Source organism: Artemia sp. Qi Xiang Cuo, chromosome 2 (assembly GCF_049724085.1).
Source record: "Artemia sp. Qi Xiang Cuo chromosome 2, ASM4972408v1, whole genome shotgun sequence".
Classification (NCBI taxonomy): Eukaryota; Metazoa; Arthropoda; class Branchiopoda; order Anostraca; family Artemiidae; genus Artemia; species Artemia sp. Qi Xiang Cuo.
Genome location: NC_142795.1, coordinates 12,069,059 through 12,357,416, shown reverse-complemented (window position 1 = coordinate 12,357,416; position 288,358 = coordinate 12,069,059). Strand labels below are relative to the sequence as shown.

The following is a 288,358-nucleotide window of genomic DNA, read 5'->3' as shown; positions in this document are numbered from 1 at the left end:
GGGGAACATTTGGGGACCGGTGGAGGGCCTTTGGGACCCCGTTGGTCCTTTGGGAGCTCGATGGGCGTTGGGGGGGCCGGGGGCTGCCCTTGGGGGGGCTGGGGGGGCCTTTGGGGGCGCCGGTGGCCCTTGGGGAGCTTGGGGGGCCTTTGAGGACCGGGGGCTTCCTTCGGGGTTGGGGTAGGAGGATTGGAACCCTTTGGGGTTGGGTTAGAGGACCTCACAACACTGTTCAAATGAAACTTGTGTATTATAACGACCACAGAGTTTCACCATTAAATTCTCTTCTAAAATCTCTTCAAAATCATCTTTTAAAATGTCTCTAACTGTTTCGCCGAAATAGTTCCATAACCTGTCTAAAACAGTTTCGCCCAAATAATCCCTAAACGTAATTCAGCGTGTTCCTTTTGTTTTTGGCATCTCTGCGCTAATGCATTTCAAATTAATAAGAAACCTGATTCCCGCGCTAAAACAATTCATCGCTAAGATGTTTCTTGGAGAATTATTTCCATGGCCTTTGGCTATTAATATCCTTTGGAGTTCGACCAAAAAAGTTATTTCCGAGTCAAAGACATTAATGACTTGGATCTATTCCTGGAGAAACGTTTCTAGGAGAAAATTTTCAAAGTCTGACAGATGATGTCATTGGTTGATTGATCTGTCATGAAAGGGGAAATTAATTTGTTGTTTCTAAGGGGAATTATTGATTCACGATAGGTGAATTGATGTCGACAGCACAGGTGTTCCAAGGTCAATGTTGTTGTTGTTGTAAGTGCACGCTCTCAGCGAATGTCAAGGTCGATGTTGTTGTTGTTGACACACTTTGATTACGCAATCAATTTAGGTCATTGACCCCATTAACCACTTGTTCTCCCTAATGACTCTATGCCCATATTTGGTGTACTGACAGAGTTAGACTAAATTGTAGATGGCAGCAGGGGTGAGCAATGGGAGTAGCACCTCCCCTTCTACTCTAATTGCCCTTTAATCTTTTTGGTCACTTAAAAGGGCACTAGAACTTTCAATTTCCTTTTTAATGAATCTTCTACCGATATCTTAGGACCACTGGGTTGTACAATCACCCCTGGGAAAAAAAACAACAAATAAACAAGGATCTGTGACCTTTCTTCTAGCAAAAAAAAAATACAAAATCCCACATTTTTTCAGATAAGAGCTGGAAACCTCTGGGTTATCTGATACGCTGAATCTGTTGGTGTGATTTTCATTAATAATTTTTGACTTTTAGGGGTATTCCCCTTTTTTCGAAAATCAGTCAATCTTTTGATTGGTACCAAATTCCATTTTTTCGAGTTTCTGTTACTATTGAGCCGAATCGCTCATTACTTAAAGTTCGTTACTATGAACTGTTTGAAAGGTGATAAGAGTGAGTGTGCTCGTTTTCTGTCAGAAAATAATTGCTTAGTATGGTGATAATTATGAAACTTAGAGATGCTGCAGATAAAGTTTCAAGAGAGCAACACTGTGGTTTTTGGAAGGATATAGGATGTGCCGACCAAGTTTTCACTCTTAGATTAATAATTGGGAAGCGTTTGAATCATCAGACCTCTTTAGTCCTTAGTTTTACAGACTATAAACAAGCGTTTGATTTAGCCGATAGAAGAGCTTTAGCGAATGTTCTACTAATGCATGGGAAACAGCATAGATAAATGCATAGATAAACATATTAAAGTGATTAGTGTTATGTAAGAAAATGACATAGTTGAAAGAGTACCATGTAAGAAAGAGTACCAAATAAGGCTAATAGATGGTTTCGCATCAAGCAATTTGTGGTAATGAACTGTGAGTAAGGAGCAACCCGGCTCAATTGTAATCGAAACTCTAAAAACAGAATTTTAATACCAATTGATATATCAAAAGAATTGCCTTTTCATTCTGATTTCAAATACATAAATTTCATGAAGTTTAGTCTTACCCATCAAGGTTACGAGCCTGAGAAACTTTTCCTGATTTTCAAAAAAGGAGGAAACATCCCCTAAAATTCAATTAATCTTAATGAAAATGACACCATGATGTTCAGCATATCAGAGCACCCTATTATAGAGATTTCAAGCTCCTATCTGCAAAAATGTGGAATTTTGTTGTTTTTTTTTGCCAGAAGAAAGATCACGGATGAATGTTTATTTGTTTTTTTCTGGGTTTTTTTTTGTATGTTTTCCCCAGGGGTGATCGTATCAATCCAGTGGCCCTACAATATCGGGAGAGCGCTCGTTCTAAAGGAAATTAAAAGTTCTAGTGCTCTTTTTAAGTGACCAAAACATTGGAGGGAAAGTGCTCCCCCCCCCCGCCCCTTTTTTCCCAAAATCGTCTGATTAAAATTTGGAAATAGCCATTATTTTAATCATAGTTGAAAGGTGAAATAACTAGGCCTTTGGGTATAACATGACCCCTCCCCAAAGCCCCAGGGGAAAGGTCTTTAAGATATAAAATTTGCCCATTGTTTGCACATAGTATTTGTTATTCGGATGTATGCATATATTTTTGGGTGTCGGGGGGGGACAACCGTTATTGCTTGCTAGGGGTTTTTCCACGGGGGAATTTTTTCATGGGGAGGGAAGTTTCCAGGGAGGGAACTTGGCAGGGGAAATTATACGCTGGGGGATTTGCCAGAATTCTTATGCAGATTTTTTTTATGTCTTGCTTTCTCATTTCCGTCTCAATTTTACGCGCGGAGTGGTTAAGAGTAATTGTCCGGGGCAGATTTTCAACAGGATTGAATTGTCTTGAGGATATATCCTTGGGAGGGAGTTTCTCCGTGGAGGTGGGGCCAGATTTCCTGGCATTATTAAAAAAACGATCAGGAATTAAATAAAAAAACAAGTTTTTTCAACTAACAGTAAGGAGCAACATTAAAACTTAAAACGAACAGAAATTATTATGTATATAAAGGGGGTTGGTTACCCCCTCTTCAACACCTCACTCTTCACGCTAAAGTTTGAATTTTGTCCCAATTCTTTAAGAATGACTCCCGAAACACAAGGGCCGTTTGTTTGGAACAACAAGACGCTTTTTTAAAAGTACTAAGAAAGCGTAAAGAGGGAGATGTTGAAGAGGGGGCAACCCCCTTTGTACACGTAATAATTTCTGTTCGTTTTAAGTTTTAATGTTGCTCCTTATTTTCAGTTGAAAAAAACTTGTTTTTTTTATTTAATTGAATCAGGAATCAAGCTGAGTGGCATCCCACCCCTTTATATATGGATCATTTTGATGAACTTTGTCTTAAGAAGCACAGCAAAGGCTATGGAAGAACATGTAATCAAATGAGGAAGTAAAATTCTCTTAGACTTAGGTTATCCTGATGATCTGATAATCCTAGAGGAGAATATTACCAAAATCAATGAATTTTTGGAAGTTTTAATAGTCCAGAATAGTAGACTAAGAAGTACCATTTCTATGGGGCCCCCGGACCAAACAGATTCTTCTAGTAGGTAATTCTAATCTAGAGGTCAATACATCTTTCAAAGAGGAACGAGTACGCAATACCGGTCCTAGTGTGATTGATTTTTTGGACAATTGCCTTTAGTCAAGACTAGTTTGTTATGAATGTGTCGTTGCCAAAGCTAACTCTCATTGGAAAAAAGGGTTATAAAGCTTTTTGTTTTTGATAAGAATTGCACAATGAATGTATCGTTTGACGTGGGCATTTTTATGAGCCAATCAGAGGTTGTTCAATATACGATAACTTGATATGTGGTTGGGATTTGAATAAAAGAAATGGTTATGTTATGTGCTTGCGTGTATAGGAAATCCCATGTTATTTGCTTGCAGGTATAGATATTCCCTTGTTATTTGATTGTGTATAGTACTTCAAATGGTATATTAATGAGTGTATATTACTAAACTTCATAATTGCTAGAATGTATAGTAATTACCATGTTATTTGCTTGCTGGTATAGGAATTCCAATGATATTTGCTTGCATGAATAGGAATTCCCTTGTTATTTGCTTGCATGTATAGGAATTCCCAGGTTATGTGCGGGCATGTATAGTAAGTCCCATGTTATTTGCGGGGGTGTATAGGATTTCACCTGTTCTTTGCTTGCATTTATAGGAATTCCCATGTTATTTGCCTGCATGTATAAGAATTCCCAAAGTTGTTTGATTTCTTGTATAGTAATTCCCATGTTATTGTCTTGCATGTATATGAATTCCCATCTTATTTGCTTGCGTGTATATGAATTCACTTGTTATGTGCTTGCATGTATAGGAATTCACAGGTTATTTGTTTGCGTGCATATGAATTCCCATGTTATTTGCTTTCATGTTTAGTAACTACCATGTTATTTGCTTGCATGTTTAGGAATTGCCACGTTTTTTTGCTTTCGTGTATCGGAATTCCCTTGTTATTTGCTTGCATGTATAGGAATTCCAATGTTATTTGCTTGCTTGTATAGGAATTCCCATGTTATTTGCTTGCATGTATATGAATTCACATGTTTTTTTCTTGATTTTATAGTATTACAGTTTTTTTTTGATTGAATTTATAGTAATTCCCATGTTATTTGCTTCCATGTATAGGAATTCCCATGTTATTTGCTTGCATGTATAGGAATTCCCTTGTTATTTGCTTGCATGTATAGGAATTCCCATGTTATTTGCTTGTATGTTTAGGAATTCCTATGTTATTTGCTTGCGTGTATAGGAATTCCCATGTTATTTTCTTGCGTGTATAGGAATTCCCATGTTATTTGCTTTCATGTATAGGACTTCCCATGTTATTTGCTTGCGTGTATAGGAATTCCCTTGTTATTTGCTTGCTTGTATAGGAATTCCCATGTTATTTGCTTGCTATTATAGGACTTCCCATGTTATTTGCTTGCGTGTATAGGAATTCCCTTGTTATTTGCTTTCATGTATAGGAATTCCCAAGTTATTTGCTTGCTTGTATAGGAAATCCATTGTTTTTTGCTTGCTTGTATAGGAATTCCCATGTTATTTGCTTGCTTGTATAGGAATTCCCATGTTATGTGCTTTCTTGTATATGAATTCCCATGTTATTTGATTGCTTGCATAGGAATTCCCCGTCTTCTTGCGTTCATTTATATGTAATACAATTTTTTTTTGTTTGCTTTTTTTGTACTTCCAATTTTATTTGCTTTCGTGTATAGGAATTCCCATGTTATTTGCTTGCGTGTATAGGAATTTCCATGTTATTTGCTTGCATGTTTGTGTGAGCCTCTTTTGGCTGTTTGTGTCTTTTCGGGCCTTGTGTCTCTCTGTTGGATGTGTGCGTCTCTTGTCTCTTTGGGCTGTGTGTCTCTTTGAGCTGTTTGAGTCTTTTTGGGCTGTTTATGCGTCTCTGTGACCACTTTGAGTCGTTTTGATCCGTTTGTGTCCCTTTGGGCTGCTTGAGTCTTTTTTTGTAGTGTGTTTTTCTCTTTTGGCTTATGCCTATTCGGTATGTGTGTGTGTATTTGTGCTATGTGTGTCTCTTTTTGATGTTTGTTTCATTTTTGTCTGTGTTTATTTATTTTGTCTGTTTGTGTATCTTAGGGGTCGTGTGTGCCTCTTTGGGCTATTTATGTCTCTTTTGGAAGTTTGACTATTTTTGTGTGTATGTGTCTGTTTGGGCGGTTTTTTTCTTTTTTGTCTGTGTTTGTTTCTTTTGGGTTTTTTAGTCTATTTTGGGTGTGCGTCTAGTTTGACTGTTTTTGTCTTTTTGATCTGTTTGTGTGTATTTGAGATGTTTGAGTCTTTTTTGGGCTGTGTTTGTCTCTTTGGGCTTCTGTCTCTTTGGGCTGTTTGTGTTTCTTTGGGATATGTGTGTCTCTTTGGGCTGTTTGAGTCATTTTGGTCTGTGTGTGTGTCTCTTTAGGCTGTATGTCTCTTTGGGCAGTTTGAATCTTTTTGGTCTGTGTGTGTTTCTTTTGGCTGTTTGTGTCTCTTAGAGGCCATGTGTGTCTCTTTGGGCAATGTGTGTCTCTTTGGAGGGTTTGAATCTTTTTGGTATGTATGTCTCTGTCTGGGCGTTTTTTTGTCTCTTTGAGCTGTGTGTGCGTCTCTTTGGGCTTTGTGTGTCTCTTCGGACTGTGTGTATGTCTCTTTAGCCTGTGTGTGTCTCTTTGGGCAGTGTGTGTCTCTTTAGGCTGTATATCTCTTTGGGCAGTTTGAATCTTTATGGTCTGTGTGTGCCTCTTTTGGCTGTTTGTGTCGTTTTGGGCTTTGTGTCTCTCTGTTGGATGTGTGCTTCTCTTTTGGCCGTGTACGTCTCTTTGAGCTGTATGTGTCTCTTTGGGCTGTGGGTGTCTCTTTGTGATGTGTGTGTCTCTTTAGGCTGTGTGTATGTCTCGTTGGACTGTGTGTCTTTTTGGGGTGTCTGAGTCTTTTTTGTCTATGTTTGTCTCTTTGGGCTGTTTGTATCTCTTTGAGCTGTGTATGTTTCTTTGGGCCTTGTGTGTCTCTTTGAGCTATGTGTCAATACGTTTAAGCAATAAATATCTTTAAGCTTAACCCGTCTTTATTCTTTAGAATAGTTCTATTGTAAGCATGTAACAAACTCGTTCCTGAAATCACCTCTTGGATACACAATGCAGAAACTTCATTTAAGAAACTATGAAAAAAATTATAAGTAAGTAACAAATTCTTTCTTGAGGTCACCTCTTGGATACACAATACAGAAATTTCATTAAATAAATTATGAAAAAATTGTAAGTAAATAGCAAATTATTTCTTGAATTCACCAGATGGATAAACAAAAATACATTTAGTTCAAGAAATAATGACAAAATTCTAAGTAAGTAAAAAACTCTTTCTTTAAGTTACCTCATTGATACACAATGCAGAAACTTCATTTAAAAAATTATGAAAAAATTTTAAGCAAGTAACAAACTCTTTCATGAAGTCACCTCGTGGATATGAAAAAATTGTTAGTAAGTAGCAAATTCCTTTTGAATTCACCTGCTGGATAAACAAAAAAAGACATTTCGTTCAAGAAACTATGACAAAATTCAAAGTAAGTAACAAACTCTTTATTGTTTTCATGACTTAGATACACGATGTAGAAATTAAATTCAAGAAATTATGAAAAAATTCTCAGTCTAAGTAGCAAATTCTTTCTTGAATTCACCTGTTTGATAAACAAAAAAGACATTTCGTTCAAGAAATTATGACAAAATTCTAAGTAAGTAACAAACTCTTTATTGTTTTCACGAGTTAGATAAACGATGTAGAAATTAATTTCAAGAAATTATGAATAATTCTCAGTAAGTAACCATTTCTTTCTTGAAGTCAACTCTTGGATACACAGTACGGAAATTTCATTCAAGAAATTATGAAAATTTTTGTAAGTAAGTAACAAACTCTTTATTGATTCCACCTCTTGGATATACAGTACAGATACTTCCTTCAAGAAATTATGAAAAAATCGCAAGTAAGTACCTTTTTTTCTCTTTATCACAAACAATTTTCACATAGCTACATGATGCAGAAATTTAATTCAAGAAATTATGAAAAAATTCTCAGTAAGTAACAATTTCTTTCTTGAAGTCAACTCTTAGATACACAATACGGGAATTTGATCAAGAAATTACGAAAAAATTGTAACTAAGTAGCAAATTCTTTCTTGAATTCACTTGTTGAATAAACAAAAAGAAATTTCATTCAAGAAATTATAACAAAATTCTAAGTAAGTAACAAACTCTTTATTGTTTTCATAAGTTAGATATACGATGTAGAAATTAAATTCAAGAAATTATTAAAAAAATTATCAGTCTAAGTAGCATATTATTTATTGAACCAACCTGTTGGATAAACAAAAAGACATTTCGTTCAAGAAATTATAACAAAATTCTAAGTAAGTAACAAACTCTTTATTGTTTTCACGAGTTAGATATACGATGTAGAAATTAAATTCAAGAAATTATGAAAAAATTCTCAGTCTAAGTAGCAAATTCTTTCTTGAATTCACCTGTTGGATAAACAAAAAGACATTTCGTTCAAGAAATTATGACAAAATTCTAAGTAAGTAACAAACTCCTTATGGTTTTCACGAGTTAGATAAACGATGTAGAAATTAATTTCAAGAAATTATGAAAAAATTCTCAGTAAGTAACCATTTCTTTCTTGAAGTCAACTCTTGGATACACAGTACGGAAATTTCATTCAAGAAATTATGAAAATATTTGTAAGTAACAAACTCTTTATTGATTCAACCTCTTGGATATACATTACATGTACTTCATTCAATAAATTATGAAAAAGTTGCTATTAAGAAATTTTTTTTTTCTATTTATCACAAACAATTTTCACTTAGCTGCAAGATGTAGATATTTAATTCTAGAAATTATTAAAAAATTCTCAATAAGTAACAATTTCTTTCTTGAAGTCAACTCTTAGATAGACAATACGGAAATTTCATTCAAGAAATTATGAAAGTATTTGTAAGTAAGTAAGTAACAATCTCTTTATTGATTTCACCTCTTGAATATACAGTACAGATACTTCATTCAAGAAACATGATTAAACACGTTTTGAAACTACATGCTATTTGCATGCCTTTCCTTGGCACCTTTCCAAATGAGCGGGGATTCCCCACTGCTTCCTACACATTGCAAAAAGTGAGCAGTACGAAAACTCCACGTTTTCAACCAGACTGGTTTTTTAGACAACACACCCACAGCTATGACACACACACATAGAGACGAGACACGCACAGACACGACACACAAACAGAGTCATAGTGAGAGAGATATCCAAAAAGTTGGGTTGATCTAGGTTCACTTAGAGTGGCTGGATAAACAAAAAAAAACATTTCGTTCAAGAAATTATGACAAAATTTTAATTAAGTAACAAACTTTATTTTTTTCACTAGTTATATATACGACTTAGAAATTAAATTCAATAAATAATGAAAAAATTATCAGTCTCTATAGCAAATACCTTATTGAATTAACATGTTGGATAAACAAAAAAAAACAAAAAATACATTTAGTTCAAGAAATTATGACAAAATTCTAAGTAATTAACAAACTTTATTGTTTTCACGAGTTAGATATACGATGTAGAAATTAAATTCATGAAATTATGAAAAAACTCTCAGTAAGTAACCATTTCTTTCTTGAAGTCAACTCTTGGATACACAATACAGAAATTTCATTCAAGAAATTATGAAAATATTTGTAAGTAAGTAACAAACTCTTTTTACTAATTTCACCTCTTGGATATACAGTACAGATACTTCATTCAAGAAATTATGAAAAAATTGCAAGTAAGTAGCTTTTTTTTCTCTTTATCACAAACAATTTTCACTTTATTCTTACGCGATATAGAAATTTAATTCAAGAAATTATGAAAAAATTCTCAGTAAGTAACAATTTCTTTCTTGAAGTCAACTCTTGGATACACACAATAAGGAAATTTCATTCAAGAAATTAAACGTGCGCGCACGTAACCTCGTCTAAATGAACCTTAAAAAAATGAAATAAAGCTATGTCGACTTTGCATATCTCTCCTGATTGGTCCCTAAAAAACCAGTCTGGTTGAAAACGTGGAGTTTTCGTACTGCTCACTTTTTTGCAATGTGTAGGAACCAGTGGGGACTCCCCGCTCAGTTTGGAAAGGTGCCAAGGAAAGGCATACAAATAGGATGTAGTTTCAAAACGTGTTTAATCACGTTTCTTGAATGAAGTATCTGTACTGTATATTCAAGAGGTGAAATCAATAAAGAGCTTGTTACTTACTTAAAAATATTTTTTATAATTTCTTGAATGAAATTTACTTATTGTGTGTATCAAAGAGTTGACTTAAATAAATAAATTTTTACTTACTTATAATTTTTTCATAATTTCTTGAATTAAATTTCTATATCGCGTATCTAATTTAAAATTATTTGTGATAAAGAGAAAAAAAAGCTACTTACTTGCGATTTTTTCATAATTTCTTGAATGAAGTATCTGTACTGTATATCCAAGAGGTGAAATTAACAAAAAGAGTTTGTTACCTACTTACAAATATTTTCATAATTTATTGAATGAAATTTCCGTATTGTGTATCCAAGAGTTGACTTCAAGAAAGAAATGGTTACTTACTGAGAATTTTTTCATAATTTCATTAATTTAATTTCTACATCGTTTATCTAACTCGTGAAAACAATAAAGTTTGTTACTTACTTAGAATTTTGTCATAATTTATTGAACGAAATGTCTTTTTTGTTTTTTTTTTTTTATCCAAAAGGTGAATTCAATAAGGAATCTGATACTTAGAATGAGAATTTTTTCATAATTTCTTGAATTTAATTTCTACGTCGTATATCTAACTCGTGAAAACAATAAAGTTTGTTACTTACTTAGAATTTTGTCATAATTTCTTGAACGAAATGTTTTTTTGTTTATCCAGCCACTCTAAGTGAACCTAGATCAACCCAACTTTTTGGATATCTCTCTCACTATGACTCTGTTTGTGTGTCGTGTCTGTGCGTGTCTCGTCTCTATGTGTGTGTGTCATCTCTGTGGGTGTGTTGTCTACAAAACCAGTCTGGTTGAAAACGTGGAGTTTTCGTACTGCTCACTTTTTGCAATGTGTAGGAAGCAGTGGGGAATCCCCGCTCATTTGGAAAGATGCCAAGCAAAGGCATGCAAATAGCATGTAGTTTCAAAACGTGTTTAATCACGTTTCTTGAGTGAAGTATCTGTACTGTATATTCAAGAGGTGAAATCAATAAACAGATTGTTACTTACTTACTTACAAATACTTTCATAATTTCTTGAATGAAATTTCTGTATTTTCTATCTAAGAGTTGAATTAAAGAAAGAAATTGTTAATTAATGAGATTGTTTTAATAATTTATTGACTTAAATTTCTATATCATGCAGTTAAGGGAAAATTTTTTTTGATAAAGAGAAAAAAAAAAGTTACTTACTTGAGATTTTTTCATAATTTCTTGAATGAAGTATCTGTTCTGTATATCCAATAGGTGGAATCAATAAAGAGTTTGTTACTTACAAATATTTTCATAATTTCTTGAATGAAATTTCCGTACTGTGTATCCAAGAGTTGACTTCAAGAAAGAAATGGTTACTTGCTGAGAATTTTTTCATAATTTCTTGAAATTAATTTCTACATAGTTTATCTAACTCGTGAAAACAATAAAGAGTTTGTTACTTACTTAGAATTTTGTCATAATTTCTTGAACGAAATGTCTTTTTGTTTATCCAACAGGTGAATTCAAGAAAGAATTTGCTACTTAGACTGAGAATTTTTTCATAATTTCTTGAATTTAATTTCTAACTCGTTTATCTAACTCGTGAAAACAATAAAGAGTTTGTTACTTACTTAGAATTTTGTCATAATTTCTTGAATGGAATGTCTTTTTGTTTATTCAACAAGTGAATTCAAGAAAGAATTTGCTACTTAGTTACAATTTTTTCATAATTTCTTGAATGAAATTCCCGTATTGTGTATCCAAGAGTTGACTTCAAGAATGAAATTGTTACTTACTGAGATTTTTTTCATAATTTCTTGTGAAAATTGTTTGTGATAAAAAGAAAAAAAGTTACTTACTTGCGATTTTTTCATAATTTCTTGAATGAAGTATCTGTACTGTATATCCAAGAGGTAGAATCAATAAATTGTTTGTTACTTACTTACAAATATTTTCATAATTTCTTGAATGAAATTTCCGTACTGTGTATCCAAGAGTTGACTTCAAGAAAGAAATGGTTACTTACTGAGAATTTTTTCATAATATCTTGAAATTAATTTCTACAACGTTTATCTAACTCGTGAAAACCATAAAGAGTTTGTTACTTACTTAGAGTTTTGTCAAAATTTCTTGAACGAAATGTCTTTTTGTTTATCCAACAGGTGAATTCAAGAAAGAATTTGCTACTTAGACTGATAATTTTTTCATAATTTCTTGAATTTAATTTCTACATCGTATATCTAACTCGTGAAAACAATAAAGAGTTTGTTACTTACTTAGAATTTTGTCATAATTTCTTGAACGAAATATCTTTTTGTTTATTCAGCAGGCGGATTCAAGAAAGAATTTGCTACTTAGACTGAGAATTTTTTTCATAATTTCTTGAATTAAATTTCTACGTCGTATATCTAACTCGTGAAAACAATAAAGAGTTTGTTACTTACTTAGAATTTTGTCATAATTTCTTGAAAGAAATTTCTTTTTGTTTATTCAACAAGTGAATTCAAGAAAGAATTTGCTACTTAGTTACAATTTTTTCATAATTTCTTGAATGAAATTCCCGTATTGTGTATCTAAGAGTTGACTTTAAGAAAGAAATTGTTACTTACTGAGAATTTTTTCATAATTTCTTGAATTAAATTTACGCATCATGTAGCTAAGTGAGAATTGTTTGTGATAAAGAGAAAAAAAAGGTACTTACTTGCTATTTTTTAATAATTTCTTGAATGAAGTATCTGTACTGTATATCCAAGAGGTGGAATCAATAAAGAGTTTGTTACTTACTTACAAATATTTTCATAATTTTTTGAATGAAATTTCCGTACTGTGTATCCAAGAGTTGGCTTCAAGAAAGAAATGGTTACTTACTGAGAAGTTTTCATAATTTCTTGAAATTAATTTCTACATCGTTTATCTAACTCGTGAAAACAATAAAGAGTTTGTTACTTACTTAGAATTTTGTCATAATTTTTTGAACAAAATGTCTTTTTTGTTTATCCAACAGGTGAATTCAAGAAAGAATTTGCTACTTAGACTGAGAATTTTTTCATAGTTTCTTGAATTTAATTTCTACATCGTGTATCTAAGTCAAGAAAACAATAAAGAGTTTGTTACTTACTTTGAATTTTGTCATAGTTTCTTGAACGAAATGTCTTTTTTTGTTTATCCAGCAGGTGAATTCAAAAAGGAATTTGCTACTTACTAACAATTTTTTCATATCCACGAGGTGACTTCATGAAAGAGTTTGTTACTTGCTTAAAATTTTTTCATAATTTCTTAAATGAAATTTCTGCATTGTGTATCCATGAGGTAACTTCAAGAAAAAGTTTGTTATTTACTTAGAATTTTGTCATAATTTCTTGAACGAAATGTCTTTTTGTTTATCCAGCTGGTGAATTCAGGAAAGAATTTGCTACTTACTTACAATTTTTTTATAATTTCTTTAATGAAATTTCTGTATTGTGTATCCAAGAGGTGACCTCAAGAAAGAATTTGTTACTTACTTACAATTTTTTCATAGTTTCTTAAATGAAGTTTCTGCATTGTGTATCCAAGAGGTGACTTCAGGAACGAGTTTGTTACATGCTTACAATAGAACTATTCTAAAGAATAAAGACGGGTTAAGCTTAAAGATATTTATTGCTTAAACGTATTGACACATAGCTCAAAGAGACACACAAGGCCCAAAGAAACATACGAAGCTCAAAGAGATACAAACAGCCCAAAGAGACAAACATAGACCAAAAAGACTCAGACACCCCAAAAAGACACACAGTCCAACGAGACATACACACAGCCTAAAGAGACACACACATCACAAAGAGACACCCACAGCCCAAAGAGACACATACAGCTCAAAGAGACGTACACGGCCAAAAGAGAAGCACACATCCAACAGAGAGACACAAAGCCCAAAACGACACAAACAGCCAAAAGCGGCGCACACAGACCATAAAGATTCAAACTGCCCAAAGAGATATACAGCCTAAAGAGACACACACTGCCCAAAGAGACACGCACAGGCTAAAGAGACATAAAACACAGACCGAAGAGATACACAAAGACCAAAGAGACACACACACAGCTCAAAGAGACAAAAAAACACCCATACAGAGACATACATACCAAAAAGATTCAAACCCTCCTAAGAGACACACATTGCCCAAAGAGACACACATGGCCTCTAAGAGACACAAACAGTCAAAAGAAACACACACAGACCAAAAAGATTCAAACTGCCCAAAGAAACATACAGCCTAAATAGACACACACACACAGACCAAAATGACTCAAACAGCCCAAAGAGACACACATATCCCAAAGAAACACAAACAGCCCAAAGAGACAGAAGCCCAAAGAGACAAACACAGCCCAAAAAAGACTCAAACAGCTCAAAGAGACACAAACAGAGCAAAAACACTAAAACACTCAAACGAGACACACCCCCAAAATTGACGAAAAACCCCCAAAGAACCACACACAGACCAAAAAAAAACAAAAAACGCCCAGACAGACACATACAGACCTAAATATTCAAACGTCCCAAAGAGACACACATAGCCCAAAGAGGCATACACCACCCCAAACAGACCCAAACATCCAAAAGAAAGACACACAGACCAAAATGACTCAAACAGCCCAAAGAGATACACATAGCTCAAAGAAACACAAACAGCACAAAGAGACAGAAGCCCAAAGAGACAAACACAGCCCAAAAAAGACTCAAACAGCCCAAAGAGACACAAACAGATCAAAAAGACTCAAACAGCTCAAAGAGACACACAAGCAGACCAAAAAGACTCAAACAGCTCAAAGAGACACACAGCCCAAAGAGACAAGAGACGCACACATCCAACAGAGAGACACAATGCCCAAAAAGACACAAACAGCCAAAAGAGGCTCACACAAACGTGCAAGCAAATAACATGGGAATTCCTATACACGCAAGCAAATAACATGTGAATTCCTATACACGCAAGCAAAAAAACGTGGCAATTCCTATACATGCAAGCAAATAACAAGGGAGTTCCTATACTCGCAAGCAAATAACATGGGAATTCCTATACACGCAATCAAATAACATGGGAATTCCTATACATGCAAGCACAAAACGGGGGAATACAAAAACACGCAAGCACAAAACATGTGAATTCCAATACAAGCAAGAAAATAACAGGGGAATTCCTATACACGCAAGCAAATAACATGTGAATTCCTATACAAGCAAGCAAATACATGGGAATTCCTATACAAGCAAGCAAATAACAAGGGAAATCCTATACAAGCAAGCAAATAACATGGGAATTCCTATACAAGCAAGCAAATAACAAGGGAATTCCTATACACGCAAGCAAATAACTTGGAAATTCCTATACATGTAAGCAAATAACAAGGGAATTCCTATACACGCAATCAAATACCTTGGGAATTCCTATACCCTCAAGCAATTAACTTGGGTATTCTTATTCCCGCATGCATATATGTAGATACGTCCTATTCTTGCATTCAATTAACCAGAGAATTCCTTTATCTGCTATCTAATAGTCAAGAAAGTACTAAACATTGTCGCACAACTCAAGGGAATTCCTCTAAACCAAAGACCATTACAAGTTGCTTACTTTACTTGCAAGCAAATAAAATGTCAAATCCTATAGATTTAATAAAATAACCTCGTAATACCTAAAAAAGCTCGCAAATAACAATTTAAAAACTATACACTCAATAAAATTACATGTTTAATAATTTACCCGCAACCAAAATAACGTGGGAATTCCTATACCTGCAAGCAAATAACATGGGATTTCCTATACATGCAAGCAAATAACATGGGAATTCCTATACACGCAACCAAATAACATGGGAATTCCTATACATGCAAGCAAATAACATGTGAATTCCTATACACGCAAGCAAATAACATGGGAATTCCTATACATGCAAGACAATAACCTGGTTACTCCTAAACAATAAATCAAATAACTTGTTAATTCCTTGACATGTTAGTAAATAACATTGCAAGTCCTTTAAACGCCAGAAAATAACCGCGGAATTCCTATAAATGCTATCAAATTATTTTTCACTACCTATAAATGAACTCAAAAAAGATCGGAATTACAATACATGAACGCACATCACATGTGACTTACTATTCATGCACGCAAATAACATGGGAATTCCTATACCAGCAACCAAAGAACATGGGAATTCCTATACATGCAAGCAAATAACATGGGAATTCCTATACACGCAAGCAAATAACATGGGAATTCCTATACATGCAAGCACATAACAAGGGAATATCTATACCTGCAAGCACATAACCTGGGAATTCCTGTACACGCACGCACATAACATAACCATTTCTTTTATTCAAATCCCAACCACATATCAAGTTATCGTATATTGAACAACCTCTGATTGGCTCATAAAAATGCCCACGTCAAACGATACATTCATTGTGCAATTCTTATCAAAAACAAAAAGCTTTATACCCTTTTTTCCAATGAGAGTTAGCTTTAGCAACGACACATTCATAACAAACTATTCTTGACTAAAGGCAATTGTCAAAAAAATCAATCACACTAGGACCGGTATTGCGTACTCGTTCCTCTTTGAAAGATGTATAGACCTCTAGATTAGAATTACCTACTGAAAGAATCTGTTTGGTACGGGGGCCCCGTAGAAATGGTACTTCTTAGTCTACTCAGGATGCAAGACAAGGTTTGAAAATTAAGTTTAAGAAAACCAAGTCACTTAGACTGGGAATAAGTGAAGGTGAAGAGGTAATGTTGGGCAGCGAGAAGATCGATTAATCAAACATTTATTACCCACTCAAGAGAAAAAAACAGTGGAGTATAACACAGGTTCAGGTTCAGGTTCATTTATTATTCAATCTTACATAATGACATTAAATATATACAGATATCTGGCAGTGAGACAAGCTCGTTTTGCACTGATAAAAAAAGAAAAACAATAAAGAAATATACGGATTTTCATTCAAAATGTTATACTTCACAAACAAATATAAATAAATCAATAAATGTAAGGTTAATTACTCACCACATCACGGCAGACACCCACCCGACGATACATAAACAACTCTCAACCAGCAATGGGACAAGAAGAAGGATATCAAGATCCGAGAGAGATCGAAAAATAAGAAGAGAATATTAATATAAGGAGAATATATTAAAAATAAAATAATATTTGACTAATAAATGTCCAAAAGGAATTATTTTATTTTATTTTTTAAAATTCCAATCGACACATCAAAATCAAAAATAGATTCATATTGGTTCCACGCGGCTACCACACTATTTCGTAGAGAAAACCGGGACCTCTCTGAAATTATCAACGGCTGGCGTAGTTTGCGTATGCTGCGAGCTAGATGAGAAGATGGCGGAGCAACTGGGAACAAATCAAAAGAAAAGAAATAACTGGGCAGTGACAGGAGATGATAAATAATTTCTGAGACCACACTGGCTAATCATGATAAACAAAAAATCGCGAAGAAAGGAAACGAGGACAATTAACAGCCAGTGAAAAAAATTGAAAAATTATGCAAATATTTGTACCCATGGGTACAAGTCTTTCACCATTTTTGGCAACTTTTTATATGGAATTCATAGAAATCTCTGCTCTGGAAAGTTTTCCGATGAAACACCGTTTCTGGGGTAGGTTTGTCGATGATGTTATTTCTCTGTGGGAGCATGGAGGAGAGTCACTTAACTCCTTCTTAACTCATCTAAACACTTTGGACTCTAACCTTCAGTTCACTATAGAACTAGAACATAACCACAAACTTCCTTTCCTAGATGTTTTAATTTTCAATAAGTCTCCTGGCCTTGAATTTTCTATTTATAGAAAGCCTACGCATAACGATAGGTATTTGCATTTTTCCTCCAACCACTCTCCCTGCATAAAAAGAGGAGTTGTTATTTCTTTGGTTGACCGAGTAATAAGAACATGCTCAGAGCCTCACATAGACTCAGAACTGAACTATATTAAGGACATTTTATTTTGCAATGGCTACCCTATAAAATTACTTGAGCCCATTATAGACAGAAGACGAAAAAAGGCAGGGGGGAGTGCATCAGGTCCACAAGCCCCAACAGATACCGTCCCATTGGTGGATGATAATAAACTTTTCACTGTTCTACCCTACAGTCCAAAATTGAGTGACAAATTGAAAAGAATCTTTAAAAAACATAAACTTAGCGTCGCCTTAAAAAATTCAAATATTACCCAGAACTTTTTTAACAACGGCAAAGATAAAACCAGCCCCATTCTGGGTAGTGGTGTTTATAGAATTCCTTGTTCTTGTGGCTGTTTTTATGTTGGTAGAACCCAACAGCAATTGGGGGAGAGGTTATCTGAGCACAAGTCCTCAATCGACAAGGCAATGAGGTTACGCCAAAGGCCTGAGGTTTTTGATTCCGCCTTGGCGCAACATGTGTACGAGAATCCACACCATTTCATTTTGTTTGACGAGGCCTCTATCGTTGCCCCCGTTAAAGGTCTCACGCAAGTTTTCAGGGAGGCAGTCGAAATAAAAAAGCACATTCACCAAAAGGTAGCTCTCAATAGAGACACTGGAGAAATTTTTCTAAGTCCCATTTATGACAAAATTATTAATTCTGATCGTTTTTACATACATTCACAAAGTTATATTGTGCAATCGAATAGAGTCTCTGATAACAATCAAACTGGAAAGCGATCAGCCTTTAAAAGTGCTTTACGCAAAATGAAATTCTGAAATACCATTTAGACTTGTGTTTTTTATTCAGTTACCCTTTCACCGTTACTAGGAAAGGGTCGTCCAATTTTAGTTTGGTGTTTTTATTTTAAGGTGTGGTTTTTACATTTTTATCAGTTTTATTCTGCACTGAGGACGGTCAAGCGGAGGTCTTGACCGAAATATTTTCATAATTTTTCAATTTTTTTCACTGGCTGTTAATTGTCCTCGTTTCCTTTCTTCGCGATTTTTTTGTTTAACAGGAGATTATGATTAACCTTGAATAAAATCGAGTTAAAAGTAACTGCAAGTTCAACAGGAAGAATATTCAATAAACAATATAAACTCTTTGTAGAAGACTTACTGGGGAAAGACGCTGGGGAAGGAAGATAACTTTTTAAAATACGAAGCGCCTTATTTTGTTGCCTCTGAAGCGGAATTAAATGGGATCTGAAAGTATTCAAGTAAATAAGTGGGCAGTAATTTAGATAAGAATGAACAAGAGCGAAATAAATAGAACGCATAGCTTCGAGCGGCAAAATGAATTTCATACGTTGCATAATACTCACGTTCCTTCCAAGCTTCAATCTTATACCATTTATATGCGGCTTCCAACTCAAATTTGAGTCAACCAGCACACCAAGGTAACGAATAATTTCAACACGCGATATATCCATACCTGAAACAGATGACTTAATCAACTTCAGACATGGAAGTGCCCGTGACGTACGCGAAAATACCATAAACTTTGTTTTTGAAGTGTTCAGAGCTAGCCTATTTGCCGTAAACCATGCTACTAGTCTATCGAAAACTAGACTTAAATTATGTTTGACACGATCTTCATCGATTCCAGAGACACTACAAGCTGTGTCATCTGCGAAGAGAACGGTCAGCCCTAGGTCCTCAACTGAATTACTAATATCATTAACATAAATTAGAAACAACAGAGGGCCGAGAATTGAACCTTGGGGCACTCCAACTTTATTTGACTGGTTCGAAGACATTGATATAACTTCGCCCCCATCAATACACTGGACTCTATCGCTTAAATATGACAATATTATCGATTTAGCCGGACCACGTATACCACAATTAGACAATTTTTCATTTAAAATCATGTGACAAATAGTGTCAAACGCTTTCCGTATATCCACGAATATAGAAGCTGGAATTTCACCCTTATCCAAGGCATCATGAATAAACTGGGTTACTGCCAAAATAGCATGCTCAGTAGAATGTCCTTTTCGAAACCCAATTGGGACTTACTGAAAAAACTATTCTTGTCAAGAAAATTTACAATCCTCACGTACAAACAACGTTCAATAATTTTTCCGAAAGCAGATAGAATAGATATGGGCCTATAGTTGGACGGATCATTTATATCTCCCCCTTTATGTAGTGCAATGACACGGGCGGACTTCATACATGAAGGGAAAATACCATTCTTGAAACAAAGATTAATTATGTGCACAAGAAAATTTACTATACTAGGCATAATCGATTTAAGCAAGTTCGTAGAAGATCCGTCGATTCCTTCTGAGTGTCCATTTTTGCGTTGATGAAGTACAAGCATCAATTCAGCAGACGAGACTGGAGTGAGGAATATGGATCGGTCAGTAGAAGAGGGTAGAAAACTTTTGAAATCAGCAGAATTTGGCGTTGATTTTTGGGATGCCTCTTCCGACGTTTTTTCACCTATTTTAGCGAAGTGCGTGTTGAGCATGTTGGCGACGTTAAGTTTTCCTTTAACAGCTGTATCACCACCTGGGGGCATCATTTCGTCCGGAAAAGAATTCAACTTTTTTTTGCCGATACAATCGTTTATTAATGTCCATACCTTCTTAGGAGATCCATGCGCGCTATTGCATGCCTTCAAATAGTAGAGCTGTTTAGCAGACCTGAGAGCCTTGGTTAAGCAATTTCTGTAAGCTTTAAAAAAGGTTTGATTTGTTTCATCGGGATTCGATAGATATATTTTATACAGCCTGTTCTTTGATTGGATCGACCTTAGTAGTCCTCGTGTAACCCAAGGCTTTTTAGATCTGTTGTAACGTCTTAGACGGGTCGAAGACATCGGACAAGCCACATTAAGTACTGTGGTAAATTCGTTGACAAAATACTGTGAAGCTTGATTTACATCCTCGCAGTCTAAGCATGGAGAGGGGTCAATTTTAAGCAGCAGTTCATTCAACCGCTGAACAGATGTAGCATCAAGCCTTCTAGTTGTTTTGATCGGAGTCGCCGTTTGTCGCCCAGTTTTTATCTCCATCAAAAGCATAAAGTGGTCTGACGTGTCATCGATAATAGCATGACACGAATCAAATTCCATATTCAGAAAAATATTGTCGATTACCGTTGCTGTCGAGCTTACAACTCGAGTTGGAATACGACAAGCTGGGAGAAGCCCCAGCGAAAGAAAAGTGTCAGAAAATCAACAGCTGAAGGCGAATATTGTGTAGATGAAAGATCATGACCAGCATTACTTATATCAATATTAAAATCCCCAATGTACATAATCTTCCGACTTCGCTCGATTGCGATCGAAGAAAACGCTTCCAGCTTACTTATGAAATGTTGCACCGAAGAGCTAGGTGGTCTGTAAAACAAACAACACAACACTTTTCCATTACCAAAATCAAGCTCAACAACCAAAAATTCAAACAACATTTCTTCATACATAGAATCAAAATCCGAAACAATCCTGTAAGTAATATCATTATGAATAAAAAAACCAAGGCCTCCTCTCGATCTGTCATTCCTAGTCTTAGAAATAAAATTGTAACCGTTAATATTCGCTAGGTGACTAGTTGACTCATTTAAAAAAGTCTCACATACAGCTAATACATCAACTCGGTAGCATGGAAGGAACGTAGATAAATGGTCCAAACTACTCATCAACCCGCAACACTTTAAACTCGCCAGCCTCACACTACCAGGAGAAACATGTCCGTTAATCTCATTAGGGAGTAAATATTTGTTAATAGGGAGGGACCTAATAGAAATATCATATTCATCATCCGAAAAACCACAATCTGCAGAAATTTTTATTAAATCTAATGGGTCTCTCTCAAAATCTCTCAACCTACTCGATGTCCCATCATCAGTAGAATTAATCATAATCATTTTGACTTACCAAACCGTCTGGTGGGAGTCTGTAGTGATGCGGCAATAAATCATCAACCAAACCTTGATGTGGAAGAGTACGGCACGTCTTGTTAAATATCTGATTTTAAACTTAAAAAAACACACTAAGAAAAACCATACCCTTATTTCTAGGCCTAGGGAAAATAGAAAAAAAGAATAGCGACGATGAAGCATAATCTGGCATGGCAGACTTAACAAGTCAAAGTCGCATTGAGCACTGAACACAATAAGAAAGAAAAAAACAACGAAAAGAAAAAAACCAATACTGACTAGTGGTCATTTTCCCAATCATGACACACACCAACAAAATGAACTTGTTTCATCTCTCGATCGCGGACGTATTTCATTAAACAAATAAAACAAATAATGGTCTGCGTATACACTACAAACAAACTAATTAATCTTTTCCCAGACAGAAGAATCACTTTTTTTCACTTCTAGCCATAATTTAATACCCTTGTGACGCACTCTGGATGAAACGATATGTTTCGACTCTTTCATTTCTTGTGCTTTCGAGAGTAGGGAGTTTCGAATCATGTTGAGAGCAGGGGGCAGGTCTGTAGAGATTATAATCCCACTACCTTTTAGCTTTTTAACATTGTTCATGATCGACAGGACATCACTCTCCGAGCTTAGTGAAATAAATACGGGGGACTCCTTGCGTCGGCTATTTTGCTTGCTGCGCCTATTTGTGATGTTTGCAGCCCGTGAAGAAATCCGATAGCACTTAGTCATAGATATGTCACTAGTTACACCCAGCTTTTCGCTAACTAATTTAATGACGCTATCTTCAACTTTCTTGTTAGGCTCTTCTGCCGGTAAACCATGCACAATAAGGTTCAGACGGCGATCTTTCACGTCGATAAGTAGTAGCTGTTTTTCCAGGGCCTGGTACTTGTCGGCATACTCGTCGATAGTTTTCTCAAAGTTATTAAGCCTCACATCTCGGTCGGCAGCCTCCGTTCTCTGCGACGCGATCTCAGAAGTAATTCCGTCAAGCTTATTATTTAATTCTGTCTGGGAACCAATAATAGAATCTAGTTTTCCGCTCAAAACTTTTCTGAACTCGTCGAACGATTTTTGCGTAACATTAGACATGATAAATTTCGATTATAAATCCGCTTCGGGAGAATTGGGGATTAGCAGTTCATTCGAAATAGCATCAAAAGGGACTTACTGGCAAGGGGGGTGTGTGAATACCCCCCGCTAACCAAATATAGCACGATTAAATCAGCTCTTGACTCCTACAGGCAATGCATCAAACAGGTTTGGTCAATTAACTATAAATAATTCAAGTTCAAAAATGTTGATTATGCTAAGTCCATAGGGAATCACAATTGAGTCTTACTGTATAATGAGATTATATCCAGACTTGATTCTGTTGACTATAATAAGTCCGTAGGGAATCACAATTGTGTCTTATTGTATAATGAGATTATATCCAGACTATATCCAACAGAGGTGTTTACGGTATGAACTCCCAAACAAGACTGTTTCCCAAACAAAAAGAAAAGAAAAGGAAATACACTGAAAGACTCATAATATATATATATATATATATATAAAAGCACATTAACATCCCATTAACCGGTATCCAAAATAGGTGGAAGATCACTTAAATTAAAAAAATAAACTAATTGATCGCTGAGACCAATACAGCAAGCTGTTTGCTCGTACATCCTCCCAAAAGGGACAGGCAGGGCAGATGGGGCATCATTAACTGACAAATTATTTATGATGTACCGATTTCGGGTGCGCCTTGGGAGGTACATCAGAAATTTTGCAAATTTAAAATAGTTAATCCGCAGCTTCTTCCTATCCTTCTTAAGGAGGATGTGATTGAAACCACGTAGGTAATAGATAGCAGGGGCACAATATGCACTATATAGGCAACCAAGTGCCCTCCAGTTGAACTGTCCGCGATTCGGAGAGATTTTACTGTAGGCAATCCTGATATTTTGTATATATTCATTTATAATAAATGAGCAGGTTGATGCTAGTGGGCGAGCGAAAGAAATACCTAAAAACTTAAGACGGTCCTTAGAATGAAGACACAAAGGATCATAATAAAGAGAGTGACATGACTCTCTTAATAATGATTTTTATGATCAAGTTTAAGAAAACCAAGTCGCTAAGACTGGGTATAAGTGAAGGTGAAAAGGTGAAATTGTGTAACCAGAAGATCAATCAAGACGAAAGCTTTACTTACTTAGGTTGAATTATTAGTAAAGAAACTGCGGGCAGTGAATGTGTGAAGGGCAGAATAGCTAAGGCCAATGTTGTTTTTTCCAAAGCTGAAATAAGTTCGGAAGATTTTGAAGATAAGTCTGCGGACCAAGATTGGAATACTGGAAGCTACAGTGGTCAGGTGTGGTTCTATTGCACGAGAGCTCCGAAAGACGGAGGAAGATTTGTTAGATTTTTTCCAGAGAAATTACCTATGGAATGTTTTGGGTATCCGTATGACTGACCGTATTTCAAACAGTAAGCTACACAAAAAATTTGGTTCAACCCCTCTTCCTAGGGCTATAATGAGAGAAATTTCAAGATGGCTATAACAAGTTCAGCGGATAAAGGAGTACAGATTTCCAAAAAACATCCTTGACAGCCAACCACATAGGGCCAAAAAAAAGTAGGTCGCCCCTAAATGGGGTAGGAGAATGTCGTAATACAGTTATAAAATTACTTTTGCCATGTATATTTGTTCCTGTTTTCCAGAAGGAGAGAGAAATAGAAGAAAGGTGAGAGTTTCTCTCCCACTATCCTCGCAATTAAAATACAAATACTGAAGAAAGTCACTTACCAGTTGATATATCGAATAGCTAGCTCCACCAGAATATGCAATCTTTCTTGGTATGATAACATGCTCCCAGGTGTCCGCCATTAACCTTAAAACTGTGGTAATCGCTTGATAGTCCTCAACACTGAAAATGTAAACAATTTATTTCGTTTGTTTCGCTTGCAAAAATAAAAAATAACAATAATAATGGTTGTTTCTATTTAATAAAGGTTTTATCCTTGTATGGTATACCAGACAAATACATTAAAGTGATTAGTGCTATGTACGAGAATAACTCTCCTGCGGTTAAGGTAGGAAATGAGGCTAGCAGCTGGTTTGGTATTAAAGAAGGAGTTAAGCAGGGTTGCGTTCTATTCCCCTTTATATAAATCATTTTGATGGACTTTATCTTAAACAGAACAGGAAATACCATGGGAGACCACAAAATCAAATGGGGAGGAAAAAGTCTCCTGGACATAGATTATGCTGATGATTTAAGCATTCTAGATGAAAATGTGAGCACAATGAATGAAGTTTTAGAGGTTTTGCGAGTTCAGGGTGCTAGAATAGGCTTAAAAATTAATGTCAAGAAGACTAAGTCACTTAGGCTAGGAATAAGTGAAGATAAAAAGGTTACGTTGGGTAATGAAAAGATTGATCAGGTGAGCAGCTTCACTTACCTTGGTAGTATTTTTAGTAAAGATGATGGGAGCAGTGAAGATATTAAAAGTAGAATAGCCAAGGCTCAGGGGTTTTTTTCACAGTTAAAAAACGTTTGGAAGAACAGGAAGATAAATCTGCAAACCAAGATTAGAATATTAGAAGCTACAGTGATGACAGTGGTTAAATATGGCTCTGAAGCATGGACGCTCCGAAAAGCGGATGAAGATTTGTTAGATGTTTTCCAGAGAAACTGCTTATACCCGGCTGACTGACCGTATTTCAAACAATAGGCTATACGAAAAATGTGGTTCAATACCACTCTCTAGGGCTTTAATGAAAAAAAGGTTGAGGTGGCTCGGGCACGTTTTGCGGATGAAGGATGAAAGATTGTCGAAGATTGCTCTTTTTGGCCAACCGTCTGGGGCTAAACGGAAAGCAGGTCGTCATCGTCTGGTATGGGAGAGTGTCATAAAGAAAGACTTAAAGGAAACGGGAACTTCGTGGGCGGGAGTAAAAAGGGAGGCAATAGACTGGGATGGAGGAGGAGCGTGCGTAGCTGCGTTGGCCTCAGGCGGCTTGGTGCTGCGGTGAGTTGTTAGTAGTAGTAGTAGTAGTAGTAGTTTCTATTTTACCTCTGGTGTAAGGTAAATCCGTCAAGAAAAAAAAAGAACGACAAACTTAATAGTAATAATTTACTCAATTTAGCCTCTAAATACCAATAGCACTTAGTCTTTTGGATTCTAAATAATAAGTTCTTAGTAAATATCAGTACTTTGTCTTTTAGCCTCTAAATACCAACAGTACTTAGTCTTTTAAAAATCAGATTGAGTTGTGTGAGCTTAATTAAAACAATCAGGATAGAGGGGGGCAGGGGGAGGTTACCTTTTATAAGGCCGACTAAAACTGAAAAATTTGTGTGCAAAAAATGGCATATATGAGATGCTTTCATAACTTTCGTTCATTAACAAAAGAGAAGTCAAGGCTCTTTTCCTATCCCTCTAAGTAAGGGGGTAGTGGTTATAATCTTCTTATGGTGTTCCTGAGAGTAATAGGCACAGACAGGGGCCTACTAGTGATAATTTAAGTCACAGTCTATCCACTGGTTGTCCTTGACTCTCTCTGACCAGGAGGCACAGTATTTTGTGGAATACACTGCTGAAGTTGAAAATTGACATTAATGGCTGTCAAAATCCTGCCCTGCGAGAGTTAATACTATGTCACAATCTTATATGACTTACTAAGCACTGACCGTGGCCCAGTAAAAGATCCCTTGAGAGGCAATCTCAAGTGAAAGAAAGACGTTTTCTTGCTAGAGCCGGCTCTAAGGATCAGAGCCGGTGCTCTGACCCGGCTCTGACACCAACAGCTCACCGTCTGTTGTGCAGCTTTGTTAGTCCGCCCACAGTGATAATGTAGGCTAATCTATTACCTGAAAGTAAAATCCTTGCCACCTTCCTGTTGAAGCATAAAATTAAACGAGAACGATTTTATACTGTTTGCCTTTTTTTCACAATTCCTTAAGAAAGACTGCTCAAACACAAGAGCCGTTGAATTTGAAAGAGAAGTGTTTCTAAGTAACTTTGAGACTTCAGCGTAAATAGCAAGGGCTGAAAAAGGGATCCCTTCCCCTCATATACAGAATGATTTCTGTTTGTTTTGAGTTTCAATGTTGCTCATTATTTTAAGTTGGAAAAAATAGATTTTTTATTTAATAAAGATCTAGAGCAAGTAGAAATATAGTCTCACGGTAGATGATTCAAGCTTAAGAATAACAGAAATTAAGATGAACGAATTAATGAAAACTAAAACAAACAGGAATTTTAACAAATAATAAAAAAGAATGACAAATAAAATATATAAAAAGAAAGGCATATACTGCTATAGATGAACGGATGAATCCTAAAACGAGAGAAATAAGAGACAATGCTCTAGCATTGCCTATAGTACAGATCCATAAGGAATCACTGTATCAATATTTATTATTCACCCCACCCCACCACCCCCCAGGGCAACTTCATAAGAAAGAAATGGTCAAACAAAGTTTTTAGGTGGCTTATTTAGATTCATCTGAAATTTTGAATGATGAATAATGAATCATCTGAAATTTATTCTGCCGCTTTTAGCTCTAAAATCTCTTTATATCCTCTAGTACGTTCATATATAAATTACTGTCATATTATTTTTTTTCATACTTTTGAAACTCAGATTTTTCCCGTTCAGAGGCAGCAAAATAAAGTTGTGCGTATATTGAAAAATTGCCTGCCTATCCATATTCTTACCCTGGCAAATCATTGACGAAAATTACGTATCAAATTTTAAATATCCTTCCACTAGACCTTTTTCCTTCTTTCCATTTTGTTCTTTATATGATAAAACATGTTCAACGTCTTTTGCCTGATTGTTTTTATTTGCATAATATATTTTTTCAGGATGGTAATCTGATTTTACGTGCTTATTTGACCCGTGGCAGTTCTGTAGTTCGTCAGCCTTTAATAAAATCGGAAAGGTCCTGTTTTTCACCACGGCACAGCATCGTATATAATTCTAATAAATTTCGTAGTTTTGTAGATTTGAATAAATCCCTGGTTAATAATATAATTAGATTAAATAATCATTTAATTAGTAACTATTAATTTAACTTAAATTCTGGGCTGGAGGATCCTCATTTTATTTTATTTATTTTTTATTTGTTTATTTTGAATTTACTGGGCATTTTGTTTTTTTGTTACTATGCGGAGAGTTGAAGAGCCATTTTTTTCCAGTATCTGTAGATAGTATTATTTATCTATTGTTGAGTGTATAACCCATATATGGGGGCCATACATGGTGTATAACCCATACATGGGGGCCATACATGGTGTATAACCCATACATGGGGGCCATACATGGTGTATAGCCCATACACTCAATGTGGGCCATTAATTTAACAGTTTAATGACAACATTTTTTGTTGATTAAAAAAGAACTTGAACTTGTAAACAAGTGGCAATATGAATTATCTATGTCGCTCGTCCCAGGTTCTGTGGGCTTCAAGTCATCCTTTTAGGGGATTGAACTATAAAGCTATCTCAAAATTTTAACTGAAGGTCTTGGGATTACGGAGGGGGTGGGTCAAAAAGCGAGCAGGGTCTGTCACCCTCCAATCACTTTTGACACTAAAAAGGGCATTAGAAATTTAATTTCAACTCAAATGAGCTTTCTCTAAAGTTTCTATGCGAAGTGGACGAGGAAAAACCAAAAATATATAAAACGTTGAAGGCACATAGTTCTTTACTAAGGCAACGTTGCCTATGATTCGCCAATGTTTAATTAGTAATCGCGTACAGAAAAACAAGATAGTGATGCCCATTTTCTCTTGTTAACAACTTACTGGAGTTACCTTTTTTTTTTATTTGGATGGCCTGCGATATGAAGCTAAAATCAACTCGGATAACAGAAAGGTATCCTAAATTCAACTTTCAAACGGAACTTCTAAATTTGTCTTCAAAACCATATTTCTTAATTAACTTACCCAACACAAACATCTGTTTCACAGTTTCTAGTATTCAAATGGGTTATTACAGAATCGGTGACCTTTTCTGTGGGCGTGAAGAGAACAGCTCGTTTGGAATCTATAACCAAAAAACTTCTAAATACTGGGTTATACGGAATGTCTGTTCCACGTAGGTTCAGCGCCCATGCAACTTCATCCAGTGCTGTAATAACTATTGCATCTGCGTTTTTCTTGACAAGTTGTTCACGGATGTCACCCAACTTCATCTGCCAGCTTTTGCCTGCAATTTACTTATTTTTCAAATAGTGTAACGAACAATCGCCCTAATAGTAACCAAAAATCTAAAAAGTAAGTGCAGACAACATTTAATACATAAAAATATTTGCCTTTTTATGCTGATTCCAATATATAAAATTCATTATGTTTAATGTTACCCATCGAAAGCAAAGAGACTGAGAATATTTACATGGTTTTCGAAAATGGCACCCCTAGAATGTCAAGCGATCTTATTAAAAAGCACACCATCATAAATGTCACGGATGCGTGTTTATTTATTGCTTTGCCCTGGGATGATCGTGTCGAACGGATGATCGTGGAGTAACCTGTTAGCATTCAGACTGTGAAGGTCTCCGGGTGTGAAATAAATTTGGATTAGCTACGTCACTTGCCCAAAGGACGCTGCTTGGATAAACAATTTGGATAATAAGTTTTGACTGATTGCGATTACTAAAAGTGGGCCCTAAGTAATATTTGGATATTGCAAAGTACGGGCTCTTGTGATTAAGTTTCCTTTCATGACTTTTTAAGAATTTTTAAAATTGTGCAGCATTATTGTTGAAAACATAAGAGATGGCTACATCGCTAACAAAAGAACATTTTGACTGGAGAATGGATGAGTTAACGGCTTCGATTTTGATGCTACAACAAGGAAATAAGGTGTTGAAGACAGAAAACAAGCTGTTAAAATTGGAACAGCTTAAGATGAAATCGTCTGTAGTTTGAGTGGATTTACATACACGGAGAAACAATATTTTGCTTTACGGGATCGATACGCCAAATGGCTCTGAAAATCTTCATGATACAGTAAAAAAATTTCTTCGGAAAAAAAATCGGGATTGCAGATCCTGATCAAATAGGTATCAGTGTTACGTATAGGGTCAAAAAACCCACCGCGTCTGGTGATGGTGTTGTCCCTAGTCTGCGAAGTAGTAGGAAAAAACAGTTGAGCCTATTTTCGTACAGCTAAAGAATGATGATCACTCATTGATTCTTAAAGAATGCGGTAAATTAAAGAAAACGGGGTACAGCGTGTCAACTGAATTACCTGCTGAATTAGGAAAGCGGAGAAAGGAATAATTGGCTCTCGGTTAGAAGCTAAAAAATGCAAAGGGGGCAGAGAAGGTCAGTGAGACTCGTGTGGTCCAGCGTAACGTGAAACTCTGGCTGGAGACAAAAAAGTCAAAAAGCTCACAGCAGTGGGTTAAATACGATGATGACTGTTTCGATCCACTAAAACTGTTTGCCAAAAATGACCCAGAGGAGGTTGTTTCCGACCAGTTTTGTTTTCTTCTTTTTTTGTTTCATATTTGTTCAATTTTCTTTTCTCTTTTTTCATGTTCCCAAAATTCAAGGTATCTAGTTTATTTTTGTTTCCTTTCAGTGTTCCATAAAGAAGTTCAATTGGGTATGTTCATTATTTTTTACTCCTTGCTCTTCTGGAATTTTCACGACGGACCGCCGATTGCAGTTGGTAAGTGATGACTTTTTCTTCAGCTTCATCCCCAAGAGGTATCAGAGATTTTGATATAGATAGATTAAAGAATTTAGAAGTCTTATTTAAATCTTAGGCTTATTTTTGATCAATGAATTGGTCAAGCAAATGATTTGAATTTTTTTGATGATAAAAATGTCCCTAGAAGTAAATATGTAATTTCTAATTTAATTAATGGGAGGTCTTCTAATTCTCAGCTTTTGGTATTTCATTTGAATTGCCAAGGACTGTATTCCTCATTTTCTGATCTAGAGTCGACATGTCGGGAGCTTAGACCAGATTGTATAGGTCTATGTGAAACATTTATTACACAACAAACCGAAAGTCTGTTGGATATTCCAGGTTACACTAGCCATTTTCTCCACAGAGAACAGATGAAAAGGGGTGGTATAGCAATTTATATCCGCGACACACACACGGTTCAAATTAGGCAAGACCTTACACGAAATACTGAAGGAATTTTCGAGTCGTTGGTATTAGAAGTATTGCTATACCCAAATAAAAAATTTATTTTGGATGTAATTTATCGTTATACGTCAGGGTCAACGTCTCAGTTTATTGAAAATATGGCTCAAGTTCTGGAGCATGCCCAGTGTAAAAAAAATGAGCTTATTCTCATGGGAGATTTCAACATTAACCTCAGAATTCCGCTAACGGCCGAAGCAGCAGATTTGCTAAATAATATGGCAGGTTCAGGCTTATATCCTGCTATTCACTTATCGACAACATATTCAGCTCCTTGCTCCCAGAGTCGGTAGCAGTCCTCGTCAGCGACACATCAGACCACTTCCCCATTCATGCAACACTCGGCCTTTCAGAACCAGCTAAGATAAGGTCCCGAATCAACCCTATTTTACCAATTATATGTTTAACAGAGGAAAACTTGAAGAAATTAAAACAGGAACTAGAGCAATTAAACTGGGATAACGTAATGGAGATTCAAGATGTAAACGAAGCATTTGGGTCATTTCACTCGACGTTCTTGGATGTATACAGTAGATGTTGCGTGAGAAACCCGAGAACTAATAAACGAAAAAAAGACCAGCCAATTAGACCCTGGATGACGGATGGTCTTCTGGCCTGTGTGAATAAGATAAACCACCTTTGGGGAAAGTATAGACGCTTTCCGAGCTAGCGCGGCTAGAGGAGTATGAGCAATACAGGAAAGTCCTTCGGACTGTGTTACGAAGAGCAAAGCGTGGCTACCTGCAGCAAAATCTGACGGAAAGCGGGAAGGATGGTCGAAAAGTTTGGCAAATTATCAACTCGGTACTACGGCCAACCACTAAGTCTTCCACATTACCAGCGAAATTGGTCATGAATGATGAAGAAATTACAGAACCTACACAGGTTGCCGCATCGCTGAGTACATTTTTCGCAAATATTGGCGATACCACAGTAAATTCTGTCGGGATACCATCTAAATCATACAAAGAATACCTTGGCCCGAAGTGTATGAAATCAATGGCAGTGAGTCCTGTAACACCAGGTGAGCTCGAATTACTCGTAAAAAATTTGAAGGGCTCTTCTGCTTCAGGTTTCGACCTGGTCCACACAAAGGCACTGAAAGCAGTAGTGACGACCCTTGCTGAGCCGCTAACTTACCTTGTAAATCTTTCATTAGATAAAGGGGTTTTTCCTGAAATGTTAAAAAAGGCAAAGATAATACCTCTTCACAAAGGTGGAAGTCATACAGACACAGAAAATCATAGACCAATCTCAATCTTATCAGTTTTCTCGAAAGTCTTTGAAACGTCAATGAAAAACCAGCTTTACCAATATTTAGAGGCCAAAGGCTTTTTTAACAGCCGCCAATTCGGGTTTAAGGCTGGCCATTCAACCGAAGACGCCCTTAATTCACTAAGTTTATTCGTCAACAGAATCCTAGATTCGGGTGCTTTACCTGCAGCAGTGCTTCTAGATATTAAGAAAGCGTTTGATAGCATGCACCACGAAATATTACTAGGAATAGCTGGATCATATTGGAGTTCGTGGCCAAGTCCTAGATTGGTTTAAGTCTTACCTGGAAAATCGTCGAATTTACACAGGAAATGACCATACAAATGATGTCGTAGTTAATTACGGGGTGCCACAGGGCTCTAAATTGGGACCGGTATTGTTTCTTGTTCACGTAAATGATCTTCAGCAAGTACTGACTCCTGCAAGTCGTAGCCCTTATTGCTGCAAACTATGTCACCCACAAATGACACCGGGGTCTATAGAAGAAGCCGCGGACGAACTAACGGCATTTGCGGATGATTCACTTATGACAAGCTCAGAATGGAACATCAAGTCTCTCAAAACGAAGCTACAAGACATTCTTGAAGAAATATACCTATGGATGGACGCAAATCGTAAAGTCATCAACATTGACAAATCGAGTGTTTTATTTTTTTCACATATAGATTCACTGGCCTTTAATTCAGTGGGTATTGACACTTTTCGAGAAATTATAAAGACGCCAGAATAAGTCGACATCCGATATCTTGCGACTCTAAGGAACAAGAATCTCTCGTTCAGACACCACATAGCAAGTGTCGAGACGAAGCTTTCAAGGAACCTTGGAATCTTGAGAAAACCGTCAGAAACCATTTCCCTAAAAAAAATACTGATCCTGATTTACAATGCAGTTATCAAGCCTCACATTCAATATTGTTCTACGGTTTGGCAATCTAATTTCAAGACACATTTACAGAGACTAAACTCAGTTCACAATAAAGCACTTCAAATTTTAGGCCCAGCACCGAACAGACTATCAATGGCATCACTTTACAAACTATCTTGCACAGTTTTTTGTTTTAAATATTTTTCAGGAACACTCCCATCACCATTTAGAGGCTTATTCACACTAGCATCACAAATCCATAGCTTAAATACACAATCTTCATCAGACATTTACATACCCCCGACACCGACAGCTAGGTCAGAATTTTCTCCTAGAATTACGTGTGCTAGAGAGTGGAATGCACTTCCGCAAGAGCTCCGGTCATAGAGGTCTCTCGGCTCCTTTAAAAAGAATCTGAAAAAATATCTAAAAGATTAAATATTTTTTTTACTAGATTTATTTTATTATTATTATGTTTAGAATTTTTCGATATTATTATTAATTATCATATTTTAGTTTGATACTTCAAGGGGTGTGAGCGGAGGAGAAGTTGTGTTAAATTTATTGTTATTTGATGGCGGTTCGGGGTGGAAATTGAAGAGGAAAGGAGGCCACGCTGTATTTAGAGTGTGCAATTATTACGGGCCCAAACGTGCATCAATGCACAAGGAACTAAGTTAAGTGTATTTTTATATAAATATTTTTGAATTAAAACCCATATTGAACTGAAACTGAACTGAACAAACACTCCTAGAATATCAGGAGAAGGCTCATTCGAACAAAAATGAAAAAATTTAGTGCCTGTTTAAAGTAACCAAATAGAGTGGAGGGGAACTAGCCTCCCTCCCACACTGATTTTTCCCAAAGACATCAAATCAACATTTTAACATAGCAATTGATTCAGTATAGTTGGGAGGTTTGATCTAAGCCTTTGGGTACGATATGACCCCCTAGCCCATGGACAACGGGCTACAAGTTGTGCAAATATCCCATTGTTTACGTATAATAGGCTTATCTGTTATTTATAAACGTACAGATTTTTTTGGAGGAAGGAAATTGTCTGTGAGAGGGGATTTTCCACGGGGAGGATTTTTTGTGGGAAGGGAAAATTCCATGAGTAGGGGCAAATTTTACATGGAAGTAGGGGACTGATGACCTGGCATAATTCAAAAAACGGTCCAAAATTAAATACAAAAAAAAATTATTCTACACTGAAAGTAGCGAGGGTTGAGGAAGTGGTAATCTTTTTTTTATAAGGAATAGATTACGTTCATTTAAAATTTGACGTTGCTCCTTACTTTCAGTTGAAAAAAAAACTGTATTTGATTTTAACCAAAACACAGATGTACTTAATGTACCTCTGAACAATCCTGACTAAAAAAAAAGAATCTAAAGAACAGAAAATATACGCTGAAACAATCATTCCAACAAGGGAAGATAAAAGAACGATTCAAAGTAAGATGAGTGACGGTCTTGATCAATAGCTGAAGGTCACGGATGATGAAGGTGGTAGCATTGAAAGGAGAAAATACGACTTTGATCGATTTAAAAAAAAGTTCATTTTGATCCTGATTTTAGAACAAACATAGCAGCTAAAATGTTCAGTTTAAATTTTATGTATTTTAATTCCTTGTGCGGGTCGTTAAAGATATTGCGTATTATGTTGATTTTTTTTTTTTTTTTTAGTAAGATATATAACAATGATTTCTTGTTAGACTTACTTTACTTTTACTTTCAGCGGGAACCAGACGATGATCCATCCTGCCCGGCACCAATGGACGATGGGATGACTGACGTTATCCAACACGATCTGTCAGCATCAGCCTCTTCGCAATCTTCAGCCAGTTTTTATCCCAACGACGTCCGTGTCGTCAGAAGCCACCCCAAGGATCCAGGTCATTCTTGAATGTCTGGCAGAGATTCTTCATTTGGCCGCCTGGTCTCCGTGTCCAAGTTGAAAGGGAGTCGAAGGTGAGGACAACGCGGGGTATAGTTCCAGTTGGTTGTTGCAGTGTGGTCCGAAGAATTTCAATCGTCGTTTTCTTATGATTGCCGAGAGGGGGGCATTTTGGCCACAACCCCTTTGAACATCAGAGCTTGAGATATGGAATCATCGACAGACCTATAGAATATGTTTCATGCAGCGATGGTCAGATATTTCTAGTGAATATGTTTCTTCGGTCTTTAAAGGCCAGGTTTCAGAGGCGTACAGCAGGATCGATTGAACAGTTGCCTTGTAGACGTTCATCGTTATTTTGAAGCTAATTTCATGTCTATTCCAAAGCGACTTCTTCATGCTCGTGAAAAGACCCCATGCCTTTCCTATTCAAGCTCTAACGTCAGCTTCTGCACCTCCATTCGGTGTTAGGATAGAACCGAGGTAGCAGAACTCTTCAACAGTCTCGATGGTTTCGCCCTCTAGTTACATATCTGGGTGGTTTGGGGCGTTTGCTTTCATGATTTTTGTTTTAGACTTGCTGATCATGAGGTCAGTTTTCTTTGATGCATAGGAGACATCGTTGACCATCTTTTGGAGCTCAGCCGGCGAGCTACCCATTAGACACATATCGTCTGCGAAGTCGAGGGCTATCAGGGCGATCGGGTTGTCTTCTTTCTGACCGACGACAAAGCCTTTGTGGGTGCAAAGCAAATTCGTCATTATCCAGTCTATTATGTAATTGAATAGAACTGGCGAAAGGGGGCCCCCCTGTTTGACCCCTGACAAAACGTAAAATTCTGTTGTTTCGCTGTCGGAAGTTCGAACTCTTGTGACTGTAGACTCATAGGCTCCTTTGAGTATCTCGATCAGTTCTGCTGGGACACCATCTTCCACCATGATCTTCCAAAGCTCGGTCGTGATAAGGGAGTCGAAAACGGCAACAAAGTCGATGAAGGCAATGAAAGCAGACAGTTAAAATCTCTCGCTCTGCTGTAGGATGAGGCGGAGAGTAAGAATATGTTCCTGGCAGCCCTTGCCAGGTCTGAAACCTGCTTGTTCTGGTCTTGTAAACATGTCTTGGGCGTCCTTGAAACGGTTTAGGACGATTATGCAAAAGGCCTTCATGGTATGGTCTATTAGTGATATACCTAGGTAGTTTAAGCAGACTGCCTTGTCTCACTTTTATAAGGGAGCAGAGCAGACTTTGAGCAGACTCCCTTGTCCCTCTCATTATAAGTGCTGAGAGTTTCCAGTCTTTTGAGGATTTCTTTGTGGTCCTTACGTTAAATAGCAAGTTTTTCAGCTGGCTTAATATTGTGGGGGATGAATTATACATCTTTTCTGATATTCTATCTTCTCCAGGGACGGTGTTATTTTTCACGTTTTTCAGTGCCCATAGGACAGCAAAAAATGACAATGGCTGTAAATCTATCTGGTAGGGCTTCTTCGGTACACTCTGGAAATCGGGTAAATCAAATGGAGCTTTTGTGGGATTAAGGAGCATTGGAGAAATGTTCTTTCCATCTCTCAAGGTGGTCTTTTTCCGTTTGAATAAGTTTGCCCATTTTGTCTTTCAGGGAGTCTGCTGAGATGGGTGACTTGCCTGTCGTTTCCCTCAGTAGCTTGAATGTTTTCTTTAGATTATGCAATTCTGCTGCTTGCTGCATATCAGAAGCCATTTGTGACCAGTATTTCTCCCTATCGCAACGAGAAGACTGCTTTACCAGATTGCAAGAATTGTTTAGGGGTTCTTTTGGGCCACTGAGAAGGGGTTGTTTCTTTTCCACTAGCCCAATTGTTTTGTCCGAGATCCGGAGCCTTTGTTTCCTCTCGGTGTGACCAAGAATCTCTTTAGCAGCCTCTTTTGTCACGACTTTCAGCTTGGACCATCGGTCTTCGATGTCTGTGTAGTCAGTAAGGGCTTCAAATCGGTTGTTAAGCTATAGCTCGAAACCAGCCCTGATCATTGAACTGAGTAGTTTTGATACATCAAACCGGTTGGTTTTTATCTTCTTTTTGTGGGTGCTTAGTCTTTGACTGAGTTTACAGATGAGAAGAAAGTGATCGGAGCCGTTTGTTGAGCCTTTATCTGCGCCACTGTAGACTCTTGCATCCAGACATAAGCTCCTCCAACGTCTTCTTTCGAGGAAGTGGTCGATCTGGGCTTTGGTGACCCCGTCGTTAAATCTCCAGGTCACAAGATGGTGCTTCGTGTGCTCGAACTGGGTTTTAACCAGACATAAGCTATGGTATTTGGCAAGCTGTAACAGCCTCTCGCCATTTGAACATCTATCTCCGATGGTATGGCGTCCGACCACTCCTTCGGTGTTTGCATCTGGCTTACCGACCCTTGCATTAAAGTCACCAGCGACAAATAGTATGTCACATCCTGGGATAGAGTCGTATATTCTCTGCAGCTCAAAGTAGAATGTATCTTTGGCATCATCAGCGCTATCTCTGATAGGCGCATAGACAGACAAAATAGTCACGTTACTAATCTGGCCTTTCAGTCTTAGGGTAGAGATTCTTGGTGACACGGGTTACCAAGATATGACAGATGAAGCAGCAATTGGGTCCAGAAAGAATCCGACTCCGTGGGGACCGCTCCCATCAGTCGGTCAAGAATTGTAGAATTTAGATGTTTCTGAATCCGTGAGGTCAATTGATTTCGTCAGTATGTCGTTCAATCTACTCTCACAAAGGCAATATATATTGAGACCATACTTTTTCATTTCATTAGCAAGGAGCATCTGAGTTGACTCGGCCTTGCAACTTCTTTCATTCCAAGAACCAACTTTAAGTTTCTTGGTGGGGATGATTAGACCATTTTTCGAATCAGGCATCATCCGAACCTGGTCCGCGTCGGCTACCGCGGACGCCGTAGTATTAATCGTTATATCTGAATCTTCTGTATCCATTGGTGTTTCATGGGAATTTTCTTGACTAGCAGCTCCCCAAACTTTTGGCGCCCATTCTGGTGCCTGGTGCCCATTCTTGCGTTAGCCGTTCTGTCGGTCGGACTAGGCGACCAGCATAACGTTTCACCACTCCACCGCAATGAGGTGCAACTAAAGCTCTCCTCTAGCCTCACTAGGGACGGGTGTGTGAATCATAGCTACGAGGTCACAACCTTAACTTGAAGCACTCGAGCTTATCAGGCCCTATTTCCCCCTAAAAGAACTAGTGGTTGGAGTGGATCCTTATCAGACAGGGTAAGTTGTTTATTCCTTATTAGATAGGGTAATGTTCCTTATGATCATAATAGATCACACTTTGTTACTTTGGAATGTTAGTTTTTTGTTTTTTTTAGCACCGAGGAAGGCTTAGCAAAAGTTTTTTTCCTGAAAAATCAGCTTTGTCTTTTATTTTATTAAATAAAAAAAAAACAAGCTTTTTTAACTGAAAGTAAGGAACGGCCTTAAAATTAAAACGAACAGAAATTGTTCCGTATATGAAAGGGGCTGTCCCCTCCTCAACGCCTAGCTCTTTACGCTAAAGTTCTTTATTGTTTAAAAAAACAGAGTTGTGAGAAAGCCAAACTTTAGCGTAAAGAGGCCCTTTCATATACGGAATAGTTTCTGTTCGTTTTATGTTTTGACGTCGCTCCTTACTTTCAGTTAAAAAAACTTAGTTTTTTTATTTAATTTTTGAACGTTTTTGAACTAATGCAGGTTTTGATTTTGGCTCACCATACATGAACAATTAAAACAAAATTTGCATATTAATTTCACTTTTATTTGGTTAAATGGCTTTCTCGAAACTTGTTTAATTTTATTTACGAACGTTTGTATTAGTAATAAATATACGTAACTTACGAATTAACTTACGTAATGAACTTCTATATTCATAGATTTTTAATACGTATATTAGGGGGTTCGCCCCCTAGTCAATACCTTGCTCTTTAAGCTAAAGTTTGAATTTTGTTCTAATTCTTTAAAAATGACCCCTTAATCACAAAGGCCGTTAATTAGAATAAATGGCTCTTATGAAAGTACTAAAAAATCTTTGGCTTAAAGAGTGAGGTATTGACTAGGGGATGAACCCAATCATATATGTAATATTTTATGTTCATTTTAAGTTTTGATGTTGCTCCTTACTTTCAGTTGAAAAACTTGTATGTTTTTTTTTATTTGATTTCTGATCTTTTTTTTAATAATGCTGAAAAATCCGGCGCCCCCTTCATAGCAATGTCCCTTTCCCCATAAAAAGTTCCTTCATGGAAAGATTCTCCCGAGTGACCCCCTCCTCCAGCCCCCCCCCCCACTGGGTCGATACGATCACCCCGGGGGAAAAAAAACAAACAAATAAACACGCATCCGCGATCTTTTTTTCTGACAAAAAATGTAAAATCCCACATTTTTGTACATAGGTGCTTGAAACCTCTACTGTATGGTTCTCTGATGCGCTGAATATGATGGTGTGATTTTCATTAAGGCTCTATAGCTTTTAGGGGGCCTTTCCCCCTTTTTTCTAAAATCAGCCAAATTTTCTCAGGCGTGTAACTTTTGATTAGTAAGACTAAACTTGATGACACTTATATATTTGAAATCAGCATTAAAATCTGATTCTTTTGATTTATCTATTGATATAAAAATTCAGTTTTTTAGAGTTTCGGTTACTATTGAGCCGGGTCGCTCCTTACTTACAGTTTGTTACCACGAACTGTTTGATTCACTGACTGAAAATTACCCTCGTTTGGTTGTCTTTTTCTTAATATTTTGTTTTCTTTCTTCGTTTTTTGTAGTGCATTATTGCTCGTTCAACACCTGAATGTTTATATCAGCTATGGAGAACCTTTTATACGTTGGTGTAGTAGCAAGGGACAGGGCTATTATTGAAAATGTAACAATGTCCCAAGACTCACTTACAAAAAATCTGAGATTTCAAAAAAAATCTTAAGTTCCCAAGTCCCAAGATCTTAAGCTCAGGACTAAGAATCCAAGATCGTGAGAAAAATTCTAAGAATTACCAGTCTTGGATCAGGATGCAAGGTATCGCCCCTGATGCCAAAAGCTATGTAAAAGACACGTAAAATCATCCTCTCTATATTTAATTCTTCTTCAAATAGAAACTTTGAGCCGTTAGCAGTGGTGCTAATTCACAATATGCGGGAGGGGAAGATTTTTAGCCTATTGGACCAAAGGTCATGAAAGTATATTTTGTTATAGCTAAAAATTAATCCCTAAGGAATCGAGTTAGGCTCTCTTTTAGAGGAAAGGGCCGCTCTTCAAACAATGTTTTAACGATGTTTAGATGAAAAGCCTGAATAAAAATTCCAGAAATATGCTTAGAGATCAATGCCTGAAAATGTAAGAAAGTCTCATTAACCAAGCTCAACTACGTTCTAAAAACAATTGGTTACTCTAGTTTTCATCTTTTCGTGTCTACCAGTCCCCTCCTCCCTTTCCCCCCTCTCTGTCTCTGCAGCTTTAAACTCTCTTTCTCTGTTTCCTAGTCTTGTTTGCTACATCCCTCACAAGTCAAGCTTCTGGTGTGTTCATCGTCGAGCTATTCAACTCAGTCATCATCATCATCATTTATTGACAGAAATTATGGAGAATAAAGAAAAGAAAACATAACAAACATATACATATTCAATAAGCAATAATGACCATATTAAATAGTTATAAAATAACTATAAAATAAATAGTTATAAAACCAATAAAATAGTTATGAAACTGCATTGGATAATAGATTAGTTTATTGATATAATATCAGTTTGTGTATTGATAATTACATAACATTAATTTATTGATGAATATATTTCTTAATAGTATAATTGCCTATGGAGCCACACATGTAGCAACTTTTCTGTAAAAGAAATGAATAAATTACGACACTAACCTGCAAATTCAAGCTCGTGAATGAATATGGGCGCTGACGTATAGGGTGGCTGGCTTATGTCCCAGACTTGGTCAACCAAGTTATTAGGGATTGGCTTCAGGACAACACCAAACTTACCTGTAAAGTAAAACTACATACAGCTATTATTATAACAGCTCAATGGCTGGTCCAGTCACTTGTGAGGGATTTCTTTCCGAAGAAAAGGGAGTTCTATATAAAATACATCAACGAAGAAACAGTCAAATAATGTAAAATTTATAGATAACTACCTAAGAAGAAACAGTAAAAGTGAAATTATAGATAAAAATGAAAAGTGTTTAGCATGAAAGTCCTTGAGTCTATGCCCAGCTTGGTATAGTTTTCTAAAAAAAAAAGTGTTTTAACCATACTCTCCTCAGGTCAAAAATTTAAAAGAACAAATTTCATAACAGAAAATGTATTTTAAGTGAGGTGAAACTATGTCTATCTGCAGTCTAGCTCCCCATAAAGTGTTTTAGACTATTACCTTTTCTCTTCTAACAAACATTTAAACGCCATCTATAGGTAAATAGATTTCTCCTGCGATTTATCATGTGACATTTCATTTTTCAAATTAATACTCCATAGAAAAAAAAGTTATCATGTTTGGAAAACATACTTTTTTTTCATGCAAGAGGTCCAACAAAAACGAAGAAAACTAACAAAACTAGAAATTAATAATAATTAAGATAACAAAACCAGGCTGATTTTCAGTTAGTTGAAAATTATACAAAAGCAGATTTTTAGTCAAAGACCATCATTAGCCCTTCATCAATGCTCAAAAACAAAAAAAAAGAAGGACAAAATGTATATACACAAAAAAAAAGTTTTGTAATAAGCTAAACAAAATCAAAGACGTGACTGAACAAAATCAATCCAAACCAGCAAAGGGCCCTATCTTTTCTTTGTTTTCCATCTGGCTGAGCTTCACTCCCCTTCGATTTTCTTAATTCTAAGTTTTGTTTCCGTTTTTTATCATATAAGAGGTTTCTAGAAGATCATATCTGGGTATCAATCAGTCTATAATGTCAAAGCTTAATATTATAACAGGCCTTAAAAGAACATCAAACCTTAATAGGTAGCACTGGAATTCATTTAGACTCGAAAAAAAGTAAAAGGCATGCAAATCTAAACCATAAATAAACATTAAAAACATGATGAAAGATAAAGAGTTCACATTTTAATTCGCAATATTTGATTACCATAGTGCGTAAATATATTTGCTATATTTTTGTATATTTGCTATCTATATCTGTTTGATCATAGCTATCAGAGTGAAAATTCACTTTTTTTACTTTTTGATCTTAAAGATTTTTATTATACCTACATTCAAACGCCTCCACTATGATTTGCTCAATATGGAAATCCGAAGGTAATAAGAGCTACCTATGAATGAATATTTTGTTTAGAAAAATTATCTTTTGTTAAGAAAAATTTGTTTAGAAAAATTAGTTAAAAAGATTTGTTACAAAGATTTGTTTAGAAAAATTTGTAAGAAAGAATATTTTGTTTAGAAAAATTAGAAAAATTACTTTTTTTTCATTTGAAAAGCTTATAAATTTTGATACTCGAAGTAAATACAGCATATCCTTGAAACAGAAATCTCAAAAATAGTAAACTAGTGCCGGGAGACCGGGCTTCACTCGGGCCTCGGCACTCGGTAGGCGGCAGGCTTGAATATATTTGATTCTCTAATCATTTATTAGCATAATCTAAGATATTCTGGCGAGAATTTAATTCCTGCTTCCTGTTAATGCATCAAAAATACATCCATTTTATAGGATTAATTTAAAAATCTTTTTCCAGAAAAGAAGTTTTTCAAAGAAAAGTAAAGAGCTCTATTTAGCCAAAAATTAGCAGAAATAAAGTCAAATAATCTTCAGAGCGTAAAATTACCACAAACCACTATCAATAAATAAATAAAACTCAAAACGAACAGAAATTACAATAAATAGCCGAGTCAAACTCAAAACGAGCAGAAATTAACATGAGTAGGGCTCATAACTCCATGCCTTCTCAAGATCAGAGCATAATTTGCGTTTTACTGAAAAAAAAAACAAATAACCGTAGATTGTCATTTTAATTGACATATTCTTATATTTATTCCTTAAAGTTTTTATTATTTTTTATTTATGAAAGTAAAAAAATGAAAATATTTAAAATCTATTTTGTTTTCAGTAAAGCGCAAATTATAATAAAAACTTGTTTTATGGAAGAAAAATTTAAATTAATTTCTGTTCGTTTTTTATTGACATAGTCTTATTCATGGAAAAAAATTATATTTTATATCTTTTCATTAATTTCTTGACATTGGTTTGTGGTAGTTTTACGCTTGAAAGATTATTTGACTTAATTTCTGCTCATTTTTGGCAAAATCGAGCTCTTTACTTTTCTTTGAAAAACTTGTTTTGTGGAAAAAGTTTTTTAAATTAATTTCTGTTCGTTTTTTATTGACATAGTTTTTTCATGGAAAAAAAGTTATATTTCATATCTTTTCAGTTTTTTTTCTATAAGAATCCATAGTTTCGGTTGATATTTGTATGTTGGAGAAACTTTTTCTACAATTTTTAATCCTGCCACAAAAAGTACTTTTTAATTTTGTAACTCCTGAAGTTGACCTAAAAAATAAAACTTAATATCATTCCCAAAAGATTCTATATATTCTCTGTGACAACCTGGATACACTTAGACTCTTTTTATTTATTTAAATTGTAAGAGCAGAAGTAGTAATAGCAGTAGCCCCAAAAGTTTCAATTTCATACCCCCAGTTGTTCTCGATATATTGCTGAGGCGTCTTATTGGCAACTATAAACACAATACCTTTTGATTTAGTTTAAAGCAACACTTAGTTTTTTAGAGCATAATGGGCCAATTGTATAATTGTGGGGGGTTGACATGCCAAAAATCCCTAAAGACACTGTTGCTGGACCGTTTTACTGTGCTGAACAAAAATATTGTCTCAAAATTTTGATCGGATGCGTTTGGAAAATGAATGGGCTTGAGAGGTTGGCTGCTTGTCCTCCAATCTCTTTTGACTCTCAAAAAGGGGGCTAGTCCTTTTAATTTGAATCTAATTAGCCCCTTTTACAAGTTTAAATGATATTTCTAGTAATTATAGGATGGTGCTACCTATGATCACATTGCTCACATTGCTTATGTGATCTTTGCTTATGTGATCACATTGTGATCTTATAAAGATCACATTACTTATGTGATCTTTTGAAAACCTGCATGCATATAATTTTTCGTTTAATTGAAACTCATCCTAAACGTTCCCTAAAAGTTTCACTTTAATGCCCTTAGTGTCGTTAGTTACAGTGACTGTAGTGGTAACATTAAAAGTATATGCATACTGCCTTCTTGCTAGCTCAAAATCCCTCGCCACCTACTCTTAAAGGTCTAACTTAATAATTAAAGTTATTCTTTAGAAATTGCTTTGCCGCCTTTTTGAAAGTCTACGTGCTCATAGTTTGTTTTGATTTATTTCAACATCTGCCTAAATATTCCTTAAAAGCTTCACCTTGAGAAATTAAAAAAAAAGAAATGAAGAAAGAACTTTTAATAGGCGGCAAAAAAATTCCACGTCAGTGAGCCATAGCTTTATTTTCCATGACCATTCATTGGATGTGATCGTTTTTAATTTTGATAAGCCCCTTAGTAAATTAAGCCAAACGACTATTTGACAAGATGTAAAGATTATGCTCCGTTTGGGCTCAATTAAAATGCCCTCCTTTGAAATAAGTGAAGTTACGAAAAAGATCTATCTTTATAGCTAGTGTCAAGTCTGAAGGAAAAGCTCTGTTTGACTGCTTTTTGAGCGCCCTGACAAATTCCATGGGAGTTAGTTGTACAACTTTTGTTGACCATCAGATGCAGAATTTATGCAGTTTATTGACGCCCTTCGAGTGGGCTATAGCTTATATAGCCTATAAGAAAAAAAATAGCATTTAATGTCAAAGAAATACGTATGCTCACTTAGTTTAGTTGCATATTCAAGCCAAGTTTCTGCATTGAGGAGCGTAGGGTCAGCTCCAACAGTATCCCCAGCCGATAAAACTGTTTCTAGCCATTCGATGATTGAGGGAACCTGTGAACATAATTGAACATATTTAACATAATTGAACATAATTGTGAACATTTTTCTAAACATAATTCACTGCCAAAAGAGAATCGAGTGCTACACGCCACTTGAATGTTAATAAACTTGATCAAGAGCGTAATTCTCCTTGATTACGAATTAAATTTTTAGTGGGATTGTTTCCAGCATCAATCTTTGAAAAGGACAAAGATATGAATATCTCAACCTCCATATGAACAAGAACATTAGCCTACTAGGCCAAAGAAAACTACAAGCGGTTAACTTCAGCATTTCATTTCGGTTTTAAAAAGTCAAATTGGGGTTCGTTCCTATTACTCATTACACAGCGTTAATGTAGATGTATGACAGCAATGTCCAAATATTTTTAGATGAGTGCTTGAAACTTCCACATTAGGGTTCTTTGATTGTTCTGCAGTTAGGGAGAGGGGAAAATGCCTCAAAAGGTGCATTTTTATGTCAAAACACCCTCATTAAGCCTTCAGATAAATAAAAATTAGGTCTAACGAAGGGGCGGTGGGGGGATTAGAATTGATACATAATTTATCTTGATTTATGGGAAATATTTCTGGTCTAAGCTGTTATTATGGAAGTAAAGAGTAACGTTAAACCACAAAATGAGCAGAATTTATTTCGTACGGGGTGACTGCCCCTTCTTCATCCCAACCTCCCCCTCATGGTCGTAGAAACTTTAGAGAATACCCGAGCAATCAGAATTTTGAGAGCTCTAGTCCTTTTCTTTAATTCGAAAATGAATATAGACCAAAAAGCCCCTGTCCTAGAACTTTTTTTGAAATATGGTCCTTTTTGATGTCTAAAAACTTAATCACCCCAAAAAAATACACAACTCTAAACATTTGTAGATGAAGGCTTTAAACCTATACAGTAGGGTTCTCTGATTGTTTATATTTAGGGAGGGAGGCTGATGCCACAAGGGAGGCATTTTAATGTCAAAACATCCTAACTTTCATTGAGCCTCCAGATAAATACAAACTTAGTTCTAAGAGAGAGGTGAGAGGTTGATGTAGAAATTGATATATTATCCCTATTGATTTCCGGGAATAATTCTGGTCTAAACTGTTTTTATGAAAGGAAAGAATAACATTAAACTCCAAAATGACCAGAACTTATTCCGCGTAGGAGAGCGGCTACCCCTTTCTCATTCCAACCTCCTCCTTATGGTCGTAGAAACTTAGGAGGATGCCCATGCGACCGGAAATAGAGAGTTGTAGCCTTTTTTTATGAGTCGAAAGTGATTAAAGACCAACCAGCCTCTGTCGTAAAACCGTTTTTGATATCTGGTACTTTTGTTACCCCTTAGGACATCTGATCGACATTTCGAGATACCTATTTTGTACTTTCTCTGTGGATGATCAACTTTGCGTGTGAAAGAATTTTCCATCAGGGGGAGGGGAACACTGGAGAGAGTTTTTCGTGGGGGAATTTTAGGGGGATGCCAGGTCCCATACCAAACGTCCTCAAGCGTGCTTGTATTATTTTTTCATATGAAGATGGATCAAGAAATGTCCCAGCAAACTATTGACGAATTTCAATACTATCAGTATTCAGTAAAATCTTTGAAAAGGCTATGCTTTTCCGTCTTATTGCTGTTCTAAACTCTAAACATCTTCTTCAGCATTTTCAGTTTGGTTTCCAAATGAAGCACTCGACTGAACATGCGTGTATGACCCTTTTGAATTTCGTATATTCTGCGTTAAATTTGGGATTAAATCCTGCTGCTATTTTCCTGAATATTTATAAAGCATTTGATTCCTTGATTCCTTGGCCCACGAAATTCCTTTGCCATAGATGTTTCATTTTTATATAAGGGTAAACGTGTTTTCTTGGTTAAAGTCTTATTTGAATTGTAGATTATTTTCCGTTTATCCACTTTTTCGCTCACCCTCAGAGGTGGAGTATGGCATCCCCTGATTAAATCTAGAAAATTAGTTTGAGCGAGTAATTTTGTGGCTTGATGCTGATTATATTACCCTAAATTTTTCTGCTTCAAGTTTTTTTTTTCGTGCGTTTCTGAGGAACCTCATTATGGTAACTAGTCGTTCAAGATTTATCCCTTTTCTCGATTATCCTTTACTCCAAGATTTATCCTTTACTCCAACAACTGTATTGCGTCTTTCGTGCATGTTTTACTATTTTTTTTAGCTTCGTGATGACCTTCCCTAGCCTAAGTATCCCACCGTCTTTTACCTCAGATAAAAAAAAATCATACTCTTCGTAATATAAAAAATCATATTCATTCCTTTACTCCCTTTGTAAAGTCAGATTTCGATTCTTTAATGGAAATCATACGTTGTGGAGTATAATGCCTGAATCAAATCGAAAGTGTTACTCTTTTAAGCTATTCAAAAAGATTGTTAAGAAATTTTGGCTTCTTAGAAGTTTTTTTTATTTATTTATGGTTAATGATTCTGTTTCGTTAACTTTTTATGCTTCATTTATCTTTACTAGAGCTCAGTGTTTACCTGTTCATCACTAAATTGACAACAAACACTTCAAGTTAGTCCCCCGTAAGGCTGAATGGCCAGGAAAAAACAAGGGAGAAACAAAATGATACAAATACATCCAATAAGCATATACTGTTATAGTATACTGTTAATTTTCCATCATTACTATAATGTACCATACTGTATAGCAAAACAGTATAACAAACTATAGTAATGTACTATACTGTACAATATCACCCATTGCTGCACACAAATACTACACTGTTAATTTCACTCATTGACTTAAGTCAATATTCATGAATACATGAGACTGTTCATTACCTTATGAATCAATATTTTCATTGGGGATTCATTGTCATCAATATATCTAAGAAAACTTGTTCGGAAACCGATTGTTTACGTAAAATCCCCCAACAAAAGAGGTGAAGTGGCAGGCTTACTTAATAATGGGCACTGTCAAGTAACATTCATGCATTCTATAATGGTACATAAAACTACAGTAAACATATAATTTATCATTTTAAATTAACCTGTTATATTTCCAATAAGAATATACTGTTATAGTATACTGTTAATTTTCCTCATTACTATAATGTACTATGCTGTATAGTAATACAGTATAGCAAAGTATAGTAATGTACCATACTGTACGGTATCACTCATTGCTACACACAAATACTACACTGCTAATTTCACTCATTGATTTAAGTCAATATCAATAGCTTCATAAGACAGTTTGTTATGCAATGAATCAATATTGTCTTTGAATTTTCCATTTGCAGATCTGCTTGTTTAACAATGTGAATTACTTACTGTCACTGCATAAATGCAGTGACATCACCTTAAAATTGTATACCTTTTAAATGAGGTTTCTCAGAGACCTTTCAACATAACATAAAACACTGCTTATGATTTTTTTTTTAGTTGTGTACCCCTGGTTGTCCTTGCTTCATTAAAAGCCAGTTGCAGTCCAACTGCTGATCTGCTTGTAGAAAGTATCTTCCATCAGTCCAGAGTGCAGCTTCAGTCAAAGTCACCACTGCAGTACCAGCGCTGCCTGTGAAACCAGATATAAATTCTCGTCGTCTGTCATGATCAGCTATGAATTCACTCTAAAAATATTTAATTTTTCATTTTCAACATACTTCCAAGATAAAAAAAAACAAACAAATCAATTTTTTTTATTTCTGAGGCTATAGCCAACGGGAGAACTTTTTAGGGGGAAAGGGGTGAGTTTAGACGTGTTTATTCTATTATAAACTCGGGATATGAATTCACAGAATAGCGCAAACTTTAGTGTTCATGAACGTTTGTTCTTCGCTGAGACGATGGAAAAAAGCCTCCTTGGTGTCCCTCTGTATACTCCTATGCATAAATACATCTAAAATTGAGCATTAAATGGAAAACGGATTATTTTGAAGTAAAATACCGTGAATAACAGTTGTTGGATGATGGGGGGGGGGCTGTATCCTTGAAGATTTGTAATGTTTGCCGTAATTCCATAATTTCGTGTATAAACTTTATGTTGGTCGTATCCAAAAATATTCGCTCAATACATTTATAGACTCGTCATTTGGGCTCTCTTTTTAAATCAAGAATGCATTTTGAGAGGAGTCAGGCTCGCTTTATGAAGGAGGGCAAATATTGAACAATTCTTTTAATATCCACCATAAAACATGGAAATATACTTCTAAAAATAGTCCATGGGGTGTTTATGAATTCACCAAGAATGTGCCTCAGCCAAATCGTTCCGAGAATTTTATTTATACCCAAATGCTATTTTATACTTTTTTCTTCAATTTTTACAGAGGCCTGAATTTCTGACTTCATTTCTAAGAATAAGAGACCATCGTTACTTTCATCACTGGGTAAAATAATTTAGTTATTTGTGAATTTCACAGCAAAAATGAATTTCTCGAACAAGAAGATTCATTTATCATCTGGAAGGTATGAGAATTGATGGTAAAGGTCTTATCTAGGAGGAACAACCCCAAAGACGTAAAAACGTGTACATTTTTTGTAAAAACGTAATTCTTGTGCAGCTCGTTAAAACACAACAAAAATGCATAGAACAAAATTTTGATACGTTTTTAATTTTTTTTAAGAACCCCTCCAAAAAAATACCCCCCGGTACAAAAGACCCCTGGATATGCTCTTGCTTGATATGTTTCTTAGAGTTTGTGACTTTTCACATTTACAGACTTTAAACAGACTAGCAGAAATCAGAATAGATACCAAGGTACAAAAAATAAATTTCGCTTTTGGAACATAAAACTAGCGCTTTAGGCAGGCTGTAGCTCTTGTCTTCACACCTTGGTTAAACAAATTCCTATTCATGATAAGATGTCTCCAAAAACTTACTCTGAACAACCTCAATCCAGTTGATAGTACAATTTTGCTAGCATTTAGGTTGGTCTAATTCTATAGGGATCAATTGAATCCACAACCGATGAAAAAAAGGGCCTAGCTAGTATTCAGGACAGGGTTTAGCCAAAATATTAGTTCAACTACTTTAAAATTTCTTGCAGAACCTTTGAGAGGGTTGAACGGACCCAGGGATAAATTTCATCCTACTCTTTCATTTGTATTAATTTTTGTTCCAATACAGTGCCAATACAAATGAACATGAAGGGTCATATCATAAGCCTATGGTTTGGAATCAAAGAGCTGCACGTGCCATTCCCTTGGCCCTCCCCCATTATTAAATTTCTGCGTTTCCTCTAGGATATATTTTCTCAAATATTTTTACCACAGAATCCTTTCGATTTTCAATTTTGAATTCAATTTTTTTTCAAAATGTTTCAATTTTAAATAAAATGAAAAAAACACTTTTTCATAAATTTCCAAATTACAGGAAAAAAATCCTCACTGTGCCCCTTTAAAGCCTCATCTGGAGGTATATTGCCAAACACCTGCTCCACGTTAGCACGAAACTAAAGATTGATTATCAAATAAAGCATACGCGACTCAGAAATCAAAGTTTCAAAACTGATTGGACCATTGTTAGAATTGGTTTAGAATTCTTAATTTATCTGTAATTTTTCTCTTTTTTTCTTTTTCTCGTCTTGTTTTTCACTACAATTTATTAATGTTTTAGTAATTGTTTAAAATGTGATTCTTCGTTTTTTTACGCTCCGTCATTTCCTTCGCCTATGTAGACAGGTTTTAAAATAAATTAAATTAAATTTATTATTTGACTATATTATTATTTGATTTATTATTTGACCTGCCCCCGGCCCATGCTAGCTAAACTGAAAATTATGAAGGTACTTACTGCATGTGCATCATTTGTTGGGATGATGTATGCTTTTATATTAACAGACTCTTTATTATGCCCTGCAGAGAAGAAAAGACTCCTTAGTTTATTTAGTTTTTCTATGGTGTTGACCCTATTTAACGGTTGCAGGTCACCTGGGTTATATCCAAGTCGATATGCACTTGTCACTTCTCGTCTAATTCTTGGCAAGAACTGGAGATGTGTCTCATGGTAATCCAATTTTGGTGGCTTTGCTGCCGTATTTCCTAAAATGTTAAATTACTTCAAATATTATATATACTAAAATTAACTGTAAATAATAAGAATAATACTAAATAAGATCTGAGACCACTTCTGCTGAGCAGAAAAGCATGAGAAAATGAAGTACATTAAAAAACAAACTGGATAACTCACAGGCAGTAAGGAAAAGGAAAAAATTCAAAGATTTCGGCCGAGACTTCTACTGAGCCGTCATCAGTACTAGAAAAATAAAAGGAAGATAAAAAATTTTCAGAAATACAAGCTTAATTTTATGAGAAGTAAAATACAAAATGATGAGCCACCTTCTCAGTTGAATAAAAATAAGGCGGCTGGATAATAAACCCCAATGTTAAATGGAAGACCAAATTTTCGAGAATTTATTTGGTTGATGCTTTCACTTTCCAGTTTTTGAAGAATCCGGATTTTCATTAGGTTTCAAGATAATTTATATATAGGTATCCATATTGCAATGATATGATAAATGGTTCTAGGCTTGTACCCCCCCCCCTCACTGGAAAATACCCCTCCACATAAAAAAACACCAACGGAAAATACAAACCCGGAAAACAGCCCCCTCACCCCATGGAAAATACCCCCACCCCCAGTAAATACCCCTCTGCAGAAAATATGTTCCGGAAAATACCCCCCCATGCTGAAAATACCCCCTCGTAAAATAGCCCCCACCCCCTGAAAAATACGTCCTCATGGAAAGGAGATTTATCCCAATGATTTACTCTCCACTGAAAATTCCCCCAGACCATCCCCCCTGCAGAAAACTCCCCCACGAAAAATGTCCCTATGTTTCCCAGTAACAAATAACATCTGTAAGCAATGGACAAATTACAAAACTTACAAAGGCACTTAAGCTTCTACAGTTGGGTTCTCTGATTGTTTTGTTGTTTGGGAGGGATGGAGATACGTCACAGGGTGCATTTTAATTCCAAAACATCCCAGCTCTCATTGAGCCATCAGATAAAACAGATTTAGTTCTAAGGGGGAGACGAGAAGGGGGTGGAGGTAGAAATTAATATATAGCCCCAGGGTCGTAACCAAGAATTTTTTGGGGGGAGGGCTCGGGGGGGGGGGGTTGCAAAAGGAACTTTAAAGAACGCATCAAAAATGTGAAATTGATATCTGCTCTCTTATGGTTTCTGGGAATATGTCTGGTCTATGCTGTTATCATGTAAGTAAATGGTAACATTAAGCCCCAAAAATAAACCACTTTCCTTCTTAAAAAAAAAAAAATATACTTCAGCAATTTTATTGGGTATCCATTACAAAAAAAATCGTTAAGAAAATAGATATTATCACTCCTGTTTTTCCACGAGAAGAGGAGATGCATGAAAAGTGTAAAGTATCTGTGGCTATCAAAGGCGTAGTTAGGGTTTTCAGGGCCCTGGGAAAATATCGGCCTTTGTGCCTCTCTACTCCACCATCACCACAACACTATAAGTAGACCAAAAAAATATATAAAAAAGTAATTTGGTCTCCCTCCAAAGACTGCACCCAGAGACAGCCGTCCTCTTGCCCTACATTGATTGCTATGTGTAGGCTTTCTGTCAATGGAACAAAAATCGAATTGAAAAGTTTTCATTTTGTTTTGTAGACATTTACTTTTTTGTTTATGTGGTTAAGAGGTTATTTTGGGTAGCAAAAAATTAGACTAAACGGATAGTTTCACTTACCTATTGAAAAACTACCTAATTGAAAAAAATTTAAAGAATAGGAATATAGGTGTTCAATCTAATATTAGGATGCTGGATGCAATGGTAATAAAAGCGGTCATATGTAGCTCAGGTTGCCATAAATTGTGTTTTTTGGCCATTCATCTGGGGTCGAACGAAAATAGGAATGTCCTCGAATGGGTTGGGAAGATTTTGTGGGTAAGGACTTAAAAGAAATTGGAATGACATGGAATAGAGAAAAAATTAAATTTTTTGATAAATTGGAATGGAAAAAGAGTGTGCAAAGCTGTATTGACCTGAGGCAACTGGGTGTGGGCTACTACTGCTATTAGCATTAGTAGTTTGGTCATGTCAAAATTTAGCTATGACATAGGTCTAGCTGTACTGGAGGGCAAAAAACAATTGTACAGATGAATTGATTTTATGAAAGAATAAAAAAAGAAAAATCTAAAAAAATTCTCACCGAGAACGACCATAATCCAAAGCCATTTAAAAATGTTCACTTTCATCCTTGACTCCAAACTGAAAAATACTAGGAGCAATTTTACTTTTGATTCCTGCTTTAAGTTTGCTAAGTAACAGAAAATTCTAAATCAAGGAAAATACTTGATATTAATCAGGTTTGTGAAACGAGTAATTGGGTTGCAAAAGAAGGAATAATGAATTTACACTGTCAAAGATAAACCTGTTCCGTCAACCTTTTAGAGAATATTATTAAAGAATACCTCCCACGCTAATATTGCTTGCAAAAGTCCATATTCAGAAATGTTTTTAGCTGCAATAAATTTCAGCTAAATTATAAATTATAATTTTCATCTAAATTATAATTATGAATTATAGTTATAAATTATACGCATCTAAATTATAATTTAGATGCAATCTTGGATATTGTGTTTTAGACACAAAATACAGTAGTTTTTACATGACCTATTTTCAAGTTGAACTTGGCCAGGCCACTTTTTAGAAAAAATGAGCGAATAATGGCACCCATATTACCCCTCTTTGCAAAGGTTTAGCATGTTCAGAGACACTTCGCTCGCAATTTTAAAGCTACGATTCTTGTGCAACATTGTATCAAATAAAAAAAGCATCTGACACATTAATACAAGTCACAGGTTTAAGTGACATATAAGAAAATCGTATTTAAATGCCAGTCCACTTATTACAGAAAATAAGTAAGACATGACAACCGTTAAAGCTACTCTATTTCGCAAAACATAAAACACATTTTTTAAGTTTATCCCCAAACACCCATAAAATAATTCACTGGCCTACAGCCTAATAGCAAGTATGCAACTTTATAATGCACCGTAGCCATTAGTTTCATTGGATAAACAATCCAGAATAACAGTAGATTTCTTGTGGATAGTATTTTTGCTTAGGAAAGTGTCATATAAGGCAATTAATTTAAAAAACTAAGTTTTTCCGATGGAAGTAAAGAGTGAAGTTGAAACTTAAAACGAACAAAAATTATTACTTCATAGCATATCTAGCATATATCCATAAAACTAGTGCAAATAAATCAACTGGTTATATTTCACCACGTCTGTAGGATTACCAGAAACTAGCGCTTTGCTGAAAACACAAAATAATATAGGAGTTTTCGTACAGTAAAAGCAAACCATCTAAAGACGCTTTTAACAATATAAAAAGAAAGCATTTTAGGATTGTTGCAGTCCAAGGATTGACTGTCGTTTCGGATCTAAAAAGGACACTTTATTGTAGACAAGTTCAAAGCCATCTTTGTAGTATTCAATACTACCTCAACACCTAGCACTTTAAGCTACAGTATTTTAGTCCTTTTAAAAAAGCGTCTTATTGTTCTAATTAAGCGGACCTTGTGTTTCAGGAGTCATTCTTAAAGAATTGGGGAAAAAATCGAACTTTAGCATAAAGAGCGAGGTGCTGATGAGGGGGGCAGCCCCCTTCATATAAGTAACAATTTCTGTTCGTTTTAAGCTTTAATGTTGGTCCTTATTTTCAGTTGAAAAAAAATTGTTTTTTAATTTAATTTCTGATCGTTTTTTAAATAGTGCCAGGACATCTGGCTCCACCTCCACGGAGAAACCCCTTTCCCACGGAAATGTCCTCTATAAAATTCAATACCAGTGAACATTTACCCCGGACAATTACCCTTGACCACTCCGTGCGTAAAATTGAGACGCAAAAGAGAAAGCAAGACATATAAAAAGAATTTTGTATAAACATTCTGGCAAATCCCCGCAGTGTATATTTTCCCCTGACAAGTTCACTCCCTAGAAACTTCCCTCCCCATGGAAAATTCCCCCGTGGAAAACCCCCAGCATAAAATTTGTCCCCCCCTCACCCAAAAATGTATGCATGTATGCCAATAACAAATACTATGCGTAAACAATGGACAAATTTTATAACTTAAAGACCTTTCCCCTGGGGATGTGGGGGCTCATGTTATATCCAAAGGCATAGTTATTGGGTCTTTCAACTATGATGAACAAAATGGCTATCTAAAAATTTTGATCGAAAGATTTTGGGTAAGAAAGGTGCGGGGGAGGGGCCTAGTTGCCCTCCAATTTTTTGGTCACTTAAAAAGGCAACTAGAAATTTTAATTTCCGTTCGAATGAGCCCTATTCCGATACTCCAGGACCACTGGGTCGATCATTTTGAGGGATTTCTGGCTCTTTTTCCAGATCACCATAAATTTGTTTTCGCAATAATCTTTTACTTTAAAGGTGATCAGACGATTTATGAAGCTTACTATGAGATTGGGAGGGGGAGTATACGTAAGGGGCTCTTATAAATCTCTAGTTTAAGGTTTTGGACCACAATTATTACAATGGTACCGTTTTATGCTTCCAAGTTTTTCCACTTGAGAAGTAGCACCAAAAGTGCCATTTTTAGTACTATATGGCACTTATGGATGGTAGAATTGATAAAATCAGGTATATATGAGCATTAGAATTAAAATGAACCATTAAACACCTCTCTAAAAAGTTCTCATAGCCCACTAGCCCCAGCGTTTCCACATGAGACATGTCATCAAAGTTGCCATTTTTAGTGCCATTTGGCCCTCGAAGATGGTGGAATTTATAGGAATAACCCAAATATGAGCAGTTTGAGCTATTATATATCGGTCTACGATGTTCTGGTGGCCCGCTAGCCTCACCATTTAAGACATGACACAAAAACTGCCATTTTTGTGCCATCCAGCGCTTACAGATAGCGGAATTTATAAAAAGCACGTAGATATGATAAATAATTTTAAATGAGCCTCTACGATCCATGCTCTTTACTAGCCTCAATACCATGCTCTTTACGCTAAAGTTTGACTGTTTATCCCAAATCTTTGAGAACGGCTACTGAAACACAGGGGCCGTTTAAGTAGAATACGAAGCTTTTTTAAAGGTAATAACAGCTTTAGCGTAAAGGGCAAGGTATTGAGGAAGGGGCAGCCCTTCATATACGGAAAAATTTCTGGTCGTTTCGAGATTTAATGTTGCTCCTTACTTTCAGTTAAAAAAACTTGTTTTTTTTATTTAATCTAGCGCAATAACGTCCAGCTAGGAGCCGGTATCGAGTGGAGGATTTCCATGCAGTGAATGTTAAGTTGGAGCAAATAATAGGGGGAAAAAGAGCCCGACAGCTGGCAAGTTATACGTAGGCTAGGATATGGCAATAGGCTCAATAGGCCCGGGCCTAGGGGCGCAATAACGTCCAGCTAGGAGCCGGTATCGACTGGAGGATTTCCATGCAGTGAATGTTAAGTTGGAGCAAATAATAGGGGGAAAAAGTTAATACGTAGGCTAGGTAATAAAAAAAGTTATACGTAGGCTAGGATATGGCAATAGGCTCAATAGGCCCGGGCCTAGGGGCGCATAATGCCAGGGGGCACAATAAACTATCACTGAGTGATTTTTTTCTTAATAAAAATTGGACTGATATGATTTAGCGTCAAAGTGCCAGGTGCACTCCACCGACGCGCAGCCTATTCACAGAAAAGTGATTTTGAAATAACACAAGAATTCCGTGGACACTTATAGATTGTCAGAATGTCAGGCATCTGAGAGTTCAGTATCACTTCTCTTTCATTACTCTTGGCTCATCAGTTGCGTTCTGTTTAGTGCTTTCACTATCCCCAAATTTTTAGGTATTTCCCCGAAAATCTCGCAAAAACGGAGCAGCAAAAACGCTTGGGCCTAGAAACGTCAAAATTTTAAATCCGGCCCTGATTATATGGCAATAGTGGATGTGTGAAATTTATCATGTGTTCCCCCGGGCAGTATTCTAGCCGTTTTTTTATTGGGGTTGTGTAGGCAATGGGGCTCTGAGGCCCGAGCCTCGACCCAGAGTGTATGCTTCCACCCGCCGTAAAAATTACCTCGAGTAATTATTTCTTTGAGATGCCCTTCTTTCTTCCTTAGACAACATAAGAGCATATCGACTTCCGTTACCTCCAAAAGTGGTTCTCAATTTTATATCACATACCGTTAATCTCCAATAAATAAAAATTGAGAGATAAAGTTCCAACTGAGACATTGAGACAAAATCAATATAGTTTACAAAATTAAATATTAGATATTATTTATTGAGTTTTGATGATAGATTATAAGCATATACAGTAACCCTTGTTATTGTTCGCCACGTCGGGGTTCCGTGCATTACCAGCCCAGCATTATTTTTCTTGTATAATATTTTCTTCTCTAGTTGTGTGTTTCGTTAGTAGTAAGGCATCTATATATTAAAAACCTAAATGCAAACTTACGCCTGAAGGCATAGATATGTGTTTAGGTTTTCAACGAATTGGGGTTACCAGGGTCATTTAATACCGGTCCTATTAATGACAAGTTTTTCTGACGTAGATTTCTAGTTCATGATATTCAAGTTTTTTTTTTATGTTAAATACGTGGTCATTCATCTGTAAGTTGATTAGTAGGTTTTTTTTTTAAACTTGGCTATTCGTTTCATGGGTTTCATTAATAGAACGAGTAATGTTCTAGAAAAGGGTAATTACTTCTTTAGTTTACGAGATTTGAGAATTTTTTGCGAAAAGGTCTTAGCGTAAAGGTATTGCGATGGCTAAGAATGTCTCACGGGAATTTAAAGAATGGGGTGCTTAAATCAAATACTTAATAGATTTTACGTTTACAAGTAAAATTGCTAGAGTCAAATATATTTGGTGTTGATGATATTATGACCCTCAAAGCCCCCTGGGGAAACGGCTGCACAGTGTATCGGTATCGGACGTCTTAGTTTTGTGCGTATTGGTATCGCAGGTATCTATACAGATTTTTAGTAGCTCGTATAAAAGATATTACTCATATCTACGTTCTTTCTATAAATTCAACCATCAGCAACTTCAAAACGGCACTAAAAACGGCACTTTTGGTGCAATGTCTCAAGTGGAAAAGCTGGGGCTAGTAGACTACCAGCACTTTTAGATTGACGTTTAATGGCTCATTCGAAAAGCTAATGCTCGTATCTATGTGATGTTTATCATTTCTACAATCACTTAAAACAATACTTTTTATTTCATTTCTTAATTATATTAAATAAAAAAAAACAATTTTTTTTAAATTAACGAACGCAACGACGGTAAAACTTAAATCAAACAGAAATTATTCCGTATATGAAAGGGGCTGTCCCCGCCACACCGTCTCACTCTTTAAGCTAAATTTTTTTATTGTTTTAAAAAAAAAAGATTCGTGTGAAATTAAAAAATTGGCGTAAAAATCGAGAGGTTGATCAGGGGGCCGCCCCTTTCATATACAGAATAGAGTTTTATGGATATTGGTAAAAGTAGTATTTTACTTTTAAAAAGTTCAATATTCAAAGCGAGCTTCAGCAGGAGCTTAGGTTAGTAGTGGTGACAATTGGGATAGAAGGAGCAATTGCCCCCTATTTTTGAAAAAATACGTTTTTGTGGCATTTAAACTTTTAAAAAATTTAATATTCGAAGCTGGCTCCAGAAGAAGCTAAGGATAGTAGTGGTGACAATGGAGATATAAGGATCAATTGCCCACTATTTTTGAAATAATTACTTTTTATGGGATTTATACATTTAGAAATATAAAAATTTCAATATTCGAAGCTAGCTCCAACAGGAGCTTAGGATAGTAGTGGGGACAATTGAGATATAAGGAGCAATTTCCCCCTATATTTGAAAAAATACCTTTTTTTTGCATTTATACTTTTAAAAAATACAAAGTTCAATATTCGAACCTAGCTTCAGCAGGAGCTTAGTATAGTAGGGGGGACAATTGAGATATAAGGAGCAATTGCCCCCTATTTTTGAAAAGAAATACAATTTGGTGGCATTTAAAATTTTAAAAAATACAAAGATACATATTCAAAGCTATCTTCAGCAGGAGCTTAGGATAGTAGTGGTGACAATTGAGATATAAGGAGCAATTGCCCCCTATTTATGAAAAAATACCTTTTTATGGCATTTATACTTTTAAAAAATACAAAGTTCAATATTCGAACCTATCTTCAGCAGGAGCTTAGGATAGTAGTGGTGACAATTGAGATATAAGGAGCAATTGCCCCCTATTTTTGAAAAAAATACATATATGAGGGGGTTCGCCCCTTCGTCAATACCTCACTCTTTAGGCTAAAGTTTGTTTATTGCTTTCAAAAGAGCAATTTATTCTAATTAAGCGACCTTTTTGATTCAGGGTCATTTTTAAAGAATTGGAACAAAATTTGAACTTAGCGTAAAAGGCGAGGTGTTGAGGAGGAGGGACCCCCCCTCATATATGTGATAATTTTGGTTCATTTTAAGTTTTAGTGTTTCTCCATACTTTCAGTTGAAATTTTTTTTTTAATATTTCTAATGCACTATAACATAGAGCGCTAGAAACATCAGAATCAAATTTAGAGTGACTATTCTTGCAAAATACAAAAAGTTGTAAGAAAATCGAAAATAGTTCTTCAACAACAAAAACTATTCTTAAATATAGAAAAAATCCTTTACACAAATCCAAAATAGTTTTAGAAATACTTGTCACAAAGCACGAAAATTCTAACAACACCGAAAGTAGTTCTTACAGAATAAAAAAAAGTTCAAACAAATTCCAAAAATAGTTCTTAAAAAACAAAAATCATTCTTACGAAATACAAAAATATTTTAGACAAATCTAAAATAGTACTAACAGAATAAAAAATAGTTGTTGCAAAACTTGAAATACTTGTTACAAAACAAAAATATTTCTTAACACATCAAAAATAGTTCTTACAGAATATAAAAAGTTCAAACAAAATCAAAATTGTTCTTATGAACCCTAAATGGTCACCCCTAAAAAGGTAAGTTAACCCTAAATGGTTATGGCTTAGTGAACTGTAATCTGTTTGAGTATGATAAAAGCTTGTGGAGTACTACATTACATTATATAAACAAACTGGGATTCTATGATAGAGTGATTACACAACTTAATAATACTGGTCAGGAACTGAGTGATGTCCAGGAGGAAGTCAGTGGAATTTTCAGCTTTTTCGGAGTTGAAGCACTCTACGTAAGGGGCAATGTACCTGCGGATAAGGTTTTAATTCAAAAGTGTGACCCTAGGATTCCACTTTTAAATCTAGAAGAGTTTAAGTGTCCTAAATTTTAGGGGGGTTATCACCATCCTGAAGACGAGGTTAGGTTCTTCGCACAGTGGATACCTAAGAACATACCTGATCGTGATAAATCCATAAGACATGTTAAAAACTATTCTATATCATGGGACCATCGTTTGTGGATGTTTAAGAGTGAACTCTAAGTACTATTTTTATGTAAACATTTGTTGTTGTTTTTTTTTCTTTCTCAAAAAAAAAAAAATCTTTTTTAAAACTTCCAAATTTTTTTAATTTTATTTATTTTTTTCTTTTTGTACATAACTTAAAATGTCAAAATATGCTTACAGTTCTAACAATTGCGCTCTGTGATTGGTCAGAGACACGATGTGACTTCCCCACCGGTATTCTATGACCTGTTATTGACACTACCTAATCTATTGCATGTATTAAATCAGTATTTTTTACGCAGTGGAATGATAAACACATAAGTCATATCTTTAAAAAAAAAAGTGAAGATGGAACTTTTTAATAAAGTTTGTTTACATAAAAAGGTTATTGTAGCATTGAATGCTGACAAAGAGAAGTATTTAAACTTTTAAACAAGTACAGGTGTTAGCACTATTGGAAATGTATGTATGCATTGTCATGACAGTAAGGAATTAAATTTCTTTGGAATACCGAAAAAATTCCACTCTTATGTTGGTGGTTATTTGATATTGAGATCTCCAGAGATGATTGCCCTCAAAGAGAATGCCAACATAAAAATAATCATTGATGATAGAGGACAACTCCTTGCTACTGTTGTAGGTAACACATTACCTACTGATACATCCAATCGTCACCTTTCGGGTATTAGCATTCAACGGAAGATCAATAAAAGAAAGGCTTACTCTTCTACTAATATCGTAAGCCATATCTTGTCTACGTGCCGAAACTGTTACCTGTGTAAAAATAATGTGATAATAGACAGTGAAATTGCCAGAAAAATAAAAGGGGCATTGTCAGAAAATATCACGATGGATAATAAAGATGAAACGATGAAAAACAAAGCAACAGCAAACGTTACTGCCATTGATCAAACAGTCATTGATCCAAATAATACCAAAGACGAAAAGCATATTGAGCCTGTTGATGAGACACCAGTAAAAATTGTGTATGACTCAAAATGGAATAACGATTATTCTACTGATTACGAAATAAGAGAAGACAATAGCTATAATATCAAGAGAGAACATGGTGAACTATTTTATGGAACAGATTCAAAATGTCCAAATTTAATCATTGATATTAATAATGTATCGTAATATATTTTTTGTATTAATATTCTACATAGCATTATTTCATTAAAAATATATTATGCATTACATTGTTATGTGTTCATTATTTTTAGAGTAAGCTAGCATATCAAACGTTTAGAATTTCTAATAAAACATCGGATATGTAAGAAAAGGAATTTGCATACATGCATTGTCAGATACATGAGAACAAATTCTTTCTTGAATTTGCCGCCCGGATAAATAAAAAAAAGACAATTCAGTCAAGAAATTATGACGAAACTCTAAGTAAGCAACAAACTCTTTCTTAAATAGTTCTAATTGAATTCAAAAGTTCAAACATATTCTAAAAATAATTTTTACTGAACATAGATAATTCTTCCAAAATACAAAAAGTTCTAACAAAATCCAAAATAGTTCTTACAAAACAAAAATTATTCTTGCAAAATATACAAAATACTTTAGACAAAACTAAAGTAGTTCTAACAGAATAAAAAATAGTTGCTGCAAAATATAAAATGCTTTTCAAAAATAGCAAAAACTCTAAAAACATCGAAAACAGTTCTTGCAGAATACAAAAAGTTCAGAAAAATCCGGAAATAGTTCTTACAAAATATAAAAATACTTTAGACAAATACAAAATAGTTCTAACAGAATAAAAAATAGTTCTTGCAAAATACAAAATACTTGTTACAAAACCAAAAGATTTCTAACAACATTAAAAATAGTTCTTTCAGAATATAAAAGTTCAAATAAAATCCAAAGCAGTTCTTACAAAACAGAAATAATTCTTAAAAAACAAGAAAAGTTTTAAGAAATCCAAAATAGTTCTTACAAAACAAAAATTATTCGTAATAAATATAAAAAAAATACTTTACACAAATCCACAATAGTTCTAACAGAATATAAAATACTTCATGCAAAATACCAAATACTTGCTTCAATACACTAAATTTCTAACAGCATCCCAAATAGTTATTATATCATACAAAAAATTCAAACTTATTCCAAAAATAATTCTTACAAATTAGAAACAATTCTTGAAAAATAAAAAATTTGTAAGAAAATCGAAAATAGTTCTTAAACAACAAAACTATTCTTAAAAATAGAAAAAATCCTTTACACAAATCCAAAATAGTTTTAACAGAATTAAAAATAGCTTCTGCAAAATATGAAATACTTGTCACAGAGCACAAAAATTCTAAAAACACCGAAAGTAGTTCTTACAGAATACAAAAAGTTCAAATAAATTCCAAAAATTGTTCTTAAAAAACAAAAATCATTCTTACGAAATACAAAAATATTTTAGACAAATCTAAAATAGTACTAACAGAATAAAAAATAGTTGTTGCAAAACTTGAAATACTTGTTACAAAACAAAAATATTTCTTAAAACATCAAAAATAGTTCTTACAGAATATAAAAAGTTCAAACAAAGTCAAAATTTTTCTTATGAAACATAAATAATTCTTAAAAAATAATAAAAGTTCTAAGAAATCCAAAATAGTTCTTACAAAACACAAATTATTCGCAGTAAATACAAAAACACTTTACACAAATCCACAATAGTTCTAAAAGAATAAAAAAATACTTGGTGTAAAATACCAAATACTTGCTTGGATTTGAATACCAAATTCAAGACACTAAATTTCTAACAACATCCCAAATAGTTATTATAGCATACAAAAAATTCAAGCATATTCCAAAAATAATTCTTACAAAGCAGAAACAATTCTTTCAATATACAAAAAGTTGTAAGAAAATCAAAAATAGTTCTTAAACAACAAAAACTATTCTTAAAAATAGAAAAAATCCTTTACACAAATCCAAAATAGTTCTAACAGAGTTAAGAATATCTTCTGCAAAATATGAAATACGTGTCAAAAAGCACGGAAATTCTAACAACACCGAAAGTAGTTATTACAGGATAAAAAAATTTCAAACAAAATCCGAAAATAGTTCTTAAAAAACAAAAATTATTCTTACTAAATACAAAAATATTTTATACAAATACAAAATAGTACTAACAGAATAAAAAATAGTTTTTGCAAAATTCGAAATACTTGTTACAAAACAAAAAGATTTCTAACCACATCAGAAATAGTTCTTACAGAATATAAAAAGTTCAAACAAAATCTAAATTGTTCTTACGAAACAGAAATAATTCTTAAAAATATAAAAAGTTGTAAGAAATCCAAATTATTTCTTACAAAACAATAAATTATTCTTAAAAAATAAAAAATAGTTAACACAAATCCAAAATAGTTCTAACAGAATAAAAAATACTTGGTGCAAAGTACAAAATACTTGCTTCAAAACATTAAATTTCTAACAACATCCCAAATAGTTCCTATAGCATAGAAAAATTCAAAAATATTTTTCCCAACCGCTTTCTACACATTGCAAAAAAGTGGGCAGTACGAAAACTCCACGCTTTAAACCAGACTGTTTTTTTTATCTAAATATTTGGAAACAGCCCAGTCTCTATTTCTGACCGTTTAAGTTTTGATTTTTTTTTTCTATTTATCACAAACAATTTTAACTTAGCTACCTAGGACCATTTGACTGTTTTGTGGGGAGTAGTCATAAAACCCTTGGAAGTCTTTGCGGGGAGGAGTCATTGAACTCCTCTTGAATATACAGTACAGATATTTCATTCAAGAAACATGATTAAACACGTTTTGAAACTACATGCTATTTGCTTGCCTGTCCTTGGCATCTTTCCAATCGAGCGAGGAGTCCCCACTGGGTCCTACACCTTGCAAAAAGTGAGCAGTACGAAAACTCCACGTTTTCAACCAAACTGGTTTTGTAGGGGCCAATCAGGAGAGACATACAAAGTCGACATAGCTTTATTTCATTTTTCTAGTTTAATTTAGACTAGTTTACGTGCGCGCACGTAACCTAGTCTAAATTAACCTTAAAAAATGAAATGCGCACGTAACCTAGTCTAAATTAACCTTAAAAAATGAAATAAAGCTATGTCGACTTTGCATGTCTCTCCTGATTGGCCCCTAAAAAACCAGTCTGGTTGAAAACGTGGAGTTTTCGTACTGCTCACTTTTTGCAATGTGTAGGAACCAGTGGGGAATCCTCGCTCGTTTGGAAAGATGCCAAGGAAAGGCAAGCAAATAGCATGTAGTTTCAAAACGTGTTTAATCATGTTTCTTGAATGAAATATCTGTACTGTATATTCAAGAGGAGTTCAATGACTCCTCCCCGAAGACTTCAAGGGTTTTATGACTACTCCCCACAACAAAGTCAGATGGTTTTAGGTAGCTAAGTGAAAATTGTTTGTGATAAATAGAAAAAAATCAAAACTTAAACGGTCAGAAATAGAGGCTGGGCTGTTTCCAAAGATTTAGCTAAAAAAACAGTCTGGTTTAAAGCGTGGAGTTTTCGTACTGCCCACTTTTTGCAATGTGTAGAAAGCGGTGAGAAAAATATTTTTGAATTTTTGTATGCTATAGAACTATTTGGGATGTTGTTAGAAATTTAATGTTTTGAAGCAAGTATTTTGTACTTTGCACCAAGTATTTTTATTCTGTTAGAACTATTTTGGATTTGTGTTAACTATTTTTTATTTTTTAAGAATAATTTATTGTTTTGTAAGAAATAATTTGGTTTTCTTACAACTTTTTATATTTTTAAGAATTATTTCTGTTTCGTAAGAACAATTTAGATTTTGTTTGAACTTTTATATTCTGTAAGAACTATTTTTGATGTTGTTAGAAATCTTTTTGTTTTGTAACAAGTATTTCAAATTTTGCAACAACTATTTTTATTCTGTTACTACTATTTTGGATTTGTCTAAAATATTGTTGTATTTCGTAAGAATTATTTTTGTTTTTTAAGAACTAGTTTCGTATTTTGTTTGAACTTTTTGTATCCTGTAAGAACTACTTTCGATGTTGTTAGAATTTCCGTGCTTTGTGACATGTATTTCATATTTTGCAGAAGATATTCTTAACTCTGCTAGAACTATTTTGGATTTGTGTAAAGGATTTTTCTATTTTTAAGAATAGTTTTTGTTGTTTAAGAACTATTTTTGATTTTCTTACAGCTTTTTGTATTTCGCAAGAATTGTTTCTGCTTTGTAAGAATTATTTTTGGAATATGTTTGAATTTTTTGTATGCTATAATAACTACTGTTTTGGGATGTTGTTAGAAATTTAGTGTCTTTAAGCAAGTATTTGATATTTTGCACCAAGTATTTTTTATTCTATTGGAACTATTGTGGATTTTTGTAAAGTATTTTTGAATTTGTTACGAAAAATTTTTGTTTTGTAAGAACTATTTTGGATTTCTTAGAACTTTTATATTTTTTAAGAATTATTTATGTTTCATAAGAACAATTTTGATTTTGTTTGAACTTTTATATTCTGTAAGAACTATTTTTGATGTTTTAAGAAATATTTTTGTTTTGTAACAAGTATTTCAAGTTTTGCAACAACTATTTTTTATTCTGTTAGTACTATTTTGGATTTGTCTAAAATATTTTTGTATTTCGTAAGAATGATTTTTGTTTTTTAAGAACAATTTTTGGAATTTGTTTGAACTTTTGTATTCTGTAAGAACTAATTTCAGTGTTGTTAGAATTTTCGTGCTTTGTGACAAGTATTTCATATTTTGCAGAAGCTATTTTTAATTCTGTTAAAACTATTTTGGATTTGTGTAAAGGATTTTTTCTATTTTTAAGAATAGTTTTTGTTGTTTAAGAACTATTTTCGATTTTCTTACAACTTTTGTATTTTGCAAGAATTGTTTCTGCTTTGTAAGAATTATTTTTGGAATAAGTTTGAATTTTTTGTATGCTATAATAACTATTTGGGATGTTGTTAGAAATTTAGTGTCTTGAAGCAAGTATTTGGTATTTTGCATCAAGTATTTTATATTCTGTTAGAACTATTGTGGATTTGTGTAAAGTATTTTTTTATATTTATTACGAATAATTTTTGTTTTGTAATAACTATTTTGGATTTATTAAAACTTTTTGTATTTTTTAATAATTATTTCTGTTTTGTAAGAACTGCTTTGGATTTTGTTTGAACTTTTATATTCTGTAAGAACTATTTTTAATGTTGTTAGAAATCTTTTGGTTTTGTAACAAGTATTATGTATTTTGCAAGAACTATTTTTTAGTATGTAAGGGTTATTGTTACTGCTTCTACATTATTTTTGTATTTTTTAAAAACTCTTTCGGGATTCCTTTGAGTTTTTTATATTATTTAAGAACTTTGGTCGATGTTTTTAGAATCTTTCCTACTTTTGAATTGCAGATTATATTTGGCAGTAAATATTTTTTTTCTGATAGAACTATTTTGGATTCTTTTAAAATATTTTTTCTATTTTGTAAGAATAATTTTTGTTTTGTAAGAACTATTTTGGATTTCTTAGAACTTCTTGTATTTTGTAAGAATTATTTATGTTCAGTAAAAATTATTTTTAGAATATGTTTGAACTTTTGTATTCAATTAGAACTATTTAAGAAAGAGTTTGTTGCTTACTTAGAGTTTCGTCATAATTTCTTGAATGAAATGTCTTTTTATTTATCCAGGAGGCGAATTCAAGAAAGAATTTGTTCCCATGTGTCTGACAATAGATGTATGCAAATTCCTTTTCTTACATCTCCGACGTTTTATTAGACATTCTAAACGTTTAATATGCTAGCTTACTCTAAAAATAATGAACACATAACAATGTAATGCATAATATATTTTTAATGAAATAATGCTATGTAGAATATTAATACAAAAAATATATTACGATACATTATTAATATCAATGATTAACTTTGGACATTTTGAATCAGTTCCATAAGATAGTTCACCATGTTATCTTTTGATAATGTAGCTATTGTCTTCTCTTAGTTCGTAATCAGTAGAATAATCGTTATTACATTTCGAGTCATACACAATTTTTAATGTTGTCTCATCAACAGGCTCAATATGCGGTTCGTCTTTGGTATTATTTTGATCAATGAGTGTTTGAGCAAAGGCAGTAGCATTTGCTGGTGCTTTGTTTTTCACCGATTCATCTTTATATTCCATCGTGATATTTTCTGACAATACACTTTTAATTTTTATGGAAATTTCACTCTCTATTAACACATTATTTTTACACAGGTAACAGTTTCGGCATGTAGACAAGATATGGTTTACGATATTGGTAGAATAGTAGGCCTTTCTTTTATTGATCTTCCGTTGAATGCTAATACCCGAAAGGTGACGATTGGATGTATCAGTAGGTAATGTGTTACCTGCAACAGTATTAAGGAGTTGTCCTCTATCATCAATGATTATTTTTATGTTGGCATTCTCTTTGAGGGCAATCATCTCTGGAGATCTCAATATCACATAACCACCAACATAAGAGTGGAATTTTTTTGGTATTCCAAAGAAATTTAATTCCTTACAGTCATGACAATGCATACATACATTTCCAATAGTGCTAACACATGTACTTGTTTCAAAGTTTAAATACTTCTCTTTGTCAGCATTCAATGCTACAATAACCTTGTTATGTCAACACACTTTATTAAAATGCTCCATCTTCACTTTTTTTTTAAAGATATGACTTATGTGTTCATCATTCCACTGCTTAAAAAATACTGATTTAATAAATGCAATAGATTAGGTAGTGTCAATAACCGGTCATAGAATACCGGTGGGGAAGTCACATCGTGTCTCTGACCAATCACAGAGCGCAATTGTTAGAACTGTAAGCATATTTTGACATTTTAAGTTATGTACAAAAAGAAAAAATAAATAAAATTGAAAAAATTTCGAAGTTTTAAAAAGTAATTTTTTTTTTTGAGAAAGAAAAAAAAAACAAAAACAAATGTGTACTTAAAAATAGTACAGATATTTCACTATTCAAAATCAAAACCCGATATTTCCGTGATATATTATAGTTTTCAACATGTCTTATGTATTTATTATGATCAGTTATGTTCTTAGGTATCCACTGTGCGAAGAACCTAACCTCGTCTTCAGGACGGTGATAACCCCCTCAAATTTAGGACACTTAAACTCTTCTAGATTGAAAAGTGGAATCCTAGGGTCACACTTTTGAATTAAAACTTTATCTGCAGGTACATTGCCCTTTACGTAGAGTGCTTCAACTCCGAAAAAGCTGCAAATTCCACTGACTTCCTCCTGGACATCTCTCAGTTCCTGACCAGTATTATTAAGTGGTGTAATCACTCTATCATAGAATCCCAGTTTGTTTATATAATGTAATGTAGTACTCCACAAGCTTTTATCATACTCAAACAGATTACAGTTCACTAAGCAATAACCATTTAGGGTTAACTTACCTTTTTAGGGGTGACCATTTAGGGTTCATAAGAACAATTTTGATTTTGTTTGAACTTTTTATATTCTGTAAGAACTATTTTTGATGTTTTAAGAAATATTTTTGTTTTTTAACAGGTATTTCAAGTTTTGCAACAACTATTTTTTATTCTGTTAGTACTATTTTGGATTTGTCTAAAATATTTTTGCATTTCGTAAGAATAATTTTTGTTTTTTAAGAACTATTTTTGGAATTTGTTTGAACTTTCTTGTATTCTGTAAGAACTACTTTCAGTGTTGTTAGAATTTTCGTGCTTTGTGACAAGTATTTCTAAAACTATTTTGGATTTTTGTAAAGGATTTTTTCTATATTTAAGAATAGTTTTTGTTGTTTAAGAACTATTTTTGATTTTCTTAAAACTTTTTGTATTTTGCAAGAATAGTCCCTCTAAAGTTGATTCTGATGTTTGTAGCGCTCTATGTTTTAGTCCATTAGAAATATTCAAAAAAAATTTTCAACTGAAAGTAAGGAGAAACACTAAAACTTAAAATGAAGCAAAATTATTACATATATGAGGGGGGTTCCCTCCTCCTCAACCCCTCGCCTTTCACGCTAAGTTCAAATTTTGTTCAAATTCTTTAAAAATGACCCCTGAATCAAGAAGGTCGCTTAATTAGAATAAATAGCTCTTTTGAAAGCACTAAACAAACTTTAGCCTAAAGAGTGAGGTATTGACGAAGGGGCGAACCCCCTCATATAGGTATTTTTTTCAAAAATAGGGGGGCAATTGCTCCTTTTATCTCAATTGTCACCACTACTATCCTAAGCTCCTGCTGAAGATAGGTTTGAATATTGAACTTTGTATTTTTTAAAAGTATAAATGACACAAAATGGTATTTTTTCACAAATAGGGGGCAATTGCTCCTTTTATCTCAATTGTCACCCCTACTATCCTAAGCTCCTGCTGAAAATAGCTTTGATTATTGAACTTTGTATTTTTTAAAAGTATAAATGCCACAAAAAGGTATTTTTTTTTTCAATAATAGGGGGCAATTGCTCCTTATATCTCAATTGTCACCACTACTATCCTAAGCTCCTGCTGAAGATAGGTTCGAATATTGAACTTTGTATTTTTAAAAAGTGTAAATGCCACAAAAAGTTATTTTTTCAAAAATAGGGGGTAATTGATCCTTATATCTCAATTGTCCCCACTACTATCCTAAGCTCCTGTTGAAGCTAGCTTCGAATCTTGAAATTTGTATTTTTTTAAAATTATAAATGACACAAAAAGGTATTTTTTAAAAAATATTGGGCAATTGCTCCTTATATCTCAATTGTCTCCACTACTATCCTAAGCTCCTGCTGGAGCTAGATTCGAATATTGAATTTTTTAAAAGTATTAATGCCACAAAAACGTATTTTTTCAAAAATATGGGGCAATTGCTTCTTATATCCCAATTGTCACCACTACTAACCTAAGCTCCTGCTAAAGCTCGCTTCGAATATTGAATTTTTTAAAATTAAAATACCCCTTTTACCAATATCCATAAAACTCTATTCTGTATATGAAAGGGGCTGCCCCCTCCTCAACACCTCGCTTTTTACGCAAAAGTTTGACTTTCTCACGACTCTTTTTTTTAAACAATAAAAAACTTTAGCGTAAAGAGCGAGACGTTGAGGAGGGGGCAGCCCCTTTCATATACGGAATAATTTCTGTTCGATTTAAGTTTTACCGTCGTTCCTTGCTTTAATTTAAAAAAACATTTTTTTTTTTATTTAATATAATTAATAAATGACATAAAAAGTATTTTTTTAATTGATTGTATAAATGATAAAAATCACATAGATATGAGCAATAGCTTTAGAATGAGCCATTAAACGTCAATCTAAAAGTGCTGGTAGTCCACTAGCCCCAGCTTTTCCACTTGAGACATTGCACCAAAAGTGCCGTTTTTAGTGCCGTTTTGAAGTTGCTGATGGTTGAATTTATAGGAAGAACGTAGATATGAGTAATATCTTTTATACGAGCTACTAAAAATCTGTATAGATACCTGCGATACCAATACGCCCAAAAATAATACGTCCGATACCGATACACTGTGCAGCCGTTTCCCCAGGGGGCTTGGAGGGTCATAATATCACCAACACCAAATATATTTGACTCTAGCAATGTCACTTGTAAGCGTCAAATCTATTAAGTATCTAATGTAAGCACCCCATTCTTTAATTTCCCGTGAGACATTCTTAACCATCGCAAAACCCTTACGCTAATACCTTTTCGCAAAAAATTCGCAAATCTCGTAAACTAAAGAAGTAATTACCCTTTTCAAGAACATTACTCGTTCTATTAATGAAACCCATGAAACGAATAGCCAAGTTTTTAAAAAAAAACCTACTAATCAACTTACAGATGAATGACCACTGATTTAACATAAAAAAAAAAACTTGTATATCATGAACTAGAAATCTACGTCAGAAAAACTTGTCATTAATAGGACCGGTATTAAATGACCCTGGTAACCCCAATTCGTTGAAAACCTAAACACATATCTATGCCTTCAGGCGTAAGTTTGCATTTAGGTTTTTAATATATAGATGCCTTACTACTTTCGTTTATTTATTTATTTACAGTTTGTTGTATTAGAGCTAATTAGTACGTTAGTAGCATCTAACAGTTATGAGATGAGCTCTCCGCTAAGGGTGTGTTATTTTGTTGTAAAGTTGAATTTTACTAAGTTGAGAAAACAAACTCATTAATTCATTCAATAATCACATTTACTCCCCTTCTCAAGAGTGTTTCCCCCTTTTTACAAAATTAGCCAAGTTTTCTCAGCCTTTAACTTTTAATTGACAATTTCAAACATAACAGGTTTTACATATATGGAATCAAAGTAAAAAAAGCAATTCTTTTTATGTGCATATTGTTACAAAAACTCCATTTTTTAGAGTTTTGGTTACTATTAGTAAGTCTCTCTTTACTTACAGTCCGGTACCACACATATTTGATCTGTTAGAGAGCCTATTCAAGAGAAAAACTGCCTCTATTACCATCTATTTTGTACACATTTTAAAATAAATAAAAAATCCAAGCATAACTATATTGTCACATTTGAAAAGAAAAAGAAACGCTGCTTTACGGCTCCTGCAAATTTGTTTCAATTTATGTGGCAGAATCTACTTATATTTTTTAGTTTATGTGTTTTTTATTTATTTATATTTTTTAAGGTACACTTCCAATATAATAATAATAAAAAAACGAAATTTAATCCTCCTGAGTTTTGAGGTTAGAGATAAGTTGCTAAAGATTATGAATGTGATTTTTTACAAAGGAGAAATACCTAGTAATCTCTAATTAAGGAAAACTCTAATTAAACCCATCTATAAGAAAGGTGGTAAGAGTGAGTGTGGTAATTATAGAGGTATTAGCCAGGTTTCTGTAGGAAAGCAAATTACTTAGTATGATAATACAATTTAGACTTAGAGATGCTTTAGATAAAGTTTTAAGAGAAGAAAAGCATGGTTTTAGGAAGGGAAGTGCATGAGCCATCAAACGCCTTTAGTTTTCAGTTTCATAGATTACGAGCAAGTGTTCAGTTTAGCTGATTGAAGAGCTTCAGCGAAAATCCTATACTTGTATCGCATACCTGATAAATACACTAAAGGTATTGCTGTTTTGTACGAGAATAACACTGCTGCGGTTAAGGTAGGAAATGAGATTAGTAGCAGGTTTTGTATTAGATCAGGAGCTGAGTAGGGCTGTGATTTATCACATGAAAAGGATCACTTTGTCTTAAGGAGCATAGGAAAGGCAATGGAAGATCAGGGAATGAAATTGGGAAGTAAAACTTTCCTGGACTTAGATTATGCCGATGATTTAAGCATCCTAGATGAAAGTGAGAGCAAAATGAATGAACTTTTGGTGGTTTTGCGACTTCAGGGTGCAAGAGAAGGCTTAAAAATTAATGTCAACAAGACCAAGTCGCTAAGACTAGGAATAAGTGAAGGTGAAGAGGTGATGTTGGGTAACGAGAAGACCGTGGGTGCAGTAAAGATGCTAAAAGTAGAATAGCTAAGGCCCAGGGTGTTTTTTTTTCACAGTTGGAAAAAACATTTGGAAGAATAGGAAGATAAGTCTGCGAACCAAGATTAGAATATTGGAAGCTACAGTGATGACAGTGGTTAAGTAGGGTTCTGAAGCGCGGGCGCTCCGAAAAACGGAGGAGGTAGATGTTTTATACAGAAATTGTCTACGACATGTTTTGGGTACCAGACTGACTGACCCTATTTCAAACAGTAAGCTGTACAAAAATGTGGTTCAATCCCACTTTCTAGGGCTGTAATGAGAAAATGAGATGGCTAGGACATATTCAGCGGATGAAGGACGACAGATTGCCAAAGATTGTCCTTGTCGGCCTGCTGTCTACGGCCAAACTTAAATTAGGTCGTCCCCAAATGGGGTAAGAGGATGTCTCAAGGAAAGATTTAAGTTAAATCGGAACTTCTTGGAAGGGTGTAAAGAGGGGGGCTTTGAATAGACTGGGATGAAGGAGGAGGAGCGTGCGTAGCTGTGTTGGCCTCTGGCGCCTTGGTGCTGCAGTCAGTTGTGAGTAGTAGAGTTTAGAAAAACACACTGGGTACCTTAAATTCTCTAGGGGCCACGTGGCACTAATATTAGTATATTATTTTATTATCTTCTTTTGAAGTTGCTATTGATTTGTAGTGAAATCCCTTTTTTGCGCTTTTTGTGCCTTCTAATCAATGTCTGCGTCACACGGTGCAACACATAAGGTAATAATATTGAACTAATGATCCCTTACAGCATAGGTTCTCTTAAACACACCTAAATATACTCCTAGATCAAGGAGCAGAATTGTTTCTCTGTGGTGATGTAAATTTTTTTTTCGACGTCCGATATTTTCAAGTAAAAACCTGTATCAAGAAAAAATGCGGACTTTACGCGGATTTCCACCTCATGAAAAGAAGGTAAACAAAAATTGAAGAACAAATCTATAATATATAGAATTTGAAACCAAAAACATATAGAAACTACTTTATTTTCAACAAAATTTAGAAAAGCCGATCGAAAGAGATAAAACTTATAACTCCTAAACCCGAGAAACAACCAGAATAAAACAGTACTTTAAAAAACATAAAAATATCATCGAAAACTCAACAAACAAGATTGATCAAATACATGTGCAACTGAAAAACACAAACCTAACTTTGACCTAACCCGATTAAACACGTATGTTAAGTGACAAGATCAGATAGAGCAGAATATCAGTTCAACCTGTACATTAAAACTGTCTCTCGCAAGTCGCTAAAGATGAGGCGATCCTTTAGGTAAATATAGCTAAAAACCTGGCGCGGCATTGCGCTACCGTGTTGGCCTCAGCCGGCTTTCCGCAGCAATGAGTTGTTATTACTTTAAGCATTATATTAATAACATCTATTTGATTAAAAAGAAGGAAAAGTTTTGCCAATTCTTCTTAACCAAACTAATAGATGGCATTTTACAAGTGTCACAGAAATTCACAAAACGACGACAATAAATTTGAGTAAATTAGTCTTAGCGGAAGTAACTAGATTCATCTTCTTCAACAATTACTTTATTCTTAAATTTGCTTATGATTTACAACTTTTTTTGATAGATATGAAATAACTTAAAAAGTGGATCTGGCATTGGTACGAGGTGCGTACGCGACGGACAATAATAAGAACATTTATTTAAGTCCAGCAAGAAAAAGTTAATCAAGAAAAAAGGTTAATCAACGCATGTGCATCTCACATGGATGAAAATACCAACTTTTCAGCAGTGGCGTAATTTCGCCAGAATCCCCGGGGAAGGGGGTCAAAGTTGGAGCCAGTTTTTGCAAATCAAGTGAAAATGACAGTGAAAACTGAAAAACGAGCCATATAGTACCATAAAGGTAAAGATAAAGAAAACTGACCCATTTCTGTGGATGCTTGAATTGTGCAGGCTGATCTTAGTTTTGGAAGATTATTGAAAAAGCTAAATTTCAGCTGGGGGGGGGGAATGGGGTCTGGGGGCAGTTGCCCCTTTGCCTCATGGCATATTACGTCCCTGCTTTTCAGGAGGAATAAAAAACTGATTTTAACTTTCTCAGTTGGTTTGACCAAGAGGTATATGGAAAAAAAGTTAACCCTTTTTTTTTTATTAAAAAAGAATTTCATTCTTCACGAATTTCAATTGTTTTCTTTCTTTCTTTTCCCCCACCTACCTCCTCATTGTCAATACTGATATTTACTTTCTTTGTTTCTCCAATATCTGCAAGTTGTGGCTACAAAATAACAAAAATGATACATTAAAAGCTTTTATTTTGAAATTACACTAGACAAAATGGGAAGCTCCTGAAATTTTGCAAATAAATTTTAAGATAAATAAAATTCAACGATACTAGAGTCAATCACAACTTGGAACATAGCAATAAATACCCTTAATCTCTCAAAATAGTAGTTTGTTCTGCTACAAGCCCCAAAATGGCCCTGGAACGAGCCCAAATACGATAAACAACGATCAAGGGCAGCCCTTACGAGCCAGCCAGACTTGAACTGAACCTACAGCCTTTTATACCCTCACTGAACCCAAGGATTCACTGGATTCTAAATCACTCTGTAAAATTCCTGTTTAAGAAAAAACGAAAAAAAAAAAAATGAAATTAACTGGTGATTCAGCGAAAAATACAAAAAAGTTGATAAAAAGACTATTTAGAATTCGTACTGAAGTGCCATAGCGTAAAACACACATCAAATTTTCTTTGTATTTTTTTCTTTTACTTCAAGACAGTTATGAAGTTCCTTTTTGGAAGACTCGAATTTCACACAGAAATTATTTGAAAGGTCTTGCAAAAGAAAAATGTATTTGAAAAACAAACAAACACACTAAATACGAAGTATATTAACTGCACCCCAAACACTATAACAAAATTAGAAACATGAGACACGTCTGTTTCGCTTACTAGTATCAAATCAGATCAAAGTGTTTATTAAAAAGATACAACCGCACCTCTTAAATTATCTAAATAAGCAATGATAATTTTCCTCAACAAAATTGGCAAATCTCATGCTGAAATTCAGTATCTACTGAGTTATGTTTTTTATCCTAGGAGACAGAGGCACCGATTGCGGGGGGGGGGTGTTTCCCTACCTATAATTTGGAGAATTTCATTTTTGTATTTCCATTGAACAAAATCGAAAAAAACAAACTTGCTTCCTCCGTAGATTAAAAAATAAAATTTTTTGGTGTCTTCAATAAAAAAAAAATTAAAGAAACCCCAGGCCCCCCCCCCCGCCAATCATGAGCGTTCTTTCACTTTTTTGTATAGCGTTTGTGTTTTTTTCTGATATTTTACGCTTTTTCTCTAGTTTTTTCACCTTTTTTCGCGTTGAATAAAGGCTTACGGCTCTAAAGCCCAAATACTCAAACTTTGATTAGCATACATGCAAAATATTTTTTTTTCTTAACGTTCACTATCTTAATTAGAGGTTTTACGCATTGTTGTATTCATATTTCATTTCAATTATAGTTGAACATAGATAGTTATAGTTGGTATGGTATAGTATAGTTGGTAACTTTAGATAGAAGAGTAACCCTATTTTCGACACTAGCCCCACCTTGCAATCTTACAAACTTCGATTAATCATTGGGAGTTACCACAATGAAACAGTTGGGTAACTGGTAGGATCCAAGGCTGTACCCAGGATTTTTTTTCGGAAGGGGTTTTAATCAAAACTAAATTTTCGGGGGGGGGGGGGGGTACAAAAAAACCTCAAAAAACGTATACAATTTTTTTTTATATCCATTCTGTTACGTTTTTACGAGTCAGACAAACATTTCGGGGGGGGGGGTCAAAAACCCCTAACTCTGTGTATGGCCTTGATAGGATCACTTCCACTTTGTAACCCTGGAGAAAGCAGAGAAAGCGCAGTTGACATCGTTGGTTTCAAGCAAAAGCAATGTAGCCCAGAGATGCGAGGCTTTCACTTGACTTCAACAACACAATTTTTGTTGGCAAACGTTCTGCTCTAATTTAATTGCTAATTATTAGGATTGTTTAAAGGATTATGTGCCTTCGGGCATAAAAGAAAAAATCTATTTGGAAGGACGGGGAAAATATTTTAAAATAAAAAACGAAGATTATACAATAAAAATATAGAAAAAAAAGAAAAATACAAAAATATCGAGATCTCCCAAGAGACAGGGTTAAAAGGTCGCTACCTTGCGTTCTTGCCTGTGTAAGCACGTATTAATTATTATTTGTAGCAGATAACACCTCGAAAACGCCAATCAGTTACGTATCTCTTGCGACACTAAAATGCACTCGGAAACATCGAATTAAAAGTCTATTCGATATATTCAATAAAGTCAATAAGAAGCGATTTATCGATGGAGACATTATCCCCAGTCGAGTGCATAAGGTTTAACTTGAGAAATTCTGGTTGGCTGACTAACTTGTAAAAGGGATATAGATCCAATAATGTCTTTATGCTGTGATTATTAAGTATAGGCGATCCAGGTTCAGCGGATATCGTCACATCTTCCTTGACCTAGAAAACAATCTCCGATAAGAGCTAAACAAAATTAAACATAAAGAAATGATCGAAGCAAGCCAAAAACTTAGAACTTTTTCCTCTATAGCCAAGTATAGGTTATTTTTCTTTGTCTATTATTTTAAAGAGAAAAAAAAGAAAAACTAACCTATTGACTCATAGAAAATAGGCATCTCATTTTAAACAATAGGCGATAACTCCGCAGAAATACCCCTTGATTCAGTGCTTCAATGGCAAAACTGCGGTTGGTGTAAGCTAATTATTCTTAAACCAATATTTGAACTCGCTAAAGCAAATTTGGTATTTAAGAACTCTTCAATCACAGAGATAATATACAATGCCTTCGATAATACTTCAACTCCTTCCCAGTCCCTTCATTTTGGAAATAAGGCCCTGGTGAACTAAAAATAAAATTATGACTGCACTTTTCGGATTTGTCCTGCTCAATTTGACTGGAAACGGCTGAGCCATTCCAGAAATAGTAAAAAGCAGACAAATTATATCCTCCTTCTTTCCACCCTTAGGGGTTATTTTGCAACACTTCCTTAAGGAGAATTCCGGAGGAAGGATTTTATACAAGTTGTTAGCCTGATTTTCTGAGCATTTTGGCGCAAAATTTTTCTGTTACAAGTTCCCCAAAGCTCAACCCATTTTTCCGAATATTTCCTCTGTTATAATGACCAACGGAGAGTAAACTTCATTCAAAACTTCACTCGAAAAAAAACTTCACTCGATACCCTTCTCTGTTGGGCCATACTTTAAAAACCTTGAAAATTAAGGACATTAAACACCCCGCACATATCCTCTTTAAAAAAAAATAAATGATAAAACGATATTTTAAATACTATTGGCCTAGTCACAAAGTGTTTTACGGGCATGTTCCATCTTAAGGCTTTAAAAATAATTTGAAACTCCTGAGCATAGTAAATGACAGAAAAAAGCACAAAAGTATAGTGGTCCATTAAATGTCATGAAAAGCGAAATGTCAAGGAAATGTCATGAAATGTCAATAAATGTCATGAAATTTTCCTTCGAATATTCTTAAGACTGTAAAATATCCTTCATGTAATCTGCAAATAAAATTTTCAGTATTCTATTAAGAATATATCTTCTTGACATTAATATTGACATGGTATTTCGCGTGAAAAAATTCCTTCTAATATCTTTAAAACGGTAATTAATCATATACCAACGAATATAGAGATTCTATTCATGGGTATATGATTAATTACCGTTTTAAAGACATTAGAAGGATTTTTTTTTGACGTGAAATACCATGTTCTATTCATGCTATTCTATTCAGACTATAAAGGAATTCCTCCTTATTAATTCTAGGCTCCATCAAACATTTTGCTTTTAGGACCTCTCAGGTTACAGGACGGTTACGTATCATAAGATACGTTATTGTCCCCTTCCTTTCCAAAGCCTCTGATTGACGTGCACCTTCGATAGTGAAAGAAGTCTTTGTGCTGTTGAATGTCCCATAAACAGAAAGAAGTCCTTGTGCTGTTGACCGTACAATAAAAAGAAGAAAAACCTCTTTTGAAGTTTGTTTTCTTAAGGTAATGAATCTCATAATAAGATCAAATAGTTTGACCCTGAGGCAAAAAATAGTAGAGATCAAATAGAAGAACTCATCAAGGTGCAGAACAGATCAAAATATAAATTGCTTTCAGGATAAGAAATAGGTAATTTCTTCTTTTTAAAAACAATAATTCAATACCAGGGTAGCTACTCATAATTTTTGGATTATGAAAGGTATTATAGCTTTTTACCTTCAAGTTTTTTTTACCTTTTTAGCAAGGTACATTATAGAAAAAAAACTGAAAATACCGAAAGGTTCATTAATAACATACAAGGAACAAGTTTTAGTTCCTCAAGCTCAAAGACTACCTCAATTCCATTTTCATTTTTTTTTATTAAATTTAATTTCATTTTCCTTTTGATAGTAATTATTTTACTACTAATTAATAATTTTATTAATATTTTGTTTTATTTTCATTTGAACTGACAATTTACCAGTAATTAGAAAACATTCCACAAACCTGTTTTGCCAGATTTTTTTCTTAATTGAAATCACCACTTTCCTATAAAACTGTCCCCCTTTCATTCCCTCATTTCACAAAAATATAAAAACTGTTCTCACTTTCATTTTCTTGTAAAATCATTAAGATATCAGGTGAGTACTACTAGTTTGGGCAGATGGATAACATTCAGACTCGAATATAAGATGGCTTAACTTTGTGATGGCTTAACAAGATGGCTAGGCAACGCTTTTACGGATGAAGAATGATAGATTGCTGAAGATTATGCATAGTGACCATCCATCTGGGCCCGAGCAAAAAGCAGGTCACCCCCAAATGGCATTATTTCTTTTTTTTCATTTGGCATTCTACAGACATAACAGGAAGCTAATGAACCAGTGAGAAAGCTAGGAATGTGTTATTCATCACAACTCCAAAAAATGGAGTTATCTATCAGCTGGGCACTTTAAAAGACAGAAGAGGATTTATTAGATGTTTTCTAGAGGAATTGTATACGGATTATTTTGGTTAACCGTCTGACTGACCGTATTTCAAATAGCAAGCTGTACGAAAAGTATGGCTCTATCCCGCTTTCTAGGGCTATAATGAGAGAAAGGTTGAGATGGCTGGGAACGTTCTGCGTGTGAAAGAGATCGTTCTTTTCGGCAAAACGAAAAGCAGGTCGTCCCAAAATCGGGTGGGAGGAGGTCACAAGGAAATATTTAAGGAAAATTTGAACTTGTTGGAGATAGGTAAAAAGGGAGGGTTTAAATACATTGTGATGGAGGAGGAGCGCTCGTAGCTGTGTTGGCCTCCGGCAGCTTGGTGCTGCAGGTAGTAGTAGATTTGTAGGGCGTTAACCTTGTGGGAAAAGGATGGTTGCATTTTAAAAAAATTTGATAATTTTGCGTTTAGTCATTTTCGGAAATTCTATAATGAAATTTATGTTTTTTGACAGTATGTTAGTAGTTATTTAGGCTATCTTTTTTTTTTTTTTTGATAGCAGACATGCAACAAGACATGGGAAGGAGATCCAAAGTACCGAGACCCATGTAGCCAACCAAGTATTTTTGATACATTCTATTTGTTAAAATGTTTCCAATCAAAATATTTTTTGTTTCTTAATTTTGGTGGAAAAACATTTTTTTATACAGATGCAACTAAGCTCTTACTTTTTAATAAAAATCACTACTTTTTTTTTATTTATTATTTTTTTTTTTAGTCTATTTAATCTACTTAATTAATTTAGTCTATTTATTCTATTCATTTTTTTTCTATAGTTTTTTTTATTTATATTTTCTTTTCTTCTCCTTTTGCTCTTATGTCTGTGATCATTTTAAATTTTCTTTTGTTTTTCTTCTCTGAGTAAGTAACTCATTTGTCTTCCCCTTCTTTACAGGCCAATGAGCTTTTGGGGGAATAGTGACATGTATCATCATTGTATGTGCATTGAATGAAGAATCAATTTTATCTTATCTAAACCTATCTTCGGCTAATCTATGCAAACCGTGGTGGTTTTCGATTATTTTTGTTTGTTAGGTAATCATGTTCTGTTACGCCCTAATTTACGTACATTTTTGGTGCTGTAAAGATTTTTTCGGTTACGCCCTAAAAATCATGTTCGGTTACGCCCTAATTTACGTACATTTTTGGTGCTGTAAAGATTTTTTTGGTTACGCCCTAAAAATCATGTTAGGTTACGCCCTAATTTACGTACATTTTTGGTGCTGTAAAGATTTTTTCGGTTACGCCCTAAAAATCATGTTCGGTTACGCCCTAATTTACGTACATTTTTGGTGCTGTAAAGATTTTTTCGGTTACGCCCTAAAAATCATGTTCGGTTACGCCCTAATTTACGTAAATTTTTGGTGCTGTAAAGATTTTTTCTTTTCTTGAATTTTCTTTATGATTACAACTGATAACATTAGAAAAATAACTGAAAATCTGAATAAAATAGAAAAAAAGCATCGCAGGCTATTATCCCGAAAAACATTAAAAATAAAGCATTTTTGATACGTTTTCCTTCCAATGTTCTTTTTTCACTACAAATAGAATTGTTACTATTCTAATCAGATTATAATAGAATTATACAAATAAGGGGCAGAAGGGAGGTTCTTTCTGTCCCTACAAAAATTTTTTCAGATGGAAATGATTTGGGTTACTAAAATAAATAAAGGTGGATGAGTAAAGAAATTTTAGGTATATTACAACAAATAAAAAGGTATTACCTTAGAGCGCATAGACTTGGCTATTCGACGAGCATGTGGCACATATTCAGAGTCAATCGGCCCGTTCTGGGGGATACAATCACCAGTGCCAACAAAAGCCCAACGGTATCTGAGCAAAAACAGAAAAAAATAATTAACATGAGAAAAAAAAAAATTCATTTACACATTTGCTTGCATTTCATACCGAGAGAAAAGGACTATTAACAGAGCTTGAGCATTCAATACAGAAGTAAAATTAGAAAATGTAGAATGTAAGAACATAAATTCAAAATGTACAAGTAAATTAAAAATATTTCTCCACTGTCAAACTGCTATTCGTCTCCAATCACCTATGAGAAGCATAGTCACGTACATAGAGGGTTAACCGATGTGGAAGCTTCGAACCCAGAAAAAGGCTTCAAACCCGTGAAAATTCCTGGGACGGCCCTAGCTCCTACCCCTTTAGCCCCCTTTCCCCATTCTGAACAGTAAATTTATAATCTTTTACACAGTTGCTTTAATAGCGGATGCTCTAATAAAAAAATAATTTGATAAGAAGTTCACGTTTTTTATTAGTAAAGACAGAGGTAATTATCGATAGAATTCAATCTCAGATATAAGGGAATAGATTTTCATGATCCGCTGATAAGTTAAAACTAGCAGGGCAGGAAAATGACATGCCAAAACTTGCACTTAGGCCATAACACTTGGAACATTTGACCCCCTAGCAAAGGGGGTCAAATGTTCCAAGTTTCGAAGAGCCCAGTTGTTCGACAAAATTCTAGGGCGTACCTCCCTTCTCCATCATATTCATGTGCGAAAAGTACGACTAAAAGAACAGATGCAACGTACAGGATTTTACATAAATATAAAGATGAACAAAAGGCTTGCTATGATTGATAGCCCCAGGGGCTATCAGAATACTAGATAGCCCCAGGGGCTAACTATCAGGGGCTAACACTTCATATATATCTCTTCCACCGCAAATATCAATAATAGTTTGAGCCATTCAATTGTCGCATGAACTAATTCCATTAAAGAAAAGCAAGGGAAAGCAATGAATAGCATACAGTCTTTTAAAGTTCAAATTAGGCAGGACATATCATAATCGTATTCAAGAGAAGTTTTAAATACTAGCAGCAAGTAAAATAATTACAACATATGGAATTGAGCCAAAAAATATTAATCATTTGTAGGATAAAATTCTAAACTTATTTTGACGTTGTAAAGCTCAAAACGTCAATTAGAACTATTTAGCAAAAACGAACTAGTTGATTAGGCTTACTAAGTGATCATAATAGAAAAACAATTTCAACTGTATAAAAGAAAACGAAAAAACAGCAAATAGTTACGAGGTCTATCAAGTCTCTATTTTTGAATCGCTGTTTGACCTTCCATAGGGGGGGGGGTCCCTTCCTTGTAGAAGTACTCAAAAGGCTTACAGGCCGAGTTTTCGCCGGTTACTTAAGAACCACTGTTTTGGTGTGTATGATTTATTATCCTTTTTTGATGAAACTGATTTTTCAGTGGTGATTTTTTTTTCCCTTCAATACCCCTTTGCGAGATTAAATAAAAAAAAAACAAGTTTTTTCAACTGAAAATATGGAGCAACATTAAAACTTTAAACGAACAAAAATAAGTTAATTATAGGAGGGGGGTTACCCCCTCCTCAATCCCTCGGTCTTTACGCTAAAGTTTGACTTTTTGTTCCTATTATTTAAGAATGACTCCTGAAATACAAGAGGGGTTTTAATTAGAATAATAAGCTTTTACAAAATTTCTATATAAAAAATTAAGCGTAAAGAGCAAAGCATTGAGGGAGCAACCCCCCTCACATACGTAAATAATCTCTGTTCGTTTTAAGTTTTGATCTTGCTCCTTACTTTCAGTTGAAAATACTTTTTTTAATTAAATTTCTGATCGTTTTTTAAAGAATGTCAGGAAATCCGGATCTCCCTCCATGGAAAATCACCTTCCCCACGATCAATTCCTCCACGAGAAGATCCTTACATTTTTCTTACATTATAAAGCTGATAAAATGAATAATAACTGTTTTAGAAAAATGACTAGGAAAAAAACGAAATTAAAAAGCCGATTAGGTTCCTTAAAGATTCCTACTACAAGAAAAGTCTTAATTTACAAACATATAAAACGGCGACACAAAAATAAATAGAGCCAACATGTTACGAGGTCTACAAGGTCTGAATTTCGGATTCGCCATACTCGTCCTCCAATAAGGGGACTTTCTTTATAGTATTACTTTATTATCCTTTTTTATATGAAACTGGGTTTTGATTTTTTTTTTTTTCTTCAATATCGATTCAGGGAGTTCAATATTTTGTGTTTTGCCTTGTCGGTGGCTGCACAAGACGTGTTTTTGTGTTTCTGTTTTTGTGTTTTGTTATGGCTGCACAAGACGCAAGGTTTACTAGCATACATCCATTTTGTATTGTATATATATTTATATTGATATATAATGAAAATAGATAATATTTAAAAAAAAATTATTTGTTCTAAACATTTTTCTTACGTTGTAAAACTGATGACATGAATAAGGACTGTTTTACAAAAGAAAACTAGCTGGTTGCACAAGACACGTTTTTGTGTTTTTGACGTGTTTTTGTGTTTTGTTATGGCTGCACAAGACGCAAGGTTCACTAGAGTACTTCCAGTACTTCCATTTTGTATTTTATATATATTTATATTGATAAATAATGAAAATAGATAATATTTAAAAAAAAAATTATTTGTTCTAAACATTTTTCTTACGTTGTAAAACTGATGACATGAATAAGGACTGTTTTAGAAAAGAAAACTAGCTGGTTGCACAAGACGCGTTTTTGTGTTTTTGACGTGTTTTTGTGTTTTGTTATGGCTGCACAAGACGCAAGGTTCACTAGCATACTTCCATTTTGTATTGTATATATATTTATATTGATATATAATGAAAATAGATAATATTTTTTTTTTAATTATTTGTTCTAAACATTTTTCTTACGTTGTAAAACTGATGACACGAATAAGGACTATTTTAGAAAAGAAAACTAGCCGGTTAGGTTCTTTGCGACTCATACTGCAAAAAAAGCAATTCCCATTAATTCCGGCTCTACAGGACCGAGACTTTTGAATATAAAACTTACAGTTGGAACTGTGGAAGTTGTTCTGAAGGCAGACACAGAGCTAAATCTAACAATTTAGTAGCCTGAAGATATACTTGAAGCCAGCCAGGATGATTCCTCATTTGAAGGTTTGTATTACCAACTATCCAAGTCGATTCAAGTGCCGCTAACCTTGTTAAATAGGCACTAAAAGAAATACAAAATCAACTCTCTTTCTGAAAAAAAAAACAAATACATTTTGAAATAATGATTTAACACCATTCTTTAAACACTGATTTTAAAAAGTGCTGCTAACTATTATAAATAGGCACCAAAAGGAAAACAAAATTAACTCTCTCTCTAAAAAAACGACAAATTTTGAAATAACAACGTCGTTTTTAAAAAATTGATTTTAAAAAGTGCCGCTAACCGTGATAAACAGGCACTAAAAGAAAAACAAAATCAACGCTCTTTCTAAAAAAAAACACAAAATTGAAATAACGATATGACAGTGTTTTTTTTTTAATTGATTTTAAGAAGTACCGCTAGCCGTGAAAAGTAGGCAATAAAGAAAAACAAAATCAATTCTCTTTCTGGAAGAAACATAAATTTTGAAATAATGATTTGGCAACGGTTTTTAAAAATTGATTTTAAAAAGTGCCGCTAACTGTGAAAAATAGGCACTAAAAAAAAAAAAAAAAAAAAAAAAAAAAAAATTAGGTCTCTTCCTGAAAAAAAAACAACATAATTTTTGACACACTTTCTTAAATTACTTGGGGATATATTTGTTTAGCTTATTTCCCCCCCCCCCCATTTTTTTTGTCACCTGCTACTACCAAAAGCTGCATAATTATTTAGGGAGGTTTTTTTTTCATCAAAAAATGAATTCCCAATTTTTCTACTTTTTCTATGATTGTGTAAGTTTCTTCTCCACCAATCCAAACAATAAGATTTAATGTCACTGTTTTTTTTTTGTACTTCAATAATTTTTGAGCAGATAATGAGACGATCAATAAAATCTAATTTATTTATTCAACAGAGTAAAACTGCAGTTTGACACTAACTGTTTGTCCTAAATATTTCTAAGTAATTTTTTTTTTCATTTTCTCACGCGTGTCTCGGATCTTTCCTTAGTTATGTGAAATCAAGCTATAAAATTATTCTAATAATACATCTAATAATCATTATGCCGGTGGCGTCTATTCACGAAAACTAAGGGGGAGAGGCAATTTTTTATTCTAAGGAGGGGGGATTTCGTGTTTTTTTCAGTTTTTCAATAAAAACACCAAAATTAGCATTTACCAATGAAATACAAAGAAAGGAGTGCTTTTCTAAATTTATGGGAGTGACAAAAAATATACAGGGCACATGCCCCGTCCCCCCAACTGAGTCCAATGCATTTTTCCTTTATATTTGTTCAAGTGTATCTTTCAATTTTTTTTTTTTTTTTAGCTCCATAGTTATATTTCTAAAGCCTTTAGTGATGCTCCATCTTTGGTCTCTGACCAATATATTACCATATTTTTTAGCACAAATAATATTTAGATTCCTCTCACTATGTCCGTATGATCAAATTTCAGTCTCGTGATTACGTGTCAAACCGTATGGAGTTTGTCACAAGAGTTGGAGTTCGGCTCAAAAATGTTACTTTAATGACACCTTCAAAAAGATTGTAAAAAATACTGGCCTTAGTTTTTCTCATCTTAATTTTTTAGCTAGCGTTTAAATAAAGTGTTGCCCCCCCCCCAATTCACAGGCAATGTACCCTTTTTGGGGTTAATGTCTTGCGTCTACTCTTTTGTAATGCGATATTATATGCTTTTAAGAGTGTTTGTTTATGAATAAATTATCTTTCTTAAGACATGAAAAATATGTAATAAAAACTGAAAATACATAATAGTTAAATATAGAACAAAATATAGTTATATATAGTTATTCACATAGAATTTTCATATAGTAATAGTTATTCATATAGTAATAGTTATTCTATAGTATAAAATAGTTATAATATAGTATAGTTATTCACATAGTTAAATATAGAACAAAATAACCGCCTAAGCAAATAGAATCCTAAATTAAATTATTACTAGGCACAGAAAGAATTGGAGAATAAAGAACAAAATCATAAGACCATATAGAAGACAGGGAAAGAAATAGCTATTTAAACTGAAAAAAATTATAACATGCATCAAATAAATTCTATATCGTTCAAACGACTTAACAACGGAAGTTAAGTTTACCAGCGATGATACGAAAAAAAGGAATTTTACAAAGTGGACAAACTGAACTATCATGAATAATTTTAGTAGATGTAGTAGCACTCGTCGTTCTAGAATATTTGCCGTGATGGTGTTCCACCAAGCTAATATTTCTTCCAGCCCTGTTTCTCCTTTCGAATGGAAAGCTTCGTTCAAATAGGTTTGAGTTCCAGACTGAAGTTAGACTAAAAACAAGTATTGCTTAAGATGTCTTACGCTTCCCTGGCCCCATCGCCGAAATATCTTTTTATAAAAATAAACAGAAAAATTTGAAGATCCATAAAAGGATAATTTTAAGACGAGCGCCACTGTTGCCATCAACATTACATCAGTGTGTCTTTAAAAAATTCTTTCCTGAAGAACACCATTTTAGAGAATTATGAGGGGTGATGGATAATGACCAGCTTTTTAGAAAAAAGTTAAAACATAATATATCTTGAGTTAAGCGGGACCACGCGAGAATTTTCAGTCTGTATGATTTGAGGACCAAAGGGAGCAGGTGGTACATAAAACGGCACCGCCACCCCTTCTACCACAAAATTTTTAAAAAATGTAAGCACGTTGAATCTGACTTCAAAGCGAAGTTGCACATCTATTTTCAGTTGTGTTATTTGAACAGCGACGTGAGCAAGTTACCCCTTCAACATTACCCCCCATCCCCCGTATCGCCAAAGTTTCAGGAAAAAGGCAGGTGTGTTCCACTTTATTTGAAGTGGATTCTAGCAAGATGTCAATCCATGCGAGTGTAGAAGCAATGCCAGCTAATAGTCCCAACAGAAAACCCACCCCTCTCAAAACAAGCTTTTAGCGAAGTGCTTTAAGTGATCCACCTTGTTTGAACCCGAGTCATTCTAGGATATTAAATCTGCATGATAGGAGGTGCATAGTGGGCCCGAGTTCTTTACAGCACCCTTTTACTCCCCAGCAATTTTTAGTAAAAACATAGATATATAGTTCCGTATTTGAAGCAAAACCATGTAAACTTTTTAATATGTACGATTGAAAAGAGAAAAAAATGAGCTTACGACCCCTGCAATAGTACCCTACCCTCCCAACATCAGCTTTTTAGCACTCTATTAGGAATAGAGTATTTTTTTTTTAATTAAAATTAAGTAGGAAATCTCAATCTATTTTTCAAGCCATGAAGTAGACCATGGAGCCTCCAGCACCCAGCCCTCCTACACCAGCTGATTTTTCACGTTCTGAGACAAAATGTGACTCTTTTTTTGTATCAAGGCTCAGGCGGAGAAAAAGTGCGACCAAAAGAAGTGCTCGTTATTGCACTTATGTCGTTTTTACCTCACTGGTGAGTGTACTAAAGCAAAGTGTAATTTTGACCATGTTCTTTTATGTAAGCTAGCATCAAGCGGGCGTAAATCTTTATCTATTTTTCAAGCCATGAAGTAGACCATGGCTATCTATTTAGTAGACAAATCTTTATCTATTTTTCAAGCCATGAAGTAGACCATGGAGCCTCCAGCACCCCACCCTCCTACACCAGCTTTTCAACAGAAAGGTGGGCAGTTAAGATATTTTTGGAAGCGGAATCTTGCAAATATTTTCAATTTACAGGGTTTCTAATTGGTAATGAATAACTTATTAGCCTAATAGAGAATCCTGAAGGAAAAGGAAGCACAAACAACAAGCAAAAATAATAAAAGTTGCCACTTACCTTTCGCCGTCTCTGTAGAACGCCACCAAGCAAAAAGAAAAAAAACGGCAAGTTAGTGCAAAACAAAAAGCCAAAATTGTGATAAATAAAGCAATACAATTTAAAAATAAATAAAAATAAAGTCAGAGTTTATAAATTTAAAATTTCATTATCGTTTTCCAATCTGAATTCAGAGAGGCAAAAAAAAAAACAATCCCATCGTTGTACGCCTTGATCAAACAGCAAAAAATATCTTTCTTACAACACGTACAGTAAAAAACTATTTTAAGGGCGATAATATGTATGCAATTTCAATGGTGATACAACGTACTCCTAATGATAACGCTATATAAGTATAAATACCACCAACTGCAATTAAAATTACCGATCGCACACCAATGAGATAATTACTACCGTCAACACTATTTGCTTTAGCTCAAGTTTTGCTTTAGTTCAAGTTTTTGCTTTAGCACTATTTGCTTTAGCTCAAGCTTCATCTTATAGTCTGCGATTAGTGGAAGATTTACTGAAAATAACGTTATTTGCAAATTTTCTATTAATAAAAATGAACGCTATAAAATCAATTTTTCAACTTCAAAAGTAAACTTATTTTATGCCTTTATTGCCCTTTAATAATCAAAAATACCTTCTAAAGGTATGTCTACTGTACAGGACCAAACCCACTATTTTCATGGGAGAGGGGAGGGGTCCAAAATACCAAATGTTTCGTTTCTGAGCCACTAAACAGCCAAAAACCTATGATTTTAATATGCTTTTCCGTTTTCTTTGGGGGAGACACAGGGAGGGGCAGTCCAACTGAGAGCCAAACCAGCTTAACAGTAACAGTAACCGATAAGAAATACAGACGAGAAAAGGTTTATAAAGTAACCAACCTTTCACCCAAGGGCATACCCAGGATTTTTTTTCGGAGGGGGTTTTACTCAAAGATTTTTTTTTCGGTGGGGGGGGTACACAAAAAACCTCAAAAATCGCATACAAAATGCGTTTATATCCATTTTTATCCCGTTTTTACGAGTCAAACAAACATTTCGGGGAGTTCAAACCCCCATAATCCCTCCCCCTCTGGGTACGGCCTTGCCTCCACCCCAGCCCAAAAAATAGACAAAATTATAAGGGAGTAAAAATACTTAAGTAATTGTTATTCCATAGTTGAACAGGCCATCTTATCTAAATAACTTATTGTATCTAAATTACGCATGCGTCATCACCAATAGGTCAATCTAATAACAGACAGATTAAATTGTAAGGCGCTTTAGCATTGTGCTGATACTGGATCGCCGGTTGCAGAGCTCGTCGACCCTTGGTAATTTTGTGACGAGTGATTTTATGTAAAAATTCCCCCCTCCCCTGAAAAGAACCTAACCCATGCTCTTAGATTTGAAGTTTTTTCAGTTTGCTTTTTCCTAAAATCTTCGTCTCATACTTTTTTCCCCTTTGCTTCCACCCTCACAAGTGAAAAATTAAAGTCTTAAATTGACCACATTTATTTATTTCTGAGAGACGAAACGAAAAAGGCGAGTATATTAAAGATTAATACAAACAACATCGTTTCCAAGTAGTTTTTGTCTAAGTGATATCAAGTTCACGTTTACGTGAACGTAAACGATATCACGTAAACGTGATATCATAAGTGATAACGTAAACGATATCACGTTTACGTTCTCAGTGAAATATATGATTTTGGGAAATGCCTCCGGCTGTAATTGAATTTATATTATTGAATTTAGTAGTTTCAAACCTATCCATCTGCCCTGCCTGATTTTGCTATTACTTAAGTTTCTCACTACAGAAAAGGATCTAAACTTGATAATACTTAAACTTCTTCTGACAGAATGATCTAACTTTCTGAACAAAGCATGAAAATGTTCTTATTCTCTTATGTTATGTCTTATTCTTCAAATTATTTCTTAATTACAAAAAATAATGAAAAGCAAATTTCCATTTAATTCACAACGAATTTGCGTTTTAATTTGAAGGATATGGGTTCACAGGTCTGGAAGCTTGCTAGTCGTACTAAGTTTAAACAAACTGATAGTGTTTGTCTGGCGCACAGAACTGCTATACAAAAACTGTGTAGAATTAGCACGTGTCTTAAAACTGGACACTTTAACAAGGAATGTGGATTTCACACTATAGATATACGTTCAGATATCTTTGGATGACTTTATCAATTTTATTTTATGAGTTTTAATTCCTGTATTCTATAAAAAAAAAAAAAAAAAAAAAAAAAATTAACAGAAAAACAGGACGGAAAAAAGATCAGCTAACTTTTATTTTTCTTTCTTTTTTTTTACTTGAAAAACTAGTAAAAGCAGTGCTTTTTGTGACCAAGCAGCCATTGTTACGCGATCATTTTTGTAGTGGGTCTGATCTCATCGATAGTCAAGTATAGGACATTCAACCAGCTTTTTCTACGACAACTAGCATTTTTTTTTTTTAGTATTTGTTTCAAACTTGTTAACCTTGGACCCAAGAACGTGCTGTAGCAACACACTGCAGGGCCGACACAGGGACCTCAGTAGACAAGAAGCGTCATTAATCTAATTACTTACTTACAACGTGCTGATGTGGGGGCAGCCTGCCCCCCCCCCCAACACACAAAAGAAAAAACAAGTTTCTGGGCACTTCTTGATCAAATTATCAGTTGTTTCATTGTTACCCCCTCCCCTAAGAAACATTTCTTCCTACGTGTCTGTATGAACACTCATAGGGAACAACTTTTAGCTAAGGTCGGCATTAATTATTTAAATATCATAATTATAAATTATTAATTAACTATCAGTTAGTATTTTAATTATATTAATTAAGACCTGACTATTTTGAAACTCGTTGATAAGCGTTTTTCCCGCATTAAATATTCAAAACACTAAGTTTTGTTGAGTAGAAAAAGAACTAAAAAAAGTCAGCAGATCACACACTGAAAATGGATATGGCCTACATTAAATTTCTAGGTCAAAAGCTGGCGAAAAACAAATGTACCTACACCGCTATAATATGGTATTAGCTAGAAAGAGCTACTTATTTCTCCTTGGCTGACTTCTCTCATATGTTCAATTAAAAGTATTATTACAAATTATTATCTTCTTCATTATCTAATATTATTATTACAAACAGAATAGTTATTGTTAGGAAGAAAGTCCATTTTTGAGTTTTTGATCAACAGTAAATTGACATTTAAATATTAACAACAAAAACAGTTCCTGTGTTCCAATTGTTGCTCTCTGTCTCTCTCCCTCTCTCTCTCTCTCCCTCTCGTCTCTCTGTACTATCTCGTTATTTTCTGTTGTTTGGTTCCTTGGAGCTTATTTTTTTCATCTCTTCAAGTCCTTTTTATTGAAAGTTTGGATAAATAAATATTGCTTTTTTCTTCTTAGCTATAACTATTCTCAATATATCACACATGGCCAACCCCACACAACCCAATCGCTTAGAAGCTTACCTAAACTCAGGAGTATCCCGATTTAACTCGAGTTCCATCAACGACAGTGATTGTACAAGTTCAGTTATAATTGTTGGCCACAATGAAATTAGGCAGTCATCAGACATTCGAACCATTAGAACACGAACACAAAGAAACACAATAGCTTGCACAGACGGTAAAACTTGGCCAAGTTTTAAACAGTCGATGAGTCTCTCTTTAAAATATGAAAATTATTAAAGTATTTCAATGATTCAAGTATCAAAAGACCACAGGGCAACTATTGTAATGTCAAATATTGACAACGTCAATATTTGACATTGAAATTGACACAATTTGACATTTGACATTGACATTGAACACAATTGAAATATAATATAAACCACTGAACACATTTGTTTGGACATTTGAACGTAAAACAAAAGAAATACAGTGTGAACACAAAGAAAATCAAAGAGCTGCTTTGTGAAATAGAAAAAAAAATTTAAAAAAGTACAAAACATAAAAACCATAAAAATCTAAAATCATAATAACAAATAAATTTTTCAACATATCTTAGTTTTTTGAGACAAAATTAGAAGTGCTAGATACTTATAGGGACTTCAGTTAAGCTTCATAACAATAATAACGATGATAATTTATTTTTGACCTACTGCACACAATCCATATAAATAGTGGAGTAACAAAAAAATTGAACAAACTGATGTTTTTCATTACATAATTTCTTCGTAAGTGCTCCATATGCCACTAATCATTTAGCCATTGTTCAATGCTTTGTAAAGTAAACTAAAGTAATAATCTGAAGATACAAACTGAAAAAAACTAAAGTAGAAATGTGTATCCCTTATCTATTTGCTTTCATCAATTCTTACGGAGTTCATTGATTTTACACAGAAACTTGGAGTATAAGAAACTTGGAATATATATTCAAAGTCAAATATAGTGCATATGAGCAATATTGTACTAGTAGACATAGTACAATTTGAACGAAAATCAGTGAACCGCATTTTTATTTAATTATTAATTAAATTCATAAGCTTTTATACACACTGTCTAGATCAACAGCAGAGAAACTGAGACACATTTGGGACTCACTGTCTCCGTTGATTTTGAATTAGAATCGAGTACTTGTGGGCATGCATCAAGCCTTGGCTTATCAGAGGCAACGCTGTAGCGTTGCCTATAGTAGAGGCCATACGGCTCCAAAGTTTTATTATTGTTATTTTTTTTTTCAGAGGCACTTCATATGGAAGGGGTCGTCGTAGAAACAATTTGGAATCACTCTCGGAAAGTAGATTAGACGCACCGGCGTGTTAAATAACGCGAGGTTGGCACACTGAACGATAGATTGAAGTAAGCGATTTCCTGGAGTATCGGCTCCGATTTGGAACCCAAAAGTACGTTTTATGGCGGCGGCTGTCTGCTTCACAATGGTTTTGAGCAGCGTTTCAGAAATCATTAACCCAAGGTATTTCAATTCTGAAACAGCAGGGACTGAATGATTTACAAGGGAAACACTATCACTCTTAGCCGTGTCGAAAGTTAAAAGCTCGCACTTTTCAATGTTAATAAAAAGTCCAATTGACCAAAATTCCCTTTGCAGTCTATTCAGGTTATCTTGCAAGTCTGCCTTCGATCTGCTGAGAAGAAAAACATCTTCAGCCTAAGCTTGTCGGTATCGTGAATTAGAAGAGATGAAGAGATGTGGTCCAAAATCTTAGAGACTGCATGTTTGAAAATGACAGGACTAAGAACACTGCATTGCCTCATACCTCTTTTGACTTTAATTGGTTCTGAAACTATGCCTCTCCGTATGGCAGATACTTTCAAATTTGCGTACCAAAATTTTATAGTTTTGACGATACTCACACTTACGCCGCTGCGCAATAGAGCGTCAAGAGATTGCAAGCCAACAACTTTCTGGAAGCTAAAGCCGGTTATCTCCGAAAAGTCCGGTGTCTAGCTCGGGAAAAATAATATATTCAAATATTGTACTCAAAATATACGATGCACTGATAGGTCTGTAAGATTTACAATCATTGGTGTTTTCCCTTTCTTCGTAATCAATGTTATCAATCGATAAGTTATAGTATTGCCTGTTAATCGACATTTGGTATCTTTTTACTCTTCTTACTGAAAGACTGAAAAAGAACTCGGTGCACACAACGGTGTGCACCGTTTGATAATTTGATAATGAATTATGTGCATCTGTGCGACCAACAGCTTTTTGGAATCCAAGCTGGTTATCTCCAAAAAGTCCAGTGTCTAGCTCAGAAAAAATAGTGTATTCAAATATCTTACTCAAAATGCACGATACGCTAACAGGTTTGTAAGATTTACAATCATTGGGGTCTTTCCCTTTCTTTGCAATCGACGTTATAGTTCCTTTTAGTAAACTGTCGGGGACAATGCCCCCGGTGATGCACATCTGGAAGAGAAGTTGAAAATGAGAATAGAAGGAATTAGGTAGGTTTTTAAAAAGCATCGTTGAAAGGCCGTCAACGTCTATCCCGTTCTTAGCTTTAGACAGAGCTTTTCTTACGGCGGTTTTAACCTCTTTCAGTGATATGCCGACAACCCAACCATGTCCTGAAAAAGGTCCAAGCCAGCTGGAAACCTCCTCCTTATAATGTTTTCTTATGGCAAGATTTTTGGTCCCGTAAACCGACGTGTTATAAGAATCTAGGTCAACTTCCATCAGTTCGGATTATATTTTGCCACGATGTCTTATTTCCGGTGAAATGTTGTGAAACAATATAGAATTTTTTCAGGTCAGCTTTATACATGCGTTTAGTGCTCCGTCTCAACTCAAATACATTCCCCTTGTATAGGTCTTCCACATGCAGTCCAAATGCTGAACCACATTTTTGCGCGTTGCTTTGCTGTCTGAAACTCAACTGACTTGGACCATCTAGGTTTTTCTGTGCCAATCTTGACAGTCCTGTAGGGACTGCTGTTGATTCAGCATTTTTCATGGCATGAACAATCTGTAAGATCAAACAAGGCAGATACTTCGGGAAGACTGGAGCATAGTAAGTGGAACGGCACTTTGATGCGGGAAAGGATAGAGGAGACACTGATCATATACAAATCACATCGTATTCCAATTTTCTTCTGCACCCACCTTCTTGTCTTTTGAATATTAATCTTCTGCGACGGCTGTAGATGAAAAGATAGTTCAAGCTAGTCACTAATTGGATCATCTGTGTATACTGTAACGGGGAGATAAAAAATAAATCTACACGACAGAACGTAGTCAATATTTGATGTATGTCCACTCGAATGGGTATATGTAGAATTCAAAGACTTTGGCAAAATTTGAAAGGATGCGGGAAGGCAATTTAGAAAAATGTCAGAGTGGATATTGTCTTTGGCGGGATCGCAGTTGAAGTCATTAGCCATAGCCCATTTTCTCCCATAAAGCCAGTAATATATACTAGTTAAAAAATTTAATATATATTTCTTTCCAAAGTTTTTGAAAATGAAAATTTATAAATTAAAAAGTATACTAATATAATATAGTATGTAAGATACGATATACTATAATATTAATATGCTATAAAGTAAACTATACAATTATTATAAATATACACTATATATTAAGCTGTATTAAGTATATTGATACAAAACTGAAGAATATAGCTTTAAAAAAGTAATTAACTTTAAGTAAAATAAGTGCACTTATAGAAAAAGTACCATATATAACTTTAAGTATAGCAAATAACTATGGCCTTTCCAAGCTGTAAAGTTAAATTTGACAAGTTCTGAAATTTAACTGCCTTAATGGTTCTATGTAACGTTTATCAACTGCATATGGTAATGAATGAGAAGTAAAAAACTTATTAGTAGATAATAACTATGAAAAAGACCTTCTATTCTAAAAGAAAATCTACATTGGCCCATACCATAACACTAAAATGGATAACAATATGAAGACTTCCTCAAGGGGATTTCCCCTTATTAATAATAAGGGGGTTTGTTTATTAAATCCCCTCTAACTAGCGCTTACCCTACACACACAAACTACAGAAAAACTTCAATTAAAAATATTTACAGAAATTATGTAAGAGAAAACAACTTGTGGAAAAAAGCGATATATGTAGAGAAAAAAATGATATTATAAAGAAGCTTATACAAGCGACACTTATGAACGACTTAATTCAATAAGCTCATTGCATTTGATTTTTGTGATTTTTTAACGTTCAGTAGCCAATTGCAATTATTGTGCTGCGTTTAAATGCACTTATTAAAACCTATTGCAATTAATTGGTGGCAAATTTTGTTTCAGAGCTCAATGAGCTACAATTCCTCCTTTTTTAGATAAAAATTCTTAGAATATTAATCTATTAATATAAGCTAACAATACTTTTGGTTAGTTTAGAAAGGTTCTATGAGTTTGCATATTTTTTTTTTTCTTTTTTGTTTGAAATTCATTTTTATGTTCAAGCCATGTTCATAATATGTTCTAAGACCGTACCGGTGATGTTAAATAAAAAAACTAAAAAAAAACTAAAAGAAGAAAAAAAAAGTTTGGCGTATTTTTTTTTGTATTGAGTACAGGGGACGGCTTGGCAGAAGTCCTTGCCGAAATGTCTGCTTTGTTTTTTTACTTCCACTATTTTTAATTTCACTAATTATGGCTAAAAGTTACCCTTGTTTCGAGGTTTCTTGATTATTTTTATAAGTTTTTTTTTTGTTTTATCAGACGTTGAAACAGAGCCCAATGATTACGCTTCCTAGCCATCCTAGCTGAGTAGATAGCGCGCTAGGATTGAAATCCCTTGTCCAGAGGGCGGGGATTCGATTCCTCGTGTCGCCGGTTATTTGGATTGGGACGGAGGTCAGTGGCGTGACTTTGAAGCTTAGCCAGAGTCAACCCAGCTCTAAATGGGTACCTGGAGAAATCTGGGGAAAATAAGAAGGAAGGGGGTGCCAAACCACAAGATGGCTGGCCCCCAAACTCCCACTGGACTTCCTGGCTGAACAGCCGTGAAACGAAGATCAGCACCGCCAGTAAGGACTATAATAGTTTAATGCTGTATTGCTTAGTTAATGATTATGTTTAAGTTAAAATCAATTACGATAAGATCAGTTCAGCGAAGGGTAAATTTACTTTTTAAAAATTAAATTGTAAGTGGACGTACTAACAGTGACTAACCTTGAATTTCAGGCATATGATGTTGAAATTCATCCTTGTTACCGCAGAATATGGAAAAAGAAAGTCGTTTTAACAGCATTGCTCTATTTTCTGCATCTGCTTCTTTGCTAGTAAACAAACCTGCTTGGCCAACAGGAATTCGGGCTGAAATTAGAAATAAACTGATCACTAGGTCAAGTATTGATAACAAGGTCGAAATCAATTGATGAGAAGGCTAAATTTTAATTTTGTTCTTTCTATTCTTCAGGCTATTCTATTCCTTCGTTCTATTCTTTCTGTTCTATTTTATCTAGTTTTGAGAACTGCAGGTCTTTTAGTATATGAAAGAAATAACACAAGCTCAAATCATAGTTTTGTGCCACAGAACTATAACTTAAAAAAAATTCAAATTTGAAAGCTCTAAGGAAACCCTTGGAAAACGCTATGAAAGTTCCTTTTTGGAAATTTTTAGGTGGCAAAGCAATTTAGAAGTACACAAGAGATACATTCAGCTCCATCTCCCAGAAAATGCTTAAAAGACATCGCGAAAAAGCTATTACTTTGAAGTTGCTCCAAAAGACTAAAGCAAATGTGACAAAGAAGGATAGGAGGAATGATAATATCAGATATTAAAAGATTATGATTAACTTTAATTGTTGTTGTGATTAACCTTGAACGTTTCCAAAATCGGGCTTGAAAAGAGGTTCATCGACTGAATATCGAGAAAGCTTAATTGACAATGGGAAAAAGACACGGAGGAAGGTACAAGCAGAGAGAATAAGAGAGGAAGAGAGAAAAACAGGGGATATAAAGAGGGAGGGAGAGAGAGAAAGATAGAGAGAGCGAGAGAGAGAGGGGGAGAGAGGGAGGAGGGAGGGAGGGAGAGTGAGAGAGAGAGAGAGAGAGAGAGAGAGAGAGAGAGAGAGAGAGAGAGAGAGAGAGAGAGAGAGAGAGACAGAGAGAGAGAGAGAGACAGAGAGAGACAGATATAGATAGATAGAGATAGACTTAGAGACATACAGAGAGAGAGAGAGAGAGAGAGAGAGAGAGACAGACAGAGAGACAGAGAGACAGAGAGAGAGAGAGAGACAGAGATAGAGAGACATAGAGATAGAGAGATAAAGATAGAGAGAGAGAGGAGAGAGAGAGAGAGATCAAAAGGTGGAACACAGGTAATTTTTTTAGCCATTGGAAAACATTTGCAGGAAAAAGCTAATATTTCGGCAGAAATCTTCGCTCTACCGTCTTCTAAGAGAAGATACTTTAAAAAATAAAGAAGCCTAAAGAAAATCCTTACGTAACACTCAATAAAGAAAAAGCCAAAGTACCAAAATCTTAATGAACGTTCAATAAAAAACTGAGGACTACAAAAGCAACCTTAGAGATATTAAAGTAAAAACCTAATTGAAGAAATAGTCTCATTCAGACATTCAATTAAGAACTATATTTTTGAAAGCTTTCAACACAGCTAAACTTATATTTCAATTTTAAGCTCGATTTAAAGAATTAACATTAAGTAAGGCAATTATTAACATGAATCGAAGGAGGTTTCCGCATTTTCTGATATGCATTGTAGCTGATAAGAGTTGAATAGGCCTATTAGATGCCTTTTAAGTCATTCAGTTCCAGAATTATGTTTCTCTCTAGACACATTCGTGAAACTAGGTCTACTAATCCGGGTTTTATTTATGATGAGCACATCGAGCCAAAAAATTCTGTTTGATATTCTGCTATAAGGGAAATTAGAATTTCGAATCACAATATTTCAGAAGTGTTATACATTTTTTCGACACACGCTAGACCATAATTCAAAGCAGGCAAAATATCGTTCACAGACCCTTTAAACGATTAAAAAAAATTCTATAATTTTTTTTTTCAGTAACTCAAAATACAAATTTTCCAAAAAAGGGGATAAACTCATACTCATCAGTGGGCTCATTACCAAAACAGTTTATATTCTGGAAATATAGAAACTCAAGGTCGAGAAGGTCGAGACCTGCTTTCCGTTTAGCCCTAGACGGTTGGCCAGAAAGGACAATCTTCGGCAATCTGTCATCCTTCATCCGCAGAACGTGCCGTACCCATCTTAACCTTTCTCTCATTATAGCCCTGGAAAGCGGGATTGAACCACACTTTTCGGACAGCCTGCTGTTTGAAATACGGTCAGTCAGTCGGGTACCCAAAACAATCCGTAGGCAATTTTTCTGGAAAACATCTAGCACATATTCATCCACTTTTCGGAGTGCCCACGCTTCAGAACCATATTTGGCCACTGTCATCATTGTAGCTTCCAATATTCTAGTCTTGGTTTGCAGACTTATCTTCATATTCTTCCAAACTTTTTTTTACTATGAAAAAAAAATCCCGAACTTTGGCTATTCTACTTTTAATATCTTCACTGCTCCCACCGTCTTTACTAATAATACTACCAAGGCAAGTCAAGCTGTCCACTCGATCAATCTTTTCGTTACCCGACGTCACCTTTTTATCTTCGCTTATTCCTAGCCTTAGCGACTTAAACTTCTTCACAGTAATTTTCGAAGTTATTCTAGCACCCTGAACTCGCAAAAACCTCTAAAATTCATTCATTTTGCTCACACTTTCATCTAGGATGCTTAAATCATCAGCATAATCAAAGTCAAATCCATTTTGAGAGTCAACGAAATCTAGATTATCTTTCATTTATTTTGCATGGGCAGCTCCACATCTTTTTACACCACAGGGGGAGAACATAGAAACGGTCTCACAACTAGCCATAATTGCGTTTTCTGTGAATGTGTGATTTTTCTACTTTTTAGCCAAATAATCCGAGTTCTGCATGTAACACTTCCTTATGGTCAAATGGGGTCGGAAAATTGTGGCCAACCAGTTCCATAATCTTGCAGCTGGAACCTGAAACATAATATAATGGGACAAATGGAGACATTTTTGAAGACCCTAAAACGTTTGAGCCAAGTAGTCTCTCAACTTTTAACTTATTGAGCTCCTTCCTTACTTCTTGTAGTAAGTAAACTACAAGGAATTGTAATTATATGAGGATTTATTTCAATTGTTTTGTATGTGCTAATATCTGAAAAAAATATTTGCTGAACGTTACGTGTGCTGACTGGTCGGAATACGCAATACGATAAATACAATAAATAAAGGGAAGTAGGGATGTATATGCCTTCTACAAGAACTATATACTTTCATAACTCTCTTTTTCCCCTGCGATTTGGATGAAATTGGGCCCATCTCAAAACGTGGTTCTCTAAGTTCCTGGTTAGTGATGTTTAACTATGACCTTTTTATGGTATACAAACTAAAAAATACATGCCTAGTTTTCTAGGTGTAATAGTGAAGTGTTACTTAGACTTAGGGCTCCTGCCGCGTTGGGGGCGGCGTACGCATTGGGGTGGATACATGCTGCCAACATTTCCATGTATTTTGGTCGAAGTCTATATAAATGAAACCCCTTTTGGTCACATGCTGAGAATTTTTGTAAAGAATTTTTATACTGTTAAAAATTTCACATGAAAATTCATGCTATATGTAAGTCTTCATATCTGTAATCATAGAGTTAAAGGGAGCTTTCAAAATATGTCTTAGTGTGTGAAACCAACTTTTTGACTAAATTGCCTTCCTGTTCGAGTAACTCATTGTAAATCAGAACGTAGACATTTCAGATATTCCTCTTGTCTTGTAGTTTTCTCTCTTTTCTTACTCTTTTCTATGAATTTCTGCTGCTAACATTTCCATGTATTTTGGTCGAAGTCCATATAAATGAAACCACTTATGGTCACATGCTCCACAAGCTAGAGGTAAATAAAAACTGGCTAGACAACAATAACGAAGATCTCAATTAATCTTGGCCTAAGTCCATAAAACTGAGAAGAAATCTGATCACATGCTCTACAAGCTAGACGTGAATAAAATTGGCTAAACAGCCGAGAAAAAAAAAAAAAAAAAAAAAAAAAAAAAAAAAAAAAAAAAAACTGTGACAACAAATATATTTCCATGCATTTTGGTCAAAGTCCATATGATTGTGTTTTTGTCAAAATCCACATAAGAGATACCAACTTTGGTAAGAAGCTCTGTGAGTTCAACGTAAATAAACACTTGCTACACAGCTACACAACACAAACTGACAACAAATGCCAACATTTCCATGCTTTCTGGTCATAATCCACACAATAGAGAGAGACTTTGGTCACAGTCTCCGTAAGCTTGAGGTGAATATAACACTGGCTAGACACGGGGCCGGATTTAAAGCATTGACGCACCTAGGCCCAAACGTTCTTGCCGCTCCTTTTTTGTGATATTTTTGGGGAAATCCTGAAAATTCGGGGATAGTGGAAGCACGGAACAGAACTCAACTGATGAGCAGAAGGTAATGAAAGAGAGAGGTGATATTGAACTCTCAGCCGCCATTCTTGGGAGACGCCTGACAGTTTATAAGTGGCCACGGGAATTCCAGTGTTCTTTTACAATCACTTTTCTGTGAATAGGCAGCGCGGCGGCGGGGTGCACCTAGCACTTTGACGATAAATCACATCAATAGGTTTTTGCTAAATATAAATCACTCAGTGATTTATTTATTGCGCCCTCAGGCATTGTGTGCCCTTAGGCTCGGGTCTAGTAGGCCTATTGGTAAATCCTGGCCTGGCTAGACAACGTAACAAAAACCGAGGACAATAACTGACAAATATATTCATGCATTTTTTCAAAATTCATATAATCGAGGCCAACTTTGGTCACATCCTCCGTCAGTTTGACGTAAAGAGACACTGGATAGACAATGTAACCAAAAAATAAATGAAGAACAACATGAGAACGTTAGGAAACACTTCGAGCCACTTTAAAAAGATTATAAAGTACAAACAACTAATTTGGCAGACCCCTCTGCTATACCGTCCCCAGTGTGAGAAAAGCCTAAGGAAAGAAAAGAAAAAAAAAACAAAAAAAAAACAGATAACAGAAACTAAACTCCCAAATCCCCAAAAAATCATTAACTTATTTCTCACGCTACGAATCATAAACCTTTTAGCAAAACTAAGACAGAGCAAGCGGCTAGGGGAATTAAATTTCAAGTGCCTTACCAATAAGTTCTTTAAATGCCGATTTTTCGTACACCAACAAGTTCTCAATGATCTTCATCCAGGCAGAAACTGCTTCGTTATCCATTTGAAAAAAGTTTGGTTCGAATAATAGGTCAAATACTTCTTTCCTCCATACCCTTCTTGTAAACTGATAATTGCTAATCCCAGCCAATAGTTGAGAAGCACATCGATGTCCACCCATTGTAGAAAAGCTACATAGAAGAAATATACAGGTTAAAAATTATAAACAGAGCAGGGGGAGGATCAACCTTTAAAACCCATTATTGAGGCAACCTTGAGAAAAACATGCTAAGTTGAACTCTCGCGAGCGTCCTTAAAATGAACCCCTTAATCAAGGAAATAAGAGTATTGTATGCTTATACATAAAACGAAGAGAGGCGAAGAGAAAAATTTCAGAAGAGAGTAATTAGGGCATAAAGGGTCTAAAAGGGAACCTTGGTTCAAGCACTTTAGCCGCAGGTAGCACAGTTCCTTTGAATTCCTTCTCCCTAGAGGCCAAGCTTTCTGCGACTATGATATGGATATGCAAAATGGATATGAGAAACTGGTTCAATTATTAGATCATCAGCGTTGATCTGGTTGAATCATCAGCGTTGAATCAATCATCAGATGGTCAAGCATTGCTTGCAAAGCTTAAAATTCACTCTAGATGAGTCATTAATTAATCGGAGTTGGATGTGTCTCTTTGGATGTGCATACTACGAAATGCCAGATATCGTTGGAAAAGATAACTAAGCGTACTAGAGTGTAAGGTCACATGATTTAAAGGTACCTGAGTTGAAGTCATTGAGGCACCTGATTTCAAGTCACCGAAACAATTTGAGATCAATTATCACATGGACAAACATGGCTTGCAAGTTTAAAAATTACTTGAAAAATGGAATTCTGATTGGACTTGACTGCATTTTCCAGAAACGGCTTATAGTACTTAATTCACTAGAAATCACATAAAAGACAACAAAGAACATGTATGTTACGCTTGCATATCAACCATGCACTACCTTGAATTGAACGACGAAAGCACACAATTCAGAACTATTTTAGAGCTATTCCGTGGTATTCCCTCTTTCTTCCTGGTAAACCAATTGGGCGCCATCAAATGATGACAGGTTTAAATACTAATCCTTCCTCGCCTTAAACGCTAAGTTTAAAACAAATTTCACACTGAATTTCTTGCTTTTTTGTATGAATCTTTTGTCTTCATTAAACAAAATAACAGGATTTTTCATTGATTAAAGTAGATTAAAAGAAACCCAAACTATTCCGTGCATGAGATAGGAGACCCCATTCTTAACCCCTTCCCTCGCTCTTTACACTAAAATTTCATAATTGCTTACTCAAAGTAATTATGAGCACAACAAATGTAGCTAAAGGGTAATTGGGAGCGCTTAGTTTATTGGTTCCCTTTTAGAACGCTTGAGCGAAACATTTCATTGTTTAAAGCGCAAATACAGAATAAGGAGTTAAGAGTTAATTTGAAAGTATAACTTCGTCCTGTTCATAGTTAATATGTTAAAGAAGTGAATAACATCAAATTTTGCTCCCCGGGCACAAGAGAGGCCAAAACCGCCACTGAAACCCAATGAATCCTTGCTCTGTGTCCTCGTTTAGAACGATTGAGCGAAACATTTCATTGTTTAAAGTGATGTACGTCAATAAACTCTTCCATTCTTGAACATCTGTGAAAAATGCTTTTTATTCCATTCCAACTGCCGTTGCATTTGAGCATTCTTTCTTTAGGATTTGAGAGCAAAAGTTCAAACTCTAGCGTAAAATTAGGGGCTGCCAAAAGGGCAGCCCCCTTCATACACAAAATTAAACCCACTAAAACGGACTTCCTAGTGGCGAACGATAATAATGATTTCTAGCATCATTCGATTAGGATGGGATTACTAAAATTTTTTAATAAAGAATCTATTAAATACCTCGGGTTGCCTTTCGGCCCGACAGTTAAAGCTACGCGCGAGTTGGTGTTTTCGTCTGTACTGGAAAAATTAAAAGAAAACCTAGGGCCTGCTAGTCACGGTGAAAGGTCGTTCTGATAAACACACGTGCTAAAATTTATAATTCAATGTTTGTACCTCATGTATTTTTCATCGTGGCATTTTTAAAGATCATAGGCATGCCTTCCCAAGGCCAGAACAAAATTTGCACTTTACTGAAAAAAAATATATGTTTTTACTTTTATAACTTTAATAAATCAAATAATTTTAATATTTTCATTACTAAATATCTGTAGCCTATATGTATATTAAACTTACAATGCACATTCATTTGTATTTTTTCAGTAAATAGCAAATTTTTTCCTGACCTTGGGAAGGCATAGGGGTTTTGAGCCCAACTTGTGTTAATTTCTGCTCTTTTTGGGTTTCATTCATTAATGAATGTTGATTTACAGTAGTTTTATGCATGCTAGATTATCCTATTGTATTTTCGCCCTTTTTTGTTTAATTGAGTTCTTTACCCTTCTTTAAAAAACTTATTTTGTTGAAAAACTTTTTAAAATTAATTTTATGTCAAAGTAATAGAATATGTATCCGCGTGTACTTTTTTCGGTTTTTTAAATATTTTCTTGGAATCCCACTATGGTTCAGAAATAGGTATATTACCTGAAAATATGCAATATCTGACATTAATATTAAAACGGATCAACAATACGATCGATTTCTTGTACAATCTAGAGACAATAGAATAGATTTTCTCCTTAATTGTCTTGTTTGATTGACAAATAGTTTTCTTGTCATAGCTTTAATGAAACTGAGCTATTTGTTATGAATGTTTATGTTTTATGTATTATGAGTGTTATAGTGTTACGTACTATCGATATATTATAATATATTATAATATATTATAAGCTATTCATTGCATATTCACGGGTTATTATGAGTATTATGAGTTATTTATTGTCGTCCTTTTCGTCAGAAGTGTTCTTTTGTAGTTTTTATTTTTCCTTGCATTTATTTCATATACTCCTCGGTGTACATTCATGTATGTATAGAGGGCATTAGTAAATTATTTTTATCATTATTATTAAAATAATTTATGTGGGTTTTAAGTTTTAATGTTACTCTTTAAATTCATTTGAAAAAGCTTGGGCTAGCTTGGGCTAGCGCACTCTCAAAACCCACTCTTTACATCAAAGTTTAACTTCTGCAGAACAATGCTTTGAGAAAAAAAGCTCATTTAGCATACTTTATTTTCAAAAAAAGTATAGTTTTCTAGGATAAACTATCGTCTCCACAGTAAGAGGGAAATCTTAGCCCCCTCAGGACCCATAATGCACCCTTTTCCTATATCCATCCATATAAATCTTCTTTCAGATGAAGGGCGATCAGAAGTTAAAACCATAATCATCGGAATATTCATCCAATTCAGACTCGCATGGAAACTTTACAAATTTAGGCATAAAATGCTTTTCTGAGACCTTAGGTACCTCCCTCACTGTAAAAAAAGTCATAAGTCGACATCCGAATAGATAGTGTGTAGTTATGCGATACTCTATAGGCGATAGTTTAATTGAATACATGATCTATAATAATGACTCATTAGAGGCTATATAACGTTGTTAATGAGTAGGGGTGGTATAGTCGCTTATTAGTGATTTTTATATGATAGTTCTTTTTTGTTGTTTTTATGCCGAGGCGGGGTAGTTATATACTTCAAAAGCATATCTTCTGGAATTGTTTATTTTTTGGTTTATTAATAAACCCTAATTTAACTTAAAAAAAAACACACAAAAAAAAACAAAAAACAAACGATTCTATCAATAGTTCTCAGAAACCTTGTTTAATACGCTTTTGGTCTTCCTTGGGCCAAAATGTCAGAATCGAGGACTTTCCAGTGGCGTAATCTCTTTAGTGGCGTAATCATACAAAGGGCACTCAATTTTTATATTTGCATTTAAGTGACCTGTTTTAATATTTAACGACTATTGTTTCAAAACTATAATTCCTGGGGAAAAAACAAACACGCATGCGTGACTGCCCTTATCTCGAAAAATAAGAAATTTAACACTTTGTAGATAGTGGTTATAGGGTTTTCATACATGTTTAAATTCATTGTATAATCTTATCGATATTATATCCATTTTTGGAAGTGTAAATATTTTTTCTACCATTATGCCAATTTTCACTTCCTAATTTGCTAATACTTTAGGTAGGTAACTTTAAAATCAATGGATTATGAATAATTAGAATCTGCATAAATAACAGATTTTACCGTTATGTATATTGTAATCACAACTTCGTTTTTATCACTTCAGTTTCAAGAGTCACTCTTTACAGAGTTTGTTACTACGAACTGATTGATCCAAGACTCTGTTAAATCTGAGAGAGGCAATCGTTCCATCCTTCAACCACAGTTTTTTTTACATTCAAATTTAATATTCGTAACAACGCAGAGCGGTAATCATCCATGAGAAAGTGCACCATATTCTGCACCATATTCTATTTGTACAAATATTCTTCACAAGGAAGAAGGTGTCAGAAATATCAGAAATTAATTTTAGAGACATAATATCCACGGTTTCCAAGAAAAGATCTTCTTTTTTTACCCGTGGATGCCAAAAGTGACGTCAGGAGAAAATGCCCTCCTCCTTGGAGACAGGAAGACATAAAAATATTAAAAAATAGGAAAACGATAAATATTTCCGTTTATATGATACAAAGGCAAAACTCCTAGTAGCCCTTACCCCCCCCCACCACTAATTCAAGATTTGTTGGCAGAACTCACTATACCTCCTTCACCTCTTCCCCTTTTGAGCTGGCAAGCCCACGAATGAACTTTTTTACGTTGCACTAAAACATACCTGTATGAAGAGGGAAAATATCACACAGAAATGTTCATTAAAGGCAGAGTCGAGAAACATTGAAAAATGTTATATTTTAGCCCCCCCCCCCCACTTCTCCTCCTGTATTAATCTAAAGCCTGACAGAAAATTAAAAATGTTAGCACAAAATTCACTTTTTCAAGCTTCAGGCAGATACACCCCCTCCCCACCCATAAAAAAACAGTATTGACTCTCCTCCATAGCAGCTGCTGCGCAATCATACACCATTGTACATATGTACACCATTGCACCATGTTTTATGAATCATAAAACGAATCAACTCTGTTAAAAGAAGCTTTCAAAGAATTATCTATATTAACCGTTTAATACGTATTTAATTCGTATCTTTAGAAATTATTGCACCACCAAGCGGCATTACTGGCTCTTAAAGTGGGAAGCTCAATATATAATTTTTCGATAATCTGAAACCGATTGACTGTCTCAGCCAATCAGTCAATTATCAATTGTCAATCTATTCAGTCAATTATCAGGTGATATAATTTTGATCCTCTTGGACTTAAATTGTTGTTTTGACCACAAAATGGCCGAAGACACCACTTTACTGTGGTGTTATAAATTTTGTTGCTTAAAAAAAGGCACCAAAGCTTTCAGTTTCCGTCCAAACAATCCCTCTTCTAAAATTATAAAATCATTGGTTCGATACAATCACTCAAAGAAAAAAAAACAAAAAAAAACAAGGATCCGTCATCATTCTTCTCCAGAAAATATAAAATTTTAAGCTAAGGTCTTGAATCTTCTGTAACAAGGTTCTCTAATCTTTTGAACTTGATGGTGCAGTTTCAATCAACATCCGTCCGTTTGTTTGTTGCTGTTCTTTTTTTTTTTTGTATTTTTGGGTGGTGGGTCACTTTTCTGAAAATTATCTATTTTCTCAAGCCTATGACATTTAGTGAGTGACTTTAATTTAAACTTTATATATTGCACCACTGCGTCTTTAGACATTAAAAGAAAGCGCGTGTCTCGGCTTTGAATAGCAATAGAATACGAAAAACATATATTTTACGTTTAAAGTTTAAACGTACCTCCCATTTACATCAGGAACGAAATTTGTCCCCCCCCCTACATATATATATATATATATATATATATATATATATATATATATATATATATATATATATATATATATATATATATATATATATATATATATATATATATATATATAATATTAGCTTTTTATTTTATGTAAAGCAGCATTTTATGAAAATCGTAGAAGATAAAACCAAATAGCACAAAATGACATTTAAAAAAAAAATAGAAAAATGACAAAGTAAAAAAAGAGAAAATTTTTTTTGTGGGCGTAGCGCCACTCTTGTAAGTTACACTCTTTGGTGCCAGCGTTATTTTTGCAAAACTAATTTTTGCTATTTTTTGCAAAACACGGACGTAACCTTATTTTTTTCCAGGTTTAATTGCTTTGTATAAGTGCTGCTTTTTTTTGCAAAACAGAGACATAACCTAGATCATTTTCCCGGTTTATGTTTTTAATGCTAACCCAACCCAACCACAACCCATTTGTCAACCCAACCACAAATCTAAATTTTAATAACCTAGTCCAGGTTAGTTTTAACCTGGACTAGGTTATTAAAACCTAGTTATTAAAATCTTCTCTTGATTTAAACTATGCCCTTCAAAAGTCAAGTTGTGAGCACCTGTCTTGTTACACAGTTTGCACCTCCAAAATTAAACTTCCACGTTACTATTCTTTTTATCTTTTCGTTAGAATATACTATTATTTCTTAATTCAGGTCTTGAGAGCAGAAGTATATTAACCCTGTTATACAGCTAACACATCTATATACATAAAAGTGCAAATAGAGATAAACTCCTTTTTAATAGACAGTGATTTTCACGAAGAGTGATAAAATTTCACAAAAAATACTAGATATTTCGGTCACATATGCAGTGACCGTCATCAGTAGTAAAAAAAAAACGGTCACTGCATGTGTGACCAAAATATCTAGTATTTTTTGTGAAATTTTATCACTCTTTGTGAAAATCACCATCTATTAAAAAGGAGTTTATCCTTGTTTGAGCTTTTATTTATCGTCATGGAAAGGTAGTGTGGTCTCCGAAATAATTTAAACATCTAGAACTTCTTAAATAGCTAAAATTTTAAATTATGACTTACCTGTGACCCCGTAGATAAGGCACAACAACAGTCAGAACAGAATTAAGGATATTAGTTGATTTATCCCGCTCCTCTCCTGAGTAGAGCATATCCATGAGAGAAGGGAAGATTTCCGCTAGTGCCTGCAAGGCCAGTAGTGCACTCGCACCAGCATCGGACCCACTTGGGATAGTGACAGGAGATTGGCCCACTGAGTTGGAGAGGGCTGAACTCGAGGCAGACCGTGAAGGGGGATTTGATCCTGCAAGCATTATTTGTCATAAACGAAATTAGAAAAAATCATTTTATTTTTATTCTTTTTTTTACTGACAAATGGGCCACAAAACACACAACAGTTGAATCTCCATATAGTACTAACAAAACAAAAACAAGCATTACCGCATTACATTCACAACAAGTCCCGACACAAATTAGCGTGTTAGGGACGACCCCAAAAAAAACCAAACCCAAAACAACTATTAATACACTTCCTTGGAAAAAATCACTCCTCTCCTCCCCATTCCCACTAGCATTGCAGCACAAAGCCACCCGAGGTCAATATTAAAGTACAAAGCTATTTCATCTTCTTGGCTATATTTACTACGAGAGTGACCACTCCTTGAGCGCCTTGCAACACTCAGGTTTGAGCTGCAGTCCTTAAAGTTGTCAGGCAAGATTTCATCAATTACACTGTCACAGGGTAAGTGAAAATAGACCACATACAATTTTCAATACACTTAAAGAACATTGAGGAAGAAAGAAAGAAAGGAAGATGAAGAAGTATAGAAAAAAGAAAGAAGAAACAAAAGAAAAAAGAAGATGACCTAGTATCGTCACCGTTTTATTTTTAAGTATTTTCTTTTTTTTTACCATATCCTTGAGCACAAGAACAAATCCTTACAACAGAAGTTTTTTTAAATGCATTTAAAATTTATCTATCGAATTTTTTAAATCTTCTCGAACTTCGAGTTTAAATGTAGATATAAATAATAACACAAATGCTAATCTATGCACACAAAATAATAAAAGAAACAGTAAATAAAGGAGAGAGTAAGATAGCAAAATAACGGAGGAGAAAAAAAACGCGAGTGAGATAAATTGTAAAACTGAAATGACAAAAGCGAGCCGTACCTTCATACTTGTTGCAGATAACGTGATACCAAATTGAGCATTACTTGAAAGGCTTATTTGAAAATCAGGGACTTGAATGAGAAGTATTTTAGAAAAACCTTAACAATTTAGCGTAAAGAGCAAGGGCTGAGGGAGGGGCAGCCCCGAATATACGGAATAATTTCTGTTCGTTTTAATTCTCAATGTTGCTCCTTACTTAAAAAACCTGTTTTTTTATTTAATATTATTAAAAGAAATCAAATTTTAGTTTTCAATGTTGTATAATAGAATAATGAGAAAAAAAAAAATAGAAAATGTGTAAACGCACGAACATTGGCCAACTAACATGGTCTTGTCTTAAAAGGGTTCAGGGGGACGGTACCTCTATCCCTATTTGTGGCATTGTTTCTTCGTTTTAAGATTGTCTTGACTATTCATTTTAATTTATTTTTATTTTAGGATTCACACATTCATCTATAACAGTATATGCTGTCTTTATATTTCATACGATATCCATTTTAATTTTAATTTGTTTTTGATTATTCATAATAATTTTCACTGTGAAAAATTTCAGTCATCCAATGTCAAAAAAAGAAAAAAAGTAAAAGGACGTTTATATTTTTCCACATAAATTGCAATTATTTACTTGCATAAGCCGTTAGTTGAAAAGAATTGTTATAATACTTATAATAATTGTACATACACAAAAATTTATCTATATGACATACTTGAGCTTTAAACTGTGTTATTCTTTTAAATACTTGCCTGCACTATCAGTCGATTCGTCTTTATCTTCATCCTCATCAAAACTGGAAATCAATACATTCCCAGCAACGCGAGACGGAAGTTGCACATCTCTTTTCACGGCCAAACTGCGTCGCAGCCAGGTAGTCTGTTCAAGACATAAGCCGGCAACATTTAAGCATGCCTCAACTAGCTAAAAATATAATTTGTATTTTTATCCCAGCAGTGAGGGAACAGCAAAAAATTTACTTTCAAAATGAGTGTAAAGTTCATGTTCGATTTATTTTCACCATAGTTTTCAAAATAGAAAACGTCTTTCCCTACCTAGGCTTACCTTATTTTCCTGCATTTTATAAATAAATAGCGACACAGAAAAAAAGCAAATTTTTGAAAATATAGAGTAAATGTTGCAAAATTTATTAATATAAAAAAAAAAAAAAAAAAAAAAATCAAACAAAGCTTGGAAATCTGAAATCAATGGTAACTTTTCAGCACCGTTGCCAACATGTTAATGTCTACTACTACTATTTTCAACAGTTCCTGTTTTTATGAGCCATCTTTTATGTTATTTTGGCGTGGAGTAACAATAAAAATATGGTAAGTAGGTTCTTGCCTCACTTAAACAGTATACTATCTTGGTGTGAGTCTAAGATAAGAATATGGTAAGTAAGTTGTTGCCCTACTTAAATAGTATACTGTATTGATGTGAGCCTGAAGTGACAACATGGTAAGTAGGTTATTGCTGTACTTAAACAGTATACTGTCTTGGTGTGAATCTAAGATAAGAATATGGTAAGTAGGTTGTTGCTCTACTTAAACAGTTTACTGTATTGATGTGAGCCTAAAGTGACAACATGGTATGTAGGTTGTTGCCCTACTTAAACAGTATACTGTACTGATGTGAGCCTAAAATGACAACATGGTAAGTAGGTTGTTGCCCTACTTAAACAGTATACTGTCTTGGTGTGAGCCTATAATAAGAATAGCTGTTGCCCTACTTAAGCAGTATACTATCTTGGTGGGAACCTAAAGTAAGAGCATGGTAAGTGGGTTGCCGCCCTTGTAATTTCTTCGATAATATTATTATTATTACTATCCTATTATAATTATTCTATTATTCTATTTATGTAATTTATTAATAGTGCTACTCATTTCTTTTTCTACTTGAAAAGTGAAGTTAAAGACAAATCGAAGTTTTGATTTCTATATTCTTCTTATGTTCAATCGTTCAATTTCAGATGGACCCAAAACATTTTATTTGTAGAAGATGTTTATTTGCAATTAATTCTCTTCTATTTTATCTGTAAAACAGCAACCAGAATAGGAAGTAACATTTCAGGGAGGTAATACTTTTTCTTCTAAATTGTCGAATACTCAATAAGGAATATTAGCAATTACCCCCATCAACACTTTCTTGATCTTGAAGTTACAATATTAAAAATATCCTGACAAACTTAAAAGGAACTTAATATCTATTTAAATATACACAAGAAAATAATTCAAGGAGTTTGAAACCAACTAGCTATATATAGATAACCGACTTATAATCAAATTTAGACTATTAAATGGATTATTATTATTAATTTTGTAAAATAAAAATAATTATAAATACTGTGACCAAAATCTTTTTTGCCGTAAAAGCGTCATCTACGAAGAATCTTTCTAGATGGCGCTGTCTCAACAAATGATACGTAGAGCATATTTCGTTTTGTAGTGACGCAGTGTGTTTGATCTCGGCTTGGTAATAGGGGATCCAGAGTTCAAACCGAGCTGCAGCAACACACTGCAGGGTACGGAATTTGATTAGATAATACGAAAGCGTCCTCTATAATATAACACATATAGGATGTATTACATAATATAATTTTAATTAGTGAATTAAACAGATTAATGTGATGCATTTATCTGTAAATATTTCTTACTTTGTTTCTTTTTTATATTGTTCGATCGGCAAATGAGGATATTTGAGGAAACTTTTTTCCAAAAATTTTGGAATTACAAACAATTATTACTGTCCCAACCATAGAATTTAGACTAAGGTATTTGTGTTGTACTTTTAACCGATTACATATACCCTAAATGAATTTAACAAAACTGAAGATTTATAAAAAAGACGAGGATATTCGCTACTATTCCGCCTAACAAATGAACCTCAATTGAGGAATTGCTGTTTTGAAGGCAAGTCATAATTTTTTCCTGTAACTTCACTCAAAAGCTTTAGATTAGTTGTCTTGTGCTTTTTCAGGGTATACCCTTACCAATTTGAAGAAAACTACTGAGCTTTACAAAAGATCAAATTTTGAAATAGACGTTTAAATGTCGAGTCAACCTCAACTAGTACATATTATTGTATTTTAAACATCGACTTTTATCAGTAGCCAACAGAAACAATCCATGCACATGATAATCTGGAACTTCAGTAGAAGTGTAGGTGGAAAACTATAAAGTCCAAACTAGAGGGATTATGGAACAATTACGGGCAAAAGTCCGAACAAGGGTCTAGGGGGCAATGGATTATTTTTTGCTGTTTTCATCACTCTTTTTCTTCGGGATTCCCGAAAAAAGCAAATAAAAAATATATATTCATTACAAAAATACTCATAAAGAAATAGCAGAGCTGTAGAATACCAAAAAAACATTCCATTTTCCAAAAAACATTACGGCATTGTTTTTAGCCTGAGTTCTAAACAAGGAAGAGCATAAAGTATTTCCATTCCATCTTGGAAACTTAAAAAGTATCATCACTGTCCCATCCAAAGCTGATATGTGATATTTTCGTACTTGTGAAATAATTGTCAAATATGGTTTGCTACGTTGTTCTCAGAGGGAAGACCAAAAGGGCAATGTAGATCAGGCGGTTCAAATTGCGGTTGGACAAACCTTTCCCTTCTGACCCTGAAAACTGTTTATCAACCGGTTTTTGGACACTGTTACTGAAGTGCGAAAATACCAAATACAACCTGGAGGTTGATAACGACGGTAATTTCCCACTAATGCTGGGTTTCCCTCATTTAACCTCGATTAATCGATAGGAGTTCATGAGAAATTATTACATTAATACTACTACTATTAACAACTCACCACAGCACAAAGCCGCCTGGGGGCCAACACAGATACGCACACTCCTCTTCAAATCCCAGTATCAGAAGAATTACATTAATAACGTATTGAATATTCATTAAACAACAAAAAAAAAGAAATAAAACAAATTGTACTAAATTGATAGAATAAAATTTGGAAAAGTATAAAATAAAAGTCCGTGCTAAATAAAAAAAAATATATTATATGCGAGAAAGTTTCAATATCAAAGATAATTATGAATAGGTTGTACAAAATAGTTAAATTGTTGCCATGTTAAGGATGCTACAAAAATATAATTATCCAAACGGAGTTTATATAAATGTGAGTTTTTGTTTTGTTTATATTTATTTTGTTTTTATTGCATTTTTCTTTTACCCTTTTCTCTTCATGTTTTCTTTAAGCTAAAAATGTCAGGTTTTTTTTTGTTTGTTTTTTCTCGTCGATAAACGTTTCCAGACGTGAAGCCAAAATATTCAGACTTTTTTTTATTATTAATGCAATTATCTTTTCTCTTTTCGTTTTCACTGTTTTATTAAAAATTCACAACCATTTTTTTAAATATATTGATTTCGTTTTAATTGTAAATAGAAAGCCAGTACGGTCAAAGATATTATTTATTACAAATAGAATAGCCAAAAACAATATTACCATAAAACCTCCATTTACAAGGAGTCTTTACAGATAACGTTTTCCTACAAAGGAGACAGAGGATGTGTCATACAACTCAATTATCATCAGTAATAATTGATTATTTGGTATCATTTGCGTTCTTAGAAATCAATTCAGTCACAATTAACAACTTGGTTCCGTTTAATTACTCATCCAGTTATAATTAACGTTCAATTATTTAGTTCATTCATAATTACCCAGTTCAATTAGTACAATTAGTTCAATTGTAACTATAAAGACATTAACTTATATAAACTAACTCACAGAATTACAATTAATTCAATTTGTTTACAATTAACTTAAATTAAATCATTATTAAGTTACATTAAACTAAAATTAAGTTCAATAAACTATTAGTAATTATAATTAATTCAGTTATAATGTTCAATAATATTAACGTTCATTTATTAATTAACGTTCAGTTATAATTAATTATTTGATTTATTTCGTTCCTATAGAACAATAGAACCAAGTAAGATTCGTTTTATTAAAAATACAGGCAAGATTACAACGCTGGATCCTTTTATAAAGAAAAAGAATTTTAGGGGCTTAAGTTGTTCTCATCTGCCTCTTTAGGCTGATGGTCCTAGCAAAAAATTAATGATCATTATTGATAATTGGGTTCCGAAGTTTTTGAAATTTTGTAGTAAAACGTAACCTGAGGGCAAAATTGTCCAACTAGTCAGAAGTCGTTCTGAGAAAAACGATTTTGGATGTTCTTTTTCGATATCTCCATAGTCCAGTTAATAAAATTGTATCAGATATAAATTATGTCACTCGTGGGATAATTTGATTCTCAGAATAAGTGCTGAAGGGTCAGTTTGGAACCGAAAAGACTGAATTTTCGGTCTAACGTGTCGGTTTAAAACCGAATTTTCTGTTGTTAAGCAACCGAAAAGACCATCCGAAGACCATTGTCTTAACGAATATATATTGATTAGGTTCTGACCTAGACAATTTGAAAAAGCGGGAAAATAATTCTAAAGGCCAGAGATTTAAAATATTATGGTCTTTTAAAAAATGGGATAATTTGGCTCTCAGGTGAAGACACGCTTAAGCAAAATTAGAAAAGAAACTTACTTTACTAAAAGCTTCTTGTATTTCTTTTTGATTAGTCTTGATGATGACCGTTACTTTTGTTACAATTAGTTCTAGCAGTGCTAGACCTAGGATCATTGCGTTTGGTGAAAAGGATATGGAATCGTTTAAAAGAGTAAATAGGGATCCTTGAACCTCCATCAGTTGAACTAATGACAGCTTGGGTAAGTAGGCCATCAGGAACTGAAGAAGACTCACCTCCAAGGAAAATTTCTAGAAAAAAAGGGGGACAAACTTATTGAAACTCAAAGAAAGGAGGAGAGTCTATGAGGATAAAAATCCCAGAAACAAAAAAGCAAAAGAAGCTATAAGAGAAAAATCATAAAATTAAATAAAGAAGAAAGAAGAAAGTAAATACACATATCCATACCAGTTCTCTATCATACACCTAATAAGAAGAATTTTACAATTTGGTCTTCTGCTACCTGGATATGGCTAAAAACATTATCTTTTAAGGCTTAAGACTATTATATATTATTTAAGGCTAAAAACAAGACAGCTATTGATTAGGCTTTCTTAAAGTAACACTAAGTCAAAACCTAGAAAAAACGAAGGAAAAAGAAAACACCTGAGAAGAAAAAAATCCTAAAAAGCGAAAAAAAGTGATAAAATTCTGCTAATTAGCGGCATAAAAGAACATATGCCTCCTTCCTTTTCCTTTTTTCAGTTTTTGTACTCCGTTTCTACGATTATAGCAACGAAACTTCAATTTGATGGGTTTATTTTACCTACTTAAAATAAAAAATATTTTGTTGGCACTAAAAAAAAATAATAAAATTTCAGCAGTGCTTAGAAATTTTCCCTAATTTCCTTACTCCAGACGGTAGAGGATAAAAGAGGATAAAAAAGGTGCTCAAAATTTATGTTCATTTATTTTTATGTTTTTCTGATATAATCATACAATGTGTTGTAATCTCTTGGCTTTCGGCGTGAAAAACGTGAATTAGAAGTTTCTACATTCTATTAGAAAAATTAAAAAAAATTAAAAGAAAAACACTAATGATATCCCTTATACTTTATCGGACACAGGAGGATTTCTGAACGTATTTATGACATTTGAAATAAGTGAAATACGTTTTGAACCTTTGAAATAAAAAGTGTAATATAAAATAAATGTAATTAAATAAGTATTTGAAATAAATGAAATTAAATGTAAAAGTGACTAGAGAAAAGTGAAACATAAAATAAAAACAAAAACTTACAGGTGATATTCCTTGCACTTGAGGGGGATTTTTGAACACGTTTCTTACATTTGAAATAAGTGTATCTGGAGGTAGAACTTTCATACTAGATATCATATTTACCAGATCTTCTTGACCATTGCTAACTTCAATACTTGTGACCTAAAATGAAATTGGTTTATCCTTCTTATCTCTATCAAGTTTGCTAAAGGAGATGGAGAAAAAAAAGAGCAAACAAAAAAAAGGGCTTGTGCAGATTCTTATCATTTATAAATCGGGTTCAGTTCCTGGGAGTAAGAAGTAAAGAGTAAGTAAGTAAGTAAGGAGTAAGAATAGGTCAACTCGTCAAATACACTAACATCCCCAAAGCCGTTAGTAGTGAGAGATCTTGTTCTATTTTACAATCAAAATATTTTTTCTTTAAATTTTAAACGTTTGATTTTTATACTTCAAATTTTTTCATAATAAGTGAAGAAGAAGATTTAGCAAAAAATAAGTGATATCAATGTTCTGGCAAATAACCAAAACCACATAAGACAAACTAAATACTTCCGTAAAACACAGGTTATAGTTTAGTTATACACTAAGTCTTCCTCCACCTCTCTCCTTTTAAATCCCAGTCATAAATGGTAAAGTGGATGGTTATGTCAAAGAAAAAAAGGAGAGACTACTTTGCTATAATTTCATGATAAAAAGTATGCTTTAATTCAATTGGTTTTCATTTACGACGTATTTTTTTATAAGCCAATCAAATTCTTACCTATTTCTAGAGACAAAGATAACTCCACCTTTTAAAAATTTGATTGGTTTACAAAATTTCTTATTGAAATTTTAAGCCAGTAAGAAGGACGTGAAGTTTTGAGTCCACACATTTTTACAAGTAGTCCCTCTGTTTCTATACGGCTGAGCATTAAATGGAACCAAGTCCAAAAAAGGTAACTTTTAAAATATATGAAAGTTTATTTTCGATTAATTTTTTATGTTAGTATAAACTCACCATATCCACGACAATGAGGAGCATGGTAACTTTGTAGTAAAGACTGAAAACAATAATTAGTTGCTACAAGAAGGTTGCTAAAATAAAACAATAAGTTTATTGTCAAAAAATAGGCTTATATTTTATTTACAACTTTGAGTTTATTTACCCATTTGTAATGCGTCTATCACTTCTACTAAACATATTTATGCATCTACCCAACCTTTTTTTCAAACAATTCAATCTAAGTAATTTTTATGAATTCATTGGATGATTGATTTAGATGTTTATGTTGCTTGAAGTTTTTGTGTCAATTCGTTTTGTTCTCATATATTTCTCTACAGTGATTAATTTGTATGCATAGAAGATCATAATTAAATTATTATTAATTAAAAACAAAGTGAATTTGCTGTGTGGAATGGTGATTAGATAATTTAAGATTACTTCCACAACCACAGACAGATATTAACCAGCATGCAAATAAAAACGTAGCTCATAAATACACTAAACACATCAAGTTGCAGTTATGTTCGACAATGACAAAAAAGTGATTTGACCCCCATGCTCACTCATTGACCGAACATATTTCAAACCTTACTCGATTGATTGGAGGGTGGATCCAACACTACAATGGGTAACACTTACAGGAGATCCTGATCTTCAATATGATGGATAAAACGTCTGTTATTGACTATTGTTTACCTTAGTCAACTTAGTATGTAAACTATACTCTATAATGATAACTTTCTTGGGCCAGAAGCTTTAAAAAAATCCCAAGATTAGTTTCCATAAGCAGCTACCTACAAAAGGTATTTCCGATGGAACACATAATAAAATAATAAAATTAAAAAAATTGAAACTAATAAATAATAAAATTTAAACTAGCGTATTTATACAAAACAAAATAAATACCTTTTCGGGTCATTCACAAAATAATGAACTTCCGGATTATTCACTAGACTATTTTCAGAGAGAGTTCATTGACAAATTTCATTCAAAGTCTTGATGTAAATTTCCTTCCTTTAATCTTGCCCAAATGTAAAACAAATTTCTAATGAAAGTGGCAAAGCCTTCCGTGTCTTCTAATTACAAACCAAATATTGAGCTTATAGCTGTTAACTGGGTTGACAGCTACCCCTCCCCTCCGTACCCAGAGGGGGGTAGGGGGTTTGAACCCCTCCCGAAATGTTTTTTTGACTCGTAAAAACGTAACAAAAAAGGATTCAAAAGATAATATTATTACTTCTCTCAACTCGTTACTAATTTTATCGCACTTTAATCTAAAACTGGGTTCATCTTCCTTCTACAGCTAAAAAGTTCATGTAAACTAATTCTTCTTCTTCTTAAAAAAGAGCACCTGGAATCCTAAACGGACTCCTTTCGGCTTCTAATTGCACTTTTCCTCTTCTTCGTTAGAAATCACTAGGACTCCATATTTGGTGTCTTTCTGGCTCCCAAGTTGGTTGATACCCCTCCATGGCATTGAAGTTATGTTCTTCCAAGAGGGGGGGGGGGAGAAAACTAACTTGGCTTTTTCATAAGGGAGTCGTTCATGAAGGTGTCTTAGGGAAGAAAGCTAGGACTGCAGCTAAGAATATTAAAGCTTTATATTTAATAGAAAGGAGAAAGGACTTGTACAAGAATTATCCGAGTGATAGATCATATGAAAACAAAAGGAATGTAAAGAAAGTGAAGAGAGCATTAAAATATGAACTAAGGACGTGTAAAGTGGAGGCCATGGATAAAATTGGCGAGGATCTGGAAGATGCAGCTAGACAGCATAATAGAAAAATATTGTACTGCCAAGTTAATAAATTGAGAAAGTAGTCAATCGGGACTTGATCCAGTTAATTATAGGAACGGGGCCACAATTAGCGATAAAGAAGGAATGAAAGAGAGATGGACAGAACATTTTGAGAATTTTCTAAACCGTTGTTCTACTACCTCACCATTGTTTTAAATTCAAAGCGCTATTCATCAAATTGAATTCAAGAACAACCTTGCCAAATTTCTTAAACTGGAGATCAGGGGCGTAATTTGCTATGAGGAAGGGAGGGGGGAACTGCCCCTTACAGACCCAAGTCCCCCCACCCCAAGCCTCGATTTGCCCCCCCCCCCCAGCTGAAATTTAGTTTATGCAGAAAACAGTAATGGATACAGACTTTTGCAAATTTGTAGGTATAAAGATATAGTTATAAACAATACGGTATTTGGTCATAAAATGGCTCATAAGGTAATTGATTAGGTTATAGTAAACCGAAGACTGGCAGGATCAATACAAGATATTAGGATATATAGGAGTGCTGCTATTGATGTTGAAAGTATAGATCATCCTCTAGTAGTGTTAAGGGTTAATTTAAAGCTGGAATTTAGGAAGGGCAACCACCTCCCGGAAAGTTAAGTTGTTCGTAAACTCCAGGATGATAGTTTGAGATAAATTTTCCAGGAACAGTGGAATACTAAACTTAAGAGTTTGAAATTTGATAATGTGGAATATGGTTGGAATAATTTTAGAAAAACAATTTGTGAAGTTGCTGAAGGTGTCTTAGGGAAGAAATCTAGGACTGCAGCTAAGAATATTAGTGAAAAAGCTTTATATTTAATAGAAAGGAGAAAGGACTTGTACAAGAATTATCCGAGTGATAGATCATATGAAAACAAAAGGAATGTAAAGAAAGTGGAGAAAGGATTAAAATACGAACTAAGGAGGTGTAGAGTGGAGGTCATGGATAAAATTGCCGAGGATCTGGAAGATGCAGCTAGACGGCATAATAGTAAAATATTGTACTGCCAAGTTAATAAATTGAGAGAAAGTAGTCAATCGGGATTTGATCCAGTTAAAGATAGGAACGGGGCCACAATTAGCGATAAAAAAAAGAATAAAAGAGAGATGAGTAGAACATTTTGGAGAATTTTCTAAACCGAGATAGAGTTGCAGGAACAGATATAGAGGAAAATGAAAAAGTTTGTGATACCTTGGATGTGAAGGAAGATTTTTTGTATCGAGAAACTAGCGACAATACAAAAAGGATTAAAAAATAATAAGCTTCCGGGTACTGATAGTGTTGTAAATGAATTTATTAAATAAAGCGGATTTGAGGTTAGAGATAATTTATTAAAGAATATGAATATGATTTTTGAAAGGGGAAGTATCTAACGATTTTTGGAAAACCTTAATAAAGCCACTTTATATAAAAGGTGATAAGAGTGAGTGTGATAATTATCGAGGCATTAGTCTGGTCTCTGTAGGTAGCAACTTACTTAGTAATATGATACTTTTCAGACTGAGAGATGCTGTAGACAAAGTTATAAGAGGAGAACAGTGCGGTTTTAGAAAAGCTAGAGGATATGTGGACCAAATTTTCACTCTTAGGTTAGTAATTGAGAAGTGCCTGAGTTGTCAAACACCTTTGGTCCTCAGTTTGATAGATTATGAGCAAGCGTTCGATTCTGTTGATAGAAGAGCTTTAGTGAAGGTTTTATCCTTGTAAGGTATATTGTATGGTACCAGACAAATACATTAAAGTGATTAGTGCTGTGTACGAGAATAACACTGCTGCAGTTAAGGTAGGAAATGAGGTTAGTAGCTGGTTTTGTATTAAATCAGGAGTTAAGCAGGGCTGTATTCTATTCCGCTTTAAATGGATTATTTTGATGGACTTTTTCTTAAGGAGCACAGGAAAAGCAATGGGAGACCACGGAATCAAATGGGGAGGAAAAAGTCTCCTGAACTTAGTTTATGCTGATGGACTTAGATCACATTTTCATCCTAGATGGAAGTGTGAGCAAAATGAATGAACTTTTAGAGGTTTTGCGAGTTCAGGATGCTAGAATAGGTTTGAAATTTAACGCGAAGAAGACCAAGTTACTAAGTCTAAGAATAAGTGAAGATGAAGAGGTGACATTGGGAAATGAAAGATTGATCAGGTGGGCAGCTTCACTTACCTTGGTAGTATTATTAGTAAAGATGGAAGGGAGCAGTGAAGATGATAAAAGTAAAATAGCCAAGGGCCAGGATGTTTTTTAGCAGTTAAAAAAAGTTTGGAAGAATAGGAAGATAAGTCTGCAAACCAAGATTAGAATATTAGAAGCTACAGTGATGATATTGGTCAAATATGGCCCTGAAGCATGGGCACTCCGAAAACAGGATGAAGATTTGCTATATGTTTTCCAGAGAAATTGCTCAAGGATTGTTCTGGGTATCCGGCTGACTGAATGTATTTCAAACAATAGGCTGTACGAAAAATGTGGTTCAGTACCGCTCTCTAGGGCTATAATGAGAAAAAGGTTGAGGTGGCTAGGGCACGTTGTGCGGATGAATGATGCCAGATTGTCGAAGATTGTTCTTTTCGGCCAACCGTCTTGTGCTAAACGGAAAGCAGGTCGTCTTCGTCTGGGGTGGGAGGACGTCATAAAGAAAGGTTTAAAGGAAATGGGAATTTCGTGGGAAGGTGTAAAAAGGGAGGCTTTGAATAGATTGGGGCGGAGGAAGAGCTTGCATAGCTGTGTTGGCCTCAGGCGGCTTGATGCTGCTTTTAGATGTTAGTAGTAGTAGTAGTAGTAGAAAATCTTGTCAAAACTAAGATAAGCCTGCATAATTCAAGAATCCAAAGGAACAGGTCAGTTTTCTTTGGTATATCTTTGCTTTTACGATAATATATGGACAATTTTTCAGTTTTCATTGTCATTATCACTTTATTTGGAAAAATTGGCTCCAACTTTGCCTTCCCCAGGAATTTAACGAAACTACGCCACTGCTCGAGATAAAGAAACAAATGAGACGAACTTTAGGATGAATATTCTTGCTTCTCTAAGTCATTAACCGATTTTTCTCCGCTTAAAATCTAAAATCCGATTCCTTTTATTTATACAACAAAAAAGTACATGCATATTATTTCAAAATACTTTTAAATTCAAAGATTTGATTTTCAATTTGAATGCGAGAATTACTTTCACGAATTTCTCAACTTCGAGAAGAGGGATAAAAAAAAACGATGGACAAATATGGAAAAAACAACAAGGATCCTCCGGCTCAGGAGATCCATATAGCCAAAGCCATTATCAGGTCACGGCCAAAGCCGTGACCTTATAATGATAAACATTTGCAATTACATATTATAAATACTGCATGTGTTACATATATAAATTAACATGTTACATCTTTAGAACATGTAAATATTAACAAAACATATGCATTAAACATACACAATGGCATTTAGAACTCCAGTTGTAAGTTGCATAGTTCGATCAACTGCTTTGAAAAAAATTAGCGCAATTTAATTTTTATTTTGTTTATATAATGGAAAGGTAGAGTGGTTTCCACATTTATCTATAATTGTTTCTTAATTTCTTAAAAAGAACATCATTTTCAGGCAAAACTAAGGGGTATAGATACATCACTAAGTCTCTTTTTAATTTTGAAGGATTTAGCATCTGATCCTCTATTTGCTCTGTTCAAGCAAAGAGCTGAGATAAGCTCTGAATATTCAACTTACTTCAGCCTATTTTGCACTTACTTAATAAAGCAACTAACCTTTCTCGTCGTTACCTTCGTTTTTTGATCATGCCAAACAAGGGCAACCGCACTAAGAAAACTGAATAAGCAATTGCACGAAACTGGTCCAAGAAGCTCAAGGATTTTAGTCCTCAAAACTGCACCATCCCCCGGCGGTCTTTTCTTGGCTGTTTGCCATATAATTAGCGCACACTGAACCAATCGAGAAAGATTTGCTAGTAGAAGTTTTTTAGATACGAGTACCGGATCACTTGCTTCAACACTATCGTCTTTGAAGCCAGGACTGAAAGCGTGTAACAGATTACTCAGAATCTGTGAGTTACTGACCTCTGTTGATTCTGACCTTTTACGGTAGCTTCCTGCGCCCCCATAAGCAGCTGGAATGCTAGAAGAGCCACCTATAAGGGAGTAATGCGTAACAATAGTAAGCGCTTCAAGTAGCTTTACTTCAAAGTCACTGTTGACATTTTCAAACTCCATAATTTCATCTAGGAATTCAGTAAGCTCTCGAAAAAGAAATACGGTAATTGGCGGCAGTCCTGAGCCAAGGTAAGGTAAACACTTGATAAAAAATGAAACGAAGTCGTTGTAGTTAAGTTTGAAGGATGGATCGGCAAAAGCTTGCTCAAACAGGGTTATGAACACAGGTTGAAGATAAATTGGCAGCTCAGGCTGATACTGGTTATTCTTCAGGGCAGGCACTTCCAACTTTCTTGGTATTAGACCTTCTAATGTTGAGTCAAGTATAACAAGTTGAAGCAGTAGTTCAAGCCCGGATGATATTACTGATCGACAATTCAGTGTATCTCCTTGATACTGATAAAACAATGTGTTCAATATGATTTTATGTACTTTGCACCTTTTATACAGATCATTGATATAAGCAACAAAACCAGTATTACTATTCATAATAAGGTCAATTAGATTCCTGGTAATAAGTGTCAAGGCACGGAAACTTTTTAGCTGTATATTTGTGTTTGACTGTAATGCTTCATTTGATTCCTCTTCTTCTAAAAAAGAACGAGCAGCCCCGAGTACACTATAAAGAACAGCATCCAGATGCATAAAACTTCTAAAAAGCGACATTGATTCAATTATAGACTTATCATCTGAAGTTCGACCAATTAAATTTATTCGGTAATTAGCTAGTTGTGATAAAAGTTTCTTTGATTGTTCTTTGTTGATAGCACTAGCAGTGAGTGACCACAAAACAATCTTCGGTTCTAAGCTGATGACCTGACATAAAACTTCCAGGGCATACGAGATATTCTGAAAGTCAGGCATTACAGTATAGACAAAACCAAATGACTTTCGAATATCTTTAAATTTATTTATCTGCTTTTCTTCTGAAGATGGACTGGTCAAGTCTTTGTTCATAACACTATACTTTGGTTTATAGAAAGGTTTCACTGATAATTTAGTTAAAGCGCTTTCAATAACTTCATTCAGAACTTCTTCAATAAAACAAAGGGGTTTTTTCTCAATAGGAAATGGTACAATTTTTTTGTTCAAACCTGAGGCGTCCCCAACTGAGTGGCGTCTTGTGTTTCTCTTGTATATTTCTTCATTCAATCGTGGCACACTGGCACTCCTTATATGTGCTTCTTGTCCAACCTCCACTCCTTCAATACTTTCTATCGGATTAACTAACATTGAGACAGGTCTTAAAAGCTTTTCATTAAGGATTTTACTATGGATCCAAGGAAAATTAACTCCCTTACTATCAGGAAACTTAGCGTCTTCAGTGCTATTTCTAGACAGGTATGAATTCTCCTTACCGTGGGGCGATACATAAAAGGTCACATCACCATTAACTGAACCAATAGCACGTATTTTTGATTCAATAGCTTGGTCGTTTGAAGTAATTTTACGAATCTGAGGGATGTGCGTAGCACGAGGATCTCGTCGAACAACTGAAGGACCCACAAGGCTTTCAAGCAACGGATTAAATATTCGAGCAATATCTCCTTTATATATTTTGTCAAGGAGCCAGGTTTTTGATGTTTGTTGGACGGTGCAAGATGGATGACTCAGAAAATCGAAGACTCTAAACAAACACCTGAAAAAAAAATATTGATCCAATAGGTTTTAGCTAAATATTTTGCCGTTCAGAGAAGTAGCTTTTACTAGATTTCAAATTCAATCAAAATTTGTTTACTCAGTTTGTTAAATTCAAATTTGCTAACTCAGTAGTTACACGTGATTGAATTTATTCAGTTAAAAACTTTCCCTAGTGCAAAAATACAGGTTTCCATCAATAACATAAAAACCGAAAAAACTTTTTTGTCAAAAAACACAAAATAAAACTATCTCATTATTAAATTGATATATTGACATTGATATATTTACGGAGGGATTTCGCCGAAACTATGATATTTTGAAGGTATACGTCAAAACGAAACTTGTTATAAACGGAACAGGATTTAGTTTTAGCAGAAAATATTGTGCTCCCCGTGGAAGGGGTCGTGTTTCAGGAGTGTGGCAACTTGGAAATATTTACCGTCCACTCGTGGGCTATTCTTAAATTATTACCAAGATGATGGCGCAAGTTCCCCTGTTTATTTTTGGAAGTCCTAAGTTTAAAACTTATTCAGGAATTAGGCAAAGCGTGGTTTTCCTTCTCTTACAATAACAAAAATGTAACCGAAACTCTAATGTCAATATATATAAAACAAATATAAAACATTTTATACACAAAAATATAAAAAATAAATAAAAACAATTTTTTCCTTGACCAATTTTAGATCTATTCACACCTGAAAATCGCTAAATTCTAAGATTTTTCTTTCGGTTGTTTCAAAATTATGAAGCTAATAGGACAGTGCCATATTTTTGTCAGTGGTGCCACGCTGAATCGTGATGAAAAAAATAATCAAAACTAATTTATCAGATATGACAACGCCTTGTGTCCAAAAAAATCAATAGCTTAAGAATCTGAGCCTTGTTTAAAGGCGACCCACATCCAACATGGCGATACGGGTATGCAGATTATAGTTTTGAGTGCCGTGTTCATCACGGGCGAATGTCTTCTCGGGACCAGTGTCTAATCATGCTATTCCGGAGCGTCATAAATTTGAGGGATGCGTGTCCAATACGCTTGGAACCCGTACAAAGGAAACGCCTTAACGGATTGCTTGGTTGAGCACGGAGAACATGAAAACGACTTTGTCAAACGCGCTCAAAACACGCTTCAAAACTGGCGCCTGAAAACACAACTCTGCTGATTTCCAAACCCAGCTACACGTTATTAAGCAGGTAGGTGTCATGTGTAGCTTATTTTTTTTCTGATTTTACATCTAGGTTTCTTGTTTAAATTTGGAACCCGTTACAACCGAAACAACATAAAAGCACGTGGACATCTTTTAGAATAAAAACAGACTTCCAGTGTTTCCTAATTTTTAAAGCCAAATACAGTTGTGTAAGTTTAAATTTAACAAATCCCAACATTCAGACTTCCTTTTCACTGTTTTTGGTCCTTCAAGTTAATTTTTGTAAGTATTCTAAACAATTAGTTTTGTTTTAACAAGAAAGCAATGTCAAACCGAAGATACGTATCCGTATTATATACGAGTGTTGATTTGATTCAGAAATAAGATGATATATTAATTTCAGTAGGTAAAAACCTTTAATAACAGCAAACAAGGTCTCGAAACAGCAAACAAGCAAACAGCAAACAGCAAACAAGGTCTCGAAAGTCAGTATATCATCATATGATGAATAAATAATTTAATTGAAATATCATATTGGAATTTATTTACGCTAGATATGTTTTTCTTTTGTGTTTGTTCGTTTTTCACTTTGTTTTTGTATAGCGTACGTTTTTTTTCACATTTTTCTTGCCTAATTTAATGTCTATTTAAGCTGTTTTTATTTTGTTTCCGCCGTTGATAAAGGCTTCCAGACGGGAAGCTAAAATATTCAGACTTTTATTACTCTTCATAGAAAAAAAAAATTTCACTGTCTTGCTAGAAAAATTTTACCCGTTTTTGATATTTTCCTTTCCCTTTAATTTTTAATCTGAACATTCAGACGTAAAATGAAAGTATTTATTTCCATCCGTTTTCTTGCTGTGAAATTGCAGACTTTCATTCCCCTATTTCGAGTTTTAAAAACCAAAATGTAAAACTCTTTCGTCAAATCTTGATTGATCTAATTCATCACCTATGTATATGACCTATTTTTCTGTGAAATTTTGAGCGTAGTATAACACAGAAGTAATATTCTCTGGCCCCCGTGCCCCATAAAGGACGACAGCTTCCAAGGGTTAAAGCTCGACAAGTCTCACAGCGTGAGCAGTTTATGCTAGAACATTTGAAGAGCTTTGCCTCAGGCTTAAGCATAAATAATACCTATTACCCCTTTTTCCCTTCAGTATCCCTTGCTCTTACGGTTTGTGAGTTTTTTAGCCCTTTAATGCTTTGAAATTTTTTAACTTTTTTTAAACTACATATGTATACGATGTAGATTTAGTGTTTCAATTAATTGTGTTATCGGGTTTTTTCTCTTTTATTCAGGTAGATTATTGTTTTTCTTGTGAGTTGAAAGCACACATTTGGTGAATCACTATGTGAATCATAAACTGTGAATCACTTTGTGAATATACCTTTATCTAATCTTTAAGTATTTGTATACTTTATCGTTTTTTTTACAGAGCTTCGAATATAAGGGAGCTTAACCGGAAACAAAATTCGAATATCTATAGCGTGATTTTTGTCCAGCGCGGATATACTAAATTAGTGAACTAAACCTGCCTTTTTATAAATTCATCTTTTTATCTTTAATTTCTTGTATTATTGGGCTTCAATTTTTAGTTTTCCAGGGGCTGAAAAATAAACCATTAGTCTTCATTACTATTGATTCCTCATATAAGACTCAAAAACTAGAGGTTATGATTTTTCTGATTCTTATTATCTAAAAAAAGTCTAAAAAATTCCTATACCCTACTCCCCTCATCTTTGAAGAACTTATGCTTATCCTTTGCTCAGGATCTGCTTGTTTCAAAGGTATATTCAGATCGAATTTTCTCTAACTGAAAGAGGATTATAAGATTGTCCACCCCTTAATACCAAGGATTAAAGCCCAAAAAGTGTTTCAGCGTGAGCAGTAACGCTGATACATTCATATACACAAAGATCTACGTTTCAGGCTTTAGTGAAAGTAAAAGTAATATCCATTACCCTTTTCCACCCTTCCATATCCCCTGCTCTTAAGGGCTGGACACACGTAACTTTTTCACAACCAATTTTAGCAGCTCCATGGGCAAACGACAGCAGTAAAAAAAAGCGCCCTTTGCGCGAGATTTTCAAAACTAAACATTATGGACATCAATAATTGCATGACTGATCTCAACTTACTTCTTTTGATTTTCTTGCTGAAGAGAAGGAAACGATTGAGGATTGAAGTACCTCAGAAAGATTTTTTTTTTTTTTTGATGATCACGATCAAATTCGGCACCAAAAATTAGAAAAAATTTCAAGCTGCCATTTCCTTTGTAATTCGGTGCCGATTTAGCAAATCGGTGGGAAAAAAGCTAAGCGTATCCAGCCCTTTATAGCTGGTGAAATTGTATTACTTGTTTTTACTCAGTTTTATGCGCCTTTTTTCAATCTTTTTAAACTAAGTTTTTCTACGATGTAGCGTTAATGTTTCATTTAGTTGTGCTATTTGATTTTTGCTATTTTTTCTCGAAGTTTGTTGTTTTTCCTTCTGAGTTTAAAGCAAAATTCGGTAGGTTCTACAAACATGAATGACTTTTACTTTATCTTATATTTAAATATTTTCAATTTTCTTTTTTTTTTGCATAGCTTTAAATATAGGTGAGCCTAACTAGAAACGCTGTTTTAAGCTCAGGAAACTAAGCTTAGTAGATCAGCACGCTGAACTTTCAATCCTTCGATTTGGCTTGGAACGGGAGTCAGCAGCACGGCTCTATAAGCTCAGCCAGAGTCGACCTAGCTTCAAAAGGGTACCGGAAGAAGTTTCAGGGGAAAAACAATAAAACGTTGGGTAATTTGTCCCTAGCTACACAAAGCATTCCCGATCGAAGGTTGGTGCCTGCGCTAAGGGGACCATTGGACTGCATGCAAAAAAGCTTCTTTTTTTTTACTGGAAACTAAATTCAAGTATCTATGATGTGATTCCTTTCTATCATAGATACACTAAATTAGTATTTGTTGAGAACTTTGGCCCCTTTTGTTTCAGAAAAATGCCCTTTTTATAAATTTATCTGCAATTTCAATATATAAACCCCGGGATAGGCTTTTATTATTAGATGTCTGAAGGAATCCATTAAATAGTTAATGTCTGAAAAAGCCAGGTGAGCGATGACTCGTAGAGCTTAAATTTACAGCCCGAAAAGCTTCAAAGGATGCTGGGAGTTTAATTTGATTCGGCCATTCATTGCCTTTGGTCAGAGCTAGGTGAACCTCCATGCCATGAGTAGAGGTACTTCGCGTAGTATCTTCTTTGATTGTACGCGTTTTTTTAGTTAGTTCAGTTTGAGTTCTTGTACAGAGTGAAGAGTGAATACAGATAAGAAATCTTTTCTTTATATCTTTGACCATTTTGATTGGCCTAGGTAGGGCCGGCAGCCTTCAGCAAGGCTGAGATTAGATTAGATTGGTACAGGAAAAGAATCTCACACTAAGCCAGAGATCTTTCCTTGAGGGGGAATTGGGGGAGTTCAATCTTTATGGTACATGGGGCCATAGAGTGTGGCACTCTGATAAGACGCGAAAAGTACACTTACCAGAGAACCCTGAGGGTTGTGTAAACCGCCAGAGACGGTAAAAGCAGAAATCCGTGGCGCGTAGAAGTTGCACTGGCTTTTGGGGTACCGCCAGATTACTCTGATGGCATTAGAGGTTTTTCCCCAATTTCGATGGCGAAGGCCATCCTCTTTGCCCTCCCCCAATAGTATTCTAAATGTGTTTCTTTTTCAATATTTCTTTTTATTTCCAATGTCTTGTGTTTTGCATTTAGAGCTTTTCAGTGAGTGAAAAACGAATTCGTGTTCTTCATTTATATATTCATCTTATATGCTGTTCTTCATATTCCTCTTTACAAGGCTACATAAAGTTGAGAAAATATTTTTCTAATCGTACGAAGACTCGTACATATACCCCCCCCCCCTTCTTGCACAGTTCAAAGCTTAGTACCAACCTTGAGCATAATTACAAAATTTCAATTTCAAAATTAACTTACTTTTCAAATGATCGATGGGGTTTAGACGCTTCGTCAGCTTGTCCGTGCCTCCACAGCTCTCCAAAGTGGATCAAAACGTCTGTATGTCCACTATTAGAGCAATCTTCAAAATCAGTCAATATTTCATTCTCCATATATTGGAAAGTGCCAATAGGAATAAGAGCATGAAGCTTGTAAGCTGCCTCCGATGCTAGTTTCTTGTCTGATGAACTTTTAACACTTGCCCATATAATTTGCGCTAATATCTATCAAATACAAAATTAATACTTTACTGGACCAAAATCAACAGTCTCATTATTACAGATCACTGAAGTCTATTCTATGTTGTTTGAAACACATTCCAATTAAAAAACACATTTTATTGTTCTATTCTATTATCCTATTATAATAGAATAATATTTTTATTTATTAGAAAAATATTTATCTTCACTATTTTTATTTATTATTTTATTACTGTTCTGTTATTATTCATTTATACATTTTATTGTGTTGCAAGAGCAACACTTGGGCTTTGCCCTTTTTTTCCTAGTCTGCCGAATTCAGCTTAATACTAGAAAAGGGTAAGGGCTTAAACTCCGTGGTTTTTACGGAAAGTGTGTACCCCAGTCCGAAGTGATGAATATAAAGTTAAATTTTGGAAAGCTTAGTGCAATTTTTGCCTGTGGCCAGAAAGGATGGATTTCGTTAGCAATTGAGCCAAAGCTTGCAGTATGTGAGTTGAAGTGGAGTTTCACAGTTTATCTCGAAGAAGACTGTCTGAAGTAATGCAGACAAGCTTTCGTTCCACCGAGTCACGTTTCTGCTTTCGACTGGAGAGCTCCTTTTTAGCGGGCAAGCAGGAGAGAATCAGTTTCAAATCGAAGTAAGACTAAAATCGAAAGCGCTTAAGATGTGCGACGGTAACCTGGCCAGATTGCCAGAGAAATTGGAGCATTCCCTTTGCTCTTATCTAAGAAACGATATAACAAAGTTGGCCTGTGGCAAAGAAAATCAACTTTTGAACCAAGACAGGTAATTTTTTTTTTCAACGCTCATCGATAGTCCTTGATGAGCTGATCAAAGTATATGGCATCAATTTATCTTATAAGTTTTTTTTATGCGATAAACATTTTAAAATATCGATGGGTTGACAACTTCAGTGCTCTGTTACACATTAGAAAATATTGAAATTTTAAAACAAGGAAGGGACTTGTGAAGAACAATTGTCTGTCATACCTTGGTCATCTTTGCCATAAGAGATTGGCAGTTTTTGCTAGTTGGTGTACCTATTACTTGCTTCCGATGCACTTGAGGGTGCAAAAAACTTGGGTTCGTGTCCGCCACAGAGGGACGTGCAAGTAAGGCTACCATCTTTCAAACAGTTCGTGGTAACGAACCGTGAGTAAGGAGCGATACGGCTCAATAGTAACCGAAAATTTAAAAAACAGAACTTGATATCAATGATATCAATAATAAATATGTCAAAAGAATCGGCTTATTATGCTGATTCCAAATAAATAAGATTCATGAAGCTTAGTGTGACCCATAAGAGGCTGCGAACCAGAGAAGACTTGCTTTATTTTCAAAAAAGGGGGAAATACCCCCTAAAAGTCAAGAAATCTTATCAAAATCATACCATCAGACTCAACGTATTAGAGGACCCTAGTGTAGAGGTTTCAAGCTCTTATCTCCAAAAATGTGGCATTTTGCACTTTTTGTCAGAAGAGAGATCAATGAAGTGTGTTTATTTTTTCCCAGGGGTGATCGTATCGAACCAATGGTCCTAGAACACCAGGAGAGGGCTAAGGTTCTAAAAGTTCTAGTGCCCTTTTTAAGTGACCAAAAAGATTAGAGGGCAACTAGCCTCCTTCCCACGCCCCTTTTTCCCTAAAATCGTCCAATCAAAATTTTTAGATAGCCATTTTGTTTAGTATAGTTGAAAAGTCCAAAAAATTGTGCATTTGGAGATAACATGGCCCAATCCCTCCAGCCCCTGAAAATAAGTATTTAAGTTATAAAATTTGCCAATTGTTTACGTATAGTATTTGTTACTGGGAAGTATGGAGACATTTTTCCGGGGGAGGGGGGATTTTGTGCTTTGGATTGGTTTCAATGGGGATAATTTTTCATGTGGAGGTAAATTTCCGACGGTGAACTTCCCAGGAGAAATTTTACACCGGGGAGATTTGACAGAATTCCTATATGAATTTTTTTTATTTGTCTTACTTTGTCTTTGCCTATTCACTTTTGCACATGGAGATGTTCCGGGGGAACTATCTGAGGGAAATGTTGTTTTGGGTTTCCAAGAAATAATTTCCACAGAAGGGAAGATTTTTGGAGTGATCGGAAAAACGCTTAGAACTTGAAGTCTTTTTCAGATAAAAGTATGCTAAGGAGAATTTTTCAGGGTGAATCTTCTGCATTAAATTTTACGGAGGTGGGGGGGGGAATATTTTCAGCGAGGATGGAATTGCCCGGAATGGATTTTACGCAGGAGGAGCTTTCCACGGAGGAGTTTCCCGTAAGGGGAGGGAAGTTTTCAATTTTTCAACAGATTTACCTGCATTATTTGAAAAACGATCAGAAATTAAATAAAAAAACAAGTATCTTCAACTGAAAGTAAGGAGCAACACTAAAAATCAAAACAAACAGAAATTAGTCCGCATAGTCCGCATGAAGGGTTTGTCCCCTCCTCAATACCTAACTCTTTACGCTAAAGTTTGACTGTTTGTCCCAATTTTTTAAGAACGAATCCTGAAACACAAGGACCGTGCTAAACACTTTAGCGTGAAGAGCAAGGTATTGAGGAGGGGAGCAACCCTTCCATATTCGGAATAGCTTCTGTTCGTTTTGAGTTTTAATGTTGCTCCTTACTTTGATGTTTGACTGTTTGTCCCAATTTTTTAAGAACGACTCCTGAAAAACAAGGGCCCTGCTAAAAACATTTAGCGTGAAGAGCAAGGTATTGAGGAGGGGAGCAACCCTTTCATATATGGAATAATTTCTGTTCGTTTCGAGTTTTAATGTTGCTCCTGACTTTCAGTTGAAAAAACTTTGTTTTTTTTTATTCAATACAATAAGAGATTGGCATTTGTTGCTAGTTTGTATAGCTATTATTTTCTTCCGATACATTTGAGGGTTCAAAAAAATTGGTTTCGTATCCGCCACGGAGAGGGACGTGCAAGTAAGGTAAGGTTGTTAGAGCAAGGTCATATTCACCGCTAATGGGTTAGAAACTTCCGCAAACTAGTTTACCTTCTATTTGATCAAAATAACTTGGAAAACAGAATTCAATGACAAATGAGGGAGTTCTAGTTAAGAATGGTTCGTTAGACTACAGGCATGTTCAGGGATGAGGGGCTATATACTTCCGCTGAAAGGTGTATCTTTCTTTTTCTTTTAGCAGCTTCTCTCTATAGTAGTATGATTATGGAAAGCGACAGATAGCTTTATAGTATCAACTAGGTCCGATATGATTATATCCCATGTTTTGTGCTCTTTCATGAGATATACCATTTAAAAGATCTCGAGGGTTTAGCAAATTCATTTTGGGGGTAAACACTGAAAGAACGGATTCAGATTAAAAGTCTGAGAAATTTTAAAGACTTTAAAGTAAAACTTGGCTCTTAGACATTGGGAATCTTAATCAATGAAGGGCTTGCAACTTTTCTTAGTTGGCTCACCTATTATTGGTTCATCATAGGCATTTTAGGCTAAAGCAAGTAATATTTCTACATTTCTTTTATTTCCAAAACGTTTGATAGTAAGAAAAAGTACCTCCATGCAAATACGCAGCAATAATAAATTAAGATACATCGTAATTACATAGTTGCATTGCCACCCGGACATAATGTCCCACATTCCTAATACACAGTGGCAATTACTCTTCACAATTTCAACAATTCATTCTTCCCTCTTACCCCAGTCCCAAAAAGCTTGTTCCCTCAAATCCTTCAACTCCCTGCCATTGCATTTAAAGTCTACTAGATCCTCATCATCCCCACATATGGGGCAAAACACTAAAGAACACTCAACGACCCCAACTTCCACAAATACTTCCTTTTTTGGGCATAGAGTGGCATAAAATGATATTAAAAACATATTGCGCTGTATTTATCCATTCAAATAATTTCAGTTATTTACTGGGTTGCCACTCTAGCGGGTGCTCCAGATGAGCTTAACAGTGGCAATTCAAAAGATGACATGTCAAGCGACATAAATTAAACAGGCGAGCTAAGACCGGAATGAAAAGTGAGTTAATTCATTGTTATTACTGACAGGTTACCTATACAAGAAGGTTTTTTAGCCTTCGAGGTAAAACCAATTCTGATATGAAAACAATCAAATTCCAAATATTTATCCATTAGAAAAAAGGATACATAACGTATTTTGGCATATGATACAACTTTTAGTTATCCTAAGAGCCAAAACGATTGAGGAAAAAGGAGTTAATAAAAACAGTTGTGGCGCACAAGAGTGCATGTACGTCACTACGTCAGTGGTTGCACAATTTTCAAATTATTTTTTGGGGTTATACGGGGTTCGGAATTTCATCAAAAGAAAATCGGGTCTTCCGACACTTCCTTAAAACTCAACGTTCATAGATGAAGATACGTTACTACAAAAAACAAATCGCTAATTTACACAGATTTTGAAGAAGCTAATTTTCATTTTGGAAATCCGGGGATGCCCTGAAAAATTTGGGAATAGTGGAAGCATCGGTGTCCATAATTATTGGGCACAAACAATACCCGAAGCTTCTCATATTTTGGAGGATTACATATATATATCTACAGTTGTTTTGAAGCAAAATTTGGTCAATTCAGCTTTGTTCAGCGTGATAACATGCTTGATAACGTGCGAATCTTCATTGGATTATGAACCAGTAATGCGTCCCCTCGGTCAGACTAGCAACCAAAACTTCTTTGCGAAAGTTTTAAGTCATTTTGTGAAATTTTGATTTCTGGTCGTTTTCCCAAAATTAACTGCTATAGCGTTAAATCTGGGAATATAATCTTTCAACATTAAGAAAGAGTTCATTGCCTTCGTACTTTTAATAAGAAAAGTTCAAAGGGGCCAAAAAAATGTTGTAAAACTTTGTAGATTAACTTTTCAAAGCAAAATCTAGATTATTTTTGGATCCTCTACGTACATTCGTAACTAATCATGACTAGCCTAATTATTATTATTTTTTTTTACGAAGAAATACAATTTGAGCTTTGTATTATAGAAAAAATTCCCTTTTACCTACACGTTTCACATGAAAATTTAAATAAAACAATGAAAAAAATATATCATATTTTTGCTACATTACGTTTTTTTGTATTTCATTTTCAATATATTTCATTTTAGAACGAACTTTATAGCAAAGAATAAAAGTGTTTCATAGCAAAAAAGTAAACATAGGTGCACACTGTTCAAACCCTCAGAGGAAAGGGGATGAGTATTCAGCATAGGCCTACAAAGCCTATGAATAAGGAAAGGGGAACATTGAGCGAAACGACCTCCCGCATTTGCCCTGGATCTGTAGAAAAGTACTTTTTCCATATTTCAATTCTTAAAAAAAGGTGAGAAGTAATAACCATCTTCATATAATAGATAAAAGGAGAAATAGTGCGAAAAGTAAAAAGTAGACAGGTTAATACATCTATCCTGACACATACACATAACAAGATCCACTCAGCAAGACCCCCCCCCCCCCAACAAGATTCCAACAATCCTTATTTTTTTAATCTTTTTAATATTTCGATATTCAAAACCAGATGATGGAAAAAATAAGAATATGGAATGCGTTCCATTTAATTACGAAAATAAGAATATGGAATGCGTTCCATGTAGTTCCATGAAATGCGTGCCCTTATTCAACTTTAAAAACTAAACCAATCGAATTAGATAAGATGGAAAATATTTAAATTTATAAGAACAAATGTTCCATTGTTTTGTACATCCATTTTTTTATAAGAACACGTAATTTGTAATTAAAAATTTGTTCAAATTGAAAACACGTAATTCAAAAAGATATTAGACCAGAAGCTAAAAGAAAATGCGGAACAGGAATCATTTTAAGACTAAAAAAACGTTATAGATAATAGAACTTCGACCGTTGATGGTTATGTTATTGCCAGCAATAAAAAAAAGAAAATAAAAGCCCCCCCCTCCGCAGAGATCCATTAAACGACTCTTATTTCCTTGGAACCTTCTAAAAACCATTGCAAATATCCGAAAATCCTAAAATTCGGCTTAAAAATGGACTTTTTTGAAGTATCAATTGTAGAAAATAAAGCTGAGATTTTGTTTGCTACATTTACCTTATATATCCAGGTTTTTGTCGATAAAAACACGTATTCCTCAATCGAAACCATCGGCAACTCAGTGGAATAGTCATTGCGTAAATTCGATTCTTGACAAGTTCGAGTCAATCGTAGAAATTTCAATAGCAGATCTACCGAACAATTTTGAACAGGACTCGGACAAACTGATAGCCTCAATAAGTTCTGCAGCCACAACGGTAACTTTGATATGTTCAAAACATTGGCTATAAAAGAGAAAAACAACGCAAGATTTATAGATTCATTTTCCAACAGTTAACAACATATGCAACAGTATGTTGGCAATAATACTACTACAAATAATAAATCCCTGCAGCACTAAGCTGTCTAAGGCCAACACAGCTACACACTTTTCCTCTATCCCAATCTATTCAAAGCCTCCCTCTTTAATCCCTCCCAAGACGTTCCAATTTCTTTTAAATCTTTCCTCACGACATCCTCCAACCCCAGTCAGGGATGACTTACTTTTCGCTAGGCCCTAGACAGTTGACAAACAAGGATTATCTTTGGCAATCTATAATCTTTCATCCAAAGAATGTCTCCTAGCCATCTCAACCTTCCTCTCATTATAGCCCTAGAAAGCGGGATTGAACAACATTTTTCGTACAACTTACTGCTAGAGATACGGTAAGTAATTCGGATACCCAAAACAATCCATAGGCAATTTCTCTGGAAAACGTCTAGCAAATCCTTATTTCTTTTTCATGGCGCCCACAATTCAGAGCCATACTTGACCACTGTCATCACAGTGGCTTCCAATATTCTGATCTTGATTCGCAGTTATCCTTCCAAACTGTTTTCAATTATTAAAAAAAAACACCCTGGCCTAAGCTGTTACACTTTTAACATCTTCGTTGCACCTACCATCTTTATTAATAATAATACCAAGGTAAGCGAAGCTGTCCACTTGATCGATCTTCTGGTTACCCAACATCAACTCTTTATCTTCACTTATTCCTAGCCTTAATGACCTAGTCATCTTAACATTAATTTTCAAACCTATTCTATCCCCCTGAACTGTCAAAACCTCAGAAAATTCTTTTACCTTGCTCACAGTTTCTTCTAGGATGTTTAAATCATCAGCATAATCTAAGTCAGGAAGAATTTTCCTTCTTCAATCGATTTCGTGTACTTCCATAACCTTTACTGTGCTCATTAGGATGAAGTCCATTAAAATAATTCATATAAATGGGAATAGAACGTAGTCCTGGTAACACCTGATTTAATACGAAACCAGCTACTAACTTCCATTTCCCACCTTAATCGCAGCAGTTTTATTCTTGTAAATAGCACCAATTTACTTCGATGTATTTATCTGGTATCTCATAAAACGACAGTAACTTCGGTAAAGCCTTTCTATCAGTTGAATCAAACGCTTGCTCATAATCTATAAAACTGACGACTAAAGGGATTTGATTACTCTGGCACTTCTCAATTATTAATCCAAGAGGGAAAATTCGATCGACGCATCATCTCCCCTTCCTAAACACATATTGTTCTTCTCTTAAAACTTTATCTACAGCATCTCTAAGTCTAAAAAGTGGCATCATACCAATAATTTTGCTTCCTAAATAAACAAAGCTAATTCCTGTATGATTACCACACTCACTCTTATCACCTTCCTTGAAGAGTGATTTTCCTAAAATTGCTAGGTACTTCCCCTTCTTCAAAAATCATACTCATAATCTTTAGTAATTCATCTCTAACTTCATAACGACCACATTTAAAAAAAAGACATTTATCATACTATCTGCACCAGGGCCCTCACTTTTTTTTCACCCTTTCAGTACTGTCAATAATTCTTCCTCGCAAAATAAATCTTCCATCACATCCAATGTTTCACAAACTTTTCCAATCTTCTCTATATATTTTCCTGTAACTCTATCACGGTCAAGCATATACTCAAAATGGTCTATCCGTTTCTTACTCTTTTCTTATCACTAACTGTGGCCCCGTTCCTATCTCCTATGTAATATTTTACCATTATGCCGTCTAGCTGCATCTCCAAGATCTTCAGTAATTTTAACCATAGCCTCACTTCACACCTTCTTAATTTATGCTTTAATGCTTCCTCTACTTTCTGTACATTCCTTTTTTTTCATATGATTTATCACTAAAAAAATTCTTGTACAAGCCCCTCCTCTTCTCTATTAAATATAAAGCATTTTTAATAATATTCCTATCTGCGTTTCTAACTTTCTTTTCTAAGACACCGTCGGCAAATTCACAAATTATTTTCCTTACATTAGTTTATCGATCTCCAACATTGTCAAATTTTAGACTCTCCAGTTCAGTTAACATAAACAACAAGAAGAACAATAGGAAAATCTTTTCCTAAGACAGTGAAATTCCATATTTAAATGAATATTTCCGCTTTATTTCCAAGGGACGTCCCCAGCAAAATAAAAATATATAAAAGAAAGTGACTTATTACAAAACTCGACTAGTAAAACTAAAATGAAAATTTTTAAAACAGTCCCAGCATCCTTACTTCAGCAAAGTCCAACCAGAAAAAATATTGAAAATACACTTTCACTGCTAATCTTACCTTTTTGGCAGCTAACCTCAAAGGTCTTTTTGTAACTGGCTCTGTGTTAGTGTCTACTCGTTTTTTAATATATTTTGTAAAATCGTTTTTAATGAAATTTGTGTATAGAGCATTTAGTGAGTGTTCCCCCACATCCCTGTTTAAGGAAATATTGTTATTTATCTTAAGTCTAATTTCAATTACTTCTCGAACAACCTGTTTTATGCCTAGATCATTGCTAATAAGGGCGGATTCTTCAAAAAGTATTTTGTGGCTGGGGTTATAAAAACATGGCTGCTTAAAGCAGAATCAAAAGAAGCATTAGCAGTATTATAATTTAAAGTTTTGGTGATATCATCTTTATGCCGTTGTAGGCGTTTCTCTAAATTCTGGTGAGTTCTACCCACACAGCATTTACCACAATCACAGGGTATTTGACAAACCCCTATTCGAAGTGTAACCGTGGTTTTATCTTTACTAGAGTTTAGGAGATTCCTGTTATTGTAAGTCTCATTTCTTTTATATATTTATGTTTTACTAAGAACAGCCCTTGAACATAGGGCCGAAATATTCATTTAAGTTAGAATTTAACTATCTTGAGAAAAAACTTCCCTATTGTTCTTCTTGTTGTTGATGTTTATGATAGAAAGGCAGTGTGGTTTTTGTCGCTATTTACTCCAGTTTAGTATTTAACTGTTCCAGGAAAGTTTCTCTCAGAATCCCATCCTGGAGTCTACAACGTCATAACTTCCCAGAAATTAGTGACACTTCCTAAATTTCAGCTTTAAATTAACCTAAAAACATGCCTACAAACATTATGCTACTACGGGGAGGCAACCCGTAATAGATAACTTAGGTCAGAAAGAGTTTTTTAGCCGAAAAAGCCCACTAGAACAAACCAAACCCAGAAGAATTATTCACGAGTCATAATCCAGTGCAAAAGCTGTGTCCTTTACAAGGCTATAATTTCCTCAAGGGGCGTCACTCTTCAAGATCATCCTATAGCGCTGTTAACAGTCATGGTCATGTTTAGGGAAACTCGTGAAAGGTCCATTTTGATGCCCCTGTGAAGCCATGCAAACAGGATTTCCCTGTCAGGAATTAGAACAATTCTTTCAAAATTATAAAATCTTTAGGGCAGTTGAAGTTGAAGTAGGAAAATACTTAAATAAAACCAAACCGTTAAATTTGACAACAATTTTGTTCATAAGACCTTACAATCCAAAATTACAATCTTTTGATTTTCAAAGACAACTGAGTTGTGCCTCTCAGTGACGACAAATTTTAAATTCAAAATACATCTAAGTTTAACTTTAGACGTCACCTACTCTTTTTATTAAATAGTAGCCGAACTGGACACACTTCAAGTCACCATATACTACCAAAAACCATCCAATAGAAAAAAAAAAATTGCCATTCCGATGGAAAAGGGCGTCCTCCCCCAACAGGAAGCCCTTCATACGGTGGCTATTTCTTACCATACCTCTAAACTCTTCCGGACGGTGAACCTACGTGTCTCCTACAGTGCCTTTGATACAGAAAATGGCCGACAAAAATTTAACTGAACATTATTTAGTTAAGTTTTCCGTTAATAATTGATATTAAATAAAATAAATAATTAATTTACTTACACCTAGTAGACTTCCAGGCCCTTTCTCCCTCAGATGTCGATGGAAAAAGCTGATAATTAGCTAGTTTCAACAAAAGTTCACAAATTGTTTTATAGCAAGAAACACAAGCTGCACATTCTTCAGATCCAAAACTGCTAAAAGCCATATTATGGGTGCGTAGTTCCAAATATTTGGTTAACACACTCTCTTTTTTGGCAGTCAATAATTGTTTTCCTTCTAAATTTTTCACATTACGATCTTTAGTCCTCCAGCTTTTTGAATCACATGACGGACGAGTGACAACACTGGCCAGCAAAATACCAGTTTCGTCGGGACCATCAATCTTTTCAAGTGCATCGAGGGACTGCCTTTCATTTATCATCCTGGCATCAATAAAAGCTGAGTAAAGTTTAACAGCAATTTTTCGAAATTCATTCAATTTTGGAATCTTCTCACTAATATTAGATTGAACTAGTTCCTCTTCACCATCAGCCCCCGTCACTAACTTTCCCGAGGATCTTTCCATTTTTTCAAATATCTTAAAACATAATTTTACACTAGCATCAATCTCTTGGAAGGTAATGGCTGAGCAATAATCAGTAATAGATCTCAATATTTCTGCACAGCATCTCGGCAAATGGGAATTTAAAGTCTCCTTTTCAAGTTCAACGGAATATAATAACGCTTCAGTAAGGATACACATTTCATGGATGTTCAGTTTATCTTCACCTGTATATTTCAACTTTTCTACAGTGCTGTCTGAATGACTGCCTTTCTCTTCACAAATCTCTTTAAATTTATCAGCAATGAACGACCACACATAGTGAGGCTCTAGAAAATGAAATAGAAGTGAAACTGTACGTAGAAACTCTTGTATTTTTTCCTCTGTTTCGTCACTTAGAGCTGTTGCATAATGTATAGACCTAAAAAACAGATATAAAACTGTAAATAAGAAAATCATAACTATATCTTAGAAAGTAGGTTCGATAAAGAAAAAATTACATCAAGTAAAAATAATAAAGATTAAGTAAAAGAGTTAGCTAAGGTCAAAACTAAACACCATAAGGACAGTACAGGCAAGGTCCATGATTAGTAAGTATAAAAATCGAACAAAAATATGAAATAGTGCAAAATCACTTACAAGAGAAAATTACGATTGGTGAAAATATAAGTATACTATCGATGATAGAATAAAAAGCCAAAATAAAACAAATAAATGACTGAATATTATAATAGACGGTGGATCAAAGAGATTATATTAATATGTTGGGTCATATTAATAATATCTCTACTACTACTATCAACAATTCACGACTCACTTATCAATGTATTATATAGAATTGACCTAGTATTCTAATAGTTCAATGTAACCTTGGGTAATCATTTCAAGTCACCTGGCCTATGATCCCTTGATATTTTATTTGAGTATCTTATAGTCTATCAAATTTCAAGCTGCTATATAAACCTTGAGATGTAGATTTCGATCGATGTGAATCTTGTGCTGAGACTGTACTTGTTATTTTAAGGTTTCTATTCTTAATTACCTTAGGAGGGTGTAACGGGTTAGAGAAGTCTAAGAAATTTCTAAATAAATTTATTATTCGTCTTTAAATCAATCTTTATAAGTAAAAAAATATAATTTTACTTCGAAGCTAAAATAAATATAATTTGTTTTTTCATAAGATGGTAAAAATATAATCAAAAGACAATTAACAAACGAATAAAACTAACAACAGTATACAACGTAGACAAAATGAATAATATTCAAAAACAAAAAAAAAAGAAAGAAACATGTAAACTTATGTTGGTATTTTACATAATACCATAATGCTCCCTATATATTGGAAAATACATTTTGACTCCGCCCCCTTAAATTTTTGCGAATTGATGCCATTGGCTAAAGGGTAAAAAGCTCCGTAGATACTCAGTTTACAATATATCTTCTTCAGAGCCGAAGAATTAGTGTTAATATACTTTCTAAATTTATTATCCCCATTGATTAATAAGACAATAGGAGTGAAAAAAAAAACAGAAAATAAAATTTTATTCTAACTTAAAAATTTCTCTTCCTAAAAGTAATCATTCCACAAAATATTAGTCGGTTATCTTGATAAATTTGCTAAAACAATGGTACTCACGATGTTCGCCATCCTGTTTTTTAAATTTCAAAGTCTAAGGAATTCCTAAATAAATTTTTTAATTTGTTTCTAAATAAAATTTTCACAAGCAAGAAAATATAATACTACTTTGAAGGTAAAATAAACATAAAAATATTTTTATCATAAATGATAAAAATCTAATCAAAAGACAAACAGTACCAAAAAAATAACAACGGTAAACAGCACAAACGAAATGATTAATATTCAACACAGACAGAAAGCCAACACACAGAAGAAAGCAAAATTACACACACAAAAAAATTGTTTACAAGTATATACATTTTCTTACGGAAACAACTTTTTTGTACATAATTTTTAGCACTTTTTTGAAGAGCGAGAGAGAAAAATTTATTTTTATTAAAGATCAATATTCACAAAACTCATATCAAACAGATCCAACATGTGGAAATCTATACAGTTTTGTTTTTACGGAATCCCTTCCTCTAATACTGTCTTCTCAATTATAATGTTTATACTTTTTTTTTATCTGTATTTCCCCAAAAACAGCTTTAAGTTAAACCTCACTTCTTTTGTTTCAAGATTAAAAATATGCAATATTTTATAGACGGTGGCATAAGAAACTTTAATGCTGCTCCCGTAGTCACATGAATGGGATCTGCGCCATCTGAGGATTGAAAAACTGGAGTAATTTTCAACTATGTAAAATTCCCTCTTAACAATTTTTCTATATCATGCATACTTATATCGTGAAATGTCACTTGAATGGAATTCGAAAATTCTTGTGTCATTTTTGGTAACAAAACATATCATACGATAGGAAAGGACCACTTAACCAATTTAGAACTATTGAAAAACTACATACACAGTTTCCGAATCTCATAGGTTAAACTGCGGCAACATTGGTCGCAGTTTGACCTAACTATTCTTTGGCACGTTTTCTCTAACTGGATTTCAATGTTAATTAACCAGAAGATTGGAAAACTTTACAGAAATGTTTTTTCAAAGACCGTTTTAGACGGAAACAACTTTGGTTGTATCTTGCATTTGAAGTTTATGGGGGGTTACCATTGACGAAACTTGATTCAACTCCCAGCAACCCCTCGAGACGGAAGTGCACTCCTTCCCCCATCCCCAAAAAAATTAGCTACATAATTCCCCCTCTATTACAGATAAACGTTAAAATCTTATTTCTTTGGTTTAAAATTTCCTTTCTGAGATTGTCTCAGTTTGCGGTGGACACCTTGTACATTAGAAACTCGTAAATGTTCTATCACTGAAAAGGTGGGGGATGCTTATTTTTTTTACTTTTCTGAGCGATAAACGAAAAAAAACAGTTCAAGATTTTCTTAGAAAGTCTTAAACTTATCTCTGCTTAGATTTCCAAGCTACAGTTAAAATATAGTGAAGAAAAAAAAATTATCACCTTAAAATGTCCACAAGGATTAAGTCAATAATTTCTGGTCCAATTTCAGGCTTTTCTAAAAGAGATAAAAGAATACGATATTGCTTCACATCCACTGGTGCTTGCTTTATATTCATTTTTATAGCCTGAAAAAATATGAGCAAATAGAATATCCGGTAAGATAAAAAATTCCCTAAACTATTTTTACGTTAGTAATAGAATATTACCATATCCACAAAGTGAGTAAAGGTATTTATCTAGAACTAAATCTAGAACATCTAGAAACAATCTAGAACTAAAATCTCAATATATCTAGATCAACAACCTAGCAGTAAGTGAGCTACAGAAAATCAGCTATAGAAGTGAGAAAAAAAAGCTACAGAAGTGAGCAACGGAAGTGAGAGAAGACAGCTACAAAAGAAAAAACAAACATTAAAATGAGGTGTGGAAGCGAGAGAAGACAGCTGCAGAGAGTTCGAATGAAACTATTATTCTCTCAAACAGACTTTACATCACAGTAATAATATTACCGTTCCCCGAATGTGAGCCAGGCATATAATCCAAATATTTGGCTATAAAACCTCAGGATTTCTGTATGATTAGTATAGTTTTCAGAGAACTGTAAACAATGACTATATATAGACGAACTAGCAGGTTATAAAAATAAAAACAAACAATCGACAGGAATCAAGTTATGCATAAAACGTTATAAAGATCATAAGAATATCGTGGAACTAGTGCAAATGGATTACTTTAGGTTAGCATTGGCCAGGAGGTAAATATACTACTCTGCCGAAACTGCACAATCAGTATGCTTGAATGCATTTTTTTTTAACCAGCCTATGTTCAGCATACTAGCCTATCCTGTTTTTCAATCGAATAAAAAATATTTACAAACAAAGAAATCTACCTCCTTACACAAAATTCCAAGTGGAATCATAACAAACTTGAAGCCACGTCAGTAAAAATGTAACTTAATTGTTTGAAATGACTGGGCATAAACATATACAGCCATGTAGACCTAAATCTAAAAAAAAAACTGGAAATTCAATTCAAGTGGGTCCGCTCCCAGGGGGACAGGGCCCTCTGCAAAGGGGGTCCTAAGTTTGTTGCGATCAGTATGCTTGAATGCACTTTTTTTAACCAGCTTATGTTCAGCATACTAGCCTATCCTGTTTTTCAAGTAAAAAAAAAAATTTACAAACAAAGGAATATGCCTCCTTACACAAAATTACTTGTGGAATCATACCAACCTTAAACCCGAGTCAGTAAAAATTTAACTTAATTGTTTAAAATGACTGGGTATAGACATATACATCCATGTAAACAATATTAAATGACAATAACCCTTTTCTACTCTGACATCTCTTGTCCTGTGGCTAAATGACTGAGGGGATTAAGTTGTTGAAACTTTCAGGGCTATTACTATTACTACTTCTGCTCTTACTTTTAAACTAAATCAAAAATGTGTAAGTACATCCAGGTTGACAAAAGAAAAAATGAATAAATTAAGGATCAAGCTAATTAACAACATTCCTTATACCAATAATACATGTAAATTAGTTTTAGATTTGCAAGGGCTGATGAAAACAATTTTTACACCTCTTGTCCTGTGGCTAAGGTTTTTTTTATTATTATTACTTTTTTCGGCACTCGTGTTTTTTTTTCTAACTTAAAAGCGCAAATTTGGTATTTTGTGGTAGAAAATTTTCTGCAATTAATCTTTTGCTTTAACGTCATATATCTATTCAAACCGTCTAAATCATGTAACTTGAACTTTAAATTGATTTAAAACTAGTCACTGTCACATTAAATGTATCTAAAGGATAACTGATTATAATTATGTAGATATAATTCTTCTTTCGGAAAAATAATCTTCTGGAGAAAAAGGTACAGCTCTTTTCTTTTTATTCCATTATCGAAGCTCTTTAGTAAGTCGCCGAATTCAGACGAATTATATTTATCAATTATTGTTCTTTATTCCAATTAAATAAAAAAAAACAAGTTTTTTTTAACAGACGGTAAGGAGCGGCATTAAAACTTAAAACGAACAAAATTATTCCCTATATGAAGGAGGTTACCTCCTCCTCAACACCTCGCTCTTTACGCTAAAATTTTTAAGTACTTTTGAAAAAAGCTTCTCATTGTTCCAATTACACAAAGATAGTGTTTCAGGAGTTATTCTTAAAGAATTGGGAGAAAATTTACACTTTAGCGTAAAGAGCGAGGTGTTGAGGAGGAGGCCACCCCCTTCATATACGGAATATTTTCTGTTTGTTTTAAGTTTTAATCTCACTCCTTACTTTCTGTTAAAAAAACTCGTTTTTTATTTAATTTCTGAACGTTTTTGAATTAATGCAGGTTCTGAAATAAGCGAACCGTATATGAATAATTAAAACGAAATTTGCATATTAATTTTTCTTTTTTTGGCAAAATGGCTTTTTCAAAATTTTGATAGCATGAATTTGAGAAAAAAGGGCGGGGGATGGTGCTTATTTGCCTTCCAACTTTTTGGGTTCCTTAAAAAATCCACTAGAAATTTTAATTTTAATTACAAACGTTTATATTAGTAATAAATATACATAATTTATGAATTTTCTCCGAATTCTTTAAGAATGACTTCTGAAATACTATCGTCGCTTAATTGGAACAATGAGAAGCTTTTTTCATTATAATGCTGGATTAGCATTATAAGCCCATTCTTTTGATATATTAAATAAAAAAAACAAGTTTTTTTTAATTGAAAGTAAGGAGTGACGTTAAAACTTAAAACGAACAGAAATTATTCCATATATGAAAGGGGCTATCCCCTCCTCAACGCCTCGCTCTTTACGCTAAAGTTTTTTATTGTTTAAAAAAAAACAGAGATGTGGGAAAGTCAAACTTTAGCGTAAAGAGCGAGGCGTTGAGGATGGGACAGCCCCTTTCATATACGGAATAATTTCTGTTCGTTTTAAGTTTTAACGTCGCTCCTTACTTTCAGTTACAAAACCTTGTTTTTTTATTTAATTTTTGAACGTTTTTGAATACATGCAGGTTTTGATTTTGGCTCACCGTACATGAATAATCAACACCAAATTTGCATATTAATTTTACTTTTATTTGCTTAAATGGCTTTCTCGAACGTTGCTTAATTTTATTTACGAACGTTTTTATTAATAATAAATATACGTAACTTACGAATTAGCTTACGTAACGAATTTCTATATTCATATATCTTTAATACGTATATTAGGGAGTTCGCCCCCTAGTCAATACCTCGCTCTTTACGTTAAGTTCGAATTTTGTTCCAATTCTTTAAAAATGACCCATTAATCACAAAGACCGTTAATTAGAATAAATAGCTCTTATGAAAGTACTAAGAAATCTTTGGCTTAAAGAACGAGGTATTGACTAGGAGGTGAACCAAATCATATATGTAATATTTTCTTTTCATTTTAAGTTTTGATGTCGCTCCTTACTTTCAGTTGAAAAACTTTTTTTTTATTTAATTTCTGATCTTTTTTTAAATAATGCTGGGAAATCCGGCGCCCCCTTCATAGCAATGTCCCTTCCCACATGAAAACTTCCTCCATGTAAAGATTCTCCCACATACCCCCCCGCTACCAGAAAAAATCCCCCTGAAAACGTCTGTATACTTCCCAATAACCAACTGTGTATGTTAACATTGGGTAAAGTTCATAACTTTCAGCTCTCCTCCCGGGGACTTTGGGGGATTAAATCATCCTAAAAGACATAGTTATCATATTTTTGACTATGCTGAACAAAATGGCTATCTCAAAATTTTGATCAGGTGACTTTGGGAAAAAAATGAGCGTGGGATGGGGCCTAGGTGCTCTCCATTCTTTTTGGTCACTTAATAAGGGCACTAGAACTTTTAATTTTCGTTCCAATGAGCCCTCTCACGATATTCTAGGACAATTGGGTCGATACGGTCACCCCTGGGAAAAAAAACAACAAAAAAACAAACAAAAAAAAACAAATAAACACGCATCTGTGATCTTTCTTCTGGCAAAAATAAAAAATTTCACTGTTTTGCAGATAGGAGCTTGAAACCTCTACAGCAGGGTTCTCTGATACGCTGAATCTGATGGTGTGATTTTCATTAAGGTTCTATAACTTTTAGGAGGTCTTTCCCCCTTTTTTCAAAAATCAGGCAAATTTTCTCAGGCGCGTATCTTTTGATGGGTTCGACTAAACTTGATGAAACTTATATTTGAAATCAGCATTAAAATCTGATTCTTTTGATGTATCTATTGGTATCAAAATCCCGTTTTTTAGAGTTTCGGTTACTATTGAGCCGGGTCGCTCTTTAATTACAGTTCGTTACCACGAACTGTTTGATCAACGGAGACACTGAGTCCCAACGTGTCAAAAATCCCATTATTTAGAGTTTCGCTTACTATTGAGACGGGTTGCTCCTTACTTACAGTTCGTTACCACGAACTGTTTGATTCTTGAAGTCAAAATTCCGTTTTTTAAAGTTTCGATTACTATTGAACCGTATCGCTTGTTTTTTTTTTTTTTTTTTTTTATTACGTATATGTTATTACGTAAATGAGGGGGTTCACTCCCTAGTCAATACCTCACTCTTTACGCTAAAGTTCGAATTTTGTTCGAATCACAAATCCCGGAATGACAAAGGCCGTTTAATTAGAATAGATAGCTCTTTTGAAAGTACTCAAAAAACTTTAGCATAAAGAGCGAGGTATTGACTAGGGGGCAAACCCCCTCATATACGAAATCATTTCTGTTCGTTATGAGTTTTAATGTTGCTCCTTACTTTGAGTTGAAAAAAACTTTTTTTTTATTTAATTTCTGATCGTTTTTTAAATAATGCTGGGAAATCCGGCGGCCCTTCATAAAAATGTCCCTTCCCCAAAGAAAACATCCTCCATGGAAAGATCCTGCCACTTAACCCCCTCCTCCGAGCCCCCTCTCCCTCAAAAGAAAAAATCCCTCCTGAAAGCGTCTGTATACTTTCCAATAACCAATATTATATGTAAACAATGGGCAAAGTTCATAACTTGCAGCCCTTCCCCCGGGAACTGTGACGGATTAAGTCATTCTCAAAGACATATTTATTAGATTTTCGACTATGCTGAACAAAACGGGTATTTCAAATTTTGATTGGGTGACTTCGGGAAAAAAATGAGCGTGGGAGGGGGTCAAGCTGCTTTCAAATCTTTTTGTCACTTAGAAATGACACTAGAACTCCTAATTTCCGCTCGGATGAGCCCTTTACCGATATTTTAGGACTAATGGATCGATGCGATTCCCCCTAGGGAAAAAAACAATAAATAAACACGCATCGATGATCTTTCTTCTGGCAAAAATTACAAAATTCCATGCTGATTCATGGAATTTTGTTCACTGAACCATTTTGTTCATATGCTGAACAAAATGGGTATTTCAAATTTTGATTGGGTGACTTCGGGAAAAAAAATGAGCGTGGGAGGGGGCCAAGTTGCCCTCCAATTTTTTGGTCACTTAAAAAGGGCACTAAAATTTTTAATGTCCGTTCAAATGAGCCCTCTTACGATATTCTAGGACTACTGGATCAATACAATCACCCCTGGAAAAAAAAAAACAATAAATAAACACGCGTCTGTAATCTTTCTTCTGGTAAAGAACACAAAATACCACATTTTTGCAGATAAGAGCTGGAAACTTCTACAGTGGAGTTTTCTGATACGCTGAATCTGATGGCGTAATTTTCATTCAATTCTATCACTTTTATGGGGTGCTTCCCCCTTTTTTTCGAAAATAAGGCAAATTCTTTCAGGCTCGTAACTTTTGATGGGTAAAATCAAACTTGATGAAACTTATTTATTTGAAATCCGCATAAAAATGAACTTCTTTCGATGCATCTACTGGTATCAGAATTCCGTTTTTTAGAGTTTCGGTTACTATTGAGCCGGGTCACTCCTTACTTACATTTCGTTACCCCAAACTGTTTGATATATATTATTTAAATTGGTGGCCGACGTTTACCCCCCCCCCCCGTAAAGTAACCCCTGCGGAAAATACCTCCTCCCACGGAAAATACCCCCCCCCCCCCGAGGAAAATAAGGCTTTCCAAATTCGAGAATTTTATTTGAGTTTTATTTTTAATTTTCGTAGGGGGAAGGAATTTTGGTACTTGTGTATTATGTGCCACTCACTCAAGTTTACGCTGTGTAAAATTCGAGAACACACCGGTTTTTTCGTTAGTTTCTTCGTTACTTTAGAAATAAATTTGGGCTATAGATTTGCACATTAGGAGGGGGGGGGTAAAGCATAGCAGGTCTGCATGCAAAATTTTTTTGACACAATTATTCAGCATATTAGATAGATAGATAGATAGATAGATAAGTGTATTTTAAAGCAAAATATACGGCCATGAACATAGTAAAATAACATTAATGAAAGGCAAAAATAACATAAACTTTGATCAGCGATCATCATCATAAAACACTTTAATGAAACACTGCATTTATTTTGTCACTTGTCTTTTTCTTGTCTCACGCTAAGCTGAAAAAAAAACTAACTAAGAAACGGGTTAGTTTTCAAGTTTTACACAGGGTAAACTTGAGCGAGTGGCGCATTATACACAAGTACCAAAATTCCTTCCCCTTGCGGAAATAAAAAAAAACTAAAATAAAATTTTTAAATTTGGAAAGGCTTATTTTCCACGGGGGGAGGGTATTTGCCGGGGAGGTATTTTCCGCGGGGGGTATTTTCCGGGGGGATATTTTCCGGGCGGGTAATTTCCAAGGGGGTATTTTCCGCGGGGGGTATTTTCCGGGGGGATATTTTTCGGGGGGGGGGTAAACACCTAGAACCATTTACATTATTGCTCAGGATCTCCCGGAGAATTTTGAACAAAAATATTCGTACCCTTACAATAAATCACTAAAAAAGGAATTACGTAAAACTTATTAAGGAGAAATAACCAGGAATTAGCACTTACTCTGACAAGAATTGATTTAGAATGCTGCTCAAAGAACTCAATCTGTTCCTTACCATCTACTGTCATCATTTGATTTGGGTCTTGTCCTAGAAGCCAAGCATACAAACGCCTGAAATGCATAATTCCTGTTAATGAAATCAGAAACAAGGCTAGTGGGGAGACTCCACCCACCCTCCATGTGTATCTGAAGAACCTCTAAGGAAAGGTTTGAAAATTTGGGGTTTAAAGAATGTACTTTCAGGGGCTTTAGCTCCTTCCCCTCTGAAAAAATTATCGGGTGACTTTAGAAAAAAAACTACAAAATGAATAGAAATGTAATCACGAAAAAAGTAGAGCACAAGCAATTAGTGGTTTAAAGGCCTTCAATAACTCGGTTTAAAAAAATACAATAAGCCCAGTCACCTTTTTTTGGCAAACTAATTTAAAAAAAAACCTCTCAATTACTTGGATTATCTGTCTTGGCTTTTCTCTTTCTTTCTACAATTAGCCATGTCTTGATGCAACCTACTGCAAAATACTTGATTTTCAATTCAAAATCAATGGCTAAATATAGATAGAAAAAGAAAAGCCAAGACATATAGTCCAAGTAATTGAGAGGCAAATGTTTAAATGGTTGCAAGGGTAAATGGCGGGAGTAAGTATGACTCTCTTATTGTACAAATACTTGTTTGTTAGTTTTTGGAAAGGCATGCCTGCCTAGCCTAGAGTCTCTGAATTGAAAATCAAGTATTTTGCAGTAGGTTGTACCAAGACATGGTTAATTGTAGATAGAAATAGAAAAGCCAAGACAGACAGTCCAAATAATTGAGAGGCAAATGTTTAAATGACTGCACGGGTAAATGGTAAATGGAGGGGGTTAGTTGCCCTCCAATCACTTTCGACTATTAAACAGGGCACTAGACATTTGAATTTCCAATTGAATGAGTCCTTTTTGAAGTTTCTACGACAACGCTTTCAATAAAACCTTATATGCCCCCAGGGCATTAATTACAGCCCTTGCCCTGAGGACTGTGGGGGGAGTGTCCTCCTCAAAGATATAATTTTAAAGATCTTTCAACTACGGTGAACAAAATTGCTATCTCCAAATTTGGATTGGATGTTTTTGGGGAAATGGTGGGCTTGGAAGGGGTGAGAGCTGCCGTCCAATCATTTTCGACTAATAAAAAGGGCATATGCCACTCCAATTTCCAATCGAATGAACCCTTTTCGAAGTTTCTACGACAACTCCTTCGATACGAAGTGCCCTGGTCTAAGACCAACCCCAAAAAATAATAAATAATACATTGTGCCAACATCGTTCTTAACTTAGGCAACGCTATTGTGCTGCCTATGATTAATTAAAAACACTTTTTTCACAAAATGAATTTTTCAAAAAAAAAAGCAAAGAACTCTGTTAAACGAAAAATGAACAAAAATAGAATCAAATAATCTACCAAGTATACAACCACACCAAATGAGTATCAATAAATAAATGAAACACAAAACCCACAAATAAAAAAAAATAACAGAGTCAAACTCAAAACGAGCAGAAATTAATCTGAGTAGGGTTCTAAACCCCTATGCTTTCTAAAAGCCAGAATATATTTTGTACTTTACTGAAAAAATTCTTTTAAATGTTTAAATCTTTATAACTTTAAGAAATAAAAAATTAACTAAGATTTTAAGGAATAAATATCAGCATGTATATGTTATTAATTAAAAAAAACTTTCCGAAAAATAAGTTTTTCAAAGAAAATTTAAACTTAAGCTCAGCAGATACAGATACCTTTTAAAGTTCAAATTCAAAACGACAAGAAATTACTATTAAAGAATAAATGAAACCCAAAACGAACAGAAATTAAATAAACAATCATAGCAAAAACATACAACAAGTAATAATATAAATGAATAAACAGATATTAAAGCGAGTAATACTTAGATTGAATATGAATATCAAGCTTAAAATACAAAAATAGTTTCCTATTGAAGTACAAATGGAACTTAAAACGAACAGAAATTAAATCAACAATCAATGCAAACAGACATACAATAGATATTAATGTAAATTAATAAACAAATCAGAAAACACGCAAGACTTAAATTGAATACGCAAATGAAACTTGAAATGAACAGAAATCACTACACGCATGAGATTCGATATCGCCTGCTTCTCTTATTGCACAAGCCTAAAACCGACCGTGTTATTTCCAATTTACTGACAATGAATTATACGAAAATATTTTTCCCTTCATTTCATTTTAAATATTCACATTCGAGTCACAGAAACATTTTGAAGTGGCGGTTTTCCTGTAATTAATATCATTATACGTCAAATATTCAGTTTAATTTATTAGCTCTTTTTAAAGTTGTTAAAGACGAATATAGTTTCCCTACAGACAAGTGTTTGGATACTGCCTCCTTTCCTAACTGTAAATAAAAACCAAAAGCCTGTTGCGTCTACAGTGAGAGAAGGAGGTCATACCCAAACTCCTGTTTGTGGTGATTTTTGTTCGTTTCAAACTTGATTTGCATATTTAATTTAAGTTTCACTCGTTTTAAGATTTATTTATTAATTTACATTAATATCTATTGTATGTCTGTTTGCATTGTTTATTTTAATTTCTGTTTGTTTTGGGTTTCATTTATTTATTGATACTGATTTGTGGTAGTTGTATGCTTGGTATATTATTTGATTCTATTTTTGTTTATTTTTGTTTAATGGAGTTCTTTACTTTTTTTTTTAAAAACTTATTTTGTAAAAAAATTATTTTAATTAATTTATGTCCGTTTTATATTGACATAGTCTTTTTCATAGGCAGCGCAATAGCACTAACTAAGTAAAGAACGATGTTATCACAAAGTCTTATTATTATTTTCTCCATACCCGGGCACTTGGTATTGAAAGAGTTGTCGTAGAAACTTCGAAAAGGGCTCATTCGATTGGAAATAGGAATGGCTGGTGCCCTTTTTAATAGTCGAAAGTGATTGGAAGGCAACTAACACTCCTTCTAAGCCCACCATTTCGCCAAACACACCCAATCAAAATTTTGAGATAGCCATTTTGTTCAGCGAAGTTGATTTCCAGATAAAAATTATGTTTTTGAGGAGAACACTCCCCCAGAGCCCCCAGGGCAAGGGTTGTAAGTTTTGCCCTGGGGGCACATAAGATTTTTATAGAAAGCTTGGCGTAGAAACTTCAAAAAGGGCTCATTCGATTGGAAATTCAAAGGGCTAGTGCCCTTTTTAATAGTCGAACGTGATTGGAGGGCGACTAACCCCTCTCTCACGCCCGCCATTTCCCAAAATACATCCAATCAAAATTTTGAGATAGCCATTTTGTTCAACGTAGCTAAAAGTTCCGGAAATTAGGTCTCTTAGGATGACAACCCCCTCACAGCCCTCGGGGCAAGGTTTTTAATTTATTCCCTGGGGGCATAAAGGTGTTTATAGAAAGTGTTGTCGTCGAAACTCAAAAAGGGCTAATTCGATTGGAAATTTAAAGGGATAGTGCCCTTTTTAATAGTCTAAAATGATTGGAGGCTGCACATTTTATAGTAAAGAGCGATGTGGATACAATGTATATTTTTTTTTTTTTTTAGACCAGGGCACTTCGTATCGAAGGATATGTCGTAGAAACTTCGAAAAAGGCTCATTTGATTGAAAATAGAAAGGGCTAGTGCCTTTTTTAATAGTTGAAAGTGTATGGAGGGCAATCAGTTCTCCCACACCCCCCCTCCCATTTTCCCAATATGTTTAAAAACTAAATGTTGCCATAAGATTAAATCAAAATGCACTGTGTTAATGCTAATTCCCAATAAGGCATCTCAGCTGTATCCCAAGAACGACAGGGGGTATTATGTTCAAACTTTCGGGGCTACTTCTGCTCTTAAAATTTAACCACATCTAAATAGCGTAAGTGTATCCAAGCTGTCAAAGAAAGTAAACAGATTTTTTTGCGAATGGTATCAAGATTTCTATTTCCGGTCAACTAGAGGAGGTATGAAACTAAATTAAACACTACTATCTGTGTCCATATTTTTAAAAGGGTGTATGTTTTAAAAATTGCTAAAAAAAATTTCTACAGCATACAAATAGCAGGCCAAACTATAAAGATTAAAAATAAACGAAAAGATTTAAACTATTATTTTCTTTTTCCCTGAAAAGACTATGTCATTATAAAACGAACAGAAATTAATTAAAAAAAGTTATCCCCAAATAAGTTTTCAAAGAAAAGTAAAGAACTCCATTAAACCAAAAATGAGCAAAAATAGAAATGTTTTTACTTTTATAACTTTAACAAATCAAATAATATTAACATTTTGATTACTAAATATCAGTATATGCATATTAAACTGACAATGCACATTCATTTGTATTTTTTTTCAGTAAAGTGCAAATTATGTTCTGGCCTTGGGAAAGCATAGGGGTTTTGAGCCCAATTTATGTTAATTTCTGCTCGTTTTAGTTTGACTCGGGTATTTATTGTAATTTCTGTTCGTTTTTGGTTTCATTTATTTATCGATGATCATTTGTGGTAGTTTCACGCTTGGTAGATTATTTGATTTGATTTTTGCTCATTTTTTTAATGGAGTTCTTTACTTTTCTTTGAAAAACTTATTTTGTGAAAAAAGTTTTTTTAATTAATTTCTGTTCGTTTTATATTGACATAGTCTTTTCAGGGAAAAAGAAAATAATACTTTAAATCTCTTCGTTTTTTAAGACTTCATAGTTTGGCCTGTTATTTGTATGCTGGAGAAATAATTTCAGAAGTTTTTAACAACATAGCCTACATCCTTTTAAAAATCTGGACACAAATAGTAGTGTTTAATAATTTAATTTAGTTTCATACCTCCTCTATTTGACCTGAAATGGAAAACTTGATACCATTCGCAAAAAAAATTGTTTACTTTCTTTGATAGCTTGGATACACTTAGGCTACGCTATTTTGATTTTATTAAATTTTAAGAGCAGAAGTAGCCCTGGTAGTTTGAACATAATACCCTCAGTCGTTCTTGGGATACTGCTGAGATGCCTTATTGGGAATTAGCATTAACACAGTACATTTTCATTTAATCTTATGACAATACTTAGTTTTTAAACATAAATGCAAATGGGAGGGTGGGCGTGGGAAGGGGAATAGTTTTCCTCCAATCACTTTCGACTATTGAAAAGGGCATCAGCCCTTTCCATTTTCAATCGAATGAGCCCTTTTCGAAGTTCCTACGACAACTCCTTCGATATGAAGTGCCATGGTCTAGACAACAACAACAACAAAAAATAATACATTATACCCATATTGATCTTCACTATAAAAATTTCAAGCATTCCAATCACTTTAGAATATTAAAAAGGCCACTAGGCCTTTCTATTTCCAATCGAATCAGCCCTTTTTGCTTTTCTAGGACAACGCTTTCTATAAACACCTTATATACCCCCTGGGTTTAAATTACAACCCTTACCCTAAGGGCTGTAAGGGTAGTTGTCATCCTCTAAGACCTAATTTCCAGAACGTTCAACTACGTTAAACAAAATGGCTATCTAAAAATTGGGATTGGATGTGTTTGGTGAAATAGTCGGCGCGAGACGGGCATTAGTGGCTCTCCAATCACTTTCAACTATTAAAAAAGGCACTAGACCTTTCAATTTCCAATCAAATAAGCCCTTTTGATGTTTCTACGACAACGCTTTCAATAAAAACCTTATATGTCAAAAGGGCATAACTTACAACCCTTGCACTGAGGGCTGGGGGGGGGGGGGTTGTCATAATCAAAGACCTACTTTCCAGAACTTTCTGCTACGTTGAACAAAATAGCTATCAGAAAATTTTGATTGGATGTGTTTGGGGGAATGATGGGCGTAAGAGGGGGGTTAGTTGCCCTCCAATCACTTTCGACTATTAAAAAGGGTACTAGCCCTCTCAATTTCAAATTGAATTAGCCCCATTGGAGTTTTTACGACAACTCTATCTATAAAAACCTGATATACCCCCAAGGCATAACTTACAACCTATGCCCTGGGGACTCTGGGGAGTTTGTCATCTTTAAATATATAATTTCCAGAACTTTCAACTACGTTGAACAAAGTGGCTATCTCTAAACTTTGACTGAATGTGTTTGGGGAAAAGGAGGGTGTAGGATAGATCTTAAATATTTTTCACTCATTTTAGCCTATTAGAAAGGTGGATTTCAGTGTTCAAACAATACGACTCTTTAAGTAACTTTTGCAGCAAATTTCTGCATAAGCATCGCATGCCCCCACGGAAAGGTCCCCAAATCCTGTCCCGAGGATTCTAATGGGATTTACATCCTAAAAGACGTTATTTCCAGACCTTTCAACTACGTTGAAAAAAATGGATATCTCAAAATTTTGATTGGATGTGTTTAGAGATATGAAGGGCGTGAGAGGGCGGTTAGTTGCCCTTCAATCACTTTCGACTATGAAAAGGGCACTAGCCCTTTCAATTTTCAATTGAATGAACCCTTTTTGAAGTTTCTACAACATCGCTTTCTATAAACACCTTATATGCCCCCAGGGCATAACTTACAAACCTTTCCCTGAGGGCTGTGCGGGGGGAGGGGGTTGTCATTCTTAAAGACCTAATTTCCAAAACTTTCAACTACATTGAATAAAATGGCTATCTAAAAATTATGAGTTTGGGGAAAAAGTGGGCGTGAGAGGGGGGTTAGTTGCCCTAAAATCACTTTCGACCATTAAAAAGGGCACTAGCCCTTTGAATTTTCAATTGAATGAGCCCTTTTTCAAGCTTCTACGACAAAGATTTCAATAAAAACTTATATGCCCCCAGGGCATAGCTTATAACCCTTGCCCTGAAGACTGTAGGGGGTGTGTTCTAATTGAAGGCATAATTTCCTGAAGTTTAAACTGCCTGGAACAAAATGGCCATGTTGAAATTTTGATTGGATGTGTTTGGGGAAATGGTGGGCACGGAAGGGTTGTTAGTTGCCCTCCAATCACTTTCGACTATTAAAAAGGGCACTAGCCCTTTCAATTTCCAATCGAATAAACCCTTTTTGAAGTTTTTACGACAACGCTTTCTATAAAAACCTTATATGCCCCTAGGGCATAACTTACAACCCTTACCCTGAGGGCTGTGGGAAGTCGTCATCCTCAAAGACCTAATTTCCAGAACTTTCAACTACATTGGAGAAAATAGCTATCTCAAAATTTTGATTGGATGTGTTTGGGCATATTGTGCGTTTGAGAGGGGGGTTAGCTTCCCCCAAATCACTTTCGAGTATTAAAAGGGGCACTAGGTCTTTGAATGTTCGATCGAATGAGCCTTTTTTGAAGTTTCTACGACAACGCTTTCTATAAAACACCATATATGCCCCCGGGTAATAACTTACAACCCTTGCCCTGAGGGCTGTGGGGGAGTGTCCTCCTAAAAAACATAATTTCTATCTGGAAATCAACTACGCTGAACAAAATGGCTATCTAAAAAATTTTATTGGATGTACTTGGGCAAAAGGTGGGCGTGAAAGTGGGGTTAGTTGCCCTCAAATCACATTTGACTATTAAAAAGGGCACAAGACCTTTGAATTTCCAATCAAATGAGCCCTTTTTTCAAGCTTCTACGACAAAGATTTCAATAAAAACTAATATGCCCCCGGGGCATAACTTATAACCCTTGCCCTGAATACTGGGGGGATTTGATATCATCAAAGATATAATTTCCAGATCTTTCAAATTCGTTGAACAAAATGGCTATCTCAAAACTGTGGGGGGAGTGTCCTGCTCAAAGGTTTAATTTCATGAACTTCAAACTACGTGGAACATAAAGGCTATCTCGAAATTTTGAGTGGATGAGTTTGGGGAAATGGTGGGCGTGGAAGGGGTGTTAGTTGCCTTCCAATTACTTTTGATTATTAAAAAGGGCACTAGCCCCTTCACTTTTTAATCAAGAGAACCCTTTTCGAAGTCTCTACAGCCACGCTTCCTATGAAAGCCTCACATACCCCCAAGGTATAACCTACAATTCATACCCTAGGGTCTGTGGGGGGCCTTATTCAGCTAACTCCTAATGCCCAAAGCACTCAAACGTATTGAACAAAATAGCTATCACAGAATTTTGAGTTTGTGTGTTTGGGGAAAAGGTTGGCATGAGAGGGGGTTTAGTTGCCCTCCAATCACTTTCGATTATTAAAAAGGGCACTAGCCCTTTGAATTTCCAATCGAATGAGCCTTTCTTGAAGTTTCTATGACACCGCTTTCTATAAAAACCGTATATGACCCCTGGGCATAATTTACAACCCTTCCTCTGAGGGCTGTCGGGGGTTTATCATCGTCAAAGACCTAATTTCCAGAACTTTCCAATGCGTTGAAAAGAATGGCTATCTCAAAATTTTGATTGGGTGTGTTTGGTGAAAAGGTGGGCGTGAGATGGGGATTAGTTGCCCTGCAATCACTTTCGACTATTAAAAAGGGCACTAGCTCTTTAATTTCCCATCGAATGAGCCTTTTTTGAAGTTTCTATGTCAACGCTTTCTATAAAAAAACCTTGTATACCCCCAGGGCATAACGTACAACCCTTGCCCTGAGGGCTGTGGGGGAGTGTCCTCCTCAAAAACACAATTTGTATCTTGAAATCAACTACGCTGAACAAAATGGCTATCTCAAAAATTTTATTGGATGTGCTTGGGGAAAAGGTGGGCGGGAGAGTGGGGTTAGTTGCCCTCAAATCACATTTGACTATTAAAAAGGGCACAAGACCTTTGAATTTTCAATCAAATGAGCCCTTTTTTCAAGTTTCTACGACAAAGATTTCAATAAAAACCAATATGCCCCCGGGGCATAACTTATAACCCTTGCTCTGAAGACTGGGGGGATTTGATATCACCAAATATATAATTTCCAGATCTTTCAAATTCGTTGAACAAAATGGCTATCTCAAAACTGTGGGGGGAGTGTCCTGCTCAAAGGTATAATTTCCTGAAGTTTAAACTGCGTGGAACATAATGGCTATCTCAAAATTTTGATTGGATATGTTTGGAGAAATGGTGGGCGTGGAAGGGGTGTTAGTTGCCTTCCAATCACTTTCGACTATTAAAAAGGGCACTAGCCATTTCAATTTCCAATCAAATGAACCCTTTTTGAAGTTTCTACGACAACGCGTTCTATAAGTTTCGTACGACAACCCTTGCCCTGAGGGCTTGGGGGGGGGGGGGGGTTTGTCATCCTCAAGGACTCAATTTTCAGAACTTTCAACTGCGTTGAAAAAAAATGGCTATCTTAAAATTTGGATTGGATATGTTTGAGGAAATGGTGGGCGTGAGAGGGGGGTTAGTTGCCCTCCAATCACTTTCGACTATTAAAAAGGGCACTAGACCTTTGAATTTCCAATCGAATGAGCCTTTTTTTGAAGTTTCTACGACAACGCTTTCTATAAAAACCTTATATGGCCCCAGGGCATAATTTACAACCCGTGCCATTATTACTGTGGGGGAGGGGGGGGGTGTCATCCTCAAAGACCTAATGTTCAGGACTTTCAACTGTATTAAACAAAATGGATATCTCAGAATTTTGATTAGATGTGTTTGGGGAAAAGGTGGGCAAGAGAGGGGGGTTAGTTGCCCTGCAATCACTTTTGACTATTAAAAAGGCCACTAGCTCTTTAATTTCCAATCGAATGAGCCTTTTTTGAAGTTTCTACGACATTGCTTTCTATAAAAAAACCTTATATACCGCCAAGGCATAACTTACAACCCTTACCCTGAGGGCTGTGCGGGAGTGTCCTCCTAAAAACATAATTTCTATGTGGAAATCAACTACGCTGAACAAAATGGCCATGGAAGTCAACTACGCTGAACAAGACTGGGGGGATTTGATATCATCAAAGACATAATTTCCAGATCTTTCAAATTCGTTGAACAAAATGGTTATCTCAAAACTGTGGGGGGAGTGTCCGGCTCAAATGTATAATTTCCTGAACTCCAAACTGCGTGGAACAAAATGCCTATCTCAAAATGTTTTTTGGATGTTTGAAGAAAGTGTGAGGGTAGAAGGGGTAGTAGTTGCCCATGAATCACTTTCGTCCAGTATGAATAGTACTGACTCTCTCACACTCACACTAAATAGTCCTTATTAAAGTTTCTAAGCCATCAGGTACTATAAAAGCCTCATGTACCCACAGAGCGTAGGTTAAATCCCTTGCCCTGAGGAATATAGATAGGTGGTCATCCTAAAAGTCATAATTTTCAGAACTTTCAACAACGTTCAAAAAATAACTACTTCAAAATGTTGATTAGATCAGTTTTGGGGAAAGGTGGGTGCGAGAGGGGGGTTATTTTCCGTCCAGTCACTTTCGATTATTAAAAAGGGCGCCAGCCCTTTGAACTTCCAGTCAAATGAGGCTTTTCTGAAGTTTCTACGACAACGCTTTCTATAAAAACCTTAAATGCACCCAAGACATAACTTACAACTTGGGGGCAGTCCTCCTCAAAAATAATTCATTGAATCAATAACGCTGAACAAATGGCTATCTTAATTGCTCGAATCCTCACTTAAAAAGGCGACTAGACCTTTGAATTTCCATTCGAATGAGCCCTTTTTCAAGTTTCAACGATAAAGATTTCAATAAAAACTAATATTCCCCCAGGGCATAGCTTATAACCCTGGCCCTGAAGACTGTGGGGGGAGTGTCCTGCTCAAAGGTATAATTTACTGAACTCTAATCTGCGTGGAATGAAATGCCTATCTCAAAATTTTGATTGGATGTGTTTGGGGAAATAGTGGGCGTGGAAGGGGAGTTAGTTGCCTTCCAATCACTTTCGACTATTAAAAATGGCACTAGCTATTTCAATTTATAATCGAATGAGCCCTTTTCGAAGTTTCTACGACAACGCGTTCTATAAAAACCTTATATGCCCCCAGGGCATAACTTACAACCCTTGCTCTGAGGGCTGTGGGGGAGTGTCCTCCTCAAAAACATAATTTCTATCTGGAAATCAACTACGCTGAACAAAAGGGCTATCTAAAAATTTTGATTGGATGTGCTTGGGAAAAAGGTGGGCATGACAGGGGGATTAGTTGCCCTCAAATCACTTTCGACCATTAAAAAGGCCACTAGACCTTTGAATTTCCATTCGAATGAGCCCTTTTTCAAGTTTCTACGACAAAGATTTCAATAAAAACTTATATACCCCAAGGGCATAACTTATAACCCTTGTCCTGAAGACTGTGGGGGGAGTTTTCTGCTCAAAGGTATAATTCCCTGAACTCTAAACTGCGTGGAACAAAATGCCTATCTCAAAATTTTGATTGGATGTGTTTGGGGACATGGTGGGCGTGGAAGGGGTGTTAGTTGCCTTCCAATAACTTTTGACTATTAAAAAGGGCACTAGCTATTTCAATTTATAATCGAATGAGCCCTTTTTGAAGTTTTCTACGACAACGCGTTCTGTAAAAGACTAATATGCCCCAGGGCATAACTTCCAACCCTTGCTCTGAGGTCTGTGGGGGGGTTGTCATGCTCAAAGGCCAAATTTCCAGAACTTTCATCTACGTTAAAAAATGGCTATCTTAAAATTTGGATTGGATGTGTTTGGGGAAAAGGTGGAAGTGAGAGGGGGAATAGTTGCCCTCCAGTCACTTTCGACTATTAAAAAGGGCACTAGCCCTTTGAATTTCCAATCGAATGAGCCTTTTTTGAAGTTTCTATGACAACGCTTTCTATAAAAAACCTTATATGCCCCCAGGGCACAACCCTTGTCCTGAGGGCTGTGGGGGAATGTCCTCCTCAAAAACATAATTTCTATATAGATATCAACTACACTGAACAAAATGGCTATCGAAAAATGTTGATTGGATGTGTTTGAGAAAAAGGTGGGCGTGAGAGGGGGATTAGTTGCCCTCAAATCACTTTCGAGTATTAAAAAGGCCACTAGACCTTTGAATTTCCAATCGAATGAGACCTTTTTCAAGTTTGTACGACAAAGATTTTAATAAAAACTTATATGCCCCCAGGGCGTAACTTATAACCCTTGCCCTGGAGACTGTGTGGGGAGTGTCCTGCTCAAAGGTATAATTTCCTGAACTTTAAACTGCGTGGAACAAAATTCAATTTAAAAATAGCCATTTCAATTTCCAATCGAATGAGCCCATTTTATCTCAAAATTTTGATTGGATGGCACAAGCCACTCCAATTTCCAATCAAATGAAAAAAAATAATAATAATACATAGTGCCAACATCGTTCTTTACTAAGGCAGCGTGATTGCGCTGCCTATGATATTTAGACTTTTTTGTATAGAATGGCTATCTCAAAATTTCTATTAGATACATTTCGGGACAATACGACGTTTGTGTGTGTGTGGGCGGGGGGGGGGGGATAGCTGCGCTCCGATCACTGACAATCCAATCCAATGAGCCCCCTCCAAAGTTCCTATGACCATGTGTTCTATAATAACCTTATATGCCCCCAGGGCATAGCTCACTACCCTTGCCCTGAGGACTGGGGGGATTTCATATCATCAAAGACATAATTTCCAGATCTTTAAAATTCGTTGAACAAAATGGCTATCTCAAAACTTTGATTGGAAGGGTGTGGGGAAATCATGAGCGTGGGAGGCATTTGACCTCTGATCAATTTCGACTAATCAAAAAGGCACTAATAATCTCAATTTCCGATGGAATGAGCCCTTTTTGAAGCTTCTACAACAAAACGTTCTATAAAAACGTTATATGCCACAAGGGTATAACTTACGACTCTTGTCCTGAGGGTTATGGGTGGAGGGTTGTCATCCTCAAAGACATAATTTCCAGACCTTTCAACTACGTTGAATAAAATGGCCATATCAAAATGTTGATCGGAAATGTTTGGGGCAATGATGAGCGTGGGGGGGGGGGGGGGGGTGATTTCACCTCCAACTATTTTCTACTATTAAAAAGGATAATAACCCTCTCAATTTCCAATCGAATGAGCCCTTTTCGAAGTTTTTACGACAACGCTTTCTGTAAAACCTTATATGCCCCAGGGGCATAACCTAAAACTTTAGCCCTGAGGGCTGTGGGGGGATTTCGTACTCAAAAACACAATATACAGACCTTTAAACTACGTTCAACAAAATGGCTATATTAAAATGTTGATTGGGAGTGTTTAGGAAAATGATGGTCATGGGGGGGGGCATTCGCCCTCCGATCGCTTTTGAACATTAATAAGGGCACTATCCCTCTCAATTTCCGATTGAAAGAGCCGTTTTTTGAAGTTTCTACGACAACACTGTCTATAAAAACCTTATATACCCCAAGGGCATAACTTACAACCTTTGCCCTGGGGCATGGGGGGGGTTGTCATTTTCAGATATAATTTCCAGACCTTTCACCTACGTTGAACAAAATGGCTATCTCAAAACTTTGATTAAATGTGTTCGGGGAATTGATGGACGTGAGAGGGGGGTTAGCTGCCCTCCAATCACTTTCGACTATTAAAAAAGACACTAGCCCTTTCAATTTTCAATCGAATAAGCCCTTTTTGAAGTTCCTACGACAACACTATCGATGAAAACTTTATATGCCCCCAGGGCATAACTTACTACCCTTGCCCTGAAGGAAGTTGGGGGGGGGGTTCATTCTTAAGGACCTAAGTTCCTGAACTTTAAACTACGTTCAACAAATTGGCTATCTCAAAATTTTAATTGGATGTCTTTGGGGGAATGGTGGGCGTGAGAGAAGGTTAGCTGCCCTTCAATCACTTTCGACTATTCAAAAGGGCACAAGCTCTTTCAATTTCCAATTGAATGAACCCTTTCTGAAGTTTCTGCGAAAACGCTATCTAAAACAACCTTATATTCCCCCAGGGTATAACTTACAACCCTTACCCTGAGGAGTGTTTGTCATCCTCAAAGACATAACTTCCAGAACTTTCAACTACGTTGAATAAACTGGCTATCTGAAAATTCTGATTCGATATGTTTGGGGAAATGGTGGGCGTGAGAGGGGGGTTAGTTGCCCTCAAACAACTTTCGACTATTAAAAAGGGGACTAGCCCTTTCAATTTCCAATTGAATGAGCCCTTTTAGAAGTTTCTACAACAACACTTTCTATAATAACCTTATAAGACCCCAAGGCATAGCTTATAACCCTTGCCCTGAGGGCTGTGGGAGGGTTGTCATCCTCAAAGACATAATTTCAAGAACTTTCAACTACGTTGAAAAAACGGCTATGTCAAAATTTTGATTGTACGTGTTTGGGGAAATGACGGGCGTGAGAGGGGGGGGGGATAGTAGGGCATAGCATACCTCCAATCAATTTCGACTATTCAAAAGGACACTAGCCCTTTCAATTCACCAATTGAATGAGCCCTTTTGAAGTTTCTACGACAACACTATCTATAAAAACATTATTTGAAAAAAACTACGTTTTCTAAAGAGTTAAAGAGGCTGAGTTCCAAGTTTGAACCTTAAAACGTACAGGGATTAGGAGGCACAGTTGGGGGGCTGCCGCCCCCCAAACCCCAGCTTTCGCAGCCTTTAAATAAAAAAAAAAGTTTTTTTAACTGGAAGTAAGGAGCGACATTAAAACTTAAAACGAACAGAAATTATTCCGTATATGAAAGGGGCTGTCCCCTTCTCAACGCCTCGCTCTTTACGCTAAAGTTTGACTTTCTTACAACTCTTTTTTTAAACAATAAAAACTTTAGCGTAAAGAGCGACGCGTTGAGGAGGGCACAGCTCCTTTCATATACGGAATAATTTCTGTTCGTTTTAAGTTTTAATGTCGCTCCTTACTTTCAGTTTAAAAAACTTTTTTTTTATTTAAAGGCTGCGAAAGTGGGAGGTTTGGGGGGCGGCAGCCCCCCCACTGTGCCTCCGAATCCCTGTACGTTTTAAGGTTCGACCTTGTAACTCAGCCTCTTTAACTCTTTAGAAAACGTAGTTTTTTTCAAATAATGTTTTTATAGATAGTGTTGTCGTAGAAACTTCAAAAAGGGCTCATTCAATTGTGAATTGAAAGGGCTAGTGTCCTTTTGAATAGTCGAAATTGATTGGAGGTATGCTATGCCCTACTATCCCCCCCTCTCACGCCCGTCATTTCCCCAAACACGTACAATCAAAATTTTGACATAGCCGTTTTTTCAACGTAGTTGAAAGTTCTTGAAATTATGTCTTTGAGGATGACAACCCTCCCACAGCCCTCAGGGCAAGGGTTATAAGCTATGCCTTGGGGTCTTATAAGGTTATTATAGAAAGTGTTGTTGTAGAAACTTCTAAAAGGGCTCATTCAATTGGAAATTGAAAGGGCTAGTCCCCTTTTAATAGTCGAAAGTTGTTTGAGGGCAACTAACCCCCTCTCACGCCCACCATTTCCCCAAACATATCGAATCAGAATTTTCAGATAGCCAGTTTATTCAACGTAGTTGAAAGTTATGTCTTTGATGATGACAAACACTCCTCAGGGTAAGGGTTGTAAGTTATACCCTGGGGGAATATAAGGTTGTTTTAGATAGCGTTTTCGCAGAAACTTCAGAAAGAGTTCATTCAATTGGAAATTGAAAGAGCTTGTGCCCTTTTGAATAGTCGAAAGTGATTGAAGGGCAACTAACCTTCTCTCACGCCCACCATTCCCCCAAACACATCCAATTAAAATTTTGAGATAGCCAATTTGTTGAACGTAGTTTAAAGTTCAGGAACTTAGGTCCTTAAGAATGACCCCCCCCCCCCCCAACTTCCTTCAGGGCAAGGGTAGTAAGTTATGCCCTGGGGGCATATAAAGTTTTCATCGATAGTGTTGTCGTAGGAACTTCAAAAAGGGCTTATTCGATTGAAAATTGAAAGGGCTAGTGTCTTGGAGGGCAGCTAACCCCCCTCTCACGTCCATCAATTCCCCGAACACATTTAATCAAAGTTTTGAGATAGCCATTTTGTTCAACGTAGGTGAAAGGTCTGGAAATTATATCTGAAAATAACAACCCCCCCCATGCCCCAGGGCAATGGTTGTAAGTTATGCCCTTGGGGTATATAAGGTTTTTATAGACAGTGTTGTCGTAGAAACTTAAAAAAACGGCTCTTTCAATCGGAAATTGAGAGGGATAGTGCCCTTATTAATGTTCAAAAGCGATCGGAGGGCAAACTCGCCCTCACATCCGTCATTTCTACAGACAATTCCAGTGGACATTTTGAAATAGCCATTTTGCGGATCACAGTTAAGGAGTCTGGAAATTATTTCTTTGAGCACGACAACCCCCCCCAGCCTTCAGGGATAAGGTTGTAAGTTATTCTCTGGGGACAAATAAGGTTCTTATAGAAAGCGTTTTCGTAAAAACTTCAAAGGGCTCATTCGATTGGAAATTGAGTGGGCTATTATCCTTTTTAATAGTAGAAAATAGTTGGAGGTGAAATCACAAGGTCGAACCTTAAAACGTACAGGGATTAGGAGGCACAGTTGGGGGGCTGCCGCCCCCCAAACCCCAGCTTTCGCAGCCTTTAAATAAAAAATAAAGTTTTTTAAACTGAAAGTAAGGAGCGACATTAAAACTTAAAACGAACAGAAATTATTCCATATATGAAAGGGGCTGTGCCCTCCTCAACGCCTCGCTCTTTACGCTAAAGTTTGACTTGCTTACAACTCTTTTTTTAAACAATAAAAACTTTAGCGTAAAGAGCGACGCGTTGAGGAGGGCACAGCCCCTTTCATATACGGAATAATTTCTGTCCGTTTTAAGTTTTAATGTCGCTCCTTACTTTCAGTTTAAAAGCTTTTTTTTATTTAAAGGCTGCGAAAGCGGGGAGTTTGGGGGGCGGCAGCCCCCCAACTGTGCCTCCTAATCCCTGCACGTTTTAAGGTTCGACCTTGTAACTCAGCCTCTTTAACTCTTTAGAAAACGTAGTTTTTTTTCAAATAATTTCTGCACGTTTTTGTACAGTTTATTACTTATTATTGCTTGACTAACTCTTAGCTGATCGTGTCAGGAGTTAAAGTTGGGGAGCTGCCACTCCCCAAACCCCCTGCTCTTGAACATTCTTGTGTTAAGGGTTTTAATTCCTGAATACTCAAATCACGTCGTACAGGGTGCGTCCTAATCCCTGTACGTTTAAAGGTTCGAACTTGTGACTCAGCCTCTTTAACAGCCCCCCAACTGTGTCTCCTAATCCCTGTACGTTTTAAGGGTCGACCTTGTAACTCAGCCTCTTTAACTCTTTAGAAAACGTAATTTTTTTCAAATAATTTAAAAAAGAAACTGAGTTTCTTTTTTAAATTTTAAATTCAGTATATAAAAAATCTCCTCTGACGGGGAATTGAACCCGGGTCTTCCGCCTGACAGTGAGGAGTATCGACCACTGTACTAAAGAGACACAATTGAATTTGTATTTTTAGTACGTGGAATCTATTTTTTGACGCAAGCAAATCCCCACACAATTTGATATTTGGTTTTTGGAAAACAGAGAAGGAGTGATCAGATTAAGCTGAAATTTCGAGAATAAGCTCTCAGGCCCCAGGAAAGCTTATCCTCTAAATTTCAGCCCGATCAGACAACGTTAAAGCAGGGCTGTGGTGGTAAAATTTAACATGGGCTCTTATAGGAAAACGAGGTTTTTCGTAAATGAAAATTCGGGGATAATTTTTTCGGTCTGAAAATATCAAAAGGCCCTAACAGGTCGAATTCTGCTTCGAATGAGTCCTCATTCACCCGGATCAGTTGCCAACTGTGGCCTGTAGGCGTGGCTAACAAGAAAAAATGAACTTTAAGTGGCTATATTTGGTTTTTGGAAAACAGGGAAGGAGTGATCGGATTGAGCTGAACTTTCGAGGATAAGCTCTCGGGCCCTAGGAAAGCTGAACCTCTAAATTGCAGCCCGATCGTACAACGTTAAAGAGGCGCTGTGGTCGGAGGGTCGAAGCGTTCTGTACCCTCTGACTTTTGAAGATACAGTCAGAGGGGGGTTAAATAGCGCTCGTTTTTTCGTTTAAGCTTGGGATACATAGCTAAATTATTACTGTCTCTCTACAGCTACTAGGCTTAGATGTTACTTTATGGAGTGGTGGGTCATTTCCGTATAGAAACACATGCATCCCTCCTTGATAGATCCCCCTAGGGCATAACTTACAACCTTTTCCCTGAGGGGCGTGGGGAGCTTGTCATTCTCAAAGACATAATTTCCAGAACTTTCAAATGGCTACATTGATCAAAATGGCTATCTCAAAATTTCGCTTGGACGTGTTTGGAGAAATGGTGGGCGTGAGAGGGGGGTTAGTTGCCCTCCAATAGCTTTCGACTATTAAAAATGGACAGTAGCCCTTTCAATATCCAATTGAATGGGCCTTTTTGAAGTTTCTACGACAACGCTATCTATAAAAGCCTTATATGCCCCCAGGGCATAACTTAAAACCCTTTAACTGAGGGGTGTGGGGGGAGGGGGAGTTGTCATTCTCAAAGACATAATTTCCAGAACTTTCAACAACGCTGAACAAAATGGCTATCTCGAAATTTAGATTAGATGTATTTGGGGAAAAGATGGGCGTGAGAGGGGGGTTAGTTGCCCTCCATTCATTTTCGACTTATAAAAAGGGTACTAGCCATTCCAATTTCCAATCAAATGAGGCCTTTTGAAGTTTCTACGACAACACTTTCTATAAAAACCTTATATGACCCACGGCATAACTTACAACCCTTTCCCTGAGGGCTATGAGGGAGTTATCATCCTTATAAACCTAATTTCCAGAACTTAAAACTACGTTTAATAAAATGGCTATCTTAAAACTTTGATTTGGATGTGTTTGGGGAAAAGGTGGGCGTGAGAGGGTTAGTTGCCCTCCAATCACTTTCGGCTATTAAAAAACGCACTAGCCCTTTGAATTTCCAATCGAATGAGGCTTTTTTGAAATTTCTACGACAACGCTTTCTATAAAAACCTTATATGCCCCCAGGGCATAACTTATAACTCTTGCCCTGAGGGCTGTGGGGGAGCGTCCTCCACAAAAACATAATTTCTATCTGGAAATCAACTACGCTGAACAAAACGGCTATCTCAAAATTTTGATTGGATGGCACAAGCCACTCCAATTTCCAATCAAATGAGCCCTTTAAGAAGTTTCTATGACAACTCCTTCGATACGAAGTGCCCTGGTATGAAAAAAAAATAATAATAATAATCCATTGTGCCAACATCGTTCTTTACTTAGGCAGCGCTATTGCGCTGCCTATGATATTAGACTATTTTGTATAGAATGGCTATCTCAAAATTTCTATAAAATACATTTCGGGACAATACCACGTGTGTGTGGGGGGGATAGCTGCGCTCCAATCACTTTGACAATCCAATCCAATGAGCCCCCTCCGAAGTTCATATGATCATGCGTTCTATAAAAACCTTATATGCCACCAGGGCATAGCTCACTACCCTTGCCCTGAGGACTGGAGGGATTTGATATCATCAAAGACATAATTTCCAGACCTTTCAAATTCATTGAACAAAATGGTTATATCAAAACTTTGATTGGAAGGGTGTGGGGAAACCATGAGCGTGGGGGGACATTTGACCTCTGATCAATTTCGACTAATAAAAAAGGCACTAATCCTCTCAATTTCCAATGGAATGAGCCTTTTTTAAGCTTCTACGACAAAACATTCAATAAAAACCTTATATGCCCCAAGGGCATAACTAACGACCCTTTTCCTGAGGGCTATGTGTGGAGGATTCTCATCCTCAAAGAAATAATTTCCAGACCTTTGAATTAAGGTGAATAAAATTGTCATATCAAAATTTTGATCGGAAATGTTTGGGAAATCATGGGCGTGGGGTGGTGGGTGATTCCCCTCCAATTATTTTCGACTATTAAAAAGGGTGATAACCCTCTCAATTTCCAATCGAATGAGCCCTTTTTGAAGTTTTTACGAAAACGCTTTCCATAAAAACCTTATATGCCCCCAGGGTATAACTTATAACCTTAGCCCTGGGGGGCTGTGGGGGGTTGTCATACTCAAAGACATAATTTACAGACCTTTAAACTACGTTCAACAAAATGGCTATATCAAAATGTTCATCGGAAGTGTTGGGGAAATGAAGGGCGTGGGGGTGAGAGAAGGTTAGTTGCCCTTCAATGACTTTCGACTATTCAAAAGGGCACTAGCCCCTCAACTTCCAATTGAATGAACCCTTTCTGAAGTTTCTGCGACAACGCTATCTAAAACAACCTTATATCCCCCTAGGGCATAACTTACAACCCTTACCCTGAGGGGCGTGGGGAGTTTGTCATCCTCAAAGACATAATTTCCAGAACATTCAACTACGTTGAACAAACTGGCTATCTGAAAATTCTGATTTGATGTGTTTGCGAAAATGGTGGGCGTGAGAGAGGAGTTAGTTGCCCTCAAACCACTTTCGACTATTAAAAAGGGGAGTAACCCTTTCAATTTCCAATCGAATGAGCCCTTTTAGAAGTTTCTACAACAACACTTTTTATAATAACCTTATAAGATCCCAGGGCATAACTTATAACCCTTGCCATGAGGGCTGTGGGAGGGTTGTCATTCTCAAAGACAGAATTTCAAGAACTTTCAACTACGTTGAAAAAATGGCTATGTCAAAATTTTGATTAGACGTGTTTGGGGAAATGACGGGCGCGAGAGGGGGGGTTAGTTGCCCTCCAATCACTTTCGATTATTCAACGGATACTAGCCCTTTCAATCTACAATTGAATGAGTCCTTTTTTAAGTTTCTACGACAACACTATCTATAAAAACCTTAAACGCCCCTAGGCCATAACTTACAACCTTTTCCCTGAGGGGCGTGGGGAGTTTGTCATTCAAAAGGACATAATTTCCAGAACTTTCAAATACGTTGATCAAAATGGCTATCTCAAAATTTCGCTTGGACGTGTTTGGGGAAATGGTGGGCGTGAGAGGGGGGTTAGTTGCCCTCTAATAGCTTTCGACAATTAAAAATGGACAGTAGCCCTTTCAATATCCAATTGAATGGGCCTTTTTTGAAGTTTCTACGACAACGCTATCTATAAAAGCCTTATATGCCCCCAGGGCATAACTTAGAACCCTTTACCTGAGGGGTGTGGGGGGTGTTTCATTCTCAAAGACATAATTTCCAGAACTTTCGACAACGCTGAACAAAATTTTCTCAGGTTCATAGGTTTTGATGGGTAGCATAACATTAAAATTAATAAAGAATATTTTGTATTTGGAATTAGCATAAAAAGCCACTTTTTATTACAGGTAACAATATTCCTTTGTTTTGAGTTAAGGTTACAATTGCCCTGAGTTTCACCTTCCTTGCAGTTCGTTATAGCAAATTTTTGGATATTAGTTCTTAGATACCATAAACTGAAATGTATTTTTTGTCTAATCAGTTGTCATAGTACAGTGGTGAAAGGACTCTTGTTCGTATATGAAGGATTCGTTCTTTACTATCATTCTTTATTAGAAGAGATGGGCAGAACATTTTGAGAATGTGCTAAACCGATTTAGAGGTGGAGGCAAAGTTATAGAGGAAAATGAAAAAGTTCGTGACAGCTTGGATGTGAAGGAACATTTATTTTGTGATGAAGAATTAGCGACAGTACTAAAAGAACTAAAAAATAATAAGGCTTCAGGTGCTGATATTGAGGTAAACGAGTTTCTTAAATATGGTGACTCTGAGGTTAGAAATTAGTTACTGAAGATTATTAATATAATTTTTGACAAAGAGAAAGTATTTGGTGATTTAAGGAAAACCTAAACTGTACCATTGTACAACCAAGGAGATGAGAGTGACTGTCGTAATTATCGAGGCATTAGTCTGGTTTCTGTAGGTAGAAAAATTACTTATTTATATGATAATTTTTAGACTGAGAGATGCTATAGACAAAGTTTTAAGAAAAGAACAGCAGGTTTTAGAAAAGGTAGAGGATGTGTCGACCAAATTTTCACTCTTAGGTTAATAGTTGAGAAGTGCTTGAGTTGTCAAACACCTTTGGTCCTCAATTTTATAGATTATGAGCAAGTGTTCAATCCTGTTGACAGAAGAGCTTTAGCAAAGGTCTTATCCTTGTATTGTATTAAAACCCTAAAAAATTTATTGCAGTTTATACAACTCTATCTACATGTTTTAATTATGTTAAAAATTCTACTTTGATCTTTGTAGGCAAGATGATGTTTATAACATTATTCATATACGCTTAGCTAATTTCAAAACCTGAATTAATTCAAAAAAGTTCAGAAATTAAATAGAAAAAAACAAGTTTTTTTAACAGAAAGTAAGAAGTGACATTAAAACTTAAAAACGAACAGAAATTATTCCGTATATGGGGGGGTTGCCTCCTCCTCAACACCTCGCTTTTTACGCTTACGTTTAATTTTATTCCAATCCTTTAAGGACGACTTTTGGAACACTAAACTTTTGGACGAACAATTTTGGACGACTATGTTTGTTTAATTGGAACAATGAGAAGCTTTTTTCAAAAGAACTAAAAACTTTAGCGTAAAGAGCGATGTGTTGAGGAGGAGGCACCCCCTTTCATATACGGAATAATCTCTGTTCGTTTTAAGTTTTAATGTCGCTCCTTAATTTCAGTTAAAAAAAAAACTTCTTTTTTTTTATTTAATAGTGATAAAAAGGCTTGTCTGTACTTCAAGTCAAATAATTCAATTGAAAAGTGTCAAAGGTTGCTATTGCAATCACTTTATCAAAAGCATATACAGTTTTGTAGCAAAAACAAACTTTTTGAAAAATCAAAAGTGTCAAATATTGCTATTACCAAAGAAATATACACAAGTTTGTAGAAAAATCAAATTATTGAATACCCTGTCACAGCACGGTTGATAGAAGCGTGACTCTTGATCAGAGGTCTGCGGGTTCAATTCCGTCTGTGGCAAGGCATAAAATTAAAATCAAAATTTAGACTGATAATATTTTTTTGTCCGATTATTTTCAGGGTGGGCTTCTCGATTGTGGGTTAATTTGTTTAACCAATTCCATTAAGGGCGGGCTTCTACCACTTCTATATTACTTATGTAAAGGGCCCGATGATTATATATAATATAATGGTTTCTAGCTACCGCTGAAACCCGGATACTGTGAAATTACAAACAGGAAAAGCCTATGGCTTTTTCTTAATTGGAATAGTAAGAGACGGCCTAGGTACAACTTACGATTATGACGTCATTGATAAATCTTGTAGATTTTTCTGAGATTGAATTGAGAGAGATTTTGAAGAGATTGAAAATGCAGTTTTTGTACACTACTGATTATATTTTCAAAGAGATTTTTTTTTTAATTACAAAATCTTTTTAACTACATCAATTTAATTTAAAATGAGCCATTGAACAATTCTCTACGATATTCCAGTGCCAAGCTATCGGTGGAAAAGAAAAAAAGAAAGCATGCTGATATTTATTCCTTAAAATCTTAATTAATTTTTGATTTCTTAAAGTTATAAAAATGAAAACATTTAAAAGAATTTTTTTTAGTCAAATATAAATTATATTCGGGTTTTTAGAAAGCATAGGGTTTTAGAACCCTACTCGTATGAATTTCTGCTCGTTTTGACTTTCACTCTATTATTTATTTTAATTTCTGTTTGTTTTGGGTCTCATTTTTTATTGATACTGATTTGTGGTAGTAGTACGGTTGATAGATTATTTGATTCTATTTTTGTTCATTTTTGGTTTAATGGAGTTCTTTACTTTTTTTTGAAAAACTTATTTTGTGGAAAAATTGTTGTTAATTAATTTCTGTTTGTTTATATTGACATAGTCTTTTTCAGGCAAAAAGACTGATCCTCTTCTAAAGTTAAACAACAATCCCTTTCATAAGAACCTTAAATACCCCTGGGCATAACTTAAAACCCTTGCCCCTAATATCTGGAGTTTCTTTCAACCACAAGAGCCTTGTTATATGATATTTAGAATATTTGAATAGAATGGCTATCTCAAAATTTCAATTAGATGTATTTCGGGACAATACGAAGTGTGTGTGTGGGGGGGGGGGGGTAGCTGCAGTTCGATTATTTTGACTCTTAAAAAGCTCACTAGAGCGTCTGATTACCAATTCAATGAGCCCCCTCAGAAATTTATATAACCATGCTTTCTATAAAAAACCTTGTATGCCCCCAGGGCATGACTTACAACCCTTGCCCTGAGGGCTGGGGGATTTGTTATCCTCAAAAGCCATAATTTCCAGACCTTTCAAATACGTTGAACAAAATGGCTACCTCATAATTTTGATTAGAAGTGTTTCGGTAAATGATGGGCGTGGGGCGGCATTTGCTCTCTGATCACTTTTGACTAATAAGAGAGGCACTAGTTTGAATTGAGAGAGATTTTGAAGAGATTGAAAATGCAGTTTTTGTACACTACTGATTATATTTTAAAAGAGATTTTTTTTTAATTACAAAATCTTTTTAAATACATCAATTTAATTTAAAATGAGCCATTAAACAATTCTCTATGATATTCCAGTGCCAAGCTATCGGTGGAAAAGAAAAAAAGAAAGAATGCTGATATTTATTCCTTAAAATCTTAATTAATTTTTGATTTCTTAAAGTTATAAAAATGAAAACATTTAAAAGAATTTTTTTTTTAGTCAAGTATAATTTATATTCGGGTTTTTAGAAAGCATATGGTTTTAGAACCCTACTCGTATGAATTTCTGCTCGTTTTGACTTTGACTCTATTATTTATTTTAATTTCTGTTTGTTTTGGGTTTCATTTTTTTATTGATACTGATTTGTGGTAGTTGTATGCTTGGTAGATTATTTGATTCTATTTTTGTTCATTTTTGGTTTAATGGAGTTTTTTACTTTTTTTTGAAAAACTTATTTTGTGGAAAAAGTTGTTATTAATTAATTTCTGTTCGTTTATATTGACATAGTCTTTTTCAGGCAAAAAGACTGAGCCTCTTCTAAAGCTAAACATCCATCCATTCAATAAAAACCTTAAATACCCCTGGGCATAACTTAAAACCCTTGCCCCTAATCTCTGGGGTTTGTTTCAACCACAAAAGCCTAGTTATATGATATTTAGACTATTTTGAATAGAATGGCTATCTCAAAATTTCAATTAGATGTATTTCGGGACAATACGAAGCGTGTTTGTGTGTGGGGGGGGGGGTAGCTGCAATCCGATTATTTTGACTCTTAAAAGCTCACTAGAGCGTCTGATTACCAATTCAATGAGCCCCCTCAGAAATTTATATAACCATGCTTTCTATAAAAAACCTTGTATGCCCCCAGGGCATGACTTACAACCCTTGCCCTGAGGGCTGGGGGATTTGTTATCCTCAAAAGCCATAATTTCCAGACCTTTCAAATACGTTGAATAAAATGGCTACCTCAAAATTTTGATTAGAAGTGTTTCGGGAAATGATGGGGGCGGCATTTGCCCTCTGATCACTTTTGATTAATAAGAGAGGCACTAGTCCTCTAAATTTCCAATCAAATGAGCCCTTTTTAAAGCCTCTACGGCAAAACTTTCTATAAAAAACACCTTATATACACCAAGGGAATATCTAACGTTCCTCGTCCTGAGGGCTATTGGGGAGGGTTGTCATTCTCAAAGACATAATTTCCAGAACTTAAAACTACATTGAACAAGATTTCTATCTCAAAATTTTGATTGGATGTGTTTTGGGAAATGGTGGAGATTTGCAATGGTTTTCTAATTTCTAAGGAAAGTTCTAACTTCTAAAATGGATAGTCTTTCTTATCACCAAAAAAAAAAAAATATTTGTTGTTTATTCTGAAAATATGTTTGTTCAGGATATCGTAAAAAATCATAATAAAGCATGATATAATAAAGATAATATAACATACGTATCCTTTGATCAGAGGCTTCTCTGGGATATGATGTCTTATTTGTCTGATTTTGCTGCCTGATTTTCTGGGGAGCGTTCTTTTCTAGATCCATTTGTGTTTAATATATATATATATATATATATATATATATATATATATATATATATATATATATATATATATATATATATATATATATATATATATATATATATATATATATATATATATATATATATATATATATATATATATATATATATATATATATATATATATATATATATATATATATATATATATATATATATATATATATATATATATATATATATATATATATATATATATATATATATATATATATATATATATATATATATATATATATATATATATATATATATATATATATATATATATATATATATATATATATATATATATCTGTTTTCGAACGAGCCCTAAAACGTCTCTCTATGATGTCTCAGTTCTCTACTAGAGGCGACAGAAAAAAAAAGCAGAGAAGAGAAAAAGGCAGGCGAAAAATTAGAAATAAGACGTCATTGCTTCCCATGGGAAATAAGTTAATTTCCTTGTTTTCATTCATATAACTCAGATTTTTGGAGTGTTTCCTCCCTTTTTTGAAAATCAGGCAAATTTTCTCAGGTTCATAGGTTTTGATGGGTAGCCTAACATTAAACTTAATAAAGAATGTTATGTATTTGGAATAAGCATAAAAAGCCACTTTTTATTACAGGTAACAATATTCCTTTGTTTTGAGTTAAGGTTACAATTGCCCTGAGTTTCACCTTCCTTGCAGTTCGTTACAGCAAACTTTTGGGTATTACTTCTTAAATACCATAAATTGAAATGTATTTTTGTCTAATCAGTTGTCATAGTACAGTGGTGAAAGGACTCTTGTTCGTATATGAAGGATTCGTTCTTTACTATCATTCTTTATTAGAAGAGATGGGCAGAACATTTTGAGAATGTGCTAAACCGATTTAGAGGTGCAGGAAAAGTTATAGAGGAAAATGAAAAAGATTGTGATACCTTGGATGTGAAGGAAGATTTGTTTCGCGATGAAGAATTAGCGACGGTACTAAAAGAATTAGAAAATAATAAGGCTTCAGGTGCTGATATTGTGGTAAATGAGTTTCTTAAATATGGTGGCTCTGCGGTCAGAAATAAGTTACTGAAGATTATTAATATGATTTTTAAAGGGGAAGTACCTAGCAATTTTAGGAAAACCTAAATTATACCACTGTATAAGAAAGGAGATAAGAGTGAGTGTGGCAATTATCGAGGCATTAGTTTGGTCTCTGTAGGTAGCAAATTACTTAGTAATATGATAATTTTTAGACTGAGAGATGCTGTAGACAAAGTTTTAAGAAAAGAACAGCAGGTTTTAGAAAAGGTAGAGGATGTGTCGACCAAATTTTCACTCTTAGGTTAATAGTTGAGAAGTGCTTGAGTTGTCAAACACCTTTGGTCCTCAATTTTATAGATTATGAGCAAGTGTTCAATCCTGCTGATAGAAGAGCTTTAGCAAAGCTTTTTGCTAAAGCTCTTCTATCAGGCATCCCCTTTCATATACGGAATAATCTCTGTTCGTTTTAAGTTTTAATGTCGCTCCTTACTTTCAGTTAAAAAAAACTTGTTTCTTTTTATTTAATAAAAAAGTTCGTGGTAACGAACTGTAAGGAGTGACCCGGCTCAATGATAACCGAAACTCTAGAAAACGGGTTTTTGATACCAATAGATACATCAAAAGAATCAGATTTCAATGCTGATTTCAAATATATAACTTTCATCAAGTTTAGTGCTACCCATCAATAGTTACGCGCCTGAGAAAATTTGGCTGATTTTCAAAAAAAGGGGAAAGACCCCTAAAAGATATAGAACCTTAGTGAAAATCACACCATCATATTCAGTGTATCAGAGAACCCTACTGTAGAGGTTTCAAGCTCCTATCTACAAAAATGTGGAATTTTACATTTTTTTCCAGAAGAAGATCACTGATGCGTGTTTATTTCTTTGTTTTTTGTTTTTTTTTTTCCCCAGGGGTGATCGTATCGACCCAGTGATCCTAGAATATCGTGGGAGGGCTCATTGGAACGGAAATTAAAAGTTCTAGTGCCCTTTTCAAGTGACAAAAAAAAATGGAGGGCAACTAGGCCCCCTCCCACGCTTATTTTTTTTCCAAATTCGCCCGATCAAAATTTTGAGATAGCCATTTTGTTCAGCATGGTCGAAAATAGGATAAATATGTCTTTTAGGATGACTTAATCCCCCGAAGTTCCCAGAGGGAGGGCTAAAAGTTATGAACTTTACCCAATGTTAACATATAGTATTGGTTTTTGGGAAGTATACAAAAGTTTTCAGGTGGTTTTTTTTTCTCTTTGTGGGAGGGAAGGGTGGGTCGGTGGTTATGTTGGAGGATCTGTTCATGAAGGAAGTTTTCATGGGGGAAGGGAAATTGCCATGAAGGGGGCGCCGGACTTGCCAGCATTATTTATTGGTTATTGGGAAGTATACAACCATTTTCAGGAAGGATTTTTTCTGGAGGGGGGGGGTAGAGGAGGGGGGTTACTCTGGAGAATATTTCCGTGGAGGATGTTTCTTTGGGATAAGGGACATTTCTATGACGGGGGCGCCGGATTTCCAAGAATAATTTAAAAAACGATCAGAAATTAAATAAAAAAAAACAAGTTTTTTCAACTGAAATGTAAGAAGGAATATTAGAACTTAAAACGAACAGAAATTATAACGTGAGGGGGTTCTCCCCCAAGTCAATACCTCGCTCTTCACGCTACAGTTTTTTTTTAGTGCTTTCAAAAGAGCTATCTATTCTAATTAAACGGCCTTTGTGATTCAGGGGTTTGTGAATAAAATTTTTTTTTTACTTTTAACGTAAAGAGCGTGGTATTGACTAAGGGGAGAACCCCCTCGTATACGTAATAACATATACGAAATAAAAAAAAAACAATAAAAAAACAAGCGATACGGCTCAATAGTAATCGAAACTTTTAAAACGGAATTTTGATGTCAATAAATGTATAAAAAGAATGTGTTTATAATGCTGATTCTAAATATATAAATTTTATTAAGTTTAGTATTACTCATCAAAGGCTACGAGCCTGAGAAAATTTACTCTATTTTTTAAAGAGGGGGGAACATCCCCTACAAGTGAAAGAATTTTAATGAAAATCACACCGTCAGATTCAGCGTATCAGAAAACCCTATTACATAGGTTTCAAGCTCATATCTGCAAAAATCTGCAACTTTGTATTTTTTGCCAGAAGAAAAATATACGAATATAGAAGTTAGTTACGTAAGTTAATTTGTAAAGACATCCATTTAGCAAAAGAAAAGTAAAATTTTTATGCAAATAAAAGCTGCATTAACTAAAAAACGATCAGAAATTAAATAAAAAAAAACAAACTTTTTAAACTGAAAGTAAGGAGCGACATTAAAACTTAAAACGAACAGAAATTATTCCGTATATGAAAGGGGCTGTCCCCTCCTCAACGCCTCGCTCTTTACGCTAAAGTTTGACTCTGTCTCACAACTTTATTTTTTAAAACAATAAAAAACTTTAGCGTAAAGAGCGAGGCGTTGAGGAGGGGACAGCCCCTTTCATATACGGAATAATTTCTGTTCGTTTTAAGTTTTAATGTCGCTCCTTACTTTCAGTTTAAAAAACTTGTTTTTTTTATTTAATAGTGATAAAAAGGCTTGTCTGTACTTCAAGTCAAATAATTCAATTGAAAAGTGTGAACGGTTGCTATTGCAATCACTTTATCAAAAGCATATACAGTTTTGTAGCAAAAACAAACTTTTTGAAAAATCAAAAGTGTAAAGTATTGCTATTACCAAAGAAATATATACAAGTTTGTAGAAAAATCAAATTATTGAATACCCTGTCACAGCACGGTTGATGGAAGCGTGACTCTTGATCAGAGGTCTGCGGGTTCAATTCCGTCTGTGGCAAGGGCTTTTCTGTGGCTAAAACAGATTTTTCTGAGATTGAATTGAGAGAGATTTTGAAGAGATTGAAAATGCAGTTTTTGTACACTACTGATTATATTTTAAAAGAGATTTTTTTTTTAATTACAAAATATTTTAACTACATCAATTTAATTTAAAATAAGCCACTGAACAATTCTCTGCGATATTCCAGTCCCAAGCTATCGGTGGAAAAGAAAAAAAGAAAGATTGCTGATATTTATTCCTTAAAATTTAAATTACTTTTTGATTTCTTAAAGTTATAAAAATGAAAACATTTAAAAGAATTTTTTTCAGTAAAGTACAAATTATATTCTGGATTTTAGAAAGCATAGGGTTTAGAACCCTACTCGTAAGAATTTCTGCTCGTTTTGACTTTGACTCTATTATTTATTTTAATTTCTGTTTGTTTTGGGTTTCATTTTTTTTATTGATACTGATTTGTGGTAGTAGTACGGTTGATAGATTATTTGATTCTATTTTTGTTCATTTTTGGTTTAATGGAGTTCTTTACTTTTTTTGAAAAACTTATTTTGTGGAAAAAGTTGTTATTAATTAATTTCTGTTCGTTTATATTGACATAGTCTTTTTCAGGGAAAAAGAATAAGCCTCTTCTAAAGTTAAACAACCATGCCTTCCATAAGAACCTTAAATACCCCTGGGCATAACTTAAAACCCTTGCCCCTAATATCTGGGGTTTCTTTCAACCACAAGAGCCTTGTTATATGATATTTAGAATATTTGAATAGAATGGCTATCTAAAAATTTCATTTAGATGCATTTCGGGACAATACGACGTGTGTTTGTGTGTGGGGGGGGGGGGTAGCTGCAATCCGATTATTTTGACTCTTAAACGTCTGATTACCAATTCAATGAGCCCCCTCAGAAATTTATATAACCATGCTTTCTATAAAAAACCTTGTATACCCCAAGGGAATATCTAACGACCCTCGTCCTGAGGGCTATGGGGGAGGGTTGTCATTCTCAAAAACATAATTTTCAGACCTTTTAACTACGTTGAACAAAAGGGCCGTATCAAACTGTTGATACGGAAATGTTTGGGGAAATGATAGGCGGGGGGGATGATCCTCCCTCCGATTAGTTTCGACTATTAAAAAGGGCAATAGCCCTTTCGATTTTCAATCGAATGAGCCCTTTTGGAAGTTTCTACACCAACTTGACTTACTTTGACTTATGTCTCCTGCCGGGCGCTGCTCGGCGTAGAGAGTGACGTCTGCCCCCTCCATCCACTTCGGTCCATGGCAAGCGTTTGCACATCGCTCAACCTGATATTTGCCATCGTCAGGAACTCGGACAGGCTGTCAGACCATCATTTTTTCGGTCGGCCGCGAGGTCGCTTCCAACCGGCTTTGACAGGGTCGAAGTCGTGGATCATTTCCGCAGGTATGTGTGGAGGCATTTGAAGTAGGTGTCCGAACCATCATAATGTTCGCTCGGCTGCTTGGGTCGAAAACCGAGACTGCTTGGTGAGCTGCAGCCGCTTCTCATTGCTGACGAAGTCGAGCCATCGTAGACCTTTGATCCTCCTCAGGCTCTTCGACTGAAAGACATCAATTGCCTTGAGGGTTGCGGCTGAAGCTTGCCACGTTTCAGCTTCATAGAGCATCACAGAGCCGACGAGGGCGTTGAAAATCCGCAGCTTCGTTGTACGACTGATGTTTGGTTTTCGCCAGAGGTGACGGTTCAGTCTGCCCATGGCAGAAGACGCTTTGGATATTCTCGCTTGTAGTTCAGAAAGAAGCGAACCATCTGAAGAAAATATAGAGCCCAGGTAGGTGAACCTTTGAATAACTTCGATACTAGTGTTGGTATCCAGGCCAACGGAAAGATTGGCAGCAGGGGAGAATGGGTCTCTGGCCATAATTTTCGTTTTAGTCCAGTTTATCTGCAGTCCTACTTTTGCAGCCTCTTCTCGTAGGAGTCGAAGAGCTTCCAGCAACTGCTCCATGGAGTCCGCCAGAATGGCCAAGCCATCGGCAAAATCAGCATCTGTAATGACACGATCTCCAAACTTGAGTCCAAAGCTGAGACGTGAGGTAGTTCTTGTCATAACGTAGTCTTTGATGACATTGAAGAGCTCTGGGGCCACTTCACATCCTTGGCGCACTCCTGTCGTGATTTGGAAGAATGGGCTGCGCCGGCCGTTCACTTGAACACAGCTCTCCGTCCCATGGTGTAAAGCTTTGAATAGTCTGCAGTATTTCTCAGGGAGGCCTGTCGATTCTACAATCCGCCAAAGAGCTTCTCGGTCCACTGAGTCAAACGCAGCGCGGACGTCGACGAAGGTAATAAAAGCTTTGTGTCGGAGCTCTGTGGGTTTTTCTGTGATTTGTCGGATCGTAAAAATTTGCTCGATGGTTGAACGGTCCAACATGAAATCAGCTTGCTTCGGTCACCGGATTTTACCAATGATATTTTGAAATCGATCTAGCAGGACTATTAAGAGAATTTTTTCCGGGACAGAAGGTAGGGTTATTCCACGGTAGTTCGAGCAGTCATTTCTAGAGCCTTTCCTCTTCCACAAAGGGATAATGACACCCTTCCGCCAATCTTCGGGAATTATCTCGGTTTGCCAGATTGTAGAGAACAGGGTGTGGAGAAACAGGAGCATAACAGGACCTGCATATTTTAGCAGCTCCGAACTCAGGCCACAGATGCCGGCAGCTTTATTGTTCTTGAGCCTTTTTACTGCATTTCCAATTTCTGAGGGGCTGAAAGGCCCGTCTGGAGGAGCATCTGCTTCGGGTCTTGGACTGCCAGGTTGGCTCGGACTATCAGTAGGAGGCATAGATGGGCTAGTGTTGTTCAGGAGTGAGCAGAAGTGATCCTTCCACCGCTCGAGACAAGAACCCTCATCAGAGAGAAGTGTCCCATCCCTGGATAGGACGGGTCCCAATGCTGGTGTTTTATTTTCTGTGAGATCACGGAGGTGCTTAAACAGGCTACCCATGTCTTTCGTTTTTGCTGCTAGTTCGAATTCATCGGCTTTCCTTGCAACAAACTGAGTTCGGTCTCGGTGAATAAGTCTGTTTCGCACTCCATTGAGCCTTCGATAGGTGGCCATGTCCCCAAGAAGTCTTGCCCTCCCCCTTTGCTCTATGACCTGCAGTGTTTCGTCAGTTAGCAACGATTTCTTCGGGAAACTTCGCTTGCCAAGCCCCAGATGTGCAGCTTCGCTGGTCTGCGATTTAAAATACTTCCAGGCGTCTTCGCTGCTGTTGAGTGTGCCAAGGAGCTCAAAGCGATTTGATATCTCAACACTATACTTCTGGCGAGTATCTGGCTCCTTTAGTTTCCCATTATCCGCTGCTACTGGTTTTCTTTCCGATCGCTGTTTATGGAGGCGAAGCTGGACGTCAGCACACACAAGCCTGTGATCTGCATTTCCGAGCTCTGCTGATCTGTAAGTTCTGCAGTTCTTCAGCGATGATCTCCAGCGTTTAGAAATAATGACGCAGTCAATCATCTTCTTTGTGCGACCGTCGTTACTATACCACGTGTACTGGTGGATAGTCTTACCTTGAAAGTAGGTGTTTGCGATCACAAGTTCATGAGATCGGCACAGTTCGATTAGGTGAAGGCCGTTGTCATTCAGTGGGTTGGGGGATACAGGTCCAATTGTGCGATGCCAAACACCAATATCGCCTCGCACTGTGGCATTGAAGTCACCGAGAAGAACAGTGACATCGTGGGGGGACATTGTTGAAAGACATCTACAAAGAGCAGAGTAGAACTCTTCCTTGGTTACGTCGTTTGAATTATTGGTCGGGGTATAGCATACGAAGATTGCCATCTTGCCATGCTTGTGCCCAAAGCGGGCCTTCATTATTCTGTCCAATACAGCTTCGTGCAAGAGTAAGGCCTTTCTTGCAGGCCGTTAAGCACGAGACCAACACCATTTCTTCTCATGCTCCCTCCATACCAGACTAACGAATGATTATCGCCTATTCGCTCTTCTCCACTCCCAGTAAGACGGGTTTCTGTGAGACCTGCAATTGCCACTTTATTCTTACGAAGTTCTTGAGAAAGTAGGTTCTTTGATGCTGGTGCATTCAGTGTCAAAACATTCCAGGTGGCTATTCGAAGCCCCCTTTGGTCTAAAAGGTTCAGCCTGTCTGTCTTTCTGACGTCGTCAGCATGTCCGTTGACACGCGATGGTCGAGATCTTAAAAGGGGGTCCGGATCCAAGGCTGTGTAATCACTTTGCGTAGCACTTGGTTTTCAGGTGAAGGGTCGCCATCCTAACCGACCCAAGGCCTGGAATCTGATTAATGATAGGTTTCACCTAGGCACTGAGATTCCCGGGGTGAGCTCCACCCGCCACATGAGGTTGCAGCCACCCTGATCGGAGTGTTTAGTTAGGGGATGACCTCATATCCAGAGGCACGTGGTCAGCAGACAAGGTCTGCATCATTCCGGACGAACTCCATCCACCTCCAACGCTTTCTATAAAAACCTTATATGCCCCAGAGCATACCTTACAACCTACGCCCTGAGGGATATGGGGAGGGGGTGTCAAACTCAAAGACATACTTTCCAGACCCTTCAACTCCGTTCAACAAAATGGCTATATCAAAATAAAGATTGGAAGAGTTTTGGGAAATGATGTGCCTGGGGGGGGGCTTTCGCCCTCCGATCGCTTTTGACTATTAATAAGGGCACTTGCCCTCTCAGTTCCCAATTGAATGAGCCCTTTTTGAAGTTTTTACGACAACCCCTTCTATAAAAACCTTATAGATAGATAGATCGTGTATTTCAAAAAGCCCAAGAGCCATATACACAAAAAAAATATGAAAATAGAAAAATTACAACAGAGCAAATTACAAACACACATTAACATGAATACATAGCGAAAAATACCTTCTGGTAAAATACCAAAAAAAAAACTTTAATTCCATATAATTAATAATAATTAATTTTAAAAAAGTGTCCTTCTTTTTAATCCCTTCTCTATGTACGCACCAATACGAAATATTGTGGTTGGGTACTACTTTGTGAGATATTTAGACGCAGCAAAACAATCCCATGTAGCCTAAGTAATTTTACCTTAAATCAGAGAACACCGGGGACTTTCGGAGAAAATGGTCCAAATCTTCGTCCTCATCCCTACAAAGAGGACACACATACCGACCATCAGGATGTACTATCCCTCTGTCGAACACCATGTGTCTACTCTGGATTGGAAGGCGATTCGCCCTAAGCTGAATCCATCGACATAAAATCATAGCCGGTAAATTGAATTTAAAATAAATTTCCTCTCCAAAACTAGGTTTAACCTGATTATACTGATTCAATGTAGCAGAATTTAAAACCAGCCCTTGCCAATACTGAATTTTTTGACCCTCTAAGATAAATCTTACCTGGCTTACTAAATTTGTTGGTAGATCACGGGAACCAAGACCGTCATTCCATAAGTAAGCCATTCCCACACTTTCCAGTAATGACCTAATTTGGGATGGACACGACCTTTTCGAATCATAGCTCAACATCTGATAATATGCAGCACTTACTAGTCTGTCTTCATTGCACCTAATGATCTTCAACCAAAATCTAAGCATCAAAATAGACCTACGTAGTTTTAACGAAAACAGGCCCATATCACCTTTCAGAACCTGTGAATGAGTTGTCTGATGTAATCCAAATAGTCTTTTATAATACTGGAGCTGGAGGGACTCCAACTTATGTGCCGCTTCTCCGCCCCAAATCTCCGCTCCATACTCTAATACTGGTAAAATTTTTGTATTAAATATACTTTTATGCATTTTTAGGTTTTTAATTCCCATTATCGTCGGATTTCTAAAAATTGCAGACATGGCCACTTTACCTCTACTAATTAATTCATCAACATGACTCTTTAAACTTCCATTTTTCGATCAAACAAATCCTAAATATTTTATTCTTTTACTTATTTTAAGTTCCTCATTATTAAATTTAAATTTATAATTATCATCGCCGCTTGTTTTCCTTTTTTTAAAAATAACAACTTCACTCTTTTCAACATTCAGCCTTAGTTTTTTCATCTGCAAATAATCATCTATAAGACTAAAAAGCGTCTGCAGATCTTGCGGTGTGCTAGCCACCAAGGCAATATCATCTGCAAATAATAGTAGTGATAGTTTATGGGTCCCTAGACTAACATTCGGAGCCCATCTATTCTCTAGATAATCAACAACATCATTTATAAAAATGTTAAACAACTTAGGAGAAAGAGTGCTGCCTTGTTTTACACCCAGCTTAATATTAAAAAACCTAGAAAACCTGTTACCAACTAACACGATTCCACTCACACAAATATACATACTCACTATCAACCTCACAAACAAATGAGGGAGGCCAATTCTAACCAGGGCATCCTTAAATAGCTCTCTGTCGACACTGTCAAACGCCTTGTGGAGGTCCAGAAATCCCACATAAAGACAAGTTTTTCTCTTTCCGTATTTATCAATTAATGCCTTTAAAATAAATATTGTATCTACCGTCCCGTACCCTATTCTGAAACCTCTTTGTTGTTCATGTATTATATTATTTTTATATAACCATTTAGAAAGCCTTGTATCTAGTATTTTCTCCATTATCTTACTTAAAGCAGGGACTAGCGCTATTAAACGATAATTTATGTGCAACTTAGGGTTACCTCTCTTAAAAAGCGGCATAAGCAAAGATCTCTTCCAATCACTTGGCCATTGTCCTGAGTTTAACACTTTATTACAAATAAAAACAAATATATACATAAAAATTGAAAGAAAATTCTTAAATAATGTTATTGGTACACCATCGACACCCGCAGCCGAACCTCCTTTTAAATTCTTGAATACAAACTTAACCTCATCATTACTCACTTCTCTTACTAAATCATAATCATGGTCCTTCATGGGATAAACAAACATCTCTGTTGTATGTGTTACCTCTTGTAATTCTGCGCAATCACTTTCCAAGCTTTCTAGGTAATCAGGCCATGAGTTGGCGTCTGGAGCCACCTGTGTCTTTCCTTATTGATTTCCACTATCATTCCTTATATAACCCCAAAATTTCTTAAAATCTTTATTTCTAAAATAATTTGCAATATCCAGTTTCTTCTTAATCTCAAAATCTGTTTTTTCCTTTTAATTAACCTTTTGTAATCTCTTCTTTTATCTTTATATTCGGCTAATCTTAAACTTTGCTCTTCAGGTTTATCACATTATTTTAAAAGATTCAATAAATATCTGACCTTTTCTTTCATTAACTTACACTCCAAATCAAAATATCGATCGTTTTTATTTTCATTTTTATTCAGATTACACGATGCTGAACAACTGCAAATTATTTCATTTAACTCCATAATTATACCATGTATATCTTTTCCATCTTCTTCTAACGCTTTCAATTTATTTGTTATATGCAACTTCATAAGCCCCCTTTTAAATTTTTCAAAATCATTATCATTTAAATCATATCTAATTCTTTTTCGTAAGCCCTCTAATCTAAGCTCCCCATTAGATAAATTTCTAACTCGAGGAAAAACATCCTGAAGCTTCCCAGTCTTCAGCTCAAGCTTAATAGCTCTATGATCGGATCCAACTAAATCTAGTACATCAATACCAATCGATTCAGGTACAAATTTCGTATTAATCAGCGCATAATCTACAACACTTGGAGTTGGGCCCGAAAGGCAAGTGAACTCGCCCAGACCCTTATCATTTCCAAACATTCCATTCGCAATGATCAGACCATGTTCCCCGCAAAGCGCCAGGAGCTTTCTTCCCCAAACATTTATTTTTCTTTTTTCATCCTTATTACTTCGCGGTAATCTACAACAAATTGGGACCAAATCCCCTAAATCTGGGATTAATAAATCTGGAACCTCAACCACAACGCCGGTATATAAGCATTGAAATCCCCCATCATAACGCACTCAAAATCACTATAACTTTCTTGTATTAGCGACAATTCATCATCTAAAATTTCCCAAGTATTTTCTCGATTATAAGAACTATTTTGAGGAGGGATATACACAACGCCCAAAATTAATCTCTTCCCACATTTGAAACAAATACGCAGCCAAAGTCAGTTTTCAGATCTACTATTAACTCTTTCATAACCATCAGTAGCTGAGGATCCAATGAAAACCAAAATACCACCATAATGTCTATTATTTCTTGCTGGTTTACACACCACCTGTTCAACCAAATACCCTCGGAGAGGTGATATAAGAGAATAATCGTTCCATGTTTCAATAAACGAAATCACATCAAACGAAAGTAAATCATCATATAAATAAAGTAGCTTATCACGTAGTCCTTGTATGTTCCATGACACTAAACCCAGTATATGGCTCTTTATTTCCTATGCGTCTGTGCTTTCTGTCAGTGCATTAATATCACTAGCCATTTCTTGGAGGTCCTCGTTCCTGGCCTCTGTCGAAGAAAAGGCAAAATGGTAATACTCACGACTGCGACTATTAATATCTGTTAGCACTCGCTGACTATTATCAACAAAATTACGGGAAAAACCACTGCGAGGTCTTCTGTTAAGTCCTTTTCTTGGAGAATGGTTTCCTCTGGGTGCCAAGTTACGAATGCCTGGTCGATGTAGGTCATTAGGGCTTATAACAGCACTAGCAGGTCTTTTAGTTGCCGATACTGCCTGAGAATAGGCTGTTGATGGTATCACTGTCTCGGCATCACTATTACTGGCATCACTATCTAGCCCCATCGGGATAACAGCAGGGTAATTTGGGAGTCTAGCACTAGGGGTGGACCAATATTTTTAACTGGCGCCAAGTTACATTTAACCTCAATCACAGCCTTTCCATCGTACCTGAATAGTCGGCCTTGGATAAACAGCTTGTCACCTCGTAGCATTGCATCACGGCCGTCGTTCTGTGCAAGATTCATTCCTTTAAGTATTTACGGGCTTCTCTTTGTTTAGCTGTGTAATCTGGGGCCACCGATAGACCTCCCTTTCTCAATAAGGAACTATTTGTTAAGATATAGTGTCTGATTTCGACCGAGTTTAGCTTCACTACTACTGGCCCTGATTTCAATCTAAAAATGTCACGTACATCACATCGACTTATTTTGAGAGAAGGCATAGCACGGTTTAATAAATCCATTATTTCTTGCTTCACAGTATACTCTCCATGGTGTTGCGGAGTATAATTATAAATAATCAAATTTGTTCTTTTCTGCTCTGCTTCGAGCTGGTTGGCTCGTTCAGATATGATTACTAGGTCTGATTTCACATTTTCCAGCTCTTTTTTAATTTCTTCATTTGTCTCAACATTTCTAGATATAGTACAGGAAAATGAGCTCAAAAAAGAGGTCGACCCGACAAAAAGTGAAACAGAAATGATTTGTTCACCATCTTGTAGAGAAAAAAAAACTGAACAAAATCTAAGTTTTTGCATTTTCTGAGTCAATGCAAACTCACCATTATTTGGCTTTAAATGCTATTTTTTCCGTTACTTGAATAAAAATCTCAATTTTCGTGTGAACCAGCTTTTATTGAATTGAAGTATGATTCTAACCCAAAATAACATGGCGAGACCGAAAACGAAGTCGGATTTAGCGTAAAGAAGCACCATACAAAAAGTAACTGTATTTTTTCGACTTTTTTCGCCTAAAAATACAATTTTCGTTACAGCCCGATTTTCTTGAATGAAAGTGTGGTTCTGACGTAGAATCACGAGCTGAGACCGAAAATAGAATCAAATAGTTTGTTCACTGAACCAGAAAAAAATCGTAATCATTAATGAATGATCTACATTTTTTAGAAAATAATTAGGGAAAGTGAATTACAAACCGAACTGGTTTTCAATGGTCAGTATCGTAAATCACAATTAAAACACTCTTCATATACTATTTAGGGTCAACCCATAGTGTCTAATCTTCACAGTCTATTAAATAGAATCAATCCTACAAAAAATACAAAATAGAGAATCAGATTCCGACTAGTTTTACAACTTCTTCATTTGGAATGGATTAACAACTAGGGTTCTAGATTCTCTTCATCATTGTTGCTGTCGATTTTTGGGGAGTTGGAACACATTGTTCCCTTGCAGGTTCTGCATGCTAAAGTACAAACTAAGCCGTTTTTAAATCACCTAAACCTCGCTGAACTACACTGTACAAGACAGGAGCACATCACGATCTTAAGGAGCATACACGGGGCTGGTGGGAGGTCAGTTGTTAATGGGTACAAGAAGTCATCTTTATTCTTCCATCCCCATTCCTCGGCTTTCAGTTCCGGATCAGGCTCCCCGGTCCATACCTGAGCTTTATAAAAACTCCAGAGCTATGAAATTTGGCTGCATCAGAAGTTGGTGGCAGATGTTCTGGGTGAACAAAAGAGTTTGCCGTTGTCACTTTCTTTTCAAAAACTTCTCTGCGGAGTTTGTTCAAGTTCCCTCCTTTCGACGAACCGTATATGATCAGCAGGGCGTCTTCATCAGGGGTCTTGATTCCTTCCTTCGAAGCAGACTTCTGCATGAACACTTCAGCTAATGTTCGGAAATCATTGTCTTCTATCAGCCTCTTCAGTGCAAGACCTTTTCCCACACCGTGGATTCGCGAAGTAGAGTCACAGCCTAACAGGGCGTGAGCAAAAAGGATCAGATGAGAAGTATCTTGTCCCAGCTTCTCTTTCAGGGTGTGTATGTCCCATATTCGGGGAGCTTTATTCAACTTTGGCTCAGGTGCGAAGAATAGTTTCTTGCTTGACAAGTCACAGTGGTAGCATAAGAGAACCAATAGATCGGTATCGTCCCCAACTACGGCAGTGTCGTGATACCGTGAAGAGGCAACAGCAGCTTCCACAATCGGGACATCTGCGTCACCTGATGCCTGGGAGACAGAGACACCCTTGGCACGGAGATGATCAGCCAACGCGCAGATAAACCTGGCTTTGTTTTTCTTGCAAGATAAGAACTCTTCTTTCTTCACCTTGAGCTGCATATCTGTTGTGAAGAAGATCTCACGGCCAACTGAACGACTCCTCTGCGAGTGAGCCATATCTTTTATGGAAGCCCCACCATCGTAGCCATCGAAAACGATAGTGGCAGAAGGGTACTTTCCTGTCACGTAAGTTGCATAATGGTTTAGTATCTCCAGGTATCTTTGATTTTTTGTCCATGGTATCCTGTGCAGCAGAGCTCCTCCGTCTAGGATATATCGAGTGCCTTCGGGGAGGGGAAATAAATGCTTCTCAAGGTTGCACACCTAGGCTATGGCCTTCACAAGTTCTGGTTTGTTCGCCGTCCGGAGCATGCAGGAGCTGTCAAAAAGTGCCACTGGGTAGGAACACAGTTCGTGTTGAAAGTACTCAGTTTCCTTAAGATTGATCCTTTTCGCAATCATGATAAACCTCTGAAAAAGAAGAGTCGGGTCTAGTCGTTTTCAGTATCCGCGTTGACTTTTCGTTGTGGTCATATGGATTTCCAGTTGTTTTAGGAGAAACACAAAGTCAGAGACCAGCTGTCCAGAAATGGCGTCAATGACATATAGGCCAACATCTTTGGCAGAATCAACGTTGGCAGACGGATAGGCAGTTAGACCATTTGCTATGCTTCTTAACTGAACATCTCCCTCAAATGGTGAACCCCTTACCAGAAACTCGATAATCGTCTGCGTATCTTTGCAGTATCTCAGTTGCATCGGCTCTGACATCTCCTTGTGCTGATCACTTGTAACGTACAGAATTTGTGAGATACGTTCCAACAGAAGGTTTACTGTAGAGCAGACTGGTCGCGACAAAACCCATAAGGACCTCTGAGCCTCTGTCATGCCACTGCCGTTGGTAAGGCCACCAGAGGTTTTAACAGAGCGCATAAGCTCCTGTTCAATGACAAGATCTGTGGAGAGTCCAGCCCAGAATCTATCAGAACTTCTTACTACATGCATGCCACTCTGGAAAGCCTGGTAGACCGTAGGATGGGTATCTTGGAGCTTGTCCATTCGCTAGAGGTAAAGATGGCATGATTTCGTATAGTGGTTGTGTCCTGCAGCCGCCAGGTAAGTTAACATTTTCTGAGGTAGACTTCAAATGGAGCTCCCATGACCCAGTTCGTTCTCCTTTTACAAAGTTTCGTAGAATCGCAACCATGTCCAAATACTGGAACCAAAGCTTTGATGTTCGACAGTGGACTGATGTTCTACTCGACTTTCTGGCATTACTTGAGGTCTTCGTCTAATTGATTTCTCAGTCAAATCTTGGGAATAAACTTTGAAATCTTTAAAAAACTGAGTGATGAATGTGACGATTTTCATTTTTATTGCATTACGTAGCCTTTGAAGTGTCTTATACTATTGCCTAGTTCAGGTATTTTTACGAACAACCGATCATTTGTTGAATAACAAGTGCCGATTGATTGTCTTTACAAAAATTACCGCAACGCATATTGATGATAGTGAAACTTTTTTGTTTTGCACCAGACACCCAATCTGGCTTCATGTTCTGTCTCAGCTTGTCATTCTGCATCAGAATCATACTTTATTTCAAGAAAAACGGTCGGATACTAAAATTATATTTTTTTTTTTGGAAAACGTAAAAAAAAATCGCATTAAAAGCCAAAAAACGGTTATTTTGCGTCGACTCAGAATATGCGAAAATGGATATGTTGTTCAGTTTTGTTTTCTCTACAAGATGATGTAAGAATCATATCTGTTGCAATTTGTTTCGGGTCAAACCTCCATTTGCCTGTACTAACACTGTGTACTAATTTTATTCATCTGTACTTGTAAGGCAGCAATGCTATCCGAAAGTCCAGGAATTGCATTAACTTTCTCCGAAAGCGCTGGTAATAAATCCAATTTGAAATTTATTTCTCGCAAAAACTGGGCATTTTGCATTTTCTCGGCCTCTAATGTTTGGTTTGCCATTTTCACACTTTGGATCTTGTCAATGTACAAATGTAGTCCTTAATTGATCTAGTATTGTAACAAAGCAATAAGTTATTTTTCTTGTTTTCGAAAAAGATTTTCACAATTTTGGCACAAAGCCACACACAGTTAAAAAATTGGTTACGCAAGCTGTCCAGATTTAATCCTTTATATTATCCGATTGAATTGCTCTTAACTCTCTGAACTCTGAATCAATACTGATATTCCCCAGAGTGTAACTGAAAACTTTTGCCCTGGGGGCTGTAGGGGGTTTGTCATCCTCAAACACATGATTTCCGGACTTTTCAACTACATTGAACAAAGTGGCTAAAAACCTTATATGCCCCCAAGGAATAGCTTACAACCCTTGCCCTGGTTTTTTTTTTTGGGGGGGGGGAGGGTTGTCAAACTAAAAGACCAAATATACAGAATTTTAAACTACGTTGAACAAAATTAATATATCAAAACTTTGATTGGATGTTTGGGGAAATGGTGGGCGTGAGAGGGGGATTAGTTGCCCTTCTATCCCTTTCGACAATTAAAAAGGTCACTAGCCATTTCAATTTCCCATTAAATGAGTCCTTTCTAAAGTTTCTACAACAAACCTTTTTATGAAAACATTATATGCCCCCAGGTCATACTTTAAAGCCCTTACCCTGAGGGCTCTGGGGGGACTGTCATCCTCAAAGACATAATTTCTAGAACTGTCAACTATGTTGAACAAATTGCTATCTACAAATTTTGATTGGATGTGTTTGGGGAAATGTGGGCGTAAGAGGGGGTTTAGTTGCCCTCCAATCACTCTCGACTATTAAAAAGAGCACTAGCCTTTTGAATTTCCAATCGAATGAACCCTTTTTTGAAGTTTTTACGAATCCCTTACTATAAAAACCGTATATACCCCCAGGGTATAACTTACAACCATTGCCCTGAGGGCTGTTGTCCTCCTCAAAGACATAATTTCCAGAACTTTCAGCTACGTTGTCAAAAATAGCAATTTCAAAATTTTGACTGGATGTGTTTGGGGAAATGGTTGAGCGTGAGAGGGGGGTTAGTTGCCCCCCAATCACTTTCGACTGCTCAAAGGGGCACTAGCCCTTTCAATTTCCAATCGAATGAGCCCTTTTTGAAATTTCCACAACAGCACTTTCCATAAAAAAACCTTGTATGCCCCCATGGCATAAATTACAACCCTTGCCCTGAGGGTTGTGGGGGGTGTCATCCTGAAAGATATAATTTCCAGAACTTTAAACTACGTTGAAAAAATGGCTATCTCAAAATTTTGATTGGATGTGTTTGGGAAAATGGTGGGCGTGAGAGGAGGGTTAGTTGCCCTCCAATCACTTTCTACTAATAAAAAGAGAACCAGTCCTTTCAATTTCCAATCGAATGAGCCCTTTTCGAAGTTTCTACGACAATCCTTTCTATAAAAACCTCATATGCCCCAAGGGCATAACTTACAACACTTACAACCCTGTGGGGGGCTTGTCATCCCCAAAGACCTAATTTCCAGAACTTTCAACTCCGTTGAACAAAATGGGTATCTCAAAATTTTGATTGGATGTGTTTGGGGAAATGGTGGGCGTGAAAGGGGGGTTAGTTGCCCTCCAATTACTTTCGACTATTAAAAAGGGCACTAGACTTTTCAGTTTGCACCCTTTTTGAAGTTTCTACGACAACGCTATCTATAAAAACCTGACATGCCTCCAGGAGATAACTTACAACCCTGGCCCAGAGGGGTGTGGGGGGTTTTTATTCTCAAAGATATAATTTCCATCACTTTAAGCTACGTTGAACAAAATGGCTATCTCAAAATTTTGATTGGCTGTGTGTGGGGGAACGGTGGGCTTGAGAGGGGGGTTAGTTGCTCTCCAATCACTTTCGACTATTAAAAACGGCAATAGCCCTTTCAATTTCCAATCAAATGAGCCCTTTTTGAAGTTTCTACGACAACTCTTTGTATAAAAACCATATATACCCCCGGGGCATAACTTATAACCCATGTTCTAAGGGCTATGGGGGGAGTGTCCTCCACAAAGATATAATTTCCAGATCTTTCAACTACGTAATGGCTATCTCAAAATTTTGATTGGATGCGTTTGGGGAAATGGTGGACGTGGAAAGGGTGTTAGTTGCCTTCCAATCACTTTCGACTATTAAAAAGGGCACAAGCCATTCCAATTTCCAATCGAATGAGCCATTTTCATAGTTTCTACGACAACTACTTCGATACGAAGTGCCCTGGATTGCTGCTTATGATTAATGAAAAAGACTTTTTCCACAAAATAAGTTTTTCAAAAAAAAAGTAAAGAACTCCATTAAACCAAAAATGAACAAAAATAGAATCAAATAAACTACCAAGCATACAAATACCACAAATCAGTATAAAAAAAAAAATGAGACCCAAAACAAACAAAAATTAAAATGAATAACAGAGTCAAACTCAAAACGAGCAGAAACTAATATGAGTAAGGTTCTAAACCCCTATGTTTTCTAAAAGCCAGAATATAATTTGTACTTTACTGAAAAAATTTTTTTAAATGTTTTCATTTTTATAACTTTAATAAATGAAAAATTAATTAAGATTTTAAGGAAGAAATATCAGCATATGTATATTAAACTGACAGTGAATATTTATTTCAGTAAATTCATTTGAATTTTTTTCATTATAAAAATTTAATTTAATTTAAATTCAATCTGGCATATTAGTTATGGCAAAATTAATCTGTTCAATTAAAATATGTGGGGTTCTTAACCCCTATGCTTTCTAAAAGCCGGAATATAATTTGTATGTTACTGAAACCAAATCTTGTAAATGTTTTAATTTTTATAACTTTAAGAAATCAAAAGTTAATTAAGATTTTAAGGAATAAATATCAGGATATGTATATTAACTGATAATGCACATTCATTTGAATTTTTTCACTAAACTACAAATTATTTTCTTGCTTTTAGAAAGCATAGGGGTTTTGAACCCTGCTCATATTAATTTAACAGATTAATTTTGCCATAATTCATATTTCACATTAAATTTAAATTGAATTAAAGTTTTATAATGAAACAAATTCAAATGAATTTACTGAAATAAATGTGCATTCTCAGTTTAATATACATATGCTGATATTTATTCCTTAAAATCTTAATTAATTATTTCTTAAAGTTCTAAAAATGACTTTTTCCTCCCTATTTGATTCCATGGTCTCCCATTGCCTTTCCTGTGCTCCTTAAGACAAAGTCCGTCAAAATAATCCGTAAAAAGCATCTCTCAGCATTTCCCAGTCTAAAAAGTATCATATTACTAAGTAATTTGCTGCCTACAGAGACCAGACTAATGCCTCGATAATTACCACACTCACTCTTATCAGCTTTCTTATACAGTGGTTTTCCTAAAATCGCTAGGTACTTCCCCCTTTTTAAAAACAATATTTTTAATCTTCAGTAACTAATTTCTAACCTCAGAGTCACCATATTTAAGAATCTCATTTACCACACTATCAGCACCTGGAGCCTTATTATTTTTTTAATCCTTTTAGTACTGTCGCTAATTCTCCCTGACAAAAAAAATAATCTTCCTTCACATCCAAGGTATCACAAACATTTTCCTCTATATCTTTTCCTGCAACTCTATTTCGGTTTATCACAATCTCAAAATGTTCTGCCCATCTGTTTTTAACTCTTTCCTTATCACTAATTGTGGCCCCCATCCTATCTTTAAGCTGGACAAGTCCAGATTGACTACTCCCTCTGAGTTTAGTAACATGTCAGTACAATATTTTACTATTATGCCATCTAGCTGAATCTTCCAGATCCTCGGCAATTTTATCCATGACCTATACTTCACATCTCCTTAGTTCATATTTTAATGCTTTCTCCACTTTCTTTACAATCCTTTTATTTTGATATTATCTATCTCTCATATAATTCTTGTACAAGCCCCTTTTCCTGTCTATTTAACATAAAGCTTTTTCAGAAATATTCATAGTTGCGCTCCCAACTTTCTTCTCTAAGACACCATCAGCACCTTCAAAAGTTGTTTTCCTGCAACTCTTCCATTCATCTTTTACACTGTAAAATTTTAAATTCTCCAATTTTGTGTCTAGCTGTTTCTGGAGATTTTCCACCAAATTTTCATTCTGGTGCCTTCACGCATCATAACTTCCCAGAAGGTAGTTACCCTTCTTAAATTGCAGCTTTAAATTTACCCTAGACACTACTTAATGGTGATCTCAAACATGCGGATTAATGACTGTTAGTAACTGCATTGGTAAAAGGATGTCAATAGGGGGGACAAGGAGGCAACTATCCCACAGAAAGTATAAAGGATGTATAAATTCTTATTTTCTCCCTGAGCTTTTAGAGATGAAAAGGCTACTAGATGAATTATTTAGCTAGAAAGTTTGAATATAAAGGGCTATTTTTATTTTCACAGCAATTGAATCTGTCTTCTCTTGCTATTTCTTCAAACGAAATAAATGTGAGGCCATACAAATTATAACATTACCAAAGTAAATAGGATTTGCTTAGTGATTTCTTTGCGTTAACTGGGAAACCGACAAGTTCACAAATTTTTTATGGTTCTCAATGGTTACCACTCAATGTCTACCCCTAAAGGCTAGATTCTGAAATCGATATATGTCAATTCTGAAATCAATTTACTGAACGAGAAATATTTTAAGGTGTGTCACTTTTTTTTTAATTAAACCATAGGCTATTCTAAAAAATGCATGTCAAACTTATGAAAAACTTTTTTCTGATATATACGTTTCTGTGACAATTAATTATATTTTCTTATTTTAATGTAACTCTACTTCTGATCAATTTTGTCTCCTTTTTAGTCAATCCTTTCAAACGTCTAGAAAACCAAAGGCTAAGAAAAACTTTCAGACCTATCAACTGGTATGCTTTTGATTTCGATTAGCCGTTGTTTGTGAAGGTTATCATGCTCATTTTTGAACGTTCCATAAATTTTGTTTTCGTCATTACTTTTAACTTGTAAGTTTTTTATGATCTCAGCCCCCCTTGAATGTTTTGCCTCTAATGATGTTTGTTGCTCTGATATTTCCGTAGTAAATAGCGACAATATGGCGGTAAAGAAGGAATTATTAGCGTAACTTGTTTTTCTAATATCCAAGTTTTCAGCTGAAATTTGGTTGTTAGAAGGGCGTGTCTGAAATATCCCAGGAAATACTAATGACATTTAGTTGAAACTTCCAGGGAGTGTAGAGGGTTTTGGTGGTATAAATCAAAAGGTACTTATTAGAACTAATAAATGAGAAATAGATATTTTAATTCTTACGCCAGAGATACAAAAACGGAATAAATATTCATTATATGAAATTATAGTAGTATTTAACCATAAATAACGTTATAGTAGAGTTATATGGTAAAGTCAGTTGCATATTTGGACAAGACATAACACACATATCTTTCGAAAATTGCTTTTCTGCGGTATGATGTCATATTTGAATGATTTCTTTACCTGAATCCCTTTGGTTTGTTCTTTACTAGATTCCAGCGAAGAACAAGCCGAAGGCTATTTCTATGAAAAAAAATTATTATAATGAAAAAAATTACATTATAATACTTCAATACATGGAACCCAATTCCCTCTTTACTTATCGGCCTACTAAGCCACGTTACAGAAAAGAGATCTGCAATGGTTTTCTTAAGGAAAGTTCTAACTTTCTTATCACCAAGGAAAAAATATATATTTTTTGTTTATTCTGAAAATATGTTTGTTCAGGATATCGTAAAAAATCATAATAAAGCATGATATGATAAAGATAATATAACACACGTATCCTTTGATCAGAGGCTTCTCTGGGATATGATGTCGAACCGAGATAGAGTTGGAGGAAAAGTTATAGAGGAAAATGAAAAAGAATGTGATACCTTGGATGTAAAGGAATATTAGTTTTGCGAGGAAGAATTAGCAAGAGAACTAAAGGAACTAAAAAATAATAGGCTCCAGGTGCTGATAGTGTGGTAAATGAGTTTCTTAGATATGGTGGCTCTGAGGTTAGAAATAACTTACTGAAGAATATGAATATGATTTTTGAAAAGGGGGAAGTACCTAACGATTTTAGGAAAATCTTAATTAAACCACTGTATACGAAAGGTGAGAAGAGTGAGTGTGGCAATTATCTAGGCATTAGTCTGGTCTCTGTAAGTACCAAATTACTTAGTAATATGATACTTTTTAAACTGAGAGATGTTGTAGACAAAAGTTTTAAGAGAAGAACAGTGCGGCGTGGTAACGAACTGTAAGTAAGGAGCGACCAGGCTCAATAGTAACCGAAACTCTAAAAAACAGAATTTTCACACCAATATATACATAAAAAGAATTGGATTTTTCTGCTGATTTCAAATATACAAATTTGGTCAAGTACCTATCAAAAGTTACGAGCCTGAAAAAATTGCCTGATTTTCGAAACAAGGGTGAAACACCCCCTAAAAGTGATAGAATCTGAATGAAAAGCAAACCATCAGATTCAGCATAACAGACAACCTTACTGTAGATGTTTCAAGCTCTTATCTGCAAAAATGTGGAATTTTGTATGTTTTGCCAGAAGAAAGATCACGGATGTGTGTTTATTTGTTTTTTGTTTTTTTTTGTTTTTTTTTTCAGGGGTGAATGTATCGATCCAGTAGTCCTAGAATATCGCGAGAGGGCTCATTTTAACGGAAATTAAAAGTTCTAGTGCCCTTTTTAAGTGGCCAAAAATGAAAGTCTTCTTAGTACTTTCAAAAGAGCTATCTATTCTAATTAAACGGCCTTTATTATAATTATTGTTTATTTCTAACCCACACTATACAGAGGTACAATACGTGGAGTATCACAAAGAAAAACACATGAAAATGCAACGCAAATCAATATAGAAATCAAAGAATACCAGTTACAGAGTAACACAAAAAATTTAAAAGAAACCAAACAGAAGAGAAATCACATAAAAGGAGAGGAAAAGAAGAAGAGAAAAAAAAACAACTTATAGAATCTAATAAGCAGTAACATATAGAAATGTGGACACAAGCTGTCATTATTGTTATCATTATTTGATTTTTACTCACTCTTTACAATACTAAAAAATGTGGAGTGACCAAAGAAAGAAAAACAAACAAACAACTTAAGGAAAAATAACTTCGACTGAAAAAACCTGATAAGGTGGTGGTACGGAGAAAAACGGATTTGTATCCGTTTTTCCTTAATTTGTTAAGTTTTCTGTGTAATGCTTCCAGTGTTACAGTAATATCAGGAACAAGAAATTCGTTAATAATTACCTGGTTTTTAGTCCAAGGTTGAAGAAACAACAAAAAGTTGCAAAATCTGAAATAATTAATCCGGATTCATTTTAAGTCATTTTTCCTGAGAAGGGGGAAAATTCCAGAAGCAAAGAGACTTGAATTGTCACAAAAAGTTGAGTAGAGCTTAGCCAACGCGAATTTATTATATTTACCTCTATTGGCAACAATCTTAACATATCCTAATTGAATTTTCATATTAATATCTGAGACTATGCGCTGGCGCAAGCTCGGAAGACTGTTAGTAATAGAAATACCGAGCCATCGAAGAGAATCTACAAGAGGAAAAGTAAAGCCACTACAACGAAGGAGAGTACTAGAATTTTTGTTAAATGAAAGAGATGCACATAAATCTACATTAAAAGAAAGGCCTATATTTGAAAAGGAAGAAGTAACACGAGACGTCGTATTAAATAGACCAGTTTTAGTACTATTTATAACAAGCAGGCCATTAACATAGTCAGGATACGATATGTCAGAAAAACTAGAGAGATAGGTAGCCAATATCTTTGCCAGAACTCCTGAAATACATAATTTAAATAGGGTCCGAGATAAAACTCCACCTTGCCTTAAACCTCTTTTCACTTTAATAACAGAAGCTGGTGCCGATTTCAGCCGAAGAAAAGAATTAGAGTACTTGTAACGAAGAAGCATTATAACCGATAAATTGACACCACAACCATGAAGAGTAGAAAAAAGCTGACTATGACATACACTATCGAAATATTTTGATAGATCTAAAGCACAAAGATATATACTCTTTCCCTTAGAAGAATTCTCAAGGAGCAAAGAAGATAATAAACGATGTGCATGCTGACAACCTACTCTGGGCTTAAATCCAAACTGGTTATCTCTCTCAAGCATATTATTAGTCACAAAAGGTAGTAATATATGCTCAAGAACTTTACTAAAAGTGCAAGAGAAAATAATGGGTCGGTAAGAAGAGCAAATAAAATGGGAATTCCCCCTCCTTAAAATTAAAGAAACAGTACCAAACAAAAACCTCTCCGGTACACTAGAAGTACAAATACACATCTGGAAACGTAGTTATAGATGATTAATAAGGGGGGAGCATTCTAATAAAAGGTGAAATCTAGATATACCATTATTATTAACATTATCTGATTCAGGTTTTTTAATTGCTTCAACTATGAATGGAAGATAAATGTGGACACAAAGACATTGAGATAGGGGGGTACTAAAAATACCATAAAGGAAACAGTCGTATAAAAAACGGATACAATAATTCATATTAGAAAAAATAGGCGAATAACAGTCATAACAAGCAGAGGTAGAAAGGCAATTACAACATTACTACTTGGCATATCACTTATAATAAACTCATAATTCATAATTTGTCACCAATCTCTGTTTAGCATTGGAAATTTCATGCTACGATAACCTACTGAGTCAAGATATTTTTTATATTCATTACGCCTCTCAAGCTCAAGGTCAGATAAAATTCTACATGGCGGTCTTTCACATTCATTACAAAGTCCTAAACAAAGCTATGGTTTATTTTTCAGTTTTAAAATTAGTATCTAAAGACCAAATAGGTTTTTGTATGCATCATCTACCACCTTGTAACAGTACCGCAACAACCTGAAAATCTTTTTTACCATTGACGTTTTGATTATAGTAATAACTCTGTTTCTGTTATGTAGTTAAGAGGTATACTTCATTTGAACAAACGATAGGAAACTCATATAACAAACACCATGCTGGTTAGTATAAAAGCAAAGACAGGCAAATCAGCTCTTTCCCAATTACTATTTTCAGACCATTTTAAAGAATGGGGTGCTATACGAATTCTTGTAAGGTTTATGTTAAGTGAAAGGGTCAATAAAATAGGACACGTTCTGAATCTTGTTCTTCAGCACCCGTAGGCATAATTGATGTACCAATACTAGGAGAGCAAATAATCTCATCAATATTGTTCTTGGAACCTAATTGATGAACATGAGAAAAGGGATTGGATTTGGGTATATTACGATACGATTAAAAGCAATCTTAAAACAAATTATTTCTCACTGGCGAAAAATTTATATCCGTATTGAACTACAATGATCATATAATCTAGAGAAATAGAAAGAATTTTTTTCCACTAAAACCTTCAGCATGTCGCAAGCTTTAGCATATCTAGTGATTGATCTGGCAGAGCGATCATCATAAGGCAGATAAGAATTAATGAAAACTATAGTGCCCATACGAACAGCCAAAAAAAACTCATCCGAGTAAAAAGTCACCGGCAAAACCAAATTCGGATTGCGCTTAAAAATACAAGCTAGCCCACCGGATGGGCGGCCTCTTGTGGTTTTGGCAGAGTAGTAAAAAACACATCATGATGAGGGCTCCGACGCAAAAGGTTAATGCTAAAGTCTGTAAGAAGATGCTCCTGCAGACAGGCCATGTCAAAATCATTGTAGAACTCATCAATAACGAAGTCCTTATCCTTAATACCATTAATATTAAACGACATCATTGAAAACACCAAAGTCATTACGAAATGGGGGAGCACAACATTAGTTCCTTAGATACTAAGCAGGACAGACTATACGAAGCATGATTTTTACCACAGTTAGCACACTCGGGAACAGCGCTACAAGGACAATTCTTAGTAGAAAGATGTGGCCCAGCACATCTGGCACATTTCGAGACATTGCTGGTGCAAGCACTTTGAAAGTGATCTTATGACCGGCATTTGAAGCAACATTTAGGTATTTCCTTAAATTCGTGAATTCGAAATAAATCATATCCAACTTTAATTCCCTCTTTGAAAAAAGCGGACTGAGTGAAGGAATCTTCACCTTGAAGCGTTACAGGCATAGTTTGGCTCAGTCAATTTTCACCTTTTATACCCTAGAGTCTAATAATAAATGAAAGGTTGACATCAACTGGGAAACCTCTGAAAATCCCAAAAAAGCACTTGGTTCGTATTTTAACTGTTGCTCCAGTAATAAAGTTATGAACTGATGTACAAAAATCTTCAGTTGCAGATTTATCAATATTGACATCCCATCTGTCATTAACAGGTTTCACGCTACAAACTAATTCATGCCCATCTATTTAATCGAGAACAGATTTGCCTTTAATCGGATCAGACATATCTGAAGGCACTTTATAGACAATAACTGTCACATGAGTGACAATTGTTGTGGTAGTTTTGGGTAGTTGAGGAAAATTCAACTGATAATTGTCAAGTTTCCCTGACATTTCAACAACCACTTGTTGTAGCTTTTTAAACTTAGAGAGTAACGAAGTATAAGCATTGGCAGGGAGACATGGCACCTCAGTAGATCGCTTTATCACAAACATAGGTACAAAAGTGTCGCTACTGTCAAGAGATCTTAACAGAGAAATAATGTCACTAGAATGACTAGAAAGTGCATTGCTCCCCTTACGTACTGGGCAATCCGATTCAGGTGCACTTATTTGCCACAGTAAATTCACGTCAAAAAACTCCATACCATGTCTTTTGATAATATCCTCCTCAATTCCGCTTAGCAAATAGCTTTGAATGAAATTTAGCACCAGAGAATATACAAGTTCAGGTATTGAATTAATGAATATCGAAATATAGGTCAAATTAAAAGCAGACTAGATTCCAATTTATAATCATCTTAAAGTTAACTCAGGTCAATAACTCACTTGGAATAAATTACCTGGAGGTTTGTGATTCGAACAAAGTTCGAACTTTAGTGTAAAGAGCGAGGTATTGACAGGGGGGTGAACCCCCTCATATACGTAATAACATATACGTCATAAAAAACAATAAAAAAACAAGCGATACGGCTCACTAGTAATCAAAACTTTAAAAACCAGAGTTTTGATGTCAATAAATATAAATCAAATATAATGCTGATTCAGCATTATAATGAAATAAGCTCCTCATTGTTCCAATTAAACGAAGATAGTGTTTCAGAAGTCGTTCTTAAAGAATTGGGAGAAAATTCGTAGGCTACGTATATTTATTATTAATACAAACATTCGTAAATAAAATTGAAAAGTGTCAAAGATTGCTGTTGCAATCACTTTATCAAAACCATATACAGTTTTGTAGCAAAAATAAACTATTTGAAAAATCAAAAGTGTCATATATTGCTATTACAATCACTTTACAAAAAGAATATACACAGTTGTCTATCTCATAATTTTTATTAGGATAAGTTTCACCAAACGCAACCAATCAAAATTTTGAGATATCCATTTAGTTCAAAGTAGCTGGAAGTTCTGGAAATTATGTCTATGAGGATGACAACCCACCACAGCCCTCGGGGCAAGATGTTGTAAGTTATACCCTGGGGGCTTATAAGGTTTTTATAGTTAGAGTTGTCGTAAAAACTGCAAAAAGGGCTCATTCGATTGGAAATTGAAAGGGCTAGTCCTGTTTGTAACAGTAAAAAGTGATTGGAGGGCAACTAACCCCCCTCTTACGCCCATCATTTTCCCAAACACATCCAATCAAAATTTTGAAATAGCCATTTCTTCAGCGTAGTTGAAAGTTCTGGAAATTAGGTGTTTGAGGATGACAGTCCCCCCACAGCCCTCAGGGTAAGGGTTGTGAGTTATGCCCTGGGGGCATATAAGGTTTTTATAGAAAGCGTTGTTGCAGAAACGCCAAAAAGGACTTATTCAATTGGAAATTGAAAGGGCTAGTGCCCTTTTTAATAGTCAAAAGTGATTGAAGGGCAACTAAACCCCCTCTCACACCCATCATTTCCCTAAACACATTAGATCAATATTTTGAGATAGCCATTTTGTTCAACGTAGTTTAAAATTCTGGAAATTAGGCCTTTTAGGATGACACCCCCCCCCCAAAAAAAAAAAAACACCAGAACAAGGGTTGTAGGCTAAGCCCGGAGGCATATAAGGTTTTTATAGAAAGTGTTGTCGTAGAAACTTCAAAAAAGCTAATTCGATTGGAAATTGAAAGGGCTAGTGCCCTTTTTAATAGTCAAGAGTGATTCAAGGTAGGTCAACTACTTGGAGGGCAACTCTCATGCCCACCATTTCCCCAAACACAATCAATCAAAATTTTTAAATAGCCATTTTGTTCCACGTAGTTGAAAGGTCCAGAAACTATGTCTTTGCGGATGACAAGCCCGCCACAGCCCCCAAGGCAAAAGTTTTCAATTATACCCTGGGGGCATATAAGATTTTTATAGAAAGCGTTGTCGTACAAACTTCAAAAAGGGCTCATTCAATTGGGAATTGAGAGAGCTAGTACCCTTATTAATAGTCAAAAGCGATCGGAGGACGAATACCCCACCCCCCAGGCCCATCATTTCCCAAAACTTTTCCAATTAACAATTTGATATAGCCATTTTATTGAACGTAGTTAAAGGGTCTGGATAGTATGTCTTTGAGTATGACACACACCCCCCCCATATCCATCAGGGCTAAGGTTGTAAGTTATGCCCTGGAGGTATATAAGGTTTTTATAGAAAGCGTTGTTGTAAAAACTTCAAAAAGGGCTCATTCAATTGGAAATTGAGAGGGCTATTGCCTTTTTTAATAGTCGAAAGTAATCGGAGGGAGAATCACCCCTCCCCACGCCCTTCATTTCCCCAAACATTTCCGATCAACATTTTGATATGGCTTTTTTGTTCAACGTAGTTGAAAGGTCTCAAAATTATGTCTTTGAGGATGACAACCCTCCCCCCATGGCCCTCAGGACGAGGGTCGTTAGTTATGCCATTTGGGCATATAAGGTTATTATAGAAAGTTTTGTCGTAGAGACTTCAAAAAGGGCTCGTTCGATTGGAAATTGATAGGGCTAGTGCCTTTCTTATTAGTCAATGACGATCGGAGGGTAAATGCCGTCCCCACGCCCATCATCTCTCAAAATACTTACTATCAAAATTTTAAGATGATCATTTTGTTTAAGGTATTTGAAAGGTCTGGAAAAGGTACTTTTGAGGATAACAAATCTCCTCAGCCCTCAGGGCAAGGGTTGTAAGTTATGTCCTGAAGGCACATAAGGTTTTTATAAATAGCATGGTCATATCAACTTCGGAGGGGCTCATTGGATTGGTAATCAGGCGCTCTAGAGCTCTTTTTAAGAGTCAAAGGGATCGGAGGGCCTCTACCCCCCCCCCCCCATATACACACGTCGTTTTGTCCCGAAATGTATCTGATTGAAGTTTTGAGATGGCCATTCTATTCAAAATAGTCTAAATAGCATATAAAAAGGCTTTTGGGGTTGAAACAAACCCCAGAGATTAGGGGCAATGGTTGTAAGTTATGCCCAGGGGGTATTTAAGGTTTTTATCGAAGGGATGGTTTTTTAGCTTTAGAAGAGGGTCAGGCTTTTTCCCTGAAAAAGACTATGTTAAAATAAACGAACGGAAATTAAATAAAAAAAACTTGTATTAAAATTTAGGCGGGGCGGCAAAATAGATAATACCAAAAAAAAGCATTTTTCATTTAAAATTACCCAAATAGTGTTTTCCAAAATCTAAAATAGAGTGAAATCTAGGAGACACATATATCCTCCCTTACCCCCATAACTAACGCCAATAGCCAAGACAAGCCTAACCACTAGCCTATCCAAGGTTCTAAAACCGATCTTCATTAATTGTAGTCAGTTACTTTTCAGATTTTATCCGTCAACGTAGGTGGCGTTATCTTGGGCATGTCATCAGGATGGGCAGAAATCGCTTGCCAAACTCCATCCTCTTCTGGCAACCTGAAGGATCAAGAAGACGAGGCCGTCCTAGAAACACCCAGAGACGTTCAAACAGATGAGACTTGTCAAATATATATGCGTCCCTACAGCCCGAATGGGAAGACGTACTAGCTGCAGCATATTTCCGAGATGACTGGAGACTTTTCGTGGATGCCCTAGCTGCCTCTGGAGGCACAGGAGGAACTAAGGTAAGCTAGTTTTCATTACCTTCATACTAAAATCACTCATAACAGTGAACTTAACCCTCTATATTACCTTAATCAAACAGTGCGTGGTAACGAAATATAAAATTCATAAGTTTAATCTTGTCCATCAGAAGCTATGAGCATAAGAAAAAGTTGCTTAATTTTTTGTAAGGGTGGGGGGTGGAAAACAACCCCAAAAAGTCAAGCAATCCTAATGAAAATAACATGATGGAATTCAGCATATCAGAGAACCCTACTGTAGAGGTTTCAAGCTCCTGTCAACGAAAATATGGAATTCTGTATTTTTTGCCGGAAGAAAAATCGCGGATGCACGTTTTTTTTTTCTTGTTTTTTTTTCTTTTTTTTTCAGGAGTTATCACATTGAACTAATGGTCCTAGATGATCGAGAGAAACCGCATTCAAATGGAAATCAAAAGCTCTAGTGCTCTTTATAAGAGACCCAAAAGATTGAAGGCCAACCAGCCCCCTTACAACGCTCATTTTTCCCTAAAGACATCAAATAAACATTTTGAGATATTGATTTGATTCAGCATAGTTGAAAGGCTCAATAGTTATGTCTTTAGGGATGACAATGACTCCCCCCCCCCCTTAGTCCAACGAAAACAGTCTGTGAGTTCCGCAACTTGCCCATTGTTCACATATAGCATTTATTATAGCGTAGCAAATATTCATATTTGGGGGGGGGGATTTTCTACGGAAGTGGAAAATTTTTCACGGAGATAATTTTCCGCGTTTTTCGAAGGTGAAGGAGTGAAAGGTTTTTCACCTGAAAGTAAGCAGCAAAATTAAAACTTAAAACGAAAAAAATTCTAGGGGGCAAGCCAGGTTTTTTCAGAAGAAAGGTCACGGATGCGTGTTTATTTGTTTGTTTGTCTTTTTTTTCAGGGGTGATCGTATCAACACACTGGGCCTAGACCATCGAGAAAGGGCTCATTCTAACGGAAATGAAAAGTTTTAGTGCCTTTTTTAAGTCACCCAAAAATTGTAGGGAAATTAGGCCCCCTCCCACCCAACTTTTTCCCCAAAATCTTCTGATAAAAATTATGTGATAGCTATTTGGTTCAACATAATTGAAAGACCTAATAACTATGTCTCTGAAGTTAACATGACCCCTATAGCCCATGTGGAAAGGTTTTGAAGTTATAAAATTTGCCCATTAATTACGTATAGTATTTGTTATTGGGAAATATGCATACATTTTTCCGGTGGAGAGGGGCACTTTGCACTGGGAGAATTTAACATGGAGAGGGAATTTTTCAGGGGGTGAACTTTTCAGGAGAAATTGTATACTGGGGGAATTTGCCAGAATTCCCATACGAAATTTCTTTATATTTCTTGTTTTCTCTTTACTGACTCAATTTTACGAGTGGAGGTGTTAAGAGTAATTATCTGGGGTAAATTTTCACCAGGATTGAATTTTTCAAAGGATATTTCCGTTGGGAGGAGGATTTTTCCGTGGAGGTGGAGCCAGATCTCCTGGCGTTATTTAAAAAAACGATCAGAAATTAAATAAAAGAAAATAAGTTTTTTCAACTGAAAGTAAGAAACAACATTTAAACTTAAAAACTAACAGAAATTATTACATATACGAGGGAACCCTTCCTCGACACCTCGCTCTCTACGCTAAAGTTTAAATATTGTCACAATTCTTTAAAAACGGCTCCTGAAACACAAGGGTAGTTTAATTAGAACAATAAGTAACTTTTTTTTTAATTCCAAAAAACTTTAGCGGGAAGAGCGAGGTGTTGAGGAGGGAGCAACTCCCCCTCGTATACGTAATAATTTCTGTTCCTTTTAAGTTTTAATATTGCTCCTTACTTTCAGTTGAAAAAACTTGTTTTTTTATTTAACTTTGATACTAAAACGGCCTTGCAACTATGTAACAATCTTCCACTAGGCTACTAAGCCTTCAATAGCCTACTTGGCTTCTACTTGGCCCTTTCAATTTCCAATCGAATGAGCACTTTTTGAAATTTCTACGACAACACTTTCTATAAAAACTTATATGCCCCCAGGGCACAACTTACAACCCTTGCCCACGGTTGTGAGGGGTTTGTCATCCTCAAAGGCCTAATTTCATAAACTACGTTGAACAAAATGGCTATCTCATAATTTTGATTGAATGTGTTTGGGGAAATAGTGGGTGTCAGAGGGGGGTTAGTTGCCCTCCAATCACTTTCGACTATTAAAAAGGCATTAGCCTTTTGAATTTCCAATCGAATGAACCCTTTTTGAAATTTCTACGACAAGGTTTTCAATAAAAACCTTATATGCCAACAGGGCATAACTTACAACCCTTACCCTGAGGGCTTTGGGGGGAGTATCCTCCTCAAAGACATAATTTTCAACTACGAATTTTCAACCAGATCTTTCAACTACGTTAAACAAAATGGCTATCTCAAAATTTTGATTGGATGTGTTTGGGGAAATCGTGGGCGTGGAAGGGGTATTAGTTGCCTTCGAATCACATTCGACTATTAAAAGTGGGCCCAAGCCCTTTCATTTTCCAATCAAATGAGCGCTTTTCGAAGTTTCTACGACAACTCCTTCGATACGAAGTGCCCTGGTCTAAAAAAAAACAAATAAATAATACATTGTGCCAACATCGTTCTTTACTTAGGCAGCGCAATGCCTATGATTGAAGGAAGATCGCAAAGTTATATAAGCGTATACAGGAAGAAAACAGCTGATCTGAGCTTGGCTGAGATTAAGTTTAGCTTTCACCAATAAAGACTTTCGCCACTGATAAATAAAAAAAATAAAAATAAAAATTCCATGAATATCAGTTTGCCTCCCGAGCTAAGCACTCACTGGAGCCCATATACCATACACCATATATATTGTTATGCATTTTTGAAAAGGTATACGGATAAAGGTAAATGGCAAAGGTATCTGAAAAGGATCCTAACAGTTATAAAGTTACTAAATTAGTGTTTTGCTCCCTAAAATCTCAAGAATTTATGCCAAATTTCTCTTTTCTGCGTTTTTTTTTTTTTTTAATCTAATAGAGCAGAACGTTTAACTTGGTCATATTCAGGTTATTGACTAAGTTACATTTAAGATAGATTCTGTTGGCTAGAACTTTTAACAACGCTCCTTCGTTTCACGTACAAATAGGTTTTTTATTTAGTTGTTGTTTCCTTTTAATTTGTTTGTCCTAAATAAAATGTATGCTCCACAGAAACGCGCTGCCACACGAAAGGCACTACCCATGGGAGCATACACTTAGAACTGGTATATCCTTACGAGGGCTTTCAAGATATTTTGTAAATACATTCTAAGACCACACTGGCTATACGTGACAAATGAAACTCAAAGAGGAAAGAAAATAATAAAATGAAAAAAAAAAGGTGAGAGAACGAGGATTTTGTCAGCCAGTGGCGAACCATGAAGAAGAAGAAATAAGCAAATATTAATTGAAGAAGAATGGAACTCGAAGATTCAGGTAAGCTGCCTTTCTTGGATTTTTTGATTATAAAAACTGCTCCTAGCCTTGAATTTTCCATATACAGAAAGCCGACCCATAATGATTGGTATCTACATTTCTCTTCAAATCACCCTCCTTCTGTGAAAAGAGGGGTAATAATCTCTTTAGTCGACAGAGTTTTAATACTCTGTTCTCGTAATCATATAAATTCTGAATTAAACAATATCAAAGATATTCTATTCTGTAATGGTTACCCAATAAAACTTATTGGAAATATCATAGATAGACGATTAAAAAAGATAAAACAAAAAATAGGGAGCCCGTCCCCCTTGATTCAGTTACTCCGGTAATTGAGAAAAAACTTTCATCACTTTACCATACATCCCAAAACTTAGCGATAAACTTGGAAAAATTAAAAAAAAAAACATAATCTCTCTGTTTCTTTCAAAACTGAACAAAAAGTTGAACATTTTTTCAACTCAAGAAAAGATAAGACTGACCCTGTACTGGGTAGTGGTGTCTACAGAATCAAGTGTTTATGTGGGAAATTTTACATTGCTAGGACCCATCAACAGCTAGGTGAACGTTTGCATGAGCACAAAATTTCAATAGATAAGTCCCTGAGATTGGAAAATAAAAATGACAACTTTGATTCGGCTTTGGCTCTGCATATATTTGAAAATCCTACACATCTGGTTCTTTTTGACGAGGCAACCTTAATATCTGCTGTAGATGGCCTACCGTAATCTTTTAAAGAAGTAATTGAGATAAAAAAATACATAAACATAAATTTAGCTATAAATAGAGACACTGGAGATATTTCATTAAGCCCAATTTATAATAATTTAATTTTGAAGAACTCAATCAATATTTTCACCCGGTCTAACTTGAGAGAACCTATTTGCACATCTAATGAAGACCGAAATTGTAGACCAGCTAAAGCTATAGCAAAACAAAGGATTATTGCTCAATCATCTTGGTAAATTTCTTTTTCATAGATTCCAACCTGGTTTTTATTCAGTTTTTGTTCTGTCGTTGTCAAGCAAACTTCGAAAGGTTCGGTTTTTGTTGGTTTCTTTTTTCTTGTTTTTCTTTTTTTGTTTAGCCCTGAGGACGATTTGGCGGAGGTCCTCATCGAAATATTTGCTTGTTTCTTCATCCTCATGGTTTGCCACTGGCTGAAAAAATCCTCGTCTTCTCACCTTTTTTTATTTTATTTTTCATTTTATTATTTCTTTCCTCTCTGAGTTTTATTTGTAATATATTTTGGTCAATTTGGACCAAATTGCCACTTTGCAGAGAAATTACTTAAGGATTGTTCTGGGTACCCGGCTGACTGACCGTATGTCAAACAAAAGGCTATACGAAACATATGGTTCAATACCGCTCTCTAGGGCTATAATGAAAGAAAGGTTGATGTGGCTAGGGCACATTGTGCGGATGAAGGATGACAGATTACCGAAGATTGTTCTTTTCGGCCAACCGTCTAGGCCTAAACGAAAAGCAGGTCGTCCTCGTCTGGGGTGGGAGGACGTCATAAATAAAGATTTAAAGGAAATGGGAACTTCGTGGGCGGGTGTAAAAAGGGAGGCTTTGAATAGATTGGGGTGGAGTAGAAGGGTGCGTGGCTGTCTTGGCCTCAGGCGGCTTGGTGCTGCGGTGAGTTGTTAGTAGTAGTAGTAGTACAATGTAGCGGAAACGGCAGATTATTTGGAGAGGTTTCAGAAATTTAAAGCGGCACTAGAATAAAAGAAAAATAAGTCTGAATGTGTGTTATGTTTATTTTCTATGAGCGTCGATTCATTACCGATCGCACGTAAAAAAGAGAAGCTCTTAAACAAAACATCAAATGCCACTAAAATAAATTTCAGGATTTACTTCTCCGACATTTTAAGGGGTCAGGGGTCCCTCAGACAAATTTAACCTTGTTAATTTGAGCGCATGAACGTTAATTTTGATGTTTCACAAAAATCTTCCAGAACAAGATTGGAGCTATCGGCCTCTCGGCAGACTTAACAAGCCTCATAATACTTAATATTAATACATTCCTCTAAATGAAGAGAGGTATGAAAATAAATTGTTTCCTACTTCTGACTTATCTGAAGGCCTTCTCACAAGAATTTAAAAAATAACAGCATATTTTCCAATAGAACATTTAGTTTAAGCTATTCATATTGATATTAACTATTAGATATATGATACATATTGAATATGTCTAATTGAAGCAACTAATGAAATTGAAAGCTTGCCTGTTAAGTGACATATCTCTTTTCAAAAATGCCCAAACGGCAGAAGCCGTAATAAGAGTTGTCTTTTCAGGATCTATTGGACATTGTGCAAGTGGTAAGGCGACTACCATAAATTCCAAAGCAGCTCTTTGCACAAGGACACTAGAATCTTCTAAACAGGAACGCAAGCTATGAACCTAAAATTAATAAAAACAAAAAACTTCATGACATCTCAAGAGTTCGGAGAGAAAAATAAGAGAAAATAAAGAAATATAGAAATATAGAGGGGTCCATATCCAGATAGTCAAGGGGCACGGGATGTATGATATTTTTTTCTCCACATTATTTGGGGGAGGGAACTGCCCCCCCCCCCAACGACTCCCTTGTTGAAATTATTTTGAAAGTCGATCTGAGCCCAAAAAGAAAAGGGTTCAAAAGAATGTAGAGTTCAATAATAGTTTTGTGTTAGAAGCAAACTTAGGTAGTACCATTCAGATTTTGGACATTACGTACGTATCAGGTATTTCACGTATCAGGTATTTTCGTATCAGGGAAATTATTTCCAAGGCTATTTTGCATTTTGAAGCTGTCGGTTATAGATGGATAAATAGATGGATAGATATCTATTCATATAAATAAACAAACTATAATAGAAGCACATTCTTAATCATATACTCTAAGGCAACATTCTATGGCCATGCACAGACTTTACCGTAGAACTTAGTTCATTCAGTTCCCCCAGAGACACGCATGATGTCAGTGAGTAGCCTACAATTTTCTTCAAGGTGAACCACTCCGTACATGTCCTCCCACTTTGGAATGAGACTCTTCAGGAGAGCTTTTCTGTCACGTTCATGCGTCATACAGAGCGTAATCAGTGGTCTGATTTGGTTAGGGATGCTTCCCAGCTGCCACCAGAGGAGTATTTTGGGAAGTGTGTGGTCTAGTATAGCGGACGATATGCCGAGGGAAACGCCATCTTCTTTGTCTCACAACTAAGGCAATGTGCGGTTAGCCTATATGGTGACGGATTTTGTTGTTGCGGATATGGTCCTTTGGATCTGGGCAAAAGTAATCATTCTCATAGGCAGTAAGGTGCTATTCCTTAACTACAATAGAGTAGCTTAGAGCGGACAAAACGTTGCTCTGGAAATGCCTGAGGTTTGGCTTTTGTCAGTAAACTGAGTGTTTTCAGACTGTTAGGAGTCGCTGAAATACTACGTTGGTTAGGTCTATTCTGGTATGTAGCTGTTTAGGGCACCCATTGGAATTTATTTTCATCTTATTTTTTTCCATGCACTTCCAGCTGTAGCATGGAGCTGCCAATCCTTTGGCAGCTTCAAGCGTCTGGTGGCTGAGTTTCTAGATGATAAATTAGATCATTGGACAGTGATAGATTAGTTTTGCTATTTATAATCCCATTTTCTCATGACTCTTTCTTTTCTTTTTTTGTTTGTTAAAAGATTTATCTTTTGAAATTGGTACAATTTTATTCTTAAAATGATTGTAAAATAGTATGCTATGTATTTATACTTCTGAGCTGGTTGCGACAAAGTGAGGGTGGAGTCACTTTCTTTCTTTTTTTCGTTTTTTTTCCTGCCAGGTCTATGGAGTCACATATCGTCTGAATTGAGATGAAAGATGTGATAATGGCATCTGATTCCTTCTTTTTCACGATTTTATCCTCTTTCCCCATTTTTCAGGCAATGGGGGGATTTCGAGCAAAGCCCATTGAAGGAAACTTGAACATTACTTTCTATGTATTGTATTTTTTCTTATTTCTATTTTATCTTCGGTTTACTGGGTTTTCTTTTTTTTTTCTTTCCTGTTTCCCTATATTTCAAGTCATGGAGCCAGCTAGTAGAAACATATTTTACTCTAATTATATTAATTATAATAATCTATATATCAAGCAAACCCGGCTATTTTATTTCAGATGTTTTATTACTATTTTGTTTTATATCTATTTAATTACAATACCAAATTTTTATTTTGGTATAGTAATGGAAGAAAAGTTAATAGATTTGATGTCCCGTAACAGCAAGTCTGCTGCAAAGAATACTGTGTACAAAAATATGGCATAATAGCAAGTCAGAGAAAAAGCTTGTCTACCTAACTTTATCTTTCAAGTAAAGATACTAGATCCCCTTAAAAGCCAATTTTACTAGTTTCCAAACCTCTAGTGGTTCGAAGCCACTTGGCTCGAATTCCGAAGTTTTTGTCGATAAAATCCGTTCGTACTTTATTGAGGGGACCAAGTCCATCTTCTGAACATGAAACGTATGATTGACCAGCCATGGTGACGATTTAAGGTATTTTTTTTTTTAATTAGAAAAGATTGAAGCTTGGAATTGCAGTTTTCCTATCCATAAGGTGAATCTGGGAAATGATAGAAATATATAGTATTAGTAGGAAAAAAATGGGAAAAAATCACAGTCGAAACAAATTTTATGTCTCGTCATTTCAATTTCCCGCTTCTGTAATACAGATGTGACGTAAAAATCAAGGGAAAACACACGTCAGACAGCCTTGAATATACATGTATCACTTCATCATTTTACTAAAAGAATCTTTTAATGTTATGTTTTCTTGCAATGTTTTTTTAATTATTATATATTTACTCAAATTTCCGACTGTTATTTACTAAAAATAGTTCTGTTTTGTCGTCTTAAAAAAAGAACGTCAATTTTCAGTAAAACTTTTCAACTTTTCAGTACGGTACTGATTAATCCTGTCTCTTAGTTTTTGTCTTAATTGAGGCTCCCTTGCTCCTAAATAACCCGGTTTGAACCCCCCCCCCGAAATTTTTAACCGAATCGAAAATAAGTCTGAAAATTAGTAAAACCTAGGTAAAAATGAGTAAAATTAGTCGCAACTGAGTCAAAAATTAGTACCCCCCCCCCCGAAAAAAAATCCTGGATCCGCCCTTGATACATGAGTCGACCGCAGAAAAAACAAATTCAGGCCTATTTTGGGCCTGATGAAAAAAATACAGTAGCTACAGCGTTGGTCTTAAATGAGGTTCCTCGGCCTCTGTCTACATTCCTAAAGTCTAAGCCAATCAATAAAAGTTCAAATAGGGATAAAATCTTTTTAATAGACAGTGATAAATTTCATAAAAACATTCAATATTCCGGTAACATGTGCAGTGGCCGTCATCAGTAGTAAAACTGATCAGTAATAAAACATCAGTAGTAAAACATCAGTTTTACTACTGATGATAGTCACTGCATATGTGAGCGAAATATCTAGTTTTTTTGTGAAATTTATCACTGTCTATTAAAAGGATTTTATCCCTATTTGAACTTCCATTTATCGTCATGGAAAGGCAGTGTGGTCTCCGAAATTATCTACGTCTAAGCCAATTTGAGGAGATAAAATTTGTTGACCCAGTTTTAGGTGTCATATATCAATACAACTGTGTATTCCACTGTGTGCAGTAGCTACATCTGCCCGCCATTTTCTTAAGCATAACCTAACCTTGAATCGTTATTTGAAGCGGATTCAGGAATGGTAACAATTATTTAGATTAATCTCAATGATGAAATTTTGTTGCCAAATTTTTTATTATCTCGAAAGATAGCCTGAAACCCACAAAATGGCGTCAGGTCAAAATGAAAACTGCATCATTGGAATAGTCTGAGCCGAAATTTAAATAAGAATGTAATACATGGGATGTGAAAGCTTTTTTTTTTGATTCGACCAGTTTTTTTTTGGACAAAACAACGTTGATACTGAGATTCTTCTACTTTCATCAGTTAAAGGACTAGAAAATTATTTTCAAACTTCAACATTCTTCTCAAAATAATTTATAAAATTTGTTGTAGAGGTTAAAATTTTGAATAAAACTGTAACGTCTGTAATATATGATTATTAACGTAAGTCTCATTGTCCTAACACAAACCGGTTGAGAGTAAAAGAAAAAGTCACTCTAAAGCAAATTCAGAAAATTGCTACTTTACAGAGTCAAGTAGTAAGCCTGTTGCCCAACTTTGCTGCAGCGGGAACCGATCCCGGGGTCCCATATTGCCAAGCAGAGCATGAACAGGGTTAAAGACTACAGGGTTAAAGACTAAAAATACCAATATTCAATCTTGAGCTAAATAAAACTCCAAATAATATATCAATATGATCTTTACGTGAGTATGTTGTAAGTTCCATCAGAAGCAATTGCGCTATAGATTTAAGTTGAATAATGCAAACTGAGCAAACTTAAGTCACTCATAATAGTCAAGACCATATCCAGGGGGGAGTACCCGGTTTAATTTACTACTTTAACAGTATCCACGGCGCCTGGGACAGATGCCCCGGTTGCCCTCCCCCTGTAAACGGGTCTGCTTGTATTAGTACAAACTGGAAATGTTTAAACTGGAAGCAATACTGGAAATTCAATAAATCAAAAGTTTGGAGCATAATGAATTTTTTTCGCTCTTAATCTGTTTTGAATTTAATAGCGAAACTTAACTTCCATTCTAATCCTCCTTTCTCCAGAAAAAAAGGTCATTAATTTCATTTACTCAGAATGAAATGCGTATTTAAACCGTAGTACAAAATAATTACTGATTTCAAGTTGCAAAATTTTAATGCCGGCAAATTGTTCGTAAGTTTTATTTTGGTTACTATTTGGTATGCTATTGTTTCCTCCTTGGTATCGTTATTCCGTTGGACAATTCGGAACAAGCAATCTTTTCGAATTCTTACTGATAAGCCGTGTTTTACTATCACTGCAAGTTTCTGAGCAGTGGCGTCATTAGATTCATCGGATCTCTGTCAAAAATTAGGCTTGAATAAAATTAGATATTCACTTTAAGTGAAAGTGTAATTATCTAAATGCTATTATAAGCAAATTAAGATATAACAACGTCTTTGACTGAGATTTTTTATCTCAACACAGTATTTCTGTGATAATCAGTTTTACAATGACTAAAATCATCCTTGAATTTCGTTTCTCACTTTTTTTTCCTATAAATAAAGCCAGTGTGGGAAAGGACTTTCATTTTATTTTGACAACTGGATTTCACGTCGCGCGATAAAGAAAAATGTCTTCTTACGGGCAAATATTCCGTTGTTTCTGTTTCAAGTCAACAATTGAAAATTCGCTCTCCTATGACAGTTCCATTGTTAAAATGGTTACCTCTAAACGCACGTATATGAAGGATTGATTGCTTGTTATTGACTAGCTGAACAGTAACAGTATTTAGTGAATTTATTCATAATATTATAAGCATATGGTTTTAGCATTATAGAATTTGTGGTATTATAGTAGGCCTATAGTATTATATTATAGCATATATAGTACAGTATAGTATTACAGCATAGTATCAGCAGTTTCATATTAGTATAATGAATATATATATATATATATATATATATATATATATATATATATATATATATATATATATATATATATATATATATACACACACACACACATACACACACACACACACACACACCTACTCACACACACACACACACACACCACACACACACACACACACCCACACACACACACACACACACACACACACACACACGCACCACACACACACACACGCACACACGCGACTCTGCAACACATTGGTCATGATCCTGCTGAATTCAATGTCGATCGCTCTTCAATTCCTAGACACAGAATGAAGCGGCACTAGGTAATAGCCGAAAATCTAAGACAGGAATTTAAACCATCAGTTCCTCCAACTATTCACTGGGATGGAAGACTCCTAGAGGATATCTGCAGCCGGCAGATTGTCAATCGCCTTCCAATTTTGGTCTCCGGAGCAGGTGTAGATCAGCTTCTTGATGTTCCAAAGCTAGCCTCGGGAACTGGCCAAGCTTCTGCGGCAGCAGTTTTTGAAGCAGCTGTGGCTTGGAACATTACAGATAATGTAAAGTGCATGTGTTTTGACACCACATCTGTCAATTCCGGTCCAAGAAATGGTGATTGTATCCTTCTGAAACAAAAACTTGACAAGGACATGCTTTGGTTTGCTTGTCGACATCGTATTTTAGAAATAGTCTTACAAGCAGTGGTTCTTGATTGCCTTGGTCCTAGAAAAGGCCCAGAGATAACAATTTTCAACCGGTTTAAGAACACCTGGCAGTTTATTAAAAGAGCAGACTTTCAGACAGCTTCATCAGATGAGGGTGTGTTTACAGCTGTTTCACATGTAATCACAGATATCATAGCATTTGCTGAGATGCAGACACTACTGTATCAACCCCGTGATGATTACCGTGAGCTTTTGGACTTGACAATCATATTCCTCGGTGGCACGCCATCTAAGGGAATCTCGTTCAGAGCTCCAGCTGGGCTGCATCAAGCAAGGTGGATGGCAAAGGCCATCTATGCACTAAAGATCTGGATGTTCAGAAGTCAGTTCAAACTCACGAAAAGGCAAGAAAAGGCTCTTGCTGATATTTGTCAATTCACTGTGATCATCTACGTGAAAGCATGGTTTCAAGCATCGTCAGCACCATCAGCCCCTCGCATTGACCTCCAACTTCTAAAGGACATCTACAGCTACAGAAAAATATCAGAATCGATATCAAAAACTGCCTCGAACAAAATAATAAGACACCTATGGTACTTATCAGGAGTTGGTGGCACTCGCCTTCTTTGACGACGAAGTATCAAATGACACCAAACATCATATGGTTACGGCTCTGCAAACATCAGGAGCAGAGCACCCTCTGAAGAGGATAACAGTGGACCCGTTGACACTCGGGGAGAAGAAGTTAGAAAACTTTGTCACGCAGAATACCAACAGATTCTTCAGCATTACCGGACTGTCTTTATCATTCCTAACTAAGAACATTGATCTGTGGTCAGTTGAAGAAGACTACCAGACAGTTAAAAATATAGTGCACAGCATGAGGGTAATCAATGACATTGCTGAACGTGGTGTTGCACTGATGGATGACTATAACAAACTGCACACAACATCTGAAGAACAGAAACAGTTCCTGTTGCTAGTTGTTAAGGAGTACCGACAGCATTACAGTGATCGAACCAAAAAGACACCGATGAACCAGTCTGAAGCCCATATGTGAACTGTGTAGTTTGACAATTGAAGTGACTGGACGCTATTACTATTGCTGGACACTATTGCAAATCGCTTATTTTCTATTTAGTGTACAGCAACTCATAATAAATAACATGTTTGATATTAATATATAAAAAATATATAAAAAATATATAAAAAAATATATAAAAAAATATATAAAAAATAACATGTTTGATATTATTTAATTAAACGGCATTATTGTGCGCTTTTTTTTTTATCAAAGCTTGCTTAGACATTTCTAATAGTTATGGTAGGGACCTCTGAAATTGAAAATAATGCTAAAATGTTTGTTTATTATTAAATTATAATCAGAATGGAATCATTTCAGACCGTGCCCCATAAAAAAAGAGTAAAAAAAAAATTTTCCATCTCTTAAGGACCACCCTAATATATATCATTATTAGTTAAATAGTATATATTCCACAGTAACAATATTAGTCTCATATTTATTCATATGAGACATTATTCCTTAGCTAAGTAATAATAGTAGTTGAAACTACCAATTTAACTGGTATATAGAAATTCATCAGCCAAATAAAAAAGGGGCGTGATAGAAATTTTGATTTTTTGCACCGTAATACTATTGCAAATACAATACGGCTCAGTAATTACCGGGAAATCTCCTGACTTAATTTTAAAATAAACTGAACTGAGCTGCCTCACGCGTTAAATAATGCATGCATACGGGAGAGTTCTACATGTACTCCCTCTCTTGCCTCCACAAATATGTTTGCTTAAGCCATTGTCTTTATTGAGAACTTACCATGGCTTCCCAGTTGTTTCCAACTAAATCAGATTGCTCTTTCAGGGATTTTTGTTTATCAAAATGACTAAGGATGAAATCCAAAGCAGGTCTCCTCACACAAGGATTTGCTGAAATTGCCTCCCAAACCTTAGAATAAAAATGAAATTCTCCCGTAGCTTCAGCTGCTTTCTCCAAAAATGATTCGATCCTGAAAAAAAAAATGTAAGCAAAGGTACTTAAAGCATGGTCACAAGAAATAATTAATGGTATCATATGCAGGGATTCGTCCTGGACGACACGGATAAAATGGCTAAACTCACAAGCGAGGGATCACCAGTTGGAGTCCCGAGGGTGACTATTGTTTGGCTTGAGGCATTCCCCCGTAAGAAAAGCAGAAAGTTTACCCAGCTTAGATGGACATCAGAAGGAATCTAGCGGAAAACAAGGCAAGTATCACGTGATCTGCCTCCAGGCGCACATAGCACTCCTGGTTAATCACATGCAGGTGTTTCAAGAGGGAGACGGAGGGTGGTTGGGTATCCTTTCCTAGACATTCATGCTTAAAACCCCAAAAAATCAATTTTCTATAGAATCACATATTTCAGAAAGCAAGTTTACTGCTAAAACAGAGTATACACAATAACAATGTTCTTTTGTACATTATTTATATTTGGCATTTATGAAATTATCAAAAAATGACATTTTGAAATGAGCCTACTAAATTTACATCTAACTAAAAATGTTACCAATTAGTTTTAAGCACGATAACGTACACACCACAAAAAGGGAAAAATACAACCTGGCGAAAACTAATTAAAGCACAAAAAAAACTGTTTGTATAATACACATCTATTGCGTAATACAAATTCAAATGACGCCAGTTTTCAGCTTAAGTTGACTTATATTCATCATCATTTCCGTTATTTGCATTCAGCCAATAGTATTAACTCCAAATATATACCCTTTTCCGTCTTTAAAATGAACGCTACAAACACAAAATTACGAAATGGCTGTCTCAATTTAGTTTTCAGTTGTTGTGGAATAGAGAATATTTCCTATAATATACACAATATTGTAGAAAAGGGGGTCAACTGACTATTAGGTTAGGGTCACATATTTTAAAAAGATTTGCGTGTCAAAGCAATCATAATTCACGAAAGTTCAGGTGTTATCATATTTAAAGCAATAGTTTTAACTATATAAAGAGCATCCGTCATCTTTTGTTGTTTTCTTTACTAGGGGTCATCATAAAAAAAGGATAACATTAGAAAGGTGGCAAAGGGTACATTCAATCAAAAGTTCCAAGTTCTTATCCCTTTTTTCAAGGACCATCACCAAAAAGAGGGTAACCACCCCCCCCCCCCGACACACACAAACACCCCTTTTCCTCTAGAAACTCTGGTATCCCCCAGTAAGATCTAGTTAAAATTTCCGTCCAGCTGTTTTACTCAAGATAGTCAGATAATGCTGAAATGTGCGTCTATAGGGGATATAACCCACGGAATTCCAGAAAAACTGCCTCAGATTATACAAATAGAAATGGAAAATAGAAATAAAAATTTAATTATAAAAATAGATATATTCTAATTAAAATTATAATTATATATGTAATTCCTCTAAAAGTACGAACGTCACTTAGACTTTACTGAAAACTAGATTACTTCAAAATTAAGAGTTCGTGTTTGAAAAGTTTTATTTATGCATCAAGTTTATTACTTCTAAAAAATTGGAACTAAAGGGAAAAATAATACAAAAAAATCCCTTTAAAATAGCAAAATTAAATTGATTATGTCAGTAATTATTATCAAAGATTGTTTCCTGTAGGTCTGATTAATAGTTTCTGTTTTTTTCTTTTTTGACTGTGATGGTTATGACAATGAAAGACATGGGTCCAAAATATACTGTCTTCAGGTCAGCTCAACCTGTTTGATTGAAAACGAAACAGATAGCTTCACAAATTTCCCAAAGGCATTTCAAAAGTTTAATAAAAGCTAGTTTTTATAGAAGATTAATTAAACGTATGAAATTTAATAATATTTTTTAATATTATGGATATATACAGCATAGCAGAAATTTGTGAAAAATACCCTTATCTCAATCTTTGCCTACGCTCCTGTCTGAGAGAAACTTACCTGGGGGTCAATGAAATTGGCAAATATAGAACACGAATAGATGTGATGTTTTAGATGGGGGGGTGAGGGTCCATGGGTCTTGTTATCCGAGTTTCGGCTCAGTTTCCTGTGTCGATCAATAATAATAATATTGTATTTAGGTGTGCAGCAGTAAGAATCGTTGAGAATATTCCCTGGAGTTTAGAAAGTTGAAACAACACAGGTATAAAAGGCTAAAGATTAAAGACAATCGATTAAAAGAAGAAAAAGACAATAAACGAAAAACGAATCTCTTCTTTAAATAAAAGAAGAGAGTCGATTAAAATTTTCTGAATTTTTTTGTTGTCTTCTTCTGAATAAAAAGCTTGAAACCAGTAACCGGTGACATATTCGGTATGTAACCTAATTTATGAAACAACAAGACAATATAAAAAGAAAGCGCAATCTATTTTGAGAAGAAATTTTTCCATAAAGTCTCAGCACCTTTCTTTCGTTATTTTTGCCTATTGAATGAGAACAATTTGAATTAAAGAGGTATCATAGTGCCACACCTAAGGGAAAAGGCACCCAAAGGAATTTTTCCCATGGGTCAAGCTCAAGCCTAAAAAATTTTCCTGAAGATTTAAGGTTTGCAAAATTTGTTCGAAGCAATATTTGAGTTTTATTATTCGATCTTTTATCCATATACTAAATGTTATGATTCGACACATAAATCTAGGATTATTATTAAGTCCTTGGCGGTAATTCAGAAACAATTTAAAAACGAACAAGTCCAATGACTTAGGGTCATACTGGTACTTTACTGCTCCAAAATGTAAATATTTGCGTCAAAATTCATCAAAAATTCCGCAAACAAGGGATATATATTCTTTTAATTTCATTGGCAAATTTGGGGTAACTAGGAATAATCTAGTCAATAACACGCCAAACAATGGGTAAAAATTACATTAATTACTACTACTGACAGCTCACCTCGGCATCCCAAACACCTGAGGCCAACACCACAACGCACCTTACTCCCCTATCCCACTTTCTCAATGCTTTGTACGTTACCCCCTTCCCTGAAATTACCACTTCCTTGAAATAGTTTCTTATGAACCCCTTCAATCCCACCCCATTACGGCCTGCTTTTCGTCTGGTCCAGTTAGATTGCTCAGAGCCCCAATTATTGGCCAGAAACCACAGTATATAATAATCACATCTTTAAAAAACGAATTTCAGGTGTTCTTTACAAATATTTAAAGTATGCTAATGAAAAAGTCTAATTTTTCAACCCTTTATTTCGCCAAGCGCAGCTTGTCGGCTTCTATGAACACTCGTCTGGTTTGGTACACACAACATGCAACACTAACAGCAAAAACCACTGACATGCCAGTGTAACCTAAGGTGAAAAATTATTATTTCATTGACCGAAGTACCATCAATTAACTATGATAATTCACCAACAGTTGTGCCAATAACATCACTAACAATTAATTAGGAATAACGAACATTTAATTTCGGTTAAACGCACCTGTCGAAATGTTCCGAGTTTTCCTCAAGTGCAGGAAGAGTTCCAGCTAATAATCCTGGCAATCCAGGTTTAAGAGCATGTCCAAGTGGTACAAAATGAACTTCATAGAGATGTAACAAGGAGGGACGAACGCTTGTTGCAGCTAATGGAAGAAGGGGAAATATACCTAGAATTTATGAAAGACGCATTAACACATGATGAGAATAAATAAAACAAATACATATATTCCATCACTTGGCGTTCCACTATCAAACTGTTCGTGGTAACGAGTGACCCAACTCAATAGTAACCAAAAATCTAAAAAATGAAATTTTAATACCAATAGATACATCACAAGAATCAGATTTTAATGCTGAATTCAAATATATAAGTTTCATCAAGTTTAGTCCTCTCCATCAAAAGTTACGCATCTGAGAAAATTAGCCTGATTTTCGAAGAAAGGGGGAAACACCCCCTAAAAGTTATAGAACGTTAATGAAAATCACACCATCAGATTCAGCGTATTAAAGAAACCTGCTGTAGAGGCTTTAAACTCTTATCAACAAAAGCGTAGAATTCTGTATTTTTACCAGAAGAAAGATCACGGATGCGTGTTTATTTGTCTTTTGTTTTGTTTTCCCCAGGGGTGATCGTATCTACCCAGTGGTCCTTAAATATCGTGGTAGGGCTCATTCGAACGGAAACTAGAAGTTCTAATGCCCTTTTTAAGTGACCAATAAAAATAGAGGGCAAAAAGGCCCACTCCCATGCTCATTTTTTCCCCAAAGTCACCGGATCAAAATTTTGAGATAACCATTTTGTTCAGTATGGTCGAAAATATAATAACTATGTCTTTTAGGATGACACAATCCCCCAAAGTCCCCGGGGGAAGGGTTGAAAGTTATGAACTTTACCCAATGTTTACATATTGTATTGGTTATTGGGAAGTATACAGCCGTTTTCAGGGTGGATTTTTTCTGGATGGGGGGGGGGGGGGTCGGGGTTATGTGGGAGGATCTTTCCACAAATGAAGTTTTCATGGGGGAAGGGACATTACTATAAAGGGGGTGCCGGATTTCCCAGCATTATTTAAAAAAACGATCAGAAATTAAATAAAAAAAAAGTTTTTCGACTGAAATTAAGGACCAACATCAAAAAATAAAACGAACATTAATTATAATATATATGACTGGGCTCACTTCCTAGTCAATACCTCGCTCTTTAAGCCAAAGATTTGTTAACAGTTTTATAAGAGTTATTTATTCTAATTAACGGCCTTTTTGATTAAGGGGTCATTTTAAAAGAATTGGAACAGAATTCGAACTTTACCGTAAAGAGCGAGGTATTGACAAGGGGGCGAACCCTGTAATATACGTATTAAAAATATATGAATATAGAAGTTCGTTAGGTAAGTTAATTCGTAAGTTACGTATATTTATTACTGATAAAAACCTTCGTAATTAAGATTAAACAACTTTCGAGAAAGCCATTTAACCCAATAAAAGTAAAATGAATATGCAAATTTTGTTTTAATTATTCATGCACGGTGAGCCAAAATAAAAACCTGCATTAATTCAAAAACGTTTAAAATCAAATAAAAAAATCAATTTTTTTAACTGAAAATAAGGAGCTACTTTAAAACTTAAAACGACCAGAAATTATTCCATATACGAAAGGGGCTATCCTCTCCTCAATACCTCGCTCTTTACACTAAACTTTTTTACTGTTAACAAAAATTTGTGAGAAAGAGTCTAACTTTAGCGTAAAGAGCGAGGCGTTGAGGAGGGACGAAATTAATTAGTGGTATTCCAGTACAATCTTAACGCCACCCTGGGGCCCAATGCACATACTATTATTTTTAACTGAAAAACTTTAGCAATTCTTTTGAATTAATGTTTCATCGTTCATATCAAATTCAATTTGACAACGATCTATAACTCTTTATATTCTTTTTTTTTTACATCCAAAAATTTGATCTTTGAACACAAGCAATTTCCTGTTGAGCCAGTCCTTTGGCAAAAAAAATACTATAGGTAGCTGGCACCACTGTGGCACTGGCGCAGAATTTGAATACAGCTAATTTGCTTCTATTTTTTGCACTTAAGGTAAACAATCTAACGATACTGGATTAATAATATTGTTGGATTTAGTATTGCCAGAGCAGTCGGGGGTGGTACAACAAAAGCATGTAATGAGAATTCCCCTTAGTTTTACAGGCAATAATTTTTTACAGCCAAATTATTTAGTATGAATATTAGACAGAAGAGCGCATAACATGGTACCATTTTATTTAGCTACTGACCACACTATTTTTAATTTTTATTTAATTTATGTTGATTTATGTTGATTTGTTTGTTGATTATGTTGATTTATGTTGATTTTTATTTAATTTATGTTGACTATTTTTAATCTTTATGTTGATTTGATGGAAACGCATATTCGGCCATTTGAGGTTTGGAGCAGTTGTCTTGAAACAAACAATTCAATAAATTATTCAACTGTAAATGCTGAGCCATTTCGCACTGGACCCGTGATAGTTTTGAAGCTGAGCATATAATAGAAATTATTTTACTAAATGAGGCCACACTCAGTGTAAAAGACTGAAATGGGCCATACATCCAGAACCACAAGTCCAAAGCCTGAAGGTTCACAGTCAGGGAGCCTTTATTTGGCTATCTATGACAAATGCAGGGGAGTATGGGAGAAGCTTGACACTTCAGTGGATGGGCTTGGTAGAAACAATCAAAAACTTTCACTAACCTGAACTGTAAATGAAGAGCTGCTGAGCCAAACGAGGTGATCCAATCATTTTGAAAATAGTGTCATAAGTTTCTATTGCTTTTAAATGGACACCACTTGGCAAATTTGGATGCATACATTGCGCCAAACGCTTCCCCACCAAAACACGCCTGGGAATCACGTGATACTTTGTGCCATGGACTGAAAGAACCTAAACAAACTATATTAGAGACAGCAAGTAATGGTCTTCAGAACAGGGCACATAATCTTGAACAACTATTGTTGGCAAGGTATTTGCACAAACACTTACCTAACTAAGATATTGTGTCAGCCTTCAATTGAAAGCTAACAATATTTCAGTAGGATAGATTTGTATCATTAGTTTTTTAGCGATATATGTCATGTAGCCACCTAAATCTCTGACACAAAATTTGTAGTGTATTTAGCACTGTATATTTGGTACTACCTGAACCAGGAAGTTGAAAAAGTATCTGACAACACAACTAATAATCCTAAGCTTATGCAGTGATTTTTTTTTCAGGAAGTGTCAAGCTTCCGCTCAGACCCGAGCTAATGACATTCCGGATGATAAATGTGTGAAACATTACTCAACAGTGTTCAGTTCAGAAAACTCGAAAATAAAAAAAAAAAAAACAGAGTGATTAGTCTCTAGAAGTAAAAATTGAGCCCCTTTTGAGAGAGTGAAATAGTTTTATCATTTCAAAGTCGGCATCGATCTACAAGAAATCTTAAACGCAGAGAAGCACCAGGTCTTGTTGGTATTTGTCCTGTCCACTTCCTTCAGAGCTTCTTTTTGTTCATGTTATGCTTGCTTACCAGAGGTATGTTGACAGTGAGATGGTTCCTCAGTTATTTTCTACTGGGTATTGCATCCAAGATACTGAAAAAGGGTAAAAACTTAAACCAGTGTACTGGGTATAGGCCAATTCTTCCTCAGACATCCAAGAAATACAGGCTCTATTACCAGTAATTTAGTTTTCATCACATGAGTTGTGCATTTTCTGACAGACTACTAAAGAAAATAATTAAAAAGGTGCAAGATTTGGGGTCTTTCCAATTTATTTGTATCATAGATGTGTTAGCTGCTTTTGAATTGGTAGTACTCTGGCTTTCTTTAAACTACTTAAATATGATGTTAATGCCTATGTAGCAGCACTCTTGCCTCATTGGTACTCGTCGAGAATTCAGCTTCGTGAGAATTCAGATGAGAATTCGTGAGAATTCAAGCTTCGTGAGAATTCAGATGACTCATGAGTAATTTAGTGATCCCATTATGCTTATTTATGGTCTTAGACAAAGGTTCGTCCTGAGTCCTGTACTATTTAATATGCTAATATCAGCTGTAACTATGAGTATTGCAGGAGTATTTAACATTGATCTTTGATACCTGACTTTTCTCTGTTATTCAGATTATTTGTTGATGTTAAGCTGCAACCTTTTATTGATAAGAAAAATACTGAATACCTGTTAGAAAGACACAGAAGTATTGGTCTCAGTGTTAATACTAAGAAGGATTCGTTCCTAAAATTCAATATCGCGGCGTCTAAAGATATAAGTAAATCACCAAAGCATTTCTTGGTTGAGCAAACTCGAGTCTTCCCAGGTGATTCAATGAATTAATTAGGTATAACGTATTATCAAAATATTAGAAGCACCCCTGAGTTTACATTTAAAAGTATTCTGGAGAGTAGCTACAGCAAACTTTTTTTCAAAAAAACCCTGAATAGAAATATCTTGGCAAATTATATTAAGCTTTAATCCCCCTCCCTCCTTACGTTTCCCCTTTAAGGGATTAGTTAGCCCAAACTTATATGTCTAAACTTCAGTCTATTTGTTGCAAATAGCCTACTTGAAGTTTCTGCTAAGATACCCACTTCAAGAGAGAAACGATTATATCCTGGTACAATATGGTGGGCCCAGTTGAAATGTTACCAGCTTTTGAATCTACACCTCAAAAAGAGCAACTGTAAATATGCGGGTATTTTTATCTCATTACATTTTGTATGAGTGCAAGTGATGTAATGTAAATGACAATTTTGTTGGTGTTGTTTTCTGGTTTTTTTTTTGTGAATTCCTTTTCTTTTTACTTATTTTATACTCCAGTTAGCTTCTTTTTATGCATAAGAAGGAACTAATAAATTATAGATCAAAAGATTTTTCTAGGGGAACTAATAAAAATAAACTTCTGGGGTCAAGCCCCTCACCCAGAGGACTTTTGTATAAAATTACTGTTCCAGAAATTTTTGGCACTAACTTAATATCTTCAAAATCTTAATAGTTTACTTGCTAACTGACACAAATAGTGGTCATAAAGTGTGAATTTGAAGTTTATACCAGGGCTGGAGTTATTATAACCTTATCTTGCAAAAACGTTAGTCTATTAGCCCCAAACACAGTAAGCTCATGTTTGTCACTTATGATAGTAAAAATACAACACACTGCACATACAGATTAAAACAAAACTTCTTTCAATTTAAATTTATAGAGGAGTAGAAAGTTGTAGACTCCATGAAACATAACTGTAAAAAGCACTACTTGTTAAATTTATTTTAAAACTTTCTAAACTATTGTCAGGTACAGCTTCATATTGAACGAGATGATTTGAGTTCTCTCTCTCTAGAGAACCTTTTTAATAGAAAAGTGTCTGAAAAAAATTACAATCTTTTTCTAGCATAACAAGGTTACTTAGCATAAAAAGCACACATAAAGTAGGAGTTCAGCTGCATATTTACAGCTGCATATTTTATAAATATATTATAGCTGCATATTATATATTACATATTACAGCTGCATGTATAATTACATATTATAACCACATATATATTAAAGTTACATATATATAATAAAATATAATACAGCTGCATATTTTATAAATATAGCAAAATTTTTATAAATAAATATAGCAAAACAGTGAAACATTTAGAAAGCTTTCTATTACTGATAATTAATAGCCCATTAGGATTAGAAAACATTAGACTTAAGCTAGAAGCATTATAGGGTTCGAATGTTCTACATTACCTTGTTTAGCTTGCCTAAGGAAGCAATCAGATCTTGCCATTCACTTGTGCTTTCAAACTGCTTCAAGATTTTGTCAACAGCAGCAACAAAGCTAGAAAAATACAAATTCATACAATTTGAACATTTGTGTGAATTCTGCATAACCTCTGCTTTTTATGATTACTGTGAAGATTACAGAGTTCTTAACCTTCTAATGAACTGAGACCCTCAAAAAATTTCCAAAATAATACAGTAAGTCAAAACTGCTTCCTTGATAGTTAAATATTCTTAAGATTGGCCAACTTTTTTAGAAAGATAGCAAAGAAAACTCTTGTAGGCATTTAGGATTACTTAGTTTGAAATTTAAGATAATTGGAAATTTAAGATTATTTCAATGATCAATTTTAATTAATGAATATATTTTAATGGTTTTTATTTTTTTTTCTTAATAATTCAATTTAATTAACAGTACAATAATTTAATCCAAGACATTATCAAGATATATCCTGTTAAAATCAGAATTATGTTGTGACTAATAATTTCCAAAACCAGGAGATGACAGACAAGAACCTTTCCCAAAAATCATGCATACAGGCATACTAATCCTCTTTTATACCATGAAAAATCAGGAGCCATTATTGTTAAATATTTAAGTGTAATCAATCATTTACCAAAGACCAAACCAATGAGGGGGATAGAGAAATATTTAAGAAGATGCTGTGGCACCTGTAATGTTGGGGGAGTTGTTTGTATTTATTGCTTTTACTATACTTGTTAATAAATCTTGAGTTGCATTTTCATGGCAGTGGCATCAATCCAGGGGGGGGGGGAGGGGAAGTACACCCATTGCGTTTGAAAATATTATGTTTATGTATCTTCACTAAAAATGTCTTTCTGGGTGTTTTCAATAAAAAAATTGAAAAAATGGTAACTTCCCCCCCCCTAGATTAAAAAAAAATATATTTTGCACTTCTCTAAAAAATTTTGAATTGAAATCACTGGTTATGGTGGTAAATAGAGCAGATGTTAAGAGAAACAGATGAAGGTGGAACAGGTCTTGTTTTATCAGTTTTAGTAAAAATCTTCCAGAAAAGCATTACATACCAAGTACAAGGCAGCACAACAGGGTTGCAAAGACTGGCAATATGAAAACTGTTGAAATAAAGTTTCTTGAACACAATTGAAGCATAGGAGGCAGATATTTGGCAAGAGATGTGAGAGATTAGATAACTGACAGCACGGCAAATAGTGGTGCCAACAGGGGGCCAATGTATGAGGTGTGGTCAACAGTCTTAATAGGCTGTTGTCTTAAAACAGAGGTACCAAGGAATATAGCTTGTGACAATGTACCATCATGGCAATTAAAATAAGGAATTTCTAATTTTTCTGAATAGAATTCTAGGATGAGATTAAAGCAGTCACCAGACAAAAGGAAAAAGATTTCTGAGATATGTGCAGTAGGCCAACTTGTGCATATGCACACAATACCCTGTTGAAACCCCAATTGGTGAGGTGGGATGTAACACTTTCCCTCTAACTCATCAATAAATAAAAATGCATAAGATTTGCAGAGTGCTCTAAAATTATATCTTGTAAAACTGTTTTTTCTTAGTTTCTTTCACCTTAGCATGAGACAAGACAAAGAGACAGAATAGATGGAAAATAAATATAATAATATAGTATAATCTTTATTTGTTCCCTTTATCACACTGCAATAACATGGGTATCATCAATTTAAGCACAAAAAAGACACAACACCAAGAAAAACACAAATGATTAACCATAAGCTCTACTTCAGGGCACTATTGTTGTAACATCTGTTGTAGTAGGACACAAAGGATTTTATATATCTTGTCATCAAGTGTGCAGCCAGGCATACCAACAGTTGTTTTACCTCTTACAGAATTGCCAACTTTATTTTGTGTGCATGGGTCTCTGAAGTAAATGGAGGAAGGATATCTTGGTGTGCTGAGGACTTCAGGATGTCAGCTCTAAACTTCATCAGCATTTCACACCTCCTTTCACCCAGGGTTGGGAGCTTGAGTTGGCTCAAGCTTAGCTCATAGTTGTTATAATTCAGCCCAAGAATTATTTTGCAGCCTCTCATCTGAATTGTTTCCAGTTTGTTTCTGTGCTTTTTCCAGTTTGTTTCTGTGCTTCTCTATAAACAACAGGTATCAGACAGGACAGCAGTAGGCCTATATCATTACAGGCATTACATTGGTTTTATAGCATGAAAGAAGAAGTTGCTCTGTCATTCCAAACCTTCTTAGATTTGCAATAAATAACATAAATTATATTTAAATAAAATATATAAATTGGGCTGTATATTTTCAAATCAGGGGGGAGGAAAAAAGTAAGCTATTAGGACAGTCTGAAAGTAGAAACAATTCTTACTACATAATATGCAGAATAATTGTGCCTAACACATTAAGCATGCAGACCCACTATTCTTAACCCCCACCCCATCCTTCTAATGTGCAAATATATATTTGTTTTTAATGTATTATATTTTTATCTTACTTTTGTATAGGCCTAGCCTATTTTTTTAGGATTAAGTACTAGAAAATAATATTAGAAGAATATTAGGAAGGGCATATATTGTACAAGTACCCTCAATAATTCTACCCTCAGAACATCTAAGTAAATTAAGGTTGCTTGATGTTGCCTAATTTTACCTTAATTTAACAGTCTTGCAGTGGTGGTTCTATACCTGGGCAGGAGAGGCTGATGCCCCCCCCCATTTTCTGACACTAATTTCTTTTATTTTATATCTTTAAACTCCAATTAAGGTACCTTGCCCCTCCCTTAAGGTTATGATGTCTAAAACGGCTAGGCCTAGGCTACTGTAGCCTAGTTAAACTATCCTAGGCCTATGTTTTCTGCACGGAAAACCTGCTGACACATACAATGGTTCAAAAATTTTTTAATATATGTCTTACTTTCTGTAGCCTGGATCAACTGGAGCTTCTAAGTCTTCAAATATTTTACTCATTTTAACAAGAATTATTGCACGTCATTTACAATTGAAAATATTGGGCTTCACTGTCAAATGTAAAATCGTATATTTTAGAGCGAAAACAATTCAGCTATGGAATTGAGCTAAAAACTGCTTTGGAAATTCCAAGTAACCTTTCATTCCCCTACGGCGATGATTGAAGAAAAACAAAATGCAATAACTGCAGGAAAATTTTTGCAAATATTTTTTCTTTCCAGGAGAAAATCACAAAAGATTTACCAGAAATACCCATTTTGAATGCGGAAAAACCACATGCGGAAACAGTGCAGGGTAAACAAGCTAAAATATTTTGCAGTGATAGTATATACATTCTTAGACCACACTGCCTATACATGACAAATAAAAGTCAGAGAGGAAAGAAAATAAGAAAACAAAAAATAAAATCAAAAAAGTTCTTCATGAACTTATTTTGAACATTTTTCTCCTTTCTTCATGATTTTCCACTGGCTGACGAAATCCTCGTTTTTTCACCTTTTTTTATTTTATTTTTTGTTTCGTTATCTTCTTTCCTCTCTGAGTTTCATTTGGCAGTGATAGTATCCCCCACCCAAACTACTATTGTCAATCTTTAGCTTCGTCGAAGAGGAATAAAGGCCACAATTTTTCAATATATTGACTGATTTCCCGAGGAGTTATCTAAGCCAATAAGAAAACAGTTTATCATGCACATAAATCTCGCTTAGAATCCCCTCCTTGGGATTTCTTTTATGCAGACACAGACCCTTGTGCTCGGACCAGGTACGAATTCAAGACACGGAAAAATAGAAATTTTCTGTATATGATCACAGTACAGCCTCGAATATAATTCTCTTTAATGTAGCCTATAGCAATTCTTTTTGTAATTTATAGTAATTCTGTTTTTTATGTATAGCAACAAATATATCAGTTAAATGGTTTAAGTACATATGCACAATTATAACAATCTATTTTTGACCCACTAACATTATAAGAAAGTAAAGTAACAAAAGAAAATAAAAGGAAAAGACATACAAAACAAAACACATGCAAAACAATATCAATATAAAGAACTACAAATGCAAATCAGAACAATCGCATAAGAGGATGAAAAGGACCCAACCGCTTCCAGGCCTCATCTCTTAACTTAGAGTCCAACTTATTATATGACCTCAATATATCAGTTGCATTAAACATTCGAATAATCTTACGGTTTCTATACCAACAAGGTAAATACAAAATATATTTACAATAACGAAAATACAAAATCTCTAATATCATGCATATCAATAATTTTAAAAAATGGGCGCAAACCTGATAGAGAAAGAATGGAATGGTCGTAATAAGTTGAATTTTGACTTTTTGGGCCCAGCGTGTGTCAAATCGATGGCACTCATTCCTGTAACTTCGACGGACGTTTCGATGATTGTCAAAGCCTTGAGAGAAGCATCTGCCTCTGGATTCGACCGCGTCCATTCTACAGTGTTGAAAGCAGTATTGCCGTCCGTACTACAACCTTTGACACATTTGGTAAGTCTCTCCTAGGAGACGGGCGTGTTTCCATCACTTGTCAAGAAGGCAGGAATAGGTCCCTTCCACAAAGGTGGCCCTCAGGATGACCCATCTAACTTTCGAACCATCTCTATTCTTTCGGTGTTTTCCAAAGTGTTTGGAAAACCTATGAAGAACCCATTCTACTCTTCTCTGGAAGCTAAGTGATTCCTTAACCAACGCCAATTCGGATTCAAACCTGGACACTTGATGGAACATTCTCTGGCGTCACTAAGCCTATTTATTAATAAGGAACTTCAACTGGTACTCGTGCCAGCTGCTATTTCTCGTGACCTTAATAAAGCGTTCGACAGTATGGATCATGGAATTCTATTAGGTAAAATAGAGCAGATTGGGGTTAGAGGAGAGGCTTTATGATGGTTCCAGTCTTACCTTAGTAGCCGACGTGTTTATATAGGAGAAGATCTGCTGAATAACACCGTTGTCAACTTCGGTGTGCCGCAAGACTCAATCTTAGGCCCACTGTTATTCCTGGTTCATGTGAATGACCTAAGTCGCGTTCTGAACCCTAACTCCAGGATTTCACAGTACTTCAAACTATGTTGCAACATAGAAATTTGGAGCAACGGTACTGAAGCGAATAGACTTGTGGCGTTCGTACATGACACTGCAATGGCCTCTTGTGCCATCGACATTTCAGATCTCCAGTGTACATTAGAAGTCATCTTAGAAAAAAGTTACCTTTGAATGGATCCCAAATGATTTATAATAAATGTTGACAAATCTTGCGTTCTCTTCTTCTCAAGGATTGGACCTCTTCGCCCAGAGGTATCAGGAATAACGACCTCTCGAGGAACGATCAGACTACCAAAAACTGGCTATGACAGGTACCTAGGTGTACTCCTTGACGATAACTTATCCTTTGTACATTACATCCACGCTGTGGAGCTGAAGCTCTCCCGTAATCTTGGGATTATCAGGAAACTGAAACACACATTCTCTCAAAATACCCTTCGTCTACTTTATAATGGACTTATCAAGCCTCATCTACAGTATTGTGCGTCAATTTGACAGTCAACATTTACATCCCACCTGAAAAGGCTTGATTCAATCCACAAACATGCCCTGAAAATAATCGGAAATATGGACGATTTTCTTTCCCGTGAATCACTTTATCATTTATCATGCTCAGTTATCGTTTTCAAATTTTTCTCCGGATTACTTCCATCAGCATTCCACGGTCTATTCCAGTTGGTATCGGAACAGCATTCTAGGAACACGAGATCTGCCTCAAACCTGCTGGTGAGACGAACACCTACAGTACGGTCGGATTTTGCACCGGATGTGGCGTGCGCGAAAGTGTGGAACATGCTTCCACAAGAGCTGAGATGTAGGAACTCCCTTGGGTCTTTTAAAAATAATCTGAAAAAATATCTTATTCAATGTTCAATAAACAGAGTTTATTAATATTGAGATTTTTTTTTTTTATTATTATCATTATTATCTCGGGTTTTTTTTTTTTTTTTTTTTTTATTTATTGATTATTTTTTTGTAAGGTTAAGGTAGCTGTGCTTTTGGGGAGGAAGGGGGAATCTCTTAGATAGTGATTTATATGGTTGAGGGATGTGGTTGTGTTGAGGAGTAAAGCGAGAGTCGGAAAGCGTGATTAGGAGGAATCGTTATTTTTTTAAGGGAGTCAACGTGCGTTTTTTTGCATAGAGATGTTTATTTATTTTTATTTATTTCTATTTGTTTTAATTGAACCCGATTGAATCTGAATCTGAATAGAGTTTAGCCAATGCCTTTCGAGAACGTCAGCTACGATTTGGGACAATTTTAGCATAACCTGCTTTAAGCTTATTCTTAATATCTGCAAGTGCACTAGCACGGATAGCTGAAACAGAAGAGCAGATACTAATCCCGAGCCAACGCAACACATGAGCCAGCTTAACTGAAAAAGAACTACAACTCAAATAACTACTTGGGTTTTTAGTATTGAAAACTAAATACTCACATTTTTCAGCATTAAGACCGAGACCAATTTTTTCAAAAAGCTTAGAATCAAACTGGGTAGGCTCTTTTATGGAAAAAAGAGCCATGATTTCAACTATTATCTCATGTAGGATAAAAAAATATCTAGAAAAAACCTGGGATAGAATTGTCCCCTTTACAGTTGATGCATTAACCGCAATTTGATAGGGGAAAAAGAAAGTAAATAAAAATGTGTGATCTTGTATATATAGGCAGCTATTTCTGCTTAATGAGATGGGGTGGATAGCATCTAAGCCCCAATTGAATGGCCAACAAACCTTTGCTCTTTTTAACTTCAATTTGTCTGTGCCTATGATATTGTATCTGGAGATGGCAGCTGATTGCACCTCTCTCTTTCCATCAAGCATCGAGGAGTCGAATTTGCTTCGTTCATACTCCCTTTTCATTACTGACGACCTAAAGTCACACCAGAGCTCAAGTCACACCAGAGAGCTAGGAGGTTGGCATATGCTCCCTTGTTGTTTTTTTTTGTTTATTTTGTACCAACCGGGTGGGTTTTTTTCGTACTCCTGAAAATAATCTCATAAAATCAATCTCATTTCTTTCTCTTTTCTTTACTCTAAGACTCCCTGCTTAATTGTAATATTCATCGCTATTTCACTATCATTTCCTTTACTTTACTACCTATCTACCTTACCTCTAACTCGGCATTCCATAGCTTTCTACCTTTCTAATTCCTAACATACCTAATTTTTTCTCTTCTAATATATTTTATCCACCTTTTTCCAAAAAACATTATTTTTCATCAAATTCCCCATTCATAAGATTTTCCATTCATTAATTTACGATACAACAATTTCAAAATTCACATTCTATCTATCCACGGCGGCAAGGGGCTGCTCCCATTCATTAGGCCTATAACATATAATATTAAAATACAAATTTGGAATACATATACATTTTTGAACTTTAAAATACATCCACTTTACTACATTTACATAAATAATAAAAAGAAAAATAACACAATTTTTTTTCAAATACATCACATTTCATCATATTCTGCTTTCGCTGGGCCTTGCGTTATTGGATAGCTACAACAATCCTCGAATAAATTTTCCAAAAATCAAACATTTCACAATCTAGGGGAATCGTATCCCTCTTAATACATAAAATAAATTCAACTAATTGAAATCTAACTCTTCAAATCTAAGACCTCAAATCTAAGATCTATACCCTAAGTCTCAGATACTTCAAATATAAACTCTATATTTTTTTTAATCATACAAAACCCTATATTATTTATATATTCCCTAAAATTATATTCAATCATAAACCCCATACATTCTAAATATTCAATTATATTTAAATCTTACCTAATATATAAACTTAAAAATACTGAACAAATCCTGAAGCTAATTATTATAATCTAAAAATTCTAATCAAACTCTAAAATCAAACACTTCATTAAAAGTTTGAAATATTTAGCTTAAATTTTAATAGTATTCCATAAATATACATTTTATCTGTTTTTTTTATATACCAAAATTGGAAAATCCCTTTTCTAATCTTCTATCTAAATTCTTCTCTAAAAATGGAAAAACAAAAATCATACAAATATAAAACCTTAAACCTTTAAACTCTATAATTTTTTCTCAATTCTCCTTTTATTTTTTTAGTTTTTATTTTAACAGCACATCCTTACTCACCAAGACACTAAAACTATTCCCTTCTACTTTAGACCAAACAACGTCCTCAATTTTCTTACACTTCACAATCCTTATCCTTTTCCATTCTGTTTCCACACAATTTATCAAATCATAATCTTCCTTCTGCTTTTGTTTTCGCTTCCACGTGCAATAACAAAAATGCGATACTATGTACACTATTGTCTTTATATAGGACTCATCATCTACTTTTAGGTACACAGTCTCTCTAAATTAACTTCATATTTTTTTACCTGTAACACTTGCTAATAAATTGATCAGCTCTGCTACATTTGTTTCTTGTTTTTCACATTCTAACATTACATGGCATTGTGTTTCTAGTTTTTTCTCGCATATCTTACATAGCCCATTACTACCACTCATATTCATCTTTACTGTCGACTCTTCTGTGGGTAACAAATTATGCATAAAGAAAAACACGTGTTCTTTAACTTTTGGCGGCAACCGGCAACTTTCTAGTAGAATGAAATTTTTGTCCACCTCTTCCTCACTATAACTACTATTTTCAATTATGTTTAGTGGAGGAAGGTGCTTCTATTTTTCATAATATTCCTTAAATTTTTCTTTGTCAATTATCCCACTTATCTCAAGCGACATTCCTAATTTTTCCAATTCCACTTTGAAGAGTATTTCTTTTCTTTTCTTTTCCATGTTTCATAGCAAGCACTTGTTGGTGAATCTTTTTTCCTCATCACTTGTTCCAACATTGTCCTAATGAAAATTTCTTTCATCTTACATTCCACATTTATGACTTGAGGGCCTCTATGATTTCTTTATATGACCATATTGTCTGTTTTCAATTTAGGTAAAAATTTTTCATTCCATGTATACCGGTAAACTGCACTCACAATTTGCTTTAGATGTGTCTTTTTGGGCTGTAAAACAAAGAACTGATACCATAAAACTGGGCAAGCAGAAGTATTCACATACTGGGCCTTCTGGTGAACAGTCAGACCTCTTCCATATCCTTGTCTAAGGGCATTTTTGAATTTTAATATTGTATTTATCCAGTTTCACTTTTTGTTCAGTTCCAACTTCTTTGAAAATACATACCGAATATTTTAATTTTTCCCTTCCTCGGGATCCCCTCAAACACCTCTTCTACTTCGTCTCCCAATGATAGCATTTCATACTTATTTCCATTGAGCTGTAGCTTCAAGATGTCACAATATTCATCTATGCACTGAACGGCCACTTTGAAATCCTCTTCAGTTTCTGTGTACGTTGTCAGATCATCCCCAAAACTATTCAACTTCATTGCCACATTTTCTATTATAATGCCATATATTTCCTTTTCTAGATATTTAAGTAACGGGTCAAAATATATGTCAAACAGTAAAAGGCTCAGCGGGCATCCTTGGCGCACTCCAGTTTCTGCTTCAAATTCTCCTGTAACATCGCTATTCGCACAAATTAGCCGTACTATTTTTTCAATTATCCTATTTATCCATTTTATGAACGTCTCGTGGAAACCGTAATAATTCATGATCCATACTAGAATTGTTTTTCTTATTTTATCGAAGGCCTTTTTAATATCATAACTCGTTATCCTGTACTTTATTTTTTTCCCCTTCTACTTCCGGCTTGTATTATTACATCCCTTATATTAGCCAACGCATCCGCTGTTTTCCGGTTCTCTAGTCCTCCTCTTTGGTTTACACTTAGTATGCATGGTATTACCTTTTTTAGACGTTTTGTTAATACTTTAGACATAATTCTGTAATCGCAATCTGTGATATTAACTGATTTCCAGTTGTTGAGGTCTTCAGGGCTACCTTTTTTTGGTACTAATTTTATCATCCCTAAACACTGTATCTTGATATCATCGTTATTTAGTAATTCATTAAAAATATCTGCCAAGTGTTCTGCGATTTCTTTGACATGTGTCTTATAAAATTTGTGAGGTATTCCATCAAGTCCTGGTGTTTTATTGTTATTTGTCTCCATTATATCTTTCTTTAATTCTTCTTTTGTTAATTTAGCCGTTAGTATATTATTTTCTTTCTTTGTCACTTGATCTTATTCAATCTTCCGAAAGAATTCGTCCACTCTCTCTTTTTCTTCTTCTGTCTCTCTTAGAAATACGGTCTTGTAGAAGGATTTCACTTCTTCCATGATATCTTCCATTTTCTCAGTTGTTTCCCCATTTTTCTTTTTAACTCTTTTAAGATTAGTTTCTTTTGCTTGCTTTTTCTATTTGCAAATAAGTGTTGTTGATAGTTGTTCATTCCTTATCTGGTCCTCGCAGTTTTCTCTTATCCCATAGGCTTCTGCCTTCGTTTGTTCTATTTCTCTTATTTCTAATAGAGTCTCAAAGTATTCCTTATTTGAATTTTCCCCTTCATTTATCTCTCTTTTTAGTTCATAAGCCATTCTATAAAGAAATTTCAGATACTCATCGCCAGTTTTTGATAATTCTAGTGTAATTGTCTTAACCTCTTGCGTAATTCTGGACTTCATCGTCCGTTTCCAGTATTAGGGTAGCAACTTGGAATCTACTTCCTACATCGATTTCAATATCTTCCCTATCTTCGTCTTACATTCATCACTTCTTGGGACTGCAGTATTCATTTTCCATGTATATTTCTTTCTTCTTCCTTGCATTTTTTCATTTTTGTTTGTCACTAACACAGCATTGTGGTCCCTGAAAGACACTATCTTGTGTTCTATGTTTGCCATACATCGTATCAGTACCTTTGATGTAAAAACTCTGTCAAGTCTTGCTCTACCTCCACGTTTTCCTACCCAGTTTATTCTTGTAAAGCTGTTTATCCTCTTAAATTCCTCCCAGATATCTTCCAGTACAATCCATTTATTAGCTCCAACCAATGCTCTGCAAATATTCTCTTTTCGGGCTATGGCATCTTTTTTACTTGTTACACAGTTAAAATCTCCAAGTAATATTAATTCATCAGTATTTTTGGGGATAAATGCTGCAATATCTTGCCGGAAAAATTGCTCTCTGTTTTTCCTATTTTGGGTTCCGGATGGCGCATAAACGTTGATATATGTTCTTCTATTTATCACGGAAATTCTTCCTTCTTCGTCGATCCTGACATTTTTTGGCTCAAACTGACGTTTATATACCACTGCTACACTACCGCCACCAATGAAAGTGTTTGTTAAGTTTGTTCGGGTTCAACGCTTTTTAAATTATCAGTATCACTGTCTTGTACAAAAGCTAATTCGATACTTTCTGTCATCAGAAAGTCTCTTAAAAGTTGTTGTCTCTTTCGTTGCTTCAGTCCATTTACATTTAAACTTATAAGTTTTTTGGATCCAATTATATTCTCGTTTCACTCTCCTCTTCTTCACCGATTTTCGCTTTCTTGTTCTCTTTTTCTGAACCACTAGATGACGTTGTCGTATTCATTTCTACTTTTACTATGTTCACCAATGTATTATGGACATACTCGTCCACCGTCAGCACAGGTGTGATGCTATTCAGTATAGCTTCCATATTTTCCATATATTTCAACGTTCCAGATTCTTTCTTTTTTTCTTCGTTTCTCTTAAACAGTATGTTTTTATTTCTTTTCATCCCCCTTGTTGTGATTCCTGGCGTAGATTGGTTACGAGGCCGCATATCTGTGATCTCTTCTTTTTTTCACTATCTTTGTCGTTTTCCGTTGTGTCAGCTGTCTTCCTTTTAGATTTTTTCCTTATTTATTTCTTCGTAGCCTCTTTTTTTCTGTCTCAGTTTTCTGTTTCTTTTCTAGTTCCTCTCTTATTTTCTTCAATTCCTGCTCTACTTTTTGTCCAATTTCTATTTCATCTTTGCTTGAGTTTTTATCCATATTTTAATCTTTTTGCTTTACTTCTTTTTTCAAGGATGGAAATGGCACATAATCATCCTGTTCTACTATCTCCCGTTTTTTTATTTGATTTGTAACTGGTTTTGATAGGGACACAGAGCAGTCCGACACCATATGTCCTTCTTGGTTGCACCTGGCACACGTTATTATCTGTCCATCGTACCATACTCGAAATCGTAGTCCATCCACAAAAACGGAAGATGGAATGTTCATAGCTATTTTCATTTTCGCTGTAAATGTTGTTTTTGACGCTTCTGTATATTCACCTCCCTGGTAAACATCCCTTCTACACTGTAGTACCGTGCTGTACCCAGTCATTGCTTTTTGCACTGTAGACCCTTCCATCTCAAAGGGTACTTCTTCGATTTTAACGTAGCTAGGTCTATCCTCGCAACTTTCAATAATTACATATTTTACTTCTCCACCTTTCGTTGCAAATGGGAGCATTACCTTTCTTCTTTGCTTCAAAAAGTTCTCAAGTTCTTCACACTTTGTAAATTTAACAAAAATTGTTTTCTAAACTTCAAACCTGACGCATCCATGTCCATCAGATTTTCTTTTCGCAAACTTTTCTGATTCCCCCATCTTTGTATCTCAAGTTCAGGTGGCAGGTCTTCATCTGTAAATGTGGCGAAACTCATAAATGCTGTATTTTTCGTAAATAGTTCAACGTTTTTCCATCTTTCCCTATAATTCCTCGTCCACTCATCGTTTTTATCCTTTTTTCACAATACTTGAAACACGAGTGATTTAGACTAAGTAAGTAAAATAGCACACACACGCGAAAACAAAGCAAACTACAAAATCCTATTAAACAACTACCAACACCACCACTAAAAACTTCCAAAAAAGAAAAAAAAACAAATTAAACTAATTAACAGATTAATTAATTCTATTTAATCTCTCCAGTAGTTATACTTTATCTCAAAACTTTCTGCACGCTACTTAGCGGGCCAAGCAAATCTACTAAATATAGACTATTTAATGGCGTTTCATATTCACACTTCAGAGCTGGGCACATGTAGCTGATTTTGGAAAAGGATATCCAAATCAGCGCTGATTTTAAAAGAAATCGGCGTCAATTTGAGCTTGAAAAATTTTCTAGTTTTCGGCACGAATTTACAAAATCAGTGCGGATTTCCATCATGGTCATTACAAAATAGGGATACAAATAAATAGTCAGACAGAGATGTCTGTGGTGAAAGATCCTGCTACTGAGCTGAGAACTAAACTGAGAACTAAGCTTAGATCAGTCATGCAATTATTTATAAACTCCAGTTGACTATTTGTGTCCTTGATTTTTTGTTTTGGAAATCTTGCGCAATAAATTTTTCTTTCAACACATTTTTCTTACCGCTATCGTTTGTCCACTGATGCTGAAATCGGTTCCCAAAATCAGCTACGTGTGCCGAGCCCTTTAGTACCTACCTATCCTAAATAACTTACTTACCCTACGTATTCAAATTAAATTTGAAAAAAAATTACAAATATCTTCTTTTGTTCTTAATATTGAAAATAAACATTAAAATTAAAATAAAATTTTGAACTGATGAGGTTTCAGCAATTAATATCCTTAAGCATCAAATATTATCTTTAATTCTATTAGTTCGTTTCCAAGGCTGTTCAAGACAAATGTAGTTTCATTACAAACAAGAGTTTGTATACTGCCCCCTTTCTTAACTCTAAAAACCCAAAGCCTACTGCGTGATTGACACTTCAATGAAGCTGAGTTATGTTACAAATATTTTTTTTACAGTTATTAAAGCATTGACAATGAAAATAAAAATTACAGTAAAATAAAATCTTGAATTAAATCATCATAAAATCATTATATACCAAATATTCAATTTGATTTTATATGTACTTTCCAAGACTGTTGAAGACATATATAGTTTTCAGTAAAGTGCCAATGACGCAGTAGGGTTTGGACTTTCACAGCAAGAGAAGGAGGCGATACTCAAACTCTTGTTTGTAGTGATTTTTGTTCGTTTCAAGCTTGATTTGCATATTTAATTTAAGATTCAATTGTTTTAAGACTTATTCATTCATTTATATTAGTATCTATTGTATGTTTATTTTGCATTGATTGTTTATTTAATTTCTTTTCGTTTTGGGTTTCATTTATGCTTCAACAGGAATTTTTTTTTAAGCTTTATTTGCATACTCAATTTTAGCATTAGTTGTATTAAGATTTATTAATTTATTTATATTAGTACTTGTTGTATGTTTTTTTTGGTATGATTCTTTATCTAATTTCTGTTCGTTGGGTTTCAATTGTTTTTTAATAGTAATTTTTGGTCGTTTTGAGTTTGAATTTTAACAGGCATTTGTATCTGCTGATCTTAAGTTTAATATGACCTTTACTTTTCTATGAAAAAGTTATTCTTCGGAAAGTTTTTTTTTAAATTAATTTACATTCAAAGAGCAAAAACTACATAATCCTTTCACAGGGGTGGTCGTATCGATTTTGTATCTATGACGCATTCAAATTACAAAAGATAACTAATGACTGAACTGTATGAGTTTGTGAAGGATTAACAGGACAGGAGAATTTGATTTTAGTATCTAAATGACTCTCAATGACTCTCAACAGCTAAAGAAAAAGGTATGGAACAAGAAAGAGCAAAACTCGAATTGAATTGCAAGCGAAAATGTGACTTAAAACTAAAGAATAACACGATAATTATGCTATTGCGTAACTAAGATATTAGCGCGTAATTATGGAATAAGTAACGTGTTATTTGGCGTCCATGAAGGATAAACATCGAAAGGGAATTAAATTATCCCCAGAATTTCTTAATTCAACTGAAATTATTGATTTGCACCCTAAGACTTGAAATTAAAGAATAAAAAAATAATCATGCCAATGCGTAGTTTAGATATTTCAGAGGCCATAGACACTTGAACACTCCTGGTTGTCACTGAGTTATATTACAACCCAATTAAAGCAAAAATGTAATGACTAGGGAAAACCTGGGTAAGAAGTTTTATGGTATCTATGGCGTCATGCGAATTTACACAAGATTCTGAATAAATCTGAACAGCTAATGCAAAACACATAGAAAAATGTCTGAGGTAATAATGCACGAAATTGAAGCGCAGCGAGATCTAAGGCTATAAGATATACGAAAATAAGCATAAATACAAAGCCTAAACGAAAACAATAGACAAAGAAACCGGCATTTATAAAAAATCGACCGGGATGATCACATCGAATCTTAAATAAAAATTTGCGGTTAGAAGTGAAGCAACAGTTAGAATCACAAAGAGTTCAAGGAGAAAATAAATCCTTTAAAATGGATGATTCTTTGATACATCAATAGAAGGAGGAAATAAATTCAAGGCCAGAATTTTTTAATTCTATTGAAATTGCTGATTTGACACCCAATGACTTAAAACTAAATAATAACGCAATAGTTATGGTAATGTGTTTTGCTTTGTCGATTGCAAGCTTGCTTTGTCGATTGCCGGGGCCCGGGGGAAGCCCAGAAATCCATTACTAATTATATATAATATACATAGTGTATGGAGTGGTAGACATTTTATTGCTACCAAAAAGATTGACAGGGTAGGCTACAATTTAAATTTTCCCTTGAATCTTCTAAATTTAATGATTTTCTGGTCAAGGATGAAAGTTACACAAAGGGAAAGTTAGCTAAAAGAAAAAAGATAATCAAAAATTGACAGAAACTTCCAGAGAAGAAATAAAGTTATTGTTTTACATTTCATTTTTGTTTAAAGTTCATCATGCAACAAGAAGAAAAAAAATGAAATAAACAATACTGCGAAAAAATCAATTTTACACTTAATTTAGTTGTTTTAATTGCATTAAAACGATAAGTTGGACCAATACAAAAACACTAATAGCTTAAAAATACGAGTAGCTGCTGGTACCATGCTTACTCCCTATCTTTTGTGTTTAAAGAACAAAGTCATACCAAGAGTTGAGGACCTTTGTCTCCTCGGAATTTACTGTGAACCTACCCTAAAGTTTCATACCTATTTGCTTTCAAAACGTCATTTCCCTTTTTAGGCTAATATTCTTCTTTATTAAAAAGGCTACCTGAACACTGCACTAGAATCATAAAAATTTAATCAATAAGTTTAATGTAATACAACAACTCTTAGAGTTTTCAAAGTACTAGCATGCATCAGTATTTGGCTCCTAAATTGTCATAGCCTTTTGACTGAAAAATGTGGTTTCTTTTTTTATGCTAAAACTCAACGTTGTAAAAATAGCGTCCTCAAAACTGAAATACTACTACTACTACTTCTACTATTACTTCTACTACTGCTACTACTACTGCTACCACTACTACTACTACTACTACTACTACTACTACTACTGATACTTATACCAATAATACTTCTACTACTACTACTACTACTACTACTACTACTACAACTACTACTACTACTAATACTACTACTACTACTACTACTACTACTGCTACTACTAGTACTGCTACTGCTACTACTCCTACTAACAACAACTCGTCGCTGCACCAAGCCACCTGAGGTGAGCGCAGCTAGGTACGCTCCTCCTCTATCATAATCTATTTAGAGCTTTACTTTTTACACTCTTCCAAGAAGCTTTAATTTCCCTGCAATCCTTCTTACGACCCCCTTCCATTCCACCTGGGGATGACCTGCTTTCTACTTGCCCAAGATGGTTTGCCGAAAACGAGAATCATTAGCAATCTATCATCCTTCATCCACAGTCAACTATTTTACGTTATAACCCCAAAAAGGATCATAGAACCAGATAGAACCAGATTTGTCGTAGAGCTCACTGTTCCAAAAGTAAGCAACTGTTCACTGTTCCGATAGCTCACTGTTCCAAGAGCTCACTGTTCCGATATAATAATCCTTTGCCTAGACCATTCCTCTGGAAAACATATACCCCATCATCTTCCGTTTTATCGAATTCCTGCGTTTCAGGACAATGCTTGAACAGTTCCATCACTCTTTCAATATTATACTTGAAAGAACAATATTATTCAATATTATTCACTCTTCCAATGTTGTGCAATATTATACTCACAACTTCCAATATCACAAGCTTGGTTTGCAAACTTTTTTTCATTTTCTTCTAATCTTCTTGCAACTGAAAAAAACATCCTTCACTTAAAAATTTATACACACTAAAATTTTATGTCTAAGTCTAACAGTAATTATCATACTCAGTAATTTGCTTACCACATAAACCAAGCCAATTCCTCTATAATTATCACACTCACTCTTATCAGCTTTCTCATAGAAAACTGAAATGAAATTTTTAAATGTTCGTTCATATAGCTCAATAACCGTTAGAGCTATCAAAACGCAACTTTGGTGCAGATTTTTCTTATATTGTATACCCTTTTAACTGAAAAACAAAATTTCATATTTTTAGGCTAAAATTATTTATGAAAGCTGAAATACAATTCTTTAAGTTTCATTCATGCATCACAGCAACCTTCAGTTTTGACAAAATGTTACTATACAGCGATTTTACTTTAAAATTTCTTACTTACACTCAACAAATACAATTACATTTTTTTGGGGGGGGGGGGTGGGGATAAATTCTAAAAATTTTCTTCATATATCACAGCAACTTTTAGTCAAACAGTTCGTCGTAACGAACTGTAAGTAAAAAGCGACCCAGATCAATAGCATCCAAAACTCTAAAAAACGAAATTTCGATACCAATAGATACATCAAAAGAATCGGATTCTTATGCTGATTTTAAACATACAAGTTTCATTAATTTTAGTCCTACTCAAGAAAAGTTACGAGCATGAGAAACGTTGCCTTATTTTCCAAAAAGGGAGAAACACCTCTTACAAATAATAGAATTTTAATGAAAATCACACAATTAGATTCGGCGTATCAGAGAACCCTATTGTAAAGGTTTCGAGCTCGTATCTGCAGAAATGTGGACTTTTGTATTTTTTGCCAGAAGAAAGATCACGGGTGCGTGTTTATTTGTTTTTTTCCCAGGAGTGATCGCATCGACCCAGTGGTCCTAAAATATCGTGAGAGGGCTCATTTGAAGGAAAATTAAAAGTTCTAGTACCCTTTTTAAGTGACCAAAAATATTCGAGGGCAAGCTGGCTCTATCTCCCGCCCTTTTTTCACCAAAGTCGCCGATAAAAATTCTGAGATAGCCATTTTGTTCAGCATGGTCGAAAAATATAATAATTATGTCTTCGAGGATGACTTAATATCCCAAAGTCCCCGGGAGAAGGGCTGCAATTTATAAACTTAGCCCAATGTTTACATGTAGGATTGGTTATTGGGAAGTATACAGACGTTTTCAGGGATTTTTCCGGTAGTGGGGGGGGGATCAGAGGTTACGTGGGAGAATCTTTCCTTGGAAGAAATTTTCATGGGGGAAGGGACATTACTATGAAGGAAGCACCGGATTTCCCAGCATTATTTGAAAAACCATCAGAAATTGAATAAACAAACAAATTTTTTCAAATGAAAGTAAGGAGAAACATCAAAACTTAAAGCGAACAGGAATTATTATGTATATGAGGGGGTTAGCACCCTAGTAAATACCTCGCTCTTTACGCTAAAGATTTTTTTAGTACCTTCATAATAGCTGTTTATTCTAATCAAACGGCCTTTTTGTTTAAGAGGTCATTCTTAAAGAATTGGAACAAAATTCAAACTTTAGCGTAAAGAGTGAGGTACTGACTAGGGGGTAAACCCCCTAATATTTAATATAAAATGCGAATATTGAAGGTCATTACGTAAGTTAATACGTAAGTTACGTATATTTATTACTAATAAAAACGTTCATAAATAAAATTAAAAGTTCTTATGCCCTTTTTAAGTAACCAAAGAATTGAAGGGGAACTAGGCCCATTCCTTCGCCCCTTTTTTCTCAAAATCGTCCGATAAAAATTTTTGAGAAAGCCATTTAGCCAAAAAATTGTAAAATTAATATGCGAATTTCTTTTTAACTATTCATATACGGTGAGCCAAAATCAAAACCTTCATTAATAAAATACGTTCAGATATTAAATTAAAAAAAGTTTTTTCAACTGAAAGTAAGGAGCGACATTAAAACTTAAAACGAACAGAAATTATTCCCTCTGTAAAAGGGACTGTTCCCTCTTCAATGCATCGTTCTTTACGCTGAAGTGTGAATCTTTCTCACAACTCTTATTTTTTAAAACAATAAAAAACTTTAGCGCAAAGAGCGAGTGTTGAGGAGGGGACATCCCCTTTCATATACGGGATAATCTCTGTTCGTTTTAAGTTTTAATGTCACTCCTTACTTTCAGTTAAAAAAAACTTGTTTTTTTATTTAATTTTGACAAAGGGTTGATTTGGTGCTATTATAACCTGAACAAATCGCACGTTTTTACTTGAAAAAGCCATGTTCCTTTTTCCCAGCTAAAATTCTTCTTTCTGAAAACGGAATGGTATTTGCCACAAGAGGTAGCAACAGAAATCTAAATGCTGATACGGACCTTGAACGATGTAATGTCCTTTTTCAAGGGTTCACTTATTTAGTTTATGCAGAATCGCCTGAAAAAGTTTAAAAATTTATAAAATTTTTGAAAAAAGCTCCCTTTCACTATTGTTCTTGGCAAGTGTCGTCTTTGCTTTTATTTACAAAAAAACTAATTTTGATGTTGATCAATAATCGGCCATACTATGGCCATAGTTGGCCTTGCTACAAAACTAGAACTAGCATTCGATACTTCTGTCAAAACATAATTTGTCAGAGTTGATTTCCGTAGCATGTATGTAGTCGGGGAGTTTTGTTCATAGAGTGAGATAAAGGAATGTTTTTTGTTTTTGTTTTTCTTTTAGAAATTAGCTTTAGAATCACTTTGCATTACTTTTTATCTGATCTTTTTTTAACTGCGGGTTATAGCTACAAGTTGTGTGTAGTTTTCTATGTAGTGTCTCCGAAAAAGAATGGCCTTTTTTTCAAAATAAGTTACTTTTGCATAGGAGGAATTAATTTCAGTAAATAGCAGCGAAGACCACACTGCCTTTCAATCATAAACAATAAGTATAACAACAGAAAATTTTTTATACAAGACAGTGGAACGCAGCTTTAAATGAATATTTCGACCCTATATCCAAACGAAGAAAAACAAACGAAGAAAAAAACCAATATAAAAGAGACTTACATTAAAATTTGATCATTAAAACTGAAAAAAGTTAAAAAAAAATCTCAAAACAGCCCTAATATCATTACTTAAAGGAAGTTCAAGCAGGACTCACTTTGTGGAAAACATTTCCTGGAACCCCCCCCCCATTGGGAAGTTTCCTCCGTGGAAAATTTCCCCATGTAGAATTTCTCCTGGCGATAATTCCCCCATAAAGAATTTATCCCTTGGGAAATCCGTCCTCCCCAGGTAAGAATACCCCTGTGAATTCCAACGCCACTGACTATTCCACAAGGACAGTTCCCCTAGAGCATCGCCACATATAGAATAAGATTGCCAGTGAGAAAGTAAGACAAATAAAATGAATTTCGTATATGAATTCTGGCAAATTCCCCCGTGTAAAATTTCCCCTGGAACGTTCACCCTTGAAGACGTCCATCCCAATGAAAATTCCCGCTGAATCTTATGGTGTGGTATAAGATTTTTTGGGAGTGTTTCCCCCTTTTTCGGAAATCAAGGATATATGCTCAGGCTCGTCCTTTTGATGGGAAACATTAAACTTAGTAAATTTTATATATTTGAAATAAGCATAAACATTCAGTTATTTTGATGTATCTATTGTAGTCAAAATTTTGTTTTTTAGAGTTTTGGTTACTATTGGGGCGAGTCGTTCCTTACTTACAGTTCGTTACCACGAACTATTTGATCGAATATTACTCTATATTACCTTATAAATCATTGTTTCGAAATAATAACTTCTGGAAGCGATAAGATGTTAAATTAAAATTGAAACCCACCAAAAAAGTCGTTACTAAGAGAAGAATTAAAACCTAAGGACACTTTAGTTTCAGTTTGAGAAATGATTACGTGATTAATAACATTTACATAACAATTATTGAATCATTCCAGTTATTCACATAAAGAATATGTATGCAGTTATTTCCAAGTAGATGTAGTCAAAATCTCAGCTTTTCAATCCTACATGATTTATAAACCTTTTCTTCAAGTCCGACCCTGGCCAAGGAAGAAGACAGATGAATCACTTTCATTTGTTCTTTAATTATTCAAGCATCATCAGTTTTTTTTTCTGTCATCCTGAAGGCTCTGGAAAAATTTGGAACTTTGACTGGCCCTTTTTTCCGTAGTGTCTGTTGTGAAATGTTTGGAGCCAGTACTCTTTCAGGTAAGAGTGGGAATAGGTTTTTCATGCCAAGTTTCTTGTTAGAGCTCTGAGATTCCTTAGAAAATCTGAGAAAATTATACATTGGACCCAGAACTCATAATAAGACCCATGAAGAAAATTGCAAACGCAGATAGTATTTTTCCCAATGCTCTTTTATAATTCTAGGTATGAGGGGATATACTATTTACGTAATCATTCGAAGGAATTTTTTTTTTTTTTTTTTTTTTTTTTTTTTTTTTTTTAAGCTGGAGCTTTTAAATCTAAAGCAGGGGGCTTTATTGTATGGGTTTATTTGTTTCAGGCATATAGAACATACAATTATATTGTTATATCTGATGGTTTGACAGACCTTTTTAGAAATTTTGCAGTTTTCTATTTTGCTTAACTTCATCAGAAGTAGGCTCAATTCTTTTGCTGAAATTCTATTTTAAATACATATCATATGAGAAAATATTACAAGAATCATCTCCGAAGTCGGCCCTAGAAACTGCATTAGTTTGACCCTAAGGTTGCATAAGAAAATATAGAACTATAAAATATTTTTATGATTTTCGCAGAAGAGGGAAATACTATTATGAAACTATTCACAGGACCATTTTTTACCAACAAAGTAAGAATACGTTTAAAATATATATATATATATATATATATATATATATATATATATATATATATATATATATATATATATATATATATATATATATATATATATATATATATATATATATACATATATATATATATATATATATATATATATATATATATATATATATATATATATATATATATATATATATATATATATATATATATATATATATATATATATATATATATATATATATATATATATATATATATATATATATATATATATATATATATATATATATATATATATATATATATATATATATATATATATATATATATATATATATATATATATATATATATATATATATATATATATATATATATATATATATATATATATATATATATATATATATATATATATATATACAAATCTTTAAATTAGCCAACGAGCCATACAGTATTATAAGCCTAGGAGCCCTGCTGGACATAAGGAAACATGCCAAGAAAACAATTCTTACTCCATTATAAGCAGAATAATCATAATTATCACATTTTCCAGGGGACTACCTTTATCTTCACTTCTTTCCTTGTCTTTCCAGTTTTTCTAAGGAATTCATGAATTTCTTAGAACCTATATATTTACAGAGTATATACCCCCAGCCCCCCCTAATGTGCAAATATATACCCAGAATTGCATCCTGAATCTAAATATAACATCCATTTGCATCACAAATGAACTTTACATGTTCCGCGCAAATTTGTATATTAACATTAATGGGTCGAATAGAATTTCTTGACTTTTTTACAAGTCCACTACCCTTTAGAGTTATGAACAGCTTTATGTCTTCTACGGAGCAGTCTACATTATTGCTGCTAAAATTCTATTCTCTATGTGTGCCATATTAGATTATTGTACAGAAGTCATCTCCAAAATAAGCCCCCAAAATCTTTTACTTGTGATCTAGGGTTGCATCAGTGTAAAAGAATTTGACCGTATCTGATGTTTTCACGATTTAAAAAAACAAAGGAGAAATACTGTTTTCATTACTATTGGCATGAATATTTTTTTTTATAACTGGTTTAGAGGCACATGTCTGAAAAATAAAGTGGTGGGAGCGCTAAAAAGTACGGTTTCATTTCAAATTTAGGCATAAGATATGTAAAATTATGTTGTAATATTCACGAGCCCGACAGATATTGTTCACCTTTTTTGGAGGCCCGTCCTTCTAAATTTGAACAAACTCACACCTTCCTTGGAGTAAGCAGCAAAATATTTGCTCAACTCTATTTTTTATGCCCACCATATTAGAAAATTGTCCAGAATTTATAGCCAAAAGGAGCATTGGAAATTTTTATTTTGTCCTAAGGTTGCAAATATTTCCGGTTAAATCACTAGACTAAGGGTATTGAGTTACTGCTTCCTTCCCTGATAATGAGAACAAGACTGATTCATATGATTATAATCAGTCTCCCTTGCCTGGAATGCAACAAAAATACATTTTCAAATGCGCCGAAGGGATAAGAACTAACTGGAGAACCAGTTCTCAACCCATTTGACAAAGCCCTGGTGCTGTACAGTCCCATTTGGGGTTAAGAGAAAGAATATTAGAAATAACCGACATTTAAAAGAAATATTGCATAAACATAATTAAAAAGCTCGGGTATTCTTAAATATTTTTCACTCGACGTTTTCGCTTCAATCAACAAAATACGCTTCTCCAAGGTTCTTCGCTTTGTGGAAGAATATTTAACTTGAGGTAGTTTTTGTTAATAATAAAATATTTTACAGCCCCTGGCAAGCAGCACAGGAGATCTGAGCTCCTAGCCAAAATTCTGATAACAATATTGGACAGGTTGCATATTAAAAGTTCACTTTTGTGATTGACGAGACATATTTTAAAATGCAAAATCTTGAGAAACAATTACCCCCTCTCCCTAGATTTTCAAAAATATATTATTCTCTTCCTAGATATTTTATTTTATTAGTGCAACTGAATTGCCAAACAATATTGTAATTATAAATACATGTCAGGTCAAACAAATTAGAATAATAATTGAACACAGGATCAGGTGCACACCTACGGGGGGGGGGGGGGGGGAGAGGGACTAAAGAGGCTGTAGACCCCGTCAAAAAAAAATTACATTCTGTTTTTAAATCTTATTTAATCTGCTCGGTTTTATCATTCATTCCTTAGTCCCTACTCAAAACTTGCAGTCAAAGGGTGCCGGCAAAGTAGGTTGATCCGAAAAAAAAAAATTTAGGGGAGGGGCGCAACATAGGTTGATCCGATAAACTTGCGTTAGGAGCAAGTTTAATTAACGCAAACTTGAGTTGATTGGGCACCATTGGCGACTACTTTTGGGACTCACTACGGGAGAGGGGGCGCCTCGCTCCCCTCCCCTCCCTCTGGATCCGCCACTGCCACTCATTGCTAAAAAGCTTAGGCTCATTGGGATTTGTTGTTGGCATATAGCTAGGTCTGATAGCTAGGTCTAGGAAGTCTGAGCTAGGTGTTTTTCAGGACTTGAGGACAGAGAAGCCACTGGCAAAATTTTGTAAGTCAAGAACTATAAAAATATCTAAAATTGGGTATACCAATCGCTAATTTTGGCACTTAGGAAAATTAATAAGTAGAGGACAATAAGTAATGTAGATAACATGATAGTACACTTTTTGGGTACCGATGGGATCATTACTTTGCCCATAACATATATATATATATATATATATATATATATATATATATATATATATATATATATATATATATATATATATATATATATATATATATATATATATATATATATATATATGTATGTATATACATGTAATAGGAAAATTGTTATTATTAAAATAATTCTAAATTTTTACAAGTTGCTATCGCCAACTGTTTTAAACTGGACACTACAAATCTTTATAGTCTGATAATATTATCATCAATATTAAGTTACCCTTTTCTTGTTGGGATTTTACACGTAAGTTTATGCGATTCTCGACAGCTGAGTTAAGGTTATTGGATATTATAATTTGTTAATTGTTTCTTTCCCCCAGCTACTTTTAAATATTTTGTAAATAATTAGCCTGACTTGTTGTGTAATAATTAGTCTGACTTCTGTAGAGTTATTTTTTTTCATTACATTATTTTATTGCGATCTCTAATATATTCATATATAAACTTATTTATTATATTAAGTTTATTCATATAATAGACTTAAAGTAAAGTCCTGAACTGCCTAAAATACCGTTTTTTCTAAGGAAATTTTTAAAGTTTTCCGTTGGTTGACCCAAGGACCCGGTCAGCCCCCCCCCCCTAGCATAATTACTTTCTGAGTGTGCCACTGTAATGTGAAGTAGTGTGCCACTGTAATGTGAGTGTGCCACAAGTTTCGAAGGAATTTCACCGTTGATAAATGAAGAATTGGTGTTGGTACTTGAAACAGAGGCAATATGACATTGATTGGTGATTTTGTGAGGAACGGGCAGTTTGAATTACTTCCAGAGGCTCTTAGTTTTTCAATTGCCAAAGCAACAGAACTCATAACCAGTTGGTTTTGTACATGAAGTATTGCCGAGGAGAGATTGACATTGGCATCGGGTGATGCATCAAGTGTTTTTCTCAAGATGAAATTGGACGGAGCAAGTTGTAACTTTATGTCAATTTTAACATTGGGGGGGCATCGATTGAGATATATTAAATATTTCCTGATTGAGTCTACCAACTAAATGATACTCCTTGCTCACTGCCCAAGTTAGTTCACCATCAGTATCAACATTTGATCTATAGTCATAACCCATCGCCAAACTTCTCAATTTTTTTTTTTTTTATAGGACGTTGGAGTCATCAACCTAAATTGAATGCGGCATGCATAGTTTGATAGATTATTGCTAGTGCTCACCAATGTTCCATTTAAGTAGACATATATTTGTTTAAAAAAAATTGGGTAGTGTACCATTTGCATAAGATAATCCATCGGTAGCACTCGGAGCTAGGCTGTCACTTCTTCCTCACCACAACTTTTAAATCAATAAATGTGGATGATAAATCTATGAAGTAGTCTTCATTAGAATAAATTTAATGTATGTTCTCAGAGAATGGTTGTTGTGGGCAGAATTGTTCATAGTATCCATGTTTTACACTGGCATCTACACTTTCTACAATGAACAGATTTAGAGATGTGGTGACAGTGGGATAAGATTTCTTGTGATGTAAATGTGCCATTTCAATCTAGGAAAAAATAAATAATCCTTTTTTGATCTAAAAATTTTTCTTTTTGGTTTCTTTTTCTTACTCTTTGATAAGAGTTATGTCTTTCGCTTCTGGCGTGAGTAGAGACTGATGAGTGATGAGGTGTTTCTCGAACTTTTTAAACCTTTTCCACTTTATCGTGATTTCAATTGCTCGCCAAGGGATCGTGCGCTGGACCTGAGATTTTCAGAAACGCTTTCTTTTAAATTTTCGCCGGCCCCCAAATCATGTAACATAGAGGATACAAAATCTGCTGCAATCGGCACAATACATTTTTTAGCCAGGGGTAGTGAAGATCGAAACAGCTTAGCAAACCAACTGCCAAGACCATAGCCCGACATTGCCGAACGGCCTTTATAATAGTCCATCCTATGAGCCAGTTGTCGTGGTTGGAGAGTAGTAACATAGCAATCAATATTGGGACAAAGAAAACTATTTTTTCTATTAGCCATCTCCTTATTGTTGTTAAATGGGTCGAAAATGACAGGTAATTACAGACGAACCTTTTGTTATTGCTAGAGGATCAGCTAATTAACTTCTTAATGCTAACTGACAGAGTTCCAGATACGAAGGGTTTACAGTAAAATACTAAAGATGCTTTATATTATAGTGATGAACATGTTCATGGGTGGTTTTTCGTTCAAGAACAAGTAGGAGGGGAACATTTGAATTACCAACTCTCGATGTTTCAACAAAGGACGCATAAAGAAATATACAAGAGTTCGAGGTGAAATCGGGTGAATAATCTGCAAAAATAACACGATTCATCCCACTGACAGTTCTAGCGTTTTTACCACTGTTTATATTCTGTTTAAAGCCAAGAGCATCCATCAGATTATCACTGAGATGAATCATTTCATTTTTAACGGGTGAGCTGATGTAAATCCTGTCGTGTTCCATTGAATGATTAAATTGGAATGTATTTTTCTTACGAGCATAATTTTTTTTATTGATTGTGCGGCAAAAATCAGTCATGCTACCGAATTCTTTGTTTTTTAGTATGAAATGTATGTCATAACTTGTGTGTCATACCTACTATCTATTCTCGTGATATCTTATGTATTCTTGAGAATACAATCGACAAGAGCAAATTCATACTTTCCATCGTCGAATTTGACGGTGGAGGAGAGTTTTGTTCACAAACCAATTGTTTTATTCAAATAGTTGTGGAGAGGCTCAGAGAAGTTGGATTTAAACGTTACATAGAAATCATTGAGCATTGTGTACGTCCTCGGCGGATACCCACGAATCAAAATCAGAGTTGTATCCTAGCCAACGAACAAGCGACTATAAATTGCCCCGGCGAGTAAGATTCTTTAATATCTTTCCAATCTAATAGATTCTAGTGTTTTTAACTTCTTGTAATTCATAATCATAAAAACTGCCATGTATCTCATGATCTTTCCTTTCACGTAGACGATACGTTATGGGTATAGTGTCTATGAGTCTGGAGATTTTAAAAAGTTCAGTGGACCATAAGTAGTTACCCTTTTCCAAAACATTAGTAGTTCGCTTGATTCGAACAACATCACCAACATTGAATTTCTTCTTTTTCTTCACACCACCACCATTGGAATATTGTTTAAGAAAAGTGTCAAGTGTATTGGTACCAATATCTTGATGAACTTCCTTTGAGGTTGAGTTGAACAGGGATCGATGAGGGCGTTAATTATAAAATCAACATGATTTTATCCAAATCATGAATAAAAGCAGCAGTATTTTTCAATGTGCAATATCTTATAATCAAAAGTCGAATAATTCTTATCAATCGTTCAGCCAATGCTGCCTTTATTCGACTATGACTATGATAGAACATTATATTATATTTCAATAGAACCTTCTTTATATGAAGATGAACAAATTCACCACTCCGATATGTTTGAATCTTCTTATAGCAATCCTGTTCAAGGATGAGTTTAAGAGCTTTAGCACCTTTATCACCTCTCTTTGTTTGCAGTGGAATGGCATATGCATAGCGACTAATAACACTGATTGCAAGTAGAGTGTACCTGTATGACTCATTGTGACGCCGTTGTATCTCGTATAGAGTTAAAGGATTTCCCGGAAAAAGGCTTCAGTTTTCCGATAGTGAAATTTGCACTTTACTGAAAAAGTACAAATATTTTTACTTTTATAACTTTGATAAACCAAATAATATTAACATTTTGATTACTAAATATCAGCATATGTATATTAAACTGACAATGCACGTTCTTTTGTATTTTTTCAGTGAAGTGCAAATTTTGTTCTGGCCTTGGGAAGTCATAGGGGTTTTGCGCCCAGCTCATGTTATTTTCTGCTCTATTTTAGTTTGACTCGGTTATTTTTTGTAATTTCTGTTCGTTTTTGGCTTCTTTTATTTATCGATGCTGATTTGTGGTAGTTTCACGCTGGATAGATTGTTTGGTTTTATTTTTGATCATTTTTTGTTTAATGGAGTTCTTTACTTTTCTTTGAAAAAACTTATTTTGTGGAAAAAGTTTTTAAAATTAATTTCTGTTCGTTTTATATTGACATAGCCTTTTTCAGGGAAAAAGAAAATAATACTTCTAATCTTTTTTTTTTTAAGACTTTATAGTTTCCCCTGCTATTTGTATGCTGGAGAAAAATTTTCAGCAATTTTTAACAGGATACACCCTTTTAAAAATGTGGATACAAATAGTACTGTTGAATTTAGGTTCATACCTCCGCTAGTTGACCTGAAATAGAAAACTTGATATCATTCGCAAAAACATCTGTTTACTTTCTTTGAGAGCTTGAATACACTTAAGTTATTTTGATTTGTTTAAATTTTAAGAGCAGAAACGGGAGGGTTGGCTTGGGAGGGTGGGCGTGGGAGGGTGGGAGTGTAATGGGGATTAGTTGCCCTCAAATCACTTTCGACTATTAAAAAGGGCATCAGCTCTCTCTATTTTCAATCGAATGAGCCCTTTTTGAGGTTCTCAAGACAACTCCTTCGATACGAAGTGCCCTGGTCTAAACAACAACAAAAACAAAAAATAATACACTTTACCCACTTCGATCTTTATTATAAAAATTTCAAGCCTTCCAATCACTTTCGACTATTAAAAAGAGCACTAGGCCTTTCGATTCCAAATTGAATGAGCCCTTTTGGTAACTACACCGCTTTCTATAAACACCTTATATGCCCCCAGGGCATAAATTACAACCCTTACCCTAAGGTCTGTTAGGTTGGTCGTCATCCTCTTAGACCAAAATTCCAGAACTTTCAACTACGTTGAATAAAATGGCTATCTAAAAATTTTGATTGGATGTGTTTGGGGAAAAGGTGGGCGTGAGAGGGGGGTTAGTTGCCCTCAAACAACTTTCGACTATTAAAAAGGATACTATCCATTTGAATTTCAAATCGAATGAACCCTTTTTAAGTTTCTACGACAATGATTTCAATAAAAACCTTATATGTCCCCAGGGCATAACTTATAATCCTTGCCCTGAGGGTTGTGGGGGAGTGTCCTCCTCAAAAATATATTTTCTATTTGAAAATCAACTACGCTGAAGAAAATGGCTATCTCAAAATTTTATTGGATGTGTTTGGAGAAATGATGGGCGTGGGGGTGGCTAGTTACCCTCCAATCACTTTTGACTATTAAAAAGGGCACTAGCCCTTTGAATTTCCAATCGAATAAGCCTGTTTTGAGGTTTCTACGACAACGCCTTCTTGAAAAACCTTATATGCCCCCAGGACAAAACTTAAAACCATTGCCCTTAGGACTGTGTGAGAGTGTCCTCCTCAAAAACATATTTTTTATCTGAAATTCAACTACGCTGAATAAAATGGCTATCTCAATATTTTGATTGAATGGGTTTGGGGAAATGATGGGCATTGGGGGGGGGGGGGCTAGTTGCCCTCCAATCACTTTTGCCTATTAAAAAGGGAACTATCCCTTTAAATTTCCAATCGAATGAGCCTTTTTTGAAGTTATTACGAGAAGGCCTTCTATAAAAACCTTATATGCCCCCAGGGCATAACTTAAAACCCTTGCCCTGAGGGTTTTGGGGGTGTGTTCTCTTAAAAAAAATATTTTCTATCTGGAAATCAACTACGCTTAACAAAAAGGCTATCTCAAAATTTTGATTTCATTTGTTTGGGGGAAGGATGGGCGGGGGGGGGAGACTAGTTGCCCTCCAATCACTTTCGACTATTAAAGAGGACCCTAGAACTCTCGATTTCCAATCGAATTAGCCCGTTTTGAAGTCTCTACAACGACTCCTTCCATATGAAGTGCCCTATTCTAAAGTAAAAAAAACAATAAATGGTACATTATGCCAACATTGTTCTTATATGCCCTCAGGGCATAACTTAAAACCCTTGCCACGAGGGTTGTGGGGGAGTGTCCTCCTCAAAAAGATATTTCCTATCTGGAAATCAACTACGCTGAACAAAATGGCTATATCAAAATTTTGATTGGATGTGTTTTGGGGACTGACAGGCGTGAGGGTGGGGGGCTACTTGCCCTCCAATCACTTTCGACTATTAAAAATGGCACTAGCCACTCCAATTTCCAATCGAATGAGCCCTTTTAGAAGTTTCTACGAAAACTCCTTTGATACGAAGTGTATGTCGAAGAAAGAAGAAAAAAACACACTGTGGCCACATTGTTCTTTACTTAGGCAGCACTATCGTGCTGCCTATGATCGTTTCCTTTATTTTTGCTTGCTGCTGCTAGCGCACATACAAGAGAACAATGTTGCTTTGTCTGTTGCTTAACACCCAGTGATTTGGTCATTAACAACAACTTATTCAAACACAAGCCCAACCACAGAGACACATGGCATTCAAGAGGTGGTAGAGCGAAAAGCCAGATTGATTACATTCTCTTGTCCCACCGTTGGAAATCAATTGCTACAAATAGTAGATCGTACATTGGAGCAGATACTTGCTCGAACAATGGGTCAGATCATTTTTTTGTCAATTTAGATCTAAAGTTACGACTTGCAGCACGCCCCAAGAGGAAACCTCCACGAAGATTTGACACCAATCGCTTCAATGATCCTAATATACGACATGCATTCTGCCTAAAGTTGTCTAACCACTTTGAATCTCTCCAAGTACAAGTGAACGACGAGAAAACTTAAATTTTGGATGAAGAGTGGCTGACTATACGCAATAAAATCCATGAGGATGAAGAAGCTACGATAGGATACCGCAAAAGACTATTAAAAAAATAGATGTCAGCACACGCAATTCAGATGGCTGAGAACAAACGACTGATATCGGACAGGAAATCAGAGTTGTTCAAACGCCTGAGAAGAGAATGCTACCAGTCGGCTAAGAATGATAAGAACCTATACTGGGAGAAAATCACTGAAGACATGGAAGCCGCTGCCTCTAGACATGACACCAGGAAGATGTATTCGTTCCTAAACTCAATCAGGAGTAAATCATATAAGCCTACTAGTATATTGATCGACAATGACAAGTTACTCTCGAATAATACGGAAATAATAAGTCGCAGGAAGGAGCACTTTGACAAACTACTTAACCAGCACCGACTCTCCACAGCAATGGATGATAGTCAGTGTTGCCACAATCCAATTCGCAGCCCTGATGACCTGCAGGTACCAAACTCACCCAGCAGTATTTACAATTACGTGAACGTGGCTTCCCTCTCGTTAAATGAAGTCCAACAAGCAATCAATTGCCATAAAAACAATTAAGCCCCTGGTCCTGATGCCATTCCGGCTGATCTTTACAAGTATGGAGGGACTGCACTAGTCAGTGAGCTTCATAAACTAACCTGTCACATATGGGACGAAGAGTTGGTTCCAGAGGAGTGAGGAGACTCTATCATCCTTCCAGTCTTCAAAAAAGGGCTAAAGACAAAATGCAGCAATTATCGCGGGATCTCTTTCGTCTGCATTGCTGCCAAAATATTTGCCATAATGCTACATAATTGCTGTTCCAAGGGATGGAATCAGGAAGGCCATGACAGAGGATGGAGTACCAGGCAAGATAGTCAGACTTATCCAAATATACTACCAGCATAGGCGAGCCCAAATTCAGATCGGTGGAGAACTTTCCTCTATGTTCCAAATTGATTTTGGTGTCCGAAAAGGGATGTATATTGTTTCCCGTCTTATTTAGTTGAGTGATCGACTGGATTATGACCAGAGAAATAACGTAATTTTCAGACGTTGAAGTAAGCCCCAATTTTGCGATCACCAATCTGGACTGCGCCGACGATATTTGCTTGTTAACTGAATCTCGTTCAGACGCGGAATCTATGCTATCGAAGGTAGCTGAAGAATCCTTTCTGGTAAGGCTGAAAATAAGATCCCCGAAGACAAAAGTCATGGTGTCTGGTAAAATCATCTCAAGACCCCCCAATTTTACTAGAAAAGTCGCCCGTAGACGAGATACATGAATTCAAGTACCTAGGCTCTCTGGTAGACCCAATAGGAGGATGTACATCAGAAATATAATCAAGAATTGCATCAGCAAATGGAGTTTTCACCCAACTAAATCACTCTCTATGGAAAAAGAAAAATGTTCGTCTGAAGACAAGAATAGGGATTTACAAGGCCCTTGTTCGGTCTGTCTTACTATACGGATGTGAGACATTGGCTATTGTAGCATCCGACATTCAAACCCCCAGCGTATTTGACCATTGATGTGTAAGGAGAATCATTGGCATTAAACTATGTGATCGTATCAGCAATGACGAACGCCGAAAAATCTGCTATCAGCGTTCTGATTTGGCCACTATAATTGAACAAATAAGAATCCAATGATTGGCCATACTCTTTGCCGCCCACACTACACCTTTATCAATAAAGCCCTAAGATGTACACCTCTTTCGGGATGGAAAAAGGGACATGGGAGACAAAAGAGAACATGGCTCACCTGCATCAAGGCTGACCTAGATCCAATGGGTCGCTTCAAGAAGTATGGACAAAAATGGGAAAAGTCCTGGCTCGAATTGATTGAGCAACTAGGAAACGACCGAGACTCTTGGCTTACTACAATGACGAAGCTACTGGATGCCAGGGAGAGCAGAGATGTTTGAGTCGTGCTACAAGTAAGTAAGGAAGTACTTGTCTGTTTAAAGTTTTGAAGGAACTGGAATCACGAACAAGCCTGTAGATGATATGGTAGGTGCTTATTCAAAGAAAATGTTCTCATACACTTGCTCTGATGAAAGAAATTGCGTAGAACTAGGGTAACGGAAATCCATTGATGATGAGATCGGAAAGTGTAAAATTTTATCATCTCCTGAAACCATTCTTCAATAGATTCAACTAAATCATCAATAATAACCAAGAGTTTGGTTCAGTACTATTGTAAATGTCAAGTCCTTGTATGAATTTCGTGTCTGGGGCAATAGTTTTTATTCTATCATAAGATTATTGCCAAATCCTGTAGCAATAGTAAGTATTTTTGGATTTTCTAAAAATATTTTATCACGATTTTTAACTATTTCTGTTAAAAGTATCGTTTTGCCAGGCATTTACGGTCCGAAAGGAAACGATCTAAATGGAGTTTTAAATTGATACATAGTCTCTTGCAATGTCAAAATACCATTGACTGTAGAATTGATCTGCACCTTGAATAAATAGTAATTTCCCTAATAGGATTTGAGAACAAGAAATTTTTAAAGAACACTACATATTTTTTATTTACAAATAAACGAAACTACAGAAAAATAATACACGTTTATTTTAATTTAAAAAAAGCACTACCACATAAATTCAAAACAAGAATACATTTTTATACAATAGAAAGAAACTAAAAATACTTCCACACAGTTTTTACGAACAGTCATGTCGAAATTGTGATTCACATAGTGTCTAGAACCCATTTCAGACTTTTTTGATTACATTATTGTGTGTTTGCCCACAGTACACCTTCGGACCTACACGTACACCATTGTAAATCAAGCGGATCCCCGTCTCTGATTTTAAAATTAATAATTGATTTGGGGCCTGGCGCTTTACTAACTCCTGGTAAATGGACTTACCCCAATTGGTAGAGTCGATTTGAGAGCGAATGTTCGCACCTTTTTCCAAATCTTCTAATAAATTCGCGGTTTTAACTTTTAGCAAAAGTGAATCTGTATACCCATAATATACCTGAACTGCTCCCTCCCCCCGCCATTGGCGCCTACAAAAATTGTAAAGGATTGACAATTTTTGAAGTTTCTGTTATTGCACTGCTACCTGCAATGTTTTTACTTAATATACGGTTTCTTTTTTCTATACAAGAAGACCACATTGGAGTCTATGATGGTAGGTGATATGTAGTTTGGATAGGCACCGATTCGAGCACATTCTTTTGGGTCCGTCACAACGTCACAACGACTTCGATTGCGTACACTCTTGCATATTTTACCGAACGCTAAATTCAAAATGAGTTTAAAGATTTCCTTTTCAACCTGCTTTTTCGCTTCAGAGCGTTTATTGACAAAAGTGTCAATAAACATTTTCAAATAGGGTTTTTGGTCAAATTGGAGGGCCCTATGTATCTTTGTGACCTTGAAACCGTTGGTTACCATCCACCGCAAAAGAACCTAATGTACAACGATATTCTCTTTCGGATGAAGGTCGGCAATACGATTTTGTTTTGAAAGTGTCCAGTGCACACCCCATCCTCTACCAAAAAAATATTGTATGAAATCAAAGAGTCCCTAGTCGTCGGTCTGCTTATGCACGGGAAAACAAAATCCTTCACCAAGTCATGATGCTCCACCGGTATTTCACCATCGATTTAAAGAAAACATCTTTGTGATCCATTCTCCTCAACACTGGCTATGTTGGGGAAATTTTAAGCAAGAGGATCGTTAAGCCATTTTGTAATTACCACACGGTAAAGAGTAGTGAGACATTGCCGACCGGTATTATACACAGTTCAATACAGGGAGTTCATATCTAAGAAAACTGCATCCAACTTCACACCATCTTGTCCAGTCGGGTCAGCTTTAAGGATGCGATCTCCTTGGAAAACAAACCCTCCCCTCATTGATCTTTCTACAAATAGATGCTTTTACACGTGAGTGATCAAGCCTATTTCCTCTTTACTGATTATAAGAATTAAATCCATTACCAGATGAGGAAAGGAAAAAAAACCAAACCCAACCCAAATTCCCCATAGACTTTATCCATGTTCTTACACACAATATCCAGCAACATCAATACATCACTTGCCAGGTATAATCTACAATAATTCCACCCATTTTTACGCCCTCGCTTAGCCCAAACCCTCTTGGCAAATTCATACTCAGCAGTGGTGCATAGACGATCGTAAAGTGAATCGTAGAACAAAGCAATGGACGGCAATTGTTCCTCATGAAGTCTCGTGGTGGAGTTGTAGTATTCATACGGGTATATTCCCTTTCGTGTTAATAAATCATGTATTTCACCGTCTACAAAGTGGTGTTGTTTAAGGAGGGGGAAACTATTAACATTGTCACTACTCTGTACTTGAATGGGTTGTCTTAGGGATTTGGGGTAGAAGCTAAAGGAGTCTAAAAAACAGATCTTATTCAAGCAATTTTTTTCATCATCTATTGTTCGCCATTTGAATTCTAAGAGCAGCAGCTTTTCAGTCGATTTGGGTATGATATTAGATCAAACCCAAATCATACCAAAATCGAAAAATAACATCTTCCCATGCGCCATCTTCAACTTCACCTTGTTGCAATCGTGCCAACCACGGTAAGAATTTCAAATCATAGCTGGAATTGTGCATAGAAACAGGTAGAAAATGTTGACTAACGTTTAAATTATATGATGAATTGGCAACACCACGAAAATTACTCAATCTCGATACAATCGGCTTGCCCAAATGATCTTGGTCGTGGACTATCCATTTACCCTCTTTCCCCTTGCCACCTTTCCCCTTATTTCATTTTCCCTTACCTCCTTTCCCTTTACCCTCAACAAATTCTCCCTTACAAACCCAACAATTTTTTTCAGTTTTAATGACCAACTCATTCTCTGATAATAGAGCCATTGGATAGGATGTATATCGTAGCCGGGAGACTGGCTGATTTGCTGTTCTTATAAGTGCTGTCATGGCTGAGAGCAGACAATCCTCCCAACCCAATATCTCAACTACCTCTACCAATCGCATGGTATTACACGAGTCTATTTTTGCTTGAACATAAGAGACTGCAATGGCCTCATGTTTTTAACATGATTTAAATTCGATGGATCTTGCACATCTATGAGGAAGGCATCGCAGTCTAAGGCCGCCTTGCTACTCTATTAGAGTGAATTTTGAAAGTTCTTAAATAGCAAGATGGTCCTGTCACTGCTAACCAATAGCACAGATTGGCATCCATGACGCTTGCAATGTTTCAATGATATTTTAACTTTAGTTCTTTACGGAATCTAGAGAGACATATTGGACAATAGTAGTATTCACCCCCTTCGTTCCCGTTACCCTCACTTAAAACCAGACTAATCTTTGGTATTGAAATAAATGTCCAATTGTACCGGGTTCACTGGCTGTTTCATAAAGAAGCCATACTCAATGTTCCACCGATTCAATGCACGGAGCCTTCCAGGCCCTTTTTCTTACTGCGCTCACCCTCCTCAAATTCTGTATTTTATTGTAAAACAGTAACACCAATCTTTAAATGTGCATTACCCCGCTCAAAAATAATTATCCCATTAACTGTTAATGGATACTGACCAATTAAAAAAAATTATAATCTACTTTAGAGAATTTTGGACTCCCAATAACTGCGTAATCGCCCTGCTTTGTCTCACTGACATCCTTCTGCAGAGGTTCATGAGCTGCCATGAGAAAAACATATTTGAAACACTCAAGCCCTTTGTCGAAATTAAAGCGTTTACACCTTTACACCTCTTTACATCTACATTATATTTTTTAATACTCCTATACCCCGTCCCACCTCTTAAAGTAAAATTCTTTTTAAATTTACCAAAATTAACATCTAAACTTTTAGTAAATAAAACCACAGACCCACTACCCACCTCACTATAATTATCGAGTTTCAATACTATACTTTCAACCTAATCCATAAGAACACCCTCAAAATTATGCAAGTCTGGATGAAGTGCTAGCATTTCAATATATAAATAGCGTGAATACACCTCATCCGCCTATTCATTAAATCAAATAATTTTTTCTGCAAGGGATGCCTTAACCCATCCCTCCCACCTTCCTTTTGAATCACTCTTTCAAGAAGGGCTCGAATCTTGCCCGCCCAGGAGTGCACTATTTCTGCAGGATCTATTATGATGCTACCCAATATTAGTGGATAAAATAGATCCCTAAACTCATCCCTGTGAATGTGTGTGTGTGTGTATGTGTGTGTTTGTGTGTGTGTGTGTGTGTGTCTGTGTGTGTGTGTATGTGTGTGTTTGTGTGTGTGTGTATGAGTGTCTGTGTGTCTGTGTGTGTCCGTGAGGTGTGTATCCAACAGTTCAATAGTAATGTAAGATGATTTTAAAACTATACAATTCATTAACTATAGGGTACTGCAAATACCATTTGATAAACTATATTAGATTAGTCCCGCCACCCACAAAGAATGCAATTAAAAATAAATCACTTTCTTATAGCATTCATCATCACAATTCCTTGTGGATGAATCCATGTTTATAGATGAAATTCGATTTATCTATTTAACAATAGCAATTTCCTCTGTTCTTTTAAAACAAAACATTAGCTTGAGATAAGGACCCGAAGCCGGTTTGAAATGTTGGCATTCTTGCAGAAAATTTTTAGGAAATCATTATCGCTCCGGAATGTCATGGCATATGGTCGACAGACTTGATGTCTCCAATTCCTACTCGAAAGGATTGCCTATGGGCCCGCTTCCTTAGACTGACACAGTAATTTCCTATGGGCCCACTCTCTTAGATTGACACAGTATTGTCCTATGGTCCCCTCTCTTAGATTGACACAGTAATTTCTTATGGTCCCACTTTCTTATATTGACACAGTAGTGTCCTATGGCCCCACTTTCTTGGATTGAGACAGTAATGTACTATTGCCCCGCTTCCTTAGATTGACACAGTAATGTCCAATGACCCCGCTACCTTAGATTGACACAGTAATGTCCTGTGCTCCCGTTTCCTTTGATTAACACCTAAATGCCCTATAGCCCTGCTTCCTTAGATTGACACAGTAATGTACTATGGCCCCACTTCCTTAGATTGACACACTACTACTGGTGGGCCAAGAACAATTTTAAAACGTTGTACCATGCAGCGGATAAAAACAAATTCAAATCTAATCTTCTGCGATATGTTACCTCTCTCCCTAAATAAGATTCTTCGTACGAAACAGTTTCCATTCGCTTGCCTACCAATTCCAGTAGTTCAGATTATAACTAATTAATAACTTACGCCAATCTGTAAATAAAACATATTACAGGTTTGAAACGTATGAAACCAATCGAGGAAAGGATAAAATAAATGAAAGGTAAAATCAAATAACTTCGACAACAAGGATTTTTTCAACCAGTGGCAAAATTTGAAGACCAAGAGCAAGCAAATATTTCGACAAAAACCGCCGTCAAATCGTCTCCAAAGCTAAAAAAAAAACAACAACAACCCACGAACGAAACCTAACCTTTCGAAGTGAATCTAACAAGAGCAGAATAGTATCTGTTCTGCTCTTGTTAGATTAACTTCGAAAGACTAGATTTTTTTTATGTGTTGTGTTTTTTTTAGGACTGAAGATGACTTGGCGGAGGTCCTTGTCGAAATATTTGCTTGTTCTTCGTTTTCATATTTTGCCACTGGTTGAAAAAATCCTCGTTGTCGAACCTATTTGATTTTATTTCTCATGTATTTTATCATTTCCTCTCTTGATTTCATACGACGTGTATAGCCACTGTCGTCTTGGAATGTATTTACAGGTTTGAAACCTATTGTCTTTTTGCCTCTACCCTTTATTTTTTTTATTTATGACTTTTCTTTTAATTTCTTATATTTCCCCAAAATTAGCAAACATTTATCTTTGTTTAATATTGACCCTTCTCCCCATAGCTGTTTTGCTTAAAAGTCATTGTTTGACAAACAGCACCTATACTTTATCTAATATGAGTTTCTTTCGCTTTCTTTTCCATTTGTATAGTATTTGCACTTTTTTTCATCTTTTTATGTTATTCTCTAATATGTGTTAACTTGTTTAATCTATTTTTTTCCCCGTTGATATGTGAAGCCGAAATCTAATAGGTTTATTAGTATTTGCATATAAAAGTCCTTTCAGTTTTCACTGTCTTCATTAAATGTTTTAATCCTTATTATATTTAAATTTAATCTAAATTATAAATGGAAAGGTAATGTAATTTAAGGAATTATTGACGATTTTTGGTATCCAATTAACGCCAAATACTTTCTTTTAATTTCAGCTTCATTTTCAAAATTACCGTACGGATGGGTCCGTCACAGCTCTGCACTTGCTCTTACCAATGAAATCCTTCAGGTAGGCCAATTGATTTTTTTAATTTTTTTTTTACAATGACAAACATTAATAAATAAGCAGATAATAATAAATAAAACTTCATATTTTCAAGCCTTTAAATCATTTAAAATACAATTGCCTCTATATATCTAGGAGACATTGATTAGAAGACTATATGCAAACTACATGAAAAGTGGAGATAATTGGTTACCAGGTTCACAGTAAATCAAATATCTTGTAAAATATTTATCCTTGGTCAAATACTTTGTGTTAAGGAACTGTAATGAAGAAATGACTCGGCCCAACGGTAACTACTCTGAAAATCAAAATTTGTAGGGCAAAAGATACATCAAAGGAATGTAATTTTTATGCTGATTCCAAATATAAAATATTCATTAAGTTTAATGTTACCCTTCAAAAGCTACGAGTCTCGGAAAATTTACCTGATTTTTGAAAAATGTGAAAACATACCCTAAACGTCTAGGAGTCTTATTGAAGTTCCAACCATCAGATTCATCGTATCAGAGAACCCTACTTTAGAGGCTTCAAGCTCCCTTCTGCAAAATTTTGGATTTTTTTTTACTTTTTCCAGAAGAAAGATCACGGATGCGTATTTATTTGTTTCTTTTTTGTTCTTCTCAGGGGTGATTGTATCAAACCTATAGCCCTAGAAGTCCAGAAGAGGGCTCATTTAAATGGAAGTTAAATGTCCTATTGCCCTTTTCAATTGACCAAAAAGAATGGAGGGCAACTAGCCCCCTCCCACGTCCTTTTCTCCCCAAAGTCATCTGATCAAAATTTTGAAATAGGCATTTTGTTCAACATAGTTGAAAGGTTCAATGAATATGCATTTGGTGATGACATAATCTTTCACAGGCCCCTGGGACGAGGGTTGCCAAAACTTTTAGGGACAAAAGTGTCCAAATCAGCCAAAAAAGGACACTTTCAGTGTCATTCCAGAAAATTAGCCAAAATACAGGGTTGCCACTATGGATATTCAAAGCCTGGGAAAAAAGTACCTGTGAAATTCGTCTTTCTTAGTTCTGCTACCTAGCGGTCTGATACCTGTATGAGTTCTGCAGGTATTTCCAGCTTTGACATTAAAACTACCTATAAATTAAGTTTAGTGCTAGTTCAATTTGAAGACATGGCAGAAAAAAAATCGTCATGAGAATGTCAACAGAGCGAAATGCTATATCGATTATCGATATCGCTACTTATATTAGCCGAAAAGGAAAGAACCAACCATAGAGATTCATTTTGACTTCGGCATTTCCATATGTTATGCGAAAAAGATGTTAGTCTTTGATCTTCGGTAGCTATTAAGGATCTTTGGGTGCGACAAGGTCCGAACGGCTGTAGCAACGATATGTCTATTTTGACCTACATAGTTTTAAAGTTAAACAAAAGACGTCGATCACCTTAACCACTCAGCCAACTGGTTGGTCAAGTGGTTAGAATCGTTTAACAACTCCTCTATCTTGCCGTTTTCTGAACATTTAGAAGTAGCCCTGAGCAAAAATGATGTTTTCGAGAACTAAAAAAGTGAGAAGACAAGGCCGATTGAAATAAATTCGCTCGAGTTATACTCGATAGAAACTGGCGTCCAGCGTTTGACAAGAAATTACAGCTGAAAGTATAGAATATAAAACAGAACCATTAGCTAGCGGCTATAAATAAAATTGAGCCGCAACACAGCTTTTCTGCGAAACTCCTTTCTTTCTATGACAGCAGTGTAATAATAGCCATTTGCACACGGCTACATGCAACAGGGATTTACGCGGAACCCGCCAGTAGTATGTTACCTACCATTTCTAATACTTTATGTTCCATCCTGTTTTATTTGCGGCCTTTACGTTCCTTCCGGTTTTTCTGGTAGTTTTATTTTACAGGTCATTACACTCTTTCTTTGTCAATTTACACAATACCGGTCCTATTAAGGACAAGTTTTTCTGACGTAGATTTCTAGTTCATGATATACAAGTTTTTTTTTAGGTTAAATCCGTGGTCATTCATCTGTAAGTTGATTAGTAGTTTTTTTTTTAAACTTGGCTATTCGTTTCATGGGTTTCATTAATAGAACGACTAATGTTTTTGAAAAGGTTAATTACTTCTTTAGTTTACGAGATTTGCGAATTTTTTTGTCAAAAGGTATTTGCGTAAAGGTATTGCGATGGTTAAGAATGCCTCACGGGTGAAACTCAGAATTGATAGGAGGCAAGATCAAAAAAAGGAGTAATTAGTGATTGGAAAATTTTTTAATGCTTTTACAATCGGAGATGTTTGTTTAACATTTGCAAAAAAGGGGTAATGGAATTTGCGAATTGGAGGAGATGTCGTGATTATGTACTGTATAATACACAAGTGATGTTTTGGAGAGTATTGTCAATTTAACGAGAAATGACTGAAAAGTGTTACTGTGATCTGATTGAATTGTCGCCTACAATGAGATTTAATCGCTGCTAAGCCTATTGTTATTGCGAAAGGGATTACTCGATTTACTTCTTAGTGTTAAATGACAGATTTCCAAATACGATCATTTTGAAAAGCAGACAAAAAAATTGGTTTGTCCCCTCATTTCTGTAGGGCAGGAGATAACTTAATTTACTTAGACAATAAACGATATTAATTAGTGATTGATTGTATCAGTGGAGAAAAAAAAGGATTAAACTGATTAACAGTTAAGGTAACCCCAAAGGAGCTGTTAACTGAGGTAATTTGTTATAAATTTGAAAAATACCTAACGACGAATCGGAAATGGTTGATTAACATTTGCAAAAAAAAAGGACTAATGGGATTTACGAATTGGAAGGGATGAGCGGTTATGCACTGTATAATAATCAAGTGATGTTTTGGGGAGTATTGTCAATTTAAATAGTATCTAAAAGTCTCCGAAGGGTTTTGTTAAATTGGGTTGAGTTGCAAGAAGGTTCAGTTGTACGAGAGTTCAGTAGTACGGGGGGTTCAGTTGTACAGGGTTTCGGTTATACAGGGGTTCAGTGACATGGAGGGATTCAGTTGAACAAGGGGGGACTTTGGGCAGTGTGTGTCTCTTTAGGCTGTGTGTCTCTTTGGGCAGTTTGTATCTTTACGGTCTGTGTGTGCCTCTTTTGGCTGGGTGTGTCGGGTTGGGCTTTGCGTCTCTCGTTGGTGTGTATGTGTCTCTTTGGGCTGTTTGAGCCTTTTAGGTCTGTGTTTGTCTCTTTGAGTTGTGTTTCTCTTTGGCCGGTCTGTGTCTCTTTGAGCTGTTTGTGTCTCTTGAGACTGTGTGTGTCTCTTTGGGCTGTGTGTCTCTTTGAGCTGTTTGAGTCTCTTTTGGTCTGTTTGTGTGTCTATTTGGGCTGTTTGAGTCTTTTTGGTCTGTGTTTGTATCTTTGGGCTGTTTGTGTCTCTTTGGGCTGTGTGTGTTTCTTTGGGCTTTGTGCGTCTCTTTGGGCTGTGTGTCTCGGTGGACTGTTTGAGTCTTTTTGATCTGTTTGTGTCTCTTTGTGCTGTTTGATTCTTTTTTGGGATGTGTTTGTCTCTTTGGGCTTCTGTCTATTTGGGCTGTTTGTGTTTCTTTGGGCTATGTGTGTCTCTTTGGGCTGTTTGAGTCATTTTGGTCTGTGTGTCTTTCTTTTGGCTGTTTGTGTCTCTTAGGAGTCGTATGTGTCTCTTTGGGCTATGTGTGTCTCTTTGGGGGGTTTGAATCTTTTTGTTCTGTATGTGTCTGTATGGGCGTTTTTTGGTCTGTGTGTGTTTCCTTTGGCTATTTGTGTCTCTTAGAGGCCATGTGTGTCTCTTTGGGCAATGTGTGTCTCTTTGGAGGGATTTGAATCTTTTTCGTATGTATGTGTCTGTATGGGTGTGTTTTGTGTCTTTGGGCAGTGTGTGTGTATCTTTAGGCTTTTCATGTCTCTTAGAACTGTGTGTATGTCTCTTTAGCCTGTGTGTGTGTGTCTCTTTTAGTTGTGTGTGTCTCTTTAGGCTGTATGTCTCTTTGGGCAGTTTGAATCTTTATGGTCTGTGTGTGCCTCTTTTAGCTGTTTGTGTCTCTTCGGGCTTTGTGTCTCTCTGTTGGATGTGTGCGTCTCTCTTGTCTCTTTGGGCTGTGTCTCTTTGAGCTGTTTGAGTCTTTTTGGTCTGTTTGTGTGTCTCTTTGAGCTGTTTGAGTCTTTTTGATCTGTGTTTTGTCTCTTTGGGCTGTTTTTGTCTCTTTGGGCTGTGTGTGTTTCTTTGGGCTTTGCGTGTCTCTTCGAACTGTGTGTATGTCTCTTTAGCCTGTGTGTGTCTCTTTGGGCTGTGTGTATCTCTTTAGGCTGTATGTCTCTTTGGGCAGTTTGAATATTTATGGTCTGTGTTAGCCTCTTTTGGCTGTTTGTGTCTCTTCGGGCATTGTGTCTCTCTGTTGGATGTGTGCGTCTCTTGTCTCTTTGGGCTGTGTGTCTCTTTGAGCTGTTTGAGTCTTTTTGGTCTGTTTGTGTGTCTCTTTGAGCTGTTTGAGTCTTTTTGATCTGTTTGTGTCTCTTTGAGATGTTTGAGTCCTTTTTGGACTGTGTTTGTCTCTTTGGGCTTCTGTCTCTTTGGGGTGTTTGTGTTTCTTTGGGCTATGTGTATCTCTTTGGACTGTTTGAGTAATTTTGGTCTGTGTGTCTTTCTTTTGGCTGTTTGTGTCTATTAGGTGTCGTGTGTGCCTCTTTGGGCTATGTGTGTCTCTTTGGGACGTTTTGAATCTTTTGGTCTGTATGTGTCTGTATGGGCGTTTTTTTTGGTGGGTGTGTTTTTCTTTGGGCTTTGTGCGTCTGTTTGGGCTGTGTGTCTCATTCGAGTGTTTGAGTCCTTTTGATCTGTTTTTGTCTCTTTGGGCTGTTCGAGTCTTTTTTGGGCTGTGTTTGTCTCTTTGGGCTTCTGTTTCTTTGGACTGTTTGTGTTTCTTTGAGCTATGTGTGTCTCTTTGGGCTGTTTGAGTCATTTTGGTCTGTGTGTGTGTCTCTTTAGGCTGTATGTCTCTTTGGGCAGTTTGAATCTTTTTGGTCTGTGTGTGTGTTTCTTTTGGCTGTTTGTGTCTCTTAGAGGCCATGTGTGTCTCTTTGGGCAATGTTTTGCTCTTTGGGCTCTTTGGGCAATGTTTTGCAATGTTGGGCTCTTTGGAGGGTTTGAATCTTTTTGGTATGTATGTGTCTGTATGGGCGTTTTTTGTATCTTTTAGCGGTGTGTGTGTCTCTTTGGGCTTTGTGTGTCTATTAGGAATGTGTGTATTTTTCTTTAGCCTGTGTGTGTCTCTTTGGGCAGTGTGTGTCTCTTTATGCAGTATATCTCTTTGGGCAGTTTGAATCTTTATGGTCTGTGTGTGCTTCTTTTGGCTGTTTGTTTGGTTTTTTTATTTGTGTATCTATGTTGGATGTGTGATTCTATTTTGGCAGTGTAATTCTCTTTTAGCTGTATTTTTATCTTTTGGCTTTGGGTGTCTCTTTGTGATGTGTGTGTCTCTTTAGGCTGTGTTTGTCTCGTTGGACTGTGTGTATTTTTGGGGTGTTTGAGTCTTTTTGGTCTATGTTTGTCTCTTTGGGCTGTTTGTGTCTCTTTGGGCTGTGTATGTTTCTTTGGGCTTTGTGTTTCTCTTTGAGCTATGTGTCAATACGTTTAAGCAATAAATATCTTTAAGCTTAATCCGTCTTTATTCTTTAGAATAGTTCTATTGTAAGCAAGTAACAAACTCTTTCCTGAAGTCACCTCTTGGATACACAATGCAGAAACTTCATTTAAGAAACTATGAAAAAATTGTAAGTAAGTAACAAATTCTTTCTTGAGGTCACCTCTTGGATACACAATACAGAGATTTCATTAAAGAAATTATGAAAAAATTGTAAGTAAATAGCAAATTCTTTCTTGAATTCACCAGCTGGATAAACAAAAAGACATTTCGTTCAAGAAATTATCACAAAATTCTAAGTAAGTAACAAACTCTTTCTTGAAGTTACCTCATGGATACACAATGCAGAAATTTCATTTAAGAAATTATGAAAAAATTTTAAGCAAGTAACAAATTCTTTCATGAAGTCACCTCGTGGATATGAAAAAATTGTTAGTAAGTAGCAAATTTTTTTTGAATTCACCTGCTGGATAAACAAAAAAGACATTTCGTTCAAGAAACTATGGCAAAATTCCAAGTACGTAACAAACTCTTTATTGTTTTCATGACTTAGATACACGATATAGAAATTTAATTCAAGAAATTATGAAAAAAATCTCAGCAAGTAATAATTTCCTTCTTGAAGTCAACTCTTGTGTAGAAATTTAATTCAAGAAATTATGAAAAAATTCTCAGTAAGTAACAATTTCTTTCTTGAGGTCAACTCCTGGATTTTCATTCAAGAAATTATGACAAAATTCTAAGTAAGTAACAAACTCTTTATTGTTTTCACGAGTTAGATATACTATGTAGAAAATAAATTCAAGAAATTATGAAAAAATTCTCAGTCTAAGTAACGAATTCTTTCTTGAATTCACCTGTTGGATAAACAAAAAGACATTTCATTCAAGAAATTATGACAAAATTCTAAGTAAGTAACAAACTCTTTATTGTTTTCACGAGTTAGATAAACGATGTAGAAATTAATTTCAAGAAATTATGAAAACATTCTCAGTAAGTAACTATTTCTTTCTTGAAGTCAACTCGTAAGTAACAATTTCTTTCTTGAAGTCAACTCTTGGATACGCAATACGGGAATTTCATTCAAGAAATTATTAAAAAATTGTAACTAAGTAGCAAATTCTTTCTTGAATTCACTTGATGAATAAACAAAAAGACATTTCATTCAAGAAATTATGAAAAAATTCTAAGTAAGTAACAAACTCTTTATTGTTTTAACGAGTTAGATATACGACGTAGAAATTAAATTCAAGAAATTATGAAAACATTCTCAGTCTAAGTAGCAAATTCTTTTTTGAATTCACCTGTTAGATAAACAAAAAGACATTTCGCTCAAGAAATTATGACAAAATTCTAAGTAAGTAACAAACTCTTTATTGTTTTCACGAGTTAGATAAACGATTTAGAAATTAATTTCAAGAAATTATGAAAAAATTCTCAGTAAGTAACCATTTCTTTCTTGAAGTCAACTCTTGGATACACAGTACGGAAATTTCATTCAAGAAATTATGAAAATATGTGTAAGTAAGTAACAAACTCTTTATTGATTCCACCTCTTGGATATACAGTACAGATACTTCATTCAAGAAATTATGAAAAAATCGCAAGTAATTAACTTTTTTCTCTTTATCACAAACAATTTTCACTTAGCTACATGATGTAGAAATTTAATTCAAGAAATTATGAAAAAATTCTGAGTAAGTAACAGTTTCTTTCTTGAAGTCAACTCTTAGATACACAATATGGAAATTTCATTCAAGAAATTATGAAAAATTGTAACTAAGTAGCAAATTCTTTATTGAATTCACTTGTTGAATAAACAAAAAGACATTCCATTCAAGAAATTATGACAAAATTCTAAGTAAGTAACAAACTCTTTATTGTTTTCACGAGTTAGATATACGACGTAGAAATTAAATTCAAGAAATTATGAAAAAATTATCAGTCTCAGTAGCAAATTCTTTCTTGAATTCACCTGTAGGATAAACAAAAAGACATTTCGTTCAAGAAATTATGACAAAATTCTAAGTAAGTAACAAACTCTTTATTATTTTCACGAGTTAGATATACGATGTAAAAATTAAATTCAAGAAATTATGAAAAAATTCTCAGTAAGTAACCATTTCTTTCTTGAAGTCAACTCTTGGATACACAGTACGGAAATTTCATTCAAGAAATTATGAAAATATTTGTAAGTAATAAACTCTTTATTGATTCCACCTCTTGGATATACAGTACAGATACTTCATTCAAGAAATTATGAAAAAATCGCAAGTAAGTAACTTTTTTTTCTCTTTATCACAAAAAATTTTCACTTAGCTACAGGATACAGAAATTTAATTCAAGAAATTATTAAAAAATTCTCAGTAAGTAACAATTTCTTTCTTGAAGTCAACTCTTAGATACACCATACGAAAATTTCATTCAAGAAATTATGAAAGTATTTGTAAGTAAGTAAGTAAAAATCTCTTTAGTGATTTCACCTCTTGAATATACAGTACAGATACTTCATTCAAGAAACGTGATTAAACACGTTTTGAAACTACATGCTATTTGCATGCCTTTGCTTGGCACCTTTCCAAATGAACGGGGATTCCCCACTGCTTCCTACACATTGCAAAAAGTGAGCAGTACGAAAACTCCACGTTTTCAACCAGACTGGATTTTTAGACAACACACCCACAGAGATGAAACACACACATAGAGACGAGACACGCACAGACGCGACACACAAACAGAGTCATAGTGAGAGAGATATCCAAAAAGTTGGGTTGATCTAGGTTCACTTAGAGTGGCGCGCCACTCTAAGTGAACCTAGATCAACCCAACTTTTGGATATCTCTCTCACTATGACTCTGTTTGTGTGTCGTGTCTGTGCGTGTCTCGTCTCTATGTGTGTGTGTCATCTCTGTGGGTGTGTTGTCTAAAAAACCAGTCTGGTTGAAAACGTGGAGTTTTCGTACAGCTCACTTTTTGCAATGTGTAGGAAGCAGTTTGGAATCCCCGCTCATTTGGAAAGGTGCCAAGGAAAGGCATGCAAATAGCATGTAGTTTCAAAACGTGTTTAATCACGTTTCTTGAATGAAGTATCTGTACTGTATATTCAAGAGGTGAAATCAATAAAGAGATTTTTACTTACTTACTTACAAATACTTTCATAATTTCTTGAATGAAATTCCTGTATTGTGTATCTAAGAGTTGACTTAAAGAATGAAATTGTTAATTACTGATAATTTTTTCATAGTTTTTTGATTTAAATTACTACATCTTGCAGCTAAGTGAAAATTTTTTGTGATAAAGAGAAAAAAAAAAGCTACTTCCTTGAGATTTTTTCATAATTTCTTGAATAAAGTATCTGTACTGTATATCCAATAGGTGGAATCAATTAAGAGTTTGTTACTTACAAATATTTTAATAAATTCTTGAATTAAATTTCCGTACTGTGTATCCAAGAGTTGACTTCAAGAAAGAAATGGTTACTTACTGAGAATTTTTTCATAATTTCTTGAAATTAATTTCTACATCGTTTATCTAACTCGTGAAAACAATAAAGAGTTTGTTACTTACTTAGAATTTTGTCATAATTTCTTGAAAGAAATGTCTTTTTGTTTATCCAAAAGGTGAATTCAAGAAAGAATTTGCTACTTAGACTGATAATTTTTTCATAATTTCTTGAATTTAATTTCTACATAGTATATCTAACTCGTGAAAACAATAAATATTTTGTTACTTACTTATAATTTTGTCATAATTTCTTGAATGAAATGTCTTTTTGTTTATTCAACAAGTGAATTCAATAAAGAATTTGCTACTTAGTTACAATTTTTTCATAATTTCTTGAATGAAATTACCGTATTGTGTATCTAAGAGTTGAGTTCAAGAAAGAAATTGTTACTTACTCAGAATGTTTTCATAATTTCTTGAATTAAATTTCTACATCATGTAGCTAAGTGAAAATTGTTTGTGATAAAGGGAAAAAAAGTTACTTACTTGCGATTTTTTCATAATTTCTTGAATGAAGTATCTGTACTGTATATCCAAGAGGTGGAATCAATAAAGAGTTTGTTACTTACTTACAAATATTTTCATAATTTCTTGAATAAAATTTCCGTACTGTGTATCCAAGAGTTGACTTCAAGAAAGAAATGGTTACTTACTGAGAATTTTTCATAATTTCTTGAAATTAATTTCTTCATCGTTTATCTAACTCGTGAAAACAATAAAGAGTTTGTTACTTACTTAGAATTTTGTCATAATTTCTTGAATGAAATGTCTTTTTGTTTATCTAACAGGTGAATTCAAGAAAGAATTTGCTGCTTAGACTGAGAATTTTTTCATAATTTCTTGAATTTAATTTCTACATCTTATATCTAACTCGTGATAACAATAAAGAGTTTGTTACTTATTTAGAATTTTGTCATAATTTCTTGAATGGAATGTCTTTTTGTTTATTCAACAAGTGAATTCAAGAAAGAATTTGCTACTTAGTTACAATTTTTTCATAATTTCTTGAATGAAATTCCCGTATTGTGTATCCAAAAGTTTACTTCAAGAAAGAAATTGTTACTTACGAGTTGACTTCAAGAAAGAAATAGTTACTTACTGAGAATTTTTTCATAATTTCTTGAAATTAATTTCTACATCGTTTATCTAACTCGTGAAAACAATAAAAGAGTTTGTTACTTACTTAGAATTTTGTCATAATTTCTTGAACGAAATGTCTTTTTGTTTATCCAACATGTGAATTCAAGAAAGAATTCGTTGCTTGACTGAGAATTTTTTCATAATTTCTTGAATTTTTTTTCTACATCATATATCTAACTCGTGAAAACAATAAAGAGTTTGTTACTTACTTAGAATTTTGTCATAATTTTTTGAATGAAAATCCAGGAGTTGACTTCAAGAAAGAAATTGTTACTTACTGAGAATTTTTTCATAATTTCTTGAATTAAATTTCTACACAAGAGTTGACTTCAAGAAGGAAATTGTTACTTGCTGAGAATTTTTCATAATTTCTTGAATTAAATTTCTACATCGTGTATCTAAGTCATGAAAACAATAAAGAGTTGGTTACTTACTTGGAATTTTGTCATAGTTTCTTGAACGAAATGTCTTTTTTGTTTATCCAGCAGGTGAATTCAAGAAAGAATTTGCTACTTACTTACAATTTTTTCATATCCACGAGGTGACTTCATGAAAGAGTTTTTTACTTGCTTAAAATTTTTTCATAATTTATTAAATGAAGTTTATGCATTGTGTATCCATGAGGTAAATTCAAGAAATAGTTTGTTACTTACTTAGAATTTTGTCATAATTCCTTGAACGAAATGTCTTTTTGTTTATCCAGCTGGTGAATTCAAGAAAGAATTTGCTACTTACTTACAATTTTTTCATAATTTCTTTAATGAAATTTCTGTATTGTGTATCCAAGAGGTGACCTCAAGAAAGAATTTGTTACTTACTTACAATTTTTTCATAGTTTTTTAAATGAAGTTTCTGCATTGTGTATCCAAGAGGCGACTTCAGGAAAGAGTTTGTTACTTGCTTACAATAGAACTATTCTAAAGAATAAAGACGGGTTAAGCTTAAAGATATTTATTGCTTAAACGTATTGACACATAGCTCAAAGAGACACACAAAGCCCAAATAAACATACACAGCCCAAAGAGACACAAACAGCCCAAAGAGACAAACATAGACCAAAAAGACTCAAACACCCCAAAAGTACACACAGTCCAACGAGACACACACAGCCTAAAGAGACACACACATCACAAAGAGACACTCACAGCCCAAAGAGACACATACAGCTCAAAGAGACGTACACGGCCCAAAGAGAAGCACACATCCAACACAGAGACACACAGCCCAAAACGACACAAACAGCCAAAAGAGGCACAAAAAGAAACTACAGAGTCAAACTACCCAAAGAGATAGACTGAATAAAGAGACACACACTGCCCAAAGATACACACACACGCTAAAGAGATAAACACACAGTCCAAAGAGACACACAAAGACCCTAGGGACATACACACAGCTCAAAGAGACACACAAAGCCAAAAGAAAAACACACACAGACCAAAAAGATTCAAACTGCCCAAAGAGACATAAAGCCTAAAGAGACACACACACAGACCAAAATGACTCAAACAGCCCAAAGAAACACACACACATACCAAAAAGATTCAAACTGCCCAAAGAGACATACAGCCTAAAGAGACACACACACAGACCAAAATGACTCAAACAGCCCAAAGAGACACACATAGCTCAAAGAAACACAAACAGCCCAAAGAGACAGAAGCCCAAAGAGACAAACACAGCCCAAAAAATACTCAAACAGCTCAAAAAGACAAGAAAATATCAAAAGGACTCAAACAGTCGAACGAGACACACAGCCCAAATAGACGAACAAAGCCAAAATAAAAACACACACACCAAAAAAAACGCCCATACAGACACATACAGACCAAAAGATTCAAAACGTCCCAAAGAGACACACATAGCCCAAAGAGGCACACACGACCCCTAAGAGACACAAACAGAAAAAATAAAGACACACAGACCAAAATGACTCAAACAGCACAAATAGATAAACATAGCAAAAAGAAACACAAACAGCCCAAAGAGACAGAAGCCCAAAGAGACAAACACAGCCCAAAAAAGACTCAAACATCCCAAAGAGACACACACAGATCAAAAAGACTCAAACAGGTCAAACAGACGCACAAAAAGACCAAAAAGACTCAAACAGCTCAAAGAGACACACAGCCCAAAGACACAAGAGACGCACACATCCAACAGAGAGACACAAATCCCGAAGAGACACAAACAGCCAAAAGAGGCTCACACAGACCATAAATATTCAAACTGCCCAAAGAGACATACAGCCTAAAGAGATACACACAGCCCAAAGAGACACACACAGGCTAAAGAGACATACACACAGTTCGAAGAGACACGCAAAGCCCAAAGAAACACACACAGCCCAAAGAGACACAAACAGCCCAAAGAGACAAAACACAGATCAAAAAGACTCAAACAGCTCAAATAGACACACAAACAGACCAAAAAGACTCAAACAGCTCAAAAAGACACACAGCCCAAAGAGACAAGAGAGGCACACATCCAACAGAGAGACACAAAGCCCGAAGAGACACAAACAGCCAAAAGAGGCGCACACAGACCATAAGGATTCAAACTGCCCAACGAGACATACAGCCTCAAGAGACACACACAACTCAAAGAGACACACACACAGAGGCTAAAGAGACATACACACAGTTCTAAGAGACATGCAAAGCCAAAACAGACACACACACAGCCCAAAGACACAAAACACGCCAATACAGACAAATACATACCAAAAATATTCAAATCCCTCCAAATAGAAACACTTTCCCAAACGAGAAACAATTGGCATCTATTATAAAAAATTAGCAAAAGTAAACACAAACACACCAAAACACGCCCATACAGACACATACAGACCAAAAGATTCAAACGCCCCAAAGAGACACACATAGCCCAAAGAGGCACATACGACTCCTAAGATACACAAACAGCAAAAATAAAGACACGAAGATCAAAATGAATCAAACAGCCAAAAGAGACACACATAGCCCAAAGAAACACAAACATCCCAAAGAGACAGAAGCCCAAAGAGGCAAACACAACCCAAAAAAGACTCAAACAGCCCAAAGAGACAGAAACAGATCAAAAAGACTCAAACAGTCCAACGAGACACACAGCCCAAAGAGACGCACAAAGCCCAAAGAAATACACACAGCCCAAAGAGACACAAACAGCCCAAAGATACAAACACAGACCAAAAAGACTCAAACAGCCCAAAGAGACACACAAACAGACCAAAAAAGACTCAAACAGCTCAAAGAGACACACAGCCCAAAGATACACACACAGTATCAATAGACACAAACAGCTCAAAGAGAAACAGACATGCCAAAGATAAACACAACTCAAAGAGACAAACACAGACCTAAAAGACTCAAACAGCCCAAAGAGACATATACAGACCAAAGAGAGACGCAAAGCCCAAAACGACACAAACAGCCAAAAGAGGCACACACAGACCGTAAAGATTCAAACTGCTCAAAGAGACACACAGCCTAAAGAGACACACACTGCCCAAAGTCCCCCCTTGTTCAACTGAATCCCTCCATGTAACTAAACCCCTGTATAACCGAAACCCTGTACAACTGAACCCCCCGTGCTACTGAACTCTCGTACTACTGAACCTTCGTGCAACTCAACCCAATTTAACTAAACCCCTCGGAGACCGTTAGATCCTATTTAAATTGACAATACTCTCCAAAACATCACTTGTGTATTATACAGTGCATAACCACTCCATCTCCTCCAATTCGCAAATCCCATTACTCCTTTTTTTTGCAAATGTTAATCAACCATTTCCGATTCGTCGTTAGGTATTTTTCAAATTTATAACAATTTACCTCAGTTAACAGCTCCTTTGGGGTTACCTTAACTGTTAATCAGTTTAATCCTTTTTTTTCTCCACTGATACAATCAATCACTAAATAATATCGTTCATTGTCTAAGTAAATTAAGTTATCTCCTGCCCTACAGAAATAAGGGAACAAACCAATTTTTTTGTCTGCTTTTCAAAATGATCGTATTTGGAAATCTGTCATTTAACACTAAGAAGTAAATTGAGTAATCCCTTTCGCAATAACAATAGGCTTAGCAGCTATTAAATCTCATTGTCGGCGACAATTCAATCGAGATCACAGTAACACTTTTCAGTCATTTCTCGTTAAATTGACAATGCTCTCCAAAACATCACTTGTGTATTATACAGTACATAATCATGACATCTCCTCCAATTCGCAAATTCCATTACCCCTTTTTTGCAAATGTTAAACAAACATCTCCGATTTTAAAAGCATTAAAAAATTTTTCAATCACTAATTACCCCTTTTTTTTATCTTGCCTCCTATCAATTCTGAGTTTCACCCGTGAGGCATTCTTAACCATCGCAATACCTTTACGCAAATACCTTTTGACAAAAAAATTCGCAAATCTCGTAAACTAAAGAATTAATTACCCTTTTCAAAAACATTAGTCGTTATATTAATTAAACCCATTAAACGAATAGCCAAGTTAAAAAAAAAAAAAACTACTAATCAACTTACAAATGAATGACCACGGATTTAACCTAAAAAAAAACTTGTATATCATGAACTATAAATCTACGTCAGAAAAACTTGTCCTTAATTGGACCGGTATTGTGTAAATTGACAAAGAAAGAGTGTAATGACCAGTAGAATAAAATTACCTACCAGAAAAACCGGAAGGAACGTAAAGGCCGCAAATAAAACAGGATGGAACATAAAGTATTAGAAATGGTAGGTAACATACTACTCCCGCCAGCAGGGAATGGCCATTCACTTCTCTTTCCAGCCTTCTCAGCGGCCTTGGTGACTTTGCCACCAGCAGTAGGTGGGTCCTTGAAGTTGACCGACTTGATGATTAAAGTCAACCGTAAGATAAAAGAAAAAGATGGGTTCGATAGTTCTAGCATACCACATTGTTTAAGACTTTAGGTCCTATTCCTATTCGGTTGATAAATAGTGTTTGCGCAGGGCGCAAAACATCTAAGAAAAATCCCCAAGACGTTACCATAGCTTAAAAGTAAAAATTAAAAACAGTCGTATTTATAAAAAAGGAAGAAATTAAAGACATTTGGTTTTTGATTTGGAAAATGTCCAAAAAGCGTCCTTTTTTTCAAAAAGCTGCCATTTTTGACCAAATAGTGTCTCGGTGTCCCTCAGAGCGAAAAAGTGTCCAAAAGCCAACTAAAAGTGTCCATTTGGCATCCGAGCCTGGGACAGGGCTTCAATTTATGATTTTCGCCCATTGTTTATATATAGTAGCCTATTTGTTATTAGAACTATACAGAAATTCCTTAGGGAAGGGGGATTTTCTACGAGAAGAACTTGTTGCGGGGGGGAGGGGTCCTGGCGTAAGCTTTTTACGGAAATTTTACAATGGAAAATTTATTAGAATTTAAATACGAAATTGGTTTTTAAATTGTCTCACTCTCTCTTTGGTGACTCAATTTTTCATGTGGAGATGTTATCGGGGAATTGTGCTGGGGAACTTTTCAGGGGGGTAGGAATTATCTTGGGAATTTTACTGAGGAAGAGGGGGGTTATTAGTAGAAGGGCCTTATTGACTCCGACGCGACACCCCTGCTGCCACCTATAACTTTTTTGCACCCCAAATATGGGCATAGAGTCCCTAGGGAGAACACGTGGTTAATGGGGTCAATGACTTCTTTCTCCATGGTCTCTTTCTCCAGGTGTGTTTTTGGCACGCTCTCAGCGAATGTTATGATCCAGAAATAGTATTTGTTGTTGTTTCCGAGGCAAAATGTCAAGGTCAATGTTGTTGTTGTTGTTGTAAGTGCACGCTCTCAGCGAATGTTATGATCCAGAAATAGTATTTATTGTTGTTTCCGAGGCAAAATGTCAAGGTCAATGTTGTTGTTGTTGTTGTAAGTGCACGCTCTCAGCGAATGTTATGATCCAGAAATAGTATTTGTTGTTGTTGCTCGAGCCAAATGCTATGAGTGTCCCGGAAATAGTTAGATCACGTGTGTCCTTCTCAGCAAATCAATGAGTCGGTTAAATCCCCCTTCTCAACCAATCAGAGGGCTTTTTACACATGATTTTACCCGTTACATAAAAATTAGCCCATGAGATTTCGTATATAACGGGCATGCAATGTGATTCAATTATCAGAAACTATTGTGACACAGTGCAAACAACTAGAATGGATAAATTTAACTCTTTAGAAGCATTGACAGCCGCAATTAGCAATGTAAGTGCATTTTTATTTTCAAACGAATTTTCCTTGGACATCCTCCAGTATATTCAGCTAAAACGTAAATATATTCCTTTACCCCAAACCCCTCACCCCCCCCCCCACCAAACCATACAAACATCATTATAATCAATGGAAAACATAAAATATATTCTTTTTACCCTAACCCCCCCCCACCAATGTCTTACAATCCCAAATTCTCGGAAAAAGAAATAATTATCCTTTCGTTAAATTTTGGCATTTCTCAATTGTAATCTTTTCTCTAACTGAGACATCCATCGCTCTGTTGTTATTACCCCGCTCTGATTTGACACAAGGCTCCAATGCGAGGCCTATAATTAGCTGTCACCCTTTTAAAGCATTTCCTGCTCATTAGCAGTTTAGTTTCCATAGATTTCACAGATTCAAAAGGACGCGACTAAAAACATGTTTTTATTTATTGGATAACTGAAAAAGAACCATAGCTCAGATCAATGCTTCGATATTTAACTAAATATTCACATTTTCAACGTTTAGTATTAGGGGGGGGGGATTTTCTTCAAACAAACTAGGCCGGCTATTGAACGGCTCAGTGAGCCTTAATTCTCAGATACAAAAGGATGCGATATCTTTCGGTGGGGGGAGGGGATATTTTTCCATGTCTTTTATCAGGGATATTTTCCGTGGGGACTATTTTCCTCGGGCTGTTTTTTCTGGGGGTGGGGTAAATACCAGCTATCGTAAAAGGATATGGAAAGATAAAAAATACCGTTAATACTTTAAATGCATCAAACAAGGCATGCTCACTGCAGATTGAAACCAGAAAAGAACAGAAACGCCTAAAAATAAGAAATTAGGCTGACTTATATAGGCCGGCTTTTGAACGGCTCAGTGAGCTGTAATTCTCAGATTCAAAAGGATGCGATATCTTTCGGTGGGGGGAGGGGGTATTTTTCCATGTCTTTTCTCAGGGATCCGTGGGGATTATTTTCCTCGGGGTGTTTTTTCTGGGGGTAGGGTCAATACCAGCTATCGTAAAAGGATATGGAAAGATAAAAAATATCTTTAATACTTTAAATGCATCAAACAAGGCATGCTCAATGCAGATTAAAACCATAAAAGAAAAGAAACGCCTAAAAATAAGAAATTAGGCTGACTTATATAGGCTGGATTTTGAACGGCTCAGTGAGCCGTAATTCTCAGATTCAAACGGATGCGATAT

At 35.3% G+C, this 288,358-nt stretch overlaps 3 protein-coding genes across 6 annotated transcripts in view; 1 reads left to right on the top strand and 2 right to left on the bottom strand.

Annotated features, from left to right (window-relative positions):
* LOC148954909 (xaa-Pro aminopeptidase ApepP-like) overlaps positions 1-53,018 on the bottom strand; it is a 582,094-nt gene extending 529,076 nt beyond the window's left edge. For both annotated transcript variants that reach the window (XM_089099137.1, XM_089099128.1), the window contains exons 1-7: positions 52,872-53,018; positions 50,481-50,728; positions 48,139-48,318; positions 44,621-44,732; positions 40,628-40,744; positions 28,487-28,748; positions 24,337-24,457 (exon numbers count right to left, since the gene is read on the bottom strand). In XM_089099137.1, the coding sequence (XP_088955263.1) occupies positions 24,337-24,457; positions 28,487-28,748; positions 40,628-40,744; positions 44,621-44,732; positions 48,139-48,318; positions 50,481-50,728; positions 52,872-52,917 (1,086 nt within the window). In that variant the 5' untranslated portion in view covers positions 52,918-53,018. The remainder of the gene's footprint in view (positions 1-24,336; positions 24,458-28,486; positions 28,749-40,627; positions 40,745-44,620; positions 44,733-48,138; positions 48,319-50,480; positions 50,729-52,871) is intronic.
* Positions 53,019-73,550: 20,532 nt separating this feature from the next.
* LOC148954908 (protein DOP1A) lies at positions 73,551-234,083 on the bottom strand. 3 transcript variants are annotated; one of them, XM_089099104.1, is made up of 23 exons: positions 234,024-234,083; positions 231,103-231,193; positions 228,085-228,274; positions 225,346-225,511; positions 221,740-221,929; positions 213,928-214,103; positions 151,455-151,563; positions 144,524-144,648; positions 141,002-141,903; positions 136,823-137,049; positions 130,536-130,780; positions 123,351-125,391; positions 116,863-117,003; positions 115,643-115,873; positions 110,834-111,005; positions 108,980-109,220; positions 101,976-102,187; positions 96,919-97,062; positions 91,782-91,977; positions 88,343-88,354; positions 84,455-84,619; positions 81,336-81,444; positions 73,551-77,080 (listed from the first exon to the last, which is right to left on the bottom strand). In XM_089099104.1, the coding sequence occupies exons 1-23, from the start codon at positions 234,074-234,076 to the stop codon at positions 76,877-76,879; spliced, it is 6,342 nt and encodes a 2,113-aa protein (XP_088955230.1). In that variant the 5' UTR covers positions 234,077-234,083; the 3' UTR covers positions 73,551-76,876. The 3 variants fall into 3 exon arrangements, with proteins under 3 accessions (XP_088955230.1, XP_088955244.1, XP_088955237.1); XM_089099118.1 differs by having other exon boundaries at positions 123,366-125,391; XM_089099111.1 differs by lacking the exon at positions 88,343-88,354.
* An 18,257-nt stretch (positions 234,084-252,340) lies between these two features.
* Positions 252,341-288,358, top strand: part of Gcat (Glycine C-acetyltransferase) — a 121,450-nt gene continuing 85,432 nt past the window's right edge. Inside the window, exons 1-2 of the mRNA XM_089107981.1 lie at positions 252,341-252,398; positions 270,604-270,677. Of these exons, the coding sequence (XP_088964107.1) occupies positions 252,374-252,398; positions 270,604-270,677 (99 nt within the window). The 5' untranslated portion in view covers positions 252,341-252,373. The remainder of the gene's footprint in view (positions 252,399-270,603; positions 270,678-288,358) is intronic.

Bases quoted from the DNA above. Each gene is read 5' to 3' on its own strand.
- LOC148954908 (XM_089099104.1), bottom strand. From the start codon at position 234,076: ATGAGTAAAATATTTGAAGACTTAGAAGCTCCAGTTGATCCAGGCTAC. The intron at 125,392-130,535 runs GTAAGTTAATTT...TTTTTTTTTCAG, and splicing joins CCCCATCGATCATTTGAAAA to GTGTTTGTTTAGAGTCTTCG. The intron at 81,445-84,454 runs GTAAGTTTTATA...GTTTTTGCTCAG, and splicing joins CAACTTCCACAGTTCCAACT to ATACCGTTGGGCTTTTGTTG.